The sequence below is a fragment of the Pan troglodytes genome, chromosome 5 (assembly GCF_028858775.2).
Source record: "Pan troglodytes isolate AG18354 chromosome 5, NHGRI_mPanTro3-v2.0_pri, whole genome shotgun sequence".
Lineage (NCBI taxonomy): Eukaryota > Metazoa > Chordata > Mammalia > Primates > Hominidae > Pan > Pan troglodytes.
This window is the reverse complement of record NC_072403.2, coordinates 76,705,609-76,993,966: the sequence shown is the minus strand read 5'-3', so window position 1 is coordinate 76,993,966 and position 288,358 is coordinate 76,705,609. Positions and strand designations below refer to the sequence as shown.

The following is a 288,358-nucleotide window of genomic DNA, read 5'->3' as shown; positions in this document are numbered from 1 at the left end:
AGAAGAAAGCCCACATTTAAATTGGCAATTTGAGTGAAACAGATATTTAACAATCTAAAGATTACATGGATTCTAAGTATAGCTTTTCTCTAATATTTTCTATTGATTTTCTACTGTTCATCATATTTGGGGAAAATGCAGTGTCAGAATCTATATTCTTATATGTAAGTTCATAGTAAATTAATGGCAATTGTCATTAACAATAGTCTGGCTTTACAGTGAAAAGAATGTTTTCAGAAGTTAACCAGGACTCTGTGTGCTGTCTTAGAGAACCTTTTGAGTGATTCTAAGGGAAAAGACCAGCATCAAATAGTGTTATTATTTCTTCTGCTGACATGCTAATTTGAACGTCATTTGGGTTCAGCCCTGAATTAATCATGAGATACTGACTGACTCTTGCCAAAGATAAATGAAGTTTCAGAAATGAAAATATTTTTCAGCATATTTTATTTAAAAAAATATATATATTCTAATATGTCTTTTAAAAATATTTCTGGTACATATGAACATTTATATCTGAGAAATATACATGTCAACCTATGGCTTAGAGTAATAAAAATTTGGCAAATTATAAAATTATCACCTTCAGATTAATACTAGGAAGATCAAATATAATATCATATATTATACAAATATAAAAAAGTATATTATGAAAGTGATTTTAATTAAAACTCTAATAGAAAGCATACTTAGAGACCAGTCTCAATAAAAGGAATATTTTTTTGGTTCAATGTTTACTCTCATTGATGAATTTCAGTGTTCAGACAGAAAATGAGTAAGATTAAAGTATTCTTAATAGGAGGAAATAAAGATAATGATTAGGAAAACAGGGTTGAAAAAGTAATGGTTATCAAAACAAAATAATATTCGAGGTATCAGTTATGTATTTTATTTTATCTGCTACAGACAAATCATTGAATATAAATCAATTTATCTAGGAAACAAAACAAATATACTGTACTACATAGACTTTCGCTAACAATAATTCTAAATGTATCACAACTTCTACACAGTCATGTAAAGAGTTATAATGTTGGATGCTACCTATAGATTTTTATATTATCAATTTAACTTTAGGAGATATAAATTCTAGTTTGTATAGCCAATTGAGAGAAAAATATACTGTTTAAATTTTTGATTAATTCACTGATTTATTTACCTTTATGAAGTAGTAAATCATAGAATACTGATTTCCTGGTTCTACTGAAGGACTTCTATTGAAGGACTCCCCACCCCACCCTTTTAAAGGTTCGTGAGTCTAATACTGAGAAAATGAATAAATGAATGCAATTATGTTTCCTGCTTCAGTGGAGCTGTCAAGTGGTGTCACCAACTTTGTTTTTTTCTCAGGAGGGAAACTACTCTAAACAATGTGATTTTTTTAAGATGGACAGAATATAAAAATTGGCAGAATATATTAACATTCTCCACTTGTAGTCTTGAAAGATAGTATAGTATTTCGCCTATCAATATGCTGCTTCTGAAACCCCATCTGCATTCTTTTATCTGTTTATCTGTTTACTTCTATAAAATGCCTCAAAGCAAATAAATTACAGTCCATTGCATGCATTTACTTAGATTAATAAATGTTTCTGTAATTAGTTATTTAATATGTTACTTAAGATTTCATATATCAGAGTGAAAAAATCATATATTTAAAATTATGATATGATTAAAATAATATATCAAAACAGGTTGATAGTTATATAACAATGGGGGGAATAGCTTCAAGAACTCAGAAACTGTTTATTACATATATCCTTCATTATCAAAATAAACTTTTATGCACAGAGTGTAGGAAAAATGCAATGTAGAAGCAAGTTTCTGTTCATTTTCAATGCAATAACTTTTGCCAGTGCCTTAATACTTAATTTCCCATTTGGACATATTCTGATATTCTGTATTTGAAGTAGAGTATGTTATGATTTTTGCTAAAACAGCAACCTGAGGTATCTGTAACTAAAATTACTGTTTTAACATATTTTTCCCTTTTAGTACTTACCTCATGGTCATGGAATAAATTGACCAATTTAGTTTTGTGCCTATTACAGAGGAGTAATAAGCAATAATACAAGTATTCATGGTTTTGTATTTTTAATATAAAAATGAACATGACTCATAAATAATTGGTTTATTTATGTGGACCATATCCATAACCTCCACCATTAGAGAGTTTGAGATATAAGGCCAAAATGGGTATGGCAATCAGGTGAATGGTAATCTCAGAAAGAGTGATTTTATTACTAACTATGCTTGACTAGGTTAGATCATTTATGTTAGGAAAATAAATCTTGACATTTATATGGATAATTTTGTGGCTTACTTGTCAACCTTCCTGTGAGACATGGATCTGATGAAATTGTGATTGAGAATGACAACTGTAATACATTATTAATGAACTCAGGGTAATTGTAAAGTTTTATGACTTAGAGATCAGTAGAAATTGGTTCCATGGTCAGTTTGAGAAATTACTGAGAATACACCTTGCACTGACAGTGCTGATAGCTTAGCATCAGTCATGGTATTCCCACAGCCATGGCCTGTGACAGCCCTAATGATAGTCATTTTGTAGCGTGACCATGCATTAGGATACATTTAGAAGAGCACAAAATGTCAAATTGAAGTAAAGGTTTTCAGCAGTTCTTGTTACAAGAAGTCTTATTTTCCTAGATGTTCTTAAAATTGTGACCCATGTTTAGTAATCTCAAGATGAATAGAAAAATGTAGATTAAAAATCAATGAATCTCATTTTTTTAAATAACCAGTACTTTGGGCACTAAACTCATATTGCCAATCAAAAAGAAAACAATGTGAAAGTTTGTGCTGTCAAAATTCTCTTTAAGTGAAATTCATATCAATGAATTTATATTTCTCAGTTTTTTAGTGAACATAGTGTAGGATAAAATAAAATCTGTTTGTGGAATGATTTCTTTAAATAATATTGAGAAGTTTCAGTTCCAAATGATAGTATTTTATATAATAGAGCAAAATATTTGTTGTAAATTTACAATAAAATATCAAATAATGGCTATTACAAGAATTAGACTAACAGAACAAGTAAGGGCATGAGTTTGGAAACAGAGGCTTGGAAGACTCCAGGCTCCAACATGTCCCTGTTTTGTTGCCTTAGGTTAGCTATGGGTCCCCACTAAGCTTGCTTTTGTCACCTTGGAAGTAGAAATTATAGTGATTTACTAGAAGGAATGTTAAAAGGGGCTACTGAGATATAGAAAATGGTCATTTCAGTATCTGACACATAATGATCACATATATTATTTTCATTTCAATAATATACTGTTGCTTAGAAAAAAATATGTATTCACAATTTAAAACAGTCATGATAAAGCAAATTTGAAATTACTACATTATGCCTTGCTATTAAAATAAAAGTGTTTGAAGATTACAACTGTGAGGCCTGCTTTAAGAAATGTCTGTGGTTTGAGTAAGAGCATTTCTACCTGCTGAGACTGTAATGGGAATTATTTTTGTTTGTCTTTTGCTCTTTCCTGAAGAGATGTATTTTTAAACATAGATAAAGATACCAGGTTGTTCATCAAATTCAAATAACGTAAGAGGGACTAAGGCATCAGTACATGTAAAAAGATGCAAAATTTAGTGCTTATGAAATATTAGAAAATTTAGTGCTTATGAAATATTAGAAAATTTCAAATATTGTTTTGAAATAGCACATTGTGTTTCTAGCCAATTTATTAAAAGGTTAGGAACTTAGCTAATAGTTTTCATTTTCATTTCTTTTTTTTTAAATTAACAAACAGCTGGAAAGAAACCACACTCATTTTGGTAAAAATCATATCTTGAGATTCCTTGAGACTAACAAACCCAAACAAATCAATTCAAAATTGCCTCTGACGCAGAGGCAATATAGTGTTTGAGCTGCCCATAGTGAGCCACAGTATATTGAGACAATGCCAAATGATGATATGTAATATCAGTAGATAAGTCCTAGATTCATTCTTTAGCCATGAAAGAGAAGATGTAAAAGTTGTATAATTTCAGTAAATGTATAGGAGTTAATCTTATCTGATAAAAATAGAATTGAGTAGGAAACCAAAATTGATGGAAATAAGCATTGGCTTAAAAAAGTTACATTAAGGGCAACTTCAGCCAAACTCCTACATGGCCAGGAAAACAATTATGTTATTGTTACTACCTTTCTCTTTATCTTTCCAGATCATTCACACTGTACTCACAGTTGGCCAATTTTTCCTAATGGCAATAATACTACTCTGAGGACAACTTGTAACTCTGGGCGTGTTCTGTCGAGGGCTCCTTCCCTCACCCTGTTCTGAATGATGAATGTAGTGATGTTTTCTCAGCTCTCTTGCAGGGAACATGGATCTTGTAGTGGTCATTGGGAACAGAGTTTACAGACAGAGAGTTCTCCACCTGAAAATTTTTGCATTCCTCCTCTTCTTTGACTCTTCACTGGTTCCAATTCAAAAATCCTTTTCCTCTTTGCCATTCTTGCTTAATTAATGATAGTAATAAAAATGCACCATTATACCATACAAAAGAAAAATCTAAGATATTTTTCTCTCTGCTATTATCCCACTTCTGTCTTTCAAGCCCCATCAAAATTTCTGGTTGTTGAGAAACAATAAGGGAGGTTACATCATCAGAATTTCTGGTTGTTGAGAAACAATAAGGGAGGTTACATCATCAGAATTTCTGATTTTTGGGAAACAATAAGGGAGGTGGGGTAAGTGGGAAGCAGATGTGTATGAAGATAGAGAAAATATATGTAAATGAGAGTATATTGTCCTAAAACATATTCTTAGTAATATATGTAAAGTCAATGCAGATTTTGATTTTTTCTCAATGCTATCCAATAAAAACATTACGTGAGCCACATATGCAATTCTAATTTGTTAAAGAGCTATATTAAAAATAAGTAAAGTTAATATGAATAATATGTTTAACTTAATATATAATATGTTATCACTATTAAAACAGTATTTAAATAATTATGCTTTTTTCCTAACTTAGTCTTTGAAATCTGACATGTATTTTATATTTACAGGGCATCTTAATTTGGATAACTTTTCATTGGAATTGATCTGTAATTACATTTCATGAAACTGAAGGTTGAAAATAGATATTTATATGTATCAAGTTGTCAACCATATTTAAAAGTTTTTAAATATCTCAAATGAATTAGTTTTTAAATTTAAATTAAAATGAATTTAAATTAAAAATTCAGTTCCTCTTGCACCAACCACATTTCAAGTGTTCAACCTTGTGTCTCCTGATTACCATATTGAACACCGCATCTCTCAATGTTTCTATTAAATAAAATTCACTTTTTATAAGAAACCAGACTTCTTGATATCGAGATCAATTTCATGCACAATACTCTGTCAGCTTTAGTAATCAAATCAATTAATGTTTGTAATAGGCTATTCTTGCATTGCTATAAAGAAATACATGAGACTGAGCAATTTATAAAGAGAAGAGATTTAATTGTCTTACAGTTCTGCAGGCTGAACAGAAAACATGATACCAGCATCTGCTTGGCTTCTGGGGAGGACGCATGAAGCTTTTGCTCATGGCAGGGGTGAAGCAGGAGCTTGCATGTCACATGGCAAAAGCAGGAACAAGAGGGAGTGGGAGGGGAGGTTCCACACATTAAAACAACCAGATCTCATGAGTACTCACTATTTCAAGGACAGCACCAAGTCATGAGGGATCTGCCTGCATGACCAAAATGCCTCCCACCAGGCCCCACCTCCAACATTGGGGATGACAATTCAACATGAGATTTGGGCAGGGACAAATAACCAAACTATTTTAATGTTCTTTATGCTTAGTTTTTACTGGCCATGGAAAATGTACCTAAATTTGATTCTTCAGTTATTTATTATCTATACCAATTACCTTGATTTGCATGCATTATTGCAGCCAACATGATTATTGCTTTGGAGTTTTTACCCAGTCTACATTTGGAACTTCATTCACATACATATGAATACCTTCAGTGGCTTAGGTTAGTTTAAATATCAGATACTAGTCACACTCCTTTGACCTTTACTTTTTTTTAAAGGAATAATTTAAAAAGCATTTTTCTTCTTGGCAATCTTGCTTTGTTACTGCATTTCCTATTTTGCTATTGTGTTCTAAAACTTCCTCAATTGACAATTGAACTGCAGGGCATAGATTAAGAAAAATAGTTTAACAATCATTATTTAATTTCTACTGTAATATTTCTGATCATACTTAATGTCTCGAATTTGAAACTTGTTTACCATAAATAATGAAATAATAGTTGACATAAAATTCTAAACCTGACTGCAAACATAAAGTGCATGCTGGCATATAAATATGTGAGACTACCAGAATACAATAGGCTGTTTAGATTCCACAAATTAAGCAATCATCTAACAATAACACACCACACAAAACAACCACTGGGCTGCACAAAATAGAAAAGAGGAAATCAATTATGGTTCAATAATGCTACTTTCCCAATCAGTTAGAAATTAACGAAAGTACCTTGTTTACAGGAATTCTGATGGCATAATTTTCTGACAGCTTTTCATCTGTGAATATTAAGCATTGCTTGTTTAATTATGAATACAACAACTGAAAGCATCTGAGGAAGAAGCATATTTATTTTTTCTAAAACCATTAAAATTATCTCAAAGTAAATTTTAATTATTTAGAAGTTGTTCACTTATAAATATATGTTGACACATTTTTAACTTTGATAGACATCTTACTTTTAAGATCAAATAAATGAAATTAATTGCCATGATTTTTTGACTTTTGGTAAAATGTGTTTATAAGAAATTCTGTTATCTATCTGACATTAATCTAGAAATGAATACAATCTCATCAAAAGGAAGGCTTTTGACTGTGTTCAACAAGCCTCTTCCATAAAACAACCTAAAAAATAATTTTGAGTTTAATGAATTTGAGAAAAAATTGAAAGTTAAGAAGTTGTAATTCTGTTTGAGCTTTTCAGAAAATGTTCGTTTTATATATCTAACTTAATGCATTTATTTGCGTTTATATTAGCTGCTATTAAATTTTCTCTTAATACCATGCAATTTCATTGTAAACCTAGAGCGTTTTCTTCAGTGCCTAGTGGGCTTACCTTATTGAATCATAGTGTTAATGCAACCAATAACATTGATTTAAATATTTTATTTACTGTTTGTCTCTCTTTAATGGTGATGGACTAAGACGTTCATTCAAGCAGCTATCTTGTAAATGCATACTTTGAGTAAAAACGTGTACCTCATGTGAAAATGACATTCTGCAGAGGCCACAACCACACATAGATGACTGTGACAATTATAGATTACCCATAGGTTTGTTCACACTCAACCTTAGGGCTAATAGATCCTGTCTCGTAGCAGTACATCAGGCACTCCAGAGTTGTGTATGAGACTATACTGCTTCCACGCCTGATGCTGTGTGTGTGTAGACGTGACTACAGGTAACCCATATCCCCACTAATCGTTGACTTTTTGCCCCATTGTTGACTTCAGTTTAGTGTGTACTATACTACTGTTATTCCTTCTAAGGCCCCTGTTTTCTGATTTCCTAATTCTCAGTTCAGTTTTCTGCCTGGTTTGAGCTGAGCTTCAAAGAGCAGTCTGAATATTTGGGAGGTGATACTTGGGTGAGGAAACTAATTTCTGATAGTCATTATCAATGAATACATGCTATTCATATTTAATCAACTGCCTGCCTCTCTTTATACTTCTCTTTCTGCCTCCCAGATCCCTGATAGTAGAAGTACTCAGCATGCCTCTTAGATTACCATGAGAGGAGAAGAGAGAATGTATATGTATGTATGTGTGTGTGTGTGTGTGTGTATTTATGTGTATATATTTATGCATATATATTGCTTATCAATGCACTCTGAGGATAATTTCTATAAATTTTGGATTTAGACAAAACTAAAATAGTCATAATTTTGTTGCTTTCTAGATGTGTAAACCTGAACAAATAAGTTTAGCTCTATATCCCAGGATTTCCATATCTAAAACTGTGATGATGATAGCTACTCACAAACTTGTTTTAAAGTACCAAGAGAGAATATATATCAAACAGTGGGATGCCTCATACCCTATAAAGGTTTGTAAAATTATTTACCAATTTAATGGACATATGTAATTTTGTCTCTGATTATTTTGCCATGTCATTGTCAATATGTATGATATATTTTATAATTTGATATTTCAAAAGATAACAGAAATATAATACAAACTTGGATGACTTCAATATTTTTTCCTAGTTTTAAGTCCCCTAAAAACAAGATTCTTAAAATGCCACAATAAAAGAGTGATACAATGTATTTTTGAATTTATTTCAAATTTTTAGACATTTTTTCTTTGGAGAACTTAATTTGTATAAGTAGCATTTATGATCTATCATCTTTACCTTTAAAACTGTCCAGCAAAAATAAAATGTGGTGTTACAAACCTCTTATCATTAAATTATGTAGTTGTCATTTGGACTGTAAAGTAACTTTCTGTTTTTTTCAAATCCAACTTGATTTACTGTTTTAATGCTTGATTTTCTTCTCTGTCAGATAAAAACTGCAGTAGACATTGATGAATGTACTTCCAAGATCTGGAAAAATTGAGGTGTGAGATTTTACTGTAGTTGCCTGCCAGGAAATAATCAGATATTTATGTATTTTAGACCTATCAAATGAATTTTCATTTCAAATGAAACTTTTCAACTCACTAGAGGTTAGAATTGATGTGTTAACAATTCTCCAAGAGTTGCTATAATTCTCCTTAGAAATATTAGGCTGTGAGAAACTCAAATATTACCTTACCATGCATTTATATGAATATTTACCATAGATGCAGGAACTAGTATTCTGTGTAGGTGGAATCATAAGAGCTTTCTGAACTAAAAGACTGATACAATACTATTTAAGAAATTCACTGTAACATGGAATTGTATAACATTTTGGGTTTATCTAAAACTTTAACCTGAACTTCCTCAGATTATTAATGTTTCTGGCTTTTCCTTTAAAAAGCTTTTAGTAATTCTAAAACTATATAGAAAAACACATAAATTAGCAACTATATTGTTATGAATTGTTTAAAAGTTAGTTATATATAAGTTAAATGAATTTATGTTTATATAGTATTTCCATCCTCTAGAAAATATTTAATACTTTCAAAATGTGAAGAAATTTTGTGTTAAGCTGTTGGCAATATTAAAACCATTTAATATGTGTAAATCCATGTAGGCAGTGTTTTGTGAAATGATAAACTCATTGAATTGTAGAAGTGGGTAGATTATTACACCCTTGGTTTTCAAGAAATGTACCCAAACTCTTGGTGGGATACAAACACAGTCTAAGAGCTTCAAAAATGTTCAAGATAGTGACTAAGAACTCATGTTCTCAACTTAAAAATCCTCCTACAAATAAGCTGAAGATAACAAGTAGAGTGGGTGAGAACTCACAACATGATATGAAAATTATATACATTTTATTAAGTAGTGATTTTCAGTATTATACACAATGACTACTTGTATTACATCATGTGACTTTTAATACCATTTCATTTGTTTCTCTGTTAAAAATTACCGAAACTCTTAGACAATGTGCCCTAGTTTTTGGAGTAATCTTATGTGAACGTTTCTTCTGTTTTTGCATGCAGTGAGGTCCCACCCATCATCTTTGGTGAAGTACATGTCAGTTTAGTTGGTCATATTTCTCTCTTAAAACAGAGGCCTGTCTTTACCTGTCTCAGCAGTCAATTATGTTCCTAGATACTTCTCATTTAAAACTTTCTTCAAAATGTTACTTGGCCCCACAAAGCAGCCTCCTCTTGGCTGTTCATTTCTCTGCTATGATCTGATGCTCTATGTTTGCCATTGATACTACTGCTTTGCTGCTATTTCGCACTCACTTTCTCACTGCTATAGAGGGAATAATATCATAAACTCTGCTTCTAGAAGGGAAGTGTAAGTTCCTAGATGAAACGTAACTTGAAAATGGATTTAACAATATTGCTTTTGTAAAATTATTAAGCACTCCCTCGGCAGTAGCCACTCGGAGACGTTCATATTTAATAATGTTTTGCCACATGGTCTCTACAAGGTCTCACCGAGACCTTGAGTAGAAACAGGCAAGATTATGCCATGAAGGGCAGGGCTGCGCGGAATTCATTCAGGACAATAATTTGGGAGATGCAGTGCAGGTGAGAAAACAGTGCTGTACCTGCTATGACCCTGAGATTTCTATGTTGGCTGAACCTGTGGAGCTGAAGAAAGGAATAATTACAGAGTTCAGGACCAATATTTACCATAGAGTCGGCATATTGTAGTCTCAAAGGGAATTACCTGTTTTCATTTTTGTTTATTTCTAGAGTTAGAAAACAATTCCGTTTTATTTTCATATTTTACTGTGAAAATACATAAAACCACACAAAATAAATACTATCTTAATAAGTTATTATAAGATGAACAAGGTAACACACTCTTATAACTACCACCTAGGGGAAGAAGTCGAACTTCACCACTAAACATCTTCCATGTGCCCAGTGGCAACGTACCACCTCCCTTTCTGCAAAACTAACCAATCTCCTGATTTTCACAGAATCACTTTCTTGCTTTTATAATTCAAGTGTTCATTTCTAGGTGGCAGTGTTTAGTTGTGCGCATTTTTAAAATATACTTTCAAGTATATGGCACAGATCCATGTCTTCATTACTTCATTCCAGAGCTACCAAATTCAAATTCAGCATTATATAATCTTATACTTAACATCTTCTGCATAATATTTGTATATCCTTTCTTCCATAATAAAAGTCTAGTCTCAATAAAATAAGGGACAACAAAATCAGAATATCTCATTTTTCATATATAAAAAATATTAAAAAGTACATATAAAAATATAATCAATGTAACATTTTAAATTTTGTTCATATATTGCCCTCATTTTCCTCTAATTTTTATTATATATCTATATTCTGAGCCTATAGGCATTATATACAATGCACTTTCCTTCATCTAGTTTGGGTTCTGTAAGTAGATATATGTACAGTGCACACTGCCTATTCTCATATTGATCTCTGCTGCTTATTTTGGTTGTTTAAAGCTTATTTATCTAGGATATACTTCAGAGAGGGCTAATGGAAATAATTCTTGCATTCTTGGGTGTTCATGATCATAGGTCTGTGACCTTTATACTTGAAAGTCAGTTTTACTCTGTAAAATCTTTGACTCACATTTTCTCTTTTTCTCACAGTTTAAATATTCTTAAGTATTTAAATATATCATTTTTTTCTGGCATAATATGTTGCTGTTGAAAAGTCTGATGTTAATCTAATTTTCTTTTCATTGTAAATCAATTGCTGTTTTTTATCTGCTACATGCCCAAAGGGTATTAGTTTTTCATTGAAATGCAGTTATTTTATTAGAATATATCTGAGTGTTGTCTATATTTTCTTTAATCTTTCCATGTAGTTTGAAACCTTTTTCTTTTTCAGGAAAGTTTTCTTTAATTATAATAATGTTTAATTATATAATGTCATATAATGTTTGTTCATAAAAAACATTAATTATATAATGTTTGTTCATTTTCTTTCTTTTGCTTCTTTTCCAGGGAGTCTTTTAATTCAAATATTGAATCTTCTTTGCATAGTTTCAATATTTGCCTATTTCTTTCAAATCATTTTTATCTCTTTCTTAATTTCCTTTTTACTTGATTTTTTTCAACTAATTAAATTACGTAATTATTGTATGTATCCTTTGTCATGTTCTTTTTGGTATAATATTCATTTCTGAAAGTTTTCACTTTGTGATTCTTTTTTGAATTTGATGACCTCATTACTGAGTATTCTAATTGGTATTTTGTATCTTCATAGCTTAGGTTATTTTCTCAAAATGTTTTAGCTCATTTTGAAATAGTAATACATTGCAGATTGGATCTAACTTTGACAGTGTTTTCATTACTTGCTTTTATTATTTTAGAAACTTTCATTCACTTTAAGAATACTGATCCATTTCTTTTAAATAACTTTGTATTGGAGTTGATTTTGATCATTTCTTTTGATTATTTTCACAAACTATTAGTCTTTATGGATGTTTAGAAAGAGACATAATTCAGGGTAGCTTTCTTCAATTCACAGCGATCTGTCTCTTGTTTTTGTTTGTTTGTTTGTTTATTGTTCTGGTATATATCTGCTTGCATGCTAAGATATCTTAGGTCTCTGTTTCCTTCTCCTACTATTGTCTAGTCTTCTGTGTCTTTAATGTCTATTTTCCCTGTCGTACTCAATTTCTATTAAATTTCTTACAATTTCTCCCCAATATGTAGCCCTGTTTGGGAAGACAACTGAGGCAGCTCAATATTGTGAGTTTATAGGGATGCACTGTTCTGAAGATATTTTTGTTCATCTGTTTTAATCCCACATTATACGAGCAGATAAAAATCCTTCAGAGCTTACTATTTGTCTTAGTCCATTTTGTACTATAACAGAATACTTAAGACTGGGTAATTTATAAAGAAGAGAAATTTATTATCTTATAGTCTGGAGGCTGGAAAGTCAAGATCAAGACACTAGTAGGTTCAGAAGATGAAAGAGCAAAAAGGGATGCAATTCCTCATCAAGCACTTTTATAATGGTATTAATCTATGTAGTAGAGCGAAGACCTCATAACCTAAACATCTCTCAAAATGTTACACCTCCAAACACTGTTGCACTGGGGATTAAGTTTACAACACATGAATTTTGGAGAGGACACATTCAATCATGCTGCTGTTCTCAAGTTGATTTACTATGCTTTCTAGGGAATACTTCACATCTATTTAAGGATTATCTTGTCTTCAGGCCCATACGATGCCATATTATTTCCCTTGGTTGTCAATTGAACAGATGTATGTGACACATTGTTCTTGGTTCTTGTGAATAATTTTAGAGTTGCTGTTGTTGGTATATGTGAGTATGTATTCATGGGGATACCATGTCACTAAATTTTGTTGTGCATGCCATTCATGGGTTTTAAATTTTATTATCTAGTTGATCTGCCTGTTATTAGACGGGCATTCACAGAAATCTAAAAACTATTTCAACGCCACCATTATTTTTTCCAGAATTCCATTTCTAATATGGAATAGTCCCATTCTGATTGTTTAGATATATGCCAATGTATTTTTACTTTAAGTGGATATTCCAAACAAATTTTCTGATATCGAATAGGCTGAAAGTTAAAAACCCTAATGGGTAGTTTATATACTAACAACTTTCTTGCTCTCTAGAGTGGATTTAAATTATTTGTATTTTTAAAATAAGTTTTTGTTTTTTTTCTAAATTCTACATTTTTCTACAATTTTTTAAGCTGGTGATAACTACTTCATCCATTTAGCCATAATCCATTCTAAATACATTCCTTTTGTTTGGCTTTAGTAAAGACAAATTTATAATTAAAAACTAAAACAACATGTCCAGCAATGATAAAAGAATGACTGTTTCTTAAGGAAGAGAGCTCTTTAAGATAGTAAATGTCATATTAACCATAAACTGTGAAATAAAAAAGTGACAAATATATGCATAGGTGATTTCTAAATAATGTAAAATGCAATTTAATATTATCATCCATTTTATCCTGAGTTTATTATTATACTATGCTTTTAGTAAATATTTATTGGATTATGAATAGTGCTGGGCATAGAGTATTAAATGGTCAATAGTAGGGAAAACTGTTCTGTTTACAGTTGAGTGGGAGATACAGACCAGTAAACTTAAACATAGACATGAGTGGTGTCATGAGATGCAAATAAATAACAGGAAGTATTGAAGACACAAAGGAGTGGGACCTAATCCAGATTTGCCCCCATAGAAAAAGAAGATTTCTCAAAATAAGTCTCATCTAGAGTGGGATATAGTTAGTAACAGGAATTGGCCAGGATGCTAGTGACCTCTTTATCACCAAGAAAACAGCATTAAAAATCCCTAGCCATGATATAACCTACAGTGTACCCACAAACAAAAAAAAATTAAAATTACAAAACTCTAGATGTAAGAATGAGAAAAATATTGTAGGAGATTGAGAGAAGGTTGTTATGAGTAGAGTCCAACAGTGAGTGCATGTGAGTGACTGCTAAGTGTGGATGCAAAGAAAGTGACAAGACATAAGGTAGAGGCCTAACAAGGGTGAAGACTCTCCAGAACCTTGCAAAACATGCTGAGATATTTGGGCTTTTACCTTAAGAGGATTTGAGACATATGTGAGGGTTTTACACTGCCAAATGTCATGTTCATATTTGTGTTTCAAGAGAGAGAAATTTTGCTGCTGGATGAAGAATGAATTAGCACGTAGATAAGACCCAAAGCAGGAAAGCCACTTAGAACGCTGTTTTTGTAATGGAAGGGAGATTTAATGACAATCAGGATTAGATAGTTGCAGTGGTGAAGGAAGAGTGGATTTATTATACAGTATTTAGGAATCGTTTTAACCTCATATTTTTACTGAAGTAAATGGAGGTAAAATTACAGGACGTGTGTATCACTTGAGTTTAATTAGTGAAAGTGAGGTTCTGAAAAGAAACATCAGTTTTCTGACAGGAGCATCTATATAGACTTGGTGTTATTTACTGAAAAACAGGATTAGAAATCAAAGGTTTGGGAGAAAGATAATGATTTATATTGGAAAATATAAATCTGACTATTTTATGGGCTTCCCAAATTACCTTTCAATAGCTGTTCAGATATTTCAGTTGAAGGAGAGATTTTGAAGCACAGAAGAAACATCTGAGCTAAGGATGTAAACTTGGAGTCAATCATCTAAAAAATAAAAATTAAAACCAGTATAATGTATGAGTTTACTCAGGTATGTATACAAATTGAGAGGAGAAAGAGAGCCCATGACCAAAGCTGAGGCATGTCAATAATTAAGATACGAGTAGAAAAACCACAGAAGCTACATCGAGAGACACACAAAGGATAAAAAACAGTGAGAAGTGTAGCTGAGAGGAGTGCACTTAAGAGACATCAACAATAAACAATGTCATCTCGAGATTATGTAAGATGGGGACCAAAAGATCGCAGTTTGGATTTACCTTTAATGATGTCCTGTAACAATGGCAAAAAGCAATTTCTGTAGAGGGAAAGGCAAAAGTCACTTGTTCTGTGACTGAAATTGAGTTGACTTAAGGAAATGGAGAAAATGAGTATAAGTTAAATCTTTAAAGGAAGTTGGCATCAAAGGAAGGAAGAGAGAAAGAATGAGGATGATGTAAGATGAAAGTTTTCTGTTTTCTTTTAAGGTAGAAAAGGCTAGAATAATTTTAAATGCTGATCAAAGAAGACAGTAAAAGCAGAAGTTTGAAGATGCAAGAGATGAGGAAGGAGATACTGAATCCCCCAAAACTTCAAGCTTGAGTAACAACCACATGTGTAGGAGTAATATCACATTTATTTTTGGAAAGAAAAAGAGAGTACCAAAAATGTAGGAGAAAATGTGTGTAAACATGAAGATTACGAGTCCTAAATTTGATGGAGTGCTTCTCTTCTGCCTTCTATTGTCTCTGTGAGGTAAAAATTTAAATCATCTCTTGAAAGGATGATGTATTTTAGCAAGATTAGATATTAGAGGAGTGCAGAGAAATTTAAAAGTGTACTAAGATATCTAAGAAGGGTTTATAAATAGCATAAGAATTTAACAGATACTGCAGAGCATGGCTTATGAGTAGAGTTGAACATAAGCAAACAATTATTGCATTAATTCAAAGAATTGCTTGCCAACAATTTTTTTTTAACATCAGAGCACAAGTAAAAATTGGTAACATTTTCTGACATCTGTTACATACTTACAAGCCTTCTTGAAGCCAGAGGTAGCTGGCCTATGATACCTAGAAACTGGTATTGGCCAGTTTCTATGTCCTGGGCTAGGGCTAGGGGGATTAATATCTAGTCCCACCTGGAACTCACATGTTGGTACATAGACACACAGGTGAGAAGCTATGACTACTCTCTGCTTTCCTGATATCACTAAAAAAATTCAAAGGAGTGAAAATATTTGCAAAAGAGTGGCCTCATGGAATAGAAGAAAAAATAGTACAAAGGCCTGAAGGTCAAAGTAAAAGTGTAATGGGAGAAATTGAGAATGGGCAACAAGGATAGGTGATGGAGGTCACACTTGATTAACTGAATAATAATATGTCAGCAGAATGTTTGTATTCATTGTTTGAGAGAACAGTGAGGGCAATATCCTTGGATTAGCCATGGGAGGGTGTGACTGATGTGAAATGAGTTTCCTTAACATTCGACTCCACTGAAAAGTAGAATGTTGAGAAAATGAGAAATGCACTGATTTCATGGGTGCTCTAAATGCATGTTGGCATTAGCCAAGATGACAGAAATAGGTTTGAAAAATCTCTCAGGCAATAAAATCTTTAGTATAAGAGGAAGAGTTTCTAAGAGAAGGAGAAACGCAATGAGGGCATAGAAGATAACGTCAAAAATTGTCATTAGACTTTGCAATACAGTGATTTTTATATGAATAGGAATTAATGTCCAGGAAGTAGCAGTGTGACCTGAGGATATTAACCCTACCTTCACACTATTAACCTGCTAGCATGTGATAGAATTAATATCTGCCTCTTTAATAAGCATATCCCTTACTGAAACTGTAATTAAATTATTAGTTGACTCTACGCTCATTATATAACATGTAAATAACAGAAGATATTAAAATTATTAAAAACAGGAAACAAAATATTTTTTAAAAACATGGTGAGTTTGGTAGGAGGGTCTTCTCACTGCCATGGTACTTTTGCGTTATCCTGTCCATGAGTGGACAACTTTATGCAATGGGAGACATTACTTGCAAATATTAGGAAAGCCCAAATTCTTCTATTTTTTAGGTGTCTCTTTACTCCTCCTAGTAGTTAATTATGTTTTCTAGTTAATAATTATGTATAAGAATTTTTCCTGTTCAAATTACTAATGTAATTCCTGTCTCCTCTCTGGACCCCCAACTGATACACCCATTGATTTCTGGCTTTGACAATATTTTATACATTCTAAAGCACACTTATTGTATTTCTTCACATCATATCTAAAACCAGAGAGCCAATAATTAATGGTGTGTTTGTCAATTTTGTGATGAATTGAGCAATCTGTGGCATCTTAGATTTCATTATTTTTTTTATCCTTTACTGTTTGTGTTAGACTCCAATTTTTAGGGACTAAGGAAGAATAATCATTTAATTATGTCCAGCTATTCAGAAAGAATATCCTGTTCTTGGGTGTAGACATATGTATTTTAAGCCTGATTTTAAAAATGACCTGCTGCAGGACTTTGAGTTAGTTTGGAAATGGAAATTTCCAATTGAATTCTCCACATACATGTCTCTTTGTCCCTTTGGGGATATAATTAACTTTTTCTCACTCTCTAGTTCTCTTCTTTTCTTTAGTTTGATCCAACAGACACAGATTATTAAGAATAGCAGATATCTTAATTCTTGAAAGTATATTGCCATTTTCCTCCTAACAAGGCCATTTTCCTAAGCTGATTAGAAGTAGAATTAGTAAAAGACCATGACCTTTCTCTCCTCCGTCGTTTCAGGAATAATAATTCTATATGCTAAATGTTACAGATCACATTTAAATGACCAGTCCCATTTGATATTGTTAAGCAGATATTTTATAGCCCATTTCCCAATTATTACATGCACAGTATATCATTAGTATCTTCACAATGCAATATGTAACTATTTGTGAATTAATTACTTTCACTGCAGTGAGATTAGTGCATGATTAGCAAATGTCTACTAAGAAAGGAACTCATTTGAAAGCATAAAATCTAACCAATTTAGATAGCTTCCCTAATGAATTCAAGTTTGAATCAATTTGTATTCAGTCTTTTGAATATGTTGTAATTTTGACTAAAAACTGAGACAAGATTATTTCTATAAATCTAATATCTTCTTTCTGAAGCACTCTGTGATATAAAGTCTACTGTATCATGAAACAGGTCTGTTGTACTTTTTCTTTCAACTCTGATGACATGCCTAATAAGCTCCTGCTTCATTATACAAAAAAGTATTCATTTATGAGACTGAGCATTATAGGAAAATGGGTTTCCATATTGTTATTTCACCTGAGAATATTAGGAAATCTGCAAGTGTATAATTGCCAAGAGTAATCTTGTTATTACCAATTGTACATGACCTGGAAATAGGTTCAAAATTGCTAAAGGTACAATCAAAGATAATTTTTACATGACTCACAGCTTTAAGAAATTTATGTAATTTCACTGGCTTCATCTTACCAATTCTAGTAACAATATACATGTTTGGACAGTGGCAAGTGGTAATGTTTAATAAATTGAGATTATTTTATTAACCATTTACTGATATGAGGAATCTCTGTGGGATCCAGAATGAAAAGGCTTGGCCAGGCTCAGATGCTGTGGCTTTGAAAATGCCATGCCCATCAACAAGCAATGATGTCCCTAGCCTCTTTATTTTTATGGTTGTCATTGAACTAATTAAACCGAGATGTTTGAACAAAAACTGAAGGCAGTCAATATGCTTATTTTGCAGGAGGGCCATTCAGTTGTAGATATCTGTAAATAATGTAGACAGCCAATGAAATGTACATTTATTGGATAGGTTCTAATAGCAAGGACCATAGGAAAACCATAAGGTAGTAAGTGTGGGGATTGAAAACAAATACATGTGACACATTCTTCTGTGCACTGTCAAACGTATTAATTTACAAGGCCAACTGCCAGTTATAAAAGTTTCCTAGGCATGTGTGGCAATAGTGTGAAGAAGAATTACTATAAATCTGATCTTGTGTATTCCCATTTAAAAGATGTTGCTTTCTGGCCAGGTGTGGTGGCTCACGCCTGTAATCCCAGCACTTTGGGAGGCCGAGGCGGGCAGATCACAGGTCAGGAATTGAGACCATCCTGGCTAATGCTGTGAAACCCCGTCTCTACTAGAAATTAAAAAAAAAAAAGTAGCCAGGCGTGGTGGTGGGCACCTGTAGTCCCAGCTACCCTGGAGGCTGAGGCAGGAGAATGGCGTGAACCCGGGAGGTGGAGCTTGCAGTGAGCAGAGATCGCGCCACTGCACTCCAGCCTGGGGGACAGAGCGACACTCCGTCTCAAAAAAAATAAAATAAAATTTGTTTTTTTTCCAGACAAATCACTTTTAAGTAAATCCTTTGATTTGTTTTCCAACACTGAAAAAAATTTAGTTGGCCTAAAGCCATTAGCAGATTATCATCTGGGAAGTAAGTATTTCTAGTCAACAAACTGTATCACAGTTGTGAGAAAATTTTCAATTTATAAGACAGGTCCTGTGATGATTTTATTATGTCACCCCAAATTTTAATACATGCCTATTAATTGACACCTGCTGTATAAACTCATGTTCCCCATCATGTTATTAGACACCTGAAGGCTCAGCACACCTAGATTCTTAGTCACAAAGAAAGAGGCCTAGGGGTTTCCTGGTGGCTTACTCACACAAAGAATCAGATCTCAAGTCAGCCTGCCACTTCCATGCCTAGTGTCAGGGTTTGCAGTGAGCTCTAGAGGTGAACATTAAAATTAAGGATCAGCCTTTCTGTGAGACTCACCTTCCAGGGCCATCCTGACTATTCAGCTCCTTTAACTAAGATCTTAGGTACTCACTTCCCAGCTTTCAGTCCAAGGTTTGCATATACAATTTTTCCAATTGATCTCCAGAGATCTATAACGGTTCTAGATTCTACCTGAGGAGGGAATAGAGGGAAAGTCCACTTCTGGTATTACAGAAACACAGACCACACTTAGACCTATTGGGTCTGTGAGTGTTTGAACCAAGAAATAGCATTCTTTTTCTCTGCCTGAGTTTGAACCATAATATAAATCATATTCTTCCATCCAACAAAGTACTGGTATTAGTATATAGCTGTTAGTATATAGCTATATAGTATATAACTTTTATAGTATATATATAGTATATAGCAGAGTATATTAGTATATAGCAGAGTATATTAGTATATAGTACATATATTATACTATATTATATATTATATATACTATATATCATATCGTATACAGTATATAGTATATATGATATATGGTATATGGTATATAGTATATATGATATATCATACAGTATATATCACATAGTATATGGTATATATGATATATCATATATTATATGATATATAGCAAATTCAGGACTTAGGACAATCCACAAAAAATAAAGAGACAGTGATTTACTCTTCTGCCAACTTTGAAAGTTTAGCTGTACTGTAAACTAACAACTTTGGGCCAATGGCTATTTGTCACCATTTAGATAACTCTTTGTGCCATTTTTGGGAAGAAAAAAATTTGAATAACAGAAGGTCAAGAGTTTTAAGGCAAAGTTACTCTGAATGAAAACTAAGCATGGAAGAGAAAAGACATTTCCTTTAACTTTAGATTTCTATCTCATTTAATTACATCATTGGTGAAAGTATTGACTTTCTCCCAAACTCCTTGGATCAGACACCTTTTGGCCGTTATCCTGACCTGGGTTGTAAGTGAAAGAGCTACTGCTCTGACTTGATTGGAAATTATGGGACATTTCCCCCCATTTTTCTGACCATACTCTATGCTCTAGTTCTCCCACAGTAATAGTACTTAGTGCCTTTTTCTTTTCTACTGAAGAAGAAATCTCATATAACGTGCTATACAGTGAGATTTTTATGTTAAAGTAAGATTTTGTTTAGAATACATGTAGTTTATAATACATTCCACAAACCAAAATATATGTAAAAAGGAATTTGATGGTGATCAAACAAGTTCAGTAGGATAAGCAATAGCTTCCACCTCTACATTAATAATAACCAGATTTAATAATGATATTCATAAATATTTAAGATTGAAAGACATTTACATATAATTTCAGAAAATTGTAAAATATGTCAATTAAGTTCTTATAATTCTATTTTTTCTTTGTTTTATATAAACAGATAGTTGCATTTCTATGTAATTTTCATATACTAATAATGGACTCTGACTTCCAAGAATACATTAATTCATTTAAAATACTTAATGTGGCCCAACTTTGCGCTGTGAACTATTTTGTCAACTATTTTCCAACAGCTAAGGATGGAAAAGAAGATACTTGCTATTGTGCGCTAATTTTCAAGTGGGAGGAAAACCAAGCAAAAATAAGAAATACACAAACTCATACCCATATACATGCATGTCTATGTGTGTAATAAGTTTTATAAAGCAAAGTAAAAGACGGTGATGTGAGAGGAGTTACTGGATAGTAAAGATAATCCTCTTTAAGCAGTTTCCATTTACACCAAAACTGGATAAGAATGAGTTATCCTCCAGAGAAGACTTTCCAGTGATAGAAGTTGTTAGATCAAGACCCTCAGGTAAAAATGGGTTTGGTAAAATAATCTAAAGAAGTTCAGTGTGGCTGGAAAATAAGTGAGCAAGAAAGGATTACTATGTGTTCTAAACTCAAAGGTTTTCAGGGCCTTATCATATAAGGTAAGGAGTTTGGAGTACTGCCATTAACTTTCTTACTGGATTTGTATTTCCTAATTATATTACACTTAAAAAAATTACTCTGGATGTGTTGTGCACTGCATTAGAATAAGAGTGAAAGCAGAAAAACAGTTAAAACAACTCTTGTTCTCATTGGGGATGGGGATACTTAGACTAGATATTGGTAATAGAGGTGGAGATAAATAGAGAGGTTTGGGACATTTTTAGACATAAAGTTGCAAAGATTTACTAATAATTCAGGGAGGGTGAGGAACAATAAAGAATAACTCTTGGGTTTTGTTATTTATCACGGTTAATAAGGAAGGTAGAGCTGCTTAGAGAGTTTTGTTTGCCCATGTTGAATTTGAGATGCCTAGAATATATCCAAGTGGTGTTGTCAACTAATATTTAATTAGGCATTGAAGCCAGGAGTTCCTGGGACTGGAGAAATTTTGATTTGGGAGTCTGTCATGTAGAGGGCATGATACGGTTGAGGTTTCTGTAAATCAGTTGATGGTTTCAATTACATGAATAGGTAGAAAAATATAATTTCAAATGAAAGAATGAATAAACCAAAATAAAGGTGACATCCAATGGACAGGAGAAAACAGGAAGCAAATTCAGGATTTTGGACAAACCACAAAAAAATAAAGAGTAAGAAGACACAGAAAACCCAGAGTAAAGAAAGCATAGAATGTTTGAGATACTATGCATGAAACAGAACTCTAATTATTTGGATTGCTTTTTGGTCAATGGATGATTCCTACATGATGGTTCCTATGAGGAGAAAACGATCACAGTGTGATTTAGCCCAGATGGTGCAAGCAATTGAGGAATATGATGGAAGTAAATATCATTAAGTAACAGATTAAAATTCAGTTAAACAATTAAAAGGAAAACTAATTTAAATGTGTATGTGTGTGTGTGTATGTGTGTGTGTTAGGTGGAATTGAAACATAGACCTAGAAATACACGAGGAAGAAAAAATATGATTATTTAGAAATTAACACATGAAATTTATTTTAAAATGAAGTGTCTGATAGTCAATGTACGTTCATCAGTTGTCACAAATGTCTCCAGTCTGGTGGGGGATGTCGATAATGGGAGAGATTACGCATGTGTGGAGTGAGTATATGGGAAATCTTTGTACCCTCTGCTTAATATTGCTGTGAACCTAAAACTATTTAAAAATTAAAGTCTATTTTAAAATAATGAGACGTAGAATGCTTGATTGTTTAATTTGTCTGCCCAGAAACTTTTGAAAAGGATACATGAATGCTATTTTATTGAATGTGTTCAAACTACTTATGCTTATTAATTTATTTGTCAAATAAGTGGAAATTTTACTACAGCTCACTGAATCAAATTGAAATCTCATTTAAATTCAATCTACATTTTGGCAATAAAAGCTCTAAAATTATATACATGTACACCTTAAATGTGGCCTATTGTTGCCAAATCATGTGGAACACACTCTGAAATTGAAAAGTCAGTCGCAAAATCTGTTTCTGGCAATCTTTATGATATTTATTACATCATTTGGAATTTTATTATTTTGTTAATGATTTGTCCTAAACAGGATTGAAAATGATTACCTGTCCTTTACAGATACAGTATCATTGGCATTTTTCTGCATTTAGTCTGTTAATTTTTCATTCATTTAACAAATGGTTTTTGAGCACTAATATCAGACAGTAGCTATTCTAAGAGCCATGGATACTAGAAGATATTTTCATAAGCATACATTTTAAAGAAATTACATATATATGTTTGTGTGTATATATATATATGTATTTATATATGCAACTGACCGCAGAAGAAGGTGTAAACACTAGAAAAGTGTTGTGCTAACCTGTACCCGGAAAGAATAGGCAGAGGATACCTGAGATGATCCAGGTTTTAAAAGGAAACCAGGTATTCCCAGGCAAAATCACAGGCATTTAAAAATTCATTGTGGTTACTTGGGTAAGAGGGTGAACAAGAAACAGGGAAGGATAAGAGAGAGAAGACCAAGAAGGAAGGCCATGTACAGACCATGATGCTCCTGTAGACTATGCTGTGAGTTTTTTACATCATCCTCTAAATTTGTATTTCTCTTGCTAGAGCACTGTACTTTAGGGGATGAATTTAAAGCTTCATGAAAGTCACAACAGTGATTGTAGAATCATCTTGGACTGTCAAGTTTCCCTATGGGTGTATATGTATTGTGTTATAGAATGTGTTATATATTAATGAGGATAAAATATGATGCAAAATCCAAGATTTGCATGAATTTAAAGTGTCAAATTTGAAAAAAAAAAGCCTTCCTTGTAGGTGTCTTGTCAAACCCTCCTGATGTCTAAGATCATAAATTCTTTATCCTCATTAGTTAGGATTGCTCTAATAGATTAGTTTGGGAAATATGGATGAGGGGTGGAAAGAAATTGAAGGCTGAAATTGTTAGCTATTTCATCACATTTGTCTTTTAGAAATACAAGCTCATGGCAGTGTGACATTCAGGTTGATAAGGGGAAGCTGGGATCAGAAGACACAGAGACATATTTAAGAATAGTAACCTAGAGAGGGACAGGGTGATTGATTCCCCTGTGTGCAGGAATGTGACCCATGTTTCTCCAACTTCACCAGAAATTTAGAAGAGTATCATGTTAATATTATAAATTAATATTTCATTATTTCTTTCCTCCTTCCAGTCTTTGGGAACTTGAGGACTGTAGGAATCTCCACAAAGTGTATTTGTCACAAGACAAACAGGTTTCCCTCGGTGTGACTAAACTTAAACAGGTTTCTTCCTGAGGTGCTTCTCTTGTTACCTTTTTTACAGGATCTAAATGATCTAACCACAGAAGTCCCTCCCCTTCATTTTCTTAGAGAATTTACTTCAGAACCCAATAATTATAAATTCTTTCTTTGCCTCTTTGGGGTATAAATATCTTTAAAAGCCTCTCGTTCATTTAGGAACCCAAGACTATCTTTCTCAAGGACCTGGGAGCCATCCCTTTGAAGTGTAAGGAAGATAGCATCTGTATCTCCCAGTCTCTGTAGGAGGGTAGGAGACTAACTTTGGTATGCACCTTGATCCAAGTTGTAATACTACCTCCTAACTTGAAGATTGAAAAACAAATCTAATTTTCTTTTTGTTAAGGCTAAATAGCAAATGCATATGACCTGTGAGCTCTCTCACCCCAGCTCTTAAAAACTCTCACCCATTGTTACAATGGAGTCAAGCTCAGACTGATTTTTGGCTTCTCTCCTTCATTGCAATAGCCTTCAATAAAATCTTTCTTGATTGTTTAACTTTTTTTCTGGTTAAACTTTTGCTTTGACAATAGGGTTCTCAATTTCCACAAAATTAAATTATCTCATTAAAAAAAACTAATATATTTAAGGTTTAAAAAGTTTTCATTCACTCACATAATTCTTTTTAATATTCACTTTTTTTCTCAGCTTACCCTGATGTTCTAGTGTCAGGTATTCACTAAATATTTCATTTTGTCAGTGATAATAGTGATATTTTCTATTTAGTCCAGTATGTTGATTCCTATTAGATTAATTTGATGTAGGTTTTCTTGTTTCTAAATTCATGTTACTATTTTACAGAATTTTTTTAAAAAAAAGAAGGAATGTTTTCTTTCAAATAATTTGCTAATAATTTGCATTGTGTCAATGTCAATTTTCTATTATTGTTATAAATTGGTAAGAAAATTAGCTGTCATAAGTGATAAAAATCAATTCAGTGTCAGTTGAGGCTATGATTTTCTACTGTTGGGAAATTAACAAGCAATCTAAGTGGTATAATAAGAAAAGTCAGCTTTAGCAACACAAGTTCTAGGTGGAGGATGAATGAAAATATGAACTGGACAACAGTTTAAAGAAAATGCTAAGACTATATAGTTAATGGACATTTATTTCTTTTCTTTCCATATAGGTTTACGTTGTAAAATTACTAGAAAAAAAAAAGTAATTCATCACCCTGGCACCATAATGTTATATCTACAAAGATCATGAATAGATTGAAATGCATCTACCCATTACCCATGGCTTTATTAGTAAATAGCACTCAATAACTGTGCCTTATAAAGAACATTTAGGGCCAGGCTCAGTGGCCCATGTCTGTAATTCCTGTGCTTTGGGAGGCCAAAGTGGGTGGATCTCCTGAAGTCAGGATTTCGAGAGCAGCCTGACCAATATGGTGAAGCCCTGTCTCTACTAAAAATACAAAAATTAGCCTGGCATGGTCGTGTGTGCCTGTAATTCCAGCTACTCAGGAGGCTGAGACTGGATAATTTCTTGAACCCGGGAGGCAGAGGTTGCAGTGATCCGAGATCGCACCACTGCACTACAGCCTGGGAGACAGAGCGAGATTCCCTCTCCAAAACAAACAAACAAAGAAACAAATAACATTCAGCCCTCAGGGACATACATCAGGATGTTATTGATTCACCAATATTTTCTTTTCGTTCCTTTTTTATTTCCTTTCACCTAACATTTGATCTGCATTTCAGTAACCTGAAATATCTGCACCATCTCTAGACTCTCTAGTAAAAGATAAATTAGTTCACATCTAAAGAGACTTTGCACGCCTACAAACTCAGAAGAGATTAGTGTCCTTTTAGTAATTCTAAGAGAAGTTACTACAGTTTGTAGGAAGGTGAAATAAATGGGTTCTGATAGTAATATATGTGGCATTCTTATCTAATAAATTTGGTTTCAGATGTCATCCTAAGTGGATTAAAGGCTTGTGCAAATTTAAGAATTACAGCTTGATACATGCCCGTCTTGTTAACACTTAACATTTTTTTTTTACTATTTTCCAAAGGTACGCAATGTGAAATTGATATAGATGAGTGTGCTTCACATCCCTGCAAAAATGGAGCCACCTGCATTGACCAACCTGGTAATTACTTCTGCCAGTGTGTGCCTCCATTTAAAGGTAATGAACACCAAGGGATAAGGAAAAGCAAACATAATGAACTTTAAAAAGCACTTCTGTCTCTTGTCTGAACTCATTTCAGTCTTCCAACAACATTATTAGTCCTTCATTTTCTTAAAGTCAGCTTCTGAAGTGACCAACCAATTATTCCTTAGGCAGAAACTAGAGTGAAATTAGTTTTGTTTACATACACACTAAAATAGTTGAGTTTCTTATTTTTCTATTTGAAAGGTCACCAATGAAACCAAAAGATACAATAAAAAAGTAAGGAAGGACTATATTACAAGCCTAGCATGTTATATTTGAAATATTCTTCTGTATTATTTAATTTCTTATGAAATTGTCAAGTTTTCTCTTTTTCTTTCTAAACTAATCATCTGTTTAATTTTTCAGTGTTCAACTTTGATGGTAATTCTTCAACTTCAGTTCAGGAATTGTATTTTTTCTCCATAAACTAAACAAATCCTTGCTTTGCCTTATAAATATGTTAATATATTATTGCAACTAGTATATAGATACTAATTCATTGAGTACTTCCTTGAACTTTAGTATCTCTTTCTAAGCTAAGAAATTTGAAACTGTTCAACTAAATAAAATTAATTTAGATTTTTTTAATGTTATACCTATTTACCTTAAAAAAGTATCTTATAATTACTTATGAAAAATGTAAGATCGTATGCCCCACTTCAAATATTTTACATCCATTTAAACACATTAAGTTATAACTTTCTTACTGTTAAATGACAATAAGAATATATCTAGCTCATTTAGTTGAATGTAATTTAAATGAGAAATGTTATTTAAATACCACAATGTCTGCCAAAAATTAATAATAATTGTTTAATTATAATTTCCAACAATGTTCTAACATATATGTAATATTTATATAATAGACACTATTTTATCATGCTTGGGTAGGTGGGATATCAATTCATACTTATTTAATTATACATCTTTAAAGATACAGAGGGAATGGCCTAAGTAATCTCAGTAAAAATATTAGACTTCATTTTTTATTTTTTGAGAGAGGATCTCACTCTGTCAGCAAGGTTGGGGTGCAGTGGTGCTATCGTAGCTCACTGCAGCCTCTGCGTCCTGGGCTTAAGTGATCCTCCCCTTAGTCCCCTGAGTAGATAGGACTACAGGTACATGCCAGCATATCAGGGTAGTTTTTGTATTTTTGTAGAGACAGGGTTTCACCGTGTTGCCCAGGCTGGTAGACTTCATTTAAAAAATAGCTGTTTTTCTAGTGCCCAGATTTTGGATTTTCATACATTCTTCAATTTAAAAAATCAAATCTCCTTAGAGATCTAGCTAATTTTAGGACTAAAGCATGGAATATAGCATGAATAATATTGTAATACCAGAAAATGTGGAAGTACTTAAACACAAAAGTATGAGATTAAGTCAAAGTGAGCCAATGGAAGGAGCTCCCAATGATCAAAGCTAGAATGATTTGAGCACCAAAATAAAGGAATATTGGCTGGTACCCAAAATATAAATATGTAAGAGTCCATACTAATGGAAATGTATGACTGAATGAATAAATGAGAAGTAATAGACACATCTTTTTGTACAATAATCCCAAATAATTTATGTAGGTACTTTGAACTTAATGAAGTGGAACAAAACTCCCCATCCCTTAAATTTGGACAGCAGATAGTGACTGGTTTCAAAGAGCATGGCATGTAAAAGGGGGGTCATGGAGGGAAGAGCAGCTTTACAGTGGAGAAGTCTGACAATTGCTACCTGAGCTACAGGATCAAGGTTAACATCAACATACACAGCCGTGTTAATAACCTAAACTTTTGATATGAAATGATGAGAATGGCACTTTTTGTCTCTCATCTTCCTTTCAAAAGTACATTTTCTGAGTCTAGTCATCAAAAAATTATCAGACAAATCCCAATCGACAGACATTCTAAAAAATACTTGACTAGAATTTCTCAAATCTGTTAAGGTCATCAAAAGCCAGAAAAGTCTGAGAAACTTTCAAAGCCAAGAGAAGCCTAAGGAAATATTACTTCTAAAAGTAATACGGTATCTTGGAAGAGATATTGGAACAGAAAAAAAGACATTAGCTTAAAACTAAGGAAATACAAATAAAGTACAGACATTAGTTAATAACATCAATATTGGTTCATTTGTTGTGACAAATGTACCATAGTAGCATAGGATATTAATACAGGGGAAACTTGTTATGGAGTATACAGGACCTCTCTGTACTATCCTTGCAACTATTCTGTAAATCTACAACTACTCTAAAATAAAAGTTTAATTTACAAATAAACAATTGCAAATAATTTCTGATTCAAAATATTTTACATTAGGCTGGACATAGTGGCTCACACCTGTAGCCCCTGCACATTGAGAGGTTGAGGCAAAAGGATTGCTTGAAGCCAGAAGTTCTAGACCAGCCTGGCCAACATAGCAAATCCCTGTCTCTAAAAAATAGAAAGGAAAAATGAGCCAGTTGTGGTGGCATGCTTGTGGTCCTAGCTACTCAGGAGGCTGAAGCAGGAGGATTGCTTGACCCCATAAGGTTGAGGCTTCTGTGAATTATTATTGTGCCACTGCAGCCCAGCCTGAGTGACAAAGTGAGACCCCATCTATACAATAAACAAATAAAAAACAGTAACAAAAGAAAACCTAAAACCAAAACCAAACCAAAATATTTTCCATTAAAACAAAACAGAATTTGCAAAGCATGAATAGAAATGTTAGGTAATCATAAATATTTTAACCTTCATATACTAAATACTAAATATTTTAATCTATGAATTATAATGAAAAGGATTCTTCAGTTAATGGTAGTGCCTTAGCTTTATATGCTACATTAACACGTTCAATGGAACTGTACATACATAAAACAAAAAAGCAAAAACGAGGTTAAATTATTTTAAAATGCACGTACCTAATAATGTATAATATTTTTCTGGTAATCACATCACATAAATTTATACTGTAGACACCCTATCCTAGACATAAATACATTCTAATTCAGTTTATATTCTTATACATCTTTCAGCTGGAAACATGTCTGGTATATCAGAAGATGGCTACGTGTTTATCTTTTTCTCTTGCTACTAGGCACAGGCTTAATTATCTTGTATACAGATGAGACCACGTGAATGAATTCTGACCAACAGAAAATCAATAGTAGTTTTTATCTTGCAATGTGGTTCATAAAAATATCTCACAGTTTTTAACTTTTTCATTTCTTCTACATTCTTCTTGGAGTTGCCTGAAAAACTAGAGAAAAGCCAGAAGATGGAAGAGTATAGGTCCCTAATTCTTATATGAAAAGATGTTCACGGACCAGGAATACCCCTATTATACTGAGAGATAAACGAATTAATTTATGAGTTGTTATTGTGCTACACCACTAAGGTTAAGGTACTTTGTTCTTTACAGCAACCAGCATTGTTAAGAATTAACCTTTGAATGCTCATAGGAAAGACTTTCCTTGAATACCTCACTAGAATTGAATTTTTTATTGTTATGAATAAATACAATTTTTGAAACAGTGTATATATAATCCATTTATGAATTCAGTTTCTATGCAAAAAGCACAAATAATTTCTATTTGTAAAACTTAGAAACTCTTTCTTTTCTGATTAAATTCGCTCTGAGCCTGTTAGTGATTTCACAGTCTTTTTCCCAAAGAAAGAAAAATAGTACACATAAACAATGTAACTCCAGAATGACACATTAAAATCACAAGATTAAGTTGGTAAATTTTTAGTTGATTCACTAATTTGATAACTTTACTTGTTTGGAATTCAATAGATACAGGTTAGCAAAATATGTCCTGTGGGAGAATATCCAGGCCTTTACCTGTTTTGTGCCTCTCAAAAACACGACTATACTCATTCATTTATGTATGGTGGATGGCTGCTTCAGACGCAAGTACAGAGTATATGTTCTCTTTGCTTGCAAATCCTAAATTATTTACTATCTGGTCCTCTATAGAAAACATTTGCTGGCCCCTGGTGTAGAAAATGATCAAACTATAACCTATAACCTATTTTTTGAGCTAATTGTGGCTTTCTGTTGATATAGTCCAAGTTTTGTCTATTAGATGCTTATTTGCATGAACATATATTTTGATAAAATGATGTCTATCTTTTTTATATAAGAAGTAGATGACTCTTACCCCATTGTACTAGGTTAGATTCATAACTGTTTCATTTTGAGTAAAATTTGTAGCGTAATAATAATACATAACTTTATGAGTTTATGCATTTATGAATTTGTTTGAAAATGTAAAGAATATATACAGTGACTGTTTAGCAAATACATGAAATTGTAAGATATGGCACCTTGAGTGTTTTTCTGAGAATTTGAGTGTTTTTCTGAGAATTTACCCTAGTTCAAACATTTTGCCATTTATAGAAGTTACGTTTTATTACCAGTTATAACTTTTTAAAGCACATACTGGAAAAAGGTATTTGTCCGAAAAGGGAATTGTGATTATATAGTCCATTTATGGGAACAATAGAAAACAATTAGAAAAATCTTGGTTTAATTACTTCTGCAGAGCTGAATAATGCAGTGTTTTTATGCATGTTAGTTTCTAGTACTAAAATTACAGATCCTCCAAAAATAGCATAGCTTTCATACAAAATGTTATTAATGCTGTATATTTTTTGATATCTGTAGAATATTTTTTCTTCATTTTTTAAAAAACAAATAAATGTGGAAAATAAATCCCTTAATACAATTCTTTTTCCATGAAGTGTTCATCCACTGGCGTAAGTGGTTGGCTTTGATTTAATCTGGCTCCCTTTCAAATTCTCGTCTTAGAAACTGAACTTAGCAAATAAATTTCAAATACGTATTTCTTTTTGAAGGAAAGGGTATTATTTTGTTTTCTGTTACTGTGGACTTAATTTTTCTTCAGAAATGAACAAAAATTTTAATATGTAAAAATGAGTTTTCACTTTCCCTGATATAATTATTATAATATACCTGAACAAAACCTCATGCTTTTCATGTAGCAAAGCAGGATCCAGACTGCATACATATTTTCCATGTTCGGATACCACAATTTTCTATTTTAATTAAAACAAAAAGATATGAGGAAGTCATTCCTAATAAGCACTGTTGTCATTAACGTGTCTATTGTCATGGCCAATGATGGCTTTCTGAGGCACTCTTTATTAAAAGCCCTCTATGCCCAGCACTTCCAAAAATGAATTGTGTATAAATTTGTCTTGATATACAAAATGTATTAAGTAGGGGATTTTATGTTTTGAGTGTAAAGTAAATGAGATTAAATACTGCCTCAAAGTATAAATTTTCTTTCTACATAAGAAAAGTAATTATTAAGCACATACATAAATGCACACACACATAAAAACACACACACCTGGGATTAAGCACACTTACTCATCTTTCCCCCAGAACTAAATGGGGTTGGGTATGTGAAAAATGCTATTTTTTCACATAGTTATAACTATTTCCTTAAAATATATTATAATCAGTGCTAACCAATAAGGCAACCCTTACCCAATCCGCAGTTTTAAATTCTAAAACTAATGTCCATGAAATATAATGGAAGTAAAGAGAAGATAACTGCCTACCATGTAAATGTTGTTCCTGACAAAATTGAGGCAGTGTCTTACTTACCAATGAAGTATTTAAAGAAGCAAAGTGCATTTCAGGAATAGGGCTGCTTTCTTAGTGGGTAGAAAAGACCACAATACTCAAATTGCCTATTACTATTAATATTGCCTATTAATATATCAGTGATACTGTAATCTATATGAAGTTAATGCTAGTACCTACAGAAAGGTATGATTCAACTCTCTGATTCTATGACTTTATCTTTTTTTAGATTCCACACATAAGTGGGATCATGCGGTATTTGTCTCTTTGTGCCTGGCTTAACATGATGTCCTCCAGGTTCATCCAAGAGGAGGTATTGGTAAAAGGATACAAAATTTCAGTTAGGAGAATTTATTTAATTCAAGATGCCCTGTACAACATGATGACTATAGTTTAAAACAATGTATTATATACTTAAAAATTACTTACAGATTAGATTTTGTGTTCTCACCACCTCAAAATGTGTGTGAGGTAATACATGTGTTCATTAACTTGATTTCGCCATTCCATAATGTATACATGTATCAAAACATCACATTGAATGCTACATATATACATTTTTAATTTGTCAATTTAAAAATAAAGTATAATGCGCAATTCAGATTTTTAAATGTGAATTTACTGGCATCAAACTAAATTGTTGATGACTTTATAATTCATAAAATGAAACCTGTACGTATTGAATTTCATTAAATGAAGGAGTTCTGGGGGAAAATAATGTTGCATATATCACTGTTAAAACAATCGTCCTTATATTTCTGTCATATATTGATGCTGAGAAATAAGTTGTTACTCTTTTGTTCTAAAATAGAAAAGTTTTCAGTAGCTAATGCAAAAAAGATAAGGCTTTGTCATAAATTATTGCTTGATTCTCAAGAAAGTAAGTACTTAATAAGAATGTCATTCTGATAAAGCTACGTATAGACAAGTAAAATGAAAATAATGTTTGAGCAAATGTCTCATCTGCTAGAGATTTAAAGACACATGTCTCTAAATGTGTAGTAATTAATATAAAAAGCTGAAATGGTAATTAGCCATTAAACATGTTTACAAAAGAAAGTAAACAAAGAAGAACAAAACTCAGCAAAATAAAAATGCTTAAGTGTGTTGAAAGCCAGAGTAATAATGCTGTTTTCTGGATAGGGACACTCTGTTATGGGAACTTGTAATTAGAAAGCAGATTTAAGTATATATTTTTAAGTGCTTGTGAAGTGAAAAAGACTGGAGTGCAGATAATGGAGCAATTAGTTTTTCAGCCTTCACAGGCCATATTCAGTCATTCTTGTGTCAAGCTACAATGGGGATCTACAGATGCTGTAATTAAATGCTCCAGTCTACTCAATCTACAGCTATACTAAAGATTCTTGGAGTATAAAATATTTTGGCTGGGCTACCCAAACAACCATCTCTAATGTTCTGGAAATGTATTAAAGTCTTGACTTTAATAAAGTCCAGATCAATTTAGAATATTAACCAAAAGTCAATTAAATTTCTTTAATGAAAATGACAATATGAGTATTATTTTGGAGGAGTGGTCAAACAAATTGAATGAACTGTAAAATACTGAGTCCATAATAAGTTATTAATCCAATAGAAAAAAATAAACGATTCGTTAAATAGTTGAAGTTAATTTTGTCTTTCATTTGTTCTGTCTAGCAATTAAACAGTAAATATGGAGCAAATATTGGTTTTTATTAGCAGTATTGTGTTCTTCTTCCTGGTGATGAAATCCTTACCTTTAGCTCGTTGTAAGTGCTAACATGCTAAGGTTATTTTGGCAGCAAGCATATAGGGAACCTGAGTGAAAGATGTGAATATTTCTATCTACCATTTAAAACAAAATATTTTTTTGCTTCTTTTATTCCTTTCTCTTATTTTTATTTTAGATTCAAAGCTCTTTAATATCTTGGCCAAACATGTATTTAATTCTACTATTTTAATTTTATTTCATGTTAATGGACCAGACCTATTATTCCTTCTTCCTTTATAACCTATTGACTGCTCCATTTGGGTGGGTAATTATATTTGACTATATTTTCTGTAAAGTTAGCATATCAAGTGAAAAAGTACTGTAATTGACCATAAGTATAAACATATGGTTTTATCAACAAGTTAATGTACGGCCCATCCCAGCTGAGTTACTATTATGTGCAACAATAGGATGACAGGTCTGGTAAACTTAGAGAAATGTTTAACTATACCGTACGTTTTATACTAATCATTTTTATTTGCATTGTCAAAAGGAGAAAATGTACTCCTGACACTCTAACAATGAGACAAAATTATAATTAAGTTAAAAATCACAGAGAAGGGTTGTTTGCATTGAATTCATAGTGGTCTGAAAGCTTTGAAAAATTGGAAAGTAATAACAACGCTATTGTTTTCTAAATGGGTACCTTTCTTCATTTCCAGCACAATACTCACCCTTAAACTGTGATATTATTCAGCATTCTGTCCTCAACTTTTAAACTTTTTCACTATATACGCTTTTCAGGTTGTTCAAATCTATTCAAATGTGTCAACTACCTATTTCCCAGCATGTGAAAAATGGTCTTTTCCCTTTAAATTGAAAGAAGTATATATTGATAAGTGCTAAACTGCCATGCATATCCTCGTATTATACATGTTCCTGGAATAAATTTAAATAAAATAGGGAGCAGAGGCAACAGAAACTGTGGGAATTCAAAGACCTCAAAGACATTCAGTTTAGCTAAAATTACTCTGAGAACATGAAGCTGGAGTTTTCAACAGAATTCAAACCAGAACTGTCACCCAAGGAATATTAGGGGCAATGCAAAGTCATTAATCTGGGGAAAATTAAACATAAATTTGGGGAGATTATTCTAAATTATAAAGTAGAATTTGATTTTTTTCTTCTTTTGAATTAATTTTCTTTTGTGTATTTGAGATTTACAACATGATTTATGGGATACATATAGACAGTAAAATGGTTACTATAGCGAAGCAGATTAACACATCTATCATCTCATGTGGTTACTTTTCTTTTTGTGACAAGGCACCTAAAATCTACTTATGGCACACTGGAAAGAAAAAATTAACTGCTTGCAGAAATCAAGCTGTGGTCTATTGTAGAGGTATGGAAACAGGGCTTGAGTTAGGTAATTGGATAATTTCAGGAGATATTTAGGTTACAGACAAAATAGGTTAGAAAGTTGTGGTGTTCAGATGTGTAAAGTAAGAAAAAAAGAAAATGATGTTCAGTTTCCTAGGTCGGATAAATGGATTGTTGCTTTAGGGCAACAGGAGTGGAAGAAGCACATTTAATGAAGAGGGAGAACAGGAGAGCTTCAAGCATACTGAATCTGTCAGATTGTAAATTATTAAAATCAAGGTTTCCTTTAAATAATCCTAGTATGTGCATCTGAAGCATAGGAGAAAGTTCTGGAAGGACTATCGTTTTATAAATCACCAGTCAAAAAGAAGTATATATGGAATGGTCAAGTTTTTTCATAGGATTGGTTACTAAGAAATACTAAAATATAAAGGCTGGATCGGGAAAGGAACACACAATGAGAAGCCAAAGATGAACACAAAAGATGGGAGAGTTCCAATTAGGAAGAAGTAGTAAGAAAGTCCTAAATAGGATTGGACAGTCCAGTGTGATTTGGTGTGAAAATGGTCCAGAAAACTATTACTAAAGTGGCCTTGGTAACCTTCACAAGAAGAGTTTCAGTGGAGTTTAGTCATTGATGATGATATATTTGGGACTGTACAGATGAAATGAAAAAGTGGCAATAGTAAAACTAGATTCCTTCTTGAAAATATTTGGTAGAAAAGTGGTAAGGAGAAACGAGGCTAAATAGGGGGAACGTGAGACAAAGGCAAGATTTGTTTATCAAAATGTTATGGGGCTTAAGAGACTATGGCTATCTTCCATTAACCCTTTCAGATCTACTCAGTGTCCAAGAAGCTACACTACATGACCTGTATTTTCCATGCTTTCTTTTGAGTTTGGCAAATGGGAGCCCCAATATGAAATAAGAGGAAAGGAAGAGACAGATGCAAATACATTTATCACCTCATTTCCCTCTGTGTTTTGCCTCAAGCTGGCTGTGCCCCTCCACTGATCAGGTTATCTTCCCTAAGGCAGTGGTCTCCACACAGCTCCTCTGCCTTAGGTTCTAGCACCATCCACTCAGCTACCTCCACTCAGCTCCTGGGTGGCAGAAAAGACCTCATTCTATTTCTGGTGGTTTTCACATGCTCTGCCGCGCTTTGTAAGTAGTCCCTTATTAAATTCCCCACACATTTCTGAGTTCAATTGCATCATCTCTTGCCTGCTAGGATCCAATCACACTTAGTAATCCTAATGTGTGCATAGGAAGATGTTAGACCAGAAGTAAAAACTACATCTTCAGGAGGTAGAGAAGATAATTAACAGAGAGGGCAGTGGAATGTGGTATGATGGTAATCTACAAATCTGGTGATAACATTAAATGTCATCTTAAATATAAATGGTCATAGATTTAAATGTGAAACATATAATCATAAATCTTTTAGAACAAAACATAAGAGAAAATATTTGGGACTTAGAGCTATTCAAAGAATTCTTAGATTTGAAACAAAAAACAGGATCCAGAAATGGAAAAATTAATAAATTGGACTTTGTCAAGATCAACAGTGATGAATCTGTCGTTCTTTGGTAATAAAGTAACCAAATACAAAGTATGGATGGAGATATAGGTAAGACTAGAGGTTTTCCTGGTAGAAATTTGAGGGAGTTATTTGATGAAATCCATGTTCTCTGGAATTTGGAGGTATGGTTATATTCTGTGAGTGACTAGGAAAATAACAATTTATAATTCAAGGAAAGTATATTAGTCTATTCTCAAAATGCTATAAAGAATTACCTGAGACTGGGTAGTTTATAAAAAAAAAAAAAAAGAGGTTTAATTGACTCATAGTTCCACAGGCTGTACAGGAGGGATGGCTGCAGAGGCCTCAGAAAACTTAGAATCACAGCAGAAGGTGAAGGGGAAGCAAGCACAACTTCACATTGCATGGCAAGAGGATAGAGAGAGTGGGGCAGGGGCGAAGGTGCCACACACTTTTAAATGACCAGATCTCCCATGAACTCAAAACGAGAGCTCACTTATCACAAAGGGGTGACGCAAGCCATTTATGGGGCATCTGCCCCCATAATACAAACACCTTCCACCAGTTTCCTCCCCAACTTTGAGAATTCAACATGAGTTTTGGGTGGGAACACATAGCCAAACCATATCAGAGAGTATAAAACTTTTCACATTTAAATGAATATACATTTTCCTGTATGCTGGTGATAGTGTCTATTTCACTTGAAAATGATTTTCCTAACCACATTTTTCTTTAGGAGTTGCTAGTTTGACTAGAGTTAGTATCTACCCTCAACCACATCAAAAATTATTCTTGGAATCTTGAATGAAGAATTTGGGAAAATGTTGCTCAGACTTTATTTGACATTGACCATATGAAACATGAATTTACAATTACTGGCAAAAGGAAGTCCTCAAGTTGGAAGAAAAAAGTTCATAGAAGGATAGAATCATAATAATAATAAGGAAAGCTATAAAAAGACAAACAGATATGGCAAAGTTATAGTCCCTAATGTACCTGAGCCGAATGCACTTCTACTCTCACGATTTGCTACTTGAGCTAATAAATTTATCACTGTACCAATGTTGATTCTACTGAGGTTCTGTCTCTTTTCCCTGAAAGAGTCTTCCATTATAAAAATTTAGGCACTATTGAAGTCCAGTTCACACATTTCTTGACATCAGTCTTCAAACTTGTGTGATTTTTCTCTATTGGTGCTCTGTAGCCTAAGAGGAGTTGCATAGAATTAAAAAGTTGGAGTAGTCCAGAATTGAGGAAATAAAGAGAAATTAATAGGTTCTTTGTGTCAATGAATAACCAGGGGAATGTAATCCCACCTCTTGAGTCTGAAGTTTTATTGATATAGAAAAAAACTGTTGCTTAAGAGGGACAAAAGGAATATGATGCAATCATAATGAAACAGGTTTTAATGAAGCAATAAGGTAAAAGTATATTCAAAAATAATGTAAGAAAGGTTGTTAATAACAAAAGAGTGAGTTTGTTTGCAGTGCTCTAACAAATCTACCAACTACATCCCTAGCTGTTTAACCCTAATTGTTAAATTCTAAACACATGTACATCTACCAGCTACATCCCTAGCCATTCTACAGCTGTTCTTGAGCCAAACCCTCTAGGACAATTAAACCTCTTAGCAAATATTTCAGAGTCCATATCTTAAATTCCATAGACTAAGTGGCTTATAAACAACAAACATATTTGTCATGGTTCTGGAGGCTGCAAAGTCGAGCATCAAGGCACAAACAGTTTTGGTGTCTGGTACCATCTCACTTCCTCATATGTGGTTATCTTCTCACTGTAACCTGACATGGCAGAAGGGATGAAGGATCTCTTCTGTAAGGACTGTAGTCTCTTTCATAAGGACTCGAATTTCTTATACACCTCAGAAATTATTCAAGAGGTTTTCCCTCTCAGAATGTCATCATGCCCCAAAGACTCCATCTCCAAAACTTTCACATTGGAAATCAGATTTCAACATAAAAATTTGGGGCTGTGGAGTGTTACAAGCATTCAGACTATAGCAGGATACAATGGCAAGGTTTTGGAGAACTATCACAGTGGGAGGTTGATTCAAGTGAGAAGCGCAGAGTTAAATGGAAATAAATGATTTAGAAAACATTGCACTATGAAAATTGTATTTTGTCAAAGATCAGAGTGTTCAGAAATCTAAGATATTGTGGACTTAGGAGAGCACACACAAAAAAAGGCAAACAGTAATCCTGGAGGCTTCTGGCAATGGTGGAATAGCATATAGACAAACCATTCTTCAGATGACAATTGTGAACTCTAAACAGATCATGAAAACAACTGTTTTAAGGCACTAAAGAGTTACCAGAAGCAGGCAGAAATTAAAGAGGAGTCAAGCTTTGAAAGAAAGAAGCTCTGCTGAGTAAAATGTGTATTTCTATTGCTTTTCACCTGAGGGCTACCTTCAGTCTGATATGTATGGGCAGTGAAAACAATAGGAGAAAGCTGCAATTTTAAGTGTAGAAGAGTCACAGGACAATTTGAGGCTCCTAGAATGGCAGAAAAGTGAAGGGACTGGGGAATTCAAGAAAGGACACCACATAAGGAAGGGTACCAAAATACAAATTGCACAAATCCTTTGTTAATACCTGAATGACACACACGTAGCGAATCTCAATTTTCCCCAGTGAAAGCAACCACTGAAAGTATGAGGAGCTGAGTGGTTGTGGCTGCTTCCAAACACACTGAGGTGGGATATGGCATTTGAGTTCAGATGTGATAACATCATTCTATAATAAATAACATCATTGCTTAAAGGAAGAAAACAGAATCCAGAGACAATGCAACATATCAGCACGATGTCAAGAATATAATTATTACTAGAGAGACTTCATCCTCAGAATATTTTCACTATAGTAAAATTACTAGAAGAAAATATAGGGGAAAATCTCCACAAAATTGGATTGGGCAAGGATATTTTGTATATGACTCCAAAAGCACAGGCAACAAAGGCAAAATTAGACAAATGGGATGAAATCAAGGTAAAAAGCTTCTGCATGGCAAAGCAAACAAAATGAGGACAACCCACAGAAAAGAAAACATTATTTTCAAACCATACATATGATAAGGAATTAATATCCAAAATATATAAGGAACAAAAACAACTCTATAACAAAAAACACACAACCTGGTTGAAAAATAGGCAAAGGATCTGAACAGACGTTTCTCAAAAGCAGACATAAAAATGGCAAACAGATACATTTAAAAATGCTCAGCATCACTAAGCATGAGGGAAATACAAATATTATAAAAACCACAACAAAATATCACTTTACTCCTCTTAGCATGGCTTTTATTATTATCAAAAGGTGAAAAATAAGTTTTGTTGAGGATGCAGGAAAAAGGGAACTTACACATTGTGAGAATGTAAATTAGTAAAACCATCATGAAAAATGGTATGGAGATTCCTCAAAAAACTAAAAAATATAACTAGCATATGATCAAATAATTCCATTTCTGGGTATGTATGCAAAGGATGTGAAATCTGTATGTTGAAGGGATATTTGCATGCCCACATCATTGCAGCATTATTCACAATAGTCAGGAGATGGAATCAACCTAAGTGTCTGTCAATGGAAGAATGGATAAATAAAATGTCATATACATAATGCATAAGTGAAATATTATTGAAAAAGAACTTTTGTGACAACATTGATTAACCTATAGAGAGAACATTATGTTAAATAAAATAATCCAGACACTGAAAGAAAAGTACCAAATAATCTCACTTACATATGAAATCTAAAAACGTTAAACCCATAGTAGCAGAGAGCAAAATAATGCTTACCAGAGACTGGAGGAGGGGCGCAGGAGGGAATTAGGAATTGTTGATAAAAGGGTACGAAGCTTCAAAAAGAGGCATAAGATTTGAAATCTATTACATAGCAGTGTAACTACAGTGAATAATAAAGTACTTTAGATTACCATTAACATAATCCATTTAGAGTTCATTTGTACTATTACACACTGATATAAAAATAGTATACCAGTATAGTCCCATTTACTTCATTTGCTGTACTATTGTCATATTTATTACACTTAGTTATGTTATTTATAAGCATCACAATTCACCCTTATAAAATTTGCTTTAAACACTTACTACATGTGTATATTTCAAAATAAGAGTAACTTTCAAATTTCTCCCCATAAAAAATGATAAATGAAGTAATAGATATATTAATTAGCTCAATTTAATCATTGAACTTTGTATACATATATCAAAACATCACATTGTACCCCATGATGTATACAGTTATGATTTAACAAAAAATCACAGTAATTTTAAAATGTAGAATAAAATCAAAAGATATCTAGATTTTCAGGCCATCCCGGTCCTATAGAATCAGAAATTGAATTTTCACATGACCCTCAGGAAATTTAATACACATTCACGTTTACATAGACATAACCGAGGCCAGTGCTTCTCAACAGAAATAAATTAAAATGTTAGCCAAATGTATAGTTTTAAAGTATCTCATAAACATAGATATAATAATTTTAATAAAATACATATTAAGCTAAATAAAATCTTAAAGAATTTCTTCAGCATAAAGGGAAATAGCACCAAGTGGAAACTTACAGAAAGACATGAAGTCTTTGAAAATGAAAAATATGTAGGCACATACACTAGAATATACAAAATTTTTATTTTTTAAAACACATGCAACTGTTTAAGACAAATGTTATAATGCTGAATGGTGGATTTATAAATAATAAGCATAACAAATATGACAATAGTATAGCAAATGGGATAAATTGAACCATACTGGTATAAAATCCTTATATGTGTAGTAGTGCAAATTTAAATGGATTATGCAAAAGGCATTCCAAAGAGCAACAAGTAAAAAAAAATTTAAAAAGGGATGGCTATATCAATGAAATAATAAAAATATTTAACCAAAATAAAACAGAAATGAAAGCAAGAAAATTACAACAAAAAACAATAGGCCAAATTACAAAAAGCAAATGGTAAACGTAAATTCAATGATCAAAATAATTCAATGAACTAGACAAAAATCCAACCGAGGTATAGATTATTCATCTGGATAAAAAAATAAAGGCCCAGCTTTATTCAATCTACAAGAAATGCAGGTAAATATAAAGACATAGATAAGTTGCAAGAAAGACAGATATACTGTTCAAAAAAAGGCATAAAAATGTGATGATCTATATTCATATTAGAACAAATAGATCCCAGACCAGAAGTAAAAATGATTATCATAATACTGAAGGGGTCAGTTGATCCGTAACTCCAGTCAACAAAATGTGGGGCAGCAGAACCATGCATACAATACGCAGATTCACGAGAAATAATAATAGGTTTTTATTTGTTAAGTCTCTAAGTCAGTTGTTTGTTACAGATAGAGACAATTGAAACAGAAATTAGTACCTAGAAGTGAGATGCTACCATAAATAAAACAGTTTTGTGCAATTGAGACTATTTTGGAAAGAGGTTGCAAAAACAGAAAATTTTAATGATGTCTGTAAGATCAGTGAGGAAATTTGTACTGGAGCTGGAGAAATGGAAACTGTGTTATATATTGACCAAATACTGGGATCACTGTTGCCTGTGCCAATGTGAAAGATAGAAAATATACAGCATGACCTTATTAACTAGGCTAAGATTTCAGGACAAAATGTGGAAGTTACCAAATAGCTTCATTTACTGGCCTATGATAAAACAGGAAATAAGAGATGAGTTGACGATGGGACTGTTTTTAACCAAAATTTAGAAAAAATATTTTTAACACAGGAGTACTGTGTTGGAAAATAAATAAGATTCTTATTTTCAGACTTCCAGCGGGTAAAAAGTTTTCAAAATAAACTCAGAGCCATTATTGAATCCAGGACATTACCAGTAAAAGTAGGGTTCAGGTCAAGATCAAGGGTGCATGGTTTTTAAACCCTTTGTTAAGAATCATCTAAGGCAGGAATGTAGACCCCTCAGGTAGATAAATATATTTTTAAATCGTGAGGACGTATCTTAACTCTTACCTCATGGTAGAGAGAAGATAATTCTGAGACATCTGTGTGTGTGGCAGGAAGCTGGCTAAGAAAATTATTCACCTGCAACATGAGCCACGACTTATGGCTTGCAGAGGAAGGGTCACAGAAGTACTATGGACTGATCTCTGCTATATACCTTTCTTCTTCTCTCCTTTTTTAAGAATGTTTATCTATTGTAGTATTTCTGTCTCTGCTTAACTTTTCATATTGAGAATACGGATGAGCAGATAACTCGTCTTAAATTTGTAAGTCTCTGAATCAAGAAAAACTGTACCCAAAAGTGAAAACAGAGAAACTGTAGTAAAGTAGCCTCATCTACAATTCTGCAATCTACATCCGGACTTAATCTAAATAATGCTATTCTAGATTTTAAGTGAATTCCAATGTGATAAGATATTTATAGGTAGAAAAGAGTTTAATTTCCTTATTGAGCATCTTAGTTATTGTGGCCAGAGATTGAGCTGTGGTACATAATATCTAAAAATGACCACTTATCATCCTGCTTGATCAGCTGGGATTGGTCAAACACTCTTCTGTCCATGTAGATTTCTGTATGACTAGCTTAGGCTTCCTTACAACATGGCAACCTGGGGGTAATCAAATTTTTTTAGAACATTGGTTCTAAGCTAGAAATGACTTTGCCTTTCCAGGAGACATTTGGCAAAGCCTAGAGACATTTATGGTTGTCAGGACTGGAGGAATAATAGAGGCATCAAGTGAGTATACTATGTGCTAAATTTTTCCTCCAAAAATTCACATTTTAAAGTTCTAACCCTCAGTGAGGTCATATCACAATGTAATGTTATTTGTAAATAAAGTCATCTCAAATATATGTAATTAGTTAAGGAGAAGTCATACTTGAGTAGGATAGGTTTCTAATCTAATATGACTGATGTCCTCATCAAAAAGGAAAATTTAGGCACAGACACACAGGGAGACCTCCATATGAAGATGAAAGCAGTGATTGGGGTGATGCTTCTACAAGCCATCGAATGACAGACATTATCAACAAAGCACTGGAAAACATGGGAGGAACATGGAAGAGATTCTCTCTCATAGTTGTCAGAAGGAATCAACTTTACCAAGACCTTAGTCTTGGATATCTAGCTTTTAGAACTGTGAAACAATAAATTTTTGTTGTTTTCACAACCCATTTTTTGGTGTAGCCTCACAAATACAAGGTAGGGGTCAGGGATTCTGTATACATCTTACAATGAGTAACGAAGTCTCATACAACTAAAAATTATCTGATAAAAGTGTCATTAATGGTTAAGTTGAGAACCTGGTAAGGAGCAACTATTTTAAGAGGAAAGAATCAGAAAGTGCAAGTCTCTTAAGATCCATGGGCCAAAATTGGCAAAGTAACACTTCTGCAAGATTCTATCGTGCAAACATTTCAGAGTCCATCCAGATTGAAAAATGAGGTAATATTTAATTAATTAATTTATTTATTTATTTTCTTGTTTGTCTATTTATCCATTTACTTTTTACTACACTTTGCTATCTAGCAATGATTATTTATATTCCACTTACATGCAAAATACACCCTTTTTTACTAAGATACCAAAAGTCTTCCTCCATCATAGCATAAGACTTAGGTTGAGATTATAAATTAAACTTTCTAAAATGCCTTTTCATAAAAACTGCAAAAGCATAAAATATTTATGGTTAATATTTTTAAAAAGGAAAATATGCAGAAAAATACAAAACATTGCGAAGAGAAATTAAATATATAAGAATGGAAAAATGTAATCGCATCACATACTGGAAGAATAAATATGGTTAAGATAATTCATAGATTCAGTGTAATCCCTCTTCTAATGCAAGTAGTGTTTTTTAAAATTTGACATGTGTTTTAAGATATAGAAATGTATAAACATATAATGGCCGATAAATCTATTAAATACAAGAAAAAGTTGACAAATTGTACCATCTGATTTTACAACTTAAGAAAGTGTTTAATTTGAAAAATAAAAAGACAGTTTGATCAATGAAAGTGAAAAATTTCAGAAATAGAACCACACTTATACAATTAATTTATTTTCAACAAAATATCCAAAGCAATTCAATAAGAAAATAAAAGACTTTTAAAAAATGATGGTGGAAATGGTAGATATTCATATGGAAAAAATGACATTGACTTCTACCTCACATCATACACAAAGACACTAATTTTAGATGATCATCGTTCTCTATGTAAAACCTAAAACTATGAAGCTTTTAGGAGAAAATGTAGAAGTTCTTTGTTATCAAGGAGTAGGAATTTTTGTATTAGAACATGTAAAATAAGCAATAATCATTAAAGAAAAAATGATAATTTAGACTAACCAAATTTAAAATTTTTGCTCACCAATGATACTATTTAGAAAATGAATAAGCATGAGAGAAAATATTTACAAACACATACCCAGGACATAAAGCAGAATATATCCAGAAATCGCTTATAATTCACTAATATAAAACAAAACACTAAAAATGATGTGCAAATAACTGGAGAAAATATTTTCATTGAAAGATAAGTAAAAAATTCTTATGATTAATCATCAGAAAAATGTAAAACTAACCAAAAGTGAATACTCCTCCAGAGACTAAAGTTAATAAAAAAATTATTGAAAATGTGAAGTAACTCAAAGTCTCACACACTGTTGGTAAAAAGATAAAATTGTTGATAGGGAATCAAATGAAAGTTTAAAAAATTTGAAAAACGTTTTGCAGATTATATTTAAAATTAAACATACACCTATGCTAAGAATAACATATTTATTTATTTATTGTAACCCAGATTTGGAAACAAAAAAAATCTGTGAACATGAAAATAAATAAGGACCTAGTGATATGTAAGTACAATGGACTATTACTCAGTGAAGGAAGGATCAAACTACTGACAGAAGACTCTCTCAAATATTATGCTGAACAAAAGAGAAAAGAAAAGGGACCTATTATAAGATTTCACTTTTTATTTCAAAAATAAGGAAAAACATTAAAAAATTGTTACCCCAAGGAACAGTGTTGATTGGGAAGGGGACAGAAGGAATTTTCTGTTTATGAAAATGTATTATATCTTTAAAAAATGTGAGTTTTAAAACTGTATGCATTTTTTAAACCCATCTAATCTACATAAGTTTAGGATTATGCACTTATGTGTACATTTTAGCTAAGAACAGGATGATAAATTGTTTTCTTATTTGATTTGTTTAATTATTATTAATTATTAGTGGTTTTGGTTAGTGATTCTAAACCTTTTTGCCATGCATTCTTGACTTGAGCAAATTTGTAGATATTGTTGAAATTAACGAAGCTAGGTTTCTCACTGTTGGAGAAGGAACTGCTAATACGGAAAGGAGAAGTAAAAGGCACCCTGAGGTATTGTTTATAAATTGGAGATATGAGTATAAACTCATGTTTTTTAATACACAGGCATAGAAACATAAATATAAATATATGTACATGCATGTATTTACATATGATACTAGAATATTCCTAACACTTTGGATGATTGGATAAGATTGTATAGAGTTGACTCTTGAACAATGTGGGAACTAAGGGTGCTAAAACTACACAGTTGAAAATTTATGTATAAATTCGACTCCTTAAATCTTAACAACTAATAACAAACTCTTGACTGGGAGCCTTACCCATAACATTAACAGTTGATTAACACATATGTGTATTTTGTACGTTATAGGTATAAATATCGTATTGTTACAATGAATGAAGTAACCTAGAGAAAAGAAAAAACACTAAGAAAATCATAAGGAAGAGAAAATATATTTACTTTTTATTAAGTGAAAGTTATCATATAGGTCTTTTTTCTTTCCAGTTTTTAAGTTCAGAAGGTACATGTACAGGTATATAATATGCAAAAATTGTGTGTCATGGAGGTTTGGTGTACAGATAGATTATTTCATCACTGAGGCAATAGGTAGTTTTTTGATCCTTGCCCTCCTCCCACCCTTGACCTTCAAGTAGGTCCTGTTATCAATGTTCTCTTATTTGCGTCTGTGTGTACTCAATGCTTAGCTCCCACTTAGAAGTAAGAATGTGCAGTAGTTGGTTTCCTGTTCTTGCATTAATTCAATTAAGATAATGGCCTCCAGCTCCATCCATATTGCTACAAAGAATATGATCTTATTCAATTTTATGTCAGCTTAATATTCCATGGTGTATTTGTACCACATTTTCTTTATTCACTCCACCATTGATAGGCATTTAGATAGATTCCAGGACTTTGCTATTAGGAATAGTGCTGCAATGAACATACATATGCATGCATATTTATGGTAGAACAATTTATATTCCTTTGGGTATATACCCAGTAGTGGCATTGCTGGGTCAAATGATAATTCTGTTTTAAGTTCTTTGAGAAGTCTCCAAAGTGCTTTGAACCACAGCAGGACTAACTTATATTCCCACCAGCAGTGTATAAATATTCCCTTTTCCCCACAACCTCATCAACATCTGTTATTTTTTTACTTTTAACGATAGCCATTCTGAGTGGGTATGAGATGGTATCCCAATGTGGTTTTTATTTGCATTTATCTAATGAATAGTGATTAACTTTTTTTTATAGATTTAGTCATGTGTATGTCACCTTCTGACAAATGTTCATGTCCTTTGCCCATTTTTCAATGGTGTTTTTTTTTTTTTGCTTTTGCTTACTAATTTGTTTAAGTTCCTTACAGATTCTGGATATTAGATATTTGTTAGATGCATAGTTTGCAAGTATTTACTCCCGTTTTTTAGGGTATCTGTTTATTTGGTTGAAAGTTTCCTCTTTAATTAAGTGCCATTTGTCAGTTTTTGGTTTTGTTACAATTGCTTTTGGCATCATAATGAAAATATTTTCTTTCCCATGGCCTATTTTCAGAATGGTATTTCCTAGTTTTTTTTCTAGGATTATTATAGTTTTAGGTAATACATTTATGGGTTTAATACATCTTTAGTTGATTTTTGTATATGGTGAAAGGTAAGGGGTCAAGTTTCAGTCTTCTGCGTATAGCTAGCTAGTTATCTCAGCACCGTTTATTGAACAGGGAGTCCTTTCTTCATTTCTTCTTTTTCTTGACTTTGTTGAAAATCAGATGGTTTTAGGTGTGCAGCTCTATTTCTGGATGCTGTATTCTATTCCATTGGTCTATGTGTTTGTTATTGTACCAGTGCCTGCTGTTTTGGTTAATGTAGCCTTGTTGTATGGTTCAAATTCTGATAGTGTGATGCCTCTGGCTTTATTCTTTGTGCTAAGGATTGCTTTGGCTATCCAGGCTCTTTTTTGGTTCCATATAAATTATTAATAGTTTATTAATAAATTACTTATTAATAAATTATATATTATATATTACTATGTAATATATAATATATATAACACTATAATATAAAAATATATAATATATATTATAAACAAATTATTAATAATATAAATTATTAATAGTTTATATGGAACCAGAAAAGAGCCTGGATAGCCAAAGCAATTCTGTGAAAAATGTCATTGCTAGTTTGACAGAGCATTGGAATCTGTAAATTGCTTTGGGCAGTATGGCCATTCTAACAACAATTCTTCCAATTCATGAGCATGGAACATTTTTCCATTTGTGTGTGTCATTTCTGACATCTTTGAGCAGTGTTTTGTAATTCTTATTGTAGAAATTTTTAACAACCCTGTTTAGCTGTATTTCTAGTTTTTTTTGTGTATGGCTATTGTGAACCCAATTGCATTCTTGATGTGGTTCTCAGTTTGGATATCATTGGTGTATAAAAATACTAGTGATTTTTGTACATTGATTTTGTATCCTGAAACTTTACTGAAGTTGTTTATCAGATCTAGGAGCTTTTGGGTAGAGACTATGGAATTTTCTGTATATACAATCATATCATGGTGACTTCCTCTCTTCCTATTTGGATGCCTTTTATGTACTTCTCTTGACTGATTGCTCTGACTAGGACTTCCGGTGCTATGTTCAATATGAGTAGTTAGTGTAGGTATCCTTGTCTTGTTCTGGTTCCCAAGGAGAATGCTTCCAGCCTGTTCAGTATGATGTGTGTTTGTCATAGATGGATCTTAATATTTTGAAGTATATTCCTTCATTGCCTAGTGTGTTGAGGGTTTTTAACATGAAGTGACGATGAGTGCTATTGAAAGCCTTTTCTGTATCTATTGAGATGATCATGTGGGTTTTGTTTATAGTGTTGTTTATATGATGAATTCCATGTACTGATTGGCATATGTTGAACAAACCATGCATCCCAGGAATATGGCCTACTTGACTGTGGTGGATTAGCTCTATGACGTGGTACTAAATTGGGTTTGGTAATACTTTGTTGAGTATTTTTGAATCTATGTTAGTCAGAGATATCGGTCTAAATTTTTCTTTTTTGTTGTTTCTTTGTGAGGTATCGGTAAAGGAATAACGCTGGCCTCATAGAATGAGTTAGAAAGGGGTCCTTTCTCCTCAAATTTTTTGGAATAGTTTCAGTAGGAATTGTAGCAGCTAGTGTTAGGCTATTTTTACATTGCTATAAATAAATACCTGAGACTGGGTAATTTATAAAGAAGAAAAGTTTAACTAGCTCACGATTATGCACGATTAGTAGAAAGCATGGTGCTGGCACCTGCTCAGCTTCTAAGGAGGCCTCAGAAATCTTACAATTATGGAAGAACTTGAAGGTGGAGCAGGGATATCACATGGCAAAAGCAGGAGCAAACAATATGGAGAGTCAGGGGGAGGTGCCACACACTTTTAAATGACCAGATTTCACAAGAACTCACTTACTATAGTAAAGACAAAACAAGCCATGAGGGATCTGCTCCCATGATCCAAACACCTCCCACCAGGCCCCATTTCCAGCAATAGGGATTGCCATTCAACATGAAATTCAAGTAGAGACAAATATCCATGCTATATCATTCTACCACTGGCCCCTCGCAAATCTCATGTACTTCTCACATCGAAAAATACAATCATCCTTCCCAGTAATCCCACAAAGATTTAATTCATTTCATAATTAACTCAAAGTACAAAGTTTTGTCTGAGACAAGGGAAGTCCCTTCTACATGTGATCCTGAAAAATGAATTTTTTGAAAAAACCTAGTTATTTACTTCCAAGATACAATGGGGGTATAGGCATTAGGTAAACATTGCTGTTCCAAAGGGGAGAAATTAGCCAAAAGAAAGGGGCTACAGGCCCCGTGCAAGTTCAAAACCCAGCAGGGAAGTAATTACATTAAGTCTTAAAGCTCCAAAATAATCTCCTTTGCCTCCATATCCTGCATCTAGGGCAGGGAACCCAAACGGTGGGTTTCCAAGGCCTTGAGCAGCTCCACAGCTTTGTCTTGGCAGTATTCAGCACCAGGGCTGCTCTCACAGATTGGAATTGAATTTCTGCAGCTTTTCCAGGCACAGGATGCAAGCTGTCAGTGGATCTACCTTTCTGGGGTCAAAAGAAGAGTGACCTTTTTTCTCACAGCTCCACTAGGCAATGCCCAATTTGGGACTCCATGTGAAGGCTCCAACCCCACTTTTTCCCTCAGCACTGCCCTAGTAGTGATTCTCTGTGAGGGCTCTGCCCCTGCAACAGGCTTCTACCTGAGCACCCAGGCTTTCTCATATATCCTCTGAAATCTAGGAGGAGGCTGCCAAGCATTCTTCACTCTTGTATTCTGTGCCCCTACAGGCTTAACACCATATGGATTCCACCAAGGTTTATGACTTGCATTCTCCAAAGTGGCAGCCTGGAGCTGTACCTGGGTCCCTTTGAGCCACAGATGAAGCTAGAGAGGCCAGAACGTGGGGAGCAACTTCAAAAGGGCCTTGTGACTGGCCTATGAAACCATTCTGTCCTCCTAGGCCTCCTGGAATGTGATGGGAGTCAGTGCCATGAAGGTCTCTGAAATACCTTCGAGGCATGTTTCCCATTGCTCTGGCTATTGGCACTTGGCTGCTTTTTGCTATGCAAACATCTCTAGAAAGTGATTACTCCACAGGCTGCTTGAATTCCTCTTCTGATAAAGCTTTTTCTTTCTCTTCCATATGACCAGGCTGCAAATTTTCCAAACTCTTATGTCTGCTTCTCTTTCATATATAACTTCCAACTTTAGGTCATTTCTTTCTCCCACATCTGAGCTAGGTTGTTAGAAGCAGCCAGGCCACATCTTGAACACTTGGCTGCTTAGAAATTTCCTCAGCCAGGTATTCTAAATTATCACTCTTGATTTCATACCTCCACAGATCCCTAGGGCATGAACAGAATGCCGTCAAGCTCTTTGCTAGGGCATAACACATGTGACCTTTGCTTCAGTCCTCAATAAGTTTGTCATTTCCATCTGAGACCTCAGCAACCTGGGTTTCACTGTCCATGTCATTATCAGCATTTTGGTCACAATTATTTAACCAATCTCTAAGAAATTCTAAACTTTCCCTTATCTTCCCATCTTCTTCTGAGCCCTCCAAACTCTTTCAGCTTCTGCCCATTGCACAGTTCCAAAGCTGCTTCCACATCTGCAAGTATTTTTATAGCAATATTCTACTCTTCAGTACCAATGTTCTGTTAGACCATTTTTCACTGCTATGAAAAGAACCCAAGACTGGGTAATGTATTAAAAAAAAAAAAGAGAGAGAGAGATTTCATTAGCTCCCCATTCTGCAGGCTTTACAGGAAGTATGGTGCTGTAATCTGCCCGGATTCTTGGGAGGCCTCAAGAAGCTTACAATTATGGTAGAATTTGAAAGAGGAATAGGCATGCCACATGGTAAAAGCAGGAGCAAGAGAAAGAGACAGTGGTGGGTGAGGTGTCACACACTTTTAAATGACCAGATCACATACAAACTCTTTCATCATCACAGAGATAGCATAAGCAATGAGGGACCTGCCCCCATGATCAAAACACCTCCTACCAGGCCCCCTCCAGCATGGAGGATTTCATTCAATATGAGATTTGGGGCAGAACAAATATCTGAACTATATCACAACTCTTTTATATATGTCTGGTAGTATTCACCTCTGAATCCATCTGGTCATGGGCTTTTTCTGGTTGGTAGGCTTTTCTGATTCAATTTCAGATCTCATTATTATTACTCTGTTCAAAGAATCAGTTTCTTCCTGGTTTAATCTTGGGAGGTTGTATGTATCCAGGAATTTATTCTCTTATTTTAGATTTTCTAGTTTGTGTGCACAGAGTTGTCCCTAATAGTTTCTTAGGGTTGTTTTTTTTGTTTTGTTTTTTGTTTTTATCTGTGGGGTCAGTGGTTATGTCCCCTTTGTCATTTCTGATTGTGTTTATTTGGATCTTCAACATTTTAATTTGTCTAGTTAGTGGATTATGAATCTTATATATTTTTTCAAGAAACCAATTTTGGGTTTTGTTTACCTTTTGTATGATTTTTCATGTCTTAACTTCAGTTCAGCTCTGATTTTGCTTATTCTTTTTTTTTTCTGCTAGCTTTCAGGTTGGTTTGTTCTTTTTTTCTGGTCCCTCTGAGTGTGATGGTAATTTGATAATCGGATATCTTTCTAACTCTTTGACGTGAGCCTTTAGTGCTATAAACTTTGCTTTTAACACAACTTTCACAATGTCCCAGAGATTCTGGTAAATTATAGCTTTGTTTTCATTAGTTGCAAAAAATTTCTTGATTTTTGCCTTACTTTCATTGTTTACTCAAAAAATCATTCAGGAGTAGGTTGTTTAATTTCCATGTAATTGTATGGTTTTGAGAGATCTTTCCGGTATTAATTTTTATTTTTATTGCACTGTGGTCCAAGAGCATGGTTGGTATGATTTTGTTTTTTTGAATTTACTAACAATTATTTTATGTCTTATCACATGGTCAATTTTAGATTTGGTGTCTTATGCCAATAAGAAGAATATATATTCTGTTGCTGTTGAGTGGAGTGTTCTGTACATGTGTGCTAGGTCAGTTTGTCCAAGTGTAGAGTTCAGGTCCCAAACATCCTTATTAGTTTTCTTCTTTGATGACCTCTCTAATACTTTAAGTGAGGCATGAAAGTCTGCCACTATTTTTGTGTGGTTATAAAGTCTCTTCATAGATCTCTAAGAACTTGTTTTATGAACCTGGGTGCTCCAGTGTTGGGTGTGTGTATATGTGTGGTGTGTGTGTATGTGCATGTGTGTATATATATATATATACACATATACATATATATAAAATATAAAATATTATATATAATATATATAAATATGTGTGTGTTTAGAATGGTTATGTCTTCTTGTTGAATTGACCTATTTATCATGTGTAATGCCCTTCTTTTATCTTTGTTGTTTTAAAATCTGTTTTGTCTGAAATTAGAATAGCAACCTCTACTCTTTTTTGTTTTCCATTTGCCTTATAGAATTTTCTCCATCTCTTTAGTTTGAGCCTATGGGTGTCATTGCACGGAATATGGGTCTCTTAAAGATAGCATACAGTGGGGTCTTACTTCTTTATCCACCTTGCCATTCTTTGCCTTTTAACTAAGACATTTACCTATTTACATTCAAGGTTAACATTGATATGTGGGTTTGATCCTGTCATTTTGTTGTTAGTTGTTACACAGACTTGATTGACACTATGAAGCAGCCCCTGAAGGGCTACTAACAGGTCCATGGCCTTTTTCTCTGACCCTCTCAAGGTTAAGCACCTGCTGTGTTGGAGGAATCAAGGTATGCCCTGTCCACTGGCAACAATACCCCGATGGAATTTGTCAGCCAACATGCTTCACTGGAGCAGTGGCAGTGGGATCTCAGCTTGTGCATGCATGCCAGCAGCAATAGTGGTACAGTGGAGTACATGCCTGTGGATGGGGTGCTCAGGCGATGCAGTGAGTTCTGCCTACACAGGTGCCAGCAAATCAGTGGGGGTGCTAGAGGTGAGTGTGTGCCAGCATAGTGGTGTGGGGAGGCTGCAGTGTGGGGATGCTGTGGGTAGTTGGGTGCATGCTGGTGGTAGTCTGTCTGCAGAAGCTCTCTGATGGTTAGGGAGGGTCTGTCAACAAAGGACCTATGGCAATGGCCACCGGGAAGCACCTGGTTGGGCATCTGACACTGTGCTGCAAGCAGCATCAGCCAAGCAGGGACCCTAGGAGTGGCTGGCAGAGAAGGGAAAGCTCAGATCACATCCATCTTATTGGCAAGATCACCCTGCTTTGTCCAGGTCTGAGAGTCATCAAAGGCTACAGACACTTCGGGGAGTGTGGCCAGACTTGGGGGATGTATATCCCTAGCTGTTAGCCAGCTGCTCTTGAGCCAAACCCTCTGGAATCCACACAGGCTGGAGGTCTGACCTCTCTAAACAGCTCTTCTTGTCAGCTCAAATGTCCATGGTGGCCATGAGGTGTCCTGAAGCTAGCATTCTGGTGTTCCATAGTGAGAGTGGGCCATCCTCGCTTATTTGTCTCACCCCTTCCCCGGGACCCACTGGAACCAGGAATGCGTCCTCATACTCAGCAGGCCAATGCAGAGATTGCAGATTTCTCCCCATTCAGCCCCGGGTATCCATCTTCTTTCCATCCGCTCTGAATTCCTTTCTTCCAAAGATCCTCATACAGTTTGCCAGTCTTCTTAATAGTCTGGTCTCTTGCTGGGAGATGCTCTTCCTATCTGCATTTAGTAAGCCATCTTGGCTCCTTCTCCTCTTGTAAAGTTCTTCATCCTCATCATCTTCAAGTTGAATAGACCTAGGAGGAGGAGGAAGAGGAGAGGTTGGTCTTGCTGTCTTGGGGGTGGCAGAGGCAGAAGAGGTCAAGGAAGTAGAAGGGGAGGCAGGAGAGGCAGGCACACTCCATGTAAATTTTATTGAAAAACTTTGCATATAAATAGACCCATGTTGTTTAAACCCATGCTGTTCAAGGGTCAATGGTTTATCAGTATGAATCTGATATGAGTGTATATGTGTGCATGTGTATTTATATAATTCCTACAAAGTACGTATCTGCATATAAATGTATGTATATCAATATATAGACATAAATATATATATGTGTATGTATGTATGCATACATACCCACACATGCACATATTTCCTAACTCTTTCCCTTTATAAGAGAATACTCTGATCACCTAGATCTTGATTTCTTAATATCATTCTCTACTTAAAGGAACCATACTTTTTACAGAAAAGATAAATTTCAAGCCTAGAGTAAGGAAGTTAAAAGAGAAACCTGAAATATCTTTTTTGAATTATAAAGAAGAACTCAAAGAAAAATGAGAATAAATCAAAAGGGCACAGGGGACAGCTCTACAGGTTTTCCACTGGCTAAGTAGGAGGAAATTTCAGCAGTAAAATAAATAATAAAGTTAATGTATTATAATTCACTGAATAATATAATAACTGATGATTCAATTCTTATATAAATGTATAATAAATTGAAAAATAGACAAATACTTAGGGAGGTATAAAGGCAAAGCTCTTCCTTATAGCGGAAAATCAACATATACATGAAAGTAAGGTGGAGTTGGAAAATTATCAATGATTGCTAAACTAGTGGGTGAAAGATTCTTTAACAAAAATACGTGTTTATAGTTCTTAAATAACAAAATTATTCATTAAGTCCAAGGGGATAAATTACATAAATTTTTTACTGGAATAAGATAACAAATATTAGAACAACCTAACTAAAAATGTCCACTGATATGCACTGAGGATAACATATCACTTCTGTTGTACTTCTTTCAAAGTTATATAAAACCTGAATTTGAATCAAAAGATGACATCAGATAAACCAAAATTGAAGGGCACTTTTCAAAATTACTAGACTATTATGTGAAAACTATACTAAAAATCTACTCTCAGCAAATTTTATGTATATATTATTATTAACTATAGTCAATAGTATTGGTTTTTGTAATTGTACTATGATGATGTAAGAAATAACATTGTTCTTAGAAAACACATACTGCAGTAATTAAGGATAAAGGTTCATAATATTCCAAACTTCCTCAAATGGTTCACAAAAAGAATTATATATGATATACATAGTATATATTATTGTAGAAATGCATATAATATAGATAAGTGAACATAGAGATAAAACATTAAGGCAAATATAGCAAAATATCCCAAAACATTTTGGGACTCTGAGTAAAGCATTGGAGTTTCTTGCACTATTTTAATTTGTTTGTAAGCTTTAAGCTATATAAAAATAAAAAGTTAACAGAAATTGATCTTAATACTCCATGATGAGCACTGCACACCTCTTAGTAAGATAAAAATGAAATGAACACAGAACAAATGACAATAGTAAATGCTTGTGATGCAGAAGAACTCAAAGTGTAGTCATTGATGATGGGAATGCAGGATAGTAAAGCAGACTTTGAAAAGAAATCCGGCATAATAATTTAGTGTTAATTAAGTATTCACTTTACCATACAATCCAGCAATCAAGTATTTACTGAAGTGAAATAAAGATTTTGTTATATATGCAAATGTTTATAGGGTACATTTATACATATTCATATTCACCTTTATACATATTCACCAATAAATGCAAACAAACAACATGCCTTACAACAGATGAACAGATAATTTCTGGTACATAAATACAATGATATACTATCTGGCACTAAAAAGGAACAAAGTGATTAATACAATACTGATAAGTCTTAAGTGCATTTTCTTACGTGAAAGAAGCCATACCAAAAGGTACCTATTGCATGATTCCACTTATACAGCATTCAGGAAAATGTAGAGCTAAATATCAGGACAGACAGCAGATCAATGGTTGACAGAAAGTTGAGATTGAGATTGTTTTTAGTGAGGCATTGAATAGAATGTTTAGAATGCTGTAATTGTTTAATCCAGTCCTGTGATGGTACACATGTTTGTCAAAATCAATAGAACTCTACCCTAAATAATAACTTATTGTACACAAACTAAAAACATCAACCAGGATGTTGGAGGGTCCAATAACAGAAATCAGACTGTCACAAATAAATCTGACTTCATTAGAAGTCAGATTTATTAGAAAAGTTTATTAGAACTAGTTCATTAGAAAAATATGATGTTAGAAAAGTTACGACATCACTAAATGATGTGGAAAGAAAAGGAACTGATCTAAATAACTTTAGAAACAAGAGTATTGATTGACGACATTAAGGTAAAAGCTAAAATAACTGTACAAAAACATCATACTCACCGAGGTATAGATGTGCAACTCTGAAACTACTTTACATGTAAAAGTAGAGTTCAGCATGTAAGTAAATAAATTATAAATGGTAGCCAAGCTTCTCACTGTCAAAAAAAACACATTACAAATAGGCAAGAGGAAGAGGAAAACGGTAGAACAAACCATGTGGTGACTGTTTGACTGTTTAGAGTCAGAGATATCTGAATCTTTTTTTTTTTTTTTTTTTTTTTTGAGACGGAGTCTCACTCTGTCGCCCAGGCCGGAGTGCAATGGCACGATCTTGGCTCACTGCAACCTCTGCCTCCCGGATTCAAGCAATCCTCCTGCCTCAGCCTCCCAGGTAACTGGGATTACAGGCGCCTGCCACCACTCCCAGCTAATTTTTTGTATTTTTAGTGGAGACGGGGTTTCACTGTGTTAGCCAGGATGGTCTCGATCTCCTGACCTCGTGATCTGCCTGTCTCGGCCTCCCAAAGTGCTGGGATTACAGGAGAGAGCCACCATGCCCGGCCAATATCTGAATCTTTACTTGTTTCTTGACAGTATTTTCCAAAATGCTAGGTGGACTTTGGACTGTGCTCTCCTAATGCACCTGCTGACACAGGGAGGCAACGCAGGCCCATATAACATCCCCTCCCTTATTTGTAACCCATTCATCTGTGCATAAATGCCTTCCTACATGTTTGTTTTATTTCTGGTCATACCCCTGGTCTTTTTTTCATGAGTCCCTTTGGCCTGGAATGCATTTCCTTCCTGTTACTTTTATGCTTCTGTTAAGAAAGTTTAGAATTCAACAATTAACAACTCTAATTGTTAAATTCTAAACAATCTTCATTTAGTTATTTTCTGGAGAATGCCTACAGTGCAGTTCCAGCCTACAGTATTTAGAGCACCTGAATTAATTATGTTTGCCTAATAATAACCATGTTTCATTTATGAAACTAACAGTGGATAGAGTTAATATAAACCATGTCATATTAGAAAGGCTATGTAAAGATTTCATAAATAAAATAAGTGACTGAAGAAGTCTTTTTCAATCTGTAAGAGAGGGACTGAAGAATTACTAGAAGATCATAGAAAAGTAACGACTGATGAAGAATGACAGACACTGACACAGAATTGAATAAAAAAATACATATGGCAATTTAGAGTACTTTCAGACAGTTTATTAGGAATTTTGTATTTATGGACTGAGTTTTAAAATAAGCTCTGGTATGAGTGACTCACTGTATTAATCTTTTTTTTTTTTTTTTTTTTTTTTTTTTTGAGACGGAGTCTCGCTCAGTCGCCCAGGCTGGAGTGCAGTGGCGCGATCTCGGCTCACTGCAAGCTCCGCCTCCCGGGTTCACGCCATTCTCCTGCCTCAGCCTCCCGAGTAGCTGGGACTACAGGCGCCCGCTACCACGCCCGGCTAATTTTTTGTATTTTTAGTAGAGACGGGGTTTCACCGTGTTAGCCAGGATGGTCTCGATCTCCTGACCTTGTGATCCGCCCGCCTCGGCCTCCCAAAGTGCTGGGATTACAGGCGTGAGCCACCGCGCCCGGCCCACTGTATTAATCTTGAGAAAGTTGTGGGGAAGTTTCTCTGCCCTGGGGAGATTTTTCTAATGGTCCTCCTTTGTATCCCAGTGTACCCTTTATAGAACATCATTAAAACACATATTTCTCTCACTGACAGACATCTGTTCTGTTATCTAAAATTCAAGATTCAGGAAGCAAGAAATTGTTTTGTTTTTCTTCCTCTTATTTATTTTTTTGAGATGATGTCTCACTCTGTTGCCCAGGCTGGAGTGCAGTGGGGCAATCTCAGCTCACTGCAACCTCTCCCTCCTGGATTCAAACAGTTCTCGTGCCTCAGCCTCTTGTGCAGCTGGGATGAATGCATAGCTCTACCAGAGTACCAGTCTTATACCATGTTTCTTTACTGTGTATTTACTGAACAAAATATTTTCAATCTTTTTACGGCTTGAATAACATATATTCTCTAAATGCATAAATGCAAATTAAATATAATAGAAAAACAGAGTTAAACATTTAGCATATCTCAAAGGATTCAGATTTATACATTCACTAAAATCCATTTGTTTAAAATCAATTCATTTTCATTATTGCAGAGATATTAGTAGTCATGATATGTGCATTTTTCTGTATTGTTTTAAGTGGGGTGATATGCAATTGCTCCAGTTTTGACATTAGCTGGTTTGAGTGTTTAATGTAATGGATTTGAGGGAAGTCAGAACTCTTAAAATCTGCTATAGCTAAGTATGGTTTATCAACTGTACACTTTTGTGGGTAATGCATATTGATTTTTAATTTTATGATAGGTACAAATATACTCTGTAAAGTCTATTGAATAATCTTTAAAATATTCAGAAGGGCATTTTTCTTGGAAATTTAAATGTGAATTAGCATTTCTCAAAATATAGTGATGTTTTTCATACATAAGAAGAGTTTCATTATATGAGAATAAGGTAGAGGTATTTATCTGCTTCTATTTGATTCAATTTTAGGCTTTTACCTAAATTCACTACCCTTAATCACCCTAGTTGTGGATTTATGCCATGAAATTGCTGAAACTAATCATTTGACTGATGATAGTCCTCAGTGAAAGCTTAGAGGTATAGCTGACCTTTTTCACGGTTATTTAAAAAAATCATTTTGAAGCACTCTCAAACAATATCAAATGTTAGTTCCTAGAACATAATATTTGGGATTTTTTTAAAGCTACATGAATATATTGCTTGCAAAGAATCTGAAGAATTAAACAATGGAATCATATCTATCAAAACCTATTATTTCCAACTTTTTGGCAACTTAGTGATTGAATAAAAAGCAAAAATGGAATTTATTTATATATGAAAATGCCTACAATATCTTCGAGTTAAACAAAAATACAATTTTGAAGAAGTAAAGCACATTCGTGAAGCACGAATTCTGAAAAACTGAAGCACATGGGCATTCTGAAGAACACTCAGCCCTGTAATGAGGTTGAATTCATAGACTCAGGGCCTGGACAGAAGCCTGGCTCCCCACAGACATGGCCCTGCATCTCCACTTCCTCAGGGAAGAGTGGGAATGACTACAATACCTACTAAGGTTTTTCTGTGAGGATACAATGACTTGGTTATAGAAATCACTTAAAATAGTACCTGGGGTGTTTTAAGTTGTAAGGTTTTGCCATTTTTATGAATATTAAATCATGTCATTGCTATGAATGCTACTTAAATCTTGTGGGCCTCCTTCGTGAATAAAAGCTCTGTAGACATATGAACACCAGCTATATTTTCATTGCATTGCTATATTTATTCACAATGATAGAAGTTTACAGAGGCTACAGATTTACATGAATTACTATTTTCTCAAGTTAAAGTTAGTTTTGTAAAAAGTGATGACAAAACCAGACCACCCAGAAGACTGAGGTTTGCTCTTGCTTTAAAGAAGAGGGCTATGGCATGTAGTAGGAGACTCCTTCCATCTTGACTAGCATGTTCTGTTTTCCAAACTTTTAACCTCACAAACCATTTTTTACTTGAAATCATTTAATTTATTGGACTGCTATGTATGATGTTTAACCTAGAATTTGAATTCAACGTCTTCTCTCAGCTTACTAGGTGGTGGTATATGCAGGGGCAAGTTACATCGACGTCTGTTTGACTACCCTACTGCCATTCCTACCTTATTATTGCCCTGCACTACGGGTGCATACTTTCCTGTAAGACTGCTCTTGCGATTTCATGCTGCAAGCAAACCCGAGTCTCCTCTGTCTTTGGAAGAAATTTCAGTGTCCACTTGTGCTGCTTCAACTGGTTTCAAAACTGAAAGGTCTCACTATAAAAGAGAGGCTATTAAAAAATTCTAGTCCTTTTTCTTACTGCAAATTGTGGGAACTATGAATTTTTTCCTCTTTCTTCTCCCATTTTTCTTATTTTGGATTAACATGTGTCAATGGCAGGAAATCCACAATTATCGCCACTTCAACAACAACAAAAACACAAAACAAACACTACAATAAAAACAATTTCAACAATTTTTCTCCCTTGAAGCCTAGCTTTTGAAATTAAAAATCTCTTTATATTTAGAGTATTATATCTGTTCCAGTGGTGGAGAAAAATAATCATTTCAATTGGATTTTTTTTATTGCATATGGTATCTGAACTTTTTCTGACACAAGCAATAAATAAGGTAACTGAGACTAACCAAGATTTAACAGTGACCGCAGTTAATATAATTAAAAAGATAATATTAACCTACTATAAGTTAATAGCTTTATTGAGATAAAATTCAACATTCAGTCGAGATATAATTCATAAAATTTACCGAAAGTAAATAGTTCAATGGATTTTAGCATATTCACAAACTTGTGCAACCCTCCTCATCATAATCTAATAAGAACATTTCACCACCACCAAAATAAAAGCCATACCCACTAGCAGTCCTCTCTTCCTACTGATCTACTTTCTTTCTTTATAAATTTTCCTATTCTGGACATGTAATATAAATGGAATCGTACAATATGTGGTCTTTTGTGACTGACTTCTTTCAAATTAATACTAACAATTTCAATAGTATATAAAAACCTTGATACAACATATCTCTATATTCTCTCCCTCCCTCCATTGTACTATGTCATACAAATGATGTCTTTATGCATTATAAGTTTAACAATGAAGTTTTATAAATACTGACTTATGTAGATGCCTTTTAAATTAAATAGAAAAATAAAATTGTATTACATATATTGCATTTATGTTTAAAAAATAATATATATTAATATATAATATATTTAGTTTTATATATGTACTTCTTTTAAAACTTACCTGTATATTACCTTTATCAATGCTCTTTATTTCCTTTTATGGATTCAAGTAACTGTCTAATGAGAGTTTATTTCAGCCAGAAGATTCCCTTTAGTATTCCTTGTAGGGTTGATCCACTGGCAATAAATTTGATCAGTTTTTGCTTATTTGGGAAGAGCTACAGAAAGAATAGGAATAGCCATAACAGCCTAGCCAAGATGTCATCATCAGTACTCCTCTTCCTGCTTAAAATCCACCTAACACCACCAATGCTACACCAGCTATTATTGTTACTATCGCAATAAGCATGCCTTCTGAGGCTTTCTTTTTATCCAATTGGATAAACTGGCATAATATGCCTCTTTTGGTAAGCCAGAGAGCAAATGGAGGAAGCATCTAGTCACCTGGGGTTCTGTAGCACTATGTAGGCAGTGGGATGAATAAGGTTAAAAATGATCTTTCAGCTAAGCACAGACTTAGGAGAAAAAAGAAATCCTCCACCAGAAAATCTGGATGCTAATGGATAGACACTAGGCAGCTAAAACACACCATTGTAGAAATTGAAGAAATATATATTAAATTATTACTGATATGATATGGCTGTGTTCCCACCCATATCTCATCTTGAATTGTAGTCCTCATAATTCCCACATGTTGTGGGAGGGACCCAGTGGGAGGTAATTGAATCATGGGGATTATTACCCCATGCTGCTGTTCTTGTAATAGTGAGTGAGTGAGTTCTCACAAGATGTGATGATTTTATAAAGGGCTTTCCCCTCGTTTGCTCAGCAGTTCTCCTTACTGCCACTATGTAAAGAAGGATATGTTTGCTTCTCCTTTTGCCATGACTGTAACTTTCCTGAGGCTTCTACAGCCATGCTGAACAGTGAGTCACTTAAACCTCTTTCCCTTTGAAATTACCCCAGTCTCAATTATGTCTTTATTAGCATCATGAGAATGTACTAGTACAGTAAATTGCAACTGGGTAATGAGGTGCTGCTCTAAAGATACCCAAAAATGTGGAATCGAGTTTGGAACTGGGTAACAGGCAGAGGCTGGAAGAGTTTGGATGGCTCAGAAAAAGACAGAAAAATGTGGGAACATTTGGAACTTCTTAGAGACATGAAGGAATCAGGAGACAGGAAGATCTGGGAAAGTTTGGAACTTCTGAGAGCCTTGTTGATTGGCTTTGACCAAAATGCTGATAGTGATATGGACAATAAAGTTGAGGCTGAGGTGGTCTCATATGGAGATGAGGAACGTGTTGGGAACTAGAGCAAAGGTGACACTTGTTATGCTTTAGCAAAGAGACTGATGGTATTTTGCCCCTGCCTTTGAGATCTGTGGAACTTTGAACTTGAGAGAGATGATTTAGGGTATTTAGCAGAAGCAATTTCTAAGCAGCAAAGCATCCAAAAGGAAGCAGAGCATAAAAGTTTGGAAAATTTGCAGCAGCCTGATGATGCACTGGAAAATAAAAACCAATTTTCTGGGGAGAAATTCAAACCAGCAGCAGAAATTTGCAAAAGTAATGAGAAGCAGAATGTTAATCACCAAGACAATGGGGAAAGTGTCTCTAGGACATGTCAGAGGCCTTCATGGCAGCCCCTCCCATCACAGGCTTGGAGGTCTAAAAGGGAAAAATGGCTTGCTGGACTGGGTCCCGGGCCCCACTGCTGTGTGCAGCCTTGGGACTTGGTGCCCTGCATCCCAGCTGCTCCAGCCATAGCTAAAAAAGGGAAATGTACGGTTCAGGCTGTGGCTTCAGAGGGTGCAAGTCCCAAGCCTTAGCAGCTTCCATGTGGTGTTGGTCCTGCAGGCACTCAGAAGACAAGAATTGAGGTTTGGAAACCGCCACCTAGATTTCAGAGGATGTATGGAAACATCTGGATGTCCAGGAAGAGGTGGGTTTCATGGGTGGAGCCCTCACAGAGAACATCTGCTAGGGCAGTGCAGTAGGGAAATGTGGGGTTGGAGCCCCCACACAGAATCCCCACTGGAGCACCGCCTAGTAGAGCTGTGAGAAGAGAGCCACAGTCCTCCAGACCCAAGAATGGTAAATCCACTGACAGCTTGCACCGTGCACCTGGAAAAGTAGCAGACACTCAATGCCAGCCTGTGAAAGCAGCTAGGATGGAGGGCTGTACCCTGCAAAACCACAGGGACAGAGCTGCCCAAAGCCATGGGATGTGATCTGGATGTGAGACATGGAGCAAAGGAGATCATTTTGGAACTTTAAGATTTAATGACTGCCCTACTGGATTTCAGACTTCCATGGGGCCTGTGGCCTCTATGTTTTGGTTAATTTCTCCCTTTTGAAATGGGTCCATTTACCCAATGCCTATACTCACATTGTATCTAGGAAGTAACTAACTTGCTTTTGATTTTACAGGCTCATAGGTAGAAGGGACTTGCCTTGTCTCAGATGAGACTTTGGGTTGGACTTTTGAGTTAATGCTGGAATGAGTTAAGATGTTGGGGTACTATCGTAAGGGCATGATTGTGTTTTAAATTGTGAGGACATGAGATTTGGGGGGGGCCAGGGTAGAATGATATGGTTTGGCTGTCTCCCCACCCCAATCTCATCTTGAATTGTAGTTCCCATAATCCCCATGTGTTGTGAGAGGGTCCTGCTGTGAGGTAATTGAATCATGGGGGTGGGTTACTCTCTTGCCGTTCTCATGATAGTGACTGAGTTCTCATAAGATCTGATGATTTTATAAAGGGCTTTTCCCCATTTTGCTCGGCACTTCTCCTTGCTGCCGCCACGTGAAGAGGGACATGTTTGTTTCCCCTTCTGCCACGATTGTTTCCTGAGGCCTCCCCAGCCACGTTGAACTATGAATCAATTAATCCTCTTTCCTTTACAAATTACCCTGTCTCAGGGATGTCTTTATTGGCCGCATGAGAATGACTAATACAATTACTAAGAGTTGGGTGCCTACCTGGAGTTAGAAATTTTGATTTTGAGATAATTCCTGTTGTCTTACCGAAATAATCAGCAAGCTAGGCAAATGGACAGAGATAATGAAAAAATATTAATGTCTTAAATTAATATGGTGCTTGGCAGGTACTTTTTGAAATGCTTAACATACCTTATGTCATTTATTTTGTACTACAAACCTATGAGTTGTGTGATGTTATTATCTGTATGTTAGGTATCAGAAATCAGAGGCATAGAAATGTTATATGCCTAAGATCACGTGTCTACTTAAGGATCAAGCCAGGGTTTGGATCCAAGCTCTTTGGAATGTTGTGTCCACATTGTTAGCCACACATTGTCTTGTGTGAATGGCTGAATTTTTATAAAATAGATATGACAGAAAAATAACAGGACAAGGATTTTGGAAGTGGCAGTGAGAGTAGTTCAAGAGATATAATGTTCAGTTAAATATTTTTAGAAACGTAAGTGAGAAAAAATGTAAAAAAATAAGAATGTTTAGTCTGTGCTTCTATGGCGGTACCTAGATTCACAAAAATTTTAATATAAAGAAATAATTTTCCTATTAGACTGAAATTATTATCAATGGGTTTATCTTAATCTAAACCATATGGTACCCAAAAATAAAATCCAAGTGGTGAAATCATCGGATTGATACAAAATATGACACCCAGTCTTTCTTGTTGTTCTACATTTATGCCACTTATTCTGTTCCCAATTTTGTGTTCATTGAGATAATCTTATAAGCTTTATTTTTAAGTCTAGAATCCAAAATGATGTCATACAGTAAGGTCAATTTTTTTGTACCTATGATTTTTAAAATATTATTTAAGCTAAGATTGCAAAAAGCACAATCCAGCTATATTTAAACAACAACAACAATACAATTCAGAACTACTAAACAACAAGCAAACATATGCACACAGGGTATGCATACAGGCTTTACTAAAGGTAACCTTAGAGGAAATATGAGAAAGTTTTCGTAGAGAACCATTAGAAGAACATGGTCTTTTAAAAAAAACTTCTAAACAAACAAACAAACCAAAAAACAAAAACCAACATACAGAAAAACCTCTTATGCTTCCTTCACATCAAAACACATTGTATTTGATTGAGTTGTGTCCTCCCAAAATTATATTGTTGTCCTAATTACTTAGCACTTTATTGTAATAATATTACCTTATTTGGAAATAGGATCAGTTCAGATGTAATTTGTTAAATTAAAATGAGGATATACTGGAGTAGGTGGGCCCTAATCCAATATAACTGGTGTCCTTAACAAAAGGGAAAACTTAGACACAGACAAATATTGAGAGAGACCTTCATGTGAAGATAAAGGTAGAGATCAGGGTGATGCTTCTACAACTATGGGATGCCAAAGATTGTCAGAAAAACACAGAAAGCTAGAGGAGAGACATGGAACACATTCTCTCTTACAGCCCTCAGAAGGGACCAACCCTGCCAAGACCTTGATCATGGACTTCTAGACTCCAGAATTGTCAAACACTAACTGTCTGTTGTTTAAGCCACCCAGTTTGTGGTGCTTTGATATGGTTGCCCTAGCATACCAATACATACATATATTACACATCTATGAGAATGCAGTGCGTTTTTTTATCGGTCACAGAAAAATAGACACAAGTACTCTCTTATTTCTAGTCAAAAGTAGAAGTATCTTTATTGGCATTCTCCACTCAAAGACCACCATAAATTCACCTGTCATTAGACAAACTTGAGTTTATTGGCTCCATACCATGAAGAATTTGGGAGCACTTTGTTAAGAGGGTTTCAACAGAGGCTTGAGATTCAAGCTTGGGTTTAGTGACTCTGGAGTTGGTTCCAGGAAGTTTGGCCTCTACTCTACACTGAGAGTTACAAAGGGGAGTATTATGAAAATTGTTATCTAAAAGGTAATAACATTACCTATTACAAATAAAGCTAAAGCTTTAATTTGTAAAGAACTATAGAAGAGATAGGAAAGATGAATGTTAGCCATTTTGTGGTTTAGACAGCTTTATTGTTTTTGTCTGTGCTCAGATATGAATGTGGAGTGATATTATTTTTATTTTGTTCCTTCATGAGCACAGACCTTGTCTGATTTTGGTGTTCCATAAAATTGTTTATGCTCAAAAGAAAAGCACCAGGGTCCGATTATGCAGCCAGTCCAGCTTAGCTGATACTGGTGGGGCTGCTTTATTGACTCTCACTTTAATTACTCCCAAAACATTTTACTAACATGAAGAAGTGATAAAAATCAATTCATTTGCTATTTAATCAGGTCAAGAAAGAACATACATGAACATGGTTATTAATGTTTTATTTATTAATACTTGAAGGTATGCTTTTTAAAACAATAAAAAAATTATTTAAAAGTGTAAGTCATAAATTTAAAATGAAAATAACTAACTTCATATGTTTGCATTCAACCTGGAAAGGGAATTTGCTTTCTCAGAGTAAAATAAGTAAATAAATAATATATTCTAATTTATGACAATATTTGTAAAATGCATCTATAAGATTTTCCATTAGCATATTATTTCTAAAGGTTATGTGGAAAGTGGAGTTATTTCCATTGCTTTCTGTCTCACTAATCATTGTTAGATTTGAGAAGAAATTTGTCCAACGTAAATAGAGTCTAGGAAGCTGGGAGGGAATGGGATAGGGAGAGGGAAAAAATGATGTCTCCCCATAAAATTCATCACTCGGACTTCCTTGGTTTACATAAAATTTCTAGATGATAGATAGCAGCAACCGTCTCTGGTCTTTTACAATGCACAAAATATCTACCACTTAATGTCCCTTAAAGATATGCAATGTCCATTACCACTTAATGTCCCTTAAGGATATACAGTGTTAGCTAGATCTTCTGTTTAGTAAAAAGGACTGTCTTTTCGTAGAACTTTAGTATATGAATAATGAGTTTTATGAAAATATAAAGAGAATTAGGACTTATCTTTAATATGCTGAGGTATGCTCCATAAAGAACTGTTTTCCTGCTATATGTCCTTTGATATTACTGCAGAAACAGAATTTATACTGTCCAGTCTAATCCTTTCATGTTTTTATTGCTGATTATTGAAGTTGGATGACTTGATTCTACTTTACTTAACTTTATAGTGGATTTCACTAAAGCCTTATGTCATTTACATATCCTACATGATGCCTCTTGTACAGAAAGATTATCTCCACCCTATTATTTGCTCACTTTTTAACTACGTTTCTCTAAATATCTCAATTTTTGTTATCACTTTAAACATTTTAAACAGCAGATTTTAAGTTTATCTAAATCATGAGAAACTAAAATTCAAGCTACTAGACTCATATGAAGACATGCTTAGCATTTTCACATTCTTGTAAACATCTATATCCACTTACAGCTCTTAAAACCGCAATGTTCTTTAAGAAGTTTAACATATGAACATATGAAGTTTATCATAATGAATTTGATATCAAAAGTCATCCATACATTTGAAAGTAACGCACTAGTTTGATGCAAATTTCAATTAGAGGAAATATATATATATACTTTTTTTTTTGTTTGTTTGTTTTTAGTAGAAACGAGGTTTCACCATGTTATCCAAGCAGGTCTTGAGCTCCTAACCTCAGGTGATTTGTCCACCTCGGCCTCCCAAAGTGCTGGGATTACAGGTGTGAGCCATGGCGCCTGTTTTGTTTTTTTTTTTTTTTTTTCTTTTCTTTTTTTTTCTTTTTTTGATGTGGAGTCTCGCTCTGCTGCCAGCCTGGATTGCAGTGGCACAATCTCAGCTCCCTGCAACATCTGCCTCCTGGGTTCAAGAAATTCTCCTGCCTCAGCCTCCTGAGTAGCTGGGACTACATGGGTGCGCCACCATGCCCAGCTAATTTTTTTTTTTTAAAGTAGAGACGAGGTTTCACCATGTTGGCCAGGATGGTCTCAGTCTCTTGACCTCATGATCCATCGACCTCGGCCTCCCAAAGTGCTGGGATTACAGATGTGAGCCACCGCACCCGGCGGTACAATTTCAGTGGGAACCTCAGCATTTTTTATTTTCTGAATTGATGACATCATTGTAAAAAACTAATAAAAAACAGGTTTTTAATTTTTCCTACCAAATATGTATGCAGATAAAATGTGCCTTAGCTTCTTAACATTAATTTAAGAGAATATAGTTTTCAGCAAAATAAAACTTAAAGGAAATAAAGCAGCATTATATATATTTTTAAATAAAACTAAGAAATACAATACAATGTGATTCTCTGTAAGGAGACCAACCATACTTTATTGCATTTTTAGGAAAGCTTTCAACAGTTCCTCAATGTGCACCAGGTTTACGTTCTATAGATCACAAAGCCTTGTAGGATCTTGTCCCAGCCTATGCAGATGTTATTTCAAATTAATGAACTTCATTTAACACATCCCAATTTTCATCACAAATTAGCGTGATAACTAACACATTACATATTAACACAAGCATCTTTGAAATTGGGATGAGTTTTTCACAATAGTGATGTCTTAAATACTTTATCAGAATTTAACTGGCAGTTTTTGCTCTCTTTATTAGTTTCCTATAATGGCTGTAACTAATTTTCACAAACTTAAAACTGCACAAGTTTATTATTTTATATATTTGGAGGCCAAAGTCTAAAATGAGGTAGGTATTGCAGGGTTGTGTTGCTTCTGAAGACTTCTATTTTCTTGCCTTTACTAGATTCTAGAGGCTGCCTTTATTCCTGGGCTCATGACCCCTTCCTTGCATCAATCCAAACTCCAGCTTTCATCTTCATGTCGCCTTCCTCCTTTAAACTTCTTGCCTCTCTCTTATAAAGGCCCTTGGAAGACCCTTATGATTATAGTTAGGGCCTACCCAGATAAAATAGGATAAGCTTACCACAACAAAATCCTCAACTTAATCACATCTGCAAATTCTTATTGACCACATAAGATAGCACTCGCAGGTTTCCAGAATTAGGAGCTGGATATCTTCAACAGGGAGGTAGTGAAGGGAGTGGGAAGGCATCATTTTTTCTACCATGCTACCCTTAATGGCACATGAAATAAACTCCCTTAAAATCGATGGCATATTATAATTCCTTAAATGTGGTAATGCATCTCCTTCTTCCCTGTATTTTGTGTTCCATTCATATGGATTTGTTTTCAATCTCCTGAACTTTCTCACTTTCTGGCCCTCATCCTTCTAGAAAACTCTCCCCATCCCCTTCTGTATCCCACATGCCTAACCTCGATAATGTGTGATGATTCCTTAGGGCTCATTCCAAATATCACCTGTTCAGTAGGCTTTCCAATAGCACTGAAGATGTCTTAGTGGCCCTTATGTTTGACTGTATTACTTTTCTGTGCTGAATAACAACTTATCACAAGCTTATAGATTTAATACAAGTCACATTTTTTATTTTACAATTTCTGCAAGTCAAAAATCTGTGAATGGTTTAACTGAGTTCTCTACTCATGGCCTCACAAGACTGAAATCAAAAGGTTGGCCAGGACTGTGAGCTAATCTAAGGCTCACGTTTCTCTTCCAAGCTCACTGGCTGTTGGTAAAATTTAGTTCCTTGTGATTTTAGAACTCTGGTCTTTCTTCCTTACTGGCTGTCTAGAGTGTTCTTGGCTGCTGCAAACCAGATGCCATTCCCTATCTCATAGAGCTTTATAAAACACAGCTTTCATTTGCTTCTTTGAGGCAAGTAGGATAATGCCTCTGACTTCTTTTAAAGTCTTACCTGATTTAGTCAGACCCACTCAAGATAATGTCTCTTTTGATGGACTCCCTTATGATTCTGGGACTTAATTATATCCACAATCTTTTCTTCTATATAAAGTAAACAATTACGGAGTGACATTCCATCATATTCACATATCTTACCCACATTGATTTATTTATTTAAGAGAGAGAGAGTCTCACTGTTTCCCAGGCTGAAATGCAGTGGCTCAATCACAGCTTGCTGCAGACTTGACCTCCCAAGCTCAAGTGATCCTTCCATCTTAGCCTCCCAAGTAGTAGCTGGGACTATAGGTGTGCCTATCACCATCTCTTCACCACCTCTAGGGGTCTCACTATGTTGCTGAGACTAGTCTCAAACTTCCGGCCTCAAACAATCCTCCCACCTCGGCCTCCCAAAGTGCTGGGAATACAGTTGTGAGCCACTGCACCCAGCCTCACCCACATTTAAAGTGAGGGAATTATGTAGGGTATGTACACTAGTGGTGGGGATCTTGGAAACCATATTGGAATTCTACTTACATAATGACTCTTTAGCAAGGAAATTGATCATGTTTACCACTTATTGCACTGATTTACTTGCCTATTTGAACCCATCATTGTTCTTTTAAACACCTGCGCCCCACCTCCCGCGTCTAGCACAGTGCTTGCCACAGGGCAAGGGCTCATTACATATTAGTATAATTAATTAATATACAAATCAACATGATATGGGGGTACAGTGAATTCATGTGTGTTCTGCAAAAGAAAATATCATGAGTATTTTCTCATATACATTGTTGTTCAGCTACGTAATAGATTATGATATACAAAATTATTTACAAAGCAACAGCTAAATTAACTTCCCACTAGCAAAACAAAACACCTAGTGTCACAGTTAAATATTTAGCAGTAAGTAATTAGAAAGAAAGGGTATGCATGGGAACTTTTCATTAAAGACAATTCATTTTTTCTGCATGAGTAGAAGATGTTTGTTCAATGCAATTTCCATTATTTCACAAAAACTTCGATTATGATAAAATAGTATCCAGAAATGTATTACTTACAATACATTTCAATCTCATAATAGTTTCAGAAAAAGATCTTGTTTCTATTTGAATTCTCCATACTACTAAGCATTGCTATTGCAAAAAGTAGCCACTTAATAGATTTTTTTTTTATTGAAGGAAATTTTTATTTTTATGTTCTTGGGAAGTAGTTTTTTTTTTCCACTTTTTTTTTTTTTTTTTTTTTTTTTTTTTTGCTGTACTTGGAAATTGAAGTCCTGAGCATCTCCATTTTGGTACAGTTTTATTGCTCTTATTTTATGGACACTAATGATATCAATTTGCTGCCTTTACTCTACAGATTGCTGATATCCTCAGCAGCTTCTAGGCAGGCCCTCTTACTATTTTTCTTGTGGTCAGAATTGGGAGAATCACAGGGACACTTGGGTTTTTTAATTTCTCAAACAACTATAGTACTTCTCAACTTTGAAACCTTTATCGCTTATCCTAAGTCTTTGTGTTATACCTTTATCCCTGTAGTTGTGAAATTACTGCGAAAACCCAAGCAGTTCAAGGACTAATGATGACTGTATATTTTCTGCTTTAAAGTATTCAGCCAGGCCTTTTTAGAACCTATGTTTGTACCTATGTACTGTACATTTTAGTGAATAAGTGGCATTATTTTTAAATACTTTCCAAATAGCTAACATGTAAATATTTTTACTATGACTTGAAAACTGACACTCAAATAATAATTTTGCTTTGTTGAAAAAGTTTGTGCTGCTTATACTGTGCTTTTTGTCTGATATGGTTTCTCTTGAATCAAACAATCCTACTTCTTAAATACTTGTGTACATTTCACACAATGGCAACCACTTTATATCATTACATTTTCTGAGTAAAATATAAAAAATTTTTCAAGACTGAAGTATTTCTATTAAGATTAGATGCTTATTACAGTGTTCTTTTTCCATCATTTACTTGTTTTGAGAATAGCAACAAATCCATCAAACAGAGCTTACAGTGATAGCAACCTCCAGGGTACCAGAAAGAAAACATAGGGAGCATCAAATTGTTAATAATCTACTTTCTTTTTTTTTTTTTTTTTTTTTTTGCTGTTGCAAGATGTAATAGAGTGAAAACAGAGCTCCCATACAAAGGGAGGCGACCCAAAGGGGGTTGCCATTGCCAGCTCGAATGCCTAGGTTTATATCCTGATCATTGTCCCTCCCGCTGTGCTCTCGGGCAACAGATGATTGGCTATTTCTTTACCTCCTGTTGTTGCCTAATTAGCATTTTAGTGGGCTCTCCTTACTATCTGATTGGGCATGTGTGAATTAAGTTGCAAGCCCCTTGTTTAAAGGTGGAAGCGGTCACCTTCCCAGCTAGGCTTAGGGATTCTTAGTCGGCCTAGGAAATCCAGCTAGTTCTGTCTCTCAGTTCCGCCTCTCAACAGGAAATCCCAAGAGCTGTTGGGGAGATTGTCTGATGACCGCCCTAACTGCTTCCTGCTGAACTGGGGCATAGTAGGGGTTGTGCAGTTGAGATTTCCTCGGGAGGGGTGTCTTTGATGTCATTAACTTTGGAGTATGGGCTAGCTGGTCAGTCCAGGGGTCCGCAGTAGACCTTAGTCATGGACTGCATCTGGGGCTCCATTTGAAGAACGATTTGTAGTTTTACAGCTTCAATTCTGGAAGAGACAAACTTAACAAGGAGGTTAAAGATACAGGGATTGAAATGTATGGCCTGCAGTGCAGGGGATTATTTCTTTGGCACAATTCATGGGCCCTGACTATCTGTTTGATAGTTTTGAAAAGGCCCAGTCCAGTAAATAATAATTTGGCCATCTGATCAGTGCTATCAATGCCTAAGTGAAAGGTTTGGTGAAGGGTTTTAAGTAATTTCCATTGGTTAGCTGCAGGCAACAGTATTTCTCCTTCTTCAGTGGCTAGCCATCCTGAGGGGAGAAAACTATGTCTTTGTGAGGTTCCCCATTCTACTTCTCCTGCTGAGTATTGGGGCTTGGTTTCCCGGAGGGGATTACCCCATACTAGGGGTCCTTCTATAAGCATTTCTAATGGAGGGTCCTGCCTTGCGGCTCTTTTGGCTTCAATATCCGCTTGGCAGTTCCCTTCTATTTTCCTTTCCTTTCCTTTCTGATGACCCCAGCCGTGTAAGACAGCCACCTATTTAGGTTTCTATACAGCCAGTAATAATCTCCTAATGGCTTCCTGATGTTTGATAGGTGTTCCCTCGGAAGTTAGGAATTCCCTTTCTCTCCATATTGCTTCATGGGCATGGAGGACTAGGTAAGCATACTTAGATTCTGTGTATATATTTACCCTTTTTCCTTCTCCTAATTTTAGTGCCTGAGCGAGGGCTATTAGTTCTGCCAGCTGAGCACTAGTTCCTGCAGTGAAGGGATTACTTTCAAGTATTCCATTATCACTGACCACTGCATACCTCACTTTTCAAAGTCCTTTTTCTACAAAGGAACTTCCATCAGTACACAAGTTAAGGTTGGGATCAGTCAAGGGAACCTCTAAAAGGTCCCCTCAAGTGGCGTATGTTTGAGCAATTACTTGTTGACAGTTATGTTCTATCTTTTCTTCATTGTCTGGAAGAAACGTGGCTGGGTTAAGAGTTGCACAAGTGCGCAGTTGCAGCACTGGCCCTTCAAGTAATAGAGCCTGATATTTAAGTAAATGGTTGTCTGACAGCCACAAGTCTCCTTTAGCAGTGAGTATGCCATTCACATCATGGATGTCCACACAGTAAGATCTCTTCCCTGTATTATTGTAACTGCTTCGGATACTAAGCCTACTACTGCTGCCACTACCTGTAAACCATGAGGCCAACCCTTGCCACTATATCAGTTTCCTTACTCAGGCCACAGGTTGCAAGCTTGTCCCTCGGACCTCTGTAAGGACTCCTAGAGCTATTCCTGTTTTTTCCGTGACATATAAAGAAAAGTCTTGCCCCATTGACAAACTTAACACTGGGGCTTGGGTTAGGGCCTTCTTTAGGGCCTGGAAAGCCACTTCTGATTCAGGTGTCCATCTTACTAAATGGGTATTGGATTTCTGAGTTTCCTTAATTAGTGTATATAATGGTCTGGCTATTTTGCCATACCTAGGAATCCATATTCGGCAGAAACCTGTTATGCCAAGGAACCTCTTAGTTGCTTTAGGGTTTTGGGATGAGGATAAGCCAGTATAGGCTGGATACATTCCTCACTGAGGGCTCTGGTGCCTTTGGATGATTTTAGCCCTAAGTATTTAACCTGCTGTGAGCAGAGCTGAGCCTTTGGTTTGGAAACCTTGTAGCCACAGGTAGCAAGGAAATTTAAGAGCTCTTGGGAGGCTTGATGGCACAAGGTTTCTGAAAGGGTAGCTAAAAGTAAATCATCCATGTACCAAAGGACAAGAGTGTCCAGGTATGAGAATTGACTCAAGTCTTGGGCTAATGCCTGGCCAAATACATGGGGGCTATCTCTGAACCCTTGGGGTAAAACAGTCCAGGTGAGTTGAGACGTTGGGTTTGAAGGCTCTTCAAAGGCAAACAAGAATTGAGAGTCAGGATGTACAGGGATGCAGAAAAAGGCATCCTTAAGGTCCAGGACTGTAAACCACTCTGCTTCCTCTGGTATTTGGGAAAGCAGAGTATAAGGGCTAGGTACAGCTGGGTATAGAGGGACAATGGCATCATTGATAACCCTGAGATGTTGCACTAATCTCTATTATCCATGAGGTTTCTGTACTCCTAAAATTGGAATACTTCAGGGGCTATTGCATGGTTTTACTAGGCCTTGGGCTTTTAGGTCCTTAATTTTTTGGAGTTCTTGTTGGGCCTCGGGTCTAAGGGGGTACTGCCTTTGGTAGGGAAAGAAGGCGGAATCCCTTAGTTTAACTTGAACAGGATGGGCATTCTTTGCTCGTCTATATTGTCCTTCTGTTGTCTAGACTTTAGGATTAATTCCTTCCTCAAGCAGGGGACAACCAACGGGTGTTCCTTCTCCTATGTTCAGGTGTATAATGGCCCCTGCTTTTGCTAGAATGTCTCTCCCTAGCAAGGGAGTCGGGCTTTCAGGCATAATTAGAAAAGCATGTGAAAAGAGTAAAGCTCCCCAGTCACAGCTTAGTGGCTGGGAGAAGTATCTAGTGACTGGCTGTCCTAGGACCCCCTCAGATAGTGACAGATCTGGAGGACAGTTGTCCAAGACAGGAGAGTAAGACTGAGAAGGCCGCACTGGTGTCCAGGTGACAGTTAACCTCCTGGCCCTCAATGATCAAGCTTATCCGGGGCTCTGTGAGGGTGATAGCATGGGCTGGCACTTGCCCCAGGCACCCTCAGTCCCGCTGCTGGATCATCTGGTTAGTGGCTTCTGACTCAGAGGACCTTCATCCCTTGGGGCAGTGGGCCTTCCAGTGATTCCCTTGACATAAGGGGCATGGACAAGGGGGCAGCTTACTTCTACTTGGACAATCTTTTTTAAAGTGTCCTTGTAGACTGCACTGGAAGCAAGGCCTATTAGGCATTTGATTTTCCCAGCTTTTCCCTTTTCCAGAGCCTCCAAAGTCTGCTTGCCTGAGGGCCATGACTAAAGTGGTAGCCTTTTTTTTTTTTTTATCCCGTTTGTCCCGTTCCGCCTGCTCCTCCTGATCTCTTTTATAAAAAAACCAAGGTTGCCAAGTTCAATAGGGTTTCTAAGTTTTGCTCCGGGCCTATGGCAGAATTTTGAAGTTTTTTTTCTAATGTCTGCAGCTGATTGAGTGATAAACTTATCCTTTAAGATTAGTTGGCCTTCAATAGAATCAGGTGAGAGAGGTATGCTTCCTCAATGCCTCCCTTAGTCTCTCCAGAAAGGCAGTAGGATTTTCTTCCTTTCCCCGTGTTATAGTGGACATCATTGAATAATTCATAGTCTTCCTAGTTTTCCTTAGTCCTTCTAGCACGCAAGTTAGCAAATGTTTGTGGCACCAATCTCCATGTTCTGATTCTGTGTCCCAGTGAGGGCCTATACTGGGAACTGCCTGCTGGCCTGTGGGGAATCATTCTTTTTCCTCTGTTGTCATCCTATCATTGACCTGACTGAGATACCAGAGATCACCAAACTCTCGGGCTGCAGTTATGGTGGCACTTCTCTCATTTGGGGTTAGTGTCTGATTTAGCAGTAACATTATATCTCTCCATGTCAGATCAAAGGATTGCCCTAACTCTTGTAAAACATCAATATAGCCATCAGGGTTATCTGAGAATTTACCAGGTCTATTTTAATTTGCTTTAAGTCTGAGAGAGAAAAAAGTACATGCACGCTGGCTGGACTGAATTCTCCTCCTCCCACCGCTTGGAGGGGGCATAATTGGGGAACATTGGCACTCTTTGGTTAATTGTTTACCCCTTTTTCTATCTCCTTTTGGACCATTTGGGTTGAAGGGGGGTCCTTATTCGTTGGGGAAAGAGTCAGGGGGACACTGGGATAGGGAGGTAGACTTAGGGCTTCCTGTAGGGCATAAATCACGCTTTTTACATAATTGCGAGTTGTCTCTTAATGAAAAGAAAATTTGTACATATGGCACTTCACTCCATTTGCCTTTTTCCTACAAAAGAGATCTAGCTGTAAGATGGTGTTATAATTTATACTTCCCTCAGGAGGCCAGGTTTCTCCCCCCTTGAAGAGGGTATTGTGGCCAGGCGGTACTGCAGAAGAATATAAGTCATTTCTTTCTTAGCGTCTAAGGGTCAAATTGGTCTTAATTCTCCAGAATACATCTTAGGGGCATTTTTGCCTTGGGGGAAAGGTTTACCATCTGAAAAAAGGACATAGGGATGCCAGCACCCCTAGTCATTTTCTGATGAGCATTAGTCCTAGAGCATCCTCTACGGTCCTAATGCTTATTCCTTTCTAGGGTGTGTAACCACCGATGGACCTCTGCTTATCCGATTAGTTACGATCACCGATGTAGCAGTCCTGCATCTGTTTTACCCGCCTCTCTTGACCACAAAGAAAGGGATCCGGGATGCTGGATTCTAGTGGTCCTTTACCAATATGCTTAACATTGCCTTTGCACTCAGGGTGAGTCCTAGAGCTGAGCTGGGTTTCTGAGTATTTCACAACAACCCAGCTACACCATCAAGACGCATTCACATCAACAACAGTTCTTATGCAAATTCGTTTCAGAGAGGGTGTAGTGAAACTTTTGAGTCCAGATTGAGATAGTCTTTTGATTCTGTAAGTACTTTAAGGCTTGTCTGGGTGCAAACAGTTTGCACGTTTGAGGAGACCAATTATTAGGCAGTTTTTCTAACTCTGCTTCCACAAAAGTCTCCTTATCAATTACTGAATACCCATTGTGGTTTTTTCCTCAATCACCTGGGAGGAACCATCTATCATCCTGTGCTGAAGGGAGTTCCTCCTAGCTCTGGTCGGACTTTTGTATGGTAATTAAAATTTAAATCTCCTGTTAGGAAATCTGCTGGGTTAAGGGAATTATCAGTGGTTGGAGTTACATTAGCTTTTTCTAACATAATAGCCCCATACTTTAAGATTTTTGAGTTAGAAAGCTACCTTTTTGCTTTTTTTTTTTTTTTGACTTAGAATAACTCTGAACTGGTGAGGTGTTCTCACAACGAGGTTTCCTCTAAAAGTTACTTTTCTACTTTTAGTAAAGCAGTTGTCCCTACTGACTGAATGCATTTGGCCCATCTGTGGGTTACTGGGTTAAGGATTTGCTAAGCCCTTATTTACACTGCAACAAAGTGGCAATTATCAATTACAGGTTTTAAATTTACCCTGGGTTTTAAAGGAATAGGGCACAATTTTTTTTTAACTATTAATATCTTTTTCTTTATTTTTCTCTTTGACTCCCTTTTTGTCTCTCTCTCCGTCTCTCTCTCTTAGCCATTACAAACTTGGGGCCCTGGAAAAGGTGGTGGGGAACGGGTCCCACATAACTGCCCATGTAGACAGCTGTATAACTAAATCAGGAGGGATAACAGGGATAAGACTCCCTGGGTTATAGCCTAGGTGCCTAAGGACACAGTGTAGAGCCTCCTTAGATCCCTTTGGAGATACAACTTGCTAGAAGAAATGAAAGTCTGAACTATTAGTACCTAGGAGGCAGGGATCAGAGGAAGTAGATTCAGAGGTAAGGAGAATTTTGGGGCTACACTTTCAAGAAAGTCGCGGTCAGGACCCAGGAGGTATGGGTCAGAAGGAAAGGTAGGGGCGCACGCATGGGCGACTGCTGAGTAGAGACTTCTGGCTGCACCATGATCTTAACCAGCTACTGCTGGGAGTTCGGGACAACAGCTTTCTACCTCTAGTTGGCCCTCAGCTTCTCCAAGAAAATTGAAAGTGGAAGCTGGCTCCAGGCAGACCAACGTCCCCAATAGAAGGGTTGGGGGTTGTTAGAAAGCCCTTCCCCAGATAGCCTCACACCTGAGTCTTAAGTCCAGTGGCCACGCTAATCGTTTTTAACTGGCCGACAGGTGCCCAGTATTTTCCTCCAGTTCTAAGGAAGGATAGGACAGAATAGCAAGTGAAAGTGGTCCAATATTACCACTTTGGAGGTCCCTTCGTGGTCGCCAAAATGTTACCGGGTGGTCCTTGCTCACAGAGGTCCCAAGATGGCAGCGAACCGCTTCCAAGATGGTGGCAAGCCTTGTGTTCTCTGACCTCGGGCTCTTGGCCTCACGGATTCTGAGGAATGGAATCTTGGGCCATGCGGTAAGTGTTATAGCTCTATTAGAAGCCGTGGGTCATGGAAGAGAACCGTGGAACCCAGTGACTAGTGTTCAGCTCGATTAGGATGAATGCAGGCACTTAGCCATGCAGGAACAATGGCAAGCCTTTAGCCCGATCGGGAGTGGCAATGGGCGCCTCGCTGGATCAGGAGCACAGCAGACACCCTACCAGATCTGGAGGGATGGAACTCAGCAGCCGGTCTGCAACAGTGGCAAACAGCAGTGGTGGATGGCAAGCGAAAGCTCAGCTCAAGCCATAAAAAACATAGACCAGAAGAGTGCAGTTGCAAGATTTAACAGAGTGAAAACAGAGCTCCCATGCAAAGGGAGGGGACCCAAAGGGGGTTGCCCAATAATCTACTTTCTTTATTGCAATGTCTTCAGAGAACATTGTTGAACAAGAAGTGGGAAGTATGAAGAAACAAAATATAATTTTTAAAAATGTTGTCACTTATCATTGCTACCTGCTGGTACTTTGTTAGATGAAGCATAGAAATCATAAATAACATTTCTTTCTTAAATTGTAATGTAGAGGGAAAGGGAGAGAGAGAGAGTCACAATGATAATATGGAAGAGAATAGAGAATAAATTGGATGCCTTTATGCTGAAATATGCCAGGTGAATGACAGCAGTTGCAAGAATTGGTTCATTCAATAAGCACTGGCACTTTGATTCTTTCTTTTCCAAGTTATCACTGTGAATTTGGACCTTGCAAAGCTAGTGATCCTTGTGAGAATGGAGCTGTGCGTGGAGAGAAAATGGATTTGGAAATGTTTCCCCTTGAGTTCCAGTGCCAGTGTGCCAGCTTTTCAGGTCCACGCTGTGAGATCAATGTCAATGAGTGCAGTTCCAGCCCTTGCCTGCATGGATATTGCTATGACAGTGAGTTCCTTCAGTGGCTGCAATTATTGTAGAGCAGACCAATGTAGAATGTAACATAGTAATGGGAGAGTTTAGGATATAACCATGATTATTTACTGACTTTAGCCTGGCTTGAACATCAAAGTCAATGTCAGTTATCTTCACTAAGTACCCCCAATTTCTGACAAATTCATTTATATTTTTGTGAGTCACAAGTGCAGCGAATGAGGAAATCTAATGAAATGTGACTTTTCCTTTCTAGTGTCAGAATTAACCTTTGCAATTTTATTTGAAATGGTAGAATTTTAAAAAATATTCACCCTTAGGCATGAGAAAGCATTGTTTACAGTATTCAAAATAACATTAGTTTAGCCTATTTTATACATATATCACCCCACACACTCACACTTCTTCCTACTGAAATTTATATTCCTAAAAAAAATAAATTTATAGAGGAAAAAGACAGGAAGAAAAGAAGGAAAGAGGGAAAAGTAAGATGGAACATGGATTTTTCTGTGGAAGAACATGCCTCAAATGGGTAATTTTGTTGAGACACAGAAAACGAAATGACATTTTACACAGAATGTGGCTGAGGCATAAAAAGGAGAAACAAATAAACAAAGGTCTAGATGGGTGTTGCAAAAAACTATCTTATTTGGTTTTATCTCACCTCCTTTAAAATATATTTCTACATGATCCCTCAGTATCAGGTAACCTGCCCTGATATTCACGTAGGTTCTTTTCTATTTTCCTTGAGTGTCGGCCGGCTTGAGAAATAAAGGGACAGAGTACAAAAGAGAGAAATTTTAAAGCTGGGCATCCGGGGGAGACATCCCATGTTAGTAGGTTCTGTGATGCCCCACAAGACACAAAAACCAGCAAGTTTTTATTAGGGAGTTTCAAAAGGGGAGGGAGTGTGCGAATAGGTGTGGGTCACAGACATCAAGTACTTTACAAGGTAATAGAATATCACAAGGAAAGTGGAGGCAGGGCGAGATCACAGGACCACAGGACTGAGGCGAAATTAAAATTGCTAATGAAGTTTTGGGCACCATTTCATTGATAACATCTTATCAGGAGACAGGGTTTTGAGAGCAACCAGTCTGACCAAAATTTATTAGGTGGGAATTTCCTCTTTCTAATAAGCCTGGGAGCGCTATGGGAGACTGGGGTCTATTTCACGCCTGCAGTCTCGACCATAAGAGACGGCCATGCCCAGGGGGGCCAGTTCAGAGACCCACCCCCAGGTGCACATTCTCTTTCTTAGGGATGTTCCTTGCTGAGAAAAAGAATTCAGCTATATTTCTCCCTTTTGCTTTTGAAAGAAGAGAAATATGGCTCTGTTCTGCCCGGCTCACTGGTGGTCAGAGTTCAAGGTTATCTTTCTTGTTTCCTAAACATTGCTGTTATCCTGTTCTTTTTTCAAGGTGCCCAGATTTCATATTGCTCAAACACACATGCTGTACAATTTGTGCAGTTAATGCAATTATTACAGGGTCCTAAGGCGATATACATCCTCCTCAGCTGACAGGATTAAGAGATTGAAGTAAAGACAGGCATAGGAAATCACTCGGGTATTGATTGGGGAAGTGATAAGTGTCCATGAAATCTTTACAATTTATGTTTAGAGATTGCAGTAAAGACAGGCATAAGAAATTATAAAAGTATTAATTTGGGGAACTAATAAATGTCCATGAAATCTTCACAATCTACGTTCTTCTGCCATGGCTTCAGCTGGTCCTTCTGTTTGGGGTCCCTGACTTCCCACAACACCTCAATATATGAATAAATAGTTAAAATTACATATAAAACCTCATTTCAATAGAAAGTTATGTTATTGTCTTTTTATTTAGAAACAGTAGGATTTAACTCAAATTTTAAATTTGTTTCTCAAAACAAGTGCTGTGCAAATAAAAGCCAATATCAAGGCAATTGAATTTTGTAAATTGGGTGAAGCCACCCAGATATAAAAGAACAGGTAGTGGTGGGGCCCTAGCAAACTGAAATATCTATATAGCTACTAATATCACGTTAATTTTCTAACATTGTGCCAGCTAAGCAAAACAGTTCTGTGGACTATATGCCATATTTTTGCTGCTCTTGATATAAATCACCAAGTTATTATTTTTGTTCCAGATTTTGGCACTTCCAAGATTTTAAAATTTCTGAAATTCTCAAATTACCTTGAAGTAAGTCAGTATTGTATCATTTCTGAGCTCAAACCCACAGGTGTCTGGTGAGGAATGATACTTAAAAAAGATTCATCTCATTTTAAAATACCGCATGGCTGAGAGAGAAGTTAGAGATCTTTTGTTTTTGAAATATGTAGGCAGCCCTACTATAATGATTATAATAGACAATTTAAACTTAAATTGTTCACATTGATTAACAATGTATTATAATATATTTGACTTTTAGAAGTTCTTCATAAATATTTTAATATATGATTTTTTCTAAGATATGAAAATGCAATTTATAATGTTACTTATAATGCAATACTACCTATTAAAATTTTGAAACCATAATATATTATGGGAAATGTAAAATTTGAATACTTAATATATTAATGTATTTCATAATATAATCATTCATAATATATTTTGGACCCCATCTAAGGATATTTAGCTACCAGGCAACCAAAATATTTATTAAAATTTATATCACACATGTAGAATGTTATCAGAATGAAACTAAGACACTAGATTCTTCATACTTTCTCTGAAATAAAATAGTTTGGGAAGCTAAACTTCCTGAATTCTAGTTAATAGTGATACAGACAGAAGACAGGGAAATACTGGGTAGAAGAAGGTACAAGATGCCCTGGCAAAGGCCGCATCCTCAAGCCTGGATACCCGTAGCCATAAATGAGAACAGGCATTCCTGTTTTTCCACCCAAAAAGTTGCCTTTTGGCTTGCCATGCTCCCTAGCCTGTACCCATATAAATGCTGAAACTCAGACTCCAGAGTGAACCAGAAGATGAAGAGATAAGACAGGCAGACCAACAGACCCTTCCGCAGAGAAAGAGAGAAGAGGAGGAACATCTGAATACCAAGAGGAGTTTGGGAGTGGTCAGAGAGGAGTTTGGCCACTGTGCGGCCCAACTCCAGGGGAAGATTATCTTCCCACTCCATCCCCCGCTTTCACTTCCCCATCCATCCTGCTGAGAGCCACCTCCACCACTCAAGATCTCTCATTCAACCCTCAAGCCCATGTGTGACCCGAATCTTCCGGGACGCTAGGCAAGAGCTCGGGATACAGAAAGCTATCATACTGGCCCTCTGCCCTTGTGAAACGGCAGAGGATCCATTCAGCTGGTTAACCCTTAAAGCCATCTGCGGACATCAAGGCTAAGAGAGCATTGTAACACTGGGGTTGCAGGCACCCACCCCTAGAGACTACCATAGGTCTAGAGCCCAAAGCACTCGCCCTGGCCTCTGCACCTGCCTATCTGCGTGGTCCCTCTCCCTCAAGGGGTTTCAGCAGCTGCGTCAACTGAGCAGGCCAGCCACACCCCTGTCGCATGTCCTGCGAGAGGGATCAGGGAACTCTAGCATGTCAATAGTATTTATTACAGGACAGTATATGAGAAACCACTGCATATATGTGTGTGTTTGTGTGTGAGTCTGTAAATCTCGAACACCATTATACGGTTGTTCACCATTTTGTTGTTACAGGTTTGTTTGTTTTTTAATGGAGTCTTGCTCTGTCTCCCAGTGTGGAGTGCAGTGGCACGATCTAGGCTCACTGTGACCTCTGTCTCCCAGGTTCAAGCAATTGTCCTGCCTCAGCCTCCCGAGTAGCTGGGACTACAGGCATGTGCCACCAAGCCCGGCTAATTTTTTTTTTGTATTTTTAGTAGCGATGGGGTTTCACCATGTTGATCAGGCTGGTCTTGAACTCCTGACCTCCAATGATCCACCCGCCTCGGCCTCCCGAAGTGCTGGGATTACAGGTGTGAGCCACCTGCCTGGCCTGCTGTTACAGTTTTAAAATACCTCTGTATATTCCACCAAAAAGTTTTGTCACATTTCAAACTTTCATTCAGTACAACCAGTATATATGATGTCTGGTACACACTTAAGCATAAAATGAATAATATATCCAGATTCATGGAAGGCCTATTTTAAGAAAATTTGGCCTCAAAATAGTAGTATGAAATATTTATAAACACAGACTAATACCAATGCAGTTGAAATGGGAATGGTCCTTTTTCCCCCTTGCAGGGTGTGTGACAGGGGGAGTGGCTCGCTTCTTCAGTGCCCCATTCCTCTAGCGGAACGTATAGACAGGCAGGATGTGGAGCTCTGACTCCACCGCCGTGCATAGGGGTGAGTGTTTACAGCTCCTGAAGCCCCAGTGGGCGTGTGTTACAGGGTGCTCATTTAGTTTTGCTCTTTTAGTTTTGCCATCTATAGGCTGCTTGTGTTAACCAGCTCAATTAGACCCTCTACTTTGTCACAAGGACAGAGGGCTTTCTGTATCCTGGGTTCTTGCCTTGGTGTACCAGAAGAATCAGATCACACCTGGGCTTGGAGAATGAATGCAACGTTTTACTGGGTGGAAGTAGCTCTCAGACAATGCAAGCCAGAAGGGAGGTGGTTTTCCCTTGGAGTTGGGGTGCTCGGCGGCCTGGGCTCCCCTCTGACTGCCCTGGCAAAACTCCATGTTCTTCTGAAGCTCCAGCATGCCAGCGCTTGTCAGTGCGTTCCTCTTGATGTGCAGCCACCTGTGTGTTCCTCTGCTGATGTGCGCCTCTCAATGTCCAAGTGCCACTGTGTCTTCTTCCCCTGATATGTTTCTCACTACATCCAGCCACATGTGTGTCTGCCTGCTAGGGTCTCCGGGGTTTTTATAGGCACACGATGTGGGCAGGGCGGGACAGGGTGGTCTTGGGAAATGCAACATTCTGGCCTAAAGGCAGGAGTGCAGTCCTCACGTAGATCCATGGGGGTGGAGCCCTAGCCAAGGACCACGCCCTCTTCTACCCAGCACTTCCCTTCCCCCTTCTGTATCATTTAAAGGGACCACACTCTTCCCATTCCAGCACTTCCATATCACAGTTACTAGATTTTCTGTTAAAAACAACAACAACAATCAAGAGCAAGACTATGTGTATAACATGTCTTTCCTGTGAAATGGTTATTGGTTATCACATAGCCCCGTGGTTAACAAATTACATATGAGAAAAACCCTCTACTTTTTGTTACTTTGTTTTAAATATTTAATTTTTTTCTATCTTCTTTGCAGTATCCGATTTCCCTTTGGTATCCAATTTAGTTCTCTAGGTTCTCTTCTGGCACTTAGTCCATTTATTAGATTTTTATTCCAGAATAAAGTGTTAGAAACACATTCCTTGTCTGTATTAATCTATGTTAGAAACACATTTATTGACAATAAAAGCATGCTTTATTTTTTTAACAATCTGTTTCCAGACACTTTGTTTGTTCAAAGTTACCTTTTGTTGTCCTTTGCGTTTAATGTAATTTATAATTTGTCTTCATAGAACACGTAACATCAATGCTGAAAGTTAATTTGACTCCAGTTGTTTGTTACTTGTCAGTATGCATCAGTATCCCAACTTAAATAATAACCATAAGGATAATTTTAAATATTGTTATGATTGATGACACTCCACGTCTTAATTATATATTGTATATGTGGTTTTAATATGTTAAAATAAAAAATACCATGTGTAACATAGAAGCACAGACTGACATTTTATCACATTAATTCATTTACAATTACATCTGTTTATCTATTAACAATTTGTAGTCAATGAGAGGTTAAAAACTAGGTGCTAGATACAAAGGGAAAGTAAAACAGAAGTAAAATCCTGTCTAAGGAGCTGCCTATTCTTGTGTATTTCACTTGTCTTTTGTTGATGTCTATGACTGCCCTGTTCCCCTTAGAGGCCCTAGTTACACATGTTGTACAAAACATGGCTGCAGAAATCCAGAAGCTAGATACATTTATTACAGTGCATTAAAAATGATGTTGCCACTGAAGACCTAAGCATTTAATGAGAGTAATAGCAAGTACATGCACAGAGGCGTAATGGGAGTATAGATTTCATGGTAAATCTCAGGGATAATGAAGAACTCAGGGACTGACTGCAAGTAGTTATAAATTGGTGCCTGCTCCAACTGCAATTCATACTGTCACTACTTCCTTGAGATGCTTCAGACACCATTCTTTTTCATCATTAATGGTAAAATGAAGAACAAATTGTGATCATTATTTTACAAAGATTTTGATGAAATGTGAAAGCTCTTTTTAACTAAGGCTTAAGTAGCTCATTATCAACTTTGAGATCACAATGCACTTTAATATATTCTGTCATACATAGAAGTTTAACAACTGAACAGTTAAGGTCTTGTTTATTAAACCTAAAACAACTTGGGAAAATTAAATGATACAAGAGTAACCTATTTATCATATATATTGTGTACTGCCCAAAACAAGAGAGAGCAAGTAAAATTGGATATTTTCATTGTTGCTTTGCAAACTATTACCAAATGTCCATAGTAATTGTTCTTATTTCAACTAACTGAAGTTTTTTTTTTAAGTTAAATAGAACTGAATAAGATGGTTATTTAGAAAATATTGTAGATGACTATGTAATAGATTAAATATAATAATTCTTACTTTATTTGGTTAAAAGTGAACTACATAAATGATTATAGAATTTTAGACTAATTATAATTACCTGTACTAAGGTTAAAGGAATGTTAAGAGTTTTCTCTTTTCTGTTGTTTCCAGTGGTTGATGGCTTTTCCTGCTTATGCAATCCAGGCTATGTTGGGATAAGATGTGAACAGGACATTGATGACTGCATCCTGAATGCCTGCGAGCACAATTCTACCTGCAAAGATCTGCATCTCGTTAGTATCCACTGGTCTTTTATATACCTAAATGTGGACTAATATAATTTAACACCTACGTACAAATAGAGTGAGCTTTTGCCTGTGTGTTAGGTTAGTATATATATTACATATGCTTACTTCTCAAGGTTAGAAAACAGAAACTCAAGCAACTTTTTTTTTTAACTTAAAGGTAGTAAAACATGTTCTATTCTCCACTCTATACAGGTTGGTTTAAATATTATATAACAAACTGTTCACTTATTGGATTCACAACTTGTGGCAATATTGAATTTGTGTAAAATTTCAGAATTTATTCTGAAAGGCACTGTGTGAGTCTTACGGCCACCTATTTTTATCTAACTCATGGTATTACATTCACACATATATTTCATTATCATTATCTTACATTTCACTCTGACCTCCATCTCATATTACATATTTCCAGTTTCCTTCACTCATCTGTTGGTGTTGTCCCTTCAGTACATATTCATTTGTCATCACCTTTGTCACAAGCATGTTCCATTCTGCCTTAAACGATCTGTGACATGGTTGGCAATTGATTTGGGATCCCCTCCGGCTCCTCATTTCTCACAAAGCCTGACATAAAAACACCTACTCAAGGTGGACTCACTCACTGACTGGCTTCAGAAAATAAGCAGCATACAACACAAGTCAGGGCTACAATACTAATCCAGGCTTATAGTTTGTTACTTAACAACAGAACTGATATTTGCAAGAGGACTATACTTGTTGAAGTTAGAAAACAAAGCTTTAAAAGCAAACCTTTGAAAAGTCAAAATATGGTTTCAGCCACCACATATTTTGACTGTCAGTGCACTGACATTGTTTTTACAATAGAAGGAACATTTGTGGCAAACTGTTTTTTCCCACAAGGACTGCAGATACCTAATGGAATAACTGTAACTCGCATTTACATATCCATGACCAGAAACAGAGTTACTCCAGAGGTTGTCTAGCCACTTTTCAAGTATTTGTGGTTGTCTGGATGCTTTGTCTTGGTCCATGTCTCATGCTTTGTCTAAGGCAGTCATGTTAATCACATCCCACTCTTGGGGATTCCTTTAGAAGTGGACGTGTGACACTATGCTGGTCTCTGAGGCAAGGGAGGCATTCTTTCTGAGGAAAGATTTCGTCGCCTGCTCTTAGAATGTGAGGAAAAGTATGCGTGACCTCTCCTATACCTTCTAACATCTGGATTTATGTAGTTGCTCTTACCATTTTGAGGCCCTAAAGCAAGATGGGGGGGGGTATAGTTGATTAGACTATCACTATTAACTACTTAAATAATAATATAATAAACTATTAGTCTATTATTAGTGAGTGTCCTGAAAACAGCAGAGATTAGAGATACAAGAAATCTGGTCTGTGGTCAACTGTTGAACTCTTGACTGAACCTCTCAGGTTGCCTGCCCAACCTCTGGACCTAATATATTTGATCCTTATGGCCTTTTGTTTAATATTGCTGAAGTCAGAGTTCCTTTTACTTGCAGGTAAATCATCTAATGTACACATCCATAATGTAATTAAGCTTTATTTTAGGTTGTGATTTTGGCAGTAACTTCAATCTGAGTTTATTACAGAAGAAAGAACCCCATACCTGTAATCGTAAGATTCCACTTTCAGACCTGACACTACCACAGATATTCTGTGGGACATTAAGCCAGTCATTTGACAAGTCAAGGAGTACAACTTTACATCTTGCCTTATACCAAATAACAGAACTTCCAAGGATATTCTTGTCTCATTTATCTATTTTATGAATTGCCACTAAGAAGCTATTCCAACTAACTGTAGTATCAGTTTAAGATCTTGACTCCTATTTCCAGAAATTGTGATAATAAGAATATTGGGGGGAGGGGAAAGCAGAAAGAAGCAAAGTTGAAGAAGAGATAAAGTTCTCATCTTATTAACTGGTTTAAATATATTTTAACATAAGGAGACTATTGAAATTATCTAACTCCTAACTGTAAGTCATATATCAACTTCAAGAACAGAAATGTCATCATACTGGTGATATCCTTCCAAGAAATGGTGTTATGGAGACCACAAATTGCTTAAAATATTAAAGCTCAAAGCATTTCATAGCTTTCAGATATTGTGTCTGGGGCCTAAAGACTACCCTCAGGTTTGATAATGTATAAGAAGAACTCAGAAAAACTGTTTTACTTTTTGCTAGGATTTATTACAATAAAAGTTACAGATTAAAATTAGCAAAGGGAAAGATACATTAGATAAAGTCTAAGATAAAGCAGGTACAGTCTTCCAGGTGTATTCTCCCATTGGAGTTGCATGAAAAGTACTTAAAATACTTTCTCAGAAACAATGTAGGGCAACATATATAAAGTGTAACCAACCAAGGAAGCTCACATAAGCCTTGTTGTCTATGGTTTTCACTGTAGGTCAGTCATGATGACATGAAGCACCTGCGTAACTGACCTTAGCTAATCAGTCTCCAGCTCCTGCAGGGGCCAAGCTGATGCAGCATGCCCCAAAGCCCTAGGCATACAAAAAAAGGCTTGCAAGCATAAATCACATCTAATTAGCATAAACTATTTGGCACAGCTCGAGGTCTCAGGTATCAAAGACATTATTATCTGTCAGGATATTCCAAATTCAGAGGTTATCTCCCAGGAGCCAGTAAAGGGCCGGTCCTTCTGATGGAATATATGTAGGCTTGAGCCCTGAATTTTGAGTTAATGCTTTCTTGCTCAAATGTCTTGTTAAATATTGCCTTTTTGTGTATGAATAAATAGTATACTATTGGAAAACAATGCATTCTATAATAATAAAACAAAAATAGTACAAAGATACTAAGTCATATAAAAAGAGCCAAAATTCATATTTTTAAAATAAAGCCTGGAATAGACATAATACATAATTTTTTGAGTTTTATATTTACTTGCTTTTACTAACTCATTGGTAAAAGAAAAAACATAAAATGTGAAGGATTTGAAGTGGAAGAGAAAATTAGAAAGGCACAGAGTTGGATTTTTCTGCAGAATATTTAATAATCTTAAAAAAACAGAAAGATGATTTATTTAATCTATAAAACATTTGCATTTGCCTAAAGAGTCACCGGCCTGCTTGTTGTATGAGCTGGACTGTCCAGATGAACCCAGGCAATCCCACTGACATGTGGCTTGCATCTTCTTTGAACCTGGTATGTGTATAGCTTTAAATTAACATTTTTATATTTACAGCATTTTCTTTTGATTGTATTGCAGCATCATGATGTTGAATTTAGATGAAAAGCAGAAAATAAGAAGACTTCAAATCCACAGTAGGAAGCGATTTGTAACAATGAGCCAGTTTTCTTCTTTTCCTTTCTTTATGGTTCAGTAAATCTAAGAAAACAATAGGAGGAAAAAATAATCTTTTGAAAGTCTAGCATATAATAAAATACAAATGTTAAGAATGTGTATAGTAAGATCTATTCCCTAGGGTAACTTTGTTATGTATATTTGAGAATAACTATTTCTTGTGGTTATTTAAATATGTATGATCAAATTAATCTAGTATTTCCCCTCTCATTTTAGTTTCGTTTTCCTCTTTATCTTACATGAATAATGAATGCTTATTTTTGATAACAGCAGGGGAAACAAAAATAGTGCAGTAGAACTAATGTGGAAGGAACAACTCTGCAATATATAAATATATATATATAAATATCACACACATCACACACACACACACGTATACTACAGGTTTAACTTTTCCCCCAAACATTCAGATGCAAAAATAAACTGAATTTATGTCTTCCAAAAAAATAAAAAACTACCTTTACTTTCATCCACCATATGGTTGAAAATCCATGTCAATTTTTTTTTCATTATTTTGTTTTTTTTTTTAATTATACTTTAAGTTTTAGGGTACATGTGCACAACGTGCAGGTTAGTTACATATGTATACATGTGCCACGTTGGTGTGCTGCACCCATTAACTCGTCATTTAACATTAGGTATATCTCCTAATGCTATCCCTCCCCCCTCCCCCGACCCCACAAGAGACCCCAGTGTGTGATGTTCCCCTTCCTGTGTCCATGTGTTCTCATTGTTCAATTCCCACCTATGAGTGAGAACATGCAGGTTTGATTTTTTGTCCTTGCGGTAGTTTGCTGAGAATGATGGTTTCGAGCTTCATCCATGTCCCTACAAAGGACGTGAACTCATCATTTTTTATGGCTGCATAGTAGTCCATGGTGTATATATACCATTTGACCCAGCCATCCCATTACTGGGTATATACCCAGAGGATTATAAATCATGCTGCTATAAAGACACATGAACACGTATGTTTATTGTGGCACTATTCACAATAGCAAAGACTTGGAACCAACCCAAATGTCCAACAATGATAGACTGGATTAAGAAAATGTGGCACATGTCAATTATTTGAGAGTCGCTCATTTCCTTCCCTTGGGATTTGAGTAAACACTGGAGGTGGATCAATCCAGAATTAATGGGGAACAGCCGTTGCTATACAGTTCATCTTGGCTCCTAATAAAATGCCTATATGGTATCTCCATGCTCCTTTCAAACATATGTTAATCTGTGAAATGGTTTCAATCCTTGCATACCAAATGTGGCTCCCAGGACCTTCTCTGTACCCTTGCCTTCAAGGGCATGATGCTTAGCTAATCAGTGGTCAGGTCCCAGTTGTCCTTTCAGTATACCAAGTTGGAACCACAAAAACCTCTAGGTTCTCTTCTCTCTCCAGGAATACAAACTCCCCATCAGTGCGGAATCAATCCAACTGCTCTCTGTCCAAATACTAAAGCCTTCATTTCTTTCATATCCTCCTTCTCTATAAAGATTTGCTTAATCACATTTGTTGGAAATTAACACAGAGAATCTGACTCATATCAGAGCTTCAGAGTTCCAGAATTCTCAAAACACAAACAGCCATCTGAATATGCCTAAAGAAAGGAAAAATTCAATTTTTGTAGCAAAAAGAGAAACAAAAGCACATTTAGTTCTCATTAATTTCTCAGATACTTCGGAGTGTGACAAAATTAATCCATCCTGAAATAGCTCTTATATATAGCCTTTAAATGGATATATTTTATATTAATATTGCTTTTAAGTAATGGTTTCTATGGAATTTAGTCTAAAATGTTAAGCTTCTAAAAATAAATATTTTCTTAACTTTTAATTTTTATTAGATTAAACAACTTGTAAGCTTAGAGAACTTAAAAGAGCAGAGACAGCATTTGAAGATTGTCTAGCTTTGACATGACTTTGTTCTATGATTCACAACTAGCCAATTTATTAGAATCATAAAATGAAATGAAAACTTTTTATAGTATTCATACAAGTTTACTATATACCAATTTATTTTATTACATTAAAGACTATATACCTTTTTATTTTAGTGTCAAAATATGCATAAGCAAATACCTATTATTAGACATTTTAATTTGTTTATCAGTTTCTTCCATAAAATGTAGGAGCTGGACTCAATTGTTCTAAAATAGGGAGTTGCTTTTGAAAAGACACGTGCTTAAAATTCTGATTCAGATGATGGGTCCAGGCATCTAGATAATTTATAACGCCTTGTGATTTTGATGTGTACTTCTATTTGAAAATCATTGAACTAGTTATCTAGATAGCACTCTCTAGCTCTAAATTCCTGTGATATTCTGAGTAAAGCACAGAGATTTCTATTTCATGTGTATTGATAATTCACAATTTATTTAGTACCTTAAAAAAGAAATAATGGATGATCTGAAAAATCTGGAAAATGATAAAACTGATTCATCCTCTCTGTTTTTAGCAGCATATTTCATAGCATCTTTCTTTCATAAGTACTATTTTCTTGTGGATTCCTCCTTCTGTTTTAATGTTTTTGTCTTTAAGACAAGCAGAATAAATTCTGTTTATTCTATTCCAATTCTTTTGTGGGAGAGATAATAATATATGGTTTTCTCCTTACTATTATAATAAATTCGTGAAGTGTTAGTCTCCCTATGTATTGGCATTTACTAATCAGAAAATCCATACATGAAATTATAGCTTCTCTTAGAGGCTGGATATAATGTTTCAAATCATTATGAGCATATTAAAAATAATCAATGACTGATTGATTATTATGATATCCAAAAGGTTCACTTAAATCTGTTATTAAATCTCTTGCTGCAACATCATCAGTAGTTATTATGTAGCCAAAACTTGAACTAAACCTTGATGTATTAGCTAACTTCAAAACCTATTGTTAAAAGAGGCACTGCAGTGACTAGGTAACACAAAATAAAGTTTTTTGGTCATGCCCATTTTAAACAGCCTGCTATGCCCATTTTAAACAGCCTGCTATGTTTATATAGAATAAAATCTGCCTACAATGTATTACTCAGATCTCTACTTTTTATTATACCAATCTTCCCTTTAAGAATTTATTGAACATAATTTAATGTTACATTTATAACTATGGTTAACTATGATAGAAGTCAGCTTTCTGTCATTTCTACAATAAACTAGATTATGGAATTCTTTTCCCTGTATGATGTAAGACTAAAATAGAACTTAAATTCACTCATCTGATGACCTGTATAATTATCTTAATATGTTCCCCCTCAATTGTCAGTTTTAATCATAGTTACTATGCCTATCTGAAGCAACCTCATTTCTTCCCTTTTAAACTATTGTTTTGAACCTATGATGGCTCTGAAACTGATTAAATTTATCAGGATTACATGCAAAATAAAAGCAAACAGAATCTGAGAAAAAGACTTGTTGATTCACCTGAGTAAACAAGTATGTGAGCTTTAATGCTTTGGACTTCAGAAATCTCCTCTGGAAGCTGAAACATATCTTCTCTTCTTTCTTATTCCAAGATTCATTACAGAGAAGAGACGTTTACAGATGGCTGAATTTTGAGATTTAAGAAATCCATGAAGCAGTATTAACTTCATAAATAATATGTGAAGACATAGCAGATCACTGAGAGGAATTTTCCATTTTCAGATTTTCTAACAAAAGTCAGCACTTTCCAGAAATTATCTAGCTTAAAAAATGATTTAGAACTGATTGAATACTATTTCCATTTCCAATATTAGCCAAAGTGCATAAAGAAATGAATTTATTTTGAAAGAATTATGAGACAAATTAAGCTTATTTCAAAACAAACACTGCACTTTACCGTTATTATTGGTGATATTTACATAACTATAAATGGGACTCATCTCTGAGCTTCACAATTTATTTCTGAGAAATCAATCAATAGTTACACCCTACAGGAATTCTACTTTTTTTTCCTAGAAAACATTTTATATGCCATTTAGATACCATTTTTAATTAGTTGACCATATAAAAATTGGTTCTAAAAACCGCTATGTTGTGTACACTGTGTTCATATCATGCATTTAAGGGGATCATAGAGAAATAAAATCACACTTTCTTTCAGAACAGATTGATTTTAGCAATTTATTAACTTAATAGCCTCAGTAAATAACTCCATTGTGTTCTAAGTCCCTGTTTATTTCTAACCACCTCATTTGTCTGTAGGAAGTTTATTAACAGTAAAAAATAAATAGGAAATTTAGGATTTGGGAGTTGATAGATACATGTGTAAACAAGCATATGTGCAAGTATGCATGTACATTTGTGTGTACCTACACAAATAGAGGATATGTGTATCTCTGTTCTTTAGTCTTCTGCCAACCATCCTACGATAAATAGAGCTTAACACCTTTCTAAAATCAAGCTCTTGAACTGAAACCGGTTACTTCCTACAATAAACCTGTCTTGGTTATAGTGTGTGTGAGTGTGTGTGTGTGTGTGTGTGTGTGTGTGTATGAAATATATATTCTGTGTTATATATTTTTATATTTATAAGAAATATATAATATATACAATTATATATAATATAAAATATATTATAATTTATATATAAGAAATATGTAAGATATAAAATGTAATGTATAAAAATAAATAATATTTTTATAATTTATTTAATTTATATTTATTTAATTTAAATTAAATAAATAATATAATTTTTATACATTACATAGTTCTTAAATATAAAATATATGATATATTATAACATTACATATTATAATTTTATATATTACATGTTTCTCATATATATTCATATATACATATATATATATATATTACAGCTAGCCAGTAAATAGCCTCTTCCTGTAAATTGATGAAGAACCTTGATTTGAACTGATAGAGAATGATCTATGGCATCATCTTGACTACAGTAGGGTTACATTTTGTAGTGTGCTCTTTAAAACCACAAGTCTGCTTATAGAAGAGAAGAGGGCCTTTGGGAGAAACAGCTCTGGCCTCACTAGCTGTGTTACCTTGAACAAGTCATTTAACCTTTCTAAGCCTCAGTCAGTTAATTTTAATAATAAACATATTCATAGCAGGTACTCTGTGGAATTGTTACACAAATTAAATGTAAAATGCTTCATGTATTTTACTTTATGTTGAATCTATAACATAATGCCTGTCCCATACAAGGCATTAATAGATATATACCATGTTTTATGATGATTATAATGATTTAACTATGGTACACCTAGTGTTTCTCTGAGTTGAGCTAAAGCTCTTACACTGATTTGCCAAGCCAGGGTATTTTATTCAAATGTATGGAAGTGAGCTGTAATTCAGTCACTTTTGTGTTAAAAATAATTTCTTTACTGATCATGTGTTTTGATATTAATATATTTCCATATGAAATAATATATAAGCTTATATTTTTACATAAAAACTTTGAAGAAAGTACAAAATAAAATACCTATTATGAAGACTGCTAACTCTTAACAATACTTTGTCAGGGTTTAATTATTTAGTTTAACCACTAATGTCAATTCTTTGAGGATGAGGTTATGCTCTATAATATTTTTAAAAATTATTATATCCTCAAGGCTGAGTTATGACAATGCCTGAAACATTGCAGATTGCTGAGTGAGAGACAGAGAGAGAAAGAGGGAGAGAAGGAGGGAAGGAGGAAGAGAGAAAGAAAGGAAGGAAAGAAGAAATGAATGGTCAGGTGTTTACCTGTATGTCTTTAAACTTTTTTTAGATTTTCTCATAGAGTAATGAACTCACAGAGTCTATACTCATGCCCAGATTCCGGAGATTTCCCAGATGCTGATAGCATTTGTTTGACATGATATCATCGGATGCTGAGGCTCTTGGGCCACCTTTTAAGGCTTGCTGTGAGATTGCTGCATTTCTGCTGAAATGCTCTGCATCTGATAGACACAAAGCAAAACACCTCAGCCTGATCTCTCTCTCTTCAGGTATCAAGCCTCTAATCCGGCTAAGTCCAAGTGAATCTTATCAGTGGCACAGCCTTTTAGGTCAGTTCCCCTGGTTTAAGTTGCTGGTCTTTTTTTTTTTTTGCCCTCTCAGAGCAAGAAAATCTCCCTTCCTGTAGCTGCTGTGCTTAAAAGACTAAGACCAAAACTTTGCCCTACATTCTTAAAAAAGCCTGAAACAAAAACTCAAAAGAGACCAATGGGATTGGTGTGGATATAAATGTGGATGAGTATATTAAATATCATGTTAAACATAATATATTTAATACAATAAGTATATTAAATATAACACTATATTAAACACAAGTGTATTAAATATGAAAATGAATTTACACATACATATAGGTTTAGAGTGTTATTACCAATTCTATGCTTTTTAAAATTCTTACTAATATATACAATCAAGGACTAGTTTGTTTTTCAGAAAATATAAATCCCACTTTGTTCTGAGGTGTGTCTTTCCAGGATGTCTTTTATAGTTCACTGGTATATCATAGAAGGTATATTTCACAGAGAAAAATGTAATGTTCATAGAAGTGAAGCAAGTTTCACAAGGAGACACGGGAATATACAGCACAAGCCATGCCTCCCCCAAGATTCCCTTTCTGTCCTACATACGCTGTACCTCTGAAAGTATCAGATCTTGAGTTCAGCTGCCCACAGGACTCACAAAACAAGGAAGGACGAGGATTCCAAGAGCAAATCAGTATTTCAGAGTCTCTACAATACACCAGAATCACCTGTGCCAGTTATAAACTGCATGCATGTTTGGTATTCCCGCTTTGGGGATTCTGATTTAGTGAATAGAAGATGAGGTTGAGACTCTGTGTTTTTAATATCCCCCACAGAGAATTCAGTTGCAGAGCCATAGTGCATAAGTATTGGACTGTGCATAGCCACAGTGATTTATGTTTCTAAGCATTTTATACGCAGCATTCTGCACCCAGCCAATGCTTATCTGCATGGAAGCTTGCACTGAGAGGTGTAGCAAGAACCTGATGATTCAGGAACTCGTCTGCTAACAGGTGATAGGACTTAGCCACAGAGACTGAAATACAAGTAAAAGCTGCTTGTCGCCAGAATAACTGGAGTTGAAGGGAATTTAGAACTAGAATTCTGAATATATTGATAATAAAACATAACAGAATCCAAAGCTTTTGAAATCTTTTCCTAAGGATATAGACCTCTAGTCACTTCTCCCAAACAGTATCAATTACTGTACTTTCACCATCAGAAAGGTGATGTTCTAATGGAAAAAGAGAGTACTCTCTTCTTAAGGTTTGCCAATTCAATGAGCTTAATCAACAGATTTCTGTCATTTGCCACCACGGTTTTTCTTTAGGCTTAAATATAGTAAAATGGAATAGACAGAACAACTACACTAGAATTTTTGGTCTGAGTTATATATATATATATATATTCTGAGACAAACTAAAAACATTTCTAAAATACATCAACTTTAACTAGAATTGAAAATTAATAGTATGAAATGGTGAAGAAATATAATGTGCAAAACATTTTAACTTTACTGTGTATTAGTCTAACTGTAATTTGGCCCTTATAATTGTTTATAAGAGGAGACAATTGGATGAATGAAGAACCTAATACATACAAACAAAAAGTAAAAACAAACCATAGTAAGTATTATTATAATTTTTGTGTAGATATCTGGGAAACATTGCAGGAAACACCATGAAGTATTAGTAAAAAAAAAATTGCGTAGGACTGCCTTTACAGTATACATCTTAAAGGATCTTCCAATAATTCAAGACAGTCAAGTTAAAATTGTGAAATAAAGTGAATTTATTTTGTACTGCCTTTTCATTCACCTTTCTGTGAGTGATATTTATACAATAAATTGACATAGGAATTTGTATGTGTTATTTACATATGTGTATATTTTATTTGCTACATTGGATGAAAATTATAGAAAAAAGATAGATGTAGCAAAGGAAATGAAACAAGATTTCTTTGAATAATAAGCCTGGCACCTTCTGATAAAAGTTTTTCTTTTTTTTCTATATTCTTTTTTAATCGTTATTCTTTTCTTATAATGGAAATTAAGGAATACCTCAATTCCTTTGTGGATGGGAATATAGGCTTGCAAAACCCTTTATTTGCTTGAATATTGAGAAATAGAATAAACAAGTTTTAAAAAGTTATCTGATATAGATTCTTCCATATGATAATGATAAATCAAAACTTGGTCTCAGTAAAAATTGAGATATGAGTATGGAGAGCTGTGACAGAACGTAGCTGGATTCTGGAAAACGTGATAAGTAGAAGCAGCTGAGTAGAGCAGACTGCTGGACAGTTGTGGCAGAACAGGCATATATCTAAAGAGCTGAGGCCGACTTCCACAGTTAGTTTTCATACAAATCTTCTGAACCCTCTTTTAAACATACTTATTCTACACTTTCTCCGGAACATAAATTCAGTCTAAGATTGCCAGATTCAGCAAACAAAAATACAGATGTCCAAATATTGCATGGGACATACTTATAGTAAAAGAATCAGTTTTTCTCTGAAACTCATATTGTGTCCAATAGTTTGTCTAACAACCCCAATTAAATCAGAATTTATTTTAAAGAAATTTATTTTTTCAGTCACTATATGACTGTTATTCTTATCTTTTTGTAAAAAAGGTTTTTTAAATTTATTTTTAGACCTCACTTAGAGTTTGACTTAATTTCAATAAAAGAAGATAAAATTGTTCTAAGTGAATTCTTCTAGAGCAGCATAGAATATGCAGTTGAGCAAAATATCATAGAGGAGGAAGAATAAAATAAGGCATTACTCCCTCATTGTCTAGACTGACAATTTAGCTAAACAAATAATGACACTGCCTGAGGTACTTCCTGATAGGCTTAATTAGTCAGATCCCCAAATAATTTGCTACTTCTTCTTATTCATTCAACTGACAAATCCTCTTTTTGTTACTTGAGTTCAAAAAGAAGAAATTACAGCCCTAAGCAAAGTCATAACATTTGTATAGGTTAAGACCTTTCACAGGCTTGTGGAAATATTTTGACAAGGATGGTCTTCAGTGGCATCTGCTTTTGTTTTCAGGGATGACATGTGATTGCATCAGTTCAATTGCTACAACCAGGACCTATTCATATAAGGCTTGTCCTACATCTGCATATTCATAAAACAGGAGCTAATTATTAAATATTTACAAAAGATTGTACCAGAAAATTAATATCTGTCAAGGGAGGCTCCAATAGGTATTCATTGTCTGATTTTCAGCAAGTTTTAGATTGTCTGAATGTTAAAAAGAGGTTTATTTGTACTTTGTTAAAGGGAGGCAGAATCTCAAAAATTCTTGAAAGTCAATAATTTCCGGAAGCTAAGAAAGAAACTTTTATTTCTGTTACAAGAAACTGATTTTGCTACAGTAAGACTGCTGGAGGGATGGATGAGAATAAAACCTGGATCGTATCACAGAAATAAGTTCACTAAGAAGATATGTCCCTGGCTGCACTGTAAGGCAGAGGGAGTTCATTTGTCTTTATTGGGTAGGACATATTACAAACCCATCATAAATAAATTTACAATTTAAAATAGTCTCCTCTATCAATAATGTATAGCTAGCTAATTCTTTCATATTTTCAAATGATGCCACTGTCTTGTTTTTCTTGTACACGAAAATTGATTACAGAGCATTGAACTTCCTTTTTTAATTTTTACATAATTATTTAATAACATTTAAAAATCTGAGTGAAAAACTAATACATGTTCTTTTGTAGGCAGTTTAAAAAGATGTGGGCAAATACAATTAAAATTTTTTAAAAAGTAATTTCAAATCTTACTACCAAGACAGTCATCATCAGTATATCCTTCTTCACAAAAATGGTGTGGAAAATATTATCATATATCTTTTAGTTTTCAGTTGATAGTTTGGTAACCTCTCTGCTCCTTTAGAAGAAAAACCATCCAGTGGGAGAATCAGTCTGTAATGGGGTCATCTCTGCTTCTACATGATTGGAAGGGAGATGTCAAGGGTAGTTTATCTGGAGGGCCCAGAGACTGTATCTGACCTCAGAAGTCCAGTTTGCCTTTCATTAGTTGGTCTACAATGTTTTAAGTTTGAATCATTTTTCAAAATTTAATAATGGACACATTTCATCATATAAGAATCAGGATTTTCATTTTCTTTTGAATAATCAGATCTCATAATTCCAAATGGGATTCTAATACAAACAGGATTCCTGGAGTTGAGTAGTCTCTTCCTACTTTAGACAGCGCTCTACTTTGCTGCTTCCTCAGTTTGCTAAATAAAGATGCTCTATGCCAGGTGTTTAAGAGCTTGGTGGTTAAATGCTACAAAGTCATGAAAACTTGTGCCAAAGACTGGTCTTCTTTAGACTCATGGTTTTATGACTTTTCTGTTTAAGGACTAGCGTACAGGAGATTATCTCACCATGTTTAAAACAGGGAGAAATAACCACAAAATTGAGTCTTTAAACTTAGCAGAAAAAAAAAAATTACCTAGAAAATGTTCATCAAGAAAATATTCAGCACCTGTTGTTAAATCAGCATATCCACTTCATAGTAACCCCATTAACACATACTAGTACAACAGAAGTAAAAAGTAGGAGGAATCCTTAAATGGCTTTATAATAGTATCCAAATATCTTTAAATAATGATTTTAAAAATTGTAATAAGAGTTTTTAAAAATATTATGTTGGAAGCGTCATTGTTTATGAGTAGAAACATCAAAAGTATAAGTTTTGTGTGGGGGGGAAAACTGGTTGTATTGACTCAAATGAGTGAAGCTATATATATTTATTATCTATTTATCCTGACACAAATAGCTCATATGCTCCCGCATTTCTTATATTCACCCTGAAATATGAGTAGATTAATCGACATAATGCAGTTATCTATCTTTTTTATGTCTTCACTAGATAAGAAGTGCACTCTACTGAGACAGTTTCAGCTAATTAAATCACTTACTTCATATTGTACATTATTCTGTTTAGGCAGTGTAGCAATCCTGTTGACATTTTGCCCATAGATGACCTCTTTCAAAGCTAATTCCTATTCAGTGGTACTCTATAAGTAAATCAAAAGATGATGCGTAATATGAACACTTTATCTTTTTAAAATCGAGAATATCAATGTGGAGGAAAAATAAAACCGACATGAAAATCATAATGTTATAAAATAAGAACCGTTTAATCCATGATATCTATTTATTTAATAGATTTATGCTTGACATCCATTTCTCAGGCACTGACAAGCATCATAAGGATTTTATTTTCAAAGATTTCTTGTATAGATTTAAATGTTGTTACTGGACAGCTGAAGGGTAACGATTCCATACAAATCATATATAAAAATATTATTTTAGAACTGTATTTTGGGTTTCACTCAGAAGTTGCCACTTTATTAAGGTTAAGCATAAATACAATCCAACAAAATCAGTTTTTGTTTAAATTATAAACAAAATCTTTAATATTTTCTGATATCTATCAACTCAAAAAGGAGATAACTACTTTAAATTATTAAATTATAATACAATTAAGTGTTTTAAAAGCACTCAAAATCATTTTCAAAGTCATATATATCTATATAGATTGAATGTGTCTCTATTAGGACTCAATTACAATTGATTCTATGTCCCTATTTAGTCAGCCTGCTGCCAACACTTTTCAAACTTCTTTGATTTTGATCTCCTTTCAATACAAGGTTTTGTTCATATATTTCCAAAATACATATAATTTGTAAATTATGTGCATGATTGATCCTACTAATAGAAGTTATTAAATTATAAACATACACATAAAATGTAGAATAGAAAGCAACACAGTAAATAAATGATTCTTAATGTTGCATTGTTTATTAGTAATCTAAAGTGTTGGCATATTTAAGTTATTATAATTGATTCACGAATACACTATAATTAAACTTGCTTTGTCTTCCCTTTTCTTCTTTGAATTAATTCTACTACAGTAATTCAAAACTTTGTTGCTAACTTCAGTTTGTTTAAATATTTGATTTAATGGGCTGACCAACATGAAAAAGGTACCATGCAGAGATACATAATTAAAAATGGGAATAGTGTAACATTGATTGTGCTTACTGAATCATTATATTTACATTTGCCACACCCACTAATTAAGCCAATCCTGTAGAGGGAAAGGAAAGATATTAATGCTGGCATGGTTCTCTTCTCTTGATTTCCTTTCTTTTGCTACAAGTACTATTGTGGCCTGGTCTTATTGAAATCTAGAGTTGCCTCGTTTAAAAAGGGGACCCTTCCTACAGTGAGGTACTTTCATATTACCGGTTTTTAATTCTTTGGAGACACAGCCACTGGTAACATCTGGCAGTAGTTCTAAGCTTGGCCAAACTCTGTTTTCCATATTGTCACTTACAACCCCTTCTCCCTCCATTGTGTATCCAATTATTCCCTTCTAAACCAAAGCCAAGGAGGAAACCCTCTTGAGAGAAACCATTTAAAAATGGTCTGCATTTTCTTTTCTTTTTGGATTCCCCTACTAGTGAGGCAGTAAAATAAAATGGTTTAAAATAAAGCAGTTAAGATGTTGGATCTGAAACCAGACTACCGTATGCAAATTATGGCTCAACCATGTACAGGATCTATAATTTTGAGGAAATTATGTCATCTTTCTATGCTTCAGTTACCTGACCAATATGATAAAATATATGGGTATAGTAAGAGAAGAAATGATGATTTTTGCCAGGTGCTTAGAAGAAGGTAAGAAGGGCATGTCTGATCTCTCAAGAAATGGAAATGGAGGTGAAGGGTGGCTCCAGTGAAAAAAACATGAACAAAAGTGAATTTGTTCAGAAAGAAGGTATAGAGGCAGCTGATGAAAGACCTGGTAGGCTATCATACAAACTTTGATTTTTACTCTAAAAAGAGGGAAGTCAGTTAAGGACTTTAAAGAGCAATATGACAAAATATGACTTCAGTTTTAGGTTTTCTTGGGTTTCTCTATTACCTTGCATTCTAATTCAGTAGCTTTACGTATTCTTTTTCTCATGTCAGTTCTTGAAAGCCAGGAATGTTTATTATTTATCTTTGAATCTATAAAACCCAGTATATTGCCTGGATTAAAATCAATTCTTAATAATTATGTGATATAGGAATGAATTGCTCATCCATGGAGGCTTTATAACCTTAGGCAAATTCTATAATTATTGATTTATTGATCAAACCTTTTCTAAGTGAATTTTATGATTGAATTACAGCGACTCAAATCTGGGCCTCAGTTTTGTTATTTTGTTTTGTTTTTAAAATGAGAGCAGTACCTTCCTGAAAAGTCTTATTCTCTTTTAAGATATCTAGTTTTAAATTAAGGGTATTTTTAAGCCTCAAGGGTTTTTTTTAATCTTAACTCACTCAAATGGACAATTTCCAAAGTATTTTTAAATGAAATGGAAGATGACAAACCACATCTCAACTATTAAAGTCTTAGGCCTGGTGAGAAATCATTAGTTTTATAAAACTAGAATGTGTCCTCTCATTCAGTTTGACATTGCTAATGATTTTAAACATATTTTTCCCTTGATATTCTTATATTGTCTCACCCATAAAATGTAACAAAGCATATACAACATATAAACCTACATCATTCTTCAATATGAAGGAGATAGGAACACAAAGTATAGGTATTAATGCAGCTACATTAAAACAATGATATTAGCTAATATCAGACATGCTGTAATATAAATGCAGCTGCTATTTATAGAAATATGCATTTAATAATTCATGTTTTATTAATGCACAATAAATATACAGCATATAAAGACATATATATTTATTGTGGCATTCTGGAGAATTATCTTGAGGCTACAGACTAATTTAAAATATGATCAATCTTATCACAAATTGGGGCCATTTCATGAAACCAGCCATATATTCTGTTGATGACCTAGATTTAACTTGATTCCTCTGAAATTTTTCTGTGCTATTTTAATGCCTTAAGGGGTGAAGTAGCATTTAAACTGAGATCATTTCTTCATAATGATTGTACATTATTGTGGCATGTTGAAATAACAATAAAATTTGCATTGCCATTTTTTTATAGAGAAGGAAAGAAAAAACTTGCAGCACATTTTTTATTATTGCCCAATTCAGAGTAGAAAGTCTTACTGTATTTCTTTCCTTTTCTTTTAAAAAAATTTAGCAATAGAAGACTAAAAGGATGTCACTTATTTTACTGGAAGGAGTTTCTATTATACACCATCACCTGGGACAAAGAGTTTGGTGGTGTCTCCAAGGATTGTGCATCACTTATTGTGGTGACATCCCAGAATAATGTTGACAATATTATTTACTTTATCATCTACTAAAAATAATTTGTCCAACTCACAATAACTTAGTGGGAATTTTAAAAAAATATTAATCATGTTGGCTAATTAATCTCTACAATAGTATATCTTTTAAAATATCCTTTATTTTTCAGGAGACTATATTGCTTAAACACTTCTCTTGCATAACTAACAGTCCTTTATTTTTATTATATGTTAGCAATAAGTGTTTTGCTTGACTTTTTAAATCTTGATTCTCTTGGGTTATTTATTTTCCTTATTCCCCTTATTGTTTCTTATCCCAATACAGCTATAAATTAATCTACCTGTCAACAACTGATCTTTGCTTTCTCTCCTCATTCTTCATTCCAGTCAGATGCTTCCAGAGTACAGGTCCTGCTCTGCTCAAAAAAGACAAAGAAAAGTAGTGCAAAGTGTAATTCCCAGTCAGAATTACGCTATTAAGTGTAATCAGGGAAGCCATTATGGTTCCTCTTTTTTTCCCACAGGAAGTGGGCAGTTAGCTCTACTTAGGTCAGTTCTGTCAAGTTTCTCATAATCTTGAGATTTATGCAACTAACTAATAATATAATTAATTAGCTAGTACACTAACATGGTTTCATTTCTGTGTAGGAAAAATTTATTTTCATCTTGTTTTAAGTTCGCATTGGTTACTTCATAAAATTGTTAAAATACGGGCATAACTCAGAGATATTGTGGCTTTGATTGTAGTCTACTGCAATAAAGTGAATATAGCAATAAAGCGAGTCATACAATTTTTGGTTTCCTAATGCATCAGTTGACTCTTGCTTTCACAAAAGATTTATCTTATAGCGCTGCTGTTTAATAGCATTTCATCCACAGTAAAACTTGTTTTAAGTTGAAGTAAATCTTCTGAAATCCTGCCACTGTTTTATCAACTGTTTATGTAATATTCTAAATCCCGTTTTGTCATTTCAACAATGGTCATAGCATCTTCACCAGAAGTAGATTCCATTTCAAGAAACCACTTTCTTTGCTCATCCATAATAAACAATTCCTCATTCATTCAAGTTTGATCACAATATGGCAGCAATTCAGTCACATGTTCAAGCTCCACTTCTAATTCTAGTTCTCATTATTTCCACCACATCGGCAGTTCCATCCTCCACTGAAGTATTGAATCCCTCAAAGTCTTCTGTGAACATTGGAATAAACTTCTTCCAAACTCTTATTAATGTGGATATTTTGACCTCTGTCCATAAATCCTGAATATTCTTAATGACATCTAGAATTGTGAATCTTTTCCAGAAGGATTTTTATTTATTTATCCCAGATCCATCAGAGAAATTACTATCTACAGCAGCTATAGCATTATGAATTGTATTTCTTAAATAGTAAGACTTGAAAGTCAAAATTACTCTTTCATTCATGGGCTACAGAATGGATGTTGTATTAGCAGGCATGAAAATATTAATCTCCTTGTACATCTCCCATCAGAATTCTTGCATGATTATCTATATTGTCAAAGCACAGTAATATTTTGAAACGAATCTTTTCTTTTTGGTCAGTAGGTCTAAAGAGTGGGCTTAAGGTATTCAGTAAGCCGTGCTGTAAACAGATGTGCTGTTATCCAGGCTTTGTTGTTCCATTTATAGAGCATAGGAAGACTGGATCTAGCATAATTATTAAGGGCTTAGTATTTAGGGAATGGTAAATGAACACTGGCTTCAACTTCAAGTCACAAATTGCACTATTCCCTAACCAGAGTGTCAGCTTGTCCTCTGAAGCTTTGAATTCAGGCATTGACATCGCCTCTCTAACTGTGAAAGTCCTACATAGCATCTTCTTCTGATAGAAAGCTGTTTTACCTACACTGGAAATGTGTTGTTTAGTGTAGTCACCTTCATCAATCATCTTAGCTAGATCTTCTGAATAATGCTGCAGCTTCTACAGTCACTTGCTGCTTCTATTGTCACTTGCTGCTTCACCTTGTACTTTTATGTTTTAGAGATAGCCTTTTTCCTTAAAACTCATGAACCCACCTCTCCTAGCTTCAGACTTTCTTCTGCAGCTTTGACACCTCTCTCAGCCTTCACAGAATTGAAGAGAGTCAAATTCTTGCTCTAGATTGGGTTTCTCCTAACTGGACTATCATGACTTATTTGATCTTCTATCCAGATTACTAAAACTTTCTCTCTATCAGCAATAAGGCTGTTTCTCTTTCTCTTTCCTACCATTTGCATGTTCACTGGAGGGGCACTTTAAATTTTCTTCAAGTTTTTTTTTTTTTTCATTCACAGCTTGGCTTACTATTTGGTGCAAAAGGCCTAGCTTTCAGCCTCTCTTGGCTTTCAACATGCCTTCCACACTAGGCTTAGTTATTTCTAGATTTTGACTTAAAGTGAGACATGTGCAACTCTTCCTTTCACTTGATCACTTAGAGGTCATTGTAGGGTTATTAATTGGCCTCATTTTAATATTGTTATGTCTCAGGATATGGGGAGGCTTTAGCAGAGGGAGAGAGCTAGAGAACAGCCAGTTGCTGAAGTAGTCAGACGCACACAACTTTATTTTTTAAGTTTGCCATCTCGTATGGGTGTGATTAATAGTGCCCCAAAGTAACTTCAATAGTAACATAAAAAATTACTGATCACTTATCAACATAACATATATAATAATGAAAACATTTGAAATATTGTGAGAATTAACAAAATGTATCACAGAGAAATGAAATATGCACATGTTAGAAAAATGGCACTGATAAGGCTACGTGCAGTGGTTCATTCCTGTAATCCCAATAATTTGAGTGGCTGAGGTGGGCAGATCATTTGGAATCAGGAGTTCAAGAGCAGCCTAGCCAACATGGCAAAATCCCATCTTTACTAAAAATACAAAAATTAGGCAAGCGTGGTGGCATATGCCTCTAATCCCAGCTACTAGGGAGGCTGAGACAGGAAAATCACATGAACCCAGGAGGCAGAGGTTGCAGTGAGCCGATATCATTCCACTGCACTCCAGCCTGGGTGACAGAATGAGACTCCGTCTCAAAAAAAAATAATAAAAAATAATAGTACTGATAAGTATATTTGATACAGGATTCCCACAAACCTTCCCTTTGCAAAAAAAACTCAATATTTGTGAACTGCAATAAAATAAGTTATGCCAATAAATTAGTGACAGAAACATAGTTCTCTTTTGTCTTGAATGGAGATGAATTTCATGATGTATAATAAACACTACTTGATAAAAATGGCTGCTATGTTCTAAATGTTTATATCCCCTTAAAATTCATATATTAAAATCCTACCCCCAAAGCAATGGTATTAGTAGGTGGAGCATTTCAAGGTGGTTAGATCATGGAGCCCCCAATAAATGAGATTACTGCTTTTATAAAAGGGGGAATCCTCTCTTTCCTACTGCCATGTAAAGTTATGGTAGAAGGATGGCCACCTATGATTTAGGAAGTAGGCCTCAACAGATACTGAATTTGTCAGCAAACTTGATTTTGAACTTCCCAGTCACCAGAATTATAAGAAGTAAATTTCTGTTGTTTATAAACCACTTAGTTCATGTTTTTTTTTTTAATAGCAGCCTGAATAAACCAAACACCACTCTGAATTATAAAATAGGCCAATATGTAAAATTGTAAGGCATGGCACTTTGAATATTTCTTATTTTATATTCATCACATACTTATTAATGAACTCTTGCCAAGAAATTTCAGCAAAAAAGAGGCTGTTGAATATATTTGAGCAATGTAAGTCAAAAAAGAGGCGGTTCAATATATTCAAACAATGTAAAGTTTGATAGCTTCTTTTACTGTCACTTGCTTTTCAGTAATAATTGTATTCTTAGTTCATTTCATTTATATTTAAAAATGCATATGTATCATTATAATAGACTCATTTAATAAAGTTAGGCAAATATTTTCAGTCGAACTAGTTTATTTTAAAATGTTATTTGAACTTACTGCAGCTATTTCTCTATAGATATTACTGAAAATATAGTATAAAATGTTTTATCAAATTAGCTTTTAAAAAAAAATCACATAAAATAGGCCTCCAGTTTTTAGTACAGTATTTAGTTTTATTTAAATAGGCATTTCATTTAACATATATTTTCAATAACATGTAATAAAAATGTTTATTTTCAAAATAATTATTACCAAATGATAATGTTTGCTTACCAAATCAAAAGAAAATTTATGAATTATAAAAATCAAAAGAAGGGATTTTTAGGAGATTCAGCTTTTCCAGCAAAAGTTCTTATAGAATTTTATTAAAGGCCCCTGTGATTCTATTAACCCTTAATTTATATGGGATATCTATTTTAGCTAAACAATATTTGAAACAAATGGTCACTTGTTAATAATGAGTCTTCAGGGCTTTATTTATTCATTTGTTTAATTTTGCAAAGACAGCTGTTCATGTGAATATGACACGTATTGGAGAGATTGGAACTACAATGCAAAAACTTTTTTAAAAAAATAAGGGAAAAAATATCCTAACAGATGTCTGCATCTCACATATACTATCCAAATAACCAGAGCCCTTTCCTCCTGGGGAATTATTTTTAAGTTACAGCATAGAGAGAAGGAGTTTTTGCTCTGAGTCTTGAATTATACATTATTTATATTTATAGTAATGTATTTTTTTTAACAAGGAAAGCTGTTTTTTTGCACATAAACTAATACAGGCAGGTGTTGTCAAAAACAAAATTATCATTTTTATATCTTATTCAATAAGTGGTGCAGTTTCTAATCAATATCAGAAATTCTCAGAGAGATATCAGGATGAGCAGCTAAATGATTTTAAAAATGTGTGCAGCTCCTGACCTAATCAATCTCAAATGCAATTTTCAGAGATATAAAAAGATTTTGAAACTTGGTATATTTTACTAAATATATGAGAAAAGAAATGATTGATTATGACTTTTATTCTCTGGGGACCTCTGGTTTCCATTAAATTTAACCATGAGCCTGCTGTCATTTTTTACTCTTGTATAAAATGAACTAATAAGACTCAGAATAAGTTTTACAATTTTAAATTTGTGCACACACCAAGAAGTCCATTCAATGTAATATTCTTACCCATAAAACTGTCATTACTCTTGTATGTTATCAATGTCATTCAATTCAAGTAACATTTAAGCACATAAACGTGAAAAGTCCTTGTTCTTTGTCCTGTGCAGTATACACAGACTATCAAGATGCTAGTCTAAATAAGCTCATAAATTATGGAAAACTTAAGAGAGAAGTATCCACACAAATAATACCATTGACAGTATAATATAATATGTATCCTATAAGGACATGAAGATAGAGACGGTTCTGCAACTTGGAGTGGAAAATGTAGTTTAATCTCCCCAAAATTTTTGACATTTGTAGAAAAACATTGTATTTGGAAACTTTGGAGCAGAGTCACTCTAAGAACAAATATTAAAAGGCTTAATTATCCTTCCTGATGGGGTTAAAATGCAGATTCCTGGAGGCCATCACTAGATAGTCTGATTCAGTAATTATGAGCTGGAACTCAAGAATCCATCATTTTTAACAAGCACCTCCGGTGATTCAGATCAAGCTGCCAAAAATGACCGTTTGAATCACAAGAAGTACCTTGGATTTTACATGAGAAGGCTTTTCTTTTCACGTATTTTATTGTAAGTTAACCCAATAGTCTTCAAATAAATTATATCCCCTTTCATACTTTTCTTTATTTTGGTTAACTTGGCCAGAATCTATTTCTTTTGCTTAGTGCTTTATGCTGTACATACAATTTTTGAATAGATGTCTCTGGTTGTTCCTTAAGGCAATTGATAAATATATAAGCAAATGCTTTTAAGAAATTACTTTGATAATGTGCTTATAATCTGTGAATTCTTAGAAGCTCATAAATGTAATTTAATGATGGAATCCAATGTGAAATGCTTTTTCATGCTGCTGTGTATATTCTCTTTCTCAATGAATGTTTTCTAAATTTATTTATTTAAAACTTCCTTTGCTTTTGAGGGAAAAAATGAATTATCTTTCTGTATATTTTGTCTCATATTTTAATTTGACTTATCTATGTTTATCTAAAACAGAAAGGAATTTCACCATTTTGACTTGGAAATTATAATAAAGCCCATTTTAAAAATGAGAAATAATGCCTGCTTTACAAAAAATGCAGGTAATATTTCCAAAGAATAATTTTCCATTATTTGGTTTCCACAATTATACTGCAGTTTACACTTTGAGTCTTCAAGACTTAGGAAAGACTTAGCACTACCTTCAGTTAATAAATGCTCCATGAATCACTGACTTTATGTGCTCTCAGTTTGTTTTTCTAGATTAGTTTATGCACTCATTCAAAAATAATCAAGTTTCCCAATGCTGTGCTCTAAAATGAATATAGAATGGTAAACAATACACAATCCCTTCCTTTGGGACTCTTAGAGACAGAAGAAAGTAAACTATTTTCACCACAAAGTGTGATAAAAAAATCACATAACCCACCAAGCTAAATTATGTGTTCTTGTTAGATGTATGTTGTAACACTCCCATTTCTTCACAGCACAGACTATGATGATTTTATATACACATACATAAGGAAGACATCTCTGTCTTAATTATAACATAAGAGTAATGATGTGATATAGCTTATTGATTATTTGCCCAGTGGCTAGTGCCTAGTACATAGAAGGGTAGTCAGTAAGTATCTGTTAAGTGAATGAACAAGATGTCTTTCCTATAGATTTGTTTTCTGAAAGGCTGAGATTCTCCTAGGTATATTATTTTGTCAAAGAATATTGGGAAATTTTACTTAATTATGCTCCTATAAAAATAACAGTATTTCTAGTCCTTTCGGTATATATGGCTATAAATCATATAGTACAAAATAATAGTGAAGTCAGATCCATATTTATTATAAATTATATTTTAAAATGATACCTGATATAGTGGAGATATTGAAAAATTAAAATGCCTGCAGATTTTTCTACCTGTGATTCTTCTCAATCAGTTATTAATTTAATTTGGATTCATATACATTAGAGGTGAATTGGGAAAGTAGGCTTTTTCCTCTAAAGAACATACCTAGAGATAAGACCTATAATGCCTAGTATTAATATTTATTGGTAGGTAACATGTTAAATTGCATTTGAACAATGTGGGTGTTGGGGGCACCAACCCCTGAAATGGTCAAAATCTATGTAAAACTTTTGACTCCTCAAACGATTACTAATAGCCGACTGTTGACTGGAAGACTTACCAGTAATGTAGTCTACTAACACGTTTTCTATATTATATGCATTACTCTATTCTTACAATAAAGTAAGCTAGAGAAAATAATGTTATAAGAAAATCATAAGGAAGAGAAAATATATGTACTATTCATTAAGGAGAATTGAGTCATCTTTAAGGTCCTTATTGTCTTCACATTGAGCAGAGTGAGGAAGAGGAGGGATTGGCTAGAGTGAGGAAGAGGAGGAACAGGAGGGATTGGCTTTGCTGTCTCAGGAGTGGCAGAGGTGGAAGAGGTGGAAGGAGAGGCAGGAGAGACAGACACATTCTGTAACTTCATGAAAATACATCGTAACTTTTGTCATAACTGTTTTCTTTTTCATTTCTATAGGAATGTTTCTGTACAGTACCAATCCTTCTCCTGCCATTTGCTTTAGTTTCAGTAGCTGTATTATAGAAGAGTCTATGTCCTAAAAGAAATCAAAACCAACGTTGAGCAATCAGAACTCTTCTGCCAGATTGCCTAATGTCAAAATGTTTTCTGGCAATGCTTTTTCTATGTCTTCTTCCATGTCTTCTTTCTCATCTTCTGGCACTGGTTCATAAGAAATCATCATCAGGTGGTCTTCTGCTAATTTGTTTGGTGTGGTGTGTGTTAGCTCTTGAATTTCTCCAAGATACATTGCTAGAAACGCTTTACCCCCTGACCATGTTTTTTCTTTATTCTTTTTTTTTTTTTTTTTTTGCCATATCCACAATCTCTTTCATGATTTCCTGGATTGGCATCATCATAAATCTGGGAAATTTTGTATAACATTTGGATACAGTTTTCTTCATCAAGAACTTACTTAATTATGCTTGATGGCTTTCATTACTTTTCTGTAGCAACAAAGGCATCTCCAATGTTATAATTCTTCCACAATTTCATGATGTTCTCTCTATCGGGATTCTCTTCCAGCACTGACAATCCTTTCTAGAGAGTACTGTGTGTAATTAAACTTAAATATTCTTATGATCCCCTATGTAGAAGCTGAATTAGACACATTGTGCTTAGGGACAAATAGAGCACTTTGACACCTTCACTGTTGAACTCAAGGGGTTGTCAGTGGCTAGGGGCATGTCCACTATCAAAAGAATTTTTAAAAGTAGTCCCTTACTTGCTAAGTATTTCCTGATTTCAGAAACAAAGCATCAATGGAACCAAGTCAGAAAAAGGGTTCTCATTGTCCAGGCCTTCATGTTTTACAACCAAAAAACTGGAAGCTGTTTATTTTTTTTTCCCTTCAAACTTAGTGTGTAGCAGCTTTATAGATAAGAGCAGCCCTGATCATAATAAACCCAAGTGTGTTTCTATAAAACAGTAGAGTTAGCCTATCTCTACCGCCTTAAGTCCTGATGCTCACTTTTCATCCATGCTAATGAATGTCCTTTGTGGCTTTTTTTTTTTTCTAGAATAGGACACTTTCATCTGCATTTGTTCAGGCAAATATCATTTTTCCTCAGTGATTTTCTTATTGACATCTGGGAACTCTGCTGCTGCCTCTTGGGCAGCAGAAGCTGCTTCTCCTGTTATCTTGAAATTTATTAAGCCAAAACTCTTCCTAAAATTATCAAGCCATCCTTTGCTGGCATTAAATTTTCCAGCTTGAAATCCTTCACCTTCATTTTGCTCTAAGTTATCATATAATGATTTTGCTTTTTCTTGCATTATATCAGAGTCTATAGTTATGCCTTCCTTAGAACAATCCTGAACCTCCATAAAAGCTGCATTTTAAATATGAGATTAAAAATAAATATATTTCACAAAAAGAAGTGCAGTTTTCACATCTGCTGATGTAGCTGCAGTGATGGTGTCACAAATTTTCTTTTCTTTATCACAGTGGTTCTTAGTCTGAATTCATTTATCTCAAAATGGCAGCAACTGCAGACCTCATTCTATGGTACATATCAAGCAGTTTAACTTTTTCTTGTAATGTCATGACTTTTCTCTTCTCTTTGGGAGCACTTGCACCATCACTAGTGGCACTTCATATGGGTTCAGTGGTGTTATTCAAGGTTTACGTATTGTACTAAACAGAAAGAAAAATCTATAAGAACTTTGAAAAATCACTTTTTACTGTGATGCACAATTTGCTGGAGAGATAACTGCTCACTTGGAGATGATTAGCATCACATGATGTTTTAAGTGGATACTCATAACACTTGGGATCACTGCAATAGCTACAGGAGGTGGTTATAAAATTATTGCAGTGGCCAGGCACAGTGGTTCACGCCTGTAATTCTAGCACTTTGGGAGGCCAAGGTGAGCAGAGTACCTGAGGTCAAGGGTTCCAGACCAGCCTGGTCAACATGACGAAACCCCATCTCTACTAAAAATATAAAAATTAGCCAGGCATAGGGGCCCATGCCTGTAATCCCAGCTACTCGGGATGTATGAGCACTATGTATGATCTGTGTTTGTTTGCTTAGTCTTTGATAAATTTTAACTTTTCACAGTGGATTTGTGTATATTTTATGGTAGTGAATAATACGATAAACTAGTATCTACATATACACTTTATGCATTCATTACATTTCTAACTTTTTCACAACTTTTTTTTTTGTATTTCTAGGCTTGGCAATTCATATTTGAGGTTTTTACATTGTCACAAATCTACCCCAAATTTTCCAACAATACTTATTGAAAAAAATCTGCTTATAAATGTATGTGTCCATTTCAAACCTGTGTTGTTCATGGAACAACTGTATTACATTCTTATTATAGAAATAGCTACTGTATTAAAGCCACATATTTTATAATCATTGGTATGACAATCTAAAGCAATTTTATGTAGTATGAGATTGGAAAGTTTAGGTAACATCTGGGGTCACAAACTGAAGAGTACCAAGGTGAAATTCTACTAGGCCTTTGAGACTTCACAGTTGGTACAATTGTTTAGACCTTTTACTGCCTTTGTATTTGTGGAGATAGGCCAGTAACCTCTGTGTGAAGGAAGACTTTGCTTGGAAGGCTTATCATATAATCTTAACATCACTAGCTATGTGAGATTAAATCCTAGGGAGAGCAGTTTCATGTTATTATCTTGGAATGCAGAGATGTCTGCACCATCTTCAAGCAAAAGAAGTGGCTTCTTCTACAGTCCTAGTGGGTTCCAGGGAATTTGGGCTCTACTGTCCTTAGAAGTAAGTCCTGGACCTGGCCCTCATTTTTTACAGATATGTGGCTGCCAAGAATGGAGTCTAAATGCTTCCAAAGTGACCCCCTAAGTTTCATTCTTTAAAATGGTGATTATTCACCCTTAATCTTTGCCTTTTTCAATGCCTCAATGATACCCAGCAAGAGCCATCTGATTACATTATTGTGATTTCCACTCCCACTGTTCCTCACAAATGTGTGCGATACTGCATTTGCAAAGACATTCTCTAGTATCCTGCTCCAGTCCCCAGCTAGTAGCAAGTTTTAACAGTTGCACTACTACAGCATGCTATGGGCCATTCACACTCCACCTGCAACCACTGACAGAGACTTTTTTCTTTCAGCTGACAATTTAGATTCAAAGCATCATTTTACAGTCCATGTCCTAGGCCATGCCGGTCTTCAACTCTTTTAGGGGAGATTCCCCAGGAAAAGTTTTAGGAAATGAGATTTTTTTTTTTTTTTTTCACGCAAGGAGTTGATTGTGAAATACTCAGAAAACAATGTCTGTGAGAGAGTGAAGGAAAGAGAAATAGAAAATTTGAACAGCAATATGGTTATAACAGAGATCTTGGGCAATCCCACAGAAAGTGCTTGAGCTGGGGTACCTCATTAGAGATATCTTGAATTGAGGGAAAAGAGCTTGGTCTTTGTACCTTCATATAAAGCAATGATTGGATGTGGTCTGGGGTTGGAAGAAGAGCAAAGCATCTCCTTTCAGGTAAGGACAAGTCCTAGGCAAAGACTCAGCTATGAGTTTTCAACTGCCAACAGTCTGGGAAGCTGGGGCTAAGAGAGCCTCAGCTATGAAGACAGATCTGGGGGCACACCATGGCAACCACAACAACAGCCAATGGGGTTATTGACTAGTAAAGAAAATAAACATGGAGTAGGCAATCCAGCTTTTGACAAGCAGAATTTTGGAAGCCAAATTGAGGGTCCTAGGTAATGTGATTGTTTTATTTTCTGAAAAAAATAATACTGCTTCGAGCATCTATATAAAGCAATCAGACCCTCTCAGGTAACAATTCAAAAGGAGAAAGAGATCGATTGGAGAGAAGTATTTTTGAGTGAATATACAAAGGTTTTAGATCAGAAAAATTGCAAACATTTTAAAATTTAATTTGTAAATGAAGAAACTCATATAAATATATTTTGAAAGAATAAAACACATTTGATCAGCAAAATTATTTTTTAAACAAGTTTTGAAAATATAAAATTGCCATAGTTTTCAAGGCAGTGGAAAATTTATAGAACAATTGCATCACTGAGTAATTTTAAACTTCCCATAAAAAAAATCTTGGGTCAAGTGTTAACAGATGTGTTTTATATACCTTTTTTTACTGTTTCTGTAAGTAATAATAAATACCCATATTTATTTTAAAAATCAAAGTTAATTTCCTGTTTAATCAAAGATTATTTCTTGAGAGGACTCTAGTGTTATATATGGCTGTAATCTTGAAAAGAGGGTACAAATTTGTCTTTTATGTTGTATTGTGGGCACTAGTTCATTTCACTTGCCTCTGAAGGCCTCATTCATTTAACTAATCACATTTGTCCAATGTCTTCTTTCTGCCGAGTTCTAGGCTTTGGGAATACAAAGATGAACTGGGCACAGTACTTTTCACATGCCCAAATTCATGTTGAGGGGATAGAGTGGTTATTTTAAAAAATTAACACCATACAACAAATATTATAAAAGAAATAAGACTGAATTGTGAAAACCCAAAAGATGGAGCAGCCATTTTTATACATTGCAGAAGGAAGAAAAATCGTTATGAAATTTAGCACCTGCCTTCCTGAATGATAAACGGGAGATTTCCAAGCAAAATACTGGAGTTAATTTTATAGTACAGATTTGTAAAGTAGTGTTAATCCTCAGTGTAGTGGGAGCATATGGTGTACTGAATGGAATGATGTGGGTGATAAGAAAGACAATGGAGGCTCAGGTGCGGTATTTCTAAACTGAGGTTCCAGTACTACAGTCAGTGAAGTATAATGTCAATTTCTTGGAAATGTAGATGTTAACCACCAGATGGAGCTTTCACCTCCACTTTTCCTTTTTAGGTTTACTCTGTTTTCTAGTATTGATGAAGCACTTGTAGTTTTTTTCTAACATGGATTCTCTTCCATTTGTTCAGATAGTGACAGGTTAGGGCACTGGCCAACTATTTTTGGAGTAGTCACTTGAAAAAGCAATATTCAGATTCTTATAATTTTGAATTTTCAGCACCAATAGTGTGTTAAAGTTATATTCACGGAATAATATCTGTCTGATCCTCTCTTCTGCACTCATAATGACTACAATTGTATTAAATATAATAAGGCTAATTAATAAGTCACATGGAAATTACAGAATAATAAACTCAAATAAGCCTTTGTGATCATTTAGTCTAATCCCCATACATGACAAATGAATGTGAGGACAAGAGAAGTGGCACACTTAACAACACCCTAGGCCAGGGTGCTGATGCTCATTTAAAACCTACAACACTGGCTTTGCAGACACCACTGCCGGAGCCCTGTACTATCAACCATGGTGAACCCCACCGTGTTCTTCAACATCGTGGTTGACGGCGAGCCCTTGGGCTGTGTCTCCTTCAAGCAGTTTGCAGAAAAGTTTCCAAAGACAGCAGAAAACTCATGCTCTGACCACTGGAGAGAAAGGATTGGATTATAAGTGTTCCCTTCTTTCACAGAATTATTCCAGGGTTTATGTGTCAGGGTGGTGACTTCACACGCCATAATGGCACTGGTGGCAAGTCCATCTACGGGGAGAAATTTAATAATGAAATTTAATAACTTCATCCTAAAGCATACAGGTCCTGGCATCTTGTCCATGGCAAATGCTGGACCCATCACAAACAGTTCCCAGTTTTTCATCTGCACTGCCAAGACTGAGTGGTTGGATGGCAGGCATGTGGTCTTTGGCAAGGTGAAAGAAGGCATGAATATTGTGGAGGCCATGGAGTGCTTTGGGTCCAATGGCAAGACCAAGACCACCATTGCTGACTGTGGATAACTCTAATAAGTTTGACTTGTGTTTTTATCTTAACCACCAGACCATTCTGTCTGTAGCTCAATAGAGCACGCCTTCACCCCATTTTTTCACAGTATCCTATAATCTTTGTGCTCTCACTGCAGTTTCCTTTGGGTTCCATGTTTTCCTTGTTTCCGTCCATGCCTAGCTGGATTGCAGAGTTAAGTTTATAATTATGAAATAAAAACTAAATAACAAACAAAAAAAAAAAAAAGAAAGAAAGACTATGGAGGCCGGGCACTGTGGCTCACGCCTGTAATCCTAGCACTTTGGGAGGCCGAGGCAGGTTGGTCACCTGAGGTCGGGACTTCGAGACCAGCCTGACCAACATGGCGAAACCCCATCTCTACTAAAAATACAAAAATTAGCCAGGTGTGGTTGCTCTAATTCCAGTTACTCGGGAGGCCGAGACAGGAGAATCACTTGAACCCGGGAGGCAGAGGTTGAAGTGAGCCAAGATCATGCCACTGCACTCCAGCTTGGGGGACAGAGTGAGACTCTGTCTTAAAAAAAAAAAAATGGAGTTTTGATCTCAGACTACAGTGAAGAGCTTATTCCAAAGTGTAAGTTTAGATTTTGTCCCATGAATGGTAGAAATAAGCAGAGTCTTTCTAAGGAGCTGAGTAACATAGCTGTGTTTAATTTTTAGAAAAGTAATTCTGGCTGCTATGAAGTAGGACTGAGTATGGTTAGAGACAGGCAGATTACATGGAAAATGGATGCCATAATTGAAGCTAAAGACAATATCCCAGTAATAAGGTAGTGGTAGTTGATTAGAAAGAAACTTCAAAGAAAAAATAATTTCATGTAATTAGTAGAATATAATGTAAGAATGCAATGGAATTTAATTTGAAATCCATGGCTTTTTGATGTGCTAACTGGAGGGCTACCTTTGTATATAGAATGCCAGAGAGTAGCCAGATGATCAAAGGGTAGACTTAATGGCCACTAAAGAGATGAGGTTCCAATTCCTGGAACCTGTGAAACTTGTGAAAGTTACTTTATATGGTAATAGGGATTTTGCAGATGCAATTAAATTAAGGATATTGAGGACATTATCCTGGATTATCTGTGTGTGTCCTAAATGTAATCAGGAGTATCCTTATCAGAGGGAGGCAGAAAGAGATTTGAAGATAGAAGAAAAAGGCTATGTGAGGACTGAAGCAACCATGTTACACTGTTGTCTTTGCAGATGAAGGAAAAGGTGGGCATAAACCAAGGATGATAAGAAAGCAGTTCTAGAAGCTAGAAAAGGAAATGGAACAGATTTTCCCCTAAAGCCCCTTGAAGGTGGCCATATCTTTTATCAGCAGAGTGACCACATAACTTGTTTTCGTCCTCACATAAAGAGAAGCAGATATTTGGCTTTATACCCTACATCTCTCTTGTCAACAGTTATTAATTCTAAGCCATGGTAATTTTAATAGAATATGACATATTTCAATCCTTAAATTAAAGCATCAGGACTGCCAAATAATTAACAAGCTTAAACATTTAACAAGTTAAACAATACCCCCCCAACACCAATTTCTTGCTAGATTTTGACAAAACATACTAACAAACCAATTTAGGCTCTCTTTTCTCATAGCTAAAAATAATCTATCCTTTAGCATATAGGACAAATGAATCTTTTTTCTCATATCTTGATACCTATCTATATAAATAATAAAGCAACAACTCAGAAAAACGTATGTTTAATAAGAAATAATTCACTCATAAGAAATCAACTTGTCTTTTCTCCAACTCAAAGGCATGGAGTAACTTTCAGTTAACCAGATTAAATTAAATTCCCTGTACCCTTTATACCCATTTCTCAACCCAGTAAAATGGACAAGCATTTTGAATAGACTTCAAAATACACAGGCACACACACACACACACACACACACACTCACAATGTTCAGCAGCTATTAGGCAACCAAAAACTTCTTAAAGTCGCTGCCTTTTAAAAAAGACAGAACTTTCAGTAACAAATTTCAAGCCATAAACTGCTTCACAATCTATATATCTCTAATATATAAAATATATTCTGTTTTCAGTAATAGTTTGTAGGTAGCTATATCTTAATATATGTATCCAAAATATTTCTGCTTATAAACTATAAAAAAGCAAGCAATCAAGGAGCATATAAAACCAATTGAATGGTCAGTATACTTTGTAATAAATCTGATAACCTCTATAAAATAAAGGAAAAAAGTTAGGGATGATGCTATACAAAAAGTATAAAACTCATGGGGGTACCCATGAGTTAGAAAATTTGCCTTTTTGGGTTTTTCTTTTATTTTTTCATTTTGCTTTCCTCGTTTATAATGAAGAACGAAAAGTCTGAATGATCTTCATTTATATGATTCTTCAATTAGTGACAAGTTAATCAGCACATTTACAAATATATCAATGCATTTACTTTCCTATATGTAAAAAATAAAAAATATATATATTTACATTGTAATAACATATATAATATATTGGACAAAAAGGCCTATAAACAATAGCTATTTTATTATATTTTTATGATCATTTATGGTCAATACTATGATCTTCCTATATGGACATTATAGTAATTTTCAGACAAGCATTCAAGCAGGAATATTTTGTCAATTCTGTTCGCTAAAGTATTTCAAACTCCTAGGATGCAGATCATTTAATACATATTTAGCAAATATTTACGGTATCCAAAAAAGACTACATGAATTTTCTGTGCTTCAATTTTGCAGTTTTAATATTATGATGATATAATTTAATAGCATTTATTTATTACCCTTAGGCATAAGGGTAAATTGTTTTGTATAAAATTAGTTTCTTTTTATTTTTTTGAGATGGATTCTCACTCTGTCATCCTGCAGGAGTACAATGGTGTGATCTCAGTACACTGCAACCTCCACCTCCCAGGTTCAAGTGAATCTTGTGCCTTAGCCTCCTGAGTAGCTGGGATTACAGGTGTATGCCACCACCCCTAGCTAACTTTTGTATTTTTAGTAGAGACGGGGATTTCACCATGTTGACCAGGCTGGTCTTGAACACCTGACCTCAAGTGATCTGCCTGCCTTGGCCTCGCAATGTGCTGGGATTACAGGCGTGAGCAACTGCACCCAGCCTATATAGAATTCATTTCAATGAACTCAATTGTTATTAATAGAAACTTTCCATACTTTTGCTTTTTAGGCAAAAAGACATATTTTATGTTCTTTTGCATCTGCTAAAGAGCAAAGAATATAGCTCATACTTTGATGAATTGCTTGCTGGTGCTGCCACTGTGACAGGAAATTTCCCAAATATTCACCTTAACAAACAAAAGATATTTTATCAACAAACATTGACTAAAATTAGAATATATGGATTATCTCAGTGCACAGGAAAGAAAAATGTAATTTAACATATGACATTTTAAATTGACACATTATAGTAATAACATAAAGCTAAAAAGTCTAATAATTAAATAAAATCATTTATAAAAGTTGAAAGATTTTCCTTTAAGGAATAAGGAATGCTGAATATCCATTTAATCATAAAGAATATTGTATGAAAACTTTTGAAGGGAAGAAAGTCAGAGAAATGGTAAAAAGTGATTATTTCCAAATTAAAGAGGAAATAAAAATTCCTTCATAAATTACATGAATACATATTGAGAGCCTTATATTAAAATCTCACTAAAATTTGGGCTACTTTTATCTTAAACCCAAATGATATAGAACTTATTTTCAAATAGTGTGAGAAGTGTGTGTTTATTAAAAATATGTAATAGTGATAATCATAAAAGATAAAATTTGTTGAGAAGTTATAGATGTAAGGTTTTATAAAATCCAGTTGATAACCATTGCTTTCTAATCTCTAACAGGAAATATTAACCCCTATTGCTTAAAAGTAGGCAGTGTATTCATGTGTGTTTTACCTAATAAAAAAGTACAACATAATATATTGTAATTCTATATTATATATTACAACTTAAAAGAGTTTATTTTCTAAAGAAATATTTTGCTGTTGGTCAGCATTTTATATATGTGCTGTATGTTATTAATTATTCAGTGAACTTTTGATATACAAAAGACTCCTACTTCACTCATCTGACAAAATGAATAGAAATGTACTTAAGGATTTGGAAATTGACTAAAATCTGTTTGAACATAGATAATATTATTATTTCTACTTGGTGTGTCTCTATCACTATGAATAGCTAGAAATAGTATGAGTTGCTTCCTTCCTCACTAATTTACCACTTGGTTATCAAAAACAAGCCATAGGCCAAATTATGCTATCATGCACACATTTATTGCATCAATGAGGTCTCTGTTCTCTATCTTTTGGTGGTCTCAGAAATTGCTTGCACAAAAGTTTCACAGTAGGTCACTGTTGACAATATTTAAGTCGTTGGGTTATCTTAACATCTTTCAGAGTCAAAAGAATGGGAAATCTCTGAATGAAGGGAGAGGTAAAGGATAATTAAATTATCAAACCTAAGGTGCCATTCCTATGGCTAATGACTGTAGGGCTCACTACATCCTGGTCAAGAAGGAACTAAGAATGGCTGTAAAATATTTACTAAGTCTATATATCTTTAATAATAATTTCACTAATGAAATCCAATTTGTAAATTAATATTTTGCATTTGCAAAATATTGAGTGTTGATCAGAGATAAAGATAACTGAAGTATTTGCAGTAACTATCTTTAGAATGTGGGCTTTCTAATCAGAACACTAGCTTACTACACCTAGAGAAAGATTTTCTGCTAAAGAAAGATAAACCATTGTCTGTAGAGTGACACTCAGAATAATACATGCACACACACATTCATATGCATATCTTTTACCATTAAAGTTCAAAATATTTTAAACTACATAGAAAATATCATTCAAATAGTCCTGAGTACAGTAATACAGAAGCAAGAAGATATGATAATAGGACTAAGGGCACACATTTTTAAGCCTCATCGAGGTAATCAAAATTATAGAAATTCGGGTTCTTGATACAAATGTTTATACCACCTAAATCATTTTTTAATTAAAATGTACTTACTCTTCAGTAATCTATTCAGAATTTGGTGGACTTGTTCTATATTTCTCTCTCTCTTTTTTTGAGGGTTGTTGGGGAGGAGACCTGGTCTTATTCTGTTGCCCAGGCTGGAGTACAATGGTGTGATCACAGCTCACTGCAGCCTCAAACTCCTGGGCTCAAGCGTCCCTCAAGCCTCAGCCCCTCAGCCCCCTGAGTATCTGGGACTACAGGCATACAGCACCATGACAACCTTTTTTTTTTTTTTTTTTTTTTGTAGAGATAGGGTCTCTTCCTATGTTTCCCAGACTGGTCTCGGACTGCTAGATCAAGTGATCCTCCCGCCTTGGCCTCCCAAAGGGCTATGATTTCAGGCATGAGCCACCATGCCCCACCTACTTGTTCTGTTTTTGTAACACAATTTAGAGTAAAGAAATAACACAATTTATCTATCTAATACAATTAGATAAAGAGAGAGATAAAGAGATACATAGATAAATTAGATAAACAGTTTATTTTTATTTAACACAATTAGGTAAATAAAGTTTAAAATAAAATAAACCTCTGTTTATCAGACCATCTCATGTACTACTAGTGGTGTAGTTTTTGGAAACCCCCTTATGATGGTGTTTATGCTGAAAAGTGAAGAGAGAGAACTAATGGTTAGAAAGCAAGTGTGCTAACCGAGAAATACTGAGAAGAATAGCAGCTAGAATAGAAGTGCAGGGTTAGGAGTGATAAAGCTGAAGAAGTAGTGACAAAGAACAGAATATCATAATTTGAGGTTTTGGAGTTAGAAAATTTCTTAGGGGAAACGTGAGGAAGTTATGATTATGTTTTTCGTGACTTCACTAGAGTTGAAGAATGAAAACTCTGGATTGAGAATTTTAAAATACTAATGGATCAATAAAATAATTATGATGATAGATAAATTATGAATTTTTAGTATATGAGTATAGAAAAAACGCTTCAGAAATTATCTTCCTAAAATTTCCTATTATTTTTCCAGTTTTATAAATAAAAAGATAGGCTAAGTAAATTGCCTAATAGCATAAGGGCTCAAAACAGAAGCTGAATTGCAACTCAAGTGCACTGAGCATTATAAAGGTGTATTGGTAGGATTGTGAATTGGGAGAGGATTAATGACGTAATAAAATGAATAGAATACATGAAAATGCCTTATAAATTCCCTCTGGACTTATTCCATTGTACTGATGAAGCATGCATTTTTTGAAAAACATTATTCCTAGCTTATAAATGACTGAGAGGTGAACAGTGTAGCTGTTGAGTATTTTAAAGAGGAAGAGGAATTATACACACTCAGATATGCATGTATATACAAATATACAATTTATGTGTATATAAATTGTGTGTGTGTATATATATATGATATATTAGAAAGGATAACTGATCACTTCATTCTTGTTCACTACAGTTAGATGATCATAATAGGATTTCATTTACTTATGTTAAAATTTATTTGAATAATTAATAGTTTACAACAACAGATACATACAACACCACTGACCAAAATGTTCCTTTGGGAAACACGTCTTTAAAGGGCTACATTCCATAATCAAAGTCAATTAGTTCAACCACTGTGGAAGACAGTGTGATGATTCCTCAATGATGTAATGACAGAACCACTATTCAACCCTGCAATCCCATTCCTAGGTATATACCCAAATAAATATCAATTGTTCTATTATAAAGGCACATGCACACATATATTCACTCTGGTACTATTCACAATAGCAAAGGCAAGGAATCAACCTAAATGACCATCAGTGATAGACTGGATAAAGAAAATGTAGTACACATACACTATGGTTTATGCAGTCAAAATCATGTCTTTGCAGGGATATGGATGGAGCTGGAGGCCATTATCTTTAGCAAACTAACCCAGGAACAGAAAACCAAATACTGTATGTTCTCATGTGTCAATGGGAGCTAAATGATGAGACCACATGGACACATAGAGGGGAACGAGACACATTGGGGCCCATCAGAGGGTGGTGGGTGGGAGTAGGGAGTAGGGAGAGGATCAGGAAAAATAACTAATGGGTACTAGGCTTAATACCTGATGATGGAATATTCTGTACAAGAAACCACCATAATACAAGTTTATCTATGGAACAAACCTGCACATATACCCCTGAACTTAATATAAAAGTTAAATAGAAGGAAAAATATAGAAATGCCAAATGTAAGATGGCATGGATTTATTTTGTGACATCAAAGATTTTGGGAACAGACTCAGAATTGTAGATATAAGTTGAATCACAATTGGCTCTTCTAAAAGTAGAAAATGAAAAGGAAGACCTATAAATAATTTGGAATATATATTGGAAAAAACAAAGTTATACAAAACACTGTATTCAGTGACCTAGGTTCTACATTGTTAAAAAATTATTGACAGCAATTTAAAAAGGTAAAAGGAAAAATCCTTTCAAAATCATTTTTGTCTTAACATTTGAAGACAGTTGCTTAAAATTATCCCTTATTTTATAAGAAAATGATTATATGACATATGACTATAAAGTAACTACTGTTTCCATATTCTACATAATCAAAGATTACTTTTATTGTTCATATTAATATTTACAATGAGAAGGTATTAGTAATTTCCTCTCATTATAAATATTTGTTAACAGGATTAAGAAAATATCTGGAAAACTATTTGTAAACTTCAAATCACAAGTCAAACTTAGCCTTAGAGACTCCACTTTTTTTCTATACCTGAAAATTACCATTGATTTTATTCCATTGAAAGGCGTTAAGACTAATATCACTTATGTGCTTGGTGAGTAAAACGTCAATCATTGTGACTCAGTAATACAAATTTCTCTCTGCAAGTTTTTAAACACACATTTGCCCACGCACTGTGGTGATTGGCAACAAAGACAAACTTTAACAGTGGTTCTTCTTAAAAAAAAAAAAAAAAAAAAAAAAAAAAAAAAAAAAAAAAAACCTGAGTCGTGAACTACTTAACTGTGTTCGCAGCTGAAACTTTAACAACATAATTTTGTTACTCAGGGATTAACCAATCACTAGGAACACCTTAGACATCTGGTCAGAATACTTGGCACAATAGAGAGATAGTTCTTGTTAATATCTGGTGCTTTTAGAAACTATAAATAAGGCAATACAAATATAATCATTTTAGAATTGAAAGAGTAAAAAATTACTGAGTTCAAATTTATTGATTTAAAATTAAGACCAGTTATGACCAACTGGATAAGATGTTCAATAGCCTACATGTCATAGCATTTGGGACCAGAATCAAATACCCTGACATCTGCCTAGGGCATTTTACCCATGTCTCCATTCACATTAAGTCAATATCATGAGTGGTTTAATGTGTGTAGAAAATACTTATGGTGTCTGTGGATAGAATGACAACAGAAGCCTTCATTCCTGAATTTAAAAAAAAGAAGAATGAAGGAAAAAAAAATACTTATGTTTCTGATCTCCCTGATTACTCTGAGGAGAGGAGTAATGATTATGTCAATAATAACACATTCTACAATGCAAAACACAGATTGGAGGGCTTGTTTTCATAAATTAATGAGTTTTACAACAAATTTGCTTCTTGGAATTATTATTGAGGAATTATGGAATTCCAGCATGCTGATGATGACAGGGATATTTGAAATTGTAGCTCACACTATTTCTAAGTATTCTTACATTGTTCTACTCCCTTCCCACCTGCCGCTTACATGGTCACCACAACTACGACTGAGTATTTATATCCCCCATCTTACCCCTACTGGTTTCTAATGCAAAGCAGGTAGTCTATCAGCCAGCAATAAAATCATAATGGCTAACCATAAGACAAAATAGTCCTCTCATCAAGGAACTATATCCTACAGATATACAAGTCATTCAATAATTGTTAAGGTCCTGGGATATGAAGCCAGTTTACATTATTTACACTCCAATGAGTGTGTGTCTAACTGTAATGTTTCCAGAATTCCTCTTGCCAATTGCCAAGAAATTATTATGTTTATGAAATATAAAATGTAAAGAAACACCACAGTTTGATTACAGTATATATATTTGCTGAAGATTGTTTCTTAATCTCTGTGAAAGTGAGGTTTAGATTCAGATGACATTAAATTTGTTTGTTTTGTTTTGTTTAGTTTTTGAGATGGAGTCTCACTCTGTCACCCGGGCTGGAGTGCAGTGGCGCGATTTTGGCTCACTGCAACCACTGCCTCCCGGACTCAGGCGACTCTCATGTCTCAGCCTCCTGAACAACTAGGATTACAGGCCTGAGCCACCGCACCCAGCCAAAATTTGATGTTATATACATACACAACATATGGTATATACGTATGTCATTATATATACTAGGTATATTTATAATTATATGTAATACATTGTGTATCTATAATTATACAAATATATTTTATGTGATATATATATATACAGAATTGCATAAAAATGCTTTCAGTTCAAACTTAAAACCATGTTACAGAAAAAAATCCTAATAAATGTAAAATATTAGAAGTTTTACAGAACATAAAACTGTCAAATAGGCTAAAATACAGTTGAACATTTCTTTATATTATCTCATATTGGTCATTTTATTTTATTTTACCAGGTGATTAAATGAACTATTTAAGTAGGTATTGAAAATATTTAAAAACAATAAGCAAATACCATATTATTTGTTTGGTATTTGTCTCTGTTTTGCTGTGAAAAAGCCTAGACTATTTTTCTACTTTTACAGGCACTAATTTTTTTTGATGAAGGAGGTTGCATTTATTTTTATTTTTATATTTGCGGGTACATAATAGGTGTATATATTTATGGTATGCATGAGATGTTTTGATACAGGCATGCAATGTGAAATAATCACATCATGGAGAATGAGGTCTTCATCCCTTCAAGCATTTATCTGTTGTGTTACAAACAATCCAATTACACTATTTTAGTTATTTCAAAATGTACAATTAAGTTGTTATTGACTATAGTCACCCTGTTGTGCCATCAAATAGTAGATCTTATTCATTCTCCCTAATTTTTTTTTTTTTTATCCATTAACCATTCCCACATCTCCCAAACCATCCACTACCCTTCCCAGCCTCTGGTAACCATCCTTCTACTCTCTGTGCCCATGAATTCAATTGCTTTGATTTATAGGTCTCACAACTAAGTGAGAACATGCAATATTTGATTTGTCTTTCTGTGCCTGGCTTATTTCACTTCATAATAATCTCCAGTTCCATCCATGTTGTTGCAAATGACAGGATCTCATTCTTCTCAATGGCTCAGTAGTACGCCATTGTGCATGTGTACTGCATTTTTTTAATCCATTTATCTTTTGATGGACACTTAGGTTGCTTGCAAGTCTTGGCTATTGTGAACAATGCTGCAACAAACATGGAAGTGAAGATATCTCTTTGATATACTGATTTTCATTTGGGGGGTGTATACCCAGCAGTGGGATTGCTGTATCATTTGATAGCTCTATTTTTAGTTTTTTGAGGAACCTCAAATTGTTTTCCATAGTGACTGTACTAATTTACATTCACATCAACAGTATAAGTGGATTCCCTTTTCTCCACATCTTCACCAGCATTTGTTGTTGTGTCTTTTGGATATATTAACTGGGGTCAGAAGATTTCTCATTGTAGTTTTGATGTGCATTTCTCTGATAATCAGTGATGTTAAGCACATTTTCATATGCCTGTTTGCCATTTGTGTGTCTTCTTTTGATAAATGTCTGTTGAAATTTTTTGCCCATTTATTGATCAGATTATTAGAGTTTTTTTCCTATAAAATTGCTTGAGATCCTTATATATTCTGGTTATTAGCCCCTTGTCAGATTGGTAATTTACAAATATTTTCCTCCCATTCTGTGGATTGTCTCTTTACTTTGTTGATTGTTTCCCTTGCTGCGCAGGAGCTTTTTAACTTGATGTGATGTCATTTGTCCATTTTTGCTTTGGTTGCCTGTGCTTGTGGGTATTGCTCAAGAAATATTTGACCAATGTCCCGGAGATTTTCCCCAGTTTTCTGTGGTAGTTACATAGTCTGAGGTCTTAGATTTAATTATCTAATCCATTTTGATTTGACTTTTGTACATGATGAGAGATAGGCATCCAGTTTCATTCTTTTGTCTATGGATATCCAGCTTTCCCAGCACCATTTATTGAACAAACTGTCTTTTCTCCAGTGCATGTTCTTGACACCTTTACCAAAAATGAGTTCAGTGTAGGTGTGTGGATTTGTTTTTGGGTTCTCTAATCTGTTCCATTGGTCTGTATCTGTTTTTATGCCAGCAACATGCTGTTTGGTTACTATAGCACTGTAGTATAATTTGAAGTCAAGTAATGTAATTATTTCCATTTCATTCTTTTTGCTTAGGATAGCTTTGGCTATCCTGGGTCTTTTGTGGTTTCATATAAATTTTGGAATTTTTTTTTCTATTTCTGTGAAAGATGTCATATATTTTGATAGAGATTGCACTGAATGTGTAGACTGCTTTGCATAGTATTGCAGTTTCTCTATTCCTTAATTTAGTGAGGTCTGAGTTCTTGTCAGAGGACAAAGAAGAATAAGGCACGTGGACACCAGAGAGTGAGTAAGGCAGAGCAGAATTTGTAAAGCAATAGAAAAATTATTAGCAGTGAGAGGGGACCCAAAGCGAGTTGCCAGAAATGGTTCTGAGTGCTGGGGATTTTTTTTATGTGGGGAAAAACAAGAAAGCCTTCTGTAGGTTCTGCCTTAATGGGAGGAGTAAAGTTTCCCCCCTCCCCCGGGGATGTTGCCTCTATGCATATCTGGAGTAGACCATAGTGACTCCATCATAGTTATTACCCAAGAATGCCTAAGCAAAACCCATGGGATAGGGGGCCAAAACTGCAATGCTGATGATATTACAATTAGCTCTGGGTCATATTCAGGACATTTAGTTGGTTTATTGTGCTTGCACCTAAGTTGGGACAGTCCCTTCTGAGCAAACATCCTGGTATAAGAGGAAGTTCTTAACCATATTTTTTCCTGCTAACTACACCACAGAGGTTGTGCCAGTGTGTTTCCATGCGCACTGCCTCTCTCCCAAGGCTTTCCCTCTCTATGTGTGTAGCCAGCCTCTAACTACGTCCTCTCCCAATAGTATGGATGTTTTAACAATATTGATTCTTCTAATCCATGAACAAGGAATTTTTTTTTTTCATTTTTTGATGTCCTCTTCAATTTCCTTCATCATTGTCATATATTTTCATTATTGTGATCTTTCCTTTCTCTGGTTAATTCCTAGTTATTTAATTTCATTTTTGGCTCTTCTAAATGGAATTAAGATTTTTTTGTTGTTGTTTGTTTTTTGAGACAGAGTCTCACTCTGTCACCTAGGCTGGACAGCAGTGCAGTGACACAATTACTGCTCACTGCTGCCTCCACCTCCCAGGTTCAAGTGTTTCTCCTGCCTCAGCATCCTGAGTAGCTGGGACTACAGGTGCCTACCACTAAGCCTGGCTAATTTTTTGTTTTGTATTGTATTTTTGGTAGAGAAATGGTTTCACCATATTGGCCAGGCTAGTCTTGAACTCCTGACCTCAGGTAATCTACCTGCCTCAGCCTTCCAAAGTTCTGGGATTACAGGTGTGAGCCACCATGCCCAGCCTATGTTTTTGATTTGTTTTTCAGATTGTTCACTTTTGGCATATAGAAATACTACTGATTATTGTATGTACTGATTTTTGGTTCTTATGAAGGTGTTTTCAGTGTATATAGTTGTTAATTTGGTGTCCTTGCCAGGTGTGGGGGAACAATTGATGAAACTTTCTATTCCACCATCTTGCTCTGCCTCAATTGCTAATTTTCTTTGAGGTCATAATACTGGAAATGAGTTTTGTACTTGTGGTTCAAAACTTACAAGTGATTTTTAGTCCATGGTGTACTTGCATTATTATTGTCAGTTGGCTCTCAGACCAAAGCATGTAATGCTCCCCAAAACTATATGTTGCAGAATTACATTTATATACTGGCATCTTTATGTGATCATCTCATACAAGATTATATTTTCTATACTTATTATTTGTGTACTAGGGAAAAAGCTTTGGGTATTAGACTATATCTCTAATTGTCAAATTGAGTCAATATGGAAGATAATATTCAAAACATAATAAATATGTTTGAGCAGTACACATAAATGACAGATGAGTTATTTTTTCCCATGGTTTATTACTGTTAGTCTAAACTTCTTTATTCTAGTTTTAAATTCTTTTTTTTTAAACCAACATTAAAGGTAAAGGAACCCTTAAAAAGGATCACAAATGGTTTATGAAGGTAGGGCATGCCATAAGAGAACTAAATTATAAGTAAAGATTCCTAATAAAAACTATAAATTGAAAATAGGATAGTAGACAAACAGCTGAAGTTATTTTGATAGTAGATTTACTAGATATAGGAAATAAAACCAGTGGAAATTTATACTTAATGTTTGTTTTCTCATTTGGAATATTAGGCACTAAAATGATCATTTGCTTTTTTTTGTTACTAATGAAAAGTATAATCACATGGAAACAATGACTAAGTTTCTTAGAGGTTTATGTTTTCTTTAGAAAATGGTTTCAAAATCCAGTATAGCTTGATTTGTACTCTATATTATCTTCATCTACCATGTGGCTTTTCATATTCTTCATGTATTTGTATTACATTTTCCCAAGTAAAAGGAATTGTGTTTTTCTACAAGTTTTGCCTTGAAAGTATCACTCATTGTAAAGTGTATTTTCTTTGCCTTATTTCAAAATATGTTCCATCAAATTCAGTGTTTGTAACTTTTTATAGAAATTGTTTCTAAATATTCCATTTACTTTCTGTCAGAATAATACATATTATTTTACTTTAGATTTAAAGCACCAAGATAAATCATTTTCTCTTGCTTAAAGAAATCATATTAAGATAGTTCTGTTTGTTTTTATGAATAAAGATTAGTGTTTTTATGTATAATCCTGAGTATCAGCATTCAGTATTTGGAAACCTTTGTGTCTATAGCCAACTCTATAAGTATTTATGAATTAAAGTGAAAACTTAAAATAACATTTAAATTAAACAGATAATAAGTCAATAGAGAGAGCCCTTTATTTTTACAAGGATTAAATTCATTACAAATTTTACTTCAAAAGTTTTTTTATTAAAGCAAAGAAAAATATTTGTCTGTCCTTCTTTCAAGAATTACATAAATAATGATCAGAAAGAGACTATAATTTGAAATTTCTATTTTTTTCAGTATATATCTACATTTTCAGGAATCTAATAGAAAGTTTCACAAAGCACACGTTAGTAAAAAATTGTGGCTAAGACTGAAAAAAATACAATAATTCTAATGTATAAAAACTTTTCAAAATGGAAGCAATCCAAGTTTTCTTTCAATGGGGATTTTAAATCTTCATTTATAGAACTGCTTTTGGTTGATTGTAATGAAATAATTATTTAAATGAATTCTTTTAAAAAAGTCTTTTTCTTGTTAGGAAAATAAGATTATTAAATATCTAGAAATGATAAATAAAATTCCTCCATGACTATATTAGTACCAATGAATATCATTATAGATGTTCCAATCTCTAGCACCTATTCAGTCAAACATTAGACACTATTCCACATGTTATTATTGATGATAATTGTTGAACAAAGTAAAGAAAGTTTCTGCCCTCTTGGAATTTATACTTTAGAAACTAGAGAAATACGCAATAATATAATTAAGATATTTTTAAATACAATAAGCACTAAGCAGAATACAGCTTACATGTACATAAGTAACTAACACGCTTTAAATGTATCATAAAATCTAAAACAGTAAGTAAGAGAAGGTATGCTGAAGGAAATTATCAAAGCTTCAGGTACTATGTGGCACTTGTTTTGACATTTGCAGATGGATAAAACTGGGAAAGTATGGTCAGGGATTGGTGGAAGTAGACAAAGTCATTCCAAGTGGAAGAAAGTAAAGGAAACAAACATCACAGAGACTGAGAAGTAGTTTAGCTTACCTGGACAAGTCACAGTACATGAGAACATTTTAGTTAAAATGTATGGTTGTCTTACTATGTTAGATATTACACTATGTCCTATACTCAGTGCTGTACTTCTTATACCCTCATTGGGCAGGTAGCATTATTTCTGATGTGCCTTGAAATTAAGTAACATGCTTAAAATTATATGTCATAATTCTTAGAGCCTGAATTTAAATCCAGGTCATCTGTCAACAAATTCCCACAATCTTAAACATTGCAGTAAGTTCTCAGGTTTTGTTTTTGTAAAAAGTGAGTTTGTTCTGCTTTCATAATTGAAGTGTATTTTTACTGGGTATAGAAGTTTAAATTGGCAGTTATTTTCTTTCACTCCATTATGATGTTGGCTCATTGGGTTCTTGCTTCTGATACTGGGGAGTAAGTTGTGATCTTTGTGTCCCTTTGAAGATAATATGTCTTTGTTCATTGGCTGCCTGTATGATTTACTCCTTGTCTTTCATTTTCAGAAGTTTTCATCTAGATAAAGTTTTATTTTTATGTATCCAGCATAGGTCTCAAGAACTTTCTAAATCTGTGGTTACTCTCTTTTTGCCATCTTTTGAAAATTCTGAGGCAGCAATTTTTCAAATATTGTTCTTGCCCAATTTCTCTACCTTCGTTTTTGATACTCCAATTAAACAAATAATGGCTATTTTCATTAGTTCCCATATTTCTTTTGTTTTCTTTTATGACTGTTATATCCTTTATATAAATATTTCAATCTGTTTATCTTTTACTAGCAAGTTTATTAATTCTGTCTAATATGTCTATTATTAAAATAATATATTAAGTCATTAAATTTCAGGTTATAATTTTCAAACTCAGAGTTTTTCTTTGTCTCTTTTATAGATTTCAGTTTTCTAGTGGAATTCCCTATTTGTCTTCTATATTTTTATATGTATTCATCATAAGTATTTTTAAATCTCTATCCAATAATCACAGTATCTCAATAGTATATTTCTACTGTCAGTTTGTCTCTTGACATTTGGTAATCAGCATTTAAGAAACTTTTTTATTGAATGGCAGACATTTGTTTCAAACTTTGAAAAGCTCCATCTAATGTTAACATCTTCCAAAGAGGATTTTTTATTTTTATTTTTCTGGCAGACAGAATAGGAATGCATGATCACATTTTAGGCAAGTATGGTTTTCATGCCGTTAAAGCTGTTTTTGTTTTTGTTTTTTTGCTGGTTTTTCTTCAAGATATGCCCCTCTGTTGTGTTCATTGAAAGCTAGAAGTGTTTAACAAGACTGTAAGATATTGCTGGCCCTAAACTCCAACTTTTATCTTCCTTGCACTACTAGACTGCTAATGCTTTACTTTTGTGTAATTTCATACTATAAATACAAGGTTGAAAGGGAACAAGAGCCTCTATAGAATAGGGCTGATCAAATTGTGGGCTCACTTCTCTGTTCTTCTCTTCACGGACCTAATCTCCTTGACCAAGCTGAATGCTAGTGTTTTCTTTTCATTCAAAGAAGCTGCTGCAAACTCCAGCTACTACTTTCTGCTTATCTAGATGCAACTACTTATCTGGAAGCAAATGGGCAAATGTCCTGGTTTGAAAAGCAGAGCCCTCTGTAGTCTTAACTTTGCTTGCTTCTTATCTCTTTAGCTTTAGAAGATCTAGTCAACTTCAGTTGTTCTTGTAACAATTCAACTATATATATATATATATATATATGTATATGTGTATATATTTTTTATTCAGTTTCTACATTTGTTTTTGATAAACTGATGTTTGGCAGGGTTTTTTAAAATCATTTTGTAGGTAGTTGTTGTTAATATAAGTACATTCCCATTTTGTTTTCATTTGCTAAAAGAAATTTTTAGAATGTGTATTGAATTTTATAAAATATTTTTCTGCTCTGAAATGATAAAACCATTTTTCTTTCTCTAAAAGATTTTCTTGTGTTGAGGCATATTTCCATTTCTGGCATATTTCCAGCTCAAACTATATAATGTATTTTAAATACATTACTGTTTTTGACTATCTAAATTTATGTTTTTTTGAAAAAAATTGACTTTTTGATCCTAAAAACATTGACTAAATTTCTATTTGTTGTTATATGCTTGCTAGAATTTGGTAGCTGGGTTTTGATAGTCTCAAAAAATAATTTGAGTAGTTTTTCCTGTTTTTCTATTCTCTTCACCTATGTGGCATAAGAGAATAAATAAATTCTTGGGAGTAATTTTGTTTGAGTCTATGTTAGCAAATCTCCCTCCTTTGGTATATTTTTAAATGTCTACTGATTTAGTATGATTTTCTATTTCATCTTGAATACATTTTCCTCATTTATATTTTCTTATATTAATCCACGTCATGTAAGTCTGTGTTCATAAATTACATATTGATGGATTCTCTTGCTCTTCCTCCTTCTTTGTTTTTCCTAGTCTGGTTATCTCTTATTATATGGCATAAATGTTTATAAAAATAAGTAATGTATTGATCAATAGGTTTGAGCTAATCGTGGTACTTCTGTCAATTATTCTTTGACGTTGTTAGATCTAGACTGTTTTGCCTAGAGGTAATGGCTATTACTAATTAATGATAATTATTTGTCGCTAGGCTAAGAATATTATAGTTATTACTACCTTCAAGTCTTAAGTATATTTATGAAGTATAAATTGTTAGTACTTTACATATGAAGGCGCCTGAGGCTTAGAGAACTTGAGTAGGTTACTTGGAAAAATTAAGTAGATTAGTAGATATCAAAGGCAAAATTATAAGATGATCCTCGAGATTCCCATCTCCTGGTGTATATGCCCTGTAAAATCTCCCCTTGGGTGTGAGTGAAACCTGTAAATATGATACTTCTTCCATGATTATATTATATGTAGAAAGAGATTTTACAGTGTTATTAACACCCCCAATAAGTGACTTTTATTTAATCAAACATGTGGTTGTCCTACATGGGCTGCCCTAATTAGATGGGCCTTTAACAAAACAAGAGGTAACAGCAGAGATTCTCCTGTTGTCCTTAAAAAAACAAACTGGCATGCTGTGAGAGGAGGAGGCCATGTGTCAAGGACCTGCGAATACCTTCTAAACGCTGAGAGTAGTCTTTACCTGGTAGCTAGCAAGAAAATGAGACCTGAGTCCTAGAGGCAGAATGAAATGAATTCTGCTACAATCATTGAACTTGGAAGAGAACTCTATTTCCTAGGTGAGATCACATCCCAGTCAGTACCTTGATTTCAGCATGGTGAGACTGAAAGCAAAGGATTTAGGTGACTGACACTTGTACACTGACTTATTGAAACTGTGAGACAGTACATTTATGTTGTTTTAAGACACGAAATTTGTAGTAATTTTTTAGGCAGTAAGAGAAAACTAATATACTAGATGTCTAGAGATTTAATAAGCATCAGAGATAATGTTTAAAGAAAATCTAACTTGAAAATTCATGTTCACAATTATGCTATCCATCTTACTTTAGTACATCTGTTACTGATAAGAAAAATTTAAAATATCTGGCTGTTTATCTGAAAAAGTGAACTACTATATAGTTTATGCATTTACAACTATCAAACTTGACAGCTTTGTCTTTATTTTTTTCTCACTGGCTGCAGAGTTCAATATTGTAGACCTGTGTTTTTATCATCTGTCTTTCCTGTCTCATGCATATTTTCAAACTACTGTTTTATCTAAGTTTAGTAGGAAGAGTAATGTCTACTTTGTAGTGAGAAGTTAAAAAATGATAAGATTCTAATTTAATAAATAATGTAAACCTTTACTCCTTTTGGTAAATACATTTTAATAATACTTTCCTTTTCCATCAAAATTGGCTCAAAATATGCTTTTAAAAATAGTATTTTACTTTAATACTATTTAATACTAGTATTTAATATTATTTAATATTATTAAATATTTAATATTAATATTTAATAATTACTTAATGTTTAATATTAAAATATTAAATATTAATATTAATTATATTTCAGTTTTCTAGTGGAATATAATTTCTATTTTTATAATTAATATTAAAAATATTTAATAATTATTAATATTTGATATTTAATAATATTAAATAAAATATTTAATATTATTTAATACTATTCTGGCCACTGTATTGACCAGTGCAAATTTAAGTAACAGTTATTTTAAATTACTGGAATCAATTATTCAATGTTGAATGAGAAACTGCTTTGCAGCAAGAATGTCTAAATTCAGGAAAATGCTTTTGAATCAAGTAAGATACTGATGAATAAAAATTCTCAAACTCTGGGTTATTTTTAGTTGCTGTGCACTTTTGTTCTCTTCATCATTTACATTTTTAAATTTTAATTTTTTAAATTATATTTTCTTCATCCTTTTATGTTTTCTTTTTGTATATAGTTCATCATATCTGGAATTCACTGCTATAGTACCTGATACTTTAATGATAATGATACCCTGAAATTGATAATTTTCTACTAATTATCAAGTTATTGAAAATACCAATAGTTATTAGCGTTTAAGAAATATATGAATTTAATAGGAAAAATTTGACTGACTTTTTGACTCACTAAATTTGTTTCAAAATATTATTGAGGCATCAAAATAAAAATCAGCAGTGTGCTTATGCGTTTGTCTTTACATAAATAATTTATACCCCATAATATGAGAAATTTCAGAACATAACGAACGGGCATGTCCCGAAGATTTTATGCATATGCCATTTATGCTACTGAGTGGGATGATTTTCTCCCATTCACCACAGCTGATGTTGTCTTGCCTATTGTGGAATTGCTTTCATTTTAAATAGCACATTCATAAAACAAAATATAATCATTATATTCAATTTTTATGTAAGTCCTCTTTTAATGTTTACAAAAAAGAAAAAAAAGAAAAAATAAGCCAAACGCAACCAATGAAAACTGTAAATGTTACCACACTCATGGAGGAAGTTAACAATGTAGGGAGCATGGTATGTGAAAAAAAAATCTGCTAAAATCCAGCAAAACTAGAGTACCCTTAAAGATTATTCTGAGTGGAGACTAGTATATGTGTCAGGAATAAAGCACAATGTTGAAAAGGTGGCTCTCATTCTTGTGCTTTTAAGCTAGTTATTAATACCTAGCATGGAAAACCAATTGGCCCTGTTCAACCAAAGCACAGTACTGAGTAGAACTTCTTACACATTTAAACTGTTGTAACCTAAATGCACATACATGGAGCATGAATTTATTTTTCTTCTGGTTATCATGTTTCATTGTTATGTTTGTAAAAAAAATTTGCTGTCCAAATGTACCAAAGTGATGAAAGATCATTTTGAATTTTGTTTTGGCTACTAACTTCAACCTTTAAATTATTGGTCATATCATGTTTGTTCTTTTCTGTTTATTTAATCAACATTAATTAAACATAGGGTGCTAGATCTGTACAGGATGTTGAGATGTATTAAACTAAGATGCGTTCTGTAATCTCAGGGCTCCTACTCATCACATTGTGCTTATAAGTATATAGACTTCTTAACTCTATCCACAAATGGAGAAACTGGGCTGGCATTATCTAACTCAACTCTCAACTCTGTTCAGTAGAAATTAAACGAGATCTCTGTTTGTGTTTTAACTTTTCTAGTAGCCACTACAAAAAGCTGTGGAAATAAATGAAATTAATTGAAATCGTACGTTTCATTTAACTCTTTATATCAAAATTATTTCCATGTCAACCAAAAGTAAATAATAAAAAATTTTAGTGAGATACTTGGCATTCCTTTTTTAATACTAACTTTTCAACATTCAGTATGTATTTTATATTTATAGCACATCTTAAATGGTACTAGCCATGTTTCAATGTTTTATAGCCACATGTGGCTACTGTATTGAAAAGTGCAGATTTAAATAACAGTTAACATTGATTTTACCATTTTTATAATGCTATATCTAGATTCTCTACAGACAAAAGCCCAAAATCTAATTTTGACAAGAGCTCTATTCTTCAAAAATATTTTTCATATAGAAAGTATTTTCACAGAGTAATTTAAAGTGTTTCTTTTGTTTGTTTGTTTGCCCAATACTAGGAAAGCAAAATTTTACCTCTAGCATTCTGAATTACATTGTCATAGGGCAACTCTCTGTTTCAGAAAAACACCATGAAAAGTTTTATGATTTTAATTAACCAAAAGTCTGTTAATTTATTTTAAATATTTATCTGTAACAATAAATCTGTCAAAAGTTTCCTTATTTATACTTGTATTTTTAACTTGTGAGCTAGTTGCTGAGTTGTTTAATTAGTTATTTAGTTATACTCCATCATCTACCATCATATGACTAACATGCTATTTTTCTTTTAAAACATTTAACAAAGATGATAGTTCTACATTGTGAGCATAATGCATAAATCTTTAATACCTTCCGTAGAATCTATTGGCTTACTACTAAACTTTATTTAATTAGATACTAAAGAATACTGTTCACACGGTTTTAAAAATGTGGTAAAAGTCATTTGGGGGGAGTATTGGCATTCTATAAAACTAAAAAAATTATAAATTGACAGAGATATCAAAATAGCCAGGAGTAATATCTGTGTTATAGGCTTAATAGTAAGAAATAGCCTAAAAATATATAATTTCATATTCTCTTAGAGCTACCAGTGTGTGTGCCTATCTGATTGGGAAGGAAATTTTTGTGAACAAGAATCCAATGACTGTAAAATGAATCCTTGCAAGAACAATTCCACCTGTACTGACCTTTACAAAAGCTATCGGTGAGTAACATATTTTTAGTTTTCTTCATGAAATTACTTGGAGTGCTCAGTGTCCTTGGGATACATCCAGACATTATTTTCACTTTAGATACATTTAATTAAAATAACCATCCAGCAATGAAGAGCCATTTACTGACAAGATGGTGTCACAATCATTTGAAATTTGAAAACACTGAAGGCCAGATGTCAACAAAGTATAAACAAATTTTAACTTGAAAAGGCAATGTTCCAATATGGTAATGATACGAATGCATTTACTTCTTCAAAACATGTTTTTGCCATCTTAACATTGTTTTGGACCTTTCCATGCAGTATGAGAACTACCACACTATGACAAGAAAGGAGTGAGTCCACTAAATTAAAACTTCCAATTTTTTACTTAGAGATTATTTTGAGTTTGGATAATTTAATAAAATTTTTGATATATTTTATAATATAAATTATCCACATATTCCATAATTCAATTGTATTAATTAGTTATTAGATGAGAATTCTGAAGAAACTCCAAATAGAAATTCTGAGTAGGTGTTTATGTATTATGCCCACCTTTTAATGGAGTTGTTTTTTGCTTGTTGAATAAGTTCCTTATAGATTCAGCGTATCACACCTTTATTGGATGCATAAATCGTGACTATTTTTCCCATTCTTTTTTTTTTTTTTTTTAATAGAGAAACAACAGTGGGCCCAGGGGACCGGCACTCAGCATACCAAGGACCTGCACCGGCCTCTGAGTTCCCTCAGTTTTTATTGATTATTATCTTCATTATTTCAGCAAAAAGGAATGTAGTAGGAGGGCAGGGTGATAATAAGGAGAAGGTCAGCAACAAATATGTGAGCAATAGAATCTATGTCATAATTAAGTTCAAGGGAAGGTACTATGACTGGACATGCACGTAAGCCAGATTTATGTTTCTCTCCACCCAAACATGTCAGTGGAGTAAAGAATAACAAAGCAGCATTGCTGCAAACATGTCTTGCCTCCCACCATAGGGTGGTTTTTCTCTGATCTCAGCATTGAACAAATGTACAATCGGGTTTTATACCGAGACATTCAGTTCCCAGGGACAGGCAGGAGACAGTGGCCTTCCTCTATCTCAGCTGCAAGATGCTTTCCTCTTTTACTAATCCTCCTCAGCACAGACCCTTTACGGGTGTTGGGCTGGGGGACGGTCAGGTCTTTCTCATCCCAGGAGGCCATATTTCAGACTATCATATGGGGAGAAACCTTGGACAATACCCCGCTTTCAAGGGCAGAGGTCCCTACGGCTTTCCACAGTGCATTGTGCCCCTGGTTTCAGACTATATTTCAGACTATCACATGGGGAGAATACTCCGCTTTATTTTTCCCATTCTGTCAGTTGTCTGTTTACTCTGTTGATAGTTTCCTTTGCTATGCAGAAGCTCCTTAGCTTAATCTTACTTGTCAATTTTTGGTTTTGTTGCAGTTGCTTTTGTGGACTCACTCATAAATTATTTATCAAGGCTGATGTCCAGAATGGTGTTTTCTAGGTTTTCTTCTAGGATTCTTATAGTCAGAGGTCTTATATTTATATATTTAGTCCATCCTGGGTTACTTTTTTGTGTATAGTAAAAGGTAAGGGTCCAGTTTCAGTCCTCTGCATATGGACAGCCAATTTTCCCAGCACCATTTATTGAATAGGGGGTCCTTCCCTCATTGCTAATTTTTGTTGATTTATCAAATATTAGACGGCTGTCAGTATGTTGCTTTATTTCTGGTTTTGCTATTCTGTTCCACTGATCTATGTGTCTGTTATTGTTGTTGTTTTACCAGTGCAATGCTGCCATGCTGTTTTTGGTTACTGTAGACTTATGTATAGTTTGAAGTCAGGTAAAATGATGCCTCCATCTTTTTTTATTTCCTCTCTAAGATTGCTTTAGTTATTCAACTTCTTTTTTCATTCTACATACATTTTAGTATAGTTTTTCTCTAATTCTGTGAAAAATGACATTCGTAGGTTGATAGGTTGAATCTGTGCATGCTTTGGGCATTATGGCCATTTTAATGATATGGATTCTTCCAAGCCATGAACACGGGGTATTTTTTCATTTGTTTGTGTCATTACTGATTACTTTTAGCAGCGTTTCGTAGTTCTCCTTGTACAGATCTTTCACATCCTTGATTAGATATATTCCTTGCTTTTTTGTTTGTTTGTTTGTTTTTTGTTTTTGGTGTGTGTGCTATTGTAAATGGGATTGCATATTGTAAATGGATTCTTGATTTGGCTCTCAGCTTGAATGTTATTGGTGCATAGAAATGTTACAGATTTGTATACATCGATTTTGTGTCCTGAAACTTTACCAAATTTTTTATAAGTTCCAGGAGCCTTTTGGTGGAGTCTTCAGCATCTTCTAGGTGTAGAATCATATCATCAGTAAGGAGAGATAGTTTGACTTATTTTGTTACTTTTTGGATACCTTTTATTTATTTCTCTTGCCTGATAGCTCTGGCTTGGACTTCCGGTACTGTGTTGAATAGAAGTTGTGAGGCTGGGCTTGTTCCAGTCCTCCCGGGGAATGCTTGTAGACTTTGCCCATTTAGTATGATGTTGGCTGTGGGTTTACCATAGATGGCTCTTATTATTTTGAGATATGTTTCTTAGATACCTAATCTATTTAGGATTTTTAACATGATGTTGAATATCATAGCAGAATTTTCCACTTCTATTGGGATCATCATGTGTTTTTTGTTTTTAATTCTGTTTATGCAGTGAATCACATTTATTGATTTGTGTATGGTGAAACAGTTTCATCCCAGGAATGAAGCTTAGTTGGAGAATTAACTTTTTGATGTGCTGCCATATTTGGCTTCCTAGTATTTTGTTGAGAGTCATAACGTGTATTGGCCTGTAGTTTTCTTTTTGTGTTGTATCTTTTCCAGGTTTTGGTATCTCGATAATACTGGTTCATAGAGTGAGTTAGGGAGGAGTTCCTTCGACTTCATTTTTTTTTTTTTTTTTGGAAGAGTTACAGTAGAATGGGTACCAGCTTTTCTTTTTACATCTAGTAAAATTTGGCGTGAATCCATCTGGTCTGGGGCTTTATTTTGTTGGCAGGTCGTTTTTTTTAAATTACTGATTCAATTTCAAAACTTGGTGTTTTCAGGATTTCAATTTTTTTCTCATTCAATCTTGAGAGGTTGTGTGTTACCAGGTATTTACCCATTTCCTTTAGATTTTCTAGTTTATGTGTATGGAGGTGTTCATAAGGGTCTCTCAGAATCATTCTACTTCTGTGAGATCAGTTGTAATGTCACCTTTGTCATCTCTGACTGTACTTATTTGGATCTTCTGTCGTTTTTTCTTTGTTAATGTAGACAGTGGTTTATCAATCTTGTTTATGCTTTCAAAAAACCAACTTCTGTTTAAGTTGATTATTTCCCTGGATTTTGGGGTCTTAATTTTGTTCAGTTCTGCTCTGATTTTAGTTCTTTTCTTTTGCTAGGTTTGGAATTAGTTTGCTCTTGTTTCTGGTTTTCCAAGTATGATATTAGATCATTAGTTTGATATCTTTCTGACATTTTGAGATATGCATTTAACAAGTGCCCCATAAACATATGAAAAAAATGCTCAACATCATTAATCAGAGAAATCCAAATTAAAACCACAATGAGACAATATCTCACACACATCAGCATTGTTATTATTAAAAAGTTAAAAAACCAACAGATGCTGATGAGGCATTGGAGAAAAGAGAACGTTTAAACACTGTTGTTGGGATATAAATTAATTCAGCTACTGTGGAGAGCAGTTTGGAGATTTCTCAAAAACTTAACATAGAACTACCATTTCACCCACCAATCCCATTACTGGGAATATATCCAAAAGTAAATAAATCATTCTACCAAAAAGATACATGCACTCATGTAGTCATCTCAGTGCTACTCACCATAGCAAAGACATAGAACTAACCTAGGTTCCCATCAACATGGGATTGCATAAAGAAAATGTGGTTCATATACACCATGGACTACTATGCAGCCACGAAGAAGAACAAAGTCATGTTCTTTGCAGCAACATGGATGTAGCTTGAGGCCATTATTCTAGGTGAATTAATACAGAAACATAAAACCAAATATCATATGTTCTCACTTATAAGTGGAAGCTAAACACTGGGTACTCGTGGACATAAAGATGGCAGTAATAAACACTGGGGAATTCTAGAGTGGGAAGGGAAGGAGGTAAGTATGGGTTGAAAAACTGACTGTTGGATACTATGCTCACTACCTGGGTGATGGGATCATTTGTACCCCAAACTCCAGCATCATGCAATATATCCATGTAACAGTTGCACATGTACTCCCTAAATCTAAAATAATGCATACACATGAAAAAGAAATTCTTAGTAGCTATTGCTATTATTCCAAAAGCTTAATAACCATGTATATATTTGTAAATTTTTTTTTTTAAGGCAGACTCTCACTCTGTTTCCCAGGCTGGAGTGCAGTGGCATGATCTTGGCTCACTGAAACCTCCACCTCCTGGGTTCAAGTAATTCTCCTGCCTCAGCCTCCGAGTAGCTAGGATTACAGGTGCCTGACATCATGCCTGGATAATTTTTGTATTTGTAGTAGAGATGGAGTTTCATGAGTTTCACCATGTTAGCCAGGCTGGTCTCGAACTCCTGATCTCAAGTGACCTGCCCGCCTCGGCCTCCCAAAGTGCTCAGATTATAGGCATGAGCCACCATGCCCTGCCCTTGGTAAATAATTTTTAATCCTAGATTTGTTTGGTATACATTGCATCTCTTATGTAGATGCATAATCAAGTATATCATAACTAAATCCTTTTCTTGTTCAGAAGCAGATGAATTGCATACAAACACACTCAGATGATTATTTTACAAAGGAAAATGTTAAAATTATTTCAGAATGTCCTCCAAAATAAATCATACATTCTCTTTTGCCTTGTGATTAAGGTTGAGAATTCTGGATTATCTCATGCCTGTAAAACTTTTCACAAATGTTTCTAATTTTTTGGTGATTAAAGTGGGTTATAAGGTGCAGACTGTTCAACAGTAGGCAGTTTGCTTTACTAAATTGAATTCCACAATAGCTGGCAATAATGGCATAGATACTATGTGACAAAAAAAGATAAATAAATAATTTTGGTAATATAGGAAAACTCACAATGCCAATAGTTAGGATTAGTTAAAGATATATAAAAATAAAAAGACCCAGAGACATTTTTGTGACATTAGCAATTATTAAGTTGATGTATGAACACAAATTGATATTAATAACCTTTCCACCTGTATATTAGGAGAAATAATAAACTTTTGATGAACTAAAAACATAATATTCATTGTTATCTATGTTTTATTTTTCTTACATCAATTAATTATAACCTATAATATGTACTATAAATTTTCTAGTATTTCTTTCATTGAGACTCTGATATATCCTTTTTTTGGCGTTTAGCTCTTCCTATAATTTCTTAAGATAACTTGTATATGCATTTGTGTATGTGTGCGTTGATGCTGTTGGCAGTCACCAGACAAACACCACTGGGAACACACCTAGGGTTGCAAAAGTTGGGTTTATAACTCATTGCAACAAGGGAGAAAACACATCATGTAGATCCACAGGGATATCTAAATAAAAGGATGTTAGAAAGGACTTACCGACCTGAGCTTGCTACTTGTATTTTGGGGGATGGTTTCAAACAGTGCGTCTTTGCTCTGGATAAGTTGTCAAGAAGGGAGCAGAATTTTATTATTAGGTTTATGGTAAGTCTTACCTAGGAGGATGGAGGAAAAGACAAGAAAGAAGTGAAAACCAATGTTTTCAAAAGAGGTACCAATTACTTATATTAGCCATGACAGGGGATTGTTTTGTTAGTCTTTTGTTTGGGTGATGTTCCTGGTTTTGTCTCTATTTGATAAGATTATAAGTTAGTCTAGTTTTTGTGATCTCTTATTTGCATAGATTAGCCATGTCTGATACTGATGTTCTATGAAATTGTTGAAATGGTCATCAGAAGAACACTTACACCTAGCTCTAAACCTGCTTTATACTATATGGCTAGCTCCTGAATATCCTGGCTATCAGAAGCTACTTTGCTCCTTCCCAAAACAATGTCTTATACATATGAGTTAAATACACGTGTGTGTGTGTGTGTGTGTGTGCGTGTGTGTATGAAATACATCACTTATGTTTGTCCACCTATTGGTTCAAAATATTCTTATATATCCCAACAAAATGAGAGGACTCAAATATTAATTTATTGTCCAACATGGTATTAATTTTATTTAAATAAAAGTATCACATTTGATATAGAAGTCTTAAAAATTGAAAACAAAATAAACAGCATCTACAAGGCTTAATTCAAAATACTTTAATATTCATGATACATAATCAGTCTTTCTAGATAACCCTGACATGGCTTATTGTGAACTCCTAGTGATTTAAATGTATAAATGTTTCAGGAGATTTTGTTACCTAAATTAAGACAAACTCTTAGTCATTTCATCATTCCTAAGATTTTTGATATATTATTTGCTTTATTTATTTTCATATTTCAGATATTTGTTGCATTTTATCTGGATATAAAATTTAAAGTTTAGCTGAATCAGATTTTCTGAATGTGCTTCTTCTTTGTGATTATAAAGATAATGTATTAATATGAACATTATATTCATATTGGCTTTTCTAGATTGTAAAGAGAAAAGAGCAGTCACTAAATATGCTATATTAATGAGATGAGCATAATGTATGTATTCCATATGTTGCATATAAATAGGATGACTTACAACTTAGGAATTTCCTTACCAATTATCTTTCTAAATAATAATTTTATTGAGACATAATTAACATACCATACAATTCACCTTTTTAGGTGTACAATTCAGTACAATAGTCCCCCTTTACTATTCCAAGGGAGATATGTTCCAAGACCCCCAGTGGATGTCTGAAAATCAAAGATAGCACCGAACTCTATACAGGGTTACACATATCCCTTAACTTACAATAGGGTTATTTTTCTGATAAACCCATTGTATATTGACAAAAATTGTAAGTTGGAAATGTACTTGTAAGTATTTAATATACTTACTGAATATCATAGCTTATCCTAGCCTCCCTTAAACATGCTCAGAACCTACATTAACTTACCGGTGGAGAAAAACACAATTCCTATTTTATAATAAATTATTGAATATCTCATGTAATTTATTGAATACTCCACTGAAAGCAAAAAAACATAATTGTTGTAAGCGTACTTGAAGTGTAGTTTCTACTTAATGTAAATTGCTTTTATCCCATTGTAAAGACAAGACATCACGTCAAACCAGTTGGGGACCATCTATATATAAATTATGTATTTTTCTATATATAACTATGGTGAAGTTTAAATATAAGTTAGGCACATTAAGAGATTAACAACAATAACTACTAATTAAATAGAAAAATCATAACATACTGTAATAAAAGTGTGTCAATGTGGTCTCTCTCTCTCTCTCAAAATATCTTATTATACTATATTCATCTATTTTTAGAGCATGGTTGACTGCTGGTAACTGAAACCAGAAAGCAAAACCATGGAAAAGGAGAGAACTACTATAGATTTAGTAGCTTAGTAGAGAAGTACAACGATCACCACTATCTAATGTTAGAATACTTGTATTATTCCAAAGGAACTCATACCATTACCATAGCCTCTCCCCATTTCCTTCTTCCCCCTTGAAATAAATAAAGTCCCCCTAATCGACTTTCTATCTCTAGGATTTGTCTGTTCTGGACATTTCATATAAATGGAATCATGCAATATATGTTTTTTGGTGACTGGTTTGTTTGACTTAGCATAATATTTTCAAGATTTATGTCATAGCAGGTATAAGGACTTTGTTTCTTTTTTATGGCCAGATAACATTACATCATAAAGTTACAGCAAATTTGTTTATTTTTCAGCTGATAAACATGTTGATTATTACAACTTTTTGACTACTATGAATAACACTGCTATAAACATGTGCAATACATGTCCAGACATATATTTTCAATTATTTTTCATATAAAACTAGAGTAGAATTGCTGGATCATAGAGTAACTCCGTGCTTAACTTTTAGAGGAACTTCCAGACTCTTTTCCAAAGTGAATGTATAATTTTTGCAGTACCACCAGCAGTGTATGAGAGTGTCAACTTCTCCACATCTTGCCAATATTTGTTGATGTTTGTCTTTTTAACCCTTCTAGTAGGTGTGAAGTTGTATTTCAATGCACATTTGATTTTCATCTCCCTAAGGACTAATAATACAGCTCATCTTAACATGCGCTTTCTGACCTCGTGTATCTCTTTTTGGGAGAATATCTCCTCATATCATTTGCTCATTTGGGAATGGAAGTTATGTACCTTTTATCTTAGTTGTAAGAAATTTTATATATTTTGGATACAAGCCAATTATCAAATATGATTTGCAGATATTTTCTTCCATTATGTGAGTTATCTTTTTCTTCATGGTGTCCTTTCAGGCACAAATAATTTTAATTTTGAGGACAACCAATTGACTCATTTTCTTTTGCCACTTTTGCTTTTCATATCATAGCTAAGAAATTGTTGTCTAACTGAAGATTACAATAATTTTATTTCTGTATTTTCTTCTATAAACTTTATATTTTTAGCTCTTATATTGAGATATAATCCATTTTGAGTTAGTTAATTTTTATGTGTGTGGTGTGAGGTAAAGGTCTAGCCTCATTCTTCTACACATGAATATCCAGTTGTCTCAGGATAATTTCTTAAAAATACTATTCTTTCCATATTAAATTATCTTGGTAACTTTAACATGAATTAGACAAACTTGTAAGGATTTCTAGACACTCTATTCTATTTATCTTTATTCTAATACCACACCCTCTTATTGTAGCTTTTAGTAAGTTTGAAGTCAGGAAATACGAATCCAACTTATTTTTTTGTTCCATCATTGTTTTGCTAAACTGGGATCCTTGTACTTCCATATGAATTTTAGTATCAGCTTGTTACTTTCTGAAGAAAATGGCAGCCATAACTTTAATAGAGATTTTATTGAATCTTCTTTAATTTCTTTCAATAATATTTTATTGTTTTCTATGTATACTTGTACTTCTTAGAATCTATTCTTAAGAATTTGAATCTTTTTATGTTATTAGAAATGGAATTGTCTTCATGCCATTTTCAGATTGTTCTTTGCTAGTGTATAGAGACAGCACTGATTTTTGTATATTGATGATGTATTTTTCAACATCAGTAAACTTATTTATTAGTTATAATAATTTTTGGTCGATTCCTTAGGATTTTTAATATCTGATAATGGAGACAATTTTGCTCCTACCTTTCCAATATTGATACGTTTTTTCTGTTTTATGGTTAATTATCCCAACAACTTCCAGTACAATGTTGAATTTAGAAATGACAGACTAAATATTCGTGTCTTGTTCCTGAGCTTAAAAGAAAATCAAGCAGTCTTTCACCATAAAGTATGATGTTAGCTGTAGATTTTTCATGGGACACTTTACCAGATTTTGGACATTCCCTCCTGTTCCTGGTTTGTTGAGTGTTTTTTTTGTTTTGTTTTTTATAAAATGTGTTGAATGTTTTCAAATGCTATCAATGAAGCTGTTTATATGTGTAATTTGTCTTATATTCTATTAATATTGTATATTGCATTTAGTGGTTTTCTATTTTAAAACCAACCTTGCAGAACTAATATATATCCCAATTGGTCATAATGTATATTTCTTTGTATATGTTGCTGAATTCCATTTGCTAGTACTTCATGAAGGAATTTGGGGTCTGTATTCCTAAGGCATATTGATCTGTATTTTTCTTTTTTTGTCATATCTTTGACTGGATTTAGACTGGGTAATATTAGCCACATAGAACATGTTAAGAATTTTCCCCTTCTCTTTTGGAACAGTTGCAGAAGGATTGGTGTTCATTATTCTGTAAACGTTTGGTAAAGTCACTGGTAAAGCAATCTACTCATGTACTTATTTTGTGGAACACATTTTTATTACTAAATCTCTTTGCTTATTGTAAGTTTATTGATATGCTATACTTTTTTTGGGTTACTTTCAGTGGTTTTACCTTTCTGTAAAGTTATCTAATTCATTTAGCCTTTATAATTGGTTAGCATGTAATTGTTTAGTATTCTCTTTGAATCCTTTTTTGTTTTTGGAAGAGTGTAGTATTTTCTTCTCTTTCATTTCTGATTCTTGTATTCTGGGTCTTCTCTGTTTTTTCTTGATCATTCTAGTTAATGGTTTTTCAGTTTTGGAAAGTACCAGTTTTAGATTTCATCGTCTTATTCTATTGCTTTTTTATTCTCTGCTTTATTAATTTATGCTTTAATTTTCATTATGTTCTCCTTCCTTTTGCTATGAATTTAGTTTTCACTATTGAATACAAAGTATATCTATTACAAATAGCATATAGTTGAACAATTTTTTCATTAAGCACATTCTGCCATTATTTGTCTTTTGATTGGAATGTTTACTCAATTTGCATTTACTGTAATTACTGATAAGGTAGAGTTTACTTCTGCTATTATGCCATTTGTTTTCTATATGTCTTCTTCTCTTTTGCTCCTGCCTTCTTCCATTATTGCCTTACTTTGTGTTAAATAGATATTTTTTTCTGATATACCACTTTAACATCCTTGTTACATTTATTGTATTATTTAAAAAATTTTTAATGGTTGACCTATGGATTATAAGTAACCTCTTAAGATAAAGCAATTACATAGCATTAATAGCAACTTATTTTTAATAATGTGCAAAAATATTGCTCCACCATTGCTCCCCTTTTTTTACTCCCTTGTTGTATTATTGTGATACAAATTATATCTTATACATTATAAGCCCATCAACAAACTGTTATAATTATGGTTTTATGCTCCATCTTTTAAATCATATACAGAGAAAAGAGTTATGAACAAAACATATTTATACTGGTTTTAATATTTACTAATATAGTTACCATTACTGGATCTCATGATTTTTATGTGTGAATAATTAAGATTCTATAGTTTCTTTTCATTTTAACCTAAAGGACTATCATTACTATTCTTTATATGTTAGTCTGCTAGTTATGAAATCTTCCTGTTCTTGTTTATCTGAAAATGTCTTAATTTCTGCTTTAATTTAGAAGGTAGCATTGTAGGATATAGAATTCATGGTTGATAGTCTTTTTTTTTCTTTTAGCACTTCAAATATATCATTCTGCTGCTTTCTTATCTACATGGTGGCTTCTGATGGGAAGTCAATTGTTATTCTTATGTGGATCCTTGTATGTAATAAATTACTTTTTTTCTCGATGCTATCACTATTATCTCTTTGTGTTTTACAGTTTGACTATCAAGATTAACTTTCAATCTCTTTCAATTTATTCTACTTTGAGTTTGATGAGGTTCATGGATGTATAGATCAACATTTGTTCATAAAATTCAGAAAGTTTTGGCCATTAATTTTTCAAAGCATTTATCTATCCCTTTTCCTTTTGGAACTCATATGTGAGTAGATCTCTGAGGATCTACTCATTTATTTATTTTTTTTCTGATGATCCTCAGACACAATTATCTTAATAAACTTATCTTTATGTTCACTACTTCTTTCTTCTGCCAAATTAAATCTCTTGTTTTGCTCAATTAGTAATTATTTTATTTTTTCCAATAACTTTTTTTTTTAAAATATAATTTAAGTTCTGGGATACATGTACAGAATGTGCAGGTTTTTTACATAGGTCTACATGTGCCATACACATGCCATGGTGGTTTACTGCACCCATCAACCCATTATTTACATTAGGTATTTCTTCTAATGCTATGCCTCCACTATCCCCCTGACCCCCCAACAGGCCCTGGTGTGTGATGTTCCCCTCCCTGTGTGCTCATTGTTGAACTCCCACTTATGAGTGAGAACATGCAGTGTTTGGTTTTCTGTTCCTGTGTTGGTTTGCTGAGAATGATGGTTTCCATTTTCATCCATGTCTCTGCAAAGGACATAAACTCATCCTTTTTTATAGCTGCAGAGTATTTCATGCTGTATATGTGCCACATTTTCCTTATCCAATCTATCATTGGTGGGCATTTGGATTGGTTCCAAGTCTTTGCTTTGTGAACAGTGTTGCAATAAACATACGTGTGGATGTGTTTTTATAGTAGAATGATTTATAATCCTTCAGGTATATACCCAGTAATGGGATTGCTGGCTCAAATGGTATTTTTAGTTCTAGATCCTTGAGGAACTGCCACACTGTCTTCCACAGTGGTGCAACTAATTTACACTCCCACCAACAGTGTAAAAGCATTCCTATTTCTCCACATCCTCTCCAGCATCTGTTGTTTACTGATTTTTAATGATTGCCATTCTAACTGGCGTGAAATGGTATCTCATTGTGGTTTTGATTTGCATTTCTCTAATGACCGGTGATGATAAGCTTTTTTTCATATGTTTGTTGGCCACATAAATGTCTCCTTTTGAGAAGTATCTGTTCCTATCCTTTGCCCACTTTTTGATGACGTTGTCTGTTTTTCTCTTTTACATTTGTTTTTCAGTTTTTATAATTTCCAACTCTGGAAATTCTATTTGTTTTTTAATTTTTTAATAATTTATTCCTTTATTTTTATTACTGATTTGGTAAGACATCAATCTCCTACTTTCCTTAATTGATTATATAATAGTTTATATTTCCCTTTGAACAAGTTTACCATAGCTGACTTAATATATTTGTCAAGTAAATCCAATATTCGGGTGTCCTCAAAGGCAGTTTCTATTTACTGGTTTTATTTCTGTGCATGGCCCATACTTTTATTTCTTTGTATGTCTTATAATATTTTCTGGTAACTTGACATTTAAAATAGCATAACTTGGTACATCTGGAAATCAAATCTTGCTCTTTCCTAGTAGCTAGTGTTTTTGTTTTTGTTGTTTCTACTATTTGTATAGTGTTTCACTGGGATTGTTCTTTACCATGTGTGGCCATTTTAGTCTCTGCTTGATTAACTTAGTGGTCAGCTAAAATGAATCATTTGACAGAGATTTTTCTTAGATTTTTGGAACTAAAACATCTTCCAGCCTTTACTAAAGGACTCTGTGTGTGTGTTGAGACATGTCTTCAATGCTCAGCCGGGCAGTTTACAACTGTACTTTATTCTTTACTTCCTGCTTGTATAGAGCCTCAAGGTTAGTCAGAGATCAGAGATTAGGGCTGTTTATATGTTTCTTAGGCCTGTTTATAGACTTGCATGCTGTGATGTTTTCTAGTTTTCCAGGATTTTTTCTAGCTTTCAAAGACTTCTAGGTACATCTAATTCCCAAGTTATTAAATCTTTGATTATATTGATCAACCTAGAGTTGCCCTCAACTGGAATTATTGCCTCAAACACTGCGATATTAAGCAATTGCCACTGATTATTTTTAACAAATTCCCTAGATATATGGTTTTTTATAAGAGTGAATTTTTAGTCAGGTCAAATAAAGTCAGTCCCTGAGAATGGAGTTTTTCAGAGTGCTGTCAAACCAATGAAATAGTGACATTCCTTGGGAAGGGTCTTTTGAGTCAAATGCATACCTGTACTATCCCCTCCCCCTCCACTGGCTATTAGGTTGCTGGTTTCTCAGCTACCATTATTGAAATGATATTGGATTTCAAGTCCATTGAAGAGCTGGGGAGAGAGGGATGGTTGTTTACAACCACGAAGCTGATTAGGCTTATGAGATTCAATCATTTTTATTGAATAAACACGGAGATTGTTTCAAGCCTTTAGTTCATTTACACAGTTCTGAAACAGCTTATTTTAACTATATTTATCAATGTACAAGTTTCTTTTATGGAAGAGTATATGTTTGACTAGTTATTCCTCTGCTATTACAGAAATGATTCTATCAAGTTATATTTTATTTTCATCTTATTGGGGAGAAGGAGAATAAATATGGGTTCTACAATCACAGTGTCTGCAGTGTCTGCATATTAAGTTTGATTCTGTCTCTAAGGGTTGGTGTGAATTGGGATAAGTAAGTTTACATTACATTTGCAAGCTTCCAGTTTCCTTAGCTAGAAAGTAGAATCAACAATAGTAATGTCTCATAGGGTTATGGTGATAAATAATATTCTGTCCACAAGGTTTTAGTTAACTTTTTGATATATAGTTCACTCTAAATATCATTAGTTTTTATTATTTAAAACATTGATCTTGTTTTCAAAAATATATGCATAGATAAGATTAGTGTGGCATCTTATAAATGATGAATCTTTTTAATCATCTGGATATCAACTAATTCCATTTTATATATTTATATGTACAACAAATGAAGAACACTAAAAAGAGATTATTTTGATCATCTCTTTATAATTTTGAAAAACTTTATTTGATTAAGGCTTAAGGTTCTTTGTAGCTTTCCCACAAATTTCCACTGATCAAACTTTAAGGAGTCTCAGTGAAGGATACATGAATATCCTATTTAACTTTGTGAAGAGTTATTCTAATAAAATATTATAAAAATTGTAAAGAAGAGTCTTAAATTTTATGCTATTTGAAGAAAATTATATACCATAATGAACACTTAAAATTACATATTTTAATAGATCAAATTAGAATTGCATTTCATGGACCATATGCTTATATTCCTTGAGAAAAAAATTGGATAAATGAACGTCTGATGGAATATCAAATCTATTTAGCGGATTTGTGTGTCCTAAGTTACTGAACTACCTATATGTGCTCATCTCTCTAAACAACTGGAGTTAACATAGTTTAGTGTTTACACAGTTTCAAGACATTAAAAAGGAAATTGGGCTAGGGATGTAATTTGAATGCTGACTGCAACCTGCCTTCTGCTATTCCTGGCATGGTTTAAAATTTAACTGCCTTCTTTATTTCTGATTTTTCTTCCCCCAAAGCAGAGTCAACAGCTTTAGCTACAGATGGGGCTCTGTATGGCCATTATTGGACCCAGATGCCACACTCTGGAGCATGTTTTGCCAACAGCATCTGGCTCTTTGCTGCCTGTGCAGTTGGCATTTGTGTTGATGCTTTGGCCTGCTTTTCTTATGGACACTACAAAGCTGACTTTCAGACAACGTGAATGTTTGCTCCCAGATGACTGTAAGCATTTTTTTCCTTAGTTTGTATTTTATGAGTATTTAAATAAATACCTTAAATCACGAAGCACTATGCATTAAAATTTTCATCTCTTATAAAAATATGTTTAAAAATTTTTAATGGATATAATAACTGAAAAAGTCTGACATTTAATAAGTTAAAAACTTGTGATTATTTATGTATATCTTAACACATCAAATAAAAACTATGAAAGTTTTAGTGTGTTACCAGAGATATTGTTTTGCTTTTTTTTTTTTTACCTTATTTATGCATAGAAGTCCTAAGTGCTAATATAAAAGCAAAGCCATGACAAAATTTTAGTTCAGGCAATAGCAATCTATGGCACAATATCTATCTTTAAGAGTTAAAAGATTTTTCCTTCACAAAAACCAGAGGTTTGAACAAAATATGTGTGGGTAGGTAGATCACTCATCCTCTTATGGTATAGCTACACTGTAGTTTACAGATATAACAGACACAGGGAATTTTTAATATTTTACAATTATAATCTATTATTTGAGGAATTATATATGCCTCTGTATATATGTGTGCATGTTTATTTGTAGAATAAATTACTATAAGTGTAATTGCTGGATCAAAGTGTGTCTACATTAAATATTCGAGTAGTTTTTATCAAATTATCTTTTGGACAGATTCAGTAAATTCACACAAGTAATTAAAGCAATTATCTATAGCAGACACTTACAGTTTGTATCATTTTGTTCTTGAGCAAATCTCTTAGTCAGATTTTATTTGTTTATTTTATATATGAAAGAACAAAAACTTAGATATTTTCCGTAACTTATGCAGAAATCACAGTGTTAAAAAGTAGTAAATCTAAATACCAGAACAAGACAGGTGTGACTCCACATCAATGGTTTGAGATCATCATCATCTGATCCTGCTTATAGTATATAATCATACATACGTTGCCAGTGGCAACATATGTTGATATGTATGATATCTCTCAGTTCCCAAGGTTTAACAAATTTGTGAAAGACTAAATAATTATTATTTTCTCACTGGAAAAGTTGGAACCTCATGTAGTTCAAATTTTATCAAAAAGGAGTAACTCAGGAGTTAAGTATACTTTCTTTGACAGATAAATACATCCTACCACCAATTATTGGTCAAATAATTATTGTACAAATAGGCCTTAGAACTAACTGATTAAGTAAAATTGCTTTTTGATAACAGTAGCACAAAGGAAGAAAAGGGGAAAGCACAGTATCTTGTTGTAAGGCTATTATGTTTTACAGGAAGTGGCATATTATTTGAAGACAGGCAGTGATAAACAGAAAAGGTATTAAAGACCTTATTTTGAATGAATAAATGAACTCTCTTATTTCACTGAAACTGAGTTGAAAGAATGGAGGAAGAGACAGTTTTATCAGGCATCATAGTAATTGTAAAAAGCTCCCTGTATACCTTCTGTATTACTTTGCCAGGACAATCTTTGGCATTCCTTGGCTTCTGAAGAAGCACCCTCGTCTCAGCCTTCAATTTTTGTAGTTTTCTTCCTGTGTGAGGGCCTATCTCTGTGTCAAAATTTCCCCCTTTTTTAAAAGACAGTGGTCCTATTTAATTAGTTTCCACCCTAATGGATTCACTTACATTTGAATATCACTGTAAAGACTCTATTTTCAAAAAAGGCCACATTTTGAGATCCTGGTGATTAGGACCTCAAGGTCTTTTGGGGAGATACAATTCAACCCCAACACCTTCTGATGTCTCCTGAGTGCAGTTATGAAAACATATCTTATGGTTATTGAAGCCCAGAAGATTATAATTTAGCATAGCCATACATAAAATCTTTAAATTTTATTCACAGAACTGCATAGAAACACATTCAAAGATAATTTTGCTTGTTTAGAGGTGTAGTTAGAAAAAAATCATTCCGTATTAGGTTATCTCATTATTTCACATAGAACCATAATACCAGGTTCAGATTAAAAGTGTTGCCTTATTATTTGTCAATTAAAAATAAACTAAAATTTAAAAAAAATGGACTTTTAAAAAGTACTATATCTAAGAATAGATTTTGCTTGTTTTCTTCTTTTTTAACATTTGTTTTTAAAGATGATGAATTGTTTTAATGCAAAGTACTAGAAACTGTAAAATTTAAGAAAAATGTAAAAACATAATACCATGAAACAAAACCAGAATGATGCAGACATATTCAGAAATGGCTCATTAGAAATGAATTGAAAGCCATTAGTTACTGTTTGTTTCAGATTCAATGTTGCATGGGTGGGCAATGACCATGACTACAACAAACACAAAATGTGAAATTTAGGATTATGGTATTTGTGAGTAAAATTATTTGTATTGAACTGTGGAAGAAAGGTAATCACATATGGAAATAAAGGAAAAATGTACATGAGAATATTATTTGCTGCAAAATCTGTATTTTCTTTTTTTGAAAGATAATCAAAATTTGATATTAAGTTCTGAAAAAAATGATATAATTAAGGTCCTGCATTTTTCTTATGTTTTGAAGTAGACTTTTCCCCTTACTCTTTCTTTTTATGGGGAAGGGGGAGGCAATGTTTTCAGAGAAATAGACTTTTCATAAGGTATTCAATAGCTTTTGGACATTTTTTATTGTGATTACACATAATAAAATGCAAAGATTTTACATATACAATTTAAGGAGTTTTGGCAATTGCACTTACTTGTGTAACTACCACTGAACCCAAAATATAGAACTTATCCATCACCCTAGAAAGTTTTCTTGTGCCCCATTCACAGTTCATTTCCACCCTCTTACACCCTGATATTTGTTGGGCTTTTGAAAATTTTCCTTTTGTAATAATTTCTGATAAACTATTTCAAAACATCGATACTTTTTTTCAGCATGATAAATCTTTAAATGTAAATTAAATTATCTATTTACTATGTTTATCTTAATAAAGGGGTTTCATAGAAACTTTAATTTGACTTTTATTATAACTATGGCCAGATGATATACTGATATTATTTATGTTTCTTATATGAGGATATAAAAAATTAGATAGATCAGTTGGCTTTTTGAATGACATGTTATTAGAAGACATATAGAATTTAGGACTTCTTACACCAGAACCCTTAAGATTTTACATTATTTTTTATTGTCACTTGTAATTCCTTGCCAAATCAGTGATGAAAGTGTTGTTCAATGTTGTGGTTTTTCTTATGCTGGGGAGTTTTGACATAAATTTAATGGTGAAAAGTTTTATTTTTGTATTTATTATTCTAAATTGTTTCAATCTATAGAATTGATCCCGTAAGTAATCAATAACTTTTATTAGTGTATTTCTAGGTAAGTAAATTTCATATTGCTAGTTTGATTTAGGGATATTTCTTTTCTTGTAGAGGGCTTTCTTCTCAGATCAATGTTGTTTTGCTAAATAATCTGTGGGTATTTCCAATGCATGCCCCAAGTAACTATCAGCTTTCAAAATGATAAGCCAGCTGACAAACAGAGCTCACATAAAACTAAGGAATCCATTTTATGTGTTTCTGCTAGATCTGTATCTAGAGCACATTATTCAAGCTAATAATCCTTTTTTTCATACAAAGTTAGCATGTTACATTTTGCCTTCAATTTTCATGCAGAATCAGTTTAAAAGATGTGCATTTGAACATTTCTATACCTATTGCAAAGCCATACATCAAGACACAGTCCATTATGTTTCCCAATGTCCTACACTAAAAGATTCAGCTATAAAATTCTTCTTTGACTTCAGAATGAGAAAATATAACTCTGCTTTCTTTTGTAAAAAAATTATGATGTATATCACCTATACAGTCTTTATATTTGCTCTTGCTTTTCACAGTAAATCACAATTAACATATGTCTTGGTATAGGAATTCTTTACAAATACCTACATTTTAGGGTCTATCTCTTTTTCAAAGTTTTTAAACACCTTTCTTTCACCAGATGGCTAATTGGAGGCTTTGTTAGTATACCTCACCTACTTAGAAATAGCAAAATTGTGTGTAAAGATTCACACTGTGAACTTCTGTGCAAAAAGGAACACGGGAGATCAACATAAGAGTTAAAGAAAACTTTGGGCACTTAGAAAAAAAATGCAGATAACAACTCATGTGGCAGGCTCCAGCAGAAAATTGTGAGTGAATCCCCAGTGCATGAGATAGAGAGTGATTGCCTCCATGATGCACATTCCCACTGGGAAGCTGGGCAATCCAGGCTTTAACGGAGATCCTTGTCCCAACCAAGCTCTGGATCTAACTTGGGGAGCCATCAGAAGTCTATGAGCAGGAACAGCCCTAGAAATTATCCTGCATGCACTCCTAGAACTGGGCATCAGTAGAATGAGGCCATTGTGTATCCTAGCTCATAGGGAGCTATGTGGAAACCTGCCAGCCAGCACAAGTGGCAGTTACTGGTCTGGAGAGTCTCAGGTCAGAGATTTATGATCTTGAGCAGGGGAGAAGCCGCTAGGGCTAGAATTGAGAGGCAAATGTGGTATGTGCTCCAGCCACAGGCACAGTACTTGGGTGCTCCCTCTTCAGAGGACGTGAGTGGCTGTGGTTTTGACCCCAGCAGAAAATTTTGTGGCCTGGGATAGGTCTGCCTGAAGGCAAACTGGGAGTGCTTTGGCTAACTGTTCTAACTTTCTGCCAGAGTCAGACTATAGGAGGGAGCCCTGCTAGGTTGGGAGTATGAGAGCACAGCAGGTCCCACTACCACTTGCTAGTCTGTAGAGCCTGAGCCATCTCTCATTCCCCATCCTGGGTCTTAGACCCAGCAATAATTATTCTGCTCCTCACTGGGAAGTTATTCTAGGGACCTGAGAACTGACTCTGAACCCTACTGGGGCTGGTGCTTGCACCCACCATTAGGGGCCCACATGCAGGCTCGCTTGGCCCAGTTCCCAGCTATGCTGCCTCTGTTCTCAGAGGCAAAGTGTGGGACAAGGACCACTGAATGTTCTACAACCCAACCCACCACCTGGGAACCTGAGAACTTCATTTAGATTACACCTTTGGGTGTAGATGAGAGATCATCTAGACCAGGTGAGAACATCTTACAGTAGAGAGCTAGTGACCATGCCATCTGGCTCTCACCTGTAAGTACCACTTTCTGGCCTTAAGATCTACTTCATAGCCCATTTCAATATCTGCTGACACAAGTACACAGCATTTGGGAAGGTAGCCTCATATGACCTCTGCTACCACTATTATTCACACCACCCTTGCTCATTAGGAGGCCTTGGGCCTGCTGACACACCAGGCACATCGCTACCACAATGAGCATTTGAGAAAGCCACCACATGAAGACTATGTATAACCAAAGAAATCATACAGAGTCTATTCCACTGATATAGTTTGGTTGTGCGCCATCCAAATCTCAACTTGAATTGTATCTCCCAGAATTCCCATGTATTGTGGGAGGGACCCAGGGGGAGGTAATTGAATCATGAGGTCTGGTCTTTCCCGCACTATTCTTGTGATAGTGATTAAGTCTCATGAGATCTGACGGGTTTACCAGGGGTTTTCGCTTTTGCTTCTTCCTCATTATTCTCTTGCCACTACCATGTAAGAAGTGCCTTTCATCTCCCACCATGATTTTTAGGCCTCCCCAGCCATGTAGAACTATAAGTCCAATTAAGCCTCTTTTTCTTTCCAGTCTCGGGTATATCTTTATCAGCAGCATGAAAATGAACTAATACAGTAAATGGTACCAGTAGAATGGGGTGCTGCTGAAAAGATACCCAAAAACGTGGAAGTGACTTTGGAACTGGGTAATAGTCAGAGGTTGGAACAGTTTGGAGGGCTCAGAAGAAGACAGGAAAATGTGGGAACGTTTTGAACTTCCTAGAGTCTTGTTGAATGGCTTTGCCCCAAATGCTGATAGTGATATGGACAATAAGGTCCAGGCTGCAGTGGTCTCAGATGGAGATAAAGAACTTGTTGGGAACTGGAGAAAAGGTGACTCTTGTTATGTTTTAGCAAAGAGACTGGTGGAATTTTGCCCCTGCCCTAGAGATTTGTGGAACTTTGAATTTGAGAATGATGATTTAGGGTATCTGACAGTAGAAATTTCTAAGCAGCAAGGCATTCAAGAGGTGACTTGGGTACTGTTAAAGGCATTCAGTTTTACAAGGGAAGCAGAGCATAATAATTTGGAAAATTTGCAGCCTGACTATGCAATAGAAAAGAAAAAACCCTTTTTCTGGGGAGAAATTCAAACTGGCTGCAGAAATTTGCATAAGTAGCAAGGAGCCTAATGTTAATGCCGAAGACCATGGGGAAAATGTCTGCAGGCCATGCCAGAGACCTTCACAGCATCCCCTCCCATCACAGCCCTGGAGGCCCAGGAGCAAAAAATGGTTTTGTGGGCTGGGCCCAGGGTCACCATACTGTGTGCAGCCTAGGGACTTGGTGCCCTGTGTCCCAGACGCTCCATCCATAGCTGAAAGTGACCAAAGTACAGCTCGGGCTGTGGCTTCAGAGGGTAGAAGCCCTAAGCCTTGGCAGCTTCCACATGGTGGTGAGCCTCTGGGGGCACAGAAGTCAAGAACTGAGGTTTGGGAACCTCTGCCTAGATTTCAGAAGATGTATGGAATCACCTGGATGCCCAGGCAAAATTTGCTGAAGGGGCGGGGTCCTCATGGAGAACCTCTGCTAGGGCATTATGGAAGGGAAATGTGGGGTCACAGTCCCCATACAGAGTCCCTACTGGGGCACCACCTAGTGGAGCTGTGAGAAGAGGGCCACTATCATCCAGACCCCAGAATGGTAGATCCACTGACAGCTTGCACCATGTGCCTGGAAAAGCCACAGACACTCAATGCCAGCCTGTGAAAGCAGCCAGGAGGGGGGCTGTACCCTGCAAAGCCACAGGGGCAGAGCTGCCCAACACAATGAGAACTTACCTCTTGCACCAGTGTGATGTGGATGTGAGACATCGAGTCAAAGGAGATCACTTTGGAGCTTTAAAATTTGATTGCCTCGCTGGATTTTGAACTTGCATGGGCCCTGTAACCCCTTTGTTTTGGCCAATTTCTCCCATTTGGAACAGCTGTACTTACCCAATACCTGTACCCCCACTGTATCTAGGAAATAACTAGCTTGCTTTTGATTTTACAGACACATAGGTGGAAGGGACTTGCCTTGTCTCAGATGAGAATTTGGACTTTTGAGTTAATGCTGAAATGAGTTAAGACTTTGAGGGACTGTTAGGAACACATGATTGGTTTTGAAATGTGAGGACATGAGATTTGGAAGGGCCATGGGTGAAATGATATGGTTTGACAGTGTCCCCATCCAAATCTCAACTTGAATTGTATATCCCAGAATTCCCACATGTTATGGAAGGGACCCAGGGGGAGGTAATTGAATCATGGAGGCAGGTGTTTCCTGTGCTATTCTTGTGATAGTGATTAAGTCTCATGGGATCTGATGGGTTTGTCAGGGGTTTTTCCTTTTGCTTCTTCCTTATTTTTCTCTTGCCACCACCATGTAAGACATACCTTTCGCCTCCCAACATGATTCTGAGGCCTCTTTAGCCATGTGGAGCTGTAAGTCCAATGAAACCTTGGTTTTTCCCCGTGTCTAGTATGTCTTTATCAGCAGCGTGAAAACAGACTAATACAGCCACTAAACATACCCAGAAGCAAAGCCAAATGGTCTTACTCAACATACATCATAGGCACATCCTCAAGAAAAGTCCCACCCCCAAAAAAGTAAATTCAAGAATAAGAAGTGTTTCTCCAGATGAGAAAAAAATCAGCATAGTAATACTGGATCTTGAATCCTAAACAAAATGAAATGTTGGGATGCTGGATAAAGAATTCAAAGTAGGTCTCTTACTCCACCCAGAGCTTGGGGTCCATCTCCACTGCTCTGTGTGCTCCGTTCCAGGAGACCCAGATGACTGTCATAGTCTCTGTTACCTTGTGACCTGCAGGTACTGGGATATCCATAGCTAAGATGCCAGGACACCCTAGAAGCTAGGGAATGAGTTAGAAAATACATTTAAAGGGATGTTGGGTCAAGATGGCAGACTAGAAGCAGTGCATTTGCACTGCTATCATGGAGAGGAAACAAAAGGGCCAGTGAATACTGGCATTTAATTTATCCTCTATTTTTTCTGGAATTCTGCCATTGGGATTCCTCTCATTTTATTAACTAATATATATCCTGAGTCTTTTATATCTCCTTAAATATTTTGTTGTATAGTAATATTTATACTTGTCTTAAAATTATCTAGCTGTAATTTTAATATGCTTGGTAAAATAATGCTTACATAAGATGTCTGGCTCTTTTCATACTCATTTATTTTTACATTTACATTTGCACACAAACACAACAGTCTATTTTGCACTAATTCCTTTCTAAGTTTTTCTTATCTTTAAATTTAGTTCTTCAAAACCTTAGTATTTGTGGGAACATGTGTGAGTCTACACAATGTCCTTGTCAATGAGAAACAAGCAGAATCTTCCCTGGCTCAGAGGAAAATATTGGTTTTTCAATTGCTTGTGTGTGAACACATATATGCATATGCATGTGTATGTGTGTGAGAGAGGTGGGAGAGAGGGAGAATGGATATATTTTTCATCACCCCAGTGAGTAACGGTAGCAAGAGGACTGCTGATTTTCCTTCATGGGCCCTCAATGTTGCATGTCTCTGAAATTCCAAATTCTGCCAGTGTCTTTTCTTCTACCCCAAACACTCTTTGATGGAAAATTGGCCCAGCCTTATATTTCAAGCAAGTTTTTTTTTTTTAATTTTTGTTCTTGTTTTTTAAAATTTTTCATCAGTTTCCTACTCTGAGAACTATTTTTGTGCCCTTTCTGCTGGCTTACTCCAGCAGCAGGCACCTACCTGCTCTTCATATCTGCTCTTATCTTGGTCCTTTCACAATATTTGTCATCTCGTTCTTTTGTGCTTTGACTTGGGATTATTGATAACTGTTTTAATGAGGATGAAGTTTTATTTTCTGTTTCTAATTTTCTTTGTCACATTGAGTTAGATTCAGAGAGACACAGGCACTGGTGTCTTTACTTCATACTTTACAAAGATAAATCTCTTCTACTTTGAATTTATCCTTTCTTTCCATGAGTTTGAGGTTCTCGCTTAGTGAATTTTAAAGGCTTTTTGAATATCACTTGGACTCTGGCTTGACTAGGTACCAGGAAGAGTCTCATCAAGAAGCAGGATCATAGATAAAAAACTTTCCACATAACCCCTGTGAGATAGGTGACCCTTTAGTGACATTTTAAAAAATAATTATTTTGCTTCTCTTTCCTTCTTTCCATTTCTCTCTTATCTCTGCTATCCTTATTTATTTCTATAGTTCCATCTGTTTTATTAAAAAATAAGTATAAAACAATTTGAGTGTTATTTAAATTTTAAGGAAGGACATGTTCTATAATTTTAAATTTTAATAAAATAATGGGTTAATAATTCTGTATGTGGAAAGATATGTTAGTGTTCATTTTCAATAGGTTTATTTTTGCATATTTTTACATTGGCTAACTGAATTTATGTTACATTTCAGAATTAATGGTGTTATATGCATATAGTCTGAACTAAGTATGTGTGATTAGTAATTAGAGTATATATTTTTAATACATGTTACCCCTAAGGAGTATGAAACAGATATAGCATTTATTATAATGCCCGTCCTAACAAAAAAACAAAGATTATTTTGTTTCCTCCTTGCTTGTAATATTTCCATATGCATAAAAATCCTTTGGCTTTTGCTAGCTCAGTTGATTTTCTTCTGAGACTTCAAGTGTAATGCTTATTAAACTGGGAGTTTAAAATGTTTCTCCATATGAAACACCTGACATGCTGAAGATTTATGAATTATTTTGTAAAATGTTTATAAATTTAAGTTCTATATCTTAGTACTTTGCATATGTAACACTCTGTATCCTGCTTTTGTATTTAAAATTCTGCCTCCTACTCAAATTGTACCTGAAAGAATAAAAATATATGTGTAGGTATATAGGATTTTTATACATTTTAAACTGTATTTGAAAGATTATATATGCATTTTCAAGTATAATTTGAATACAATGTGTGGGTATAGGTATGGATATTATACTTGCATATACACATGAAGACATATACTTACATACATTTTTAAGCATTGAAAAAGATGCAACTATGAATTCTTCTGAATATATAAAGCACTATATTTAAAAGCAGACTTACTTTGACTTGCCACAAAAATCCTTTTTGGAAAAAAACAGGAGCCAGAAGTAATACTTACTTGCTCAGAAACTGATTCATCATCAATTTTCTGCTTACACACACACACCATCAAGGAAAAATAAAATAGAAGAAATTAAAGACAGTAACTTAAACTAGGTTTATGTTCAAAGCTAAATCACATAATTGTTCATGTTACTCATGTTTATAACACTAGTCATTTTCTTGACTCAACAGGTAAACTTACAGAATAGTAGCTTCAACTATCTTATGTAGTCAGCCTTTTTGAGCAAGTGTTGTCTTTCAGCTTTATTCAAGATGTTGTTGAAAGATTCATCTTTCAACATAAATGTCTTAGGGCTTGTTGTAGGCTTACAAAAAAATCTAAATTCTGATCATCCGAGTGGTAAAATACCCCATTCTCATGGTTTCTGTATTATGACCACAATGACAAAAAAAAAAAAAAAAATGAAACTAATCTCACTATATGGCATCTCACTGCACGGCATATGTTTGGCTTTGCTGTTCTAGTCCCAGATTCAAGTGTATTTAACTTTGGGTATTCTTCAAAATACAGCATGAGTTCCATCAGATTTACCTCAGATTTTAAATATGAATATACTGGAGGTGTGACCCAATGCATTATCTGCCTCTGCTTGTCTGGCATTTTAGCTTTCTTCTATGAAACGAGGAATATTCTGAATCTTGGAAAAGCCTTGAATTGTTTTTTAGAAATACTGACCTACAAAGCAGCTTGAATTAAATAACTCTGAAAAAGATTATTGATCAGTTTTCTTCTTACATGGCACAGGAGATTAAATCATATAGAATATTGGAAACAGATAATTTGAAGAGAATTATATCAAGGAATTATCCATACAGTTCATTTACATCAAAATGTATGAAAAATATAGATTATAATTCTTCCAATTGAAATAATTGACTTATAAATTATGTGTATAAATAGATAAATTATATGTCTGAATTTATTTTTTTGAAAAAATATATGAAATGATGCTTGATGGCCTAAATAGAAGAAATCCTTTTTCTATTAATATTAAAACAGAAATTCTTGAGTTCATTTAGAATACATACTCCATAAACTTCCCTTCACCCTCAAAAAAAAAAAAAAAACATAAAAAAGGAAGGTTTGCCCAGCCTGACCAACATGTTGAAACCCTGTGTCTACTAAAAATACAAAAAATAGCCGGGTGCGATGGCAGGGCTGTAATCCCAGCTACTCGAGAGGCTGAGGCAGGAGAATCGCTTGAATCCAGGCAGCAGAAGTTGCAGTGAGCCAAGAACGCGCCACTGCACTCCAGCCTGGGCGACAGAGTGAGACTCCATCTCAAAATAAATAAATAAAAATTAAAGAAAGAAAGGTTTGCTTACTATCTTGCTTACTGTCTATCCGACCACATGCTTACACTAATCTGCCTAGTAGAACTCTTTCCTGCCTATTTCTTTTCAAAGAATCTACATATGTATCTAAGATTCTATAAAATACCACAGAATATCACAATGAAGAGGATTCTATATGTTTCATAAATTTATATTTCAGTAGAGAAGGCCAAGTTTAAATTTATTTATTCCTAGTATTATTTGTTAGAATGGTACTTGAATTTTTATTGCATGCCTTGGTTTTTCTAGAGCTCCATATTTGAATTTTCAATACATGCAGGACAGCATCTGAAATCATGCAATTTATCTGATTTAAGTTGTTACATATTAAGCATCAGTACCATCTTATTTTCTTCTATTTCCATCGTTGTCATCTGTCTCCTACCTGATGGCATCATTATCTTTCCAATAGTGAATGTGAAGCCCACTGAGTCCTCCTCACTCCTCACTCTGCCTCATCTGCTTACTAACCATTATCCAAATCTTCTCTGTCCTACATCAGAAATATATCTCAAATCTGATGTACTTTATTACTCCCTTTGTGTAGTACTCATAATCTCTTATCAGTAATGAAACAATAGCTTCCTAAATGATCTTCATGCTTCCAAGCTGTCCCTATGTTAATCCATCTACTGGATAACAATCAATGTTACTCCCAGGCTTAGAAACAAACAAACGAACAAACAAACAAAAAACCCTTAAATATCTTCAAGGGTAAAGTCAAAATTCCTTAATTTTACTTTTCTTGTTGTTGCAGTAGTTTTCACAGTCCTCAGCAACTTTGCCTTGCTATTACTGTTTTTAGGCTACCTCCTCACTTTCATTTTACCCATATCAATCTTCTCATATGTTTTTACATACTAACATTTTCAGGCTGTTATTCAAAGTGGTCCTTAATTTTGTATTCTATTTTTAATGTTTACAAATTTTTTTACAATAGATTTTTCTGTCTAAATGAGCTAAGTGATTTTCCACATTTATTTCCAAGAAGAAGATTGCAGAGGTTAAGAGTTTAGTAATGTTCATGTTATAATTCGGTATGAATATAGTTTTGTTGATGGTATGTACACCTAAGGGTATAAATAGGTTAATAGACAAAACAATAAAATAATGAATGAATTATTTAATTCGGTAGCTCATTTAAAAAAAATTCTTCCCTTTCCTATGCCCTCAATTTGTAGGACACTAAAAAGATAACAATACTATTTTATTATTAACGGTCATTATTTCTTTTTCACCTAGCAGTTTTGGTTGAAATTTTGTGTTTCAAATATGTAATGGTTGCAGGAAATAATGAACTAATTTTTAAAATTAACACATAAAAATTGTGTATATTTATGTTGTATAACAATGTTTTGATATGTGCATACATTTTGAAATGGGTAAATCAAGCTAATTAACATATGCATTACTTTGCATAGTTATCTTTTTCATGAAGAAAGCACTTAAAATCTCTCTTAAAAATTTTTAAGTGCACAATATCTTGTTATTAATGATAGTCATGATGATGTACAATTGATTTGTTGAACTTTTTCCTTCCATCTAACTGTATCCTGTGACCAACATCTCCACTGATCTCCTCCACCTCCCAGTAGCTGATAAACAACATTTTACTGTTTGCTTCTAAGAGAAGTGAACTGATTTTTATAAGAAAATATTCTTTTAAACTGCATATACTCTTAGGTTTGTATTAATAAATTTAGAGCCAAAAAAGCCTATATGCCTTCATATACAAAATATATTCAAACACAGATACATATTGCTGAACGATCCTTTGTCATTACAAATAAATGTTTATGGTAAGGTAAACATATAGAATGCTTAGTCATTAGAAATTGACATTTATTAAGATTTTTGAAGCTAGTGAATTTTGTTTTTTTTTTTTTTTTTGAGACTAAGTCTCGCTCTGTCACCCAGGCTGGAATGCAGTGGCACGATCTCTGCTCACTGCAGCCTCCGCCACCCAGGTTCAAGCAATTCTCCTGCTTCAGCCTCCCGAGTAGCTGGGGCTACAGGCGCGTGCTGCCACGCCTGGGTAATTTTTGTATTTTTAATAGAGACAGGGTTTCACCATATTGACCAGGATGATCTTGATTTCCTGACCTCGTGATCCACCCGCCTCGGACTCCCAAAGTGCTGGGATTACAGGCGTGAGCCAACGCAACCTAATGAGTAGAATTTCTTCCACTTTTTAACGATGATAACTACTTTATTTTCTATTATCAGCTTTAGTACTTTAAATCAGCATTTAAGATTTGAAAAGTTGTCCTTGGAAGTGTTCAATGTATTTTACACCAATGAATTTAGATTTTCTCACACTAGGGAAAAGAGCAAATTAGAATGTATTAACCTATCTTTAGACACGCACTTACTTGTTTTCAAGTGTTTACTACCAGAAATTGTACACTCAAAAAGTCACACAGTATGTGCTTTGCATTTTTTTTTAATCCATAAAGACTCTGCTTCTAGCTGTGAGTTTGAAAATATCTGCCTGGTTCCACTAAATCCTGAAATTATTTCATGGTGCAAACTTAGAATCTGATTGAAGCCCTCGCATCAAATATGTTTTCCTTTTCCCACCCATCAAACACTAGCTTCTCTGACATGTGCGGAAGCAGATTCAAATATGTAAACCTGCTGGTATGATTGTTAGTCACTAGTAGTGACTTTGTTCCTCGGAACTTTATTTTCTACAAAACATCCATGTTATCTCCATAGGACTCAGCCTTGGCATCATCAGTCCTCTTGACATACAGCCACATTCTTTCCTGAGGATTTGATCCTTGGAATGACACCACATGAGGTCTTAGGCCACCTGTTATGTGAGAAGATAAAACAAACCTTCAGCACATATGCCAAATAGGCAAGAATTGTCGGTTTTTCTTAGGAAACTCTTTTAAATTAACCAAGTTGAAATTATGTACTCAGAATACAATAAAGAGAAAAACATAAATACTTGTGCAATACCCTCAGGACCTGTGATCATGATGTGGTAGTAACCATGATTTTAGAAAATATTAATTCTCTAGCTTTTTTCCTCTTAAAATTGCCATAGTATATTAACTGAGTCCCATTATATGACTGAATAGTTATATTTACAGTGATGTTATTTCAAGCAAAATAAATACACTGAAGTTGTTCTCTTAAGACTGGGTAATACCCAGTTTTAACATTATTTCACAAAATGTTTAAAGACATGATACTAGATTTAAAGCATGTATAAAAAAAGAAAAGAAAAGAAAAACAGGAACTTGAGAGGAGGAGATCTGGATTCTAAGTTCCATTTGCTTAACCACATGACTTAGGATACATCACTGTTATCCTTTGAACTTCCACCTATCTCATCTGTAAAGTGAGAAAAAGAATATCTCTTCTACATATTTCAAAGCTTTATTGAAAGTATCAAATTGGATAATATATTTGACAGTTGTAAAATGTGATGTGATGATCAAAAATTAAAAAGAAGTACTACTAAAAGCTAAAGAAATATTCATTGTTGAGATACACATTGTATTTAGGCTCATAGGTCAGAAAATGTATTCTTAAAACTTCTGTGACAGCATCTAGTAAACAGTGTAGGTGGCCAGGCAATGCAGATTCCAGGCACTATATATACTTTTTATTCATCATATAATGTAATCTTTACAACAATTCTCTGAGATTACCAATTTCATTAAACTCTCTGATCCTCAACTTCCTAAATGAAAGAGTGCAGATAAGTTGATCTGTTTCAACACTGAGGACCTTATATCAATTCTTATAGTATTGTCAACATTTATTGTGTTGACATGATAATGTGGAGATTCAGATCATTCTTAGACATTCAGGAACCAGAAGTTTAATGGTGGAGGCAAACCATGCAAATGATTTTAACACAAGATAGTATATATGATGAGTTCCTAAAGTGTGTGGCAAGCAAATTTTAGAGCAAAGTGAAATAATTTGTAGGATTAGTAAATAGGTAAGTGTATAGTTGTTTGTTTTGTTTTGTTTTTTTAGATACTCAATTTCAGTAATGGGATATAGGAGATAAAGATTTTAAAAAAAAGCACCTTAGAAACTTTTATAAGTAAAAGGATGCCCTGAAAATTATATCAGAACAACAAACTGAACCAAGTCTCTCCAGGCAAACTAGGATGGAAAGTCACCAAAATAATTAGAGCATTTTGATTTTGAGAAGAAAATAAAATATTAAGTAAATAACATACCCTTAGGTATATATTTTTTATATTGTAAAGGTATGAATTGTTTCCGTCATAAATTTTGTCTTGTGCTAGCATACTTCACAAAGAAATGTGCAATTATCATGATAGCAATTACTTTCTACCCACAGCCAATTAAAAAAAAATTTAGACAGCTGTGAAATCCACTGGCTTACAATGCATTGGATTTAAACTTATTGAACTAGTAAACACTTTATTAGTCAATTATGTCTAATACCATTTTGCCAATTATTCATTTTGGTTTTTATTTTAATGGTAACTATATCGATTTAGAATTCAATTATAGATGTTGTTGCAAGTCATTTGTTCAATTATCTCCTCCAATATATTGGTATCCTATGTATTTATAATTATAAAGGGCCTTGATATATCTGGGGCTTTGAAACTGCAAATTAGGTGACTCTTTTCTTTGTTTCTTCCTTCTTTCCTTCCTCTTTGCTCCCCTCCTTTTAGTAAGATATTCTGTATCATAAAGTAAGTTACATTATTTCAGCACTATGACTTTTTTTTCAAGTTATCTTAAAAATCTAATCTATCAGTAAATACACTTTTTGAAAATAATTGTTCTAATATTTCCTGTGCTTGTTTCATGATTCATAACTTGCATAATAGTAAAGTTGCTCAAGATTTGGAAATCTACCTTGCCCACAAATTGACACAAGTTCTCTCCTTGAACACACCTACAGTTTGTGATTGTTTTCCACTTACCCAGCTGATGGACTACCTCTCTATCTCTCTATTTGCATTTACTCTCTATCTGCAGGCTTCACTATAACCTTTCCATTTCCCTCAAATGGACACTTTGTGTGTAAAACCCTTTCCCCCTCCTGTCTGCTAGAATTTTGTGTGTAAAACACTTTCCCCCTCCTGTCTGCTAGAATTTTTCTCTTCACAGCAGACTAGCCTCGTTTCATGGATGATGACTGGCCAAAGTGGTATTTGAAGATAATGACAGATACTGGATGGAGGACTAGACTGAGCTAGAAGCCTGTGATACACAGATGACTTCCAAATGCTTTATTTTTTATTTGTTTGCTTTCCCTTCAATTATCCCACATTATTCAAATATTAATACGAATTTAGTTCAGCCTACAGAAAGCATTATGGAGATTTCTCAAAGAACTAAAAATAGAACTACCATCTGACCCAAAAATCCCACTAATGACATCCACCCAAATAAAAAGAAGTCATTCTACCAAAAAGACAACTTCACTCATATGTTTATCATAGTGCTATTCACAAGAGCAAAATCATGGAACCAACGTAGCTGTCTATCAACGGTGGACTGGATAAAGAATATGTGATGCATATACACTGTGGAATCCTACAAAACCATGAAAAGAATTAAATCATGTCCTTTGCAGCAATATGGATGCAGCTAGAGGCTATTATCCTTAGTGAATTAATGCAGAAACAGAAAATCTAATATCATATTTTCTCACTTGCAAGTGGAAGCTAAGCAATGGGTACACATGGACATAAAGATGGAAACAATAGAGGCTGAGAACTCCAAAAGTGAGCAGGGAAGGAGAAAGGCAGGGGTTGAAAATCTATTTATTGGGTTCTGTGTTCACTATTTGGGCAATGGGTTCAACAAAAGCCCAAACTACAGCATTATGCAATGTATCTGTGTTACAAACCTGCACATGTAAGCCCTGAATCTAAAATTTTTAAAAAAGAAAATATATTTTTAAAAATGCATTTCATGTGATTCAACACACACACAAAGCCAAAAACAGATGCTTAACATAAAGTAACACCTTGTTATATACTCTGGTGATGACAAGAATTTCACATATTGGTAAGGACGCTGAATTAAATAGCATTTAAGGCTTATAAATAGTGATCTCATCTGTAAAACTTATATTAAATAATTCATAGGAAAATTTTGCTCAATTGGTGATTTAGGTCAATAGTTGTTCTCTGACATGTCTCAGAGGCCTAACTATGTTAGAAATTTGTTAATGCTTTTAAAATCTTATTTCAGCCAATGTGGTAAGTTTTATGGTAATATATATTATATTGTCACAGGAAATTAGGCAAACAATATTTTAAAACTATGTATTATTTATTAGTCCTGTTATAAATTTAAAAGCACCACATACTATTAGTTCAAGGGAGTAATTAAAAATACAAAAAATAAACTTGAAAAAGAGTTCACACTTCTAAAAATTTTAATATTTTATTTCAGATGTGAGTGTACATCTGGATGGACTGGACAGAACTGTAGTGAAGAAATAAATGAATGCGACTCTGATCCATGCATGAATGGAGGTCTTTGTCATGAATCTACCATCCCTGGACAATTTGTATGTCTGTGCCCACCCCTTTATACTGGACAATTTTGCCACCAACGCTATAACCCTTGTGACCTACTTCATAACCCTTGCAGAAACAACTCAACATGCTTAGCTTTGGTAGACGCAAATCAGCATTGTATTTGTAGAGAAGGTAAGAGCTAATATGGATTTTATTGTTTTTAAATAATTACTTAATTAGTTTGTGTATTTATTGTGCCTATGGGATGATGGCCTCCTAAAATGGGTTGGAAAAATCCTATGTACATTGTGGGTAGGGGACTATCTAACTTCAAATCCAGTTATAAAAATATATTAGAGAAATGCACCAAAGGAGTTAATCTAAGAATTAACCATTGGGAAGAGGGAAAAGAGTGAAGCTTTATAGCTTTTTGGCCCTTTTTTTTTCTTTCAGAAGTTGTCTCTCCTTTAATAACAGTTTCTCTTTTCTGAACAATCCTGTTCATGTAGTGTTCATGACAATAGCAGTTAGTTAGAGATGGGCATAGGTATAATTGGGGGTAATGAAATGCCCTATTGTACATTTTCTTCTGGAGCTATCAAAATATTACTTCTTTCGACTTAGATTGTTTAGTTACAATCACATAACTTTGGTGGCTGCTTTGTCTCAAGAGAGAAATCCTATGCAAGAAAGAATGAGCAGTTCAAAAAATACTATTGGAGCTCCTGGATCCAGCCGTATCTGAAGCCAGGATATTTCTGGCTTTCTGGGTCATATCAGCCAATAACTCTGCTTATATCATTAAACTTTCTTGATTGGGGTCTCTTCATATGCAAGTGAAGAAAGTCTTATTAATGCACAGTGGTTTAGGTACATGTTCACTGTTCATGTATCAATGGCTACTCATAAGCAATTACCATCTTCAGTGGAAATGCTTCTGCTCCAAAACACATGGCCGGTTTTCAGAATAACTAGATGTGTCATAAGCATAATATAAAAAACACATTGTGTTTGGAGGTCCAAAACTGCAATTTATTTTCTAATACTCACTGTGGTTTCATGTTTTCCTGCCTCTCACTGGCCCTTAAGGGAGTCTCTTAATAATAAGGATATCACTTATTTACTCTTCTGTTCAAAAAAGTCAGCTTAGATGACATTAGTTAAACAGACATCTTATTCAAAGCTATTTCCATTTGTTTTGCATTAAAACTTCCTTAAGATGTTAATGTTTTTTAAGGATATGAAGCAAGTCCTTGAACCTGTATACATGACAGAAAGTTCTGGGCCTTCTGAAGGATTAAAACTAAAAGCTAGAAAGCCATCAGTAATTGATTTTGCAAAAATAGCATGGGCTTTATAGAGCATATGAGAGAATATTTTCAAGAATGAGACAGGAAAAACAAGATAGAGAAGAAAAAAACGAAAAAATACAAGGGGAGCATTTGATGCCCAGAAAAATTTAGTAATTATGAAGAACATAATTCAAACAAGTAAATAGTTTTCCTTTTAGCAAGCACTGAGAGTGAAACTTGTTGAAAATTATTCAATATCAGTGAAGCTAATTTATTTAGTAGAACAATTCTAAACATTCTACTACGTAGAATATTTTACTTAGCCTACTTACATTTCTAAGAATGTAAGAAACATGTTATTATTTCTGAGAGTATAAGTAGGCTAAGTAAAATAGAAAAAAAATCTCAGAATATAAATATTTATTGAGGAGGCCATAGTATATTTATTCACTTTAGACAAACTTCCTTTGTTTTCACCAGAGATAATTTTCTGCAAAGTGGGCATTGTTTTCAAACCTTAATATTTTAAAAATTCTTTTGCTATTTATAAGTGCATTTAATAAATTTATAAAATATAGTGATATTTCTTTCCTGCTACGGGGTTAGGGAAAGAAAGTTTGGAAACATTTTAAAACCCTCTAGTCATATATTGAATTAGTAATGATATCTGCTGTCCCATTGAACATTGACAAAGATGTCATGGGGAGAATTGAGATTTCACTATTATTAAATAAATGAAATCTTATTTCCCCTTAGTATTTTATTATTGTACGTAAGCCAAATCAGAGCTTTGGCTAGAGTGACAGGTAAACACCGTGAATTATGTGTTTATTCCTTTGTGATTGTGATTCAGTACAAAGAGATACTTGAAGTGCACATCATTTTTTAACTAATTTGCATCTATGTTTTTCTAAACCTAATTGTGGAGTATGTTTCTGTAAATCAGATCTGAATACTGTAATAACGTGTCTTTAGTAGTTTTAAGTTCTGTAGCAGATGAAAAATTAAAGGCTGTAACATTGCTTTTAAAAACCACCTCAGAAAATTCAAAAGTTGACTATGCAACATTTTAGAAGCTTTGACTGGGTTACTTTAATAGCTTTATTTAAAATAGGTTCTATGTCAAAGCCAGTACATTGTTTTTAAAAGAAAATATTTTATCAAATTTAGTTCTCACAAGTATCAACATTTAGAACTACAAAGAATTCCAAGACTTAACATCTACAGATATGATTTGGAAGCTCCACTGGATCTCTTTGGAAGTTGTTGATGTTTGTCAATTGACTAAAATAGGACAGGTCGTAAGAGTAGAAATTTAAGGCTTTAGGCTAAGGATTCAGTGTATGTATTTCTGAATTTGTTTTCACAGTTTTTAGTCAGTCTGTAGGGTCTCTCACTAGATAAATATGAGTATAGGTAAAATTTCAGCCAGAGTAACAATGCGACTGTATGTTAGAAAACTATATTAGAAATGACATTCAAATTCACTCTGAAGGACCAGCAAGTAGAATAACTGATACTTTTGGGTTTACATCAGACTGCATGCTTAGCAGGTAAGCTATTTTGGTTAGTGTGATTGAAATATATAGTCAAAATATATATATATAGTAAAAAATATATATATAGTAAAAATAATCTAATCCTTTTAGCAAAGTAAGCTACTTAAAAAATTATAGGTATAGTTAAGCACCACAACTATTGTGATCCTGCTTTGTGAGATAAATAAAGGGCAAAGCTTCTGTCTTCTGACTAAAACTGCGGTGATTAATTGGGTCTCTATGAATAATGAACATTTTCTACAGGAAAATGAGGAGGCAAAAGAGCATGTGACAGTAATAATTCAATATGGTTATTTTATATAAAATCTTATTAGTTTGGCACAATATCTGTAAGAAAATAGGCACAATATCTGTAAGAAATTAGCTTTAATAAATAGAAAAATAACACACAGGAAGGCACATTTTATGAGATTTCTATAAACAAATGGGTTTTATTTTTGACACCTCAATAGTGTTAGCTTTGATTATTTAGTATGTAATGAATTTACACACCTAGAAACTTATTTTATTGTAACCAACTTTTTTTGCCTCTATAAACTGTACTCCATACACAAATACATATCTATCTTGTAACTGCATGTTGTTAGTGTTCTAGATTTTTTAAAAATATTAACTGATTCAACAAACATATTGATTTCCTATGATGTGTCAAGTCTTGAGATAGGTTCTGGAAAAATTAAACATGGTGAAGATATGCCCTCAAGGAATTGAAAGTTTAAGGGAGAGACATATCAGTTAGTTAACCATTAAAGTACAATGCAGTAAAAGCTTTTGATAGTGACAGGAGGCAGCCAAATGCCTAGACAGATAAGGGTGGGTACCCGGTGAAACATCACCTCCAAGCCAATGACAGTTTAAAGCTTGAAAGCCAAGCTATAAGTTAAATTGTCAGACAGGATTGAGAACTTGTCTTCCTGTTTGGTGCGCTTTCCTCTGATTGATCCCCACCCTTCACCTATTTTACATATACCTGCCCTCTCCTAATTGGTTTTCCACACTGTTGTACCCACCTTTGAGTCTTGTCTTCACTTTAACTTTTGCACACTCACAAACCAATCAGCAAGCACTCCCCATCCTGTGTCTATAGAAACCCCAGACTCAGTCAGTAGAAGATGAGATGGCCTGACTTTGGGGAAGAGACAGCCTGACTTCAGGTTGTACAGGAAGACGACCTGTCCTTCCTGTACCCTCTCCAGCTCCCCTCTCCTCTGAGACCTGTTTTCATCACTCAATAAAATTCTCCACCTTCACCACCCTTCAATCATCTGCATGACCTCATTCTTCTTGGACACTGGACAAGAGCTTGGGACCCACTGAGTGTGGGTACCCAGAAAGGCTGTCCAACCAGCCCTTTGCCCTCCCCGGCGGAGGGCAGCCACCCCATGTGACGAGGAAAGGCACCAACTGAGCTGCTAACACACTGCTGTCTGTGAATGGTGGAACTAAAGGAGCACTGCAAAATCCCCTCTGGGGCTTCAGTGTCACATGCACCCTGACCTGGGTTCCACCATGTTCCCACCAAGGCAACACACCTGGTCAGGCTGGGGGCCCGTGTGGAGCTTGCTCCTGTTTCGGCACCTGGAGTGGCCAGCCAGGTCCTGCACTTGCTGGCATATGTGCTCCCTCCCCCAAAAGCTTGAGCATAATGGACCAAGTAGATGGGGCACCCCTCCCACGAGTCTGCCAAACGGGCTGAGAAAAATCCTGCATCACTTCCACATTTATGCCAGAAATATGCACAAGGGATGACAAGTTGTGGATACATAACACTGCTTTCTCATTTCTGTTGACAACTTTTAGTTATGTTTCGCATGATTTATAAGAGTCTCCAGCATATGAAGCCTCAGTTGCCCACAATTATGTGCTCATTAAACCACGGTCTTCCCTGCTTTATTTTCCACTCCGTTGCAATAATTCCTGGGATCTGGGATCACCTCTCAAATAAACTACTTGTGAGAAAATCATTATCTCAGACTTTTTTTTTTTTATTTTTGGAACAACCCAAGCTAAGACACATAGTAAATTCCATTCCCATGGTAACTATGATTTACCCAAGTCTGGGCATGCATGTGAGTGGAATATTGGCATTCAGACCCCTTCTTTAGAGTTGATGCTGAGAGAAGAGGCCTTCTCTTTCTGCCAGATGTTTTCAGTCAGTACAGACAACTACCATGTTCTCTTCATGTGGAGATGATCTGTATATAGTAGGATAGAAGTGTTTGGGGAAGGAATCCTGGCAGAACTTACAGTTCTTTCTTCAATTTTGTGAACTGTCTGGTATCCCTCTCAGCTCGGTTACCAATATATCTCACTTCTTAACTAAGTTCATGTTTTTATTTATATGTTTATGGCCATTAGAGTAATGGCTAAAACATATAGTGAAGGCAAAGAGTTAATTAAGTGGGAAAGGTTGAATAAACTGGTTTCAACTTCAAGCTGGTAGAAATCAAATATAAAATATATCACTTGAGGGCCAGGCACAATAGCTCACACTTGTAATCACAGCACTTTGGGAGACTAAGGCAGGAGGATTGCTTGAGGCCAATAGCTCCAGACCAGCTTGGTCAACATAATATCTCTACAAAAAAAATTCTAAAAAAATTAGCAGTGCGTGGTGGTTCATGCCTGCAGTCCTAACTGCTCAGGAGGCTAAAGCAGGAGAGATCACTAGAGCAAAGGAGTTTAAGGTTACAATGAGCTATGATCACACCACTGCATTTCAGCTTAGGCAACAGAGCAGGACCTTGTCTCTAATAATAAAAAATAATAATAATAAATACCACAAAACCACACGAAGATTAAGAAGGTAAAGACGACTTCAAATGAAATGCATGAGAATGTGTGTGTTTGTAGCATACAGTAGAATTATTATGTTAGCATGTGTGTGTCTAGCCTAGAAATATATGTCAAGAATTAAATAATTTATTTTCTAATGTTCTTTTTATGAATGGTTCTTTATCTTTCTACTTTGAATTACTCCACTTTCTCAGTTTATAGGCAAAATATTACCCTATCAAATACTTCTTAATTTAATGTAAAGAGCTTAGTTTCTAAAATAGCTACTTTGTATGTCTTCAAGGTGAAAGGAACAGAAGTTTCCTTAATGACAGGATTAAAATGTGGCAAAGATGCCTTGCAAGGAGCTGTAGTGAGAGCAGAATCAGATCATTTACATGTGCTATTGATTTATAATTGGGATCCTACGCTTGATGGAATTGCAGTATCACGGGAGACAAGTAGTTGCATTTAAATGTGTCTATTACTCCAGTATATAAACTATCATTATGTTAATTCCACATTAGCCAAGGTATACAAGTACAAACACCAAATAAATGTGTCATTTGACAAAATAGTTTGTATAAATTAGAAATTACTCCTGTTGACAATTAAAAACATGTACCCATGTTGTAGCACATACCTATTAAGGTTAATAGCTGTAGAAATTTGAATTTAGAAAATTCCTTAAAGAAAATACATACATAATTAAACATAAAACATGTTAAATATTTATTACATTCTAAAATATTAGCTCTTCTTTTTTTTAAGTTCACTTTAAAAATAGATGTTAAAAATCTTATTAGAGACTATGGGAAATATTAGTTCTGTATATTCATATTTCATAGTTTTTAAAGTTAAATTTAAAGAATTTCTTATATTGGTTCATTATTTTAGAAAATGTTAATATTTGAATACAAATATTTTTAAATAAAATAATATTTTTTTAAAAAAATCTGACTTGCTAAGAAAAACTTCTGAGATTTTTTTTGTTTTCTTTTTATCAAGCTTTTAAATCCAGAGAAATTAGATTATTTAATTAAGAATAAATAGAAATAATACATTTAATACTTTTGAAAGAAAAACATTTTTAAGTGTTTGAGTTTTTATTTAAAAATATATGATTTTTAACTACCTTGTGTGAATTCATGCTATGGTATACACTAGTTTTTTTCCCTATTTACATTCATTTCAAATTACTCCAGCTAATACGAATTCTGAAGTGGAGATTGTTAAAATATAGTCGTGAATGATAAAATGCTATGTAAAATTATTTTTATGAAAATTTCATTATTGTACTCTGTTCCATACATTACCTTCTAGAGCATAAAGTGCAAAAAGGCTGAATTTGTTAGAAAAGAGAAAATATTAAGTGATTTAAAAAAATAATACCTACAATCCAGACTGATTTAGATCTTAAATTTGAGCAGTAGGCTTTAAAAATCAATTTTGTGTATTTTGGAGGAACGAGTGCAGAAGTATAAAAATATCATTTAGTGACCATTCGTGTGTATTTGTTATAGCCATACACGGACGAGACAGTGTAAGAAAAGGATCAAGACAGTATCCATTTAAGAAGCTTCACTTTTATGCATGTAAAGATCCTCCCTGCAGTTAACAAAGTACGGCCAACTGAATAGTTCTGAGTAGGAGTAAAGAACAGGGGAACAGCATAAAATTAGTAATAATAAACTTTCTGTTTGGGCAGTTTCTTACCTGTAACTTCATATATTCAAAACAAGTACCTTTCACAGAAATGAATATCAACTTCTAACACTAAGGATTATAGAATATGTAGTTTGGGATTAAGTATACAGTCATGTATTGCTTAAAAATGGGGATATATCCTGAGAAATATATCACTAGGCAATTTTGTTGTGTGAACAACATAGTGCCCTAACACAAACCTAGATGAGATAGCCTACTGCATTTATAGGTCCATTATAATATTTATAGATCATTGTCATTAGAAATGTGGTCTGTCATTGACCAAAATGTTGTTATGCAGCAAGTGACTGTATGCATACTTCGCTCTTAAAATCCCCAAAACATAGGCTATCTCAGCAAAGCTTTGCTTTATATTGAATGCAATCCACATGTTATGTTTTCTCCCAATGTCTGCTGCATTTCGGCAATCTCATTTCCTCAACCCATTGACATATGTTGCTAGCTGGTAACAAAACTCCATCTTAGAAATGTCAAACTTAATAAATATGACAAAATCACAGGAAGCAAGGTTATCCTGTGAGCTACCCAAGGTCCTGGGCCCTGAGTGTTCTGATTCATCAGCACAGCTGAAATCATGGAGGCTCACTGGTGCTTCTTTATAGCCAGTCAGTGCCCCTGAGTTCCACTGCCTCAAAAGAACATTTCTAAGAATCATTTTAGTGTCAAAATGCCCTGCCTCCCAGAGAAAACTAACCAGACTTAAAGTAGAAATGGTGAAATGCACTCAACTTTCTCAATTTTTAACTTGTGAAAAATCTAACCTCAAACAAATACTTAAAGAATTAAACATCTTTTGAAAATAGAATCTAAGTTGTTTATATCTGTACTATGGCATTTACAACCTAAATATAGAAAACAGCAATGGCGATTGAAGAATGATGAAGCATGTTGGAACAATTACAACTTGCTCACCTAAAATGAGGAGAGCCATAATAACTTGGAAGTAATTCATTTTAATTTTGTTCCTAAAGCTGAGGATACAACACCTAGCGTATGAACGAATTACAAAAATGTAACTTCAGAGATTCATTTGCAGGCTCTGAGAATTGAGTAAGAAAAATAAGGCAAATTAAAAATATTGCTTGTCCTTTTGGCTTAGGATTGACTTGGCGATGCGGGCTCTTTTTTGGTTCCATATGAACTTTAAAGTAGTTTTTTCCAATTCTGTGAAGAAAGTCATTGGTAGCTTGATGGGGATGGCATTGAATCTGTAAATTACCTTGGGCAGTATGGCCATTTTCACGATATTGATTCTTCCTACCCATGAGCATGGAATCTTCTTCCATTTGTTTGTATCCTCTTTTATTTCCTTGAGCAGTGGTTTGTAGTTCTCCTTGAAGAGGTCCTTCACATCCCTTGTAAGTTGGATTCCTAGGTATTTTATTCTCTTTGAAGCAATTGTGAATGGGAGTTCACTCATGATTTGGCTCTCTGTTTGTCTGTTGTTGGTGTATAAGAATGCTTGTGATTTTTGTACATTGATTTTGTATCCTGAGACTTTGCTGAAATTGCTTATCAGCTTAAGGAGATTTTGGGCTGAGACGATGGGGTTTTCTAGATAAACAATCATGTCGTCTGCAAACAGGGACAATTTGACTTCCTCTTTTCCTAATTGAATACCCTTTATTTCCTTCTCCTGCCTGATTGCCCTGGCCAGAACTTCCAACACTATGTTGAATAGGAGCGGTGAGAGAGGGCATCCCTGTCTTGTGCCAGTTTTCAATGGGAATGCTTCCAGTTTTTGCCCATTCAGTATGATATTGGCTGTGGGTTTGTCATAGATAGCTCTTATTATTTTGAAATACGTCCCATCAATACCTAATTTATTGAGAGTTTTTAGCATGAAGTGTTGTTGAATTTTGTCAAAGGCTTTTTCTGCGTCTATTGAGATAATCATGTGGTTTTTGTCTTTGGTTCTGTTTATATGCTGGATTACATTTATTGATTTGCGTATATTGAACCAGCCTTGCATCCCAGGGATGAAGCCCACTTGATCATGGTGGATAAACTTTTTGATGTGCTGCTGGATTTGGTTTGCCAGTATTTTATTGAGGATTTTTGCATCAATGTTCATCAAGGATATTGGTCTAAAATTCTCTTTTTTGGTTGTGTCTCTGCCCAGCTTTGGTATCAGAATGATGCTGGCCTCATAAAATGAGTTAGGGAGGATTCCCTCTTTTTCTATTGATTGGAATAGTTTCAGAAGGAATGGTACCAGTTCCTCCTTGTACCTCTGTTAGAATTCAGCCGTGCTGGAGGCATCACACTACCTGACTTCAAACTATACTACAAGGATACAGTAACCAAAACAGCATGGTACTGGTACCAAAACAGAGATATAGATCAATGGAACAGAACAGAGCCCTTGGAAATAACGCCACATACCTACAACTATCGGATCTTTGACAAACCTGAGAAAAACAAGCAATGGGGAAAGGATTCCCTATTTAATAAATGGTGCTGGGAAAACTGGCTAGCCATATGTAGAAAGCTGAAACTGGATCCCTTCCTTACACCTTATACAAAAATCAATTCAAGATGGATTAAAGATTTAAACGTTAGACCTAAAACCATAAAAACCCTAGAAGAAAACCTAGGCATTACCATTCAGGACATAGGCGTGGGCAAGGACTTCATGTCCAAAACACCAAAAGCAATGGCAACAAAAGCCAAAATTGACAAATGGGATCTCATTAAACTAAAGAGCTTCTGCACAGCAAAAGAAACTACCATCAGAGTGAACAGGCAACCTACAACATGGGAGAAAATTTTCGCAACCTACTCATCTGACAAAGGGCTAATATCCAGAATCTACAAAGAACTCAAACAAATTTACAAGAAAAAAACATACAACCCCATCAAAAAGTGGGCAAAGGACATGAACAGACACTTCTCAAAAGAAGACATTTATGCAGCCAAAAAATACATGAAAAAATGCTCATCATCACTGGCCATCAGAGAAATGCAAATCAAAACCACTATGAGATATCATCTCACACCAGTTAGAATGGCAATCATTAAAAAGGCAGCAAACAACAGGTGCTGGAGAGGATGTGGAGAAATAGGAACACTTTTACACTGTTGGTGGGACTGTAAACTAGTTCAACCATTGTGGAAGTCAGTGTGGCGATTCCTCCGGGATCTAGAACTAGAAATACCATTTGACCCAGCCATCCCATTACTGGGTATATACCCAAATGACTATAAATCATGCTGCTGTAAAGACACATGCACACGTATGTTTATTGCGGCATTATTCACAATAGCAAAGACTTGGAACCAACCCAAATGTCCAACAATGATAGACTGGATTAAGAGAATGTGGCACATATACACCATGGAATACTATGCAGCCATAAAAAATGATGAGTTCATGTCCTTTGTAGGGACATGGATGAAATTGGAAACCATCATTCTCAGTAAACTATCGCAAGAACAAAAAACCAAACACCGCATATTCTCACTCATAGGTGGGAATTGAACAATGAGATCACATGGACACAGGAAGGGGAATATCACACTCTGGGGACTGTGGTGGGGTAGGGGGAGGAGGGAGGGGTAGCAATGGGAGATATACCTAATGCTAGATGACGAGTTAGTGGGTGCAGCGCACTAGCATGGCACACGTATACATATGTAACTAACCTGCACAATGTGCACATGTACCCTAAAACTTAAAGTATAATAAAAAAAAAGTATTGCTTGTCCTGAAGACTACCTGGTCTGCTAGCCACATAAGTATGGTAGCTTACTTACAATTAGTGTTTCATAGTGTGTGATCATTCCATCTTTTAAATGTTAACCTATCATTGTTGTTATGTTTTAAATACATTTCTTTTAGATATCTTGTAGTTTCTTCTGTTATTTAGTCTGCCTCTACCTTTAAATTGGCGTTTTTAAAAATCATATTTAATATAACTTTTGATATGTGTGGCTGTAAATACACCTTCTAGCTATTTGTTTTCTATTTGTTGTATCTGTCCTTTGTTTCTTTTTCTGTTTTCTTTTGGATTAAGTAACTTTTAGTTTTCCATATTATATACTACCAAAGAGGCAGCCAGATTTTATAAGGTGTAACACCAAGCTCCCTGTTAAATTGCAACAGGAGGCAGGTTTGCGGTTTGATCCAATGGTAGACACCACAGAGAATGGCATTGACTGTGGCATGGTATGATATGAAAAGATGAAATAGGTCAGTCAATTCCGTGTTCTATCGTGGGAAGCTGAGTGAGAAAATACCGAGGGAATTTTTCATTGAACAGTAGGTGCTGAAGCTGAAATGTCATAATATAGACATAGAGACCAAGAGAGCTGTGCTATATCACTCGCATGCCAACATTACAAGTGATTTGAAACTGAACATGCTGAGATATTTGTGATAGAAAGAGAAGAAAAAGTGATATGAGAAGGATAAAGGACATGTACTATAAAAGGCAGACAGCTATTCCTGGGTAGCTAGACTATGCTTCCCTTTAAATGCTTCTTAGTTCCAATTCCAGTCTATGTGTATGCAAACAATGAATACAGTTGTCTTAAAGTAACCTGAATGACTCTTTGTTCCTCAAACTAAATTAGCCTGATTGCATACTGACATTTAGAATATTGTATAATGTGGCTGCACTTATTTAGTGCTTGGTAATATCACTGAAAAAGCAAAATAAAGCGAAATCTTGTTTCTTACATATTTGAACTAGTACAGAAAAAATATTAACAAGAAAAATGGTTTTACACATATATTTTATTATACTTAGTTAATATATAACCATAGAATTGTTTAACTGTTTATTATAAATATTAATATATTTCATTGTATTTTAAAAAGTGATATCATGCAGGTTTTTTCTGACACAAATGTGTTGAAATAATTGCAACTGTCTTGTTTATCAGCCTGTATAATTTTCTTTCATGTTCTTTTTTTTAATATAACTGGCATGTGTTTAAATGGATGACTGATTATGTAGCTATGAATCAAAATAATTTGTTTTCTTTGAATCACTTGGATATAAAAAGCAATTAAATAATTTGCTTCATCTGCTAACTGCCTTGAATAAATTTGATCATTGAAGCTCAATTTTACTTTAAGATTGGTCATCACATTAATTCATTTGCTTTCCAGATCATTTCAATTCTTCTTGTTCAAACATTTAAATACCTTAAAACAACAGCAACATTAGCAACATCTCTACCTTCTCAGGGGATTTAGTGGAGTATTCCTCCCTTGAGTATTTCATTTAAACTCATTAATCTAGAAACTGGCATGTTTTTATGCACACATTATGTGAAATGGAGTTTTATGAGAAGCTTGAGATTAATTATTTTCTTTTTCCTTTTTTAACCTCCATTATGAGCGTATTCTTTAGACTACCACTGATTCTGATTTTTTTACTCTATAACAAGGATTGCTCATCCATACTCATCTGATACTCTTTGCAGAATTTGAAGGTAAAAACTGTGAAATTGATGTGAAAGAGTGCCTCTTCCTTTCCTGCCAGGATTATGGTGACTGTGAAGATATGGTCAACAATTTCAGGTACAGAAAACTTAAAGAGTATCTAGATACATGTTTATTTGTCTAGATGTATACAGGTATAGAATTTTAATTGGTGAATTAAGCACCAATTATAATTATTAAAAACTTGCCATGCTACAATTAGTTGAAGCATTGATTTTATACATCTATACTAATGGAGTTACTAAATTTTTTGTTTAAAAGGTGTATTTGCAGACCTGGGTTTTCTGGATCTTTGTGTGAAATTGAAATTAATGAATGTTCCTCTGAACCTTGCAAAAATAATGGAACATGTGTGGATCTGACAAACAGGTGAGAAGCTACTTTTTATTAAATTAATTATTTGATATGTGTAATTCAACATGTAATAAAGTGAGCACACATGTGCTCATTATGTAACTAAGGCAGCTGATCACCACTGATACATTTGTGCTTGTACCAGGACATCCTCATTTGTCCCATCCAATCACTTATGTCAAAAATCTCAAATTTTTATTTACCAATCTTGCTGTTAGTCTATAGTGCTATTTGTATGTGTGCCTGAACAAAATGCTGTTTAGTTTCCATGTTAATATAAGCAAAACAATATTGTGTAGAGTCCCCCGAAATTGTTGTTGAACATAATATTTTGTAATTCCTGTTGATGCATGTATCTGTTGCTCATTTTTAACTTTTATACAATATTTAATATTAAATATATACCAACATTTATCATTCTACTGGTTATAGATATTTGGACTATTTGCTTCTTTTGTCTTACCTACAATGATATTAAAGTTTTCAAATATTTCTCTAAATACACAAGTATAGTATGTCCGAGGTTACATACATAGAAGTAGAATTGTTGAACCATTGGGTAAACATGGTCACATTTGCTAAATCACATTTATATTTTTCTCATTTCTTTTGAAAAATATAATTTTTGTATTCTTAGCAGGGAATAAATGTTTTTATTGGCATTTTCAGAATGTTCCATTTTAGGCTGTGTGTAAAGTTATATCTTATTGTAGTCTCCCTGCATTCTTATAATAATATGAAGTTTAACAATTTTATGTACATTTTGAGATGATTAATTTTGCCTTTTTAGAAATGCCTAATTATGGCATCTGCATATATATATATATATATATATATATATATATATATATATACATATATTTACTCAACTACATAGGTATTTCTCCTAATGTTATCCCTCCCCTTGCCCCCCAACCCCTGACAGGCCCCAGTATGTGATGTTCCCCTCCCTGTGTCCATGTGTTCTCATTGGGCAACTCCCACTTATAAGTGAGAACATGCAGTGTTTGGTTTTCTGTTCTTGTGTTAGTTTGCGAAGAATGATGGTTTCCAGCTTCATCCATGTCCCTGCAAAGAACAGGAACTCATTCTTTTTTATAGCTGCATAGTATTTCATGGTGTATATGTGTCACATTTTTTTTTCCAGTATAACACTGATGGGCATTTTGGTTGGTTCCAAGTCTTAGCTATTATTAATAGTGCTGCAATAAACATACGTGTGCATGTGTCTTTATAGTAGAATGATTTATAATCCTTTGAGTATATGCCCAGTAATTATATTACTGGCTCAAATGGTATTTCTAGTTCTAGATCCTTGAGGAATCACCACACTGTCTTTCACAATGGTTGAACTAATATACACTCCCACCAACAGTGTAAAAGCATTCCTATTTCTCCACATTTTCTCCGCATCTCTCTAGCATCTGTTGTTTCCTGACTTTTTAATGATCGCCATTCTAACTGGCATGAGATGGCATCTCATTGTGGTTTTGATTTGTATTTCTCTAATGACCAGTGATGATGAGCTTTTTTTCATATATTTGTTGCCTGCATGAATGTCTTCTTTTGAAAAGTGTCTGTTCATATCCTTCGCCCACTTTTTGATGGGATTGTTTGTTTTTTTCTTGTAAATTTGTTTAAGTTCCTTGTAGATTCTGTATATTAGCCGTTTCTCAGATGGATATATTGCAAAATTTTCTCCCATTCTGCCCGTTGCCTGTTCACTCTGATGATAGTTTCTTTTGCTGTGCAGAAGCTCTTTTGTTTAATTCGATCCCATTTGCCAATTTTGGCTTTTGTTGCCATTGCTTTTGGTGTTTTAGTCATGAAGTCTTTGCCCATGCCTATGTCCTGAATGATATTGCCTAGGTTTTCTTCTAGAGTTTTTATGATTTTAGATCTTACATTTTAATCTTTAATCCATCTTGAGTTAATTTTTGTATAATGTGTAAGCAAGGGGTCCATTTTCAGAGTTCTGAATATGGCTAGCCAGTTTTCCCAACACCATTTATTAAATAGGGAATCTTTTCCCCATTGCTTGTTTTTGTCAGCTTTGTCAAAGATCAGATGGTTGTAGATGTGTGACGTTATTTCTGAGGCTTCTGTTCTGTTCCATTGGTCTATATATCTGTTTTGGTACCAGCACCATGCTGTTTTGGTTACTGTATCCTTATAGTATAGTTTGAAGTCAGGTAGCATGGTGCCTCCAGCTTTGATCCTTTGCTTAGGATTGTCTTGGGTATATGGGCTCTTTTTTGGTTCCATACGAAATTTAAAGTAGTTTTTTTTTCTAATAGTGTGAAGAGATTCAATGGTAGCTTGATGGGAATAGCATTGAATCTGTAAATTACTTTGGGCAGTGTGGCCATTTTCACAATATTGATTCTTCCTATCCATGAGCATGGAATGTTTTTTCATTTTTTTGTCTCCTTTCTTATTTCCTTGAGCAGAGATTTGTAGTTCCCCTTGAAGAGGTTCATCAGTCTCTTGTAAGTTGTATTCCTAGGTATTTTATTCTCTTTTTAGCAATTATGAATGAGAGTTTACTCATGATTTGGTTCTCTGTCTATTAATGTTTGTCTATTAATGTCTATTATAATAGGAATGCTTGTGACTTTTGCACGTGGATTTAGTATCCTGAGATTTTGCTGAAGTTGCTCATCAGCTTAAGGAGTTTTTGGGCTGAGACGATGGGGTTTTCTAAATATACAATCATGTCATTTGCAAACAGAGATAACCTGACTTTCTCTCTTCCTATTTGAATACCCTTTATTTCTTTCTCTTGCCTGATTTTGTTATTTACCCAGTAGTCATTCAGGAGGAGGTTATTCAGTTTCCATGTAGTTGTGTCGTTTTGAGTGAGTTTCTTAATCCTGAGTTCTAGTTTGTTGCACTGTGGTCTGAGAGACTGTTTGTTATGATTTCCATTCTTTTGCATTTGCTGAGGAGTGTTTTACTTTCAATTATGTGGTTGATTTTAGAATAAATGCTATGTGGTGCTAAGAAGAATGTATATTCTGTTGATTTGGGGTCGAGAGTTCTGTAGATGTCTATTAGGTCCACTTGGTCCAGAGTTGCATTCAAGTCCTGAATGTCCTTGTTAATTTTCTGTCTCATTGATCTGTCTAATATTGACAGTGGGGTGTTAAAGTCTCTCACTATTATTGTGTTGGAGTCTAAGTCTCTTTGTAGATCTCTAAGTACTTGCTTTATGAATCTGGGTGCTCCTGTATTGTAAGCATATATATTTGGGATAGTTAGCTCTTCTCGTTGCCTTGATCCCTTTACCATTATATAATGCCCTTCTTTGTCTTTTTGATTTTTGTTGGTTAATGTCTGTTTTGTCAGAGACTAGGATTGCAACACCTGATTTCTCTTTTTTTTTTTTTTGCTTTCCATTTGTTGGTAAATATTCTTCCATCCCTTTATTTTGAGCTTATATGTGTCTTTGCATATGAGATGCATCTCGTGAATACAGCACACTGATGGTTCTTGACTCTTTATACAATTTGCCAGTCTGTGCCTTTTAACTGGGGCATTTAGCCCATTTACATTTAAAGTTAATTTTGTTATGTGTTTAATTTGATCCTGTCATTATGATGCTAGCTGGTTATTTTGCCCATTAGTTGATGCAGTTTCTTCATAGTGTCAATGGTCTTTACATTTTGGCTTGTTTTTGCAGAGGCTGTTACCCGTTTTTCCTTTCATGTTTAGTGCCTCCTTCAGGAGCTGTTGTAAGGCAGGCTTGGTGGTGACAAAATCCCCCAGCATTTTCTTGGCTGTAATGGATTTTATTTCTCCTTCACTTGTGAATCTTAGTTTGGCTGGATATGAAATTCTGGGTTGAAAATTCTTTTCTTTAAGAATGTTAAATATTGGTCTGCACTCTCTTCTGGCTTGTGGGTTTTCTGCAGAAAGATCCGCTGTTAGTCTGATGGGCTTCCCTTTGTAGATAACCCGAACTTTCTCTCTGGCTGCCCTTAACATTTTTTCCTTCATTTCAACCTTGGTGAACCTGACGATTATGTGCCTTGGGGTTGCTTTTCTTGAGGAGTATCTTTGTGGTGTTCTCTGTATTTCCTGAATTTGAATGTTGGCCTGTCTTGCTAGGTGGGGAAGTTCTCCTAGATGATATCCTGAAGTGTGTTTTCCAATTTGGTTCCATTCTCCCTGTCACTTTCAGGTACGCCAATCAAATGTAGGTTTAGTCTTTTCACATAGTCCCATATTTCTTGGAGACTTTGTTTGTTCCTTTTCATTCTTTTTTCTCTAATCTTGTCTTCTTGCTTTATTTCACTAAGTTGATCTTCAATCTCTGATATCCTTTCTTCCACTTAATCTATTCAGCTATTGATACTTGTGTGTGCTTCACAAAGTTCTTGTGCTGTGGTTTTCAGCTCCATCAGGTCATTTATGTTCTTCTCTAAACTGGTTATTCTAGTTAGCAATTCCTCTAACATTTTATCAAGGTTCTTAGCTTCCTTGCATTGGGTTAGAACATGCTTTTTTCGCTCAGAGGAGTTTGTTATTACCCACCTTCTAAAGCCTACTTTTGTCAATTTGTCAAACTCATTCTCCATCCAGTTTTGTTCCCTTGCTGGTGAGAAATTTCCATCCTTTGGAGAAGAACAGGCATTCTGGTTTTTAAAATTTTCAGCCTTTTTGCACTGATTTTTCCACATCTTTGTGGATTTGTCTACTTTTGGTCTTTGCTGTTGGTAACCTTCGGAGGGAGTTTTCACGTGTTCGTCTTTTCTGTTGATGTTGATGCTATTGCTTTCTGTCTGTTAGATGTCCTTCTAACAGTCAGGCCCTCTTCTGCAGGTCTGCTGGAGTTTGCTGGAGGTCCACTCCGGACCCTGTTTGCCTGGGTATCACCAGTGGAGGCTGCAGAAAGGCAAATATTGTTGCCTGCTCCTTCCTCTGGAACTTCATCCCAGAGGAGCACCTGCCAGAGGCCAACCAGAGCTCTCCTGTGTGAGGTGTCTGTCGACCACTGCTGGGAGTTGTCTCCCAGTCAGGAGATATGGGAGCCCTGGACCCACTTGAGGCAGTCTGTCCCTTAGCAGAGCTTGAGCACTGTACTGGGTGATCCACTGCTCTCTTCAGAGCTGGCAAGCAGGAACGTTTAAGTCTGCTAAGGCTGTGCCAACAGCCGCCCCTTCCCTCAGGTGCTCTGTCCCAGGGAGATGGGAGTTTTATCTATAAGCCCCTGAGTGGGGCTGCTGCCTTTCTTTCAGAGATGCCCTGCCCAGAGAGGAGGTATCTAGAGAGGCAGTCTGGCTACGGTGGCTTTGAGGTGCTGTGGTGGGCGCCCCCGCCCCCAGTCTGAACTTCCTGGCGGCTTTGTTCACACTGTGAGGGGAAAACTCCCTACTCAAACCTCAATAATGGCAGACGCCCCTCCCTCAACTAAGCTCCAGCATCCCAGGTGGACTTCAGACTGTTGTGGTGGCAGTGAGAATTTCAAGCCAGTGGATCTTAGGTTGCTGGGCTCTGTGGGGGTGGGATCTGCTGAGCAAGACCACCTGGCTCCCTGGCTTCAGCCCCCTTTCCATGGGAGTGAAGGGTTCTGTCTTGCTGGTGTTTCAGGTGCCACTGGGATACGAAAAAAAAAAAAAAAAAAAACCAACTCCTGCAGCTAGCTCAATGTCTGCCCAAACGGCCACCCAGCTTTTTGCTTGAAACCCAATGCCCTTGTAGTGTAGACACCTGAGGGAACCTCCTGGTCTGTGGGTTTCAATGACCGTGAGAAAAACGTAGTATCTGTGCCAGATAGCACCGTCCCTCACAGCAAGGTCCCTCTGGGCTTCCCTTGGTTAGGGGAGGGAGGCCCCTGACCCCTTGCACTTCCCAGGTGAGGCAGTGCCCCACCCTGCATCTGCTTGCCCTCCGTGGGCTGTACCCACTGTCTAACCAGTACCAGGGAGATGAACTGGGTACCTCAGTTGGAAATGCAGAAATCACCTGCCTTCTGCGTTCGTCTCTCTGGGAGCTGCAGACCTGAGCTATTCCTATTCTGCCATCTTGCTGAGTCAGCATCTGCTCTTTAATGTTTTTTCTTCTTATGGCTTTGTAAGAATCCTTATATATGATTTTAAAAATATCTTTGTTAGTTGTATTTATTGAATATAAGTTCTGATTGAAATAGACACTTCACCTTTATAAGTTATATGTACTAAAACTTAATTTTAATATATTTGAATTAATTTATTATTTAGTATATGGTTTGCAAGTTTCATCTTATTTAACTTTTCTTTACACTAGGATGAAAGGGTTTTTTCCCTATATTTCCTTTTAAAATAATTAAGATTATGTTCTTTATATGTAGATGCATCAGGTATATTGTATGTATGAGTATGGGTGTAAAGTATTCTTATCTCATTCTTTACACACTTAAAAAATAAACTCAGATTCTTATTTTTTTTATATAAATAAGCCATGTCTGCTACATATTAAGTTCATCTTTCACTCACTGATCTGTAGTGCCTTCTTGGTTGCAGATCACGTTTCCACATATGGATATGTCTATTTCTCTATTGCTGTTCTGTTGCTTTAGTTCAGTTACTCATCCATGTGCTAGAGTCATAAATCTTAATTACTTCCCTTTGAAATATCTCAATACTAGTAGGGCTATTTAATCTCCAGGCAACTTTAGATATTTTGGCAATTTCTTCTGTTAAAATCAACTTGTATTCTATATAAATATACATTCAAACAAGCAATTTTGATTGGAATTTCATTGAATGGGTAGGCCAATTTAAGAAAAATTGATATCTATTTATTTAGGTCTTTCAAAATATCTTTAAAAAGGCATTCTGACAAATTCAAGTGGAGCTGCACTAATTAGAACACAAAATAATTAATTTTCTATGTCATAGCTGGACTCAGGTACCAGGAGCTCTGTTTATCTATCTTCATAGAGATCCAACCTTTAGAACTGGTGAAATTTGCATCAGATCCTGTTTAATTTTCCAACAATATTCTATCATTCATCTTATTTTCTGTGCCCTATCTAGCTTTTGCATTGTCCAATCTGGTGAGGTAAGTAGGGATGTTTGGAATCACCACCCCTGCAACTTTCAGTCCTTTCAAGGGGACACCAATCACTACAAGTACCATAGGAATAGAGAATTGCTGTCAGTTTAAAATCTCCATTGGTCTAAAGGGGCATGACAAGATCTTCCAATTGGATTTTCCTCCATAATAGCTCTTACTCCAATGTAAAAATTGTGCTATTACTAAATATATCAACTACACTGTATATTCAAGAATTGTGGGTAAAAAAAAAAAAACAAAATCAAAGGGAAGATGTATTTGTGGCCTCACCTGAACTGACCTCAATAATCTTATATTTCTACTGGTGGATCAGTAGCATTGCAGAAATAAGTATACTTTCAGAACCAGTATTCAGCAACTCCTAAAATGTCTGAATATCTTTCTTTCACCATAGAACAGTCATACTGGTAAATAGCCTCAGATACCTCTGAGGAAGTCTTCAAAAAGATACATAAAATACCTGTGACTCTATTAAAGATTCCTCTTAAGGAGGCAAACCCTGACCTTCGAGTGACTGAGTCTGTGACATAACTTAGGTTTTGGAATTGTGAAAGAGGCAGAGAATCCCTACAAAGCCAAACTGAATTATGTCTCTGTCCTCCAGAACTATACATTTCATTCTATATACATGAGGCAACACTGTAAGTAGACTGATTATATATTTCATTTCTAAAACCCCGTCATCAGTTAGCCTCTGCCATAGATATCTGTGAATCAGTCCACTGATGTCCACTCTGTTTCTCTGATTTATATGCTTATTTGCTCATTTTGCATCTAATTGTCAAGCATATCCAATAGTCTATGCATTCTTAGATCTATTGTAATTAATATCACGAAACCCAATTCCATGGCAACATCCAGCACTGTCAGCAAGGATATATGAACAAGGTGATGCCTTTCCAATATCTTTATATTGGTAAACATTAGAAAACAAAACAAATGCAATGCAACTTAATCATAAGCATCTATACATTACTTACTGTGAATAAATTATATAAAAGTATATCACTTAAATATTTATTAAAATGTATGATTGACTGAAAAAATAAGTCTCAGAATAATGTGATATGTAACTCATATTTACTGAAGTATTAAAACATATTTTGAAAAATACATAGCATCTTAAGAGTAGTAATTTTCTCCTGGTAGAGAGGAATGGAGGATAATTAATTGAATGCATGCATAGGAGTTTCATACATACATATGTGTATGAAATGTGTGTACATATTTGTGTAAATATGTGTACATATATGTGTATGAAATGTGTGTACATATATATGTGTGTGCATACATATTTATGACAGATCTCATATATATATATGACAGATCAAATATGTTTTGTGTGTTTTCCTTAAAAATATTTCAGCAACATGAAACAATACTAAGATGAGTTAAATATGGGTGATGGGCATACAGGTGTTGATTATTCTATTCTTAGAAAATGACCTGGTGTAAATTATTATAATAAAAGCCATTTTCAATGAATTAAAATCTTTCAAAGATTAAAAATCAATTAGCAGCTGAAAATGAAGTAGTCACATTTGATTGTCTTATCTCTTCTTAAAGTAATTTTTATTTTTTTGAAAAACTTAATCTATTGATAAAGTACTCAATAAAAATATTTCAAGTAATCTACCAACTCATTTAAAACCAATAATTTTATAGTTACTTCAAAGTAAATTAAACTGTAGACACATAAACAAAAAACATATTAAAAACAGTAGTTACTACATATATGCCTCATGGTTAGATTCATGTTTTTAATCTATTCTATTCTCTCTTATGGTTATTGAAACTGTGGCCTGCAACAATTAAGACTTACCTCTAGTAACATGATTTAAAGATGAGTTTGCTGAGATATAATGGCACATGAATGACAGCCCCAATTAATATACAAATCCACTGCAAAAGTGAACACTGGAATTTACATTTTTCTGACACTTGATAGCGTATGTTATCCAATGCAACTAATGTCTTTTCAAGTCATTGCTACTAGTTCATTTAGGTCACTCACAATAGTATCTGTCTACTGAAAATTTACAACTAAATAGAATTTGCAAGAACAATTACAATAACAGTGGCTAGTCCATTTAAAGAAAAAATAGAAGAAAATGTTCCAAGTGCCTGGCTGATGTGATTATCATAGCGAGATCATTACCAACAAGCATATTGTGACCATTCAGTTTGTGATGTTCACGGGTTTAGCAATTCTTCACTGTCACAAATTTAAAAGTGATTGGTTAATATGCGTTTAACCAAAAGACAAAAATCTGTTTACTCTTCTGTAATTGTTTGCCTAGAAACAGTCATCAATCCAAATGATGTTTATTCTACTAGAGAATTTACGATAACATCACTGTTTCAAATCAGATTCACACACACATGCAATTATAATAAAAACATATAAAGACATGTTGTGAGTATGATAAATAATGTAGACATATATTTATATATAACATAATAAAGACATGTTGCAAATATAAAATAGATTATTCATATTCTAAGTAAAAATTGTCATTAATTGTAAAGAAGTGTGGTTCACGAATGCAGTTATAATATCACAAGAAAAAAGTAGAAATGCTCTAAAATACATTATAAATTCTTTCAAAATTTGAATTGCTTTAACATAGGCTAAAAAGTCCTTATCAGAAAGTTTCACCAGTGGTTTCATTTTCTTATTTTGAATGTAAACTTTTAAAAAATATCTACTGAAACAAGTATGATTTAACCTTATTGCAAACACATTTTAAAATCAAAACTCTCATTAAAACATTCTGTGTTATGTTTGGATTTTGTAATACTATTCAATCTATTTAATAATTACATTTTAAAATAACTTCAGAAGCATACAAATAATACATCTACTTATTAATTCCTCTCTTATCTGGAATACAAGAAAAAGTATATAAGAATAATGTAAATGAAATGTAATCATGGCTAATTTGGGGGCTATAAATTCATGTGATTATCTTGTATTTTTCCATCTTTTTATAGTTTGGAGATATCATTTTATGCAAATTATAGTTACTCTTCCTTATCTCTATTTTAATATGTTGAATTTTCTTCAGAAGTCACTGTTAAAATGCATCTTAGTGATTGAAAAAGTATCTTGAACACCTATTTGAAAAATTTTAGGGCAATGTCAAATTAAAAATATGAATTATTTCAATACTTTGACAATATAAGTTTAGTTCTAAAACTTTTGAAGTAAAAGCTTTTTATTTAAATGAGAAATTTTTATTTCATCGAAAATATATATTTCATGGTCTTAATTGTTCTCTCAAGATAGAAGATATTATTATATGTGTATATTTTAAAAGCTATGAAAATTGAGTTTTATCAAAGGAAGGTATACTTTAGGGACCTTTAATATAAAATGCAGTACTTACTGTACATTTGACTGGATCACTTAGGACATTAATAAAAATCAGGTTTACATTTAATTTTTCTCTAGCCTTATTAGAGGTGGTTAGCATAAAGGGACCCTCAGCTGGTAATAGCGAAAGGAAAATTATACCAAAGCTGAAAGAATTGCACACTATAGCCAGAGGCCAGGAGGGGGAAAATTTGATGAGGATCTTTTCAGACATACCCTAGGCACTTTTATTTTTTTTAACGTTTTGAAGGGCCAACGTTAAGTGAAAAGTAAAAACGTCCCAAGTGCTCAGCATTGTGCTTGCCCTTCCTATGAGAGACAGGGAGCAGGAAGAGAGCAGGGCAGGGCAGGTGGAGGGAGGAAAGGAGGAAGAGAAAATAAAAACATTTAAATTTTTCTGGGAAAGCAGAGACAAGGATTAAACGTAGATGCTCTTTTGTAGAGTAAAATGTTATTTTTGCACAAATTTGCCCTCATATTGTTTAGTGTGGTGGAAAGTAAGAAATATAAGTTGAATATTTTCTCTAAACTGTTTCACCAGGGCTGCTATTAATGTTGATGATTTTTTTTTTAATCTCTACGAAATTTTAGATGCCATTCAGAAAATGTCCAAATGGATTCTAGAATCCCAGGGCCTTTTTGCATCATTATTAACAAAGCAGGGACCCCCAACATTCCAGTTGAACAGGCATCTGTGGTTTAACAGATTCTTGAAATTTAATAATGTTTGGAATTTATGTAAAAGTAAAGCATATTTTTGCAATGTTGAAAAGTTCAGATTTCAGGAGTAGTGTAGAAAGTAAGAAAAAATAATGGTCTTGATTGAAAGCAAAAAGGAAAGAGAGGTTATTGAAGTAGAAGCAAAGCATTCTTAGAAGAAAGGATCATTATGATTCATATTATTAAAAATAATTCTTCACATAGTTATCTGTATGCCAAAAACTTTAGAAAAATAAACTTCCATAAGTCTTGAGATAGTACATGTATGTTTATTTACTGTGTGATATCACTTTCAAAATCAGAAGCATAAGGTACATATTTGAGATTCATAAAATAAGTTACATGATAAATGTTAAAGAGCAAACAAAAAAGCAGAACTTTTTGAGAAGTTCATTTTAAATTAGAGTAAATACATTTGAAGGATGGACATGGAAGCAAAAAAATGAATATAATATATCGGGGAACCTGCCCTGATATTCACGTAGGTTCTTTTCTATTTTCCTTAAGCATCAGCTGGCTTGAGAAATAAAGGGACAGAGTACAAAAGAGGGAAATTTTAAAGCTGGGCATCCAGGGGAGACATCACATGTCAGTAGGTTCCTGATGTCTCACAAGCTGCAAAAACCAGCAAGTTTTTATTAGGGATTTTCAAAGGGGAGGGAGTGTGCAAATAGGTGTGGGTTACAGACATCAAGTACTATACAAGGTAATAGAATATCACAAGGCAAATGAAGGCAGGGCGAGATCACAGGACCACAGGACCAGGGCGAAATTAAAATTGCTAATGAAGTTTCGGGCACCACTGTCATTGATAACATCTTATCAGGAGACAGGGTTTTGAGAGCAACTGGTCTGACCAAAATTTATCAGGCAGGAATTTCCTCTTCCTAATAAGCCTGGGAGCGCTATGGGAGACTGGGGTCTATTTTACCCCTGCAGTCTCAACCATAAGAGATGGGCACACCTTGGGGGGGCATTTATAGGCCTATACCTCCAGGCGCATATTCTCTTTCCCAGGGATGTTCCTTGCTGAGAAAAAGAATTCAGTGATATTTCTCCCAGTTGCTTTTGAAAGAAGAGAAATATGGCTCTGTTCCACCCAGCTCACCAGTGGTCAGAGTTTAAGGTTATCTCTCTTATTCCCTGAACAGTTGCTGTTATCCTGTTCTTTTTTTAAGGTGCCCAGATTTCATATTGTTTAAACACACATGCTCTACAATTTGTGCAGTTAATGCAATTATCACAAGGTCCTGAGGCGACATACATCTTCCTCAGCTGACAGGATCAAAAGATTAAAGTAAAGACGGACATAGGAAATCACAAGGGTATTGACTGGGGAAGTGATAAGTGTCCATGAAATCTTCACAATTTACGTTTAGAGACTGCAGTAAAGACAGGCATAAGAAATTATAAAAGTATTAATTTGGGGAACTAATAAACATCCATGAAATCTTCACAATCCACGTTCTTCTGCCATGGCTTCAGTCAGTCCCTCCATTTGGGGTCCCTGACTTCCCGCAACAATAACATTTAGTAAAAACTAACAAAGGTTTCAAAAGGCAAAATTCAGAAAGAAATCATAATTGAAAAAACAAGAATTCTGGGTAGGTGTCAAAATCTGAATCTTTTCATGTATCTTCAAGACAACTATATAGACAAAAAAAAATTAATACTCAGCAAAACCCACATCTTCATCATGACAAAAAGACATTTCACAAAAATTTCCCATTAACTTATGGAACAAGTAAGTAAGTATATTTAAGATAATTAAAATCACAGAAAACAAAATTTGGGGAGCAAAAGACAAGAGATGTTATGATTTTCTGATTTTCAAAATGAGAGAGAGAGAAAATTCTATAAATTAAATAGTAAACTACTATTTAAAAAAAATTGAAACAATTGGTGGTGATTATCATAAATCACTGAAAAAGCAAGATATCCCCAAATAATTTTCTAGTATTCAATATTTCAAAATACAAAGTAGATTTTGAAGCTTCTAAAAATATAATAGAACTGTCAGAAGTACATGAAAGAAATACATAAATTGAAATGAAAGTCATTGTTTTTATAGTAATATAACATTTTTAAATTTGTCAATATGAAACAAATCATTTCTTGAGATACCTTTCACTGCTATTTCTGAGAATTCTGTGTCCAATTTCTCTCTATTCTGTGATTCCTTGGAATCATCATTAATTCAGTGAGAACACAAAGTAGCAAAGACAGTATTATTAACAAACATATCTTGATTTTAGTAAGACATTTAGCAGATTCATTACATTACTTCTCACTAGATGGGGAGATATTCGCAAAATGAATAAGATGGAGAAAAACAGTTTGACTATTTGAACAAAAATTCAAGAAGTTAGTATTTGGATTAGTGTTACTCCAAAAAGGTGATTATAGTCAATTCCCTAGTCACATGAAGAGCTCTTGGGAAATACTCTACTCTTTCACCCAGTATCCCATTGCACATGACATTTTAATGCCTTCTGTCCAACTGATACAAAGATTCCTTACTCTTTCTTTTTCTATTAATTTTATTTTTAATTTACACATAATTGATGTATTTATGTGTTGTTTTGTTGTGTTGTTTTGATACATGAATACATTGTATCATTATACTACATAATATATTGTATTACAGCACATTTGTTCATTCGTTTGTAATGAACAAATCAGGATAATTAGCATAGAGATCACCTCAAACATTCATCATTTCTCTGTGGTGCAAACATTCAAAATTTTCTCCTCTAGCTCTTTTGAATATACAATACCTTACTGTTTACTACAGTCACCGTACTGTGCAATAGAACACCAAATTTATTCTTCCTTTCTAATTGTAATTTTGCACCCATCAATCAACCTTTCCTATCCCCTCCCCGCTACTGTCTGGCTTACTTACTTAAGAGATGAATGAATAAAAAATATGTAGTATACATAAACAATGAAATACTCTTCAGCCATGGAAAAGAATGAAGTCCTGTTATTTGTAGCAACATACATGATCCTGGAGGACGTTATTGTAAATGAAATATGCCAGGCACAGAAAGAAAAATACTGCATGTTTTCATTCATATTCAGAATTTTAAAACACTGATCCTGCTCCTTCTTTATTAATACTGAGTAAGACCTTTTCTGTCACCTCTTGTCTAGCAGTTACCCATGCTTTAACAGGACGTGTCTCAATTGACATGTATTTACTGTAATTTTTACATATGTGTATTCCTGTCCTGTTCCTGAGACTTTCAAAAGCAAGCTCTAGTTTAATTTACACTTGAATATAGGTACATGACTAATGTCTGGCACTCAATTAATTAATGTAGGTTGAAGAAGTAAAAGGAGGAGCATGGGGACTGTTAGACTTCTGTGGTTATAAAATGATGAGTGAAGTTAATTAGGAAGAGTTTCCTAAAAAATCTAAATAGAAATCTAGCTCAAAAACATTTTATGGAAAGTTGCTAAAGCTTCTTTATCTAGACTTCTAAAAGGAAAAACTATGAAGAGATATTTTTGCTAAGTATACAGTTTCGATCAGTTTAATATCTCCTTTGGAAATTATTTTTTGTTTGTTTGTTTGTTTATTATTATTATACTTTAAGTTTCAGGGTACATGTGCACAACGTGCATATTTGTTACATATGTATACATGTGCCATGTTGGTGTGCTGCACCCATCAACTCGTCATTTAACATTAGGTATATCTCCCAATGCTATCCCTCCCCCCTCCCCCCACCCCACAACAGTCCCCGGTGTGTGATGTTCCCCTTCCTGTGTCCATGTGTTCTCATTGTTCAGTTCCCACCTCTGAGTGAGAACATGCGGTGTTTGGTTTTTTGTCCTTGCTATAGTTTGCTGAGAATGATGGTTTCCAGCTTCATCCATGTCCCTACAAAGGACATGAACTCATCTATATTTTGATACTAGCATTTATCAGGTTACAGTAATTATTTACCCAACACATTGTTTTTCAAAATTTCACACATAAAGAACATTTGAGCGGAACAAAATTTTGCAAGGGGAATTGCTATAATTTTTCAAAGAAAAAAATGAAATACATATATTATTTATTTCAATTAAGTTGAATGTCTTGAATTTAAAATATAAATATGAATCATGTATAATAAATGATTATCATTGTTACATGGCTATTTCTCATTTCTCCACTTTTCTCCAGATTTCTTTGTAATTGTGAACCTGAGTACCATGGGCCCTTCTGTGAACTTGATGTAAATAAATGTAAAATCTCACCTTGTCTAGATGAAGAAAATTGTGTCTACAGGACTGATGGATACAACTGCTTCTGTGCCCCTGGTTATACAGGTAAATCCATATCTGTCCCGTGTGCAGCAACATATTTCTGTCTGCAAGCAAATAGAAACCTCATATTTATACTCCAAAACCTGAAATAACCTGCCAGATGCAAACAGGGCAAAAATGTCAAGAGATAATTTGTCTCTTATAAAAGAAATTAATAAGAAGTAAAATTATGTGTTTTATCTTCAATTTATTAAATCCTAAGATTAGATTTTAAGTTATCTTACATTTTTATCTTTTACAGTAAATTTATCTTTAGTAAGTTTGCATGGCTATAGTATAGGAAAAAGTATTTCTGTATGGATAATCTAACAGAAATAACATTATTATATCTGTTACAAAACTGTCATTTCTAGAATATGCTTAGCATTAAAAATATTTACATAAAAAAGACAGCCATTGTGAATTTAAACGTAAAGCAAAAGAAGATTGGCATTAGCTGTCAGTATCAATTATTTCACAACATAAATTTTATCCAAACATAAAGGCAAAAGTCATCAGGGAGCTTATAGAAGGTAGAGGCATTAGCCCTCTAAATTTCTGGTGAGAAATTGCATTTACAAAATACAAAAAGCTATATTGTTTTAGTTTTGGCATACTAGTATTAATGATATGGGACTAACAATAATATAGTTTTGTGTTATTTTGTTTCATATTTATTTTTTCACACAATTCCCACAGAGATTACAATAATGTATTTACATCTCAAATCTCAGTTTATTAACATCTGATTCGTGCAGCACTAAAATCATATGGATTTCTATCCTGAGGGATGAGTAGTTAAATATATCTAATATTAGGTTCTCTGCCAGCGGGGATAAAATACTAGACACATGGAAATTATATTGGCAAGCAAAAATGGAAAGGAACTAGAAGTATTTCCAGAGAATAAGTAATCAAAAGGTGAGAGAAAGTTACGTGACCTTAAAAAGAAATATGAAGGTGTCTTTCCTGAGAAATCTTGATGGCTTCAGAGGTAATCTTGGTAACAAATCTCATATACACAAAAACTATCAGATTAAGTTAATATTTCCTAAAAAGTATCATTTTCTGCAAAGTTCATTACATATAATATACAAGAAACATTAAATTTCAAATATAAAACAGTTTACTTTCTAAGTTTCACATTGCCCATTATCTTCAAAATTATTGAGCTATCAATGTAGAACCATATATATCCACTCAGCAATGCCATTCACCTTGTTGTTGTTACTGCTGCTAGAAGTATTAAAATAAGAAACAACACACTGAGCTCAACATGACTAAGAAACACATTTTGTAAAATTATTTGTTATAACACCTTGCTCTGATATTTTCAATGTATCAACATTTGAAAGATTAACATATTCTTTATTTTTCTTTTGATAACATCTCTAATTTCATTTCAAAATATGGTATTTAGCATTGTTTTAAAATGATATTATCTAAGATGTTACCAGTGGCACATGATTTAAGATGTTTTAATATATGTTTGCATATTGGTACAGCTACAAGTAAAAGAAAACTCAATTAATTGTTATCCTTAATAGATAGGGTTCATTTTTTCTTATATAATAAGAATTCTGTAGGGAGACAGCTAATGGTTGTTGGTCCAGTGACTTGACAGTACCAGGATGAGGTAATGGTTTTCTTAGTTTTTAATTCATGATTATAGGTTCATGCATTCAGAATTGCTGCTGCAATGACTTAAGTCATTATTTCTACACTTGAGTCAAGGGAAAAGAGTGGTGCTAACTGTATTGAGTCTTTCTGTAAGGAGAACCTTTTTAGAATAACAATCAAAACCTGCTAATATGTCACTGAGCAAAACTGCTCACATGTCCATTTTTAGGTTCACTGGAAGATAAGAAATTAAAAGTGTACCACTTTCAGAATTTACAGTTGAATATAGAAAAAATATTATGAAATATGTGTTACAGTTTGGTTTCAAACCAAGAAAGATACATGACTGGACATTCAAAAAGAAGTTTTCCCCCTCAAGAAAGTTACATGTATTTGTTTTTCTGTACATGCTCTTTTGACATTCAAATTGACCTTCTCTTTCATACATGGACAGATAAAGTTTTTCTTATTCTCAGACACTTAATAGCATTTATTTTTCTTAGCCTTCTCTGGAAATCTTTTTTTTCAAGGCTCCTAAAGCATTACTGTTTTGTGAGATGTTCAAATCTATTCATTTTTAGGTTGTTCCATTTCAAGAGAGTCATGACACTGCAAGGTTTTACTTAAAGAATCTTAAACTTTAAAACACAAGGATGTTATACTTTTGTATATTTTTCAAGATCATACATCTGGTAGTGACAGAGCCGGAACCAAAATACACATCCCTCTCTAATTCCAGTTTTATTTCTACTCTAGCTTTGCTCCATCAGAAAAAAACAAAATTTGAATGTAATGGTATTAGTGATAGAGAGGAAAGATAAAATAACATTAAATACAATATTAAATATGTTAAAATTTGGTAGCCAAATATATTATTCAGAAAAATTTAGCTTTGCCTACACCTATGAATACATTTAACCAAGTTATTAAGGATATAAATTTTTCAAGACTCTGACCAGGAAAGTTTATGATTCTTAATTATCTAAATCAGAGCATTCTTTGAAGAACACATTAAATAATATGTACACAGGCTATCAGTGATTAACTCGATACTTCTTCATTTTATGCTTTGTATTCTATTAGCTGTTGAGGTTTTGTGATGATCAAGGCTGACATGGTTCTTATTCTTATGAAGACTTGTGGTATCTAGAATTGGAAGAAGATAATAAACATTTACAAAGTTGACTATTTAAAGCCATTCTATAATTAATTTATCTAGAGTATTTTAAATTAAACACTATCACAAATAGAGTCCAAATTTACACACGTAGTGAGTTGACTGATTTTAATGAACAGGAAGTACACAAGTGATGGCATATAATCAAAGGCTTACATTTTATCTTGCAAAAGATATAAATCAGTTTATCAGTAGATTTGCAGTATTGTCTAACTTTGTCTTTCCTAAAGAATATTGGCTTATGAATTTGAGTTTTAATTATTAGTGATTTAAATATAGGAAAGATGAATATAAATAAATTTATATTGCTTTCTAAAATATTCACTCATTTAGCAAGAAGTCTCCTCTTAACTAGACACGATTATATATTACTAATCTGTAGATAAAAGTTTATGAACTTGTGCTTAAGGACTTTAAATATGATTACATGTAGTCATGTCTACATTTGTGTTTATATCTATATTAATATTTATATATCTACTAGAAAAGTATACATATTTTTAAAATGCCTAAGTCCTATCTCAGAAATAATAACTTTGATAATAATGCCATGTAGAAAACATATGCAATTCAATAATTCAGAATAATAAAATATAATTATGTTTGCTTCAAAGCAATGCACATTTTTTCTTGGATATGTTTCATATACACATGCAAACATATGACTATATTCAGTTATAATATTTTCTGCTTGAGATAACTAAGCTGTCTTCTGAATACATTTTTTGCCAAATGCCCAATCTACATAAGAAGTAAAACAATCTGCCTTGAGTACATGTATAAAGAAGCATAGTTTGGGAAAATATGGACAATTGATCAATTGTACATTTTTGGTTATTGTAAAGATATTATTATCATATTGTTTCTGCTGCCTAAAATATCCGATTTATCCTATTGCAAGTACTGATCCTCATACCATAACTCAGATGCAACTTTCTATAGGAATATTTTCTTAGACTCTTGGCTTCTGTTATTTTCTTCTATATCACCCATTTTATCCACCGAACTTATAGTTTTGTGAAATTCTGATTTAATTATCAGTTCATCTGAGGAGACTCCCCAAATCTGCTTGCTCACCATTTTATCTCTTCTCTCCATCAAAGTTTAGTCTACTCTGGTACAATATGTCAGCTGAGTTCCTAGTTTAACAAGATATATTAAAATAGAATATAAAGATAATTAATTGAATGGGAAATAAAAGATGTAAAAGCAACTTCAAATTTCTAATTACATATTATGCATCTGTAATAATTTAAACACAAAGGGTTTAGTGTTTATTTTTTGTTTGATTGATAACTATAAGTCTATAGATATAAACATTCAGGAAAATATTTGGTATTTGATTATATTTAGCTTTAGATTAATAGTAATCATTTCTTTTTGTCAACGACAGCAACATTATTAACATAGCATTTACCATTTCCTTTTTCTGTTAATGTAGGCAGGAGCTACATTAAACAGGCAGCTGAATTGTGCTCAACCACTTTTCCCTTATGTGACAAGATTTGAAATTCACTTTCACAACTCAAATGTGCAAAAATATATGTTATTTGTGTCATAATGAATTCCATATAATGTATGGGTAAAATGTCATCTAACAGAAGAAAATGTCAATGTGCCAAGTCGATGTGTGACTTTTTCAAGACAAAATTCAGTTATATCAGTTTCAGAGTTGAATATCTTTTTTATTCAGAGATCCGTCACTCTTTTGCTCTGTTTAATCTGGACGCAATGGAGAAAGACATTGCCCCTGGTATGTGGGTACTGTGTACTGGTATAGACTCTTGATGTCCATGTTCTCTTCCATGGGCTTTGCTTACTATGTCCAAGCTGTCTCATCCTCATTTGAAATCCAAAACCTCATTATAAAATTGCCTTTATCACTTAGAACTCGCAAATCCATTTCTCTTTTATCAAAAGCTGGATCTTACACATTGAAATTGCACTTTGAAAAATGATATTTATATCATTGAATTACAAACATTAATAGTACTTTTAATTAACTTATTTTATAGACTGTCCTTGGCTTTTCTTAAAACAATGTTTATTTAAGTAAGCCCTTAAATCAGCTTAAATGGCAAGAGGAACAATTGCAAAGAAGGAATAAAACTTACAGAGTTTACATTGAAGATTTATATTCTAGATTTACTATCCAGATGCAAATTTTAATAGCCAATATCTTATTTTATTGAGTTATAACCATGAATGGACGCAGAATGCAATTGCATTTTCTATTTGCTAATGTCACAAATGTGTATGTGCCTCTTACATCCCAAGCCTTGTTGAAAACTCTCAGTAAAGTCTGGTGAACATAACAGAGAAGGTTCCCTACCCTAAAGGAGCTTATGTTACGGTAAAGAGATATTGAACAAAATCCAACTAAATATGTAAAGTAATCGGAGATATTTCCAAAGATATGAAAAAAATGTATAACTGAATATATTCATCCAGATAAGATTACCTTTGCTAACAAAAAAATGCTAAAATATTAAAATACAGTGGCTAAAATAAGAAGTTGAATTTTCCCACAGATGATATTCCAGACATTTACACTTGGCACAGTGAATCTGTTATACAACATCATTCGGCACTTAGTCTCCTGCCACTACAATCAATAACTTGTCCTCATGTGTATGACTTTCAGTTAACTCTATTTTAGGCTTCTCATATTGAAAGAAATGAGCTTTCTTTTTAATGTCAAAAAAATGATGATAAGGGTACAAAAACCCAGCTCACATACAATTGTTAGGGGGTAGTTTTTGCACCTGGATTAATGCACTAGCATGAGACGTAAGGTGAACTTGTTATGCAGTAATCAGGATGGACAAAGTGTCTCAATAGATGTAGTAAATTCTGAATTGATTCAGGCATCAATTCAGGCCAGGCGTGTCAGAGACTGGCAATACTACTTCCTAGAAGGGTTGGAGGATTTAACTCTCAAAGTTCAGACAGAAAGCTATGACCAAAAAAAAAATTTATTCACATTTATTTTATATATTATACACACACATAATATATAAAATAAGGCCAGTATAATATACATACTAGAGCATGTGTATACAAATATATGTGTGTGTATATATATATAAAATCTCTTATACATAAGTATGTGTGTAAAATATAAACACAAACTTATAAATATATATAAATATGTATATATAGATATATATGAGATATAATAGCTTAATTGCCTTATATGGTATTAACTTTCCACAGGAAAAATTCTAAAAAGAAATTAAAAACAAATGATTATGGGGTCCAGGATGAAGGTAAGGAGTTGGGGAAGTGAATTTAAATGGAACATTAAGGGAAAGCTACGGAAAAAGTTGATTAGGTTTGTGTTCAAGATGCCTATAATATATTGGTACAAACACAGATGTACAAATGTGTATAGAGAGGGAGAGGTAGAGAGAGATCAAGAACCAAAATTACACTTAATTACATATAAAGATGAAATAGTTCCTTACTAACTGATACTTATATTTTTATGTAATTGAATAATTAGAAGAAGAGAGTAAAGCAAAAAAGAAGCTTTGATATGTCTATGGGGCATTAGAATCTTCATAGGATGTATATACAATTATATAAAAAAGCACCATCATATCATAAATTAAATAGGGGAAGCACCTCAGAATTTTAGCTATAGTTAGCAGTCTTGCAGTCTTGAGGTATTAGGAAAAAAATATACAATGTACAAAGACTAATCTGATTTTAAAGGACTTACAAATTCACAGATTCCTCAAAACGCTTTGCTTTTTCCACCTATGTGTAATGAGGGCCCTGTGTTTAGCAATGACTATGCTTAACAGTTACAGAATCAGGTAACTAATTCTATAATGACGCTAGGAAGAAAGAGGTGTTATACCAGCGACAGCTCTGGAAAAGGTATGATTTGCCTGTATAAAGCAGGAGTGAGGACGTGGGAGAATAATATAAAACACAGCAGACCTGCTTCCAGAAGCAACTTCTTTCAACACTCTTAATACTTCTGATATTTACTTCTATATTTCTAAATGGTACAATTATACTACTATTTCTTGAACTTTTCTCTTCTGTGTTTCACATATCTAATTGTTTCTATGGATAATTAAAACTTAGCTTATCACTATCCCCCTAACCAAATATGTTTTCTTACTCTTTCCTCCCCACATAGTTATATCAAAAATGTTATTAGTCATAAGTCATTGTTAATAATATTGTAACTATATCAATATCCTCTCTAATTTTATTTTTTGCTCATTTGAGGAAAGATTTACTTACATCTTCTTTTCCAGTGCCTCTATTACATTGTTAATATTTAGCTTTCATTTCAGTTCCCCAAAACTGTCTATCTTACCTAATATTTTTAGTGCATTCTGCAATGTTCACAAACAAAATATCTTATATTTTCTCTAAAATAATATTTATGAAGCTTTTTGTATGTTTTTTTCCTGCCTTGCCTCAGTGTTTCAAAATTTCTTTTTTTCTGTGTGTCTGTGCTATTTTCTTGTTTATGTATCTATTTATTTAGAGATATCCCTTTAATATGAGAAAATCCTTGAATATCAGTTAATGTCTAAGAGAGAACCACCAAAATGCTAACTGAAAAATCTGAATGAATGGGAATGCCCAACTGGTGATTTTGATACTATTTGTGAGTGAGCATCAAAGCCAGCTATTGTATTTTAGAAAGCTGAAATGTCATTATTGGTGGGTCTTTTCCCCTTCATAGGAAATGATAGGTGGAGATAGAGGTGAGGACATACACAGTGAGAAAATAGATTTGACAAGATTTGGTGAGGCAGAACCCAAGGGCCAGTTAGATAGTTCTGTTCAAAAAAGCCAACAAATTGCTAAAAGGGCAACACATAAAATTCAACTTATTTTTTCTACTGTGCTCTAAATTATTTCTTCAAACCCTTAATGAAATTCTATAATGCAAACAAAAATGCATGTTAATGGAACTTTAGAGAGTAAAATATCAATGCAGTTTCTAGCACAGGGCAAAATAAACACCAGGAGAATAGAAGTTGCAGCAGGAAAGAAGCACAGAGCAATGACCAAGAGGTTGGCATGACATTAGCTGAAGAGGTGAGTAGGAAAATACAAGTCTTCCAAGAATTGCTCATTAATGCTATTTTCAGGCTGCCAATTTTGACTCTTGTTAAAAAAAAAAAAATCCTTATTTCCCATGTTCCCAGCCTACATTATAGGACTCATTATTAAAATCACTCTTACTTGTCAGAAAAAAAAATGCATGTGCTTAAAGAAACACACACACGCAAACACACACAGAGAAAAATTATGAGGAGGGGGAGGGAGAGAGAGAGAGAATGAGAATGAATGTTCTTACCTTGATTTCTTGACCACAAATCTCAAGAAAGCCCTTGGTGCTGCCTGACAATCCTACTTCTTCTGAATCAATTGAATTTCCGAGTATCCTAGCCTACTAGTCTAGCTTTATCTTTTTACACCATTATCAATCCTTTCTCTATTGCAGTTTCAATTGTCTTTGTTTCTTATATCCCTGAGAAAATAAAAGCCATCAGAAGAAAGCTTCTTTATCTTCGCACTAACAACTACCAAACTATATGCATCTGCATTCATAGACTACATTTTCTGTTTTTCCACATTCCTGTCTATTGTCAACCCTACTGCCCTACTGCTGTATGGATTCTCTCCATTATTATTATCATATTTTCTTTTTTCCGATGGAGTCTTGCTGTTGTCGCCTAGGCTGGAGTGCAGTGGTACAATCTCTGCTCACTGCAACCTCCACCTCAAGCAATTCTCCTGCCTCAGCCTCCCAAGTAGCTGGGATTACAGGTGCTCGCCACCACACCCAGCTAATTTTTGTATTTTTAGTAAACATGGGGTTTCACCATGTTGGCAAGGCTGTTCTCGAACTCCTGACCTCAAGTCATCTGCCCGCCTCGGCCTATCAAAGTGCTGGGATTACAGGCGTGAGCCACTGCACCCAGCCTCATTTATTTTTAAGGAAAGTTTATCCTGCATTTATTTTCTCCAGCATAAATTATTCTCTCCATACTATATCACTTGCTATCAGCATATGAATAAATATTTACCTCTTCCTCATGTTGTTTTTGAATCTTTCTACAATGTGTAAAAAGTGTTAAACTACTACTCGATTTGTTTAAAAAAAAGAATTATGAAACCTGCTGTCTATTGAATATCCATTTCCTCACTACCTATTCTCTTTCAATCCCACTTCCAATCATGCTTTAATCCCAAGATTAAAATGATATTCTTCTTGTTGGAGGTCACTAATTATTCTCCATTGCCATATTCAAAGGCAAATTTTCTTTCCACATTGTGGTCATATCATCAGTAGCATTTTACCTATTTTGTTTATGTAAAATACCTTGTAAATTTTTACTCCATCTTTCCGCAATTATCAATTTCATCATTGTTTTCTCTTACTATTAGTGGATCCCATAATGTTTAGATCGTCATTATTTCTATTTTTAGATATATTCACTGATTGAGGAATTTCAACCATTTAAAAAATACCATAAATATACTAATAATTCCCAAATATGTTCTATGAATCTTTGTGTCTCCCCTGAACTCTCAACTCATATACCCAAATAACTACTAACATGTTCATTCAGGTATCCATATAATACCTTAGAATGATTAGTACTGAGGATTTATTCCAACTGTGTTCTGCCTAGTGTTGTCCACCTCAGTGGATGGCATCATTATTACCCAGTTTCTCAGGCCAAAATTGTGGAGTTATTCTTAACAACTCTTTGCTCACACATCTCCATGCAGTCCATCAGCAAATCCCATTGGCTGCATCTTCAAAATACATTTTAATTCAACCACTTTCACAACCTATATTGCAATGATCCTAGTCTAAGCCCCCATCATCTCTTGCCTGAAATATGACATCTTAATTTGTCTCCATCTTCCCTCTTCTCATGTTAAAATATATGCACTATCTAGCACCCAGAGTGATCATTTTAAAATTAAAGCATATCACTTCACTCCCATGTTCAAAATCTTCCATAGCTTCCCAAAATACTTGAACAAAGCACATACTCCTTACATTGGTCTGCTAAATCCTGTATAATATGGCCCCTAGCTACCTCTCTAATCTAATTTCTCCCTCAATTCCACAGTGTTGGCCTCTGCTATTCTATCTGGGTGTGTATCACTTCCCTCCGATAGCATGCTTTTCTGTATTATTTTATCAGGCTTTGTATAGAAGTTTCTCTTACAAGCCTACCTACATTATATAAAAATAACACTATGTCACTCTATTCAATTACCTTTTATTCCCTTCCTAGCAATTAGCACTTCCTAATAAGTCTGTCACTTAACTGTTTATTTTCTCTCTTACTACTTGAATTAAATCTCCTTGAAGACAGGAATTTCTCTCTTTTGTTCATTATTTTATCACAGCACCTACAAGAGTGCCTAGGACATTAAAGGCACACAAAAATTTTTAAAATAAAATCATATTTCACTTCAAGTAAGTTAATTTTTTAATTGTATACAATTTAAACTTTTTGAATGTTAACACATATAACTGCTTAGTGATTATAGTTTTTCATAAAGTGTTTTCTCTTTTAATTTTCTTCTCATGCTGCCAATAAAAAACATTTAAAAAATTAGTAACCAATAAGAAATAAAATTCTGACTTTTAAAATGCTGACTTTTTGAAACTGTGGCAAACAATCTAGAGAATTTTTTACAACCCTGTGAATCAGGTTCATTCTAAATTAAAATACAATATATGTGAGTATATAACATTAATTTTAAATTCAGATAGGATATAATTTGATGTAATATTACAAAGTAAAATTGTTCTTTATAGTAAATCTAGAGGTGAAGTAAAACACAAAATTTAGACTTTTTATATTATTCACTAACTCATAATAAATCTTTCTAAATTGAAACCAATAGCAAATTAAGACAAGTAACTTTATCATTGGTGATTCTTTATATAATATAAAATAATCTTGAAGCAGTTAATTTTTATACTCTACAAAATAAGATAATAATGATTTGAGATTAAGTAATGTCTATTAAAAACACATCAATTATCATATATTTATAGGTCATTATCCACCTATATTTAGTTTTCTAGGGCATCACATATTTTAGAGTAATTGGCCTCAGATAAATTATATATAATAGATAGAACATTAAAATACACTTTTAACATTACAGAACAAATTATGTAAGAACATTTTAATTAGAATGACCTAATTAAAGACCAGTGGTACCAAAAATTATAGTTATTGGATGATTTAATGTGTTAGGCTCTGATGTGGTTGTTATTCCTAGTTATTCAGTGTTTCTTCTTCTTCAGTTGTTCATAGTTTCTTTCTATACATGGATGGCTCCTATGTATAGAAAAAGACCCTCAAGAGGGAGCAAAGACTCAGCGAGCACTTTACATAGGGAACTTTCATTATGAGGTGAGTTGAGACCACTCAGAACTGCTCATTTCAAATGCAACTGATATCAGACGCTGGACAAGGAAGAAGATATAGCCCGGAGCACCCAACTGAAGTTCTAACCATAAGTGAGAACTCAAAATACAAGATTACATTGCCATATGTAATCACAAAAGCTCAATAATTCCCAAAGTGCAGGGCTTTCTGGCAAAGTTATTATGAAGAGCACACCTAATACCTATGTCCCAAAGCACGAACATTTTAATTCTCCAACTTCCTCAGCACACACACACACACACACAAATTGGTGCAAATTGAGGTAAGAATTGAGTGTACAAAGCACATTCCAAGCAAAATATACACAACTGGCTTCTTGGAAGATTGGGGTCAATTGAATGGGGAAGATCAGAGAGTACATGGAGGGAGGCAGACCTACAGGTATATTTCTAGAAAGCAGGCCTTGATACTTCCTGCAGTAAACATAGCAAATGACTCTGGTGCTCCAGGCTATATCCTCTTTCTTGGTCAGCTTCTGATTTCAGTTGCATTTGGAATGAGCAGTACTGCATTTGGAATGAGCTGTACTGAGTGATCTCAGCTCGCCTCATCATGGCAGTTCCTTATATCAAGTCTTTGCTCCCTTTGAGGACCTTTTCATACACGATGTGAACTACCTTAGCATACAGGCACGTTCAGGCTCAAAATACAAGAAGTCAGTGCTCCTAAGACACCCTTCAAACAACTAGGGATGGAAGGTAATTTATAAATATTCTAATCACCAGCTTTACTTATGGATAATCCTGATTATATGTTATTAACTTTCTAAAGGTCATTATGTAATTATTTAGTCAATGCCCAAATAGTAACCATAATAAGATTTCTTCTACTGACTTCGTTATTCTCTGATTTCATGTTCCGAGCCCCTCAATTTTACTTCCTAAAATCATCTACCAAATGCATTACTGCACACAAGCCTCCATCTTAAGTTCTGATTTCAGCAGAATCCAAACTAAAATAGTGAGTTTAAAAATCAAAACAGGAAGGAATCCAGTGAAGGTGCCCAAAGCCCAGGTATGGAGCATACTGCATACTTTTTAAGTATGGAAATCCTTACTGTCAGTATCTGAGACATTACAATTTGAAAAACAGATTTTTCACTAATTGAGTAGAAAGGGAAGAAAAGAGAATTCGATACAATGAAATTCTACCTCTTTTGGTTATGTGAGTCTGAAATTACTTCACCTATGGAGCTAGAGAATGAATCTATAAATCTTAACAACCATGTAAAATGCAATGTGCTGCCTATAAAGGAGAAAATATCTTTACTTTTGAGACTGAAATATTCTAGTCTAAATGACTATCGATGGCATCTCCGAAAGTCAATGATTTTTATCTGTAACAAAGTGCCTTTCTGCACTGTCATTATTCAGCTGAAATGTGCTGTGGTTTCATACAAACTGGTCAAATTTAAAGAAATCTTAAAGACACTTAAAAATCAAAGTTTTGAAGTACTACCAGGCCATTTAATTGTGGCTTTTAATGGGGAAAATAAATAGAAATATAATCCATTAGAAAGCAAAGAGCTTTGAAGACATTTGCAATTTGAAATCTTGGCCCTAATATTTCTAATGCAAAAAGAAAAAAATGTGCCACATTTATTTTTTCATTTGTAAAATTTATGTATTTATTTATTTTTAATTGACACATAGTAATTGTATATATTTATGAGGCACAATATGATGTTTTTTTAGTTATGTAGACATTGTTGAAAGATTCAGTCAAGCTAATGAACATATCCATCTCCCCACTAACTGATAATTTTTTTTGTAATGAGAATGTTAAAAATCTATTTTTAAGCAATTTTGATATATGCAATACATTATTATTAACTATGGCACCCATACAATGTGATAAGTCACTACAACATATTCCTCTATTCTAATTAAAAATTTGTACCCTTTGATCAATATCACCCCTTTCTCCACCTTGCTCCTTCCTCCAGCCTCTGGCAACTGCCTTTTAACTCTCTGTTTCTATGGGATCAACTTTTTGGATTTCACATAAAAGTGTCTCCCATGTTTGAAAGGATTCTTTCCTCTGGTGTTGTAGTGGAAAATTAATTTCACTGCTTGATATGATTTGGCTGTGTCCCCTCCCAAATCTCTTCTTCAATTCCCATATGTTGTGGGAGGGACCCGGTGAGAAGTAATTGAATCATGGGGATGGGTCTTTCCCGTGCAGTTCTCATGATAGTGAATAAGTCTCACAAGATCTGATGGTTTTAAAAATGGGAGTTTCCCTGCACAAGCTCTTTGCTTGCTGCCATCCATGTGAGATGTGCCTTTCACCTTCTGCCATAATTGTAATGCCTCCCCAGCCATGTGGAACAGTAAGTCCTATAAACCTCTTACCTTTGTAAATTGCCCATTCATTCTCAGATGTGTCTTTATCAGCAGTGTAAAAACAGTCTAATACAATGCTCTATTTTAGTTCCTTGTTATTTCCTTACAGATCTTACCTTGTTTTAGTCTCTTTAGCATTTTATCTCTTAGTCTTTTTCATAACAGTTCCCACTGTTATCTGGCTGAAACAAATTTAATCATGTGAGCATATTGATCAAGTCACACTTTACTAAGTGTGACTGCACTCCTGAAGTTCCTGTTATACTTCCTGGTCCATTTATGGAGCTCCTACAACATGCCAACTTGTCTAGGTACTGGGGGAATTGCAAAGAACATGTTAGACTTCCTGACTCATGCTGTTTATGTTCCTTTGAGACTCTAAGATAATCTAGCTTTCCTGTGTTTACTCTCACTATCATAATTTTGATGATGCTGGAACTCTAGATTTCAACTGAGGCTTTAAAGTGGGTGAGGAGTAAGGAAAGGTGAGATATTGATTTACATTTTCTCATCTCTAAGCACAGGGGAGTCAACTACCACTCCCTGGAAGCAGAGGGGCTATAAGAGATGGTCTCCTTCTTCTGCATCTTGACCTCCACTTCCATGTGTGGTTGTCAGAAACTTTGGGCTGGATCCTATGTCCTCAGCAAGAAATCGCCAGCCAGCCAGATTTTCTATCATCAGAAGATAGGAGTTTTGACTTACTGCACCATTGATTTTCAACATTTAATTAATTATTAGGCAGCTTGCTAAATGTGGCCCACAGGTTGAATATAGTCTGGATCTGTTTTGTTGGGCAAGATAATTTATAAAGGTGAGATAATATTTATAAGTTAGATCATTACATGATACACTTAATTTTTGCTTCTTATTACAATGTAGAAGACCTGTAAACATTGGGCATACATTTCACTTTGGTAACAACAGGCTGGCTATGAGGAGTCATTACCTCCTTGAGATGGGACATAGACTCTCCCTTTCATATGAGTCGTCAACTGTACTTATTTAGGCTATTTACCTGGCTACTATATAAATTTGAATTTGCTACCACCATAACTTCAGAGGACAGTAGAAACAAGATTCTCCATCTTTAATATATCCACTCCCTTCATTTGCTACTTTTGTCCAGAGTTATCTATTTCTGGATAAAGACTTTTATAATCACCTCTCAGCCTTCTGCTCTTTTCATTGGCAAATGAATGGTTGCCTTCTTTTTCAAATTCTTTGTTGTCAATCCTTGGTTGGCTTATCCTTTAGAGCCATAACAGAAAGACCCTGTTAACCTTTAAACATCTGAGATTTAATTTTCTAAGGAAAATTACTATTTACAAAAATACTCTGGTGAAACCTACCTTCTCTCAAGAGGAATAAAACAAATCAAAGCTGCATCTGCAAAATTTGTACAGAGTTCGGGAGGAGCTGACTAGCATTTTAGTAATTGTGTTTTTAGCATTGTGTTTAGTATGGTGTTGACCTTTAGAGAAAATTTTGACTCCAAGAGAGCACACATAGTTACCTACCTTTATTTATCAGCTCAGAACATTTCTTTTACTCTGTTGTCCTCTCTAAGAGCAAGAGATGACTTTTATTTTTATCCCAAAAGTATTGTATTTCATTTAGGAAGTTATATAAACATAGCATTAATTTCAGGCCTAAAAGAAAACATGTGTTACCTGTAGTCAGTTAGAGACATTTAACTCCAATACCACAATGCCCTCCTAATCTTTTCAAAAGGGATATTAAGTAGATTTATAGGTACTTTCCACTCTGTGACCAAAACAAGATTTTTTTTTTTTTTTTGAGAAGCAACTGTGGAAAACCTAGCAGAAAAAAAGTTTAATGATGGCCTGTTCCTTAAAATATCCATTAGGGTCTTAATGGGAACATTGAATATTATGCAAATGGCATGTTATGCAAATAATATTATGTAAAAGATATTTATTAGATGTCTATATAATTGTGTAATCACAATAATTGTAATTCACACAACAGCAGAAAAATCGTAGAAACTTAATTTTGAGCGAAATAAGCCAGCTTCTTGGATGTTCATATTTTTTACTTTACTCAGTCGAATGTAAGATAATTTAAGCCATTATTTCTTCAAGCATTCTCTGTGCCCCTTCCTTTTCATCTTCTTCTGAGACTTCCACAGTGTGTATGTTGGTCCGCTTGATGGTATCCCACAAGTCCCTTAGGCTTTGGTCACTTTTCTTCAAACTTTATTTATTTCTGTTTCTCTGAATTCATAAATTCTATTGTCTTATCTTTACATTCACTATTTTTTTCCTTTGGTCTGCTCAAATATGCCTTTAAGTCCCTCCAGTGAATTTCATATTTCTGTTATTGTAGTTTACAGCTCCAGAATTTCTCTTAGTTCCTATTTAGGCTATCTCTTTACTCATATTTCCAATTTGTTCATATGGTTTCTTTACATTCTCCACATCCTCTATTACTTCTTAAGCATCTTTAAGAAAATTATTTTAAAATTGTTGTCTGGTAGATCTGCCACGAGGTATTATTCAGGAAGGTTCTGTTGGTTATGTTTTTTGTTTCCATTTCAATGGGCCATCTTTTCCTGTTTCCTTCTTTCACTATGCCTTGTGATGTTTGTTGAAAAGTGGATATTTTAGTCTTATAATGTTGTAAATCTGCAAATCAGATTCTCCCACTTCCCAGCTTTTTGTTTTTTTTTTTGGAAGGGGGAGGAGGGAGTAATTGTTTTTGTTTATTTTTAGTTTTTTAATTGTTGTAAGCTGACTCTGTATCAAGGATCACCCTAAGTTGTAAACTTCTTCTCAAGTAATTTCTAAGCCTGTGACTTTTGAGTATTCACAATCACTTTCTAATATGCACATTTTCAGCTGTTATGAATAGCACTTTTATGAATATGTGTAAGATTTGGGGTGTATGCATGCTTTCAATTCTCTTTGGTATATACCTAAAAGTGGAATTTCAGTGTTATATGTTCCTACTCATCTTGTGTAAAGAAACCATTGTCCATCCGGTGATCTAAGAAAACAACATGGAAACTATGATTGATTGTTTTCTTACTCTCACCCTCGTATTTAGTGCCTGATCCTTTCAGTTCTAACTTAAAAGACCATCTTAGATGTCTTTTTTTTCTCCACTGTTAATCACTTCAGTTGAAATAATAGCCATCTCTTTTTTGTATGACTGCAGTGATATTCTCAGTCAACCTCCTTACTTCTAGTCTTACCTTTCTCCAATAAATTCTTTACAGACTTGTCTTACATAAAAAAGAAAAAAAAAATCTTATAACTCCCCACTTAAAATAATTGAATGCCCTCTCATTTTTGTTAGAATAAAGTCAAAACTTAACCTAATTCTCAAGACCTTTTATAATCTGCTTTATCTCTGGCTTGTCTCTCAACATTATATCAAAACATTATCTCTTTAATCATGCAAGTTCACGAGCTGCTGCTTATTTCTCAAACATGCTGCACTATTTTCCTTTGGAGATTTTGTTCATCATGTTTCTTCTACAGAAATATCCTTTCCTCAGATCTTCACATGGCCATTTCCTTCTATTCAGGTCTCAACTAAGATTTTTTTTCTCTTAAAAGGGAACTCTTTACGATGAAATAACCCCAAATTACTTCACTATGTCATCTTTTTTTTAAATTTTCTTCTCATTCATTACCTTAGTTTGTAATATCTCATTTATTATTTTGATTGTTAGTTCTTCCCTTGAGAACAAAGTTCCATGAGGGCAGGGACTTTCCCTGTATCCCCTGGTCCAGATATAAAAGACATGCTGAAAACATGTTTGTTGAAAACAAAAAAGAATTAGATGAGATTGAGGAACTTGTATTTTTAGTTAATTCAGAATAAATAAAAACAACTGAGCATGGATTATAATAGTCTGAACAGATGTTCATGTTTATGGAACATGGTAGTCATTTCTGTTAAGCTCACAAGACATAGAGCCACTCCCTTGATGTATCTGAGTGATAAGTAGATAAGAGAATCCTTTCATATAAAATATAAAATGAAGTGTAAGGTATGATAAAATGATAACTGAGAAGTCACAACTGAGATCTAAGAAAACTCAATTTCTAGCATATTACCTAATTAACAAATTACAGTTTAAAGGATTAAAAGGCTCTTACTTAATTCAATTAAGTGTATTTAGTCGGAAGTCTTTAGACAGTGAAATATTATTATTTACTGGGGAAAATCAAAAGGGAAAGAACACTGAGCTTAAAAAGTCTCATGCAAGTCCGTTTGTAGTAATCATGTAAAGAATGATAGAAAAATTCCAAAGGTAGTACTCAAATTGTAATTCTTTTTAACCTGATGGCCTGTTTGTATAATTTAATCAACACCTTCAGAAAAATATGTTCCTGTAATGAAATGACAAAATGTTTAATCTTCCTAGAAAATAGTATTCTCCCCCATCTTTGAACTTTTCTGAATATCCTCCTTCCATATGGAGACCTTCTCTGGTTTATTATGTATAATCAATCCAACCCACTTAGTTGATACAGCAAGAATTTTATCAAGTAACCAATACAAAAATTTATTAATTCTAAGAATAATACCTAAATGTTTTGCATAATATTCTAGCCACATAAGTCATAGATTAGGGTATAATTCATAGTTAATTGAATATGATGGAGTTATATAAGATTACATAATCATTGGAAACATTGGCTTTGTATTTAGGTATAACGAAGCTGTAACAGAAAATTTACATTTAGTGGCATTTTACATGCTTTCTCCATTAATATTTTGTAACATGCATTTATGTTTTAATAAGTTAGAAAACATTGTCACTATGAAAATGAGAAAAAAATATCCAATTCTACATGAGTACAGAAATATTTGTGTTTATTCACAAGTGAATTTCCAGGATTAAAAACCACACTTGACACATTCAAAGGGTTCAATAAGTATTTAAAAATAAACAAACAAATACTAACATCAGAAGACTTGAAGTGATTTTTTAAAATAAAAATATAATTTAAATAAGATTAAAATGATATGTAAATGAATTAATAAAGACAATGTTTTCAAGATTTTGAAATATGCCATCTTTTCTTTATATATTTTATGAGTATTCGAACAATCCATGGTATTAGAGCTTTTTCTAAATGATATACAAGGGTTTTAATTATCCACAGGCTTTTTATTTAAGAAATAAAATCAAAATTAATGGTACTTTTAGTGAAGCTTGTCTAATGTCAGTTGTCTAATGAAAGTTCATTTTATAACAAGTGTTAATTGAAGATAAAAGACCAGGAAATATACACAAATAATTACAATTCACTTAGTCTGAAGGCTTGTTTTCAAAAGTAGAATTTCATTTTGTATGGCTTTCTAACATAGACTTGGAATTTTCTGGAAGTTCAAGCAAAGGAAGTTTTTATCAATATTACAGAAAATTCAGAGATAAAAACAGCTTGGTTTAGTAAATGAATATTGGACCACATACTATAATAATACAAGTAACATCTAGAACATAACTCCTGCCATCAAAGATAAGATAAACAGGCTAAGAAGATAAGCATCTATAGAGAACTCAGATTTCATTGACAATGGAATTTTGATAATGGTTTTTGAAGACATGGACAGATTTTTGCTCTATGTGTCATAGGATCACCTGCCTGATAGGTTAGTCAAGAAAAGCAATAGGAAAAAGATAGAATGTTTGTGAGTTCCTACTGTGGACCAATTTGAAGGCATTTGTCATTTGATATCTCAACATTCTGAATTAAGCATATTTCCACCTTACACTTGAGAAGACAGGACAAATTTAAATAAGTTGTATTAGGTGAAAAATATGGTAGAGGATTTGAGACTGAAATTCAGGTTTGGCATTTTCTGAAACATAATTCATCTGTAGAAAACTAAAATAAAAACCAACAAATGAACAAATTCTCTATAAACTTTTAATAAGTTTGTAGGAAATTGGTCATCTAAAGCTGGAAATAAAATAAGACACATGGTCTCTTTGATATTTTTCTGCCTCAAATTAAATATCTGGATTTAATTAACATTTATTGAATGATAGCTATGTTCTAAATTTATTTATGCATAGTGAGTTCTCCTTTCTAAAATATTTTCTCCCTTTAAAAGTTCTTCTGTATTCCACACCCAGAAAATAAATTTACCTTCTTACCAGGCATATGTATACATTTTTGGAATATGAAGGTGATAGATCAATTGTGTAACTTTTAACTAATGATGAACTGAGTTTGTTTTCATTTTTTATTGTAAAACCATTTAAATCTCCTGTTTCATCACTCTTAATGTTAACCATCTGCTCTTTTTATTGAAATTGGAAAATTAACATTCTCAGGACAGTGGAGCAACTTTAAAGTATTTGTTTTATAGCAGAACTTGTCATTGAAAAAAATCACAAATTTCATCTTTAAAGATATATTTGGACAAAAATATATTTTATTAATATAAAGTAGAACTACAAATATTATCTAATAACTTAATTCAATGGTAGAACTCTAATAGCAGGAAAGATAACTAAAAAATAAAAAACAGTTTGGGAATCATAAAAATTATATCTAACTAGAGGCCTTTTGAGCACATTTAATATTCCTTCAATACAGGCAGAAAAATTCTATTGCTTTAAATATTTTAAAGGCTGTTGAATAAATAATAAACCATAGGGAAACGTGACCTATATTGGCAAATTTAAAGAAAAAACCTGAGAAGCTATTCATTCTTATATCTCTACTTTATAAAATGACAACCAAATAATTTTGGTGATTGAAACAGATCTCAAGGTCTAAGAGAGACATTCAAATTTGTTGTTGCCTATAGGATGCAATTAATCAACTATAGTAGGACTGTATTAAATATTTCACTAAAATAGAAAGAGGCAATTTTCTTTAAAGTGAAAGAAATCCCGTATCAGTAAATTCCAAATAATCATGATAAAGATTTAACTTTTATCATCTCTCCAGACAGATTGCATGTATTTTCATGAACATTCAAAGAATGGATGATACGGTTTAAGCAGATTGCTAAATGTAATATGGTAATAAAAATAAGATTATGAGAATCAAAAAATAGACAAGAAGTAGTTTCTGGTAATAAATCATAATCTTTTACTTAACACTTTCAATTTAAAGAATCTCCAAACTGTCTGTAATTAATTTTTTAAAATTCCTGATTTCTGTTCCACTTCAGTAAAAGCTTCCATAAATACCACACCATAAATCTTGGAACCATATGTGATTCTGATCTCTACTTCATTCCCACATCCAATCCATCACAAAGTTCTATTAGTTTACACAATGAAATAATCTTAATTAGTTTACTTCTTCCCTTTATTGCAGCTACATCAGTCTAGGGTATCATTATCCTTCATTGAGTCCTAAAATCTAGATTCCCAACAGATATCTGTGTTTCTACATTCTTACCTTCCCTTTTCCAGATAGCAGAAAAAAATGAACATAATTTTAAATATACATTTAATAAATAACTTCACCCCTATAAACCCTTCAGTGATTTTCCTGCTGTGCTTAAAATAAAAGTTAATTCTTAACATGACTGAAAAGGCTTATACAACTTGGACACTGACAACTTTTTCAATATATGCATTCCAATGCACATCTATATTAAACTTTATTTTGTTTGTTTCCTGGAACATATCTAAAAATCACTCATTCTTTAGAAAACACTTCGTTTTTTCTCCTCTATGCCTGGGGTGCATTTCTAATGGCGTTCACATGCTTGGCTTCTTTAGACATCAGCTCATATATTGCCTGCTTAGAAATCACCTCCTATAGTCCTTCCTCTTTATAAACTGATTTAATATCTATTATATGATCTCTTTTATTTTCTTAACAGTACTTACCATAATCTCAAATTTCTTTCTTAGATTTTATGTGTGTATATATATGCAATTTTTTATTTCCACACCTTGGTATTTATTTGAGTTACTTGAAAGTAGAAAGATATTTTTGTTCACAGCCCAGAAATATCCCTAGATAATTGGCTTTTGAATAAATATATAGATTGTTATAAAGTAACCAATATCCTAAGACAGAAAAGTTGGGTCTATAGAGAATCTTGATATCTTCAAATAACATTATTAATTTTTTTTTTGAGACAGGATTTCCCTCTTGTTGCCCAGGCTGGAGTGCAATGGCACTATCTAGGCTCACTGCAACCTCTGCCTCTCAGGTTCAAGCAATTCGCCTCAGCCTCCTGAATAGTTGGGATTACAGATGCCCACCACTGTGCCTAGCTAATTTTTGTATTTTTAGTAGAGACGGGGTTTCACCATGTTGGCCAGGCTGGTCTCAAACTCCTGACCTCAGGTGATCCAACTGCCTCAGCCTCCCAAAGTGCTGGGATTACAGACGTGAGCCACTGCGCCTGCCCCATTATTAACCTTTCTAAGTCAACTTAAAGTTCTCAATCTCAGATGAGTCTATTAGTCATAGCACTTCTGGGCCAGACACAGTGGCTCACGCTTGTAATCCCAGCACTTTGAAAGGCCGCGGCAGGTGGATCACAGGGTCAGGAGATCGAGACTATCGTAGCCAACATGGTGAATCCCCATCTCTACTAAAAATACAAAAATTAGCTGGGCATGGTGGCGTGTGCCTGTAATCCCAGCTACTCAGGAGGCTGAGGCAGGAGAATCACTTGAACCAGGGAGTTGGAGGTTGCAGTGAGCCGAGATTGCACCACTGCACTCCAGCCTGGTGACAGAGCAAGATTCTGTCAAAAAAAAAAAAAAAAAAAAGAAGTTATAGCACCTCTGTATTTCTCAAAATTATTTTTGCCTTCTCAATAGCACTTGTGCCAACTTAGCTCTGATTTGGCCTATGAAACTCTCTTTTAATATAAATCTAAAAATATAATTTAGCCAGTACCAAGGGGGACAGTGGATGAGGTCACAAAAACATATCCTTCCATTTAGCAAAATCCCATTTAATAGATCTATGTATGACTTATGATTAGTAACCAGACTTTTGGATCCAATTGATAATCAGTCATTGGACTTACTCTTCTGCTGTATACAAATAAAACCTGGATAAAATATATTTTAAAGGCTTTTCAATGGACCTACAAACTGATGTGTGACACAAGAGAAACACATGAGATGATTGTCACATTGAAACCAATTTGCTTTCTAAGCTAGTTTCCAAAATGTAGCATAGGGAATTAGAATCCATACAGATAATAGAGATCAGATTACAGGGTTGATTTGGAAATTCTGGAAAGTTGGACTTACAGGGAAGGTATTAGAAAGGAGGCGGCTTCTCAGGAAAAAAATAATAATTTAAAATATGCATGAGCCCTAGATTTTTGGTTGAATGCAAACCTGCACTTTCATAGACAACATTCTATAAGGGTTTTCAGAAAATTCCTGGAAAACTATGAGATAAATGGCAGGTTTAGAGTCCACAGAGTGCTGAAAGATGAATATCTGACCAGCCAGAGTTGAAAGATGATCATGACTTAAAAATAAAGCTACTATTGCTATATAATGAGAGCTATTCCAAGTGCACCCAAAGGAGGCTTGATAAGCAACAAGTCAGGCCACTAGCAATTAACAGCCCACCAGCTCAAACTGAACGATTTTTAAAGGAATAAAATATGCAAACCTTATATACTGTGATATCTTTACTATTCAGCATAAAATTTTTTTAAAAGTATGTGAAGAAAAAACGTGTGATCTATATCTGGGAAGTAAAACAGATAATAGAAACAGATTCAGAGAATATAGACATTTGAATTGCCATGTGCTACTTAAAACAGATATTGCAAAAATGTTTAAAAATGTAAAGAAACTAGTGGGAATAATGAATAAATAGGTAAAAGTCTCAACAGAGAAAGGGAAAGAACTCAGAAGAATTTCTTGATAATGAAAATATAATATGCTTTCTAAAACTAAAATGGATGAAAGTAACAGTACAATGCATGGCGAAGAAAATATGTGGGGATTTGAATATTCAAATTTCAAATTAAAGCAGACAGAGAAGAAAAAATTAAAAATATGTATAGACCCAGTAACCTATGGTACAATATTACATGAGCTAATAAAAGAACAATGGAATTAACATTTGAGAGGATTAAAATATTAGAGCAGAAGAAGTACTTTAAAAACTATTGGCCAATCCTTTTTCTAAATTTGCTGAAAACAACATATCCAGAATTCCAAAATCCCAACACAACTTTAAATGGAATAAATACAGAGAACGTATCACGAAGTCTCATGGAAATCAATGATAAGGAAACTATCTTAAAAGTAGCCAAATTATATTTGAATATATACATATAAACACTTAGAATTAACTTTGATTTCTTATCAGAAACAATGTAAATTAGCAGAAAATTGAATAATATATTTATCTTAATTATTTTTATTTTTTTATTATTATTATTATTATTTTTGAGGCAGAGTCTTGCTCTATTGCCCAGGCTGGAGTGCAGTGGCACGATCTCAGCTCAATGCAACCTCTGACTTCCTGGTTCAAGCGATTCTGCTGCCTTAGCCTCCCAAGAAGCTGAGACTACGGGTGTGTGCCAACACACCGGGCTACTTTTCGTATTTTTACTACAGATGGAGTTTTACCATGTTTGATGCCAGGCTGGTCTCAAACTCCTGGCCTCAAGTGACCCGCCAACTTCAGCCTCCCAAAGTGCTGGGATTACAGGTGTGAGCTGCTGCACCCTACTGAATAATATGTTTTAAATACTAAAAGAAAAAATATAAAATTTTATATTTAGTGAAAACATTCTTTGAGAATAAACATGAAACAATTTTTAATACAGAACTAAGGGAAAAGCGTTTACCAATCTGGTGATTCAGACATGTCAATCAGAAACCCTATTATTTTAGTTTTATTTTGTCAATCAGTGTGTTGGTATAATAAAAAACTGGTTCTCCAGGAGGCGGAGGTTGCAGTGAGCTGAGGTCTTTCCATTGAACTCCAGCCTGGGCAACAAGTGCAAAACTCCATCTCAAGAAAACAAAAACAAAAACAAAAACGAATGAACAAAAAAAAAAAAAAACACTGCTTTTTGGCAGTTTTAATATTATAATTAAATATCCCAGAATTATTTAAGAAATATAAATGTCAAGACCCATACCCAGATCATTTACTTAAGAACCTCTAAGGTTAAAACCTGGGTGTCACAATATTAAAAATCTCCTAGGTGTTTCTAATTGCTTGTAGATTATTGATAATAGCAGAGAAATACATTTAAAAAATTTTAAACTTCCTAGACTTAGGTACACAGGACTTGCCTAGGATTCAGGTTAGAACAGTTCAAAAAACTATCCCACAATAGAAGCATAGCATCAAGTAAAAACCTGCAAAAATCTGCACTGGAGGAGGAAAAAGAATTCACGAAAATACTCTGTCGTTAATGAAAACATAGAGGAACCGCCAAAAGCTGATGATTGAGCAGTGACAATGAGAAAATTCTCCAGCCCACTAGACCCCAAACAAGGCTGAAGTTAATAGAAGCCCAGTGCAGGACCAATTTAAATCCTCTGGTACAACAGCAAAAGTCAAGTCTAGATTAGCTCCTAAGTAGATTGACTCAACTGCCCATAATAACAGCTTGATTTAAAAAAACAAAACAAAACAAAAAGAGCATTCTTAAGTTCAATTATGAAGAGTATTCACCTCAGTCTGTGCCATTACATATGAATGCCTGGCATTCAGTAAAAATAGAAGTTGCAAAAAAATAATAATAATTTTTAAAAACCTCAGCCATTGCACAGAGGAGGAGTAATCCACAGAACAAGACTGAATGATTACTCCGTATGTTGGAACTATTTAATAGGAAGTTAAGAATAACTATAATTAATATATTAGAAGATCTTGGGGAAACAAAAGATAATATGAGTGAAAAGATGAACAATTATGGCAGAAATGTAGAAATAAGAAAGAGTCAAATGGAAAATTTAGAAATATTGAGCAATATCAAAAATTGTTTTCTGCTCTTACATGTAAAAAGCTGAGGTCATCACTCCCATAATCATTGAAACAACAAAATGAAAAGCTGAAAAACAACTGAAGTCCACCAGATAATTGAGGTGACAAGACAAACCTTCATACACAAAACTAGAGAAACCAATGAATTCAGAGAATTGCAGCTGAACAGAAGCAGAATTCATTACAGAAAAACATAGATAAACTCTTAAAAAGACCCAGAGGGGGAAATGAAAGACCACCTCACCTATAGGAAAACAAGAATAGGCATTGCACCTGACTTCACATGCGAAATCATACAAGTAGAAAGAGAGTGAGATGAAATGTTTAAAGTGTTGAGAGAAAAATATCACCAGCCTAGAAGTCACTGTCTAGCAAAATTATCTTTCAAAAATTAAAGAGAAATAAAGACTTTCTTTAAATAATACAGCAGATAATTTGTCACCAGTAAACTATTTTGCAAACAATGTTAAAAAATTATTCGGAGAGAAGAAAAAATGATATTGGTCAGAAATTGAAATCTACATAAAGAAAGAAGCATGGTCAGAAACCAAAATCCATGTAAAGAAAGAAGCATTAGAGGAGTAAATGAAGGTAAAACAAAATATCTTCTTAAAAGTGTTCAAAGTCTTAAAATGGTTAATAATAGCAAAGATGTATTATGTACATTATGGATAAGTGAAATGAATGACAGCAATGTAATAAGTGATGAGAGGGAGGAAGTGGGAATGTTATATTATAAGGTTCAGAAAATCCCTTTGAAAAAATTTATTTAAAAGTGGACTTGTGATAGGAGTTAGGACCAGGTGGAAGCCCTGCCCTTTTCTGAGATGGCAGAGTGGAAGCCTTGCCTTCCCCAGCTGCAGCTGAGGCTGTCCAGCCATGGCTGTTAACCCAGGCATCCCTGAGCTCTTGGGGGCTGGGAGCAGTCAGGAGCCACACCTTCCCAGGTGCACCTGCAGCCACCCAAGCCATGGCTGTGGACCTGGGCATCTCTGCACTCTCGGGACTGGGAAGCACCCCTGACCCCCCTGGCTCAGAGGTGCCTGCTCCTGCTGCCTGGCTTCTTCCTGTTCCTTGTGCCCCCTCCAGTGAGCAGAGTTGAGTTGAGGCCAAGCCCGTGTGCTGTTGCAACCCAGCTGTGTGTGGGCATGCTCAGGGGAGCACTGACATACCAGTCCCCTGCCGCCTCAGCCCCCTCTGGACTTTGGGCACCAACGAGCATGGGAGGGAATCTGAGGCAGGGGCTAAGGGCAGTTCCGCACTGACCTGCCAGAACCCCTGGGCATGAACAGCCTGGACACCATGAACAGTGGCAGAAGGCAGACAAGTTCCTGGGTGGAAAGGGGCAGGTACCCAGTGAAGCCCCACCTTCAAGCCAGGAAGGCCTGAAGCCTGGGGTCTGGGTTGTCAGTACTGTAGACCGGAGCAGGAACTTATGGTGCTTTTTCTGGGCCTGCCCATAGCCACCCATGGTCCAATCAGCACATACTTCCTTTCCTCTGAAGCAGGCGGAAACCCAGAACTCAATCAGACTACAGGACATGACGGGACAACCTGCCTGCTAAGAGGAGGTATCCACTGTTGGTCTCCTCTGAGCTGTTCTATTGCTCAATAAAGCTCTTCTTCACCTTGCTCATCCTCCACTTGTCTACCTACCTCATTCTTCCTGGGCATGGGACAAGAACTCAGGACCCACTGAGTGGCAGAGCTGAAAGAGCTGTAACACAAACAGGGCTGAAAAACACCCCTTGCTCACCATGTTGCAGGCAACAAGAAAGAGAAAACAGCTGTGGCCCTTCAGGGAGCCCGGACCTAGGAGCTCCCCAAGCTAGGGCTGCAACACCCTCTTTGGGGCTCTGCAGGTCCTGGTGTCTCCAACTTCCAGGTGCTACTGCATTCCCTGGTACCAGCCATGGAAGCTGCTTGCAGTACTTCTGGCCCAGTCACAACCACACAGGGAGCCGACACCAGTGCTGGTGCCTGGAGCTTCCAGCCCTGCCACAGCCAGTGTGCCTGGCTGTGTGCAGTGGCCTGACCCCACACTCGCTTGCTGACAAAACCCTTGCCACTCTGCTCAACCTTGGCAGGCATGGGATCTAGGCCAGTAGCATGAGCTGAGCACAGCCTGCCATGCCAAGTGGGCCCAGTGGCCCTGACCAAGACTTGGGCAAAGGCACCACTGGCCACAGAGTTTTCTGGCTGGCAAAGTGACAGCCCAAGGATTCCATAGCACTTGGATTAGTGTAAATACATACTGCAAACTCTAGAGCAATCAATATTTTTCAAAAAGGAAGGATAGTATACACAAAGAGAGATCAAATGGAGTTATATAAGATGCACCACTGGATCCAGAAGATGCAGAAAAAAGGGAGAATATGTTTTTTAAAAGTAAGAAACAAAGAAAAACTGCCACAAATAGAAAACTGTTACAAATTTGGCAGTTATTGTTTCAATGAGAGAGATTAATGTTTTCAAAAGTGAATGATAGAAGAGATATAAAAAGATATACCATGCTAAGACTAATCAAAAGAAAGCTGAAATTTTTATAGGGCTTGCACTGAATCTGTAGATGGCTTTGAGTCACATGAACATTTTCACAATATTAATTATTTCTATCAATAACATTTGTATTAGTCTGTTTTCATGCTGCTGATAAAGACATAACCAAGACTGGGCAAATTACAAAAGAAAGAGTTTTAACAGACTTACAGTTCCACGTGGCTGGGGAGGCCTCACAATCACAGTGGAAAGTGAAAGGCACATCTCACATGGCAGCAGACAAGAGAAGAGAGGTTGTGCAGGGAAACTCTCCTCTTTAAAATGATCAGATCTTGTGAAACTTATTCAGTATAATGAGAGCAACACAGGAAAGACCTGTCCCCATGATTCAATTACTTCCCATCAGGTCCCTCCCACAACATGTAGGAATTCAAGATGAGATTTGGGAAGAGACTCAGCCAAACCATATCAAAATGGCATATATTTCCATTTATTTTTGTTTTATTCAATTCCTTCATGAGTGTTTTAAAGTTTTCAATATACAGGTCTTTTACCTCCTTGGTGAAATATACATGTTGTAATATTTTTATTGATGCTACTGTAAATGGGATTTATAGTAACTATCCAAAAGAATATTTAAATATTCTTATAAATATAAATCTATTTATAAAACTAAATATAACTATATTAATATATTTAATAAATATAACTATATTAATATATTTAATAAATATAACTATATTAATATATTTAATAAATATAACTATATTAATATATTTAATAAATATAACTATATTAATATATTTAATAAATATAACTATATCAATATATTTAATAAATATAACTATATCAATATATTTAATAAATATAACTATATCAATATATTTAATAAATATAACTATATCAATATATTTAATAAATATAACTATATCAATACATTTAATAAATATAACTATATTAATATATTTAATAAATATAACTATATTAATATATTTAATAAATATAAATCTATTAATATATTTAATAAATATAAATCTATTAATATATTTAATAAATATAAATCTATTAATATATTTAATAAATATAAATATATTAGATATAAATGTTTTAAAATATTATTTTGGGTAGTTATTAGCATATAGAAATGTTATTGATTTTTTGCGTTGAAAGTATATCCTGTAAATTTGCTAAGTGCATTTATCAGTTCTAATAGTTTTTTGGTGGAATCTTCAGCATTTTCTATATATGAGATTACCAGGTCAGCAAATAGAGACAGTTCAATTCTTCATTTTCTATTAGAATACTTTTCATTTCTTTCTTTTGCCTAATTGCTCTGGCTACATCTTCCAATACAATGTTAAAAAGAAGTGGTGAGGATGGACATGCTTATCCTTGATCTTAGAGAAAAAGCTTTCAACATTTCATCATTGAGAATGATGTTAGCTATATGTTTGTTATATTTGACCTTAACTGTGTTGAGGTACATTCCCTTTATGCTTAATCTTTTGAAAGTTTTCTTTTGATCATTATGGGTAGTTGAATTTTAACATGAGGTTTTTTGGCATCTATTGAGATGATTTCATATAATTTTTCTTAATTTTATTTAATTGGTATCCTGCATTTATTGCTTGTGTACATTGAACCATACTTGAAACAGCATAAATACCAATTAGTCTTGGTGTTTTTCATGAAAATAGAAAAAATATCTTAAATTTGGATGGAACTACAAAATACCCTGAATAGGAAAAAAAATCCTAAGTGACGATAACAAAACTGACACCATTATGTTTTCTTATTACAAAGCACATTATAAAGCAATTATAATAAAAACAGCATGGTACTGGCATAAAAAGAGAGACACATCAACCAATGGAACAGGATAGAAAACCCAAAAACAAGCCCACATATTTATGCTTAATCGATTTTTTACAGAGGTGCCAAGATTACACAATAGAGAAAGGATAGTCTCCCCAATCAGTGATGCTGGAAAAACTGGCTATCCACACACACGAATGATATTGGATCCCTGTCTCATACCATATACAAAAATTAACTCAAAACAAATTTTGAAAATTAATATAAAACCTGAAACTGTAAACCTACTAAAAGAAAACATAGCCAACAATCTCCATTACATTGGTTTGGCCAATAATTTTTTTAATATAACTCTGAAAGCACAGATAACAAAAGCAAATATAAATAAATGAGATAGCATCAAACTAAAAATTTCTGCATATCAAAGGAACTAATTAATAAAGTGAAGAGGCAACCCAAAGAATGGGAGAAAATATTTGCAAATCATACATCTGATAAGGGGTTAATATCCAAAATATTTAAGAAACTGAAACAACTCAAACAAAAGAAAACAACCTAATTTAAAAACGGGAAATAAAATCAGACATTTTTCAAAAGAAGACATGCAAATGGTTGATAGGTATATGAAAAAATGCTCAACATCACCAATAACTAGGGAAATGCAAATTAAAACCACAATTAATTCTCTCTCATTAGAATGGCTTTTATTTAAAACAAAAAAGAAAGAAAACCAATGTTGGCATGGACATGGAGAAAAAAGGGAACTCATGTAAATTGCTGGTGGGAATGTAACTTAGTAAATCCATATGGAAAATGGTATGGAGGTTCCTCTAAAAACTAAAAATAGAAATGCCATATGATCCAGCATATCTACTTCTGAATACATATCCGAAAGAATGGAAATCAATGTGTTAAAAGTATATCTGCGTCTCCATTTTCATTCCAGCATTATTCATGATAGACAAAATATGGACTCAACCTAAGTCTTCATGAATGAACTTCATCAATGGATAAAGAAAATGTGCTATACATACACAATGGAATACTATTCAACCTTTTTTAAAAAAGAGAATTCTGTCGTTTGCAATAAAATGGATGAAACTGGAGAACTAAATGAAAGAGGCCAGGCACAGAAAGACAAATGCCACATTATTTCACTTACATATGGAATCTAAAGTGTTGAACTCATAGTGGTTACCAGAGGTTGGGCAAAAGGAGAGAGGGATTTAAAAAATTGTAAGATTCAGTGAAAATAGTACCTATAGGGAAATGTATGGCATTCGGTGCATGTATTAGATAAAAGGATCTAAAACCAACAATCTAAGCTTACTTACTATACTTTATTATGATATTGTTGGAAGTATAGACAAATCAATGGAACAGACTAGAGAACCAAGAAATAGACCCATACAAATATAGTCAACTGATCATTTACAAAGAGCAAAGGCAACCCAATAAAATAGTTTTTTAAGCAAATGATGCAGGAATAACTAGACATCCACAAGGAATAATAAATCTAGATATAAACTTTACATATTTTCTAAAGATTAACTCATAAAGAATTATAGATCTAAATATAAAACACAAAAATATAAAACTTCTGAAAATTAACATAGGAGAAATATTAATCTTAGTGTTTATTAACCTAAGTTACCTAGGGTTGGCATGAAGTTTTTAAATACAGCAACTAGAGCTTGATCCATGAAAGAAGAAAAATAAACATAAGTTGGAAACTTATAAGTTTAAAGCTTCTGTTGTTTGAGTTTGTGAAGGACTAAAAAGACAAGCACAAAATGAGATAAAATGTTTGTGAAACATGCGTGTGTTAAGAAACTTATATTCAAAATACACAAATAACTCTTAAATGAAACAATAAGAAAAAAAGTCATTTAAAAATGGGCAGGCCAGGCACCATGGCTCACACCTGTAATCCCAGCACTTTGGGAGGTCAAGGCAGGTGGATTGCTTGAGTCCAGGAGTTCAAGACCAGCCCGGTCAACATGACAAAACCTCGTCTTCTAAAAATGCAAAAATTACCCAGGCATGGTGGCAAGCGCCTGTAGTCCCAGCTACTTGGGAGGCTGAGATGGGAAGATCACCTTAGCCTGGGAAGTTGAGCCTGCAGTGAACTGAGATTTTGCCACTGAACTCCATCCTGGGTGATGAAAGTGAGACCCTTTCTGGGAAAAAAAAAAATACCAATGATATTTTTTTGATACCAAATGATACCAAATGCTGGCGAAAATGTGAAGCAACAGGAACTCTCATTTATTTCTGGTGGAGATGCAAAATGGCACGACCATTTTGGAAGACAGTTTGGCACTTTCTTATGGAGCTCTACATAATTTTACCATACAGTCCAACAATAATGTTCTCTAGTATTTACCCAAATGAGTTGGAAATGTGTATCACATGAAATTGTGTATATAATTGTTCATAGCAGGTTTATTCATAATTGTTGAAAGCTGGAAGCCCCAACACATCCTATAATAGGTGCATGGATAAACAAACCAGTACATCAGTAAAATGGAAATTTACTCAATGATTTAAAAATTAAGCTATCAAACCATGAAAAGAACTGGAGCAACATTAAATGCATATTGCTAAGTGAAGAAGGCCAATCTGGAAAGACTACATAATGTATGATTCTAACTTTATGTCATTATGAAAAAGGGCAAATTATAAATACTGTAAAAGGATCAGGAATAAATGTGGGAGGGGAGGAAAGTGGTGAAGCACATGGGATTTTGAGAGTAGTGAAACTATTTTCTATGATACTAGAATGGTGGATACATGACATCATGCAATTGTGAAAACCCAAACAACTATACAACCCATAGAGAGAACCCTAATATAATCTATGAACTCTTAATAATGTATCAATATTGGATCATCATTATGGTTAATGTACCACACTAATATTAGACATTCATAATAGGAGAAAATATGTATAGGGGAAATAAGGTATCTCTCAAATTTTCTGTAAACCCCTAAACTGTTCTAAAACTAATACAAAGCTGTTGTAAAAATAGTATACTCAATACAAAATAACAATATCAGAGATGAAAAATTCTTTTGGAATAAAAGCGAAAAATAAGAAAAAAACTAGAGAAAAGGAAAACTGAACAGAACACTGAAGAGCTATGAAAAGACATAAAACAGTCAATCATAAATATGAATGGAGTTCCAGAGCAAAAATAGAAAACAAGGAAGAAGAAATTTTGAAAAGATAAAGGCCAAGATTTCTACAAAAACGGTAAAAAAATACACCAATCCACAAAGCTCAGAGAACCTCAATCAGGATGAGTACAACACACACACACATACACACAGATACACACACACAAACGCGGTGGGGGATGGGGGAGAGAGAGAGTGCTCAATAAAAATAGTAAAACTAATGCAAACCGTAGATAATCTTGAAGGCAGACAGAGAATATGAAAACATTATAATAAAAACTAAAATAAAAACAGTTGACTTTTGTCAGAAACTATGTAAACCAGAAGACAATAGTGACACCTTAAAAGTAATGATATTTACAAAAACTGTCAACACAAAAGTCTAAATGAAAATATCTTTCAAAAGAAAAATAGGCCAAAAGGATTCATTATCATCAGACTATCACTTCACAACAAATTAATTAATATTTTTCCTCCAGAAACAGTATGATCCCCAACAGAAACCTGTATCTTGAAATAGACTGTCAGATATAAAAAAAAAATTGAAGGTAAGTGAAAGAGAAATACAATTTCTTTTTTTTATTATTATACTTTAACTGTTAGGGTACATGTGCACAATGTGCAGGTTAGTTACATATGTATACATGTGCCATGTTGGTGTGCTGCACCCAGTAACTCGTCATTTAACATTAGGTATATCCCCAAATGCTATCCCTCCCCCCTCCCCCCACCCCACAACAGGCCCCCGTGTGAGATGTTCCCCTTCCTGTGTCCACGTGTTCTCATTGTTCAATTCCCACCTATGAGTGAGAACATGCAGTGTTTGATTTTTTGTCCTTGCGATAGTTTGCTGAGAATAATGGTTTCCAGCTTCATCCATGTCCCTAAAAAGAACATGAACTCATCCTTTTTTATGGCTGCATAGTATTCCATGGTGCCACATTTTCTTAATCCAGTCTATCATTGTTGGACATTTGGGTTGGTTCCAAGTCTTTGCTATTGTGAATAGTGCTGCAATAAACATACATGTGCATGTGTCTTTATAGCAGCATGATTTATAATCCTTTGGGTATATACCCAGTAATGCGATTGCTGAGTCAAATGATATTTCTAGTTGTAGATCACTGAGGAATCGCCACACTGACTTCCACAATGGTTGAACTAGTTTACAGTCCCACCAACAGTGTGAAAGTGTTCCTATTTCTCCACATCCTCTCCAGCACCTGTTGTTTCCTGACTTTTTAATGATCGCCATTCTAACTGGTGTGAGATGGTATCTCATTGTGGTTTTGATTTGCATTTCTCTGATGGTCAGTGATGGTGAGCATTTTTCATGTGTCTTTTGGCTGCATAAATGTCTTCTTTTGAGAAGTGTCTGTTCATATCCTTCACCCACTTGTTGATGGGGTTGTTTTTTTTTTTCTTGGAAATTTGTTTGAGTTCATTGTAGATTCTGGATATTAGCCCTTTGTCAGATGAGTAGATTGCAAAAATTTTCTCCCATTCTGTAGGTTGCCTGTTCACTCTGATGGTAGTTTCTTTTGCTGTGCAGAAGCTCTTTAGTTTAATTAGATCCCATTTGTCAATTTTGGCTTTTGTTGCCATTGCTTTTGGTGTTTTAGACATGAGGTCCTTGCCCATGCCTATGTCCTAAATGCTATTGCCTAGGTTTCTACTTTATATTAACAACAGCGTTACCAATACCAAGCTGCTTTACCTCTCCACTGAGATAAGTTTGAACCCTTAGCATTTTTCTTGCTTAATTGTCCTCCCTTTTGAAAAGACCCAAATTAATCCTGGTAGTAATTATTAAAGTTTGTACTTGCAAAATAATCTCAATTGGTTGAGGCAAATTTGAACAAAAAAAGTATAACAGAAGCTTCTCATAGTCGGCTGTGAAGTTTGGAAACCTGGTATTCTGCATGGAAAAAGAAAGCCCTGGACACAAAATTATCTAATGGCACATAGACTTTACACCTTCCCTTTTGTTTAACATACTACAAATATTTGATATTTATGTCAAATAAATGACACAGTTACACAGTGTACTGCCATTAGTATACCATGTCACATAAGATAAGGACTTTACAAGAGTATGCTTCTCTTTCTTCTCTCCCATTTTTGTTCTATAATTGTCATAAGTTTTATTTCTATGTAAGTTTTAAAACTTATAATACATTGTTATTTATATGAAAGGATCTTTAGGGAAGATATCTATATTTAATCAACTGAACTCTACACAGTGATCATACAATACCTTGGGTCTCTCTAATTTCATAGTGTGAACAAAAGGCAAGAAAGAAACAAAAATATTCTCATTTATCACTGTAGGTCTGCCTTATCTTTTCCTATATTTTCTGGGTTAGTGTCCTAAGGCTGTTATAACCACGTACCAGAAACTGGGTGATTTAAAACAATGGAAATGTGTTTTCTTACAGTTCTGGTAGGTACAACTGTAAAAACAAGGTTTCAGAAGGACCATGCTCCCTCTGAAGGGTCTAGAGAAGACTCTATTCCATGACTCTCTCCTTGCTTCTGGTGGGTGCCAGCAAACCTTGGTGTTCCTTGGTTTTCACATGTTACTCTAATTGTTGCTTCCATGTGCACATGCCATTTCTCCCTGTATCTGTGTCTCCATGTCTTCACCCAATCTTATAAAGACATCAGTCAATGGACTTAAGAGCGATCTTATTTCAGTATAACCTCATCTTAACTTTATTACATCTACAAACATTCAATTTTCAAATAGGTTTACATTCATGGGTTTATGGTAGACATGTGTGTTAGTCATATACATGTAAAGGGGAGTTTATTAAATAGTATCAACTCACAAGATCACAAGGTCCCACAATAGGCTGTCTGCAAGCTGAGGAGCAAGGAAGTCAGTCTGAGTCCCAAAGCTGAAGAACGTGGAGTCTGATGTTTGAGGGCAGGAAACATCCAGCATGTGAGAAAGATGTAGGCTGGGAGGCTAAGACAGTCAAACCTTTTTACATTTTTTCTGCCTGCTTTGTAACCTGGCCATGCTGGCAGCTGATTACATGGTGCCCACCCAGATTAAGGGTGGGTCTGCTTTTCCCAGAACACTGACCCAAATGTTAATCTCCTCTGCCAACACCCTCACAGACAGACCCAGAATCAATACTTTGCATCCTTCAATCCAATCAAGTTGACCCTCAGTACTAACCATCACAGCATAAAACTGTGAAATGAACAATCACAGGCTCTTGATGGACAGATTTTGGAGGACACTATTCAACCCACTACTGTCTACATTGTGGCTACCCCAAATCATGATCTTTCCACAAGCAATATAAATGTACTTTATCCCAACAATCCGCAAATCTTTTTTTAAACTTTCATTTAATGTTCAGGGGTAAATTTGCAGGTTTGTTACACCTGTAAATTTATTCATGGGGGTTTCTTGTACAGATCACCATTATGTCATGGGGGTTTCTTGTACAGACCACCCAGGTATTAAGCCTAGTAGTCATTAGTTATTTTTCCTGATCCTCTCCCATCTCCCACCCTCCACCCTCTGAAAAGCCACAGAGTGTGTATTGTTCCCCTGTATATGTCCATGTGTTCTCATCATTTAGCTCCCACTTACAAGTAAGAACATGCAATATTTGGTTTTATGTTTCTGTGTTACTTTTCTAATGTTAATGACCTCCACTTCTATCCATGTCCCAGAAAAGGACATGATCTCATTCTTTTTTATGGCTGCATAGTATTCCATGGTGTATCATTTATCCAGTTTATTATTCATGGACATTTAGCCTGAAGTTTAATCCATTTTAGCACCAACTCTAAGTCTACAATTTAATCTAAATAACATCAAATCAATAAGTCCCAAGTATTACCTAAGTCATCTAAATCAGGTATGAATGAAGCTCTGAGTATTTCATCTTGGGCAAAATTTATCTCCATGTGTGAATCTTTGACTCTAGAACATAAGTTATTTGCTTCTGACATTTTATGGTGGGATAGGCATGGATGTCCTTATTTTTTTTAAAAAAATCAGAAAACAAAGGAGCCACTGGCCTTCAACAAGTCCAGATGTCATCAAGGAAAATTCTATTGCCTCAAGTCATAGGAATAATTCTTTCTGGCTTGATGTTCAGAACTCTGAACCCTCTTTGGTGACTTCTGAATCAGGTTCTCCACCTTCTCCATGCATGGTGGCAGCTCCATTTCATCTATGTGCAGTCGCTTCCGTGTTATTTTCTCAAGTTTCTTCTCCACTCTAAATGCCAGACCTTGTTAAATAGGCTAATTGATATCTCATTTTAAATACTGCCAAACCACCACAATGTACACAAGTTTAAACTGCTGGGCTTTGAACTTAAAACAGTTAATGATACACAAATTATCAACATATGCCAACTAGGAATCTTGAAGAAATTCCTAATATCCCTTGCATCTTCCCTACTATATTAAATTTACAATAAAATTATGTTGGTTGTCATCTAGCTATTTCAAAATAAATCATGTCTATCTCTATCACCACAAAACTAGTCTAATATTCTATCTGATCGGTCTTCTTAATTACTTTTGAACTAATTTACCTTCATCTGCATAGTAAATAGAATAATTTTATTCTCACAATTAATGTCTATTATGTTACCTTCATGCTTAAAAAAACTTTTAAAAAACTTTAGTGGCTTTCAATTACTGTCTTTTCTCCCTCTCATCTACCTGTAACAAGTTCTGCCTACCTTTCCTATCTAATACTGTAACACTTTTTGAATAATTTTCAGTCTTCTAGCTGTTTAATTCCTCCTGCTGTCTTATTTCCCTTTCTAATATGCCTATGCTTATTTCTGAAAGGCTCATTCTTTCCCTATTCACCTAATTAACTTCTACCATATCTCATTTCAAGTTCCTTCTTCAGGGAGGACCCTCTGAGATTAAGGGGTTCATGTATTTTGGTTCACTGATCCCCAGCACTGAGTGCCTTACATGAAATGGAGTTTCTACAAATGCTGGACCAATGCCACAGAGTGAATAAACATGGATGAGAGATTACATATTATCTGTTTGACTTCAAAGGCTGGGGGAAATTACAAGGAGATAGATTTATAGTTAATATAGAAAGAATGTTCTAACATACGCTCTTGTTTATAAATAAAATATGCATTCATGAGGGTCAAATGTTTATCAGAAAAATTAGTAATTTCGCTGTTTATGATGTGGCAAGTGAGTCTAAACATTAGCTCTTCTACTACTACCAACAATTGTTCATGGAAGACATAATTAATCTCAATTTTTTCAGATAAAATATCGGCTCCTGTAATAAGCAAAATTGCAGGAATGACTTCCATAAATACCGCCTTCCTGTAATCTTCTCCCTGTGAGTGTGAGTGAAACCTACTAATATGATGAGATATAACTCCCATGATTACATTAAATCATTATATAAAAAAGGGGCTTCTATGGCTGGGCCTAATCTAATCACATACCTTTTTTTTTTTTAGCAGAAAATTTTGTCCAGCTGGTGAACATAAGGGGAAGTCTTTCTTTGGTGATATTAAAGATGGGGGGCACTACATGAGAAGGTACACAGGTTGCCTCTAGCAACAAAGCGTGGCCTGTGATTAACACTCAACAAGGAAATGTGCATGTTCAATCTACCTGTAAGGAACTGGATTCTAAGCACAACTTGAATGAGCTTATAACAAATTCCTCCCCAGAGCCTCTAGAAAAGATCTGTCTGGCCAACAACTAATTTTAGTCTGGTAAGACCCTAAGGAGAAAAAGAGTCAAGCCCACTTATATTTCTAATATATAAAACTGTGAGCTAATAAACTGATGGTGTTTAAGCTGCTAAGTCTGCTTAAATATGCAGAAATAGAAATCTACTGAAGGATAAGTGACTCCCCAAATATTTTTGATCTAAAATGTGACAACAGAAAGACTAAAGCCCAAGATATTTCTAGTTTCAAATATTTTTTTCACTCCATTACCTCTGACTATAATTCTAATAAAACCTACTTTTATTTATTTTAGTAGAATTGTCTTATATAACCAAATGGATATTTCTAAGAATCTCAGAGATTTTAAAAATTATATTAATTAAATTATAAATATAAAAACATAAAGTAAGTAAACATGAACATTCTGTAAAGCAGGCTAGTATTGTATTGGCTACATGAATGCTAATACATTTTCTCTTTAACATGTTTTTAAATGTGTTGTGACCCAAGCTTGATGTCAAAATGCATTCAAATTGTATATATATTGCACTAGATGTGAATAACCATTGTTTTTTGATGGTAAATGAAAATAGAATAGTGTGGAGGGATTATTTAGGGATTATTTTAAAAGCTTCACTACCTTTATGCTCATCAATATGATTTGCAGTTCTGCCAGCATAAAAATATTAGGGTATTCAAACTGCATAATTCAAGTTGTTCAAAGATTTCATATGGGACTGATAACAGAAATTTCTCATCTGATAAATAACATTGAATAAATTGCCTAGGCACAGTCTATGAGTTTTCATCTTCCTTTGGAACATTAAATATTAGTTATTGCCATAGGAAGAATTTAACATTAGATGGACTCATATTCTGATCCATGGTGGCAATCTCTAAATTTATCATTCTCTCCTACACTTGTTCTGTGTACTATTACTCAGACCATGCTATTTACACCAGCTGCATTCGCTTGTTCAGTACGACTAAGACATTTATCCTTCAGCGCATCCACCTGATCTGCTATACTGCCCCTCCCATTCTCATTGGAAACAAACTATATGTCATAATTTTGTCTCCTGTGTGAGTTGATTGTTTGAAAACATCACGCATTCGTTATCAGTCTCTCTGTTCAATCTCCTAGCAATGCAGTTAACTGAAAACTTCCCCAGAAGTGCCTCTTGCTTTTCACTAGCTTTACTATAAAAGCAGTTTTAACTCATATGCATTTTTTCAAATTTCTGCATGATTGCTGTTTACCTATTCTGCAATTCAAGAGGAACTATTGAAATATATATAAACATTTGATTTTTAAATGATCAAAGCATAAACTTGTTATTAGAAATTATAAAAAAACAATATTATTCTTAAAGACTGAAAAAATAAAAGAAAAAATTTGAAGGAAAGAGGAAAAGTTACATGAGCCAATCACTCAATTATCTATTGAAAGCTGTCGTAATCAAAATCATTTTCTCCACATGTATTAAAGAGAAAGAGATCAGCATTTGTTCAGGAACTGGGGCAGTAGACAGAGGATTGTAATGAGCTCAGAATCTTATACATAAATAATTCGACCCAATGTGGTAGCTATACAAACATATTTATAGACAAATAAACTATCTATACTACTGTATTAGAAAAATATGCAAAAACAGAATGGCATACATATTCAGATTCAAAGGAAAACACATTGTCACAATTGGAGAAGGTAGGAAGGAAGCGCCCAAAATATTTCAAGTGTGGCATTTCCAATCAGCATTGATAGATGTAATTAGGGTTCCATTCTACAAATTGTTCACAGTGAGGGTAAGAAGGTAAACAAGAATCAAAGGGTCTTGTCTGTGATGAAGATTCATTTTTCCCCTGGGAAAAGGGAAAATAACTGGAATTTCTTTGGCAAAAAAAGTATGTTTTTTCTTTGTTTGTTTGTTTTAGAAAATAAATAGATGTGGTAGGGGTTAGTGTAAATCCAAAAAGGATATTGCTGACATGATGAGTCTTTTAAAAACACTGTTGGGTTGTAGTGAAATGGTGAGCTCAGGCAGTTGCCAGGGAAACAGAGATGGACTTACAAGACATTATTTTAGGAAAATTGGATATAGCATGTAAGAATTCATAGATTACTCAGACTTTTCTAAACTGTGCTGCTGAAAAGATAATTAAAGATGAGGATATGAGATATAAAATAATTATTATTAACTACTTAAGAGAATATTTGCTTACCATTATAGTCATTTAAGTGTAGTAACTATATTCACTAGGATTTTTGTAAATAAATTCATTTTTGATTGGCATTAACATTTAATCTGTATTAGCGTTCTTCAGAGAAATAGAACCAATAGGATACACACACACACACACATAATATACATATACATATACACAGAGATGGAGAGAATGACAGGAGAGAGAAGAGAGAGAGGGGAATTTTGTATTGCAAGGAATTATCTCCTGCAATTACAGAGGATGAGAAGCCTAGACCAGAACAGCCAGTGGCATAAGTTGCAATCCAAGTCCAAGTCTCAAGGCAGGAGAAAATCAGTGTTCCAGCTTTCAGACAGGCAGGTAGAATTCTCTTTGCCTTTTTGTTCTGTTCAGGCTTTCAATGTATTGGATGATGGGCATTCACACTGGGGAGGATAATATGCTTTACTCAGTTTACAGATTTGAATGATAGTCTCACCTGGAAACACCTTCACATACACACCCAGAAATAGTTGTTAACCAGATATTTAAACACCCTGAGGTCCAGTCAAGTGAACACATGCAATGATTAATTATATGGCCTTATTTTACCTTTTGAGTAAACTAATAAAAAACAATAATTATTTCATAATAGTTGCATATAGATAATGAAATACTTCCCCTAAATTCACTGCATTACCACATCAAGCAATTCTTAATATAATGTATTTACCTTAATATTAAAATCAATGAGATTTTATATTGGGAAAATTACTCTCACTGAAATGCTAATTAACAATTGCTTTGAGAATATATAACAGATAGCTGAAAGTAAAGCTAAGAAATGGCTTTGTATGTCTTTGAGAATAATATTATATTGTCTATTCTATATCAACTATGATTTCAAACTATCACAGCTCCAATAAAACTAAATCTTTTCCTCTTATACTTGAGATAATTTAGACCCCATTTGTTTCTCTCCACCCCTCTTGCTAAACTCAAATTATCTAACCAAAAGCTACTAATGTGCAACCTCAATCTGGCTGCCCCTTATTTCTATTCTGTAACTAATAGAGCCTCAGTTTCCCATTACTCTTGAGAACGTGAACAGTATTCAATTCTAGGAATAACCTGAACTATGATTGACCTTCACCAATCTGTCATCTCCCTGCAGAACACATATTTTAAAGCTGTTCTTTCACATTGCAATGTTTTAATGAAAGGCTTGACATAATTATTTTATGTTTTCCTTCCACAAAGCCCATTATTGGTAGGACAAGTTTTGACTTACTTTTCCAGTATTAATCAGAAATAAGAAATGTGGATTCTACTTTACTTTGGATAAACAGAGAGTTATTGAAAGTCTCTGAGCAAGGAAATCGATTTACAGGAACTGCCTCTATAAGATGATTGATTTGAAAAATTTGGAAACATATGTTAAGTTGAAGAAAACAAAAGAAGAGTTTCTTAGATGATTTTAAATAAAAATGAAGGCCTGGTCTGGACCTATGCCAGTGAAAACAGAAAGGAAAAAAGTTAGCTAAAGCAGCAGACTTATAAAAGTATTAGAAATTGAATTTACCTCTACAATTTTGAGCCTGGGTAATTTACATAGGGAGGAAAGTTTGGAAAAGGAAGAGGGAATTTTACTTTTTGAGTCAGGAGAATGAGATGTTTGTTAGAAGGAGTGATGGAGAAAAACTTAATTTTAAACTTAAAAGTAATAAAATCATATGGGATTTCAAGTAAGTCATCAAAAAGAGGATCTGACGCTTAGAAGAAAGAAATGACTTCAAATGAATTTTCGTGAGTTACCTGTATAGACAGGATGTGGAGTTAAGAAATTCCTGAAGTTGGGAGCAAAACAGGGAGAGAGAAAAGGCCTAGGAGTAGGCTAAAATGACAGAGAGAGAGAGAGAGATTATTTTTTGTTGGAAGAAACTTGAAAAAAATCAATTATATTTCAACAAGTCTAATGTGCTATCAATGATAGGATTCCCCATTATTTTATGCACCATGGAAGATGAATAAAGATTCTAAGACCAAGATGTGTATATTAGAATCAAGGAAACTTAGTATGTTTAGGATACACAAAGGGGAAGAGCCAAGAATGGATTCTAATTATTTATTTTAAATTTTATTTAAAATTTTTTTTTAGATAAGCACTTTCTCTGTCACCCAGGCAGGAGTCTAGTGGCACTATGTTGGCTCATTACAACCTTTGCCTCCCAGGCTCAAATGATCCTCACACCTCAGCTTCCTGAGTAGCTGGAACCACAGGTGCATATCACCATAATCGTCTAATTTTTAAATTTGTTTTGTAGGGACCAGGTCTTACTATATTGCCCAGGCTGGTCTCCAACTCATGGGCTCAGGCAATCCTCCCACCTCTGCCTCCCAAAGTGCTGGGATTATATAGGTGTGAGCCACCACACTCAAATTTATTTGATTAGGTGTTTTATAAAGAACAATTTACAATGCTGAGTTGCATAGGGTATGTGTCTGTGTGTAATAGCTAATGAGTAGATGGCTATAATATCAGTCATCTAAAAATTAATTGAGGTGGATGAGGCTGAAACTTTGATCTGAACATCACACTCAAATAATGGTTTTTGAAATTACCATGAAATAAAGTTGAGAGAAGGAAATATATTTGAATGCATTAATTTCCAAAGTGAAAATAATGTTAAATGATTATGTTAGTATAAAAGTCCAAAGTTGGAACAGGAACTCTACTCATCCATTTCCACTATTAATTTGAGTTTGTCCAAATGAAATAAATATCAGCTTCCCCTAAAGAGGGTTTCAAAAAGCTTGGTATCATCAGGAGAAAACCAAGAAACCTTATAATTCACTTAGAACTAGTAGGTGAAAGAAGGGTCTACAAAAATTTAAATATTGAAGAAAGATGTTACCCATGGATAAGAGACAGATTTACTTGCTCAGAAAATCTTTAAAATATAATATTACCAGAAAAATGTTTCTGGAAGCAATATCTCATGATTGGTATATTTGGAAAATATTTTGAGAAAGAATTCATTATTGAGTATCAAGCACTGAAACTATGCTTCTACTCAAAAAAAAAAAAAAAAAAAAAAACCCAACAGCATAAAAACTCTAAATTACATGGTTTTAGTCTCACTCATTTATCATAGTGCTGGGTGAGAAAGGCTATTTTGAGAAAAAAAGAAATTTAAGAACAATGATATACATAAAATTGCTTTATACTAATCTAAAATACTCACTTAATATGGAGAGATGAAGTAACACCAGTGTATTAGTCCATTTTCATGCTGCTGATAAAGACATACCAGCGACTTGGAAGAAAGAGAGGTTTAATTTGACTTACAGTTCCACATGGTTGGGAAGGCCTCAGAATCATGGTGGGAGGTGAAAGGCACCTCTTACATGGCAGCAGCAAGAGAAAATGAGAAAGATGAAAAAGCAGAAACCCCTGAGGAAACCATCAAATCTTGTGAGATGTATTCACTACCACAAGAATAGTATGGCAGAAACCATCCCCATGATTCAATTATCTCCCACCTGGTCCCTCCCACAACACATGGAATTATGGGAATTCAATTCAAGATGAGATTTGGGAGGGGACACACAGCCAAACCATATCATTCCACTCTGGGCCCCTCCAAATCTCATGTCCTCACATTTCAAAATCAATCATGCCTTCCCAACAGTCTCCCAACGTCTTAACTCATTTCAGCATTAACCCGGAAGTCCACAGTCCAAAGTCTCATCTGAAACAAGGAAAGTCCCTTCTGCCTACGAGTCTGTAAAATCAAAAGGAAGCTAGTTACTTCCTAGATACAATGAGGTTACAGGCATTGGGTAAAGACAGCTATTCCAAATGGGAGAAATTGGCCAAAACAAAGGAGTTATATGGACCATGCAAGTCCAAAATCCAGCGGGGCAGTAAAATTCTAAAGCTACAAAATGATCTCCTTTGACTCCATGTCTCACATCCAGGTCATGTGGATGCAAGAGATAGGTTCCCTTAGTCTTGGGCAGTTCTGCTCCTGTGGCTTTGTGGGGTATAGCCCACCTCCGGGCTGCTTTCACAGGCTGGCATTGAGTGTCTGAGGCTTTTCCAGGTCTACTGTGCAAGCTGTCAGTGGATCTACCATTCTGGGGTCTGGAGGACAGTGGCCCTCTTCTCACAGCTCTACTAGGTGGTGCCCCAGTATGGATTCTGTGTGGGGGGTCCAACCCCACATTTCCCTTCCACAATGCCCTAGCAGAGGTTCTCTCTGAGGGCCCTGTCACTGCAACAAGCTTTTCCCTGGGCATCCAGGCATTTCCATACATCTGCTGAACCAGATGGAACAGAGGGCACCAAGTCCCTAGGCTTCACACAGCATGGAGACCCTGGGACCAGCCCATGAAACCATTTTTTCCTTCTAGCATTCTGGGTCTGTGATGAGAGGGGTGGCCATGAGACCTATGACATGCCCTGGAGACAATTTCCCCATTGTCTTGGGGACTAACATTCTGCTCCTTGTTACTTATGCAAATTTTTTGCAGCCAGCTTGAATTTCTCCTCAAAAAATGGGGTTTTCTCTCTGCATCATCAGGCTGCAAATTTCCTGAACTTTTATGCACTGTTTCCCTTTTAAAACAGAGTGCTTTTAACAGCACCTAAGTCACTGCTTGAACGCTTTGCTGCTTAGAATTTTCTTCCATCAGATACTCTTAATCATCTCTCTCAAGGTCAAAGTTCCACAAATCTCTAGGGCAGGTCCAAAGTACCACCAGTCTCTTTGCTAAAATGTAGCAAGAGTCACCTTTGCTCCAGTTGCCAACAAGTTCCTCATCTCCATCTGAGACCACCTCAGCCTGGACCTTAGCATTCATATTGCTATCACCATTTTTGTCAAAGCCACTCAACAAGTCTCTAGAAGATTCCAAACTTTCCCACATTTTTCTGTCTTCTCCTGAGCTCTCCAAATTGTTCCAACCTCTGCCTGAAAGCCAGTTCCAAAGTCGCTTCCACAATTTTGGGTATCTTTTCAGCAGTGCCCCACTCTACTGGTACCTCCCACAACACGGAATTATGGGAGTACAATTCAAGATGAGATTTGGGTGGGGATTCACAGACAAACCATATCAACCAGTATTATCAGCAGTAACCTTATTGGAAATTTGGTTTAGCAGAAAAAAGAAAATAATGGCATACCAGATCAATCTCTTTTGTTTTTCTGTCACTTTGCTGGCCCAGACCAGGAAAAGTTGTTCCAGACCTTATGTAAATTCTGTGCTCCTGACAAATTTATCTTCGTGTAGTTCACTGTTAATTGTAAAACCAACACTATTAGCATTAATGCCCTGTATGTTAGTTTTACTGATAGAGAGTAATAGATAGTGCAAACACTGATGATATTTGGTGCCAAACATCATTAAAATCTCACTTAAGGTGACTTTTCAGCAGGTTTTCTAGTAGACAAAGCCATCTAATCCTGGAATTTATGAAGAAATTGGGCTTATTGACATTTCCATCACTTGCTTGATTTCCATGGTTTTAATAAAGGACTGTGGAATTAGGATAATTGGGTATGAGAAGTTAATCTTGTTCTTTTCTAAAAGGTGTTTGACAGTGATGTGTTGGTGAATGATTAGCAATCATTTATCTGACAGCAAACTAAAATCCCTGATTCACAGTTTTCTTTCTCACGTCCAAGGTGCACATATTTTGACTATAGCTGATATTAAACTACCAGTGTGATAGTGCCAATTGTCTCCCAAAACCTTTGAACATTTTACAGTTGGCCATTGAGAGTAAGTGTTAACTGGACCCAGCATATCACTTCCTGTTGATGTATCAAAGCAATATAATTTAGTAGACAATGTTCTGGATTTCGGATTGGGAAATTTAGATACTTACCTTATCTTTACATCAGCCTTTTAAAATTTTTTGACCAAGAACTATTCTATCTCCTTTAGCCTTCCCAGCATCAACCACATTTCCTGGCACCTAAGATATTCACAAGAAGATGGTAGAAATATAAATAACACAGATCTAATCTTCTTATTTTATATTTGGCATGAAAAATATTTCATGGTAGTTTCACTTGCATATTAATAAAATAATACAGTAATAGAGTTAAATATTCTCTTAAATTTACCTTAACATTTATTGTAATTACATGTATTTGCATATTTAGGAAGGTAAAATTTAATAAGTGGTTCATAGATGTTTTGAACATGAACACATGATTAAGTGTTGTTCTGCCCTTCATAGTGTTTATCTATGGACTGATTCTTTTCTCTTTCTATAGGTCTACATCATGCATTCTCAAAAGGTTTCTGGGATCTTACTATTTTTATGTATTAGACACAGGTACATAAAACATGTATCTTTGGCTGTAAAATTTGATGATGAGGAGTGATTAGAAAAAAATATTTAAAAAGCTATGTACAGGGGCAATAAGAAAAAAATAAAGGTTGAAGAGCAGTGGTCTTGATCAATGCTGTCTAATACAACTTTCTGTTATGATGGGTATATTCTGCTGTGTGCTGTGTAGTTCTTTGTCTATTGAGCATTTGAAATGGCTAGTCTGACTAAATAACTGAATTTTACATTCAATTTACTTTTAATTAAATTTAAGTATGTGTGTGCTGAAAACTGTAGTATTGGACAACACAGTTCTACATTCTAGTGATAAAGATCATATTTAATGGGGTAAGGTCAATTATAAAAAAGAAATCATTTAAGCAATCAGTTAACACTTGTTACCATCTACATTCTTTTTTCTTATAGTAAAATATTTGATACCAGTGGCTTTATGATTCTATACCCCATGGATTTACCTTTAGTTCTCAACAAGCAATGAGGGTTCAGTGCTATCCACAACAAATGAATCATAAATTTAAGGGCTATCCATTAGTTTCGAAGTCCTCTGCCATCTTTCCCTTGGAATTTGAAAACATGTGGATATGAAGGAATCTAAAATGTTCTCCCATCACTTGGCCTGTTAGCTGGGAATCAACCCATTAATTCAAATGTAGAGAAGAAGAAATTCTCAAATCCTATCTGTTATTATTGATTTTTGTAACATCCTCTATTAGAACTGCAGAGCACTCAGAAATCATAGACTGCAAGTTACATTTTTATTATTTCACTTTTTATGGATTAATTTTATTGCACATGTTACAAATTGAGGCACCAGTTATCTTTACTTACCCCATTCCTAGATAATAATAATAGTATGTGACCATTTTAAACACCATGACAATCTTATAGCAATAATATGTAAAGTAGAGATTATGACTGCTTTACGGATGTGTTGTAGCAAAATTAAGTTCACCTGAACTAATAGGTAGCAAAAGTAGAGTTCTTAATGAGGTTTATTTGACTCCATATTTGAGTTCATAACCACAACTATGTAGTGCTACACATCACGTGAGTAAAATTAAAGTGCCCTACTTAGAATGATCTTACATATATGCATATGTCCATATGCATATGCTATAGTCTGAATGTCCCCCAAAATTCATGTGTTAAAACTTAACCTCCATTTTGGTGATATTAAGAGGTGGGGATTTTGGGGGAAGTGATTAAATCATGAGGGCTCTGCCCTCATGAATGGATTAGTGCCTTATGAAAAGGCTGGAAGGTAGACCCTTCCTATTTGTCCTTCCATCCCTTCTATTATGTGAGAACACAGGGTTCCTCCCCTCTCTAGGATCCAGCAACAAGGCATCGTCTTGAAAACAGAGCAGCATTTACCAGGCACCAAACCTGTCAGCACCTTGATCTTGGGCTTTATAGCCTCCATAATTGGGATAAATAAATTTACTTTATGTAAAAATCAACTAGGCTCAAGTATATCGTTATAGCAATACAAACAGGCTAAGACAGTATATATTAGGAGAAAAAAAGGGAAAACTTGCCTCCTAGTCTAAACTTTTAAACAAATTAAATACAACTCTTTATGTTAAAAACTATTTTGTATCAGTGTCTTACTGCCGGCAACTTTTTAATAAGCTTATTTTCCCTGTAAATTTGTACTATAAAGGAACACTGTTATATAGAAGTAAAATGTATTAGAGTCACAGTACACAAAATCTGAAAGACCATGTAATGAAATTTTGGGTATTTTTGTTATAGTAAATTTTTAATAAAATTATTATGTAACTGGTAGGATCTATAAAAATTATATGTGGAATTGATAATTATCTAATGACTAATGAAATTTATGTATCCAATCTAGCTTTTCAAAATGAAGTGATCAATTTTCATTGTATTTATAGTGAATTGCTCAAGCAAAAATTAATTCAATATGATTGCTTTGGATCAATGCAGCAGAAATAAGGGCAGATTTCAAAAGTATAGCAAAATGTTTTTAATTACAAGATGTTAATCATCAAGAATAATGACAGAATTTCTGTTATGAATAGAATATATAATTGATAAGGCTTGAGAAGTAGGTAAAATTAAGCCTGCACCTTAAATTCTATATGTCATATATTTTTCTAAACTGTTTCTTAATATTGAACTGTCAATACAGATTACAATTTACCATGGAGCTGCAGCTCCTCCTAGTTGCTTAGGGCTCATATTTAAAATGCAAAAAATTGTATCATAGGTATTGAGTCAACACTAACCAAGTCAGGCATTAAACAAAAATGTTGTAAGTGGAGCATAAAGAAACAAAGTGAATGAATGTCAGTTCTACAACTCCACAGGAAATTTATGGAAAGATAATGTCTACCAATTCTGATAGCATTTATTTAATGAAATAAAATCACATAAGCAGTAATTTGTTATGCATTATCAAATAACAGCTCTGTGTGTGCGTGCATGTGTGTGTGTGTGTGTGTGTGTGTGTGTAGAGAAACAGAAAGAGAGGAAGACTCACTATATTATAGCCATATTGTTACATATCATTTAGTCTAACAAAACATTAAATTTCCAAATGAAAATGTTTAATGACAGAAATTTCCATCAGATCAGCAAGCCTGCAAATGCTGTGTGCACTGTTTTACTCTCATTTAACCAGCATCCCTAGGCAAAAGAATAGATAGAGAACCAGATACCACTTGAAATGCTGGCCTTAGAAACTTCTTGTCCTGGATCTTCAGACACAAAGAATTAATGTAAAAATGTACATCAGCATTAAGTTTGGCAAATATATCTTATTTTCTTGATCTGATAAGTCAGTGCTCAATCTTTAGGCTCATCAGTTTAAATATTATTTTAAAAAGAAAGTGGACGAGAAAGGGGAACCTATTATATCATCAGCTTGCTCAGAATTTCCTTTGACTGGAACCATTTCAGAAGAGTTAAAATCACCATGTCTTTATGTTTTCTCCTCTTTTTCAACCATTGATTTAACAGTGATGTGGGAATCACTTAATTCACGGTGTCAAAAAGACAGGATCCAAACTGTCATATTCTGAGAAAGCCACATAAAGGTATTCTCAGATTTATGGTCTCAGAGGACACATTAGCTAAGAGCCTTTCTTTCCTGCAAAATAAAACCCATGAGATATGATAAAACACTACCAGCCTAAACAAGAAAGGGAATACTTCAGTTTGAATGTTGTAGTTAAAAAAAAACCCTGCTAGGTTAAGCCTTAGTGCAGTTATTGATACAAGTAAATAGATTGCTAAATTTAAAAATCACTAGTATTGTGAGTGAAAATTTAATTATTTCCATATTTGTTAAATAGTACAGGGTAAAGTAATATTTTTAGAAAATGGAATGAGTTGCAGACAAAAATTTAAGTGATATATGGATGGATAAAATGAAACAACAGTGCTTAATATAAAGTTTACATTTGATTTCTATGTTTATAAAATTATAATTTAAATTATATCAATATTCAATGGTTTCATGTGAATTTAAGTGAAGTATAAGATAATTCTGCATGACAGAATTGACAATTAGCTATTTGAATTCTAAGCTATAGAATTATTTATTCATTCAGAAATTATAAATTGTTTTGTACATGTGTTTGGCACAAAGATAAGGATAAAGTCCTTACCTTCAAGGAGTGCCCACATTAGTGAAAGAATTGAACAGAAAAAAAAGTGAGGGAGCAAAAGTGAGAAAGAGAAAGAATGTGGAGGGGGGAGGGTGAAAGAGATAAATTGTTTTAAAAAATTAAAGAAAGTATGTCAGATGCAGGGCCAGACATAATAAATCCCAAACATGCATAAATGTCTTTAAATTGCTCTCTAAAAGTCAAAGTCTACTGGAACAGATTCACAGTCAAATCCCAAACTATGCTATATTTATGAAATACATGTAAAACTAAATGGCAGAGGAACACTAAAAATAAAAGACTAAGCAATAATACATCAATGTGTTTGAACAAAAGAAGCAGAAATAGTAACATTACTGTAAGAATCACTGTGATCCTTTTAAAACAAATTGGTTATATATAAAGGACACAAAAATATTCGTTTTTTAAAAATTTGTATAAATTTAAGAGATATAAGTGCAGTTTTCTTATATGCATATATTGCAAGGTGGTGAAGTCTAGACTTTTAGTGTAGTCATCACTTGAATGGTGTATATTGTTCTCATTGCATAATTTCTTATCCCTCAATCTCCTCTCACTCTCCCACCCTTCCTAGTCTTCAATGTCTATTCTTTTTCAGATAGTTTGCTATTAGCATATAGAAATGCCACTGATTTTTTGTAAGTTGATTTTGTATCCTGCAGTATACTAAACTCATATGTTGATTCCAAAAGTTTTTTGGCGGAGTCTTTAGGATATACATATATGTATATATATCCTATATATATATCGGCTATATATATATCCTATATATATATCGGCTATATATATATCCTATATATAGACATATATATATCCTATATATGTATATATATCCTATATATAGGATATATATATCCTATATATATAGATATATATATCCTATATATATCATATACATATCCTATATCATATATATCATATATATATCATATACATATCTCATATATATATATATGTCATCTGAAAACAGGGAGAATGGGACAATTTGACTTACTCTTTTTTCATTTTGATGCTTTTTATTTCTTTCTCTTACCAAATTGCTCTGACCAGAACTGTCAGTACTATTTTGAATAGAAGTGGTGAAAGTGGACATTCTCATCTTGTTTCAGTTCTTAGGGGAAAGGATTTCAATTTTCCCCCCTTTCGTATGTTGTTAACTATGGCTTTGTCATATATGGCCTTTATTTTGCTGAAGTGTGTTTATTCTATGCCTAGCTTATGGAGGATTTTTATTATGAAGAGATGTGAAATATCAAGTGCTTTTTAAGCATCTAGAGTCTAACCCATTAAAACATAATTTTCCCATTAAAAACAATACATGTACAAGATAAAAAATGGAAATTGCAGATAAAACATAAAAAGTAAAGATTACAAAATGCCTACCACAAAAAGTGAACAATAACAATTTTTTATTGCTATAACCTATTAAAGATGGATTTATTATTAGTTTTATGCAGTTCATAGGATTTGATCACATGAATTCTTATTTAGTAACAGTATATTCTGGAAATCCCCCATGCCATTCTTTAAATTTCCACAGCATTTTTATAATAACTGTCAAACTTTTCATCATGAGGATATACTATAATTAATGTGTCTCTAGTTTATACATCTATATATTTTCCAATGTCTCACTTTTTTCAAACCACTGAAATAATCATCTTCCTAGGCACATTTCAAAAGTGGAATTTCACAGAAATGTGTGAAATTTTTATTATATTTGTCTTTTATCACATTTGAAGAGATTATTTACAGCATTTCACTAAAATTGCTCTCTAAATTATGCCGTTTTCTACATTTTGGCAAGTTTTCACAAATTGCAGACCAATCGAGATTGTAACCATGTGCTCATTTGACTGCATGTTCGTCACTACTGGATATTGCTATTTTCAATAGAAAATTTTTATCTTTTTTATGAAAAAAATTTTGGTAAAATTATGCTTCACTGTTTTAATATGCATGTTACTGCCTGCTATTGAGGTAAACAGTAGTGAGATAAAATACTCATTTGACATGAAAATTTTGCCTAGAAAAATATTTCCCTGTATAAATCGTCTGCAGAGATAACCCCCAAAAATATATGTGTGTGTATGCATAAAGATCTTCATTAGTTATTTTTATTGGTGAAATGTTGAAATAACCATTATTTTGAAATTAGATTACTGTATATATTATTCATGGAAGAATACATTGCCATATATTTATAGTGTGCATATATATATATAATAAATCATAATATATTCATGATATGTATTCCTCATAGAAGAATGTATATATTTTGCAATCATTAAAATGATATGACTGAAGACCATGTCACCAAATGAAAAAAAATCATGACATGTTATAATTGTTTAATTATTTTTTACATTGAAAAAGTGCCAATGTATGTATGTATGGAGGCATGTGGAAAAAATTAAAACATAAGTAATATATAAAAATTACGATTATGAGATTTGAGCTATTATTTTCATTTGCTTTTATTTACTCAACTTAAAACATTTTAATATGTTTTTACAATAAAAATGGAGGAAGGGGAGGCATTTGGCCATTAGCCCAAAAGAAGTAGAGATGTCTTTTATACATCATTTATTTTTATTGCTAATATCATCATGTTAATTTAGGCCTTACTGATTCACAACTGAACTGATAATACTACCATGTTACTGCACTCATTGTCTCTAGCCTTGGCACATAGTTTTCAATGTTGTTTCATTCTATTTTTATGGAATAAAGTTTAAATTTGTTATAATATATACACAGTTGATTCAAATGTTTAGCAGTGAATATTCTCATAATTGACTCTATGTGTTGAAACCCAGATCTATTAACCCAGTTTACAACAGCCTGATCTTCAAGAGGTTGTATATTATCCTGTGGCTATGTTTGCTATGTAAAATAAGGACACAACTGGTACATAAGTCTGGTGTCATGCTTTTATCACCAGTGCTTACCTAGTACATAAGATTCAGTGAGTGTTCATAATAAAATAATTGTATTGTCTTCTTGGTATTAAAATCTTGCCACAAGTTTTTTTTTTAATTCTCAGCCACATTATGCTAATTAGTGACTGTGTTAGTCTATAATATTGTGAGGAATTGTCTGCTACACACACATATGCAGACACACACCGCATACTTTCTTCTATCATTTCAACAGCTCCCTCAACAACAATCTCTATTGCCTCTCCTCATCCTTATTATGCACATGTTTCTAGTTCTCTAACACTCTGCTCAACCCCAAATTAATACTTAGGAAAGTACCTTTCCAGTGGTGTGATGGAGAAAGCTAATAGTGCTCATGAGAGCTGAATATTAATTTTTATAAACTTTGTTGGTTTGTAGACATAATTTCGGGACCTTGAAATAAAAAAGATGGGAGTACTGCATCAGGGGAATTAAACTATGTTATAAATAAGCCCTTGCTTCCTGATTTTTTTTTCTTCCAAGAGCCAGTTAAACATTTACTAGTACAAAACTATAACTTTACATCTTTAAACTCCTTTTATTTCTGCATAACACACATTGGGCCACTCATTTTAAATCAGAAGATGTTACTTCAAAACTTATTTTTGCTATTATTTGATATTGGACTGTCTCTCAATAGTACAACCATCAGTTAGCCTTATCTATTTCCTGTGGTTAACATCAACTTAACAGGTTGGTTTATGCATAAATCAAATTAACAACTAAGAATTGTGTTTGTTAATCAAAACATACAATATAGAAAGTCCTGTGATTATCACTTAACATTTTATTTCACCTGGTCTTTAAAATTAAACATTATGGAGACTTAGTATTTTTAAAATGCCACTCTAGAAACAATACTCTTTTATCAAACTATGAATTAGGTGCAGCTTATAAGCCATTGCCTATAACTTTGAATAAATAAAATGTTATGCTATTGATTTAAGGATTAAAGCAAGCACCTCCAATAAGATGTTTTCTTAATTTTGGAAAATTAAATCTCAAATTAACTAGGTTACTGGATATTTTTAATTATGGATTTTTACTTCTATGACAAAATTGACTTAGTCGTTAAAGTGTGCTTCCTACTTAAGTAAACTATGGAATTAGCCATATGGAGAACAGTAGACATTATATTAATTTCAAATTTTTCCATTTTTTCATGCAGCTCTGTATTAAAAATAGTAGCAACTAGAAATGAATTTACTATGAAGCTAATATGTTTAAACTTTAACCTCTTTACACAGAAGGGGTTGTGCTAGCATATTGTGCCTTATTTTATATTTGTAATCATGAGCGTTTTTTAAATTAAAGAATACCTCCCAAATTTTGTAAGTTTCAGATCGCTTTTTGGTTCCGATAAAGAACATTTATTTTCCACTCTGAGTGTTCTGGCTCACAGCTTGGTCTTAGTGACTGCTGGGTCTGCTTTGTTTTCCCAAAGGGTTTCTCTTGAATGCATTCGATTGACTCATTGGACCTAAATCAATCTTTATGTCAGAATGTGTCTGTGCCTAACCTGGAGGGGATAAACAAAATCCTTAAATTTCATCAAGGCCCTGGTTTGGGGCCCATTCAAATGAAGAATTAAAATTAGAATTTTTCATTGATCTCCAGTTACTTGGTAGAGTTGTCAGAAATAAGAGAAACATACATTGTAAAATGTCACAAATTTTGTTCAAAGCCCCAGGATTCTGTAAAAGTGATTCCATTTGTCATCTTCTAATAACATAATTTTAGGCCATTCAATCTTACATTTTTTTAATTATAAAAGAAAGATTTCAGTGCTTATCGTGTATTTTCCTTACGTAGAAATATAATTTTAACTAATAACGGCAATTAAAGGCTGACTCATTCATTTCTAATTGTTACAAAATACAAAAAATTACAAGCTACTTTGATTCAAAAAATTTACACATGAGCTCACTGATATGAGACACATTTTTGTTGTTATATTTATCTTCAGAGGTAATAATAAAATTATGTAATGATTGTTTTGACCTATGTATAACCTCATGTTTCTATACCTCACTTGATGGCTCAAGAAGTCTGCATAGTCACAGAAGAAATGTTGGGGCTGCTAAGAAGGGTGAGCAACAGCAACACCCAATGGCTAGTTACTTAACATTTCAATATTTTTACACTAGTCATGCCGGTACATCCCACTGATTATCAGCCTTGTTTATCTGAAGCAAAATTGTCCTATAATTCACATTTTAAGCATAATTAAAATGTTTTCCTAGCTACACACAGGTTACCTAAAACCGAATGTTTTCACAAAATCATTATTCATTTAAAGAATTGTTTTGATGGCAAGCTGGTTTTCAATCCTATTCAGTGTAGTCCTACTGAAATACTTTACCATGTAAAGATTGTGATGTACATATAAGTGAAATAGTATTGTGGTATTGAAATACAAGAAATAAGGTATGCATAATCAGAAACAGAGTTGTGTGCATTAATGTTTATATGTAATAAGCCATAAAATTAGTCCTAATGATCTCAATTCTCATTCTTATGAATTGGAATGGGGAATGTGGCAGGGTCTAATGGTGGGAGCTCAATGATGCACATAAGAATATTTGAGGCACTCATTTAGACAAGCTTAGAGCAATCATTTCTAAAGAATGTCCTTTGAACTAAAGAATGTCCTTTGAAATACTTAGATTGCAGTAACTTTGTGTAGACACATTTAATACTCACATTAGCCCTATGAGGTAGAAATTATTATTGTATATGTGATTAATAAGACTTCATTTGTAGCTTCGTGAGATACAATGGATATCCAAAACACTACATACATTTAATATATGCATCTTGACTAATTTTAACCTATGCATATATCCATGATACTGTCACCAAAATCAAGATAACAAACATATTCATCACCTCCAAAAATTTTCTCATATTCTTTTTTGTGTGTATGTGTTATTTATTTATTTTTTTTGTGGTAAGAATATTTAACATGCAACCTATCCTAATACTCTAAAGTGAACAATACTATATTGGTAACTATAGGTACTATAGTTAATAGCTTACTTATCTCTAGAAATTATTCATCTTGCATAAGTGAAATTTTATGCCATTGAACAACTACCCATTTTCTCCCACCCCTAGCCTCTAGAAACCACCATTCTACTATCTGTGTCTATAAGTTTGGTGACTAGATACCTCATACAGATAGAATCATGCAGTGTTTATTTTAATCATAACAGAACCTAGGAACTAAACAGTACTTTAAATAATGAGCTATTTTCTGCATTATATTAGCAAGGGTTAGAATCATTTGTTTGAAATAAAATTTCCTGCTTGTATTAGTATTAATGTTAGTTGATAAATTATAGCCATGTACATGCATATGAATGTGTGAAGTTTATAAGTTTTGACAATATTTTAACATGTTAATCAGAGTTAATACACAGGGCCCTCAAATAATAAGTAATTATGTATTAATTAGAACAGAAGTCCGACTCATCTATAAACTGTTACTTCTATTGTCTAATATCTTTCATTTTTAATCAATCCTCATATGCCTGTTTGTACTTAGAGATATTCTGCATCTCTTCACCTTGAACAACTTCTCACTTTCCAAAGCTCTCAACATAGTTGCCTAATTAAACACACGCCTCATTTCACATACCTTTCTTGACTCACTCATTTAGAATGATCTAAAAACAATGAGTAACTAATATGAATCAGAATATTGTTTTTGCTTGTCTTAGCAATTTTGTGAAGGATATTTTGAACGTCTTCTTTAAAATTTTTTACAATGACATAGTAATTGTTTTTATAACTTTTACAATAAACTGTGAAGTCCTCTAACATCTGGCCGCATTCCTGTGGTAACAAAGTCTAAATGAGAGAAGACTTCATTTAATTGTGGCCTGATATTGAAGAATTGCCCCCATTCTTTTCATAAAAGAGGTAGGAAAATATAAGGAGAAATAAGATTTAAATGAACATCATTATCATCATCATTTTCATCATCAAATATTTATTGATACTTGTCCTTTTCCAAACCTCTAAGGACTACTGTAATGAATTTTAAAAGCCTCTGTCCAAACCTGGGATATTTATAGATGGGAAAATAAAGCATCAGTAAAAGTTCCTTGGAGAGCTTCTGAAAACAGATATAATATTCTAATAAATTCTTTCCAAACAATGAAAATATTAGCAAATGATTGTTAATCAAATGCTAAATCTATGCTGGTTTAATCCAGTATTTGATATATACCGCCAATATTTTTATTAATGATATACATTTTCCTAGTAACTACTTCATACACTTTCAACATTTTTTCCTAAGTTTTTTGACAAAAAAATTTAAAAGCATTCCTATGGAAAAGATCAATTTCCAGGAAACTTTGTCATAGGTTAGGCTTCCCAAGAAAGAGACTGAAATTTACATATAGGTGAGTTATCAGTGACTACTTTCAACAGCAATGCCTGTGAGGGGAAAGAGAAGTAGGACTGGGAAAGGAAGATGTTGAGCTAAGATGTAGTTATAACAGAAGCCTCAGTTGATCCCTCCAGGAACTATGAAGTGGGGATGGCCCCTTCATAGTTGACCCATACTGAGTCGCCTTCACTCATTGCACAGCAGAGGGGAGGCCCAAACTTGGGCAAGGCAGACACCTTTGGCCAAGCAAAATTCAATTCCTGGGGAAGAATTGCACTTAGAACTTGGTAGGAAACTCCTCTATTTGTGGAATTGAGTGTTGCTGTTCTGAATGGGGACCTGGAATGCTCATTACTTTATCTATTATAGTCAACCCTTTGTGCTGCTCAGATCTACCTGCTTTCTAAAATAAGTACACCTAATCTGGAAACAGATACCCAAAATTATAATTTGTCTCTTCCTGGGTAAATAGACAAGATCACTTTCAGGGATTACTGGGAAGAACTCCAATTTCTTTCACCAAAGTTGATCTTGGTACTGCATCTGATACTTCTCTTCCTCCTCTCCTGTGCAAATTATATTACCCTCATCCTTGGCTAGAAAATATGCTGGCCTACTGGATTACCTGGTGAATTAATCTAGAAACTCATGCCTGAGAGTTAATCTCCTAGTAAGGCTATGACTTTTTTGTTTGTTCATGAATGACAATGAAGACTCTGCTCAGTAGATCACCTTAATGTCACATATTTTTATCCTTGTCCCTACTTTATAACAGTGTCCTACTTCCCCCTTCCCCATTATCAGCATCACTTACCCCTGTATCTTAGTCTATTTGAGCTTCTATCACAAAATCCCGTAGACTGGGTAGCTTATAAATAACAGAAATTTATTTCTTATAGGTCTAGAGGCTGAGAAGTCCAAGATCAAGGTGGCAGCAGATTTGATGTCCAGAGAAAGTCATTTTCTGGTACATAGATTGTGCCTTCTAGCCATGTCCTCACATGGTGGAAGGTTCCCTTGGGCCTATTTTATAAGGGCACTAATTCCATTGATGAGGGCTCTGCCCTTATGACCTAATCACTTTAGGGGTTAGGATTTCAACATGTGAATTTGGGGGGAACACAAACATTTCAGTCCACATCACAATAAGGAACTTCTTTCCTTGACTGATAGTTTCTTAGCACAAAGAGCCTACAACAACCATACATTTCAAAAAGGGATTCTAGTGGTATTCTCTAGCGCAAGGATCCCTCCCCTGGTAATCAGTGCCTCTAGATTCCTGGAACCTATATTTTCAGGAATGCAAAGCACAAATTTCCCAATTGTTCACAAAGAAGGATGGCACATCGGTTCACTCACTTTTACCCTCTGGTTCCCAATTCCATATATTATACCTATTGGGAACAAAGCATCATATAATGATTATTGATATAGAGTGCATACTGCATTCTGTAATATAGTGTTCCATCCCCAAAAGCTCTCATCTCCGAACTGGCACCTTAGTTACACCTAGTAGTTTTTGGATGATGTGCTACATCATGAAACCAACAGATCTATCGTTATCTGATTGCTACTATGCTTTGTCGTAAAGTGGCTTCCTTGTTCCAATGAGATGTTATGAGAGCTCTCATATTGATGGATCAACACTACATAAGCCCTTGAGTAGTTATTCTGGCCAAACATCTATTGGCAGGAGAAGCAAGAAAGGCTGACCATTAAGTGTGTAGTGGCTATGGTCTCTGTTCCTGGAAGATTGGATATCTGAGGGAAGCAGTACCTAACTAATTCTTGGGACAGAGGAGCCCATACATTGGGTCCATGCACAGGCCTCCATATTTGCCACTCTAGCTACTCTATTCATGCCTATTGTACCACCATTGTGATGGCTGATGCCAGAGAAGGACAGATGTTAACTGGCTGAGTTATTTCTGTATGGTTATTTAATGCCTCTTCTGCATTAACATGCATTGCAGAGAACTTCACACTTCATGCCCACTCCTATCAGTACAATATATGCTTCTTTCTCATATTTCCCTGACCCATATAGTCTTATATTTTACCTTCCAGTCCAGCCATGTCATTTGCCACTACCTATGACTCCATGCATATTCTTCTCTTAGGCTATTTCCACCCAAAGATTATGACCACATCATGGGACTGAAGATCTGCCCATCCGAAGCATGTCCCTTTTGCTTTACCTTCTTGGGTAACCTCTTAATAAGGCTTTAAGGAAGCAGCAGTCCATTTCCAGTTTATACCCATATACCAAGTCAACCCATCCATGAACCAAGCTCAGACTTTTTTTATTTTTCCTTCAGATGGCCACCAGGGAGGGCCCAGACAGAAACAGTATGAACTTAGGATGAGCTTCTGTTGCGAAAGAAGTACATAACTTAGGAGTGCAACTATCTGTGATCTCTGGCATACTCATACACAATTCCCAATGTACTACCTACTGTAGGTTGCCACTGGTCTTGCCAAATGCATTGGCAGTTCTGTCCACATGGATACTTGATGTCCCATGGTCAGGTGTTTCATCTCTACAACTACCCAGACATGCCAGAAGCCATTTCTCAATTTCAGGATAATTCTCTGCTACATATGTTTTAGTTTTGGTCCAGAGCCTCAGTCTATGATTCTTCCTCTGGCACTACTATAAAGTCTATGCATCATATTTTCCACTACATATATCTTTAATACCATAGAGTCTTCTAAGATATATGCCCCAAACAGCAAAATAGCTTGTATACTGCCTGAAACTGCTACAGAGTTCCATTAATTTAGTCAAATCCATGTCCGTTATCTGTTTACATATTTCTCCTATCATATTATCTCTCCCTTTTACTTTAGGGATTCCAGGTGCAAGTCAGTTAGAACCTTTGATATTATTCTATATGTCTTAGAAGCTCTTTTCTGTTTTCTTACTCTTTTTACCTCCAGGTGTTTCCTTTTGATTAATTTATACTTGCTTATCTTCAAGTTCATTGGTTCTTTCCTATGTCCAGTCCGCTGATAAGCTCATTAAATTAATTCTTCATCTTGTATTATTTTCCTAGCATTGAAATTTGAATATTTTTATAGTTTCCATTTCTTTTGATATTCCTCATAGATTCAGTCATCTATCCACCTTTTATGATATATTTTTTAACATATCAGTCATGTTCTAAATCATTATTTTAAATTCCTTCTCTGATAATTTCAACCTTTCTGTCAACTTTATTCTTATTCCATCCATTTTTTGTTGTTTCTGGATTTTTTTTACATCTCATAATTTTTGATTGACACACCTTTAAACACCATGGCTGCACGTTTGCCTAGATAATTCCTCATAGAATAGCATTTGCTGGACTGCCTATCTGGAAGTCTTTTATATGATAGTTAAAATTGTTTTTAATTTAAATATTGTTCATAATAAGAAACGTTTACAAAACTCTCATTTTGCTTTTGGAGCTCTTATGACTTTTTAAATTTTGTAATTCAAAATGGTTAGAAATATGAATTTGAATTTTTAAAATCACTGATTCTTAAGTCCATAAATTATGTAATTATTGTATGCCTGTATTAACTTGATTATGTCCTTTGTAAATATCATGCTATTATGTAAATTTTAGTCATTTTCAAAATGTTATCACAATTTAGATGTGTTCAGAAGTAGTTAAGCCGACTATTTTGATCATTTACTACATGAAAAGTTTTGTATTTGGCATTTTCATGAAGTAAAAGTAAATAGGTATGATCCCTGTGCTCAAATAACTAGTGATAAAGTTTGGAAGATAAGACAGTAATTCAAATAAATAAACTCTAAGGAGACTCTGATAAATGATATTAGCTGATATGCAATGGGAGATATCAAAAGGAATATTTAAAATTAACTAGAATTTTGTAAGACCTCAAATAAAAAAACAGGCTGCAAACAGAGATGTGGAAATGACATTTCAGGCAGAACTATCAGGAGCTAACATGGATATGAGAAAATATTGAGAATGTTTAATTTTAAGCCAGTTTGATAAAAAGCAGTGGTCCTTAGCTATTTACCATCATCTAGAGAGATTTTTAAAAATATAGCTTTTCAGTCCTATTTCTCAGAGATTCAGATTTGGGATTTTGTATTTTTTAAAACTCGACAGTTGATTGTATTATTCAATCAGGTTTATAAACCAGGAGATGAGAGTATTTGATAATATCAGAGCAGCGACAAGAAAGGAAAGATTGGAACAGAGAATTTGGTTTTAGGCTAGGGAGACTACATTTATTTCTGGGGACAATGGAGAGTTCATAAAGTATGTTTTGAGGTTCTCATATGTGAAATGAAAAAAATTAAGAATCAGGAAAGTGATTTTGAAAAACTTGTCAAAACATGTAACGCTGACAAATGGGAAGAAGTTGGGTAAAATGGAATGAAGAGAAAGTAAGAAAAAAAACAGTCTGAAAAAAGACAGCTGATTGACAGATATATATATATATATACACATAAAATCATATATTTATATAATAGGAATATATATAATTTCTATTATAATATTGTTGATGCACGAAAATGTTTTGATCAAACCTCTCAGTTGTTTATGAACTTTAATGGCTTGATTCTAAAAGGATTGTGTAATTTCCTATGTGAAAATATTCAATCTGGAGGCAGATGTTGAGGCGGACTAGTAAAGAGGATTTTTAAATAAGTGGGATCATAGGAAAAAAACTCAAATATCACAGGTAACCTTCCAATCTGCTTAAAAAAGGAATTGCCTGCATTATGAATGAAATAAAAAACTTTAGAAACACAAGCTGAAAATTATTTCAAACATAAACTATTGCTGTAGCTCCAAAGCAGGCAGGAGGGTAGGTGGAAAGAACAATATGTTAGACATAACAAAAAGAAAGAAAAAAATTTATCATGGCTCTTCTTTTGTCAAATGAAGTCCATAATGAAATCATTAGATTTTGTGAAAATCATCTGCTATGCTGTGATTGAGGTGGCAGTGATGCATGCCAGGTCAAGGGAACTATGCAAGGAGTCTAGAACTCTGATTGACACATAAATATGCATTAGATAAATTAATGACCAGTAGGAAATACCTGGTATATAAGGCAATGTAGGCAAAAAACTGAGACTGAGACTTTAGCCAAGGCTTTGATCATGTCTAATAAATACTATTATTTCTTTTAGATGTGCTATGTCAAAGCATTGTTATCCTATGAAGATAAACAATCTTGTTGTTATAATAATCCGGGAGCATATGTATTCATATATATGTGCACTTTATGAATATCTCTCTATTATGCTACAGTAGAGATATTTTGATTCATAGTTTACAGATGAATAACTTAGAGTTTGAATAGGTTGGTAATTATTTGTGGGAGAACATTGTGAACCAAAGTCCAAGACCCTCCACAACTGTATGTCTTTTTTCACACATGAACATGTCTTTGTTTGAAGGTGGGAAAAAGCAGAGGTCCCATTAAATACTTCCCCTTGGCTGCACAGACAACTCTTTTAGTTATGCACCTCAGAGGCATCACCATCGCCTCATTGGATTCTGACTCTCACCTTTGCAAGGACTAACAGTTTCCCCAGATTCTCAAGAACTGCTTTGTTTGTGGTTGGGAAGAGGCTGGGATTTCTGAGAAAATAACAGATATCTGTAAAACAAAATACAAAAACATGCACACATAAACCCACACACATGTATATGACAAGGATTTATTTTTTAACAAATATTTGAATGTATGCAGTTTGAATGAGACAGACAAAATCTATGCCTTTATGAAGCTAAGCTTGTCATGGAGAAATACAGAGAAAAAGAAAAAAAAGATGAATAAATCTTATGGAATGCTATAAGGAGATTACTTGTTATAGGAGGGAAACATAAAACAGGATAATGGCAATTGTGGATTAAGACGAGAATGCAATTTTGTATTGTGTGGTTGAGTAGTCCTCATTGAGATAGTGACATTTGAGTAAAAACCTGAAGAAGATGTAAACTGTGAAATATTTGGAAGAGATTTTTTAGAAAGGGAATAAAAGTACAAAGGTCTTTTAGGAACAGCATGCCTAAAACTTTTGAGAAAATATAAGGAGGTCAATGTAAGTAAAGTAGACTAGTCAAGGGTGAGATTAAAATAAGATGAAGTTAGAAAGGTAAAAGGGACTTTGATATGCATGAATCTGAAGGACTATAATGTTAAAAATGAGAATGGTTTATAGAGACCAAAATGCTCACATTGGCTAGTTATTCCATTCTTATCCTCTTTGGAGGCTACTTAGAAAGTCAAATTATAACCACAATTTTAATTAATGAATAAAACATTAGGAAAAAAAGATCCTAAGATAATCTTGATGATGCTGTCTCTAGCTAAGCTGAGACATGTTTGCCTTTTATGGAGAGAACATTTCAAAAACAGAGTGGAGTGACTTTTGTCAAATCTCCTCATCTCCCAACATTGCTGGATGCATCCTGTCCCAAGCTCTTCTAACACTTTCTGTCCCTGCCCCCACACTTTTGTTATAAATTGACCATCTATCTTTTTTTAACTGAAAATTTCAGCACTGACTCTACCAGCATTCTACATAGTGATACGGAGACTTTTCACTTATCTTCCTAGTTAGAATGGTGGTGTCTTTGGAACCACCCAAATCACTAATCAAATATAATGTGTTTGTGATATTTTTATCAAGAACCTGAAAGTAATAAAATGTTAAACATGTATCAGATCTTGGCTAGGTTGTTTTTGATGCATGCCTATACTCTATCATCCCAATAAACGTATGATGTACCCATAAGTAACCCTCATTTACAAGTGAGAAGCTTGATTGATTATGCTTGTACTCAATTTTATTGTTACAAATATCTGCTCTTTCCTGGGGGAGAAACATTCTTTCCCATTCCATTTCTGTTGGACTTAGTCGTATAACTTGATTTGTAGGTGAAAGACTTAAGAGCCACCTGTATTTTATGTCATATGACCAAGCCCAACATTAAAGGGAAGTGTCTTTTTTCCTCTTAAACACAGATGTCAATATCCCAGGTAGAGTATGCTTCATTAACATTGGTCTCAGAGTGAAAATAAGGTAAAGAGGATCTGTAACTCACTCTAGTCATGGAGACTGAGTGGGAAATAAAACTGTGTCATGAACCTCTGAAATTGAGTGTACCTGGCGCATAGTAAGAGCCTCACATATCAGCTATTTTCATTATTGTCTTCTTCACTGTAATAAGCTTATTACTTATCTTTATTCACAACTAGGTATTATGTATTGGCTACAAGAACCATGTTTTCCAATTGGTATCCACGGTATTACTCAGCATAGCAACTTATGCACATATTAGAGTAGCTGCAAGGTAGGTAATTTAAAGTAATGATCAGAAGCACAAGTCAGAGGAAACATGATTTAAATTCTTGTTTGCTGTTATGGCCTGTGTGACCTGGAAGTTTCACTTACACTCTGAATACTCACCAGTGAGTTAAGGTTAATGAGATCTGCCTATCGGTTTGATGAGCATTAGCTAAGATAATGTGCAGGAAGCCTTAAGGGCAGGGCACACCTATAAGTGCTCAATCAGTGCTAGTTTTTATTAGTAGATGCTTGCTAGTAATGGATGTAATGGGCAAAGAAATTATTCTAACAATTCTACAATGGTTCTGTGCTCTTTCCAGATATTTCAAACGGACGAAACACAATCTTGCTTTCCATTAAGGTCTGCTTATGTTATCATCTCGGTGTTTTCTATCTGTAAATTATTACCTCCCTAAAAACGTTTTTGGGTTAACAGGAAGTTTATTTTTTGGCTTGGTACCTCTAGTTGAGCATAGCGGTGGTTCCTGGTAGGTGCTTAAAAAATATTCGCTACTTGGCCTTTGAAAATCCCAGGTATTTAGCCAAAGTTAGATTTCATTTAGAAATCTCAGGGAGCCCATTAATAGACTCACTAAAGCCAAATTTAGAAAACTTCAAACTCATTCTTAATTCTTGTAGGTAATAAATGTTTGACTCTCAAAGACCATTACCAAAAAAATTATGAATTAGTATTCACAGTGACAACTTGATATAATTCATTACTTCACTAATATTCTCAACAAACATCACACTAAAAACAATCTCCTCAGTAGATTAAGCTTGTGCTTTGTTTTTGTCATTCACATTAAATTAGTAATCTGAACATTCATAGACCTAAATATATTTAACCTTGAAATATATTTTCTTTTGCTACCAAATACCAAGTTGTCATTATAGAGAGAGGTCTTCATTTCTTGGTGATGTTTACCATAATGAACAAACTTTTAAGAGTTTTGTATTTAAATGGTTCCATGTTTTGCCTTGTCTGTTCCAACACAGGCATCAACTGTGAAATAAATCTAGATGAATGCCTATCAGAGCCCTGTCTCCATGATGGAGTTTGTATCGATGGCATGAATCATTATACCTGTGACTGCAAGAATGGGTTTTTTGGAACACACTGTGAAACAAACGCCAATGATTGCCTTTCAAATCCTTGTCTACAAGGAAGGTAGCTATTTTTTTTTATTATTAGCTTTATGAAAGTATATTTAACTCACAATATTTAAGACTTAACGTCAAGGGAAAGTTGATAAAGATAATTTTAATTATGCTCTTTCATAAAACAAGAGCTAAGTACATTTAAGATGACAGATGCTGCCAGTTTTAGCTAATGCAATGTACTGATACATTATCTCTGCCCTTCTTTTATTTCTGTTCATTAGCATAAAGTAATTTTCTATAAATGTGGATTAATGAGACTTTAATATACTTAAAGGTAACTGCTCATGGTAATAGAACTAGCAGGTAAGATGATGAGACATTCTATTATTTGCTCTATGGAGACATAATACCACACAGTATTTAAAATGTTCCTAAGTAAACTGGTTCTTTCAGCCCTATGTGTATGAAAAGTATTTTATGACTCTATGAATCTGTATAATAACTGCTCTGATCATGGATAAAATATTGGTTAATACACATCTAGAGTGAAGGTATTTCTAGGAGATGCAGGTGGCAAAGAAGAATGTATCACAGATGCATCATGCTGCTTGCTTCGACGTTAGTTTTCTTTTCTAATCCTGCCACCTACTTTGTAAGCAGGGAAGGGAGAAAGAAGGTTGGCAGCTCATTGCAATGCAGGCTGGCCATAGCTAACTTCAGTTTCTCACGTAAGCCCTAGACATAATTTTTATCTTTTAAAACTGTTCATTCTTTTCATTGCCATGGGGAAAATGGCAAAAATGAAAATTGATCCGTTTTTTCAGTCCAGTCACCTTCAAGGATAAGAAACCCAGGAATAAACTCTGCTTTGTATTGCTCATGGGAGTGCTTTTTTCACCTGAACTAGGAAAGAAAAGTTTAAATGGTGAAACTCCCTTGAAGTTATGCTTTAACATCTACTTATTTGAAAATGTAATTCTAATTCTGTGTTTCAGGTGCACAGAACTTATTAATGAATATCCATGTTCATGTGATGCAGATGGGACTAGCACACAATGTAAGATCAAAATTAATGTAAGTCTTATAATTTTATTCAAGTTATATGACAAAAATTTAATTTAAAAGAAAAATCAAGTTGCTTGCTGTAGGTTTCACAGTCATTTCTTCCACAGTTGTTGATGATTTAACTGTTCTCTCATCTTTCCTCTGTGTAATTCTTTGGCTGCTCCAAACAAAACTACAAATCATGGCTTTTTTCTCCCCCACCTTTTCCTTCTTTGTCTCTTGTTGTTACAAAATTCCACGATTCTCCTCCCTCCCGCCGACCACCCCACCAAACTAAATCCTAGAAGTATCCATTATCAACAGTTGCTCAGATGGCTTAAATTTTACCATCTGCCTCGTCCTCCCTGGTCTTAGGAGACAGAGGTATCTGTGGATCTGTAGGGATGACATAGGATTCAATTAATTCAGTTATCACAAGGATAATATAAATACTGGATGTATATATCAAGACGTGGGCAACACCTTTAATATTCTCAGGATATGTCTTTCAATCTTCAGGAGTCTCATGTGGTGTGATTGACATATGGTATTTTATATGGGATGCCTCATTTGTTGAAAAATGTTGGTTGACTGAGAATTGTGACCGTTCTTGGTGGATGAGAATCTTGTGAGCCTTTTGGAATACTGGGGAGTTCTTCCAAATCATTTTTGATTGACAATAACATGGTAAAGGGAGGAAGCATACAAACTAAAAGCCTTTGTCATTGTGAAACCATGGGTATTTTATTACATTCTTTGTGTCTCTCCCCCTCGTCAGTAAAACATAGCTATACTAGTTCTGACATCACAGGGTCATGAGTGAGAATGCACATGAAACACAGTAACTATTCAGTAAGTGGCCCTTCCAGAGAGGGGTGATGGAGTAGTTAAATGCATTCACGGAGAACCAAGATTGAAACTCTATATTGCTACTTACCTACTGTGTGTTCTCAATTTACATTTATTTTGAAATTATTTTGACTATTCAATAAAAATAATCACAGTAACTACCTCAGGTTATTGCAAGAATTAAATGAGATAATGCATGTAAAACAATTAGCACGTTTTCTGACACACAGTTTTAAAAAGCATAATTATCTGTTGATATTGTGTTTATTTTGTTCTGGATAGTGAAAGCCATTCTTGATGTGGAAAAGGAAATGTAATAAATAAATTCCCTAGTAGAGAATGAATAAACCATACATCTTGTTTGCATTACCGCAAATATTGCCTGAAGTAATGTCTAAAACCATATTTCTTACTAGTATAAATATCATATTCTTAGTTTTGTATTAAAATATCAGTAAATAGACATTTTTGACATATGTATGTATATATGCATGCATACATATATACATACATGGCCAATATTATGAGAGCAATTCTTAAAATTCTACCTATGTGATTCTAGATTTTTTCCTAATATTGTTATTTTAACATAAGAGCAAACTCATTATACTCAGTGACTTTTTTGTCTTAGAAGTATATCTTAGGAATCATTCCATTAAAATGCAAAGAGTCCTGATTCATTCTTTTTAATAGCTATAAAGTATTCCAAATAAACACTGAAGACCACACTTACCTGATGAGAGTATGAGCACACCGCTTACCTAGATCCTATTAAATGAAATCACTTTTTACAAAGTGTTGACTAATTTCATGAGGAAAATGTAATTTGTCATTATTTTAATTTATATTTTCCTAGGTTACTATCAAGATTGAACACCTTTCCATGCTATTATTTGCCATTTGTAGTTCTCTGTGCCTTGCCTACTTATAGCCCTTTTACTTTTTGATTATTTGCCCTTTACTTTTTGATTTGTAGGTCTTATTTTAAATTATAGATAAAATCTACTAGGTTCTGAAAAAATGCAAATCTTTTATAAAGTCTGGACACTCTTACTTTATACAGCTTATGAATTGTGAGATTTTCATATTTTTCTTTACCTTTTTCTTCCTAACTGGGCTTTGCTGCTCTCCAAAGAAATCCTTCCCACTGTAATATTTTAAATATATTTTTATATTCTCATCTACAATTATAGAATTCGTGATACTTTTAGTGCTTTGACTCATAGTGAATATATTATGATTGATAAAAGCTAGGAATCTAACTTAATGGTTTCTTTTAAGTATAATCATTTTTTCCAAGAAATTTTATCAAAGGGTCTGTTAATTCTTTCTTGATTTGGAATGCTCCACTTTTCATATAATAGATTTCTATATATGGGTTAGTTTTTGGACTATTCTGTTTCTTTACTTTTTATTTCATTTGCACCAGTACTATCTAGAATAATTATTATAGTTTAATACATTTTTTAAAATTTTGTCATGTTTCACTAATACATTAAGTGTACTCTATATGTAATTTTGCTCATTCATTCTGTAAATCTTAGATATTGAACGTCTATAAGAAATGGAGATATAATAATCATTAGATATATTTCCTACCTGACCAGCTCCACATGGAAAGTGATCTACATCTCTCTCTATCTTACTTACTAGCTGACCTATTTATTTTAACTTTCTCTATGGTGCAATGCTTAGATAACACACTCTGCAGGAGATTCATGAACTGTTTTTCAAGGCTAAAGAGGCAAGAAAAATGGAGAAAGATAGGCAGTACTAACTGAAAAGAGCACTCGGGTCAATATAGGGCAAGGTGTTACATGTGAACCTCCTTAGGAGTGGAAATAATATAGTTTATGTTAGGGCTGGATGGGCAACAACACAAGCAAAATTGCTGTGATGGTTAATATTGAGTGTCAACTTCATTGGACTGAAGGATGCAAAGTATTATTCCTGGGTGTGTCTGTGAGAGTATTGCCAAAGGAGATTAATATTTGAGTCAGTGAACTGGGAAAGACAGACCCACTCTCAATTTGAGTGGATACAATCTAATCAGCTGCCAGCTCAGCTAGAATAAAGCAGCCAGAAGAACGTAGAAGAACTAGACTGGCTGAGTCTTCCGGCCTCCATTTTTCTCCCATGCCGGATGCTTCCTGCCCTCAAACATTTGACTCCAAGTTCTTCAGCTTTTGGACTCTCGGACCTTCCACCAGTGGTTTGTCAGGGGCTTTCGGGCCTTCAGCCACAGACGGAAGGCTGTACTGTCGGCTTCCCTACTTTTGAGGTTTTGGGACTCGGACTGGCTTCCTTGCTCCTCACCTTGCAGATGGCCTATTGTAGGACTTCACCTTGTGATAGTGTGAGTCAGTACTCCTTAATAAACTCCCTTTCATATATACTTCTATCCTAGTTGTCCTGTTTCTCTAGAGAAACCTAATACACTTTGTTTTGTTTTTTGTCCAAGTGACAATTAGAAGGAAGCTTTAAAATTTAGAATTAATGCTGGAGAAAAGCAAATGCATGCCTGGGGAGAGAACATATGCCATGACTAGTGAAAAAAATGTAATTTAAGTTCTGGATATGCACACACAAACAGAAAAGGAAAGTGAGTAGGGCAGCATAGAAAGCAGATATTTTTCTTTCAACTTTGATAAGACTTAGGAGGATGGCATGTATCCTTCTCATGCACCATGTATGTGTACATGGAAGCAGTATTATTTTTAAGATATCAAATTATAAATATATGTTACGTACTGAAATGGAAAAAACTAATTACAGAATTAAAAAATCGTGACTTTCTCAGATGAAGTAGAAATAAGAGAATTCGTGCTTTAACTCATAGTGAATATATTGCTATGAGCAGACTTAATATAAAGCAAGGACTCATGTAAGTTCTCTAAATAAAAAGGAAATAATTAAAGAACTGTGTATAAATAGCAAAGACATGGAATCAACACAGGTGACCATCAGTGGCGGATTGGATAAAGAAAATATGGTACATATACACCATGGAAAACTACAGAGTGATAAAAATGAGTCATGTCCTTCACAGCAACATGGATGCAGCTGGAGGCCATAAAACTAAGGTAATTAATGCAGGAACAGAAAAACAAATACCATATGTTCTCACTTATAAGTGACAGCTAAACATTCAACACCTATGGAGATAAACATGGAATAATAGACACTGTGGACTAGAAGAGGGTGGAGGGAGAGGAGAATGGTTCAAAAAAATGACCTATTGTATGCTATGCTCACTACCCAAGTGCAATACACCCGTGTAACAAGGCTGCACATGTATCCCCTGCATGTAAAAAACTGAGTACGCACACGTGAGTGCATGTATTTGTGTTTCTCTGAGTGTGGACTGTAATTTATGAGCTTTTTATTTAATATAATTTACATTTTGTCTGCCATGGATATCACGTATATTTTTCTATTTTTTGTTATTCTTTCATTAGTACATAGTGGATTCTGGCATTCAGAAAATTATTTTCATGTATCCAAATTTACTTGATTACAGACTCTAAAGGTTCTGTGATTTTTGACAGGTTTAAAAGGGACTTATTTAACAAGTTCTTCTCATTCTTTTTATTTGAAATTAAATGATTGAACCATCAGAATGCTTTCCAGGAGAGGGTTTGAGTTGGAGTCCATCTCCCTCAACAAATGGTCAGCTTTTTCCTACAAATTATTTTAGAGAATATCGATATCCTTTCATTAGAAACAAATCTTTAAAATAAACAAGATCTTGCAAAATGGGAACATTCATTACACACACACAGAGTACCTTGCTTTTCCACTTAATCAATCATAGAAAATTATTCTACTTTATATATAATTATATATATATTCTATACTACCATATATTGTTCTACTTTCTTCTTATTAATATTCTATTGTGTGGAAATACTATATTTGTTTAATTAGTATCCTTTTTTGGATATTTAAGATATTTTAAGTCTATTGCTCTTAAAAATTCTTTCTGTGTTTTAGGTGCAGAAGTTTGAGTTCATTCTAGCTATTTCATAGCAGAAAATAATCAGCACTGGTTTTAAGACCCCCTCTTGCTCATTTGTTTGTGTGTGCCCTGCCATACTTGTGTGTTTATTAGAAATATTTTCCTACGTATTTGTTCTGACAAAATGTGATTATTACTTATTGGTATATGTATCTTTTGTTTAAATAAATGCCATTATGTTCTCTAGGTATTTGTTCTCTAGCTATTCCATTATTTGCCCTCCTCCATAAATCTTGAATCCCTAAGTTAGGGAAAACCTATCACGACTCATGCAAAAGTGAGCCCAAACCTAGATCAGAAGAGCAAAACAAGTGGGGGTAAGAGAAGTTGCATTTCCTTTTCCAGACTCTTTTTACTACCAACAGCAACCACATGTCACTTACAATGCTACAGATTCCGTAGTTACGTCTAATCAAAGTTCTCAGTCTTTTGGATTGCCCGATCCTGCAGCTTGTAAAGTAAAAGCCCATATAATTAATGAGATTTTGAATATACGCATTTAAAAACACTGGACTACACTAGCAGTTTTTATTCAGAACTGGACAAAGTTCACGGAATTCTGTGAAGGTTAATAGGCCTTTGCAGAGGGAATGGTAGGGACTTAGTAGGTACCGTGTTCTGTTCCCACTCTTCAAATAGTAGTTCTCTCTGTATCTGTTTCCTTTTCTCCAAGATCTTAATTGAGGAAAGTATTCCACTACCCAAAACACCAATGCTAAAAAATAAAACGTGATGCCATGAGAGAAATGTTATGATAAAGATGACATTGGGTAATTTCCTTTTCTAGGCAGTTAAGAGATCACAGGACAACCCTGTGGATCTAAACCACATCCCTCAGAGAGAACACAACTAACTGAGTCAGTGAGATAACTGTCACATTTACTAGCCCAGTTAGTACTTTGCCCTGTCTAAGAATTTCACAATGAATATATCACTGCCCTGTTCCTTTCATGCTCCTGTACATTTCCTGGCATAATATTTTCAGTACAAGTTGAATGAATATATCACTGGGGTCAAGCTCTGTTGTCTAGATTGCCCTGGTCTGCAGGATTCCTCCCAGCTTCCATCTCTTTCTCTAAATACTCAACCTTATTTATCTTTTATTTTCTGAAATTACTTTAGTGAACTCTTTGGGAAAGCACTTTATTATATTAAATAGAATATAGCAAAGCAATATAAATGATGAACAAAAGGAAAGGCATCCTTTTAAATTTTTAAACCAGGAAAGATCAAGAACTTTAAATGACAATTTGATTTCCTCTAAAAAGAAATTGCCTTTGTATTTCCCATTAAGCTTTCTAATTAATTTAGTAAAAGATTCTTGAAACCCTGGAGACAGAACTTTTGGCAGTCTAAAAACTATCCCTATCTTCCCATGGGAGATACAATTCAATTAGTTTATGTAATGTTTTCTAATAAATCATTCTATACATATCTAGAAACAGAGCTAAGGGAGAAACATGTTTCCATGCCACTCCCTGTGGAATTCTGCATTTCTATTCCATAAATAAAACTGCAATACCTACAGGATAGTCTACTATGTGCCCTTGGTTTTTCTTAACAAGTTCACATTTTCAGCAAAAGTGGAACAAATATCAAAGGATTTGTTTATAAAAACATACTTAGTTCTATCACTTGTAGGGGGTGGGGGTATACAAGATCACTATCTAAGTTCCAGGCATGACTGGAATATTATGCTGAAGTGCACAATTCATTTCTAATTGTGGATGACGCTAATTAATCTCTCTGATGATTTTTAACATCATCTAATTTTCCAGTGGATACATGATATTAATGCAATGGCTTCCATAATAGTCTTGTCAGTATGAGTTTTTGTTGTTAATACTTTTTTAAAAAGTCACTAAATATTTGTAAGCATAGGTGTCAATTAATGAACAATAATTCTAGAAAATTGTCACTTTTCAAGGTAAAACGCTGAAGAAGTATTTTATGTTTGCATATACAATTATCCTTGAGAATGGAAGAACTCAAGACCTAGAGTGCAAAATGATTCAAGTTGGTTTAGGTTCATTAAGATATTATCTTTAGGTAAAACTCTTGAAAATAAACAGTTTTACTAATGATGTCATAACTTTCCATAAATTAGTTCTCAGAATTATGGGTGCAAATCTTTTCAGTTTACATTATGAAAAATAATGTCATACCATGTTTGTGGTACTATGACATGTGTTTTCCACACTGTAAGTATATATATAAACCCTAAACTGTAAACTTAAAAGCATATGGTATGATATGGTAGAAGCTAAATATACAGAGAAACATATTTCTTGTTCAAATTAAGTGCCAAAAGATTGAAATAGAGGCTGACTGAGCCCTTGGCCTTCAGAGTGGAGAAGAAAGAAAGATAATATTTACTGATCACATATGACGTTTAAGACACAGTGCCACTATTTTATTTAACTCTCATAGCACACCATATGAGGTGGGTGATATTATCACCATTTTGTGCATCCATGTAGTTACAATAAATAAAATACCATTTGTTGAATAAGTAAGTAAAACTATGAGAAATTTTAAAATATTTTTAAGCTTAAAAAGTAACAGGTATTATCCAGATTCCTCTAACTCTGCAAGACATCTGCACTTCTGCAGCTATAGGTGTCAGAAATGCTGGACATACATTTGGACAAATGCATGGGGAAAAGTAGATAATTAAAAGATTATGATTGGATTCAAACTTCAGCTATTACAGATGTTTTAGCTATTTTACATGGATATAAATGCATTGTGAAATGTTTGTTCTAAGTATGTGATCAAACCCAGAAATCCTTTGAAATTTAATGGAAGTACTCTTAATCATTACCGTAGGAGAGCAGAGTTGAACTGGGGCTGTTTTGGGAAAACTGAGAGGTATGGTAGACACTAAGGGCCAGTGAATTCTGTTATCTGCAGAGGAAATTTGCTTTAGAACCATTATTGGGGGAAGGGGCAGTTCTCTGACATGGTACATCTTTTTATAAAGATTAATAATGCTTTTATTTCTTGGTAAATCAGCAATAAAATATTTGACAGAGTCTTTCTGGTAATAAAAGGTAAAAAACCACTTACTGTCATAAACGTATATTTCAATTAACAGAGGAAGGAAATGTCAAACAAGTTTGCACATCAGTTTTTTAGATTATGTTTAAATAAAAATATAATGATATTAAAATGGTCAACCTTATACTAATAATCAAATTTGATTCTCTATTTCTTAATCTAGGACTGCACATCAATCCCTTGTATGAATGAAGGCTTCTGTCAGAAGTCAGCACATGGATTTACTTGCATTTGCCCACGTGGATACACTGGTGCATACTGTGAAAAAAGCATTGATAATTGTGCTGAGCCTGAACTTAATTCAGTCATCTGTCTTAATGGAGGGATCTGTGTTGATGGGCCTGGACATACTTTTGACTGCAGGTCAGTATTTATTTACCCACAAGTAAGTAAATATATATTTAGGAGAGCTTATAAACATCCCATTAGTAATGCACTCTGCAATGTAAATACTAAGTTTTGAAGTAAGATTTTATCTTATATATATATATAAGCACAACTTAGAAAATAACAGTTACAAAATCGCATTGTTTATATTTTCCAAATATCATATATTCATATCACTCCCATGTTTTGCTTTCCCAGTTAAATCATCCCTCATTTTATAATTGTTTTTTTATCTCTTCTCCTTTCTCAAAGTGGGTTTTTATTCTTTTTCTCGAATATTTTATACCAAATGAATGATTTGCTAATATTTCACATTTACAGAATAATTCCAAGCCAGAGATTCATTTCTGTTACTACTATGCCTATCTCCTGAGATCTTAGTAGGTTATAAAAATTTTATTTGAGTTATAAAAGCAAATTATTCTATCACTATATTTTTGAACCACTTTTTAAAGGTATAGTTTTAAACTTTTTAGGAGATGAATTTTTTTCCTTTGTTATTTCTGATTATATAATATATCCAATGGATTGGTCATTTGAGAATTTAGTCACTATCTGTTCAACTTGTAAAATAATAACCGAACCCAGGTATTAAAAAATATACACACATACTTGACCTCCTTTCAGTCTCATTTGTGCTAGGATGATGTTAAGTTAAAATTTGTGAGCTGTATTTCTGTCATATATCTTAAATTACTGACAGGTTTATCATGTATATCTTGATATATAGTTATTTACTAGTAAAGTATACTTATCATTTCTATATTTTATTATTTCTTTTTAAGACACTAATATATTCTGCCTTCTATACATACTGTCACTTCCGTATTTTCTGTGTTCAATATCTAGGGCATGTTTTGCCTACTTATATATTTTGGTATCTACTGTATTTTTTATTTGGTGTATATCTCTAGTAAGACATACATAAAAGCTAATTTCATATAAGTTCAAGAATATTAACTTACATTTAGCATAGGCAAACAATGTTTATTTATTATTATGACATAGATATTAGTTATTACACATTGCCTAACATGCCATTTTTGTTTGATATACACATGCATCAGACATGTGCGTGTACCTGTGTGTGTGTGTGTGTGTGTGTGTATTTTAAATCCTTCTTTCTCATATCTTGTGTTTTGAACATACTTTCTGTTTATCGTACTTTTGTAGATTGATAAAATATAGTAAACATGTTTTTTATACAAATGCAAATTATATAAAACAAAATTATTAAAATGACTGCTACAAGGATTCTCAGGGTTATAACCTAATAATTGCCTGGACTAAGTCATTAATCATAAATTGAACATATATTTCTGATGGATACAGTGTTAAAAATCAGGATTCAATTCATGGAAATACATTTTGTTCAATAAAAAAATTGATTATCAAAATAAGTAAACATAAACCTAAAATGTGTATTTTTACAATCTGTTAGTATTTGTTAAATCAAGCACTGTAAGAGCTCTTAGTCCATTTAGTGTTGCTATAACAGAATAACAGAGACTAGAAAAGAGGTTTATTTGGCTTATGCTTCAAGTGGCTGAAAAGCCCAAGAGCATGGCATAGGCATCTGTTTGGCTTCTGATGAGGGTTTCATGCTGCACCATAGGATGGCAGAGATGTGAATGTGGAAGCTGGAATGCAAGAAGGACCAGACAGGAGAGGCAACCTTGCTTTCTGACAACCACTGTACCCAGAACTAATCTTTTCTCGAGAGAACAAATCCAGTCTCATGAGAAAGACTTTAATCTATTTTAAAGGTCTATTCACTGTGTACAGGCACCACCTCCCAACATTGCTGCACTAAGGTTCCAACATGAGTTTTGGTATGGACACCTAAACCATAGCAAGCTCCTGTATAAATATTCCTTTTAGGGAAAGTTATCCACAGGCTAGCTTGGCTGATTTTTTTTTTTTTTTTTTTTACAGCATGAAGCCAGTGGAATTCAGGCTGAAGATGCCTGCTTCTTTTCCTGGCATATTTCCCAGGGATAAGCATAGGCATTCATTACTGCTATAAAGTTATTCAAACTGTATTTAAATAGGAGTCATCTATCTCCAAAATTATCATTGCAGATTCAATGTGTTTAAAAGCCCCTGAAGATCTGTCAATGGTAATGCCTTGGGAGGTGCAGTTTCTACTGGGACTCCACGCTACACTATGAGAAGTCAGAGCTGGTGCCAAGTCAACACAGTCCTTAGATAGTTTACTTACCAAAGAAAACTCATATTCTAGGATAGAAGGTAGTGCTTTTCAAGTCAAATTATGAGATTTGTTCATGGGTTAAGGGTTAATCCATAGTATGTTTATGTAAAATCATAATAAAATTATTATTTGATATTTAAAGAAGAAAATTGAACTTATTGTTCTGAGTTCTATTTTGTGTTCTCTAAATTTAATCAAAAAGAATCATGTCACTCTTAAAAACCTGGTAAAATATTTTGTTGTTATTATCTTTATACTATTTTTGCTTCAAAGTTTATGCCAATCATAGTAAAAGTTAATGTCTTCATTCTTGTTGCTGGTTTGTTAATGATTTTGCTAAGGTCTGTTTGACTTTAATTGGGAAAATTACTCAACTTTATAACTTTGCACCTTAAGGGTATTTATCCTGAGGTCTTACTTGCAAGGAAAACTATTTTATTAAATATTTCAGCCTTTAATGACCTGCAGAATATTCCATAGGCTTGCTCTTATAATTATTTTAGAATTATTTTTTCCAATTGAAATTTAATGCTGAATGACAGTACACAAATAAACAAAAAAGGTAAAGACTGTGCTACCCTTTAAAATTGCCTGTAATTTTTTTAATTGGCAACCTAAAATATTTAGTTGTGTTGTAAGATTCACATATTAATTTTAACTTGGTGAAGTGTAAATTTCTTAGATCTTATCTTTGACTGAGGATGATATAGTAAGTGCTGTCAAGTTTGCTTTCATCTCCATCATTGCCAAAATTAAACCAAGGAATGGTCTTTTTTCATGAATGCTATATGTTATAAATTCAGTTGATTCATTTCTTTCACAGAAGTTAACATGACTTTTATTTAATTAAAAACCATGTAGAAAAGATTTATTCCAATGACTGACATATAGAGACCTTATAATTTAATTCCCTTCTGTTTTTATTTCTGGAGTTTTAAGTGTTTATTCAAAATATGTGGTGTCATACGTTTCTGTTATTTATTTCTTCAAGTCAGGGGAATTTTTAAAATTATTCTATTTGTCTTATGCAGATTGATACTGATTCACTCATTCTGCATTCTACTTTGGGTAGCAATATTGCTTACATATTGTATATCACACTTCTTAAAAAATTTTCTTTGATGAAATTTTTTGCTTCCTTTTTTAAAAATTTCAACATTTTCAACATTTATTATAGATTAAAGGACACATACACAGGTATGTTATAGGGGTAAATTACTTGATGCTGAGGCTTGGGATCCCAAAAATCCCATCACCCAGGCTGTAAGTACGGCACCCAATAAGAGGTTCTTCAGCTCCTTTTCTCCCTTCTGCATCTAGTGATCCCCATTGTCTGTTGTTCCCACCTTTATGATCATGTGTATTCAATGTTTAGCTCCCACTTATATGGAGAACGTATGGTGTTTGGTTTTCTGTTCTTGTGTTTGGTCATTTAGGATCATGGCTTCCAGCTCCACTCATGTTTCTGCAAAGGGCATAATTTCATTATTTTTTGTGGCTGCATAGTACTCTATGGTGTGGTGTATGTGTACCACATTTTCTTTTATCGATCTGCTGTTGATGGGCATGTAGGTTGATTCTATATCCTTGCTATTGTGAGTAACACTACTTAAAACTCTGTCCTTCATGTATTTCACTTTTTTCAGTTTTTATATTTTTGTTCCTTCTCACATTTTTATTTACTTCTCAAACTTGTATCCAGTTTTTCTGAAATTTTTGTATTTTAATCTCTTTTACTTTTCAATGTGCCTTAGTTTTTCATTATTTTCTTTCATCGTAAATGTAATGCCCACTTAAAAAGCCATATTATTATATTCTGTTTACAGAGTAGTTAGTTTATTCCAAGAGTTTGATTTTTTTCAAAGTTCATATAGCTGAACTCATCTTTTTATTATTACAGAATTAAGTTGACTCAGTGTGTCAGTTTCTAGCATTTTGTATCCCAGCTTTATTGATCTTCGTGGTTGTTACCCAGATATAGCCGAAGACCACTTTCATATCCTAACTCTATTTGCCAGACTCTTGTTTATTGAATTATTTCTGTGTCTTTAAGACTATTTGAAATAAGGCTGAACCATTAAATGTCTGGGCAGAGGCAAGCATTAATGCACAGGAACACCCATGAAAGCCTATTTTTACTACATGTGTTGTGGTTGCCAGGGTCTAAGGGTCAAATTACTACACAAGTGTGAGTCTATTTAAATATCTTCCTCTACTATTAAATTTTGAGTATTGGACCTCTCCAGGTCAGAGTCGTATCAGATTTATACTTTCTTCATTGCTGATTTTTCTCATGAAAACATTTTATTATTTTAAATTATTTTAGAACTAAGACAATGGTACATAATTAAGATAGCTAGTATTCATTTAAAAAAATCTTGCTGATGCAGTAACTAAATTTAGAAAGATAGGTAGATTCTTTGTTTTCTGGCAAGGATAAATTTGTTATGGTAGTTAGCACAGATATCAACACAGAAGAGTTGTATTTTGATGAAGAAAGAAAAAAAAATTACCAAGAAACCCAGATTAGATATAATTTTTTACACTTTGAGTTCAGTGGTCTTGTCTAATGTTCTCAGGCACATTTAGAGACACTGAACCTGTTAGGAATTTATTTTCTATGCAACAGTTTTGTAAATTTATAAGTTGATTTATACATGGACTCCTTTCAAAGCAAAATAAATCTCATGTTGTCTCAGTTAAATTATATATTTGATACATACAAATATAAAGCTAGTTATAAACCCATTATGTTTATTGCTGTTATATAACTATAAAAATGTTTTAAAGTTCAATGAAAACTATAAGCCTAATTGAATTGTTACCATAAAATGCTAATTTAATGTGATAAACTCTGATGTTGCTACCATGACATTGTCTACATCAGTGTCCCCTTGCTTCAGTGTGCCAGTTGAAAATATAATTCTTCCAAAGCATGTTTTATACTGTAAATCCTTAGTGTGCTATATCGTGATCATAGGTAGATTATTTAAACAGGAAAGGAAGGGAAGGGAAGGAAAGGGAAGAAGGGAAGGGAAGAAGGGAAGGGAGGAAGGGAAGGGAGGAAGGGAAGGGAAAGAAAGGGAAGAAGGGAAAGGAGGAAGGAAGGAGGGAGGGAGGAAGGAGGGAGGGAGGAAGGAGGGAGGGAGGAAGGAAGTAAGGGAAGGACGGAGGGAGAAGGAAGGGAAGGAAGGACTTAAGCCTGTTTGGAATGTGACTCTAGATAGTAAAATGAATGAACCACTGACATATAGTCTCCTTATTACTGTGGACAAATACATAGGCAGTATGCTTTGCATACTGAAATAAAATAAAAGTTAACTATTTCAAGCAAAATAAGTTAGTATTTCTTTTAGATAAACAGTTACTTAGATGTTAGGTGTGTAGTAACATATCATTCTATAACCATACTTCAGGTAATTTATAGAGAAGTGAATGGACATTTTAAACACCTAAACTTATTTCTAGTAATGTATGTTTTAGGCAATCCAAACATTTAAGTGATTGACTTTATATTACTTAATGAAGAAATGCCAATTTAATAATATGCACATCTGAAGTAGAGAAAAGTTACATGACAAATAATAGATAAGATTTTCAAAGTCTCTGCCATTCCCAAACTATATATGTTATTTAAAATAATTGAAAATATTTTTGTTCAGAAAATATAATACCTGATGATTTCATTTCTAGCTGTAAACTCAATTGAGTTTTAGGGCTGAGGGAGATTACAGAGATTACCTTTAGTGTCCTAGTTATTATATAGGTGACAAGGCAAAGGCCTAAGGAGGTTTGTACTCTGTCAGTCATCAAAGCTGAAGTCACAATCAGTGGGAAGGTCAATACCAGAATCCAATGCATTGCTCATTTATTTTTATTACAGTATATTTTATTTGAAATATGAAATACAAAAGAAAAAAAATATATGGTAAAAAGAGAAGAAATATTTATAGTCAGATATCATGACTATTCTTGCAGTTAGACATCTATTTTGTATTTTATTTCCTGATGCAAAGTTTAAAGACATTAATGACTTTGTTCAGTGTAATAATGACTGCTTTCAGAAATCCATAAGTATTATTAACCATGTGTAACACTTTAATAGCATTTTAATGCATGTAAGTTTTATTAAACTGTAAAAGCTATGTTGAAATTACACTAAAATTCAAATTAGACTCACACAGCAGAGGACTACAGAAATAAGCAAAGACATTATACATAACTTTTTTAATCTGTAGATCACACAGAATTTAGGAAATGATTTATAAAACAAAGCACTGAGACACAAAGATGGTTTGTTTTTAATATGTGAAACCCTGTTCCAGGCATTTTTTTTTTCCATAGTGCTCTCTGCCTTTGCCTTACCGAGTCCTCATCCATCCCCACAACTTTCCCACCCTCCAGCTCCAAATTTCCCTTTAATCTTATATGATTTTTTTTTCCCAGACTTGATTCTCCTTGGTCATTATCTCCATATTTTTGAAGTGTTTCATATTCTTGCCCTTACTATTTACTTAAACTTTATTACTCTTTCTACCTTGAACTGAGCATAATTAATTCACACTAATTATTTGTTAAAAGATTAGTAAGCTTTAATGTTTGATTCCTGACATTTTCAAGTTTCTTTTTAAAAAGATTGCAGGAAAATCAGTAAAAGTGAATTATTTTAAATTATATATTCTTAGGGACCACAATATCCTATAATATTGTTAAAGAAAATATTTGAGATAAGTAATCCATACTGGTATCATATTGAGGAAGGACAGAAGCTATTTTCTTATATGCTTAGATAAAAAACTCCAAAATAAAGACTAAGAGAAGTTAGGTAACTTATGATGGTTACAGGGTAGTGATATTGATTGTACAATAACCATTTTCAACTATCATTAATCAACTTAGCTTTAAGTTAATTAGTTTTACAGCTTGGAAAATGATGTTGGTATTTTAACAGCTGTAGTTTAGGTGACATTTTATTAAATAGAGATTATATTTTCAAAAATAAAAGATGGAACATGTAATACTCTAAATTTATGACTATTACTTCACAACATGGAGAGATTCAAATTTAAAACATCAACCTATTTTGATTTTTTAATGTAAAGTATTCTTATTGGTAATTATGTCATAATTTTAAAATTATATTTTATCTATCAAATTAGTAGGCCTTTTCCTATATTCACATGTAAGATTTTTTTTACAATTTCATCTCATAATAATGAAATCTTTTTCTGATGACCTCCTAAACTATCACAACCCTTATAATTGCTTACTAAATATTTTTCTTTGTTCATGTTTTAAATAAAATTACTAGAATTTCAAATTTCCTTGGGATTTTTAAAAATTATGTATTTTTGTACTTTAGTTCTCCAAATCAGAATTTTTGAAATACTTACAGATATTTCAAATATTATTAACAAATTGAATCAATCTAAAATATAATTTTACTAAATAAATATTATTAAATAATAAATTAGAATTTATTAAAATTTTCATAGTTCCAGCTTTTGCATAACTTTTGGAACTGATTTTGAATATAATACCTCACACACCTTTTCCTGTTTAGTCCTGTTATGATTTCTACTTTTCTTTGTCATTCCATAGATAAATAAATAAAAATATATTTTGAGTAGTGAGAATTTATTATAGTTTGCCTTTCAAAATACCTAGCAATAATTTATGATCAAATTATTTTTGAAAGGTAAATCTAGATTATTTTCTAGATAAAATCAATGTCAGATATACTAAATGTGATGGTAAACCACAGTTAGTGATCACATGTTCAATTGAAAATTTAAACGAGTAACAGAAAAAGCCTATGCATTCAATATAATAGATTTCAATCTATCAAACACAAATAGTGTTTGCTCAACAGCATCAAGTTCAATTTTAAAAATACATCTGTTTATTCCATTTGGGGATACAATTAAGGTTACTTTATTGCCATATGTAGAAAATAAAATAAGACTACTCGTTTAATTCACCAAGTGAATTTACATTAAAGAGTATTTGATTTACACATAAAACTTACACTGAAAATTGGCAATTGCTGTATTTTTTAGGCAACTAATTGATTTCAAAATAAGATTAAAATTTTAAAAAGTTAATTTCATGGTTCATCTAATTATTATATAACTTAATTCAGCAAATATTTTTTGGAAAACTACTATGTACAAAAAAAATTGCAGTTGGAATTTGAAAATTGAGAAATCATAGCTGTACCTGTATTTCCTTCAGAAGTTCTTATAAATAGATTTTAGCAGAAGAAAATATGTGTGTGATACATTTTAATAGGATGATTGTGTCCATTCAAAAATTACATATTAGTTTTAGTCTCCAATCACAAATATGTGAATTTTTTATGTATATTAAAATATATTTGTGACTATTTCACAGAAAATATAAATACACAGATATATTCAAATTCCTTTCCTTTGATGAAGCAGAAATAATTTTCTATGGTTTAAAACACCTTTATCAAACATAGGTTTCTTTAGTATGTCATCAGATTCCAAAAGCCAAAGAGGCGCATATACGATCCATAGGATCAAACATGACTAATTAATTACAATTCTGTATTTCTTGAAACCAAAAGGAAAAATGAAGGAAAAAAAAGTAGACAATTTAACCATATTAAAGAGAGTTGTGGCACTAATAATTATGGATTTATGATAGTTTGTTTGGCATAATTACCAGATGGTTAATGAGTTTGGTGGTTTTCTGTGGCAAGATAAATAGTAAAAAATGGTTCACCATTTAAATTTTGGTAAGAATAAAAGTGAATTGTTATATGTCACACTCCTTTTAATTTACTAAACAGAGTGTGAAAAGAAGTAAATATTGATGTCCAGTTCTACTATCCTTATTGTTAATTCCTATCAAAGTTAATCTTTAATAATACTAAACAAGTTATACCAAGTATACTGAATTTTCTAGAGAAAGAGTTCAAACTATTTTAACTGATAAATATCAAATGGCTGTCTCAAAGCAAAATTTGATGCCTTTAATAAATAACAATTTTATTGTAATAAATTACATACCTCCAGATAATTTTGATTGTAGGTGTGGCCCATCTGGACCAGCCACCGCAAAGACACTGGCTGCAGTAGGTGAGGCACAGCCAGGGTTACACTCCAAGGAGCAGGCAGGAACCACGCCCCCTTCCAAGTTGGTTGGGTGAGAGCCCTACCCTCCCAGGCGCAGCTGCAGCCACCCAGCCATGGCTGTGAACCCAGGCATCCCTGTGCTCTAGGGGCCCTGGAGAGCCTACCCCATGGCCCCACAGTCTTGGAAGTGCCTGCTCTTGCTGCCTGGACTCTTCCCCACTCCTGGCACCTGCTCCAATTTTGGAGCAAGGTTGAGGCCAAGCCCAGGCACTGTCAGGACCGGCCAGCTGTGCCCATGCTTGGGGTGATGCTGACATGCCAGCCCTCTGCCACCCTGGCCCCCTCCAGATTTTGGGCACTGACAAACACAAGAGGGAGGCCAAGGGGATGCTGAGGGTAGCTCCCTATGGACCTGCAGATGCCCCTCCACAAGAACAGCCTGAGTGCCTTGGACAACATGATTGATGATGGTGGGAGGCAGACAGGCTCCTGGGCAGAAAGGGGTGAGTCCCCATTGATGCCCCACCTTCAAGCCAGGGAAGGCGTGAAGCATGGGGCCAGGCTGTCAGTTCTAGGTGGAGTCTACTTTGGGATTTAGAACTCATGGCGCTTTTTCCAGACCCAACCATGGCCAATTAGCACACACTGCCTCCCTTCTAAAGCCCATAAACCAACCTCCCCCGCACACACACCTTCAGTCCCCCTACTCAGCCAGACTCAGAGAGACATCTGGATGACCAGCTGTGGAAAGGAGCTACCCAATTTGAGTCTCCTTGACTTGTAGGGTCAACCTGCCTATGAAAAGGAGCTACCCACTCCAGATTTGCTCTCTGCAGAGAGCTGGAAAGGAGCTACCCACTCTGGGTCTCCTGGGATAACCTGCCTACAGAAAGCAACTACCCACTTCGGGCCTCCTAAGAGCTGTTCTACTGATCAATGAAGCTCCTCTCCAAGCTTCTGAGGACCACATGGCATCTCCAAGCTTCTGGGAACCATTGTATTCCCCTCGTCCAGATGTGGGTGCCTGCAGTGGGAGCTACGTGCAGTACCTCTGGTCCAGTTGTAACCTTGCATGGAGCCAGCACCTGTGCCAGCACCTGGAGCTGCCCGCCTCACCACAGCAGCTGGTGTCTTCACAGTAGCCACTCCAGAGGGCTTGTGGCTGCCATCAGTTTAGCCAAATAATTGTGGCAAATCAGTCTAGTCTCAGCAGATGTTCACAAAGAGATAGATGATAAATGATAGATGATTAGACACATAGATAGATGATACATAAAATCTTTTTACATGAAGCAAATTGGCAAATAACTGATTTTAACCAGGGAACTCACTGGTAAACTTCATCTTGAGATAGTTTGTTATTAATTAATAGAGAATAACAGAGAAGGGATGATGTTAAAAATAACTTATCTGCATATTTTAATTTTGCACTAACACTTTAGGGAAATTAGTAGTGTGAAAAGATGAAATATGAATGAAGAAGTATCAATTTACAAGAATTTTATAAATTAGGATAATATAAAATTAAGTTTATTTTGTTTTTATTTTGGTGGCAGTTTGTTAGCCATCTTACAGTATTTATTTATAGGTCTGCTTCATTTGATAAGAGAAGGTTAACAGGAAAGAGCAAAGGTGCTGGAACATAAAGAATTACACACTCAAAAACCTTGTTTAGTTACTGTTTATGAAACTCAGAAATTTGTTATAACTCGGCCGGACGCGGTGGCTCACTCCTGTAATCCCAGCACTTTAGGGAAGCCGAGGTGGATGGA

At 34.3% G+C, this 288,358-nt stretch overlaps 2 protein-coding genes across 2 annotated transcripts; both read left to right on the top strand.

Annotated features, from left to right (window-relative positions):
* The first annotated feature begins 22,238 nt into the window (after nucleotides 1-22,238).
* Nucleotides 22,239-90,127, top strand: LOC129144376 (protein eyes shut homolog). Its single transcript, XM_054686574.2, has 4 exons — nucleotides 22,239-22,332; nucleotides 26,303-26,416; nucleotides 86,593-86,714; nucleotides 89,942-90,127. The coding sequence occupies exons 1-4, from the start codon at nucleotides 22,239-22,241 to the stop codon at nucleotides 89,963-89,965; spliced, it is 354 nt and encodes a 117-aa protein (XP_054542549.1). The 3' UTR covers nucleotides 89,966-90,127.
* A 47,472-nt stretch (nucleotides 90,128-137,599) lies between these two features.
* LOC129144375 (protein eyes shut homolog) lies at nucleotides 137,600-279,354 on the top strand. Its single transcript, XM_054686573.2, has 10 exons — nucleotides 137,600-137,629; nucleotides 139,289-139,410; nucleotides 172,490-172,749; nucleotides 185,345-185,441; nucleotides 185,625-185,732; nucleotides 201,050-201,195; nucleotides 267,809-267,980; nucleotides 268,909-268,987; nucleotides 277,048-277,247; nucleotides 279,207-279,354. The coding sequence occupies exons 1-10, from the start codon at nucleotides 137,600-137,602 to the stop codon at nucleotides 279,295-279,297; spliced, it is 1,305 nt and encodes a 434-aa protein (XP_054542548.1). The 3' UTR covers nucleotides 279,298-279,354.
* The last annotated feature ends 9,004 nt before the right edge of the window (nucleotides 279,355-288,358 follow it).

Excerpts from the sequence above, each read along its gene's own strand:
- LOC129144375 (XM_054686573.2), top strand. The coding sequence starts at position 137,600 with ATGGAGGAAGTTAACAATGTAGGGAGCATG. Across the intron at positions 172,750-185,344 it reads GCATTGTATTTGTAGAGAAG|AATTTGAAGGTAAAAACTGT; the intron begins GTAAGAGCTAAT and ends TACTCTTTGCAG. Across the intron at positions 185,442-185,624 it reads GATATGGTCAACAATTTCAG|GTGTATTTGCAGACCTGGGT; the intron begins GTACAGAAAACT and ends TTTGTTTAAAAG.
- LOC129144376 (XM_054686574.2), top strand. The coding sequence starts at position 22,239 with ATGGATGATTCCTACATGATGGTTCCTATGAGGAGAAAACGATCACAG. Across the intron at positions 22,333-26,302 it reads AATTGAGGAATATGATGGAA|GTACGCAATGTGAAATTGAT; the intron begins GTAAATATCATT and ends TATTTTCCAAAG. Across the intron at positions 26,417-86,592 it reads GTGTGTGCCTCCATTTAAAG|TGGTTGATGGCTTTTCCTGC; the intron begins GTAATGAACACC and ends TGTTGTTTCCAG.